Source organism: Eretmochelys imbricata, chromosome 8 (genome assembly GCF_965152235.1).
Source record: "Eretmochelys imbricata isolate rEreImb1 chromosome 8, rEreImb1.hap1, whole genome shotgun sequence".
Lineage (NCBI taxonomy): Eukaryota > Metazoa > Chordata > Testudines > Cheloniidae > Eretmochelys > Eretmochelys imbricata.
In genome coordinates, this window is record NC_135579.1 from 105,237,592 (window position 1) to 105,487,724 (window position 250,133).

At 53.3% G+C, this 250,133-nt stretch overlaps 2 protein-coding genes and 1 long non-coding RNA gene across 5 annotated transcripts; 2 read left to right on the forward strand and 1 right to left on the reverse strand.

The window, feature by feature from the left end:
- The first annotated feature begins 3,510 nt into the window (after positions 1-3,510).
- On the forward strand, positions 3,511-147,335 carry EIF2B3 (eukaryotic translation initiation factor 2B subunit gamma). Of its 3 annotated transcripts, XM_077824626.1 has the most exons (13): positions 3,511-4,147; positions 8,423-8,591; positions 9,175-9,337; positions 14,295-14,434; positions 35,115-35,274; positions 43,671-43,782; positions 88,875-88,964; positions 111,452-111,579; positions 113,565-113,743; positions 117,584-117,664; positions 119,402-119,550; positions 136,869-136,972; positions 147,133-147,335. In XM_077824626.1, exons 3-13 carry the CDS (start codon positions 9,190-9,192, stop codon positions 147,183-147,185), a joined length of 1,344 nt encoding a protein of 447 aa, XP_077680752.1. In that variant the 5' UTR covers positions 3,511-4,147; positions 8,423-8,591; positions 9,175-9,189; the 3' UTR covers positions 147,186-147,335. The 3 variants fall into 3 exon arrangements, with proteins under 3 accessions (XP_077680752.1, XP_077680754.1, XP_077680753.1); XM_077824628.1 differs by lacking the exons at positions 3,511-4,147; positions 8,423-8,591; positions 9,175-9,337 and adding an exon at positions 15,937-16,108 and having other exon boundaries at positions 14,299-14,434; XM_077824627.1 differs by lacking the exons at positions 3,511-4,147; positions 8,423-8,591; positions 9,175-9,337 and adding an exon at positions 15,911-16,108 and having other exon boundaries at positions 14,352-14,434.
- A 33,866-nt stretch (positions 147,336-181,201) lies between these two features.
- On the forward strand, positions 181,202-237,165 carry PTCH2 (patched 2). The gene is given in 32 exon segments (XM_077825388.1): positions 181,202-181,306; positions 182,321-182,513; positions 206,459-206,648; positions 206,925-206,994; positions 207,398-207,489; positions 212,646-212,841; positions 214,443-214,499; positions 214,501-214,566; positions 214,712-214,716; positions 214,930-215,071; positions 216,482-216,613; positions 216,697-216,805; positions 216,808-216,851; positions 218,826-218,918; positions 219,667-219,792; positions 221,937-222,052; positions 222,871-223,021; positions 223,023-223,118; positions 223,120-223,272; positions 223,721-224,033; positions 225,911-225,976; positions 225,979-226,052; positions 228,250-228,387; positions 228,390-228,441; positions 228,848-229,006; positions 229,009-229,121; positions 232,300-232,437; positions 233,889-233,927; positions 233,929-234,032; positions 235,594-235,693; positions 236,163-236,429; positions 236,728-237,165. Coding segments are annotated over 32 exon segments (4,137 nt in total).
- A 4,941-nt stretch (positions 237,166-242,106) lies between these two features.
- Positions 242,107-246,580, reverse strand: LOC144268535 (uncharacterized). The gene is made up of 3 exons (XR_013346784.1): positions 246,511-246,580; positions 244,883-245,263; positions 242,107-242,158 (listed from the first exon to the last, which is right to left on the reverse strand). It is a non-coding gene; the product is annotated as an uncharacterized LOC144268535 (long non-coding RNA).
- Between the last annotated feature and the right edge of the window lie 3,553 nt (positions 246,581-250,133).

Consider the following 250,133-nt stretch of genomic DNA (forward strand, 5'->3'; position numbering starts at 1 on the left):
GTGAAGGAAAGTGGCAGATGCATCAGTGCTTTGTACAGAGGGCGTGGAGGTTTATGGTGGGGAAGGTAAACGGGGGAAGGGAGGAAATCTCCTAGCCTGTAATTTCTCATTGTGCGGGTGCTTTGGGGCGGGGAGGGGGGCAGATGCGGTCGTGCTGAGAAATGCCTAGGTCAGCTCCTTGAGTGAAACAAAAGTGAGAGGCGATCCCTGTCTGGAGCTAAAATGGAAACGGGGAGTCAGCACATCCTGCCCCGCTTGCTAAAAAAGACATTCAAATTGCAAACAAATGTGGGGCGGGCTCCAGTGCTAACAAGCTCTCCATCCGGGGCTTTCAACAGGCACTGAGCTGTTTACTGATGTGGGAAGCCAGGAAACCTCAGCGAATCCCACGGACCCCCAGAGGTAACACAGCATCTACTTTCTCCTGCACTGAACAGAGCCACGGGGCTGGGCTGCCAAAGAGGGATGGAAAAAATGACTCTTCTAACAAATCACTGCTTCCCTAGGGTTGCCGGCAGCTGCTACTCAGAACTCTGTGGAGACATAGGGATCGAACCTGTAGCATCCTACTTACAGGGACCAGCCCCTTCCCACCACAGGGTGGAACCAGGGTTAGCACTACAGAGGCTCAGGTGCACAGGTGAGCAGTTCTTGTCCCATCCCCTAGGGGGCAGCACTGATACAGACACTTTAGCTAGTACAGCAGGCTGGAAAATGGTGTTGGAGTTTTTTTCCCGGTGGAAACTTTTGGTTAAAAAAAGGTTTTGTCAAAAATTTCTACCTTAAGTTTGACTTTGTGGTGAAAACTAAAAAGCCTGCAAATATCTGTATTTGGAAATGCTGCTGCAGTATATCACGGGAACTATAGTTTGAGTGCCTCATGCTCCGGTTCTCCTCCAGGGCTCCTTGGTTGGACTCAGTTTCCCATGATGCACCATGGAGTTCCCTCATGGTAAAGGATGCCAGTTGCATCATGGGAGTCCATGGTCAGGATGCATCCTGGGAGATGTCGTTTGGCTGGGGAGACTGGCCGAGAGAGGAGAAAAGGGACAAGGGGAAACTGGACTACGATTAATTCCATGAGGCTCCATAGCAGCCTAGCCAAATGGAAGTATTTCAGGTTTGCGTCACACTATTGTCAAACGTTTGGGCTTTGATAAATTGAAATTTCCTGCAGAAAGCAGGCGCTTTGCAGGAAACATTTCATTTTGTCAAATAACCAATTTTATACTGAAAACCAGTTTTGTGGCTTGTCTGATTCCTCATCCAGCTTCGTTTGACCCCTATCTTTTGTTTGCCAAGAGCCCTCTGTGCTAGCCACTGCTGTCTGACTAGCACGGAGTGAGCCCAGTGCATGCAATACCTACCTGAGCACTAGAAGGTGCTGAGTGACTGAGTCAGGGAGCAGGGAGGACGGCAGATGGCAAGGAGCTCTTGTGAGCTTGCATGGGTGAAGAATCCAGCCTGTTCCTGCTGGGTGCTCGCTTGCTTCAGCCTGAATCCAACACCGGGGAGCAAGCTGCACACCTGATCTGGTGTATTGCCACACTGTACTCAGCAGCTGGTGTAACTGCAGTGCTGCCTTCTGCTGGATGGAATCAGATCTGCTCCCCTGTGTGTCCCAGGCCCTTCACTGCTAATAGAGATTCCCCCTCAGCTGACATGGTAGAGGCTTTTGCAGCAGGGAGCTCTGAGTTCTTGCTGTGACGTCCCGAGTGGAGCCATGGAGGTGGAGTTTACCAATGAAGCCAGCTTGCGGCCCTGGGACTGTTCTGCCGGCTGGTGTTTCAGTCAAGGCAGATTGCGTTGCACCCTGGCTGGAGAGGCCTTATCCACTCATCAGTTGCCAACAAGGGGCTTTGGGCGGGTTGCTTATCACGACGGGCGTTGGCTCCTTTGGCTCTGTGCTCAGCCCTCTGACGAGATGTGTCCCAGTGAGTTATCGGCGAGGACGGCTCGGGAGGGGAACGCAGCACCCCATGCTGCCCAGCAGGAGAGTGCCCTGCAAAGCGACTGAGCGTAGATCCCCCACCGGCTCCCCGCACCCTACCGCTGCTAGCTGGGCCCTCGGAGCGTTATGCGTTCGTATTGCACAGCACCAGTATGATTGTTCCGCTTTGCTCTGGGCCGAGCGGCCTGTGTGCTCCCATCAAGCTGTCCAAGCCCTGCCCCTGGAGCTGGGTCAAATCGTGCTGCCGTTTGGGAAGCAGGGCAGTCCAGGCTCAGGCACTGGCCCGGGACTCAGGAGACCTGGGTTCCAGGCCTGGCTCTGCTGGTGACCTGCTTTCCCAAAGTCCAGTAGGCTGCCACTCCCCGTAGAGGATCCAGGGATCTCGTGTCTGTTCAGAGGCAACGCGTGGGCACCAGGCAGTGCATGGGAGACCTGGGATCCAATTCCAGCGTCTTGCCCCCCAGGCTGGGAGAGAAGGACCCATTCTCCTCTCACGTGGCAAATGCCGTGACTCATGCTGACGGCTGGGGGGTTCTGCCGCTGGCCGGGCCCTGCTCAGAGCGGAGCGGCTGCTTGTGCCTGCGGCCCCAGGGCTGCTCTGCTCTGCTCTGCTCTGGGGCACGCTGCAGTATTTTCACGCCGACCCCCGTGCGCCAGCTTGCATTTTGCTCTCCAGAATTTAACTTGGGTGTGGTCGTATAAGCAGCTCCCTTCTCCAAGCCAGGCCTGAGGCCAAAGTGCTGCCGGCTGGGCCCTCGAAAGGGGAAATCCACGAGGCCTTTAGCGCATTAAATCACAGCCAACCCTGCTAAGGCCCCTCTGTCCGGCTCCCGCGGTGGCCAGATGTCGTCTTCCAAGGGAATAATGGACGCTGTTGAGTTCAGTGCTGCCCAACTCTCCTCTGGAAGGTGGCTAAGACAGGCCCGGTAGGTGCTTCCATCCCAGGAGAAGCAGAGCCGGGAAGCCTGACGCCTGCGGGAGGTGCACGCAGAGAGACCAGAGAGGGAGCAGAGGTGCAGTCAGCCCTCCAGCTGTGATCCACGGTTAAATAAAGGTTCGGCCAGTGGCCGGGGGCGGATGCGGGAAGGCGCTACGTGCTGTGTTCTAGTAGCTGTTAATAGAGGCGAAACCAAAAATCCCAGCCCGGGCAATGTAATCCCAGGCTGGATTTTCCCTGTCGTATTCAAGAGAAAACCTGGGCTGGCAGGTGGGGAGTGGGAAAAGTCCTAAAGCACGTGGCGAACTCTAAACAGCTGCGCTTGCACCTTCGACGGCCTGGCAGCTGAGGCCCAAGTCAGGGCCCCAGGAGATCTGGCTTCTAGTCCCTGCTCTGCTGCTGACTCTCTGGGTCCTTGAGCAACTCCCTTCACCCCGTTTGTCTGTTTAGACGGGAAGCTGTGCAGGGCAGACTGTGTCTGTGCAGCCCAACGGGGCCCTGATCTCCGCCCGAGCCCCAAAGGCTCCTGTAATGTAAAGGCTCTCGCGTGATTACGTCTCCTGCCTCTCAGACGTGCACGGCGCTTTGCGAACATGCAGGACCCGGCGACTCCCTGGCCTGAAAATCTTCCAGCAGGGACGAGGATAGAAAAGGATCAGTTCCTCCAGAGAGGCACATGTGTTCTCCAGGGCCAGTGAGCGAAGTGAAGAGCTCGCTCTTTGGGTGAGAACCAGAAACCCTCCCAGCAGCCTGCCGGGTGACTGAGGCTCAGAGGGTTTAAAGATCTCCTGGAGCAACATAGCACTTTTCGTGTTGTTTTGATCGGGGCGAATCTGTGCTCCTTTCCTTCGTTAATTGCAGGGGAAAATAAAGCCAGGGAGGGGCTGCCAATGTCGGTGAAATGGGATCGTAAAGATCAAACCCCCCCACTGCTTGCAAAGCGGGCATGGGGCAGCCAATGGGGCGGTAAGCGCCGCACTCCAGCAAAGTATGTGGGGGAAGGACAAAAATCACTGGTGTTCTTTGCAACAGCGCGGGGATACTGCAGCCCGGCTAGACTGTAAAATGCTGAAATGAGGGGACAAGCCATCCCTGTGGAAGGTCACAGACATCACTGCAGAGCCACCGGGGCACATTTGGCCCAATCTTTCCAATTCTTCTACAGGCTCTTGTGTTCCGCGGTTCAGTCCGAAGGCTCAAAATACAAGGCAGCCCTGGTCTGCGGGGCGGTAACCTGCTGGAGGCATGGCAGGGAGCAGGTAAGTGTCTCTCTGTGTCCCATTTAGGGGCCTAATCCAGTGCCATTGACTTCAGCTGAACGATTCCCATTGGCATCAGTGGAAGATGGGTTGGGCCCACTGGGTCTGAGCCAAAGCCAGTGGGATTCTTTCCATTGTTTTCCCTGGGGGTGGGATCAGAGCCGTGCCATTAGCCGCTCCAGAGGGGCGGTGGGCGAATGCTACCTGGGCTGGAAGGCAGCCCTTGGGCAAGTGGGTGTCAGCTCTGCTGACATCCGTGGAGCTGCCCCTGCTCTGGGGAGCTAGCATACACAGTTTCCATCTGTCCCCCCATCAGATGGCTGGGGCAGTGGTCGGGTTGCGTTAAAACCCCTAGAGCTGACAGTATGGGTTCAGCAAGGTGGATTCTGGCCTTTAACTGCAGCTGAATTGGGTCCCCGGCTCTGTGCTGCAGAGGGAATGTTGACCTGAATTGTGTGTAAGAGCACCTCCTAGGGCACGGTTCTGGCGGTGCTGCCATGTGCAGGCTCGTTCTGTTCCGATGCTCACAAGGCTTCCCAGGGAGAGTTGTGCCCAGTGGCATTTCTGTGATGGATCTTGTCCATCCCAGTGAGCTCAGCCCCTGGCCAGATCAGACCTAACATCCTTCTTGAACAGATCCAACCTCATCTACACAGCCTGATGCTTAATCTCTCAAAAACTGTCCCAGAAGGCACTAGGCCTAGGGCCAAACCCTGGGCGATGGGCTGGGATGCCCAAGAACAGCCCCTGGCCTGTGTCCCCACCCCCTGGGGTGCACTGCTCAGGTGCAGGGGTCTGGGGTTCCCCACAGCGGCCCCGGGCAGCTCCTACTACTCGTGGCTTTGGCTTCTGGGGGCATGGCTAGGGGTGGGGCCTTGGGGGCAGGGGAAGAGGAGGAGTAGAGGGCAGGGCCCCCTTCTCTGGCTTCTTCCCGGCCTTTATAGCTCCGGACTAATAAGATTGGCAGGTGCGGCCAGTTACCAGGCAGGCACAGGGCTATTCACCTGGCCCCAATCCATCGCCCTTGATTGGGGCTGGAGTGTCAGGACCTGATTAAGGGCTTCTCAGCCAGCACCCTGCCACAGTGACCAGTGAGGTCTCAAGTGGTGGAGTGCAAGGAAGCAAAACACTGAGTAGGTGAACTTAGGTTGTTTAAGACGATAAGGCCCTAAGTGCATTTAATGGATCATATATTGGTTAGTAATAATATAAGCAATATAATTGTTGGCTAGTTTTTAGTGTGGTTAATAAGACCTCTGAATAACCTTTTTGGGAAGGAGTGCAAACAAAGCCTTTTTGTCTTACTAGATATTCAGTTTCAGGAATGTCCTGAATACACCTGACTTGGGTACAGGACAACAAAAGCACAATCAGAGAAAGCAAGGGAAATCCCCATCTAATAATAAGACTAATAGCTTTGTTATTGTTAATAAGTAGCGTGACGTTCCCCTCTGGTGTCATCTGGACTGGTGATCTGCTAGGTCACTCCAATCCTTGACTCTGGGAGCCAGACTTACCCTGCTCTGCTGTGAGACCCCCCTCCTGGGCTGTTCACACACAGCCTCTAGCATGTAAGCTGCTCCTTGGATTGCTCAACTGAATGACACTAGCCAATATTTCTGGTCCCAGACGCAACCCTAGGAACCTCCATCTTGCACTGTCCAGTTATGCCCGCTGGATGCTGCAAGCTTATATGAGTTTGTCAATTTAACAAAGAAATTGATATGTACCAGGCTTGTTATCTCAAGGGGAGTCTCTGACATGCTTCAAACCAAACACACTGCTTCAGATAGGATAAACAAACAGATTTATTAACTACAAAGATACATTTTAAGTGATTATAAGTCAAAGCATAACAGGTCAGATTTGGTCAAATGAAATAAAAGCAAAACGCATTCTAAGCTGATCTTAACACTTTCAGTGCCCTTACAAATTTAGATGCTTCTCACTACAGGCTGGCTGGGTTGCTCTTCAGCCAGGCTCTCCCCTTTGATCAGCGCTTCAGTCGCTAGGTGATGATGTCTGTAGATGGAAGTGGAAGAGAGAGGAAGAGCATGGCAAACGTCTCTCCCTTTTATCATGTTCCTTCTTCACTCTTCGCTTTGCCCCCTCCCTTCAGAGTCAGGTGAGCATTACCTCATCGCAGTCCCAAACTGACCAAAGGAAGGGAGGTGACTCACTCGAGAATCCAACACATCTTTTTGTTGTTGCCTGGGCTGGCATCCTTTGTTCCTATGAGGCTGGGCTGGGTTTATCCCATACATGCCCTGATGAGGTGTGAACTGCCCCTCTGCTCTTGGAGAGTTTTTGCCTAGGCTTATTTTAAGCCATGAAGACACATTTTCAGCCTCATAACTATATACATGAAATTATAACCTATAACATTACTATACAACCATGCTCAGTGCATCATGAGCCTTCCAAAGACACCCACCATGACAAACTTTGCATTGGATATCACACAATCATTTTATAAGGATGAACATGGGGGTGTAAGGTGTTCCCCCGAGGTACAGAGTGTCATAAGTAGATAACATGTTATATAATCTAGTGTGTAGTGTAGAATTTCATATATGGCCATAACTATTAGGCAATTAATCAGAGGAGGGGGTGTCGATAAAAGTGGGATGTTGATAAAAGTAGGGTGTCCTCTTAGGTATAAAAAGAGTGTGCTGAGATAAAGCCTTTGCCTTTATGTATAACCTTTGTTTGTGTACACCCAACTCATTCGTCTGTTACCCCCAATTGATCCCTGGGGTGTGGTATTCTGTACCTATGCTGAAATAAACCTGTTCCTTGGATTTGAATTCAGAGTCAGCAGGGATTTCTGGCTGCTACAGCAAGCAGTGGTTGTCTGCTTTGCTAAGTTCAGAAGATAACCTGTGGGCTTGGTTGGTGGTCCTGAGATATCCTTCCAAATATCAAGGAGATCTCTGACTGGCTGCAACAATGCCTCTTCTGGGAGAAATTAAGACAGTTATAATAATTTTAGCTGCTGTGGGGAAGCTTTGGTGCTTTCCCAGAACCCTACTGGGTTGGACTTGAAAATACTATTCATCTGTGCAAATAGTTTCTATTGATCCAGCAGTGCAGATGCTTCTTAAATGGAGTGCCTTGGAAGGAAAGTGGGGTTCAAATGCCAGGAAAGAGATCTGGGGTCCATATTCAGTTGTTTAGCTCAAATTGGAATCAGAGCCCTGTCTGATCACGAAATGTTTCCAATACCATATGCAACTTATCAAATAGGAATTTGGAAATAACAAAAATAACAGCAGTTCGGGAGTAGGGTGACAAGATTGCAAATGTGAATAATCGGGAGGGGGGTGGCTCCTAATAGTCCCAAATATCAGAACTGTCCCTATAAAATGAGGTGTTTACCAGACAACAGGTGCCCCGTGGAACAAGCGCTCTGCGTGATGAATGGTGCTTGGAGCAAAGACCGAAGTCCAGCGAATGACGATGTTAACAACACTTGCTCAGTGTTTCCTGACAAACTCGAGCATAACATTCCCTGGGCGGGGGGGTGGGGAGAATATTCTCCACTCTGAGAAATACGTACATGGTGCTGTTGAGATAACAGTGCCACCAGCACGTTCTGCCTATGGGCTTTTGTCTATCATGGTATTTGGTGGTTTCTTAAAGCCCCAGCGCCTGGAATTGTGTGATAATCTCAACTTCCGTTTAAAATGTAGGCAAGCTTCTAGCCCTCGTAGGTGGGGAGAAAAGCTCAGAAATGGGAGCCACATGTGACCCTAAAGCTCAGGAACCAGAAGGCAAAGAAAGAACCCCCAAAATCTCACGAGGGCTAGGCCAATCTCAATGATCATTTGCGGCCTGACTCCTGAGGTTTGAACGTGTGGGCTGCCCATGCTGCTTCTGACGCCCTAGAAAACGGAGCTGCCAAGGAAGCCCCCACCTTGACTGGAAATGGGGTCCCCTTCACCCAGGTGTAGCCCCCCCTCTCTTCAGTATCCAGGTGCTGTCAGTAAGCCCTGTATCTCTGCAAGGGGGATCCCCCGCCATGAGCCACAGCTGCCTTAAAGCCCCCCTTTATTGCAGTGTGTGCCCCCTGCCCAACCAGGGGAGGGGGCTGGCTGGCTGAGCCCCTTCTGCCCGGAGCCAGGGAGCTGCCCCCGGTGCTGCCCCTGCACTCCAGGGCTTCCTCCCTCTCCAGCCTGCAGCAGGCTGCTGGGGATCGATGACTCTGTGCTCCTCCCCTCGCCGCAGCTTGCTGCTGGGGATCGATGACTCTGTGCTCCTCTGTCCTTGCTGCAGTCTCTCCTGGGGGGATCTATAGCTCGGCGCTCACCTACCGCCTCCCGCCGGTTCCGGCCGCCTATCGATTCTCTCGGCGCTCGTTGGGAAACCGCAGCGCAGGCGCAGTAGCTGCCGGTGCCGCCATTGCTGTCCCGGGAGAGAGAAGCCGGTACAGGAGGCACCTGAGGTAACGGCGGGGGCGGCCTGGCTGCTGTGGGGCAGAGGAGCCGCCTTGCCCCGGCCGACAGACCACGGGCTAACCCCCCGCCCGGCAGCGGTTCCCATCCCCCCGGCTGCGGGGCGGGTGGGGGGCCCGGGGTCCCCCGGCTGCGGGGCGGGTGGGGGGCCCGGGGTCCCCCGGCTGTGGGGCGCGTGGGGGGGCGGTTCCCATCCCCCCGGGCGGGGCCGGGGTCCCCCGGCTGCGGGGCGGGTGGGGGGCCCGGGGTCCCCCGGCTGCGGGGCGGGGGGGCGGTTCCCATCCCCCCGGGCGGGGCCGGGGTCCCCCGGCTGCGGGGCGGTTCCTATCCTCCCGGGCAGGGCCAGGGTTTAATTACATGGTTGTGTGTTGTTTATCTTAATTTTTAATGTTCAAGCATCAGGAAACGGTTGTCTGACATCTGCCGCGGAAGAACGGCGGATTTGGTATTGGGGAATGAATAGTTTCCCCGAGTGGGGGGCTTTGGACTGAAATGTTCTGGTGTCATTTGGGTGATTCTGAGGAGGGGCTGAACGTGTTATTCTGTGGTGTCGAAAACACCCTCTGTTTTCAGTTGCAGTTTGTAAAGATGGAGTTTCAAGCAGTGGTGATGGCAGCTGGTGGGGGATCCCGAATGATGGACCTAACTTCCAGCATCCCTAAGCCCCTCCTGCCAGTAGGCAACAAACCTTTAATCTGGTACCCATTAAATTTGTTAGAGCGAATTGGATTTGAAGGTGAGAGATTGCCAGTTGCTAACCCATAAATTAACAAATTAATTCCCCTGTCAGGGCAGGGTAGTTCTCTACATAACACACAGGCTTGGCAGAAATTCAGTGTTTATTTTTTTAATAATTTATAATTGTCATGGATAATATGGGTGTTTATTTGTAACCATAATTTAGATTTTTATTTTAATGTTTACAGTTCTGTAAAATTATGGGTTTTAAACTTTAATTATCAATGTAAATTTAAACAGTTGTGAGAAATGATGGAGGGGGGAGACAGTAATTACTTAATGACAGTAGACACTGAGATTCAAAAAGTTAAAGCTTTATAAGCATTAAAAAAACAAATTGTCAACATCACATGTCAAAATATACGAAGTAAATATCTTAAATTAAACTCTTATGAGTTCTCAAGCAGCATTTGTCTTACTTTGCCTAGCTAGCTGTAAATGTCTATTATTGTAAATGGAAATATGTTTTGTCAAGTTATGTGTGTATGGTGGAATTGACTCTGATCCTTCCAAGCCTAATAATACAGTATTTATTATGGCTTTATCTGCTCTACCTTAAAGTGTGCAAAGCAATGGGATTTCCATCCCGTCCCTCGGGAGACTTTCCGTAGCCAAACATGAACTTTCTCCTCATAGTCAGCCTAAATTTTCCCCTTTCCTTAATTTTATCCATTACTCCTAATTATACCCTTTGTAGCACCCTAAATAATTCCTCTTCCTGCTTGGTGGAAACCATTCATATACTTGTTAATTGTCATTGTCTCTGCTACTTAGTTTTTTAGATTATTTTTCTCCATCTGTATTAGTTCATATTTTTCCAGTGTTAACGTTTTAAAATTACTTATAGATTCATAGATTTAAAGTCCAGAAGGGACCAGTTAGATCTAGTCTGACCATAGAATTTCCTATAGTTATCCATGCATTGAGCCCAATGTCTTGTACTTGACCAAAGCATTTCTTCTAAAAAGGCATTCAATCTTGATTTTAAGACATCCAGAGATGGAGAAGCACTACTTCCCTTGGTAGTTTGTTGCAGTAGTTAGTCACCCTCACTATTTTAAAAAATTGTGTCCAATTTCTAATTTGATTTTATCTGGCTTCAACTTCCAACCACTTGTTCTTGTTCTGCCTTTCCATTAAAGAGCCTGTTAGTACCTGGTATTTTCTTCCCAGGAAAGTACTTATACACTGTAATCAAGTCATTTCTCAATCTTTTTGGCAAGATAAAGAGATTGAGCTCCTCAAATTTCTCACTGTAAGGCATTTGCTCCATCTCTCAAATACTTTTGTGGCTCTTTTCTGCACTGTCTCCAGTTTTTCAACATCCGTTTTAAAATGTGAACAACAGAACTGTACACAATATTCTAGCATCTGTCTCACCAATGCTGTAGATAGAGGTAAAATCACCTCTCTATTCCTCCTCATTACTCCCCTGTTTATACATTCAAGGGTTGCATTAGCCCCTAAATCCTTTGCAGAGTCACCACTTTCCACTATACAGTTCCCCAGTCTGTAGGTATGGCCTACATTCTGTGTTCCTAGTTGTATACCTTTGCATTTGGCTGTATTAAAATGAATTTTATTTAGGTGGGCCCAGGTTATTGAGCAATCTAGATCTCTTTGTGTGACTGCCTTATCCTCCTCATTATTTACCACTCTGCCAATCTTTGTGTTGGCAACAGATTTTATCAGCAGTGATTTTGTATTTACTTTCAGATTATCGATAAAAATGTTAAATAGTGTTAGGCCCGATAGGACTGATGATTGCAGAACTCCACTAGAAACATCCCCTTCAATCATGATTTCCCCATTGATGACGACTACTTCAGTTCTGTCAGCTAGCCAGTCCTTGATCCATTTAATGTGTGTTTTATTGATATTGTACAATGCTAGTTTTAAATCAGAATGTCATCCAGTACTAAGTCAAACGCCTTACAGAAGTTTATGTATGTTTGTCAAGGTTCCTTCCCCACTGAACTCTAGGGTACAGATGTGGGGACCAGCATGAAGGACCCCCTAAACTTATTTTTACCAGCTTAGGTTAAAAACTTCCCCAAGGTACAAACTTTGCCTTGTCCTTGAACCGTATGCTGCCACCACCAAGCATGTTAAACAAAGAACAGGGAAAGAGCCCACTTGGAGACGTCTTCCCCCAAAATATCCCCCCAAGCTCTACACCCCCTTTCCTGGGGAAGGCTTGATAAGTTACAGGTGAACATAGACCCAAGACCTTGGATCTTAAGAACAATGAAAAATCAATCAGGTTCTTAAAAGAAGAATTTTAATGAAAGAAGAGGTAAAAGAATCACCTCTGTAAAATCAGGATGGTAAATACCTTACAGGGTAATCAGATTCAAAACATAGACAATCCCTCTAGGCAAAACCTTAAGTTACAACAAGACACAAAAGCAGGAATATACATTCCATTCAGCAGAACTTATTTTACCAGCCATTAAAGAAAAGGAAATCTAACACATTTCTAGTTAGATTACTTAAAAAGAAAAGGAGTACTTGTGGCACCTTAGAGACTAACCAATTTATTTGAGCATGAGGTTAGTCTCTAAGGTGCCACAAGTACTCCTTTTCTTTTTGCGAATACAGACTAACACGGCTGTTACTCTGAAACCTTAGATTACTTGCTAACTAACAGAAGTTCTGAGACTGCATTCCTGATCTGTTCCCCGCAAAAGCATCACACAGTCCCTTTGTTCCCCCCCGCTCCTGATTTGAAAGTATCTTGTCTCCTCATTTGTCATCTTAGCTTCTTAACCCTTTACAGGTGAAAGGGTTTTGCCTCTGGCCAGGAGGGATTTTATAGCGTTGTATACCTATCTGTGATTTGGGGGGGGGCGTGTCATAAAAATAAAGGGAAGGGTAACCACCTTTCTGTGTAGAGACAATGACACAGGAAATGTTGCATCTACAAAATTACCGTTATCAACTGAACTTCTATTTTAATCAAAAAATCAGGTTTGTTTGATTAGACCTTTTTTCTATAAAACTGTGTTGTCTGGCATTAATTATACTTAAGGCTACGTGTATGTCATGGAGGTCATGGAAGTCATGGAATCCATGAATTGTAGAGACCTCTGTGATATTCTCTGCTTCAGCCGCAAGTGTTGCTGGACTCTGGAGCTGGCAGCCAGCAGGCCCTGGCACGGTTCCAGTGACGGGGCCCCCTGCAAGGTTCCAGTGATGGGCGCCAGCCTCATGCCGGGGGGGACACACCTTGAGTGAGCGGCTGGGGGTATCCCATTTTCTCTTTGGGAAATATGGTCACCCTGCAGCTTCCATCCACCGTGGGCGGAGGGAGGCCCCCCCTGAAGCTCCTAGCTGCCATGGGCAGAGGGGGAACCCCACAGCTCCCAGCCACCCTGATGGCGGGGGAAACCACAGAGCCGCAGCAGCAAAAGTCACAGACAGGTCTTAGCTTCTGTGAAATTTTGTTTATTGCCCATGACCTGTCTATGACTTTTACTAAAAATAACCATGACAAAATCTTAACCTTAATTATATTCTCATACTTAAATTCCGTATTGATTTTTTTTTAACATTTCCAGCCTGTTTAGATCTTTGTATCACTGTTCTATTTTTGCCAGTGTTCACAGGTCTCAGTATATGACTTTCAGTAACTTGATGTCTTCCCTCGATCAGACAATTTAATAAAAATGTCAAATAAGACTGGATGTACTAACAAGCCCTGCTCCACTGGCTGTTTCTCTCCCCCCCCCCCCCCCCCCCAGTCAAGACATTGCCATTTATCATTTTCCTTTCTTTAGGTCCTTTAGCCAGTTTTGAATCCAAGGCAGTTTTTGATTTTGTGGGACATTATAGCAACTGCTTTACCTAAAATCAATTGCAATTCCATGCTCCCTTCACATTCTGGTTTTATAATTCTAGTAAACAAAATAAATCAACTTTGAAAAGTAGCTCTTAGTCAGCGGTACCAAACTGCCCTATTGTTCTCGTGTTCATTAATTTTCTCCGTCTCATTAATTAGTCAATCCAGGATGGCTTTTTTGGTTAGATTCTTTTCATATTGGATCATTCTTTCATCTGTGTAACCTGGGGACATTTCTGGTGCATGTCTGGTTGTGTTTGTTACCTACCATAAGTTTTTGGGAAAGTCCCCAGGTGTACAGTATTTTGTGAGTTTTATCTACTTCAAGACTAATTTCAAGAAGTTTTGCTTTTCACCTTGTCCTTCATTCCTGGGTGTCCATAGTAAATGCCTGTTGCAGTTGATGTTTTGTTTATAATGTTTGTTCCCTTACCTGGAATACTTTACCACCATAGTCTTCATTTTCCCTCTGTATCTCCGTGGTGTTGTTAATGCTCCCACATACCACTCCATCTCCCCAGGTCCTTTCTGTCTTTCCTATCTAGAGTGATCCCAACTGTGTTGTACTCCGTCAAACTACAGTATTCCATTTCCCTCTCAGGCAGGTGCTAGGCGAGTTGAGTTCACTGTTGTCTCTAATAGCACGTTTGGTGTTTCTCTAGAGCGAGCTGTGCAAGTTGAGAGGTAGGGGAAGAAAGTTAACTCTGTATCTCTCATTGGTAAAATTACTGATCCTTAGGTGCACCAAGACAGGGATATTCAAGGTGTCAGAGACATTATCAGACATGTAGTTTAAATAAATTGCTTGCTAACAGTACCAGGATATGTACCCTGCTCCCCTCTCAATTTCATACTATGCCTCTCACAATGAAGAAAAATGTACAAAGGGTTACTTTCATGTCAGTCAAAAACTTAATCCTCTAGTTCTGTGAAATTGATTAATCTGGATCTAGTGTTTTTTTGGATTTGAAGAACTCCATTAAATCCATTCATGAAGCACAATGGAAGTTGGAGAAAGTTTGAAAGTGTGTGTGTATCCTGTACATTGGATAGGTGAATACATTAATATTTGTTGCCTTATTACCCCTCACCCCTCTCTTCTTTTCTACTACAGAGGTCATTGTGGTTACAACCAAAGAAGTCCAGAAGTTGCTAAACCTAGACACAAAGATGAAATTAGATATAGTGTGTATCCCTGATGATGCAGACATGGGTACTGCAGACTCACTAAGGCATATTCATCAGAAAATTAAGGTACAACGCTTTTACCTTGGCTAAAGGATGTCTCCTTTAAGATTTTTCCTTCACGTGTGATTTAAAATCATAGCAGTTCTTTAGGAATTCTACTGTGTAATGTTATGACTCTCTCTACTGTTCGTCATACAACACCCAGAACAACGGCGCCATGATCTTGGTTGGAGCCTATAATACAAATAGGCATGCAGATGATTTAATTTCAAACCACAGAAGTAAGGAAATTCTGAAATAGGTTTGAAATTGTCTGTTTTGTCTACTTATTTCAGTAGGTATAATCTATAATCTATACCTAGGCACACTGTGTAAGTTAAGGACAGAATTTCTGCCTTAATATTGAATTTACTTTTGTGGATTGAAGTCAGATGCTTAATGTTTTAATGTGTTTGGTTGTTTCTTCCCTCCCCCCTCCTGTATTTTTTAATTCCCTTGCCCTTCCCTTCATGGCGTTAAATTCTCTTTTGATTCCAGTGGAATGCCAATGGACCAGGTAAGGTTCGAAGTATCCATACCCCCCCATGTGTGTGGCATAGGAAGAAAGAAACACAAGTATAAGCAGAGACTTTCCCCTTCTTATGTGCAGACACCCACAAAGACAGGATGAGATTCTTAGGGTATATTTACACAGCAAAGAAAAACTTGCGGCTGGTGTGTGCTGCCCGGCTCGGGCTCGGGCTGCGGAGCTCTTTCATTGCTGTGTAAACCCTGAGGTCTGAGAGCCTGGGCTCCAGCCCAAGACTAGAAGTCTACACACAAATGGAACCCCCTCCCCTCCCCCCGCCCCCCAAACCTATCATGGGCCTGCCAGGGGTTTTTCTTTGCCGTGTAGACATACCCATACACGGCAGACCTACACTCTGGATACACGCGATGGGAGTAATTCAGGAAAGGTGATTCATAGGATGAGTATACAGAACAAAATAACTCCAATGGGCAAAGCTGTGCTACAAAGAGGACTGAAGTGCAAGTTACAGTTCGGAGCTGTTTGGGTGGTATTCTGACCCAAGTGTGTGAATGCAGTGATGAAGCAGGACCACTGCTCTATCAGCTGTATTGGCTGGCTGGATCTATCCCTAATCAGTTAGACATCGCTCTTTTTGGCCATCCTTGCAACTCTCTTCTGGAGACTTAGGAGACAGCAGTGAAGAGGGTGAAGGGTAGGGAGAAGAGTAGAAAATGACATACTGCTTCAGTGGACGTATATTTTTCAGAGACATTAAAGAAGGTCCAGAGAGGGATTGAGGGTAAGAGTTGGAAGCAGCGTGAGGCTTTGCTTTAGCAAAGGTTTGCGGCCTGTGAATGTATTGGCGGCCTGCAGTTCCCTTTGCTTCCCATCTTTGTTTGCCCAGCAAAGATGGAAATAGTGCCCTCTCGTTGCAAATAATTTGGCACTGAATTCTTGAGCAGATTGCTGCATGGTGTGTATTTTGGAGCCATTCCACTGGTTAATGAATACAATTGGTATACCTCTTACAGGATATGTCATCTCCTGTCTGGTATAGGTGAGAGAACTGCACAGTCGAGGAAGCTGAAAATTTGCTGAGTCTGTCTAGTAGAGCTCAGGTATAGCAGGAGAGGAACCTGGTTGGAGAAGCTGAAGTTTCCTTGCCGAAACAATTGATGCTTGTGGCAACAGTTTGCTGGCAGCCTTATCACAGCCACTGCCAAAAACTGGTGAGAAGTCTGTACTGGTTGTTGAAATTTTTATTTGTCACAATGAGTTAATTACCCACCAACAGAAGAACAAGTCTGTTTTACACAGTAAAAATGATGTAACGTTCTAGACAATTTGCCTGTATTTAGTGCAGGTGAAGGAGAGTAAAGCCAAGATTATAAAGTACAGTTAGAAATAACCCTCTGGCCAGTTCAAAGCTGGTTGCAAAACTCAATAAATTCTGAATAGGTTTCAGAGTAACAGCCGTGTTAGTCTGTATTCGCAAAAAGAAAAGGAGTACTTGTGGCACCTTAGAGACTAACCAATTTATTTGAGCATGAGCTTTCGTGAGCTACAGCTCATTTGTATGCATCCGATGACGTGAGCTGTAGCTCACGAAAGCTCATGCTCAAATAAATTGGTTAGTCTCTAAGGTGCCACAAGTACTCCTTTTCTTTTTGCAAATTCTGAATAGGTATTAGACCACTGGAAATCATGAAATGCACATGACCTAGCTGTTCTGTATGTTCTCCTATGCAGGGATGTCACGCTGTTGTGACCTGCTGTCTCAGCACACTGCAATATAGTGGAAGCTCAGCTATTGCAGCCATGGTTGAATTAAACATTTTGGTTTTGCAAAGGCTATATGAGTCTCCAAGATCTGACTTAAAAAAATTCGTACAACTGACATCAGAAGAGCTCAGGTCTGCTGAGCCTGTAAGTGCTGTAGGGAAAAGACTTTCTCCTTTCTCATACTTACCTGGCCTCTATCACGGTGGTATTTGAGTGCCTTATGATCTTGAATGCATTTGTTCTCCTCACACCAGCCCTGTGAGGTATGATCATCCCCATTTCACAGATGGGGAACTCAAGTGCATAGAGACACTAAGGTCACAGAGGAATTGAACCTGTCTCTCTAGCCCTAACAACTTTACCATCCTTCCTCTATCCCTTGTTACAGTACTAGTCTTGATTATTCAAACACAAGACACTCTCTCTCAGCTGAGAGCAGCAAGCAGCTAGTTCCACTCATTATGGGCTCTGTCCCCTGGTTATTGAAATGAATGAGGGCAAAGCAAACTTGTGCAAAATCTCGTCAGTCTCCATTTCACCTGCTTTGCACCCCCTGCCTTTATCTGTCAGGCATAAACACTCAGAAGGTGTTTATGCTGTATGTAGGTGTTTATGCTGGATTGGAACACTGGTCTGTCCAGTAAATTCTGCCACTCAGACAACATCTCATGTTTCATAATGATTCAATCACCAGCCCCCATGATGTGCGTCTTGTCAATATAGTAAATTCTTCCTGCTCCAGCCCTTCCTAAGTAAGGATCTTATCCTTAAACATCTGTATTTGGGAGTTAATGGACAATGCTGATAACTTAATCCCATGAATTCTAGGCTTTGAGTTCCTAGGTAAAGACATCTGGATCTGCCCTTTCTTTGCCTGAATTAGCTCCTTCAGAATTAATTTATTTTCAAGACCTTTTGTGGTGTTCAACACAAGTATTTGAACACCTGACAACCGGTAACAGGTTTATCCTCACGACACTCCTGTGAAGTAGGGGAGGGGTATCGCCACTTTGCAGGTAGAGAACCAAGGCACAGAAAAATGAACTCAAGTTCCCAACATCACACGGGCAGTCTGTGACAGACCGGGTAATTGAACCCCAATCTGTAAAATCCTAGACCAGTGCCTTCGCCACAAGATCCTCCTTCCTCTCTTCCATGTGTGAGATGCCAGCTTGTTCCAGGGGATCAGGACAATACACAAGTTCAGAGATTATTGCTGAAGTCGCTTTTTCATTGGAAACTGCTGAAATGCTATACCAAATAGAGGTGCAAGCCCTCAAGACACAGTGGTTGAATGAGCACTTAAAAGTGGATCAAAAGGAATACTTGGTTTAGTGGGAGTATGACTTTGTCTAAATTTTATAAGTAATTGAAGAATCATTTAATTTGAACTTCAAACTCTAGTTGGGATTGTTAATGCTCACATTAATTAAATGCAAAACCCTGATAATATAACATTAAGATCACATGTTTCAAATCACCAGGCCATGAAATACAAAAGTTAACCTGGCTAGGTTGCACATATGTAGTGCTGCTATTCCTGTATTTCTTAAGCCTTCCTTATAAAGGGTCACTTACAGATTTTATTTCTGTCTGAAAACTTTGTACTGATTGTTACAAGTAACATCTAACAACCCCAATTCTTCAGTGGCTGCCATGCAGGTGTACCTTGTGCAGAAAGTGGCTGAATTCAGCAGGGCTCCATGTAGGTCCAGGAGTGTGCCTGCATTGAACAGTATGCATGATTGGGGTTTTCGGATGTCAAATATCCCAAGTATACTGAAAAAATATCAAATTTTGTCTATGTGTTTGGTCAATTTCATTGCTGTCTTTATAATCAGTTTCCTTGGTATGTATGCATCTTTAACACCGCAACAGTGCGGAGAGAAATTTTTTTGTAAAGTAAAAAAGTGTGATTATAAAACAAAAAAGTTGGAAAGAGGACTCGGGCAGTTATATCAGAAACTAATTTTAACTTAGGTTTTAGAAAATTGGCTAGATTTCAAGTTAACGGTATTTTTATAGTGTATTAAACAGTATATGTTATAAAACGTAAAGCCTCTTGACTGAGTTCATATTGTGCAAGTTTTAAATTTTGCGTTTCCTGACTTATTTTCTTTTTTCTCTTAAATGTGCAAACATAACATTGCAGCAGTGTAGTTCTTGCCGTTATTTATGGAAGACTCCAGTACTTTCTGTGGTGTTTCGATAGTTGCATCACCAGTGGAGCAGAAAACTTCAGACCCAGCGGTGTACAAAACTGAGATGGATACATACAAAAAATGGAACTCCTGTGGATCTCATCCACATTGTTTTGCTGGCAGCACAGAAAAAGCTGCTTAAAGTAAGGGAACAGCCTCCTTCATTGAATCTTTTAAGGTAGTTTAGGTGTTTAGTCACAGACAGGTGGCTTTGCTGGATTCTGCAGGAGAGAAATAAAGCCTCCAGTTATACTGGCAGTGAAGTCAGAGGCAGCCACAAACACGCTGTTTATCTTGTACAGAATGTTAATATTCCATTCTTCTGATTAGCTCTTGCTGTATATTCCTGTCTGGTTTCAGAACCTTGAGTATCTATAAAGACTAGGAGTGAAAATTCAGTAGCTTAAATAACTAAGACCTGCTTATATCAACTTCTGCTGTATCTACCTACTAGAGTTTTCCATACCATAGGCAGGTAGCCAGAAGGGGTCACTAAAATTTTCTTCTTGACGTACATCTTAACTCTTTTTTTTAACTGGAGACCTGCTAATGGTGCACAGTCTATGTAACTATCACCTATCTTATCACCGTTCCTATCACCGTTACCCACCCTCCTTCCGATCGATTGCATCCACTTGTACCCAGGGTTGTGAGTTCAATCCCTGAGGGGGCCATTTAGGGATCTGGGGCAAAAATTGGGGATTGGTCCTGCTTTGAGCAGGGGGTTGGACTAGATGACCTCCTGAGGTCCCTTCCAACCCTGATATTCTATGATTCTATTTACCAGTGTCACATTTTGCCTTAAATCAGACCATAAGGCCCGATCCACTAAGGGACTTGGGCACTGCAACACTCAGTGTCAGGGGGACTAACTTTTAGGCACCTAGAAAATCACAGGAACAGCTTTGTGATCCACAAAGCCTGAGGTAGGTGCCTCGGATACCTGTACAGTACATGGCGGGAGAGGAAAGTGCCTCAGAATGTGATCCACTAGTCTGGGTGCCTAAGTCCAGGTGGCAGGGAGGCCCCTACTGCTGCTAGTGATCCATGAATAGGAACCCCTCTCTTGGAGTCAGGTGCCTTAGATGCTCAAGTAGGTTCTTGAAGAAATGAGTTAGGCACCTGCCTCACTGCACAAAAGTGGGAAGAGGTGGTGGGGCCCACCTTATACCTTTAGATCAGTGCATAGAGCACTTGTTTGGGATGCGGAAGGCGAAGATTCACTTTCTTCTGCCTGAGTGGGGGAGAAGATTTGAACAGGGGTCTCCCACCTCTCAGGAGAGTGCTAACCACTGAGCTACGGGAGAATCTGATGTGTGGCTGCCTCAATCTCTCCTCTCGAAGCTGTTCCTCTTTGCATGAGTAATTAAACAGTGATTGGACCAGAGGGGCTGGACCCTTTGTCTTCACCTACCAGGTCAGTGCTATAACCAGTGGGCTGTAGAATATCCGTGTGTGTCTGTCTATCTTCCGTGCTCTCTGGATATATGAAGCAGGGGCACTCACTTTGCCAGGATGCCTCTAGACTTTGTTAGTGGAAAAATAACTAAACTTCTAAAGAATAGGCACTCTAAAAAGTTAAGTCATCCAAAGTCCTGGTTTTCATTGGGGATAAATGTGAAAATAACTTTTAAGTAAGCATGGACTAGGCCAATCCATTTGAGTTGTGAGCAGACAAAAAATGAACAGTTTTCAAAAATAAAAGGAATACTGTTTTTTTTCAAGACTCTTAACTGTAAACCTGCTGGTCTGATTAACCCTTAACTTTTCCCAAATTCTCTGGAGTAAAATGAAGCATGCAATGTTTGAGGTTTGAGAATTTTTAATTTGAGTTAGAGTTTGATCAAAACCAAGTTTATAATAGAAATTGTCTTACAGTAAGACTGTAGAGCCTGACTCTGGTTGTTAAGTGGCTATGGGAGCGGAAAGTACTCGGCACCTTGCAGGAGGTCCTCAGCAGCTCAAAGGATCATATTTCCAGCTTTGGAATCATTACTGTAAGTCCCTAATATTGGTCAGGCAAGCAAATCTATTAGTATTTCAAAACAATAGCTGCCTCATAAGTAGCAACGTTACTTTCAGAAAGGATAGCTATATGTGGCTAAGTAGAAGGGACTTGTACACAGTGATGGGCATCTTTATCAGAATCTGAATCTCTGGAATCTTTGTTGGAATTTGATTTCTCTGGAATTATTCATAGGAGTAATGGTGCTTATGTGTCAGCATTTGTCAGATCATGGCCCAGTCACTATTTGTTTAATGCACCTAAATTATGTAATCTCAGTTACTGGTAGTAGTAGAATCATTTAAAGTTTTAAAGATCAGCAACAAGAAGATTTGCTCTACAAGGTTAGCGTGGGGGAAGATAGCATGGTTATAGAGTTAGGGATGGAGAAGACCTATTAGGCAGATTTTGAAACATTTAAGACCTCTCCTAATTCAGAGGTAAATACATAAGATGAGTGGGGAGAGATAAGAAAGGAGTGTCATGTGTGAGGTCCAGCAAATGTCCCAGCACCAGCTACCAGGAATTAAGAGAGATGCTGAACTTGATCTTATAAATTTGGAACTTTGCACTCTTGTAGCTGCTAGAATGGGGAAGGTGCTTTCTGTTTCTTCTCTACCTCTGGTGCTTGTTGTCTGCTGGTGGGGTCACCCAGGAGGAGGTCTCCATTAGACCTTCCCGAGCCTCTCTTTGGTTTTTTTGACTCCTCCCCAGTATCTGTTTCTAATGCTTACCTGTGTTGCTGCCCAAGGCTTTTTACCAAGCCAGCAGCTTCTGGAGTATAAAATTGATGTGAATCTGAATATCACCAGTGAAACTGATGAGTCCTGTCAGTTTCACACCTGCTACTTGGCAAAGGTCTTAGCAGCAGGAAAGATGGTGGTGGTGTATGCTGCAGATTCAGGAGGATGATACTGCATTGGTTTACAGGTGGTTCATGTTTACATGGTTACCTTCACAAGCAAAAGAACTAGACTGGCTTTTAATTTCGTTTGATCTCTGTTAACATGTTCAGAAAGCTTAGATTTTGAAGTAGTTGATATATGTCCCTTTTCAACAGGGCGGGCTTCCCATTCAGCTGGTGTGAGTGAATGGTTTATCAAGCCCTGCTATTAGGTCATCTAATCCAGCCACAGGGGCTAGGTAAGGTAGCTCCATTCCATACATTTCCCAGTGCTTTGTTCAGTGTAGTTTCAGGGTCTGCCAACAGGTGTTTCCACCACTTCCCTGGAGGGATTGTTCCACAGTCTACCCAGTTGTTGTGGTTAGGATGGATTTTTTCTAATATTCAGCTTAAATTTTCTTTCCGTTGATTTCGTCCCATCACTCTTAGTTATGTTCCCTTGTACAGCTGCTGGTAGATGGTTATTTTCTCACTTAGTTGCCATGTAGCTAAGCTATACATATTTACCTCCTGTTTAATTTTCTTACAAGTCAGTCTCTCCACAGTCCTTTTTGTGCTGGGCTTCTCTGAATTGCCTGTCATTTTTTGCAATAGAAAAGCAGTTTTAATATCACTAATTACAAGCTATAAAGGATACCATAGTGTTGAGCTCTTAGAGGTACTTTCAATGTACTACACTTAGAAAAAATAAGTTTTGAAAGTTTTTTTTATCTTAAATGGGGAGGAAGAATCTTCTAAATTGTGGTTCTTCCAAAGCAAGGGCTACAGCAAAGGTAAAATTTTAGCCTCTCCGTTGGGTAACTCACCAACACCAAATTCATGATGTTGTGTTTGCCTGTAGTGTTCTGGCAGGCACTTGATGCGATCACCTCCTCTGGGTTAATCCTTTGAGCTGCTTGTACCATTTATCAAAACTGCTTCAAAACTTTCTGTGATCATCATTTCTTTTTGAGAGTATAATTTAAAAATGAGTTCTTTTTAAACTGAGGCTTCTCTCATTTTTGGCCACCCTGTTTTGATGCCAGGTTTCATCAGCCCCATGTGGTTGCTCTCTGGTGCCACCCTCTCAGGCTGGAGCCCTCTAGGTGGCAGGTTGAGAAACCTGGTTAGTAATGAAATCTGGGTTTTGGGCAGAGGGAGGGTGGGTATACCTGTGTGAAACATTTGTCTTCACTAAGTCCATATTTTTTCATCTTTTTAAGCTTTCCTCTCCCTTGTGTCACCCAACTATACTCTGGCCAACTGTTAAAATGTGACATTCTAGGAGAGTAATAGCAATGAAACTATTTCACATTTTCCTTGATGAGCCCTTAGTTGTGTTAACGGAAGCCCTGACTAATATGCTGTGAACTAATCAGCATGCCTTCTGCTACTATCTCCGGTAAGTGCTTGCATATGAAATGTTCCGTCTCAGGTGGTCCACCTGGTTTTCCCAGTTTCGAAAGTAAAATTTCCAAAAATTGTAATAAAAGCCGGCCATTACGGAAAAAAATTCCCTCCCCGAACAAATAAACAAAGATTGAAACTCCAGATTCTCCTGGTATGTGCATCATTTTGAGCCATGTTGTGGAAATTGTGATGTCACAGTGGTGGTCTGTATGCTGCTGAGGGTCACTGATCCGTGTAGTCTTGGACAGCATGGCTAAGCGCTTCACTTCCTCTGTTGAAAATCTCCTTTCCAAACACATGATGTAAGTAAGCTCACTGTACTGGCTGGAAGGGGGAATCTGAATCCTCCTTGTACAGTTGAGCAACATTTGGTGACAGTGGAAAGAAAAACTTGAATCCCCGTAATATATAGATATATATTTTTGTACTGTCAGTGGAAATAAAAAAACCGAGTGGCTTTCATCTATAAGAAGACAAACAGGATCTTTTTCTAAGCAGCACTTAATTTTAAACTTGATAAGCAGAACGTTTAGCTCAGTTAAAAGCATTTCACCAGTCTCTTCAGCACGGCTGTCAGCAAATGCAAATAAAAAAAGCCTTGTCTCACGCCTTTGTTTTGATGACTCCAAAGAGACTGTTCCGCTTTTCTCATGACATTAATGTGCTGCACAGAAGAACTAGATGGCTCAAGGAGTTGGCAGTGGATGTGTAGTGTTCACCTCTGTCTCGGCCTCATATCCAGCCAAGGCAGAAGTGACAAAGAGTTACCACTGTCTGATGGCTGTTGGATGGCTAGGGTGAAATGAATTGTGGGTTCTATGTCATTGTCCAATTCCTAATGGACAGTGGACATCCCCAAACCACAGTCACTGCAGCTGACAGTCTTAGTGGTGAAGTACAGATACTGACAGGCAGCTCTTGCCCCCCGTTCCTGCTCCATGGGCCTCTGAAGCAGGCTGGTGACGCTGTGTGGGGGAAGCAAGCCGTGCTGTTGTCCTTGTACCTGTTTGGTGGCTATATACAGGGCTCCCTCTAATCGTGTTCTGTCTGGCACATTTCCAGAGTTAAATTGTTTTTCCAAACTTAAACAAACAAACCAACAACCCCAAAGTTGCACGGCTTTAAAATGATATGGCTACTTATTTTGCTGCCTGTTTACTGTGGATTAGCAACAAAATGTTAGAAGCTTGCATGAGGCAATTGATATTGACTTGCAGAGCTGTGAATAATTACGATGACTCTTGATGCTTTTACAGTGCCTCGCAAATGCTAAGTCCTCACAAAATCTCATGTGGGGAAGATGAAATGAAGCAGGGAGTTTAACAGCTATTTGCAAGGTCCTAGAGGGAGTCACTAGATGGCCCCATCACTTGTTCTGAGGGCTTAAAGTTCCAGGCATCCAGTCCTGTGCTGAGTCCACTAGACTGTACCTCTCTGAAGCTTGTTTGCACTTGGAAGTCCTTTATAGATTTTAATTGTTGATATTTTTTGCCCATGTTAATATGTTTTTGCATCTAGACACTCCTGTAGACTTCCATGTGAGTTTCACAAACAAGATGGTATTTGAATTGCAAAAGTAGTGGACTCTTTACAAAAGTATCTAATTAAAATAGCTTTGCTAAAGTGATCCTGAAAAATTAATGATTTTATTCCATAGCAGTGCAGACTTTGTGTGCTACCATTATAGTTTTCATTTAATGGTATAAACAGCAGAAGTTAAAATAGTCTTCCTCTTTATCAGTGAAGCCTTTGCAATCATCTAATGTTTTCCTTTTTTAAAATAAATCACAACTTTTGTATAAATATTTTATTGCAATGTGTGTTTTAGGAAGAATTAATATGACTGAAATGGGAATATTTTAAACATAAAAAGTCTTAAGTAAAAATTAATCTGAATAAATCCCATTTGGAACTCCTCTATTAAAAAATATTTATATCCAGCTTTCATGGAGGTATACAGACGAAGTGTTTTAAAGGAATTGAGAGTAAAGGACTGTATGGCTCTGAGGTTGATAATGGAATACGGAACCTTTCACTTCTAGGTTGCTTGTTCAAATCCATATTTGTAGTGATCAAAAGTTGTTGCATTTGATGCATATTCAGAGGCTTGTATGAAATGAGTTTGGTGACCTTGTTCCCAGGAGATATTCTGCTGTTATGAGCGTGTAAAAATCTATACAATGTTAGTTCACAGTCTACACAATCTAGTTCAATGGCTGTTAGCCAGGATGGGCAGGGATGGTGTCCCTAGCCTCTGTTTGCCAGAAGCTGGGAATGGGAGACGGGATGGATCACCTGATGATTACCTGTTCTGTTCATCACCTCTGGGGCACCTGGCATTGGCCACTGTTGGAAGACAGGATACTGGGCTAGATGGACCTTTGGTCTGACTTAGTATGGCTGTTGTTATGTTCTTACACAAATGTATCAGTATCTCAGACACTGCTGCCAGTAATTGGCAACCTTCTTGGCCATCTCAGTGGAGAGGCCAAGGGTTGAATGAGCCTTGGAGACCTAACTATTCTCTCACCCTAGATTTGGACCCTTCAAGTCAGGTTTGGGGCCATATTTAGGATGAGAGAGTTGTCCATGCTGTTCCTGTTATCAAGAAAAATAGAGAACTTTGTTCTGTGCGACTGGCAGTCTGGCAGTTCCTTTGGGTGGTGTACATGGACTTCTGCGATGCCACCTCGGAGCAGTGGTCATTGTCTAGATTTCTCTGCTTGGTGTCCCCATCCAGTGCCTTCATTTTTTATCTTTTGACCTTCAATCTGTCCCTGATAGTTCATTTTTTGTTCCCTGTAAATGATTGATTTCTGGGTTCACTGGCCAATTCCTTACCTGGGGGGTGAAGGCTTTTGTTGCTTTGCTGGGCTCTGTCCACCAATTCCGGTTATCATGAAGAGTGGCATTTTTTATAAGCACTAAATTGATCACAAATAAACAGAAGAATTGAGATCCAAGAGCTAAACTGAGGAAAATAAAAATGATGTAATGGGAAATTACATGTTAACCTTATGTTTAGGTAGTCCCAGTTTGTTGGAAAGTGAGTGGGGGAGTAGGTGACAACAAAATGAACACATGTCCTCATAATGATCCCCCAAAAGGGATTCTCCTTTCTGAATTTGCAGTTTGGTGCTGTTACCAGCTGTAGTTAAATGGTGATGATGGGGAAAGACATGATCTCAATGGTATGAGATTGAGGATGCCCTTTACTTATTACCCTTCTTCCATGGTCTTCTACCTTGTTGAGGGTCATGTTGAGGGTAACTGAAATTGCTGCCCAAGAATTGAGCTGTGTGTCTGCTCGAGACCTAGCTACTTCTGCATTTGTTTTTACTTGGCCAGACACTGGAGAAGTGACACTTCACCAAGTACCAGATTTATCTGAAGAAATTCTTGCATTCTTCTGTCATTTAGGCCTCACTAATCACTTTGGACAAGAAATCTGAGGACTCTGGAAAGCCGCATGATGTTGGAGAAAACTATGAAGATTTCAAAGCCTTATTTAATAACAAACGTGGCGGAAAATTGGACAGCTGACTTGGAGAACAAACTGGTTTAGGAATATTCAAAGAGAGTGGATACAGCAGAACGATGGGTTGGATTACATCGGTGGTTGAGCAGCCATAATTTTGATTTATCTCTCTGGCAGCTCTCTTTATTCTTGTACAGGCCAGTCATGTCATCATGGACAGTTCTGGGGGAAGGTATAGCTCTTGGTTCAAAGGAGGACATTCTGAAAGCCCTATACAGTTGAGTGCGTTTCAAGGTCTCAGTGATTCATTCGGCCTAGAATATAACGTGGAACTGACGAGGCCATGGTGCTTCTGTTCGTCAAAGCAAAGCTGAAATTGTTCTTTGCACAGTGACTTCTTTGAGGGTTTGATCTGGGAGATAAACGTATTCCTTCTCCCCTGCACCTCCCAAAAGCAGCGTATTTTATTTTAGAATCAAACTGATAATGACTGAAGAAATGATCTTCGAGGCCTCTGTTACTTATGTGTCTTTTCATCTTGCATGCTGCTGCTGTTTTATATTCATAGATTTGAAGGTCAGAAGGGACCATTACAATCATCTGGATTGACCTGCATGATACAGGCTAGACAATTCCACCTAGTGATTATTGCATTTAGCCCAACATCTTGTGGTTGTGCTAGACAATATCTTTCAGAAAAACATCTAATCGTGATTTAAGGACTCCAAATGATGGAGACTCTACCACATCCTTTGATAACTTGTTCCACTAGTTGTTTATCCTCACTCTTAAATATTTCTTATTTCCAGTTTGAACTTTGCTGGCTTCAGTTTCTAGCCACTGGATCTTGTTATGCCTGTGTCTGCTCCATTACAGAGCCCTCCTACTATTAGATGTCTGCTCCCTGTGTCAGCAGTTACAGACTGAGATCAAATCCCCTCTTAACCTTTTCCCCAATTAGCTAAATAAGTTGATCTCCTGTATTGTTATTAATCTGTATTATTGTAGTGCCTGGAGCCCTAATCAAGGGGTCAAGGTCAGGACCCCATTGTGCAAGATGCTGTAAAAACAGAACAAAAAGATGATCCCTGACCCCCAAACAGCTTGCACTCTGAAGATCAGACAGGAGACAACAGATGGATATGGATGGGGGAATACAAGGACCCAATGAGACAAGATTGGCCAGGATGACAGGCTATGGTCTCAGCCCACTGGTGGCCTAACCAGCATCAGGTTTTTTGTAGGCATCACAGAAAGGAGTTTGCAGGCAGGTTTTGAAGGAAGATAATGAGGTAGCATTCTGGATATTTATGGGCAGCTCCTCGCAAGCATAGGGGCAGCATAGGAGAAAGCACAAATTGAACAAGTGGGCAATGGAGGCTGGTATCATGGGCTAATTGGAGGCAGGAATCAACATCTAAGTAGTGAGAGATGCTAGGGAGGGTGGGGATGGGCTGTGAAGAGCCTTGAAAATGAAGACGTCACTTATGTTTGATGCATAGAGAAGGATTAGCCAGCGAAGGGATGCAAAGAGAGGGTTGACTTGGCCATAGGAAAATGATCTTTGCAGCAGCATCCTGAATGTATAGAAGTGGGGAAAGGTTGCATTTGTCAAGAGCAGAGAAATGAATGTATTATAAGGTATGTTTTCCAGACTTCAAATCTTGTGGTTGTTTCCCACATTTGAATAATAATGTCACTATACTGAAGTTCTGTTTTGAGAGCATACATTCATGAACTCAATATGCTCATCCTTAACCTCCTGTTTTCAGGTGCTTAGGGTTTTTTTTAAGTTATCTTTTCCATCCCAGATGTCAATTTTGGTAATATACTCTGGGCTGAAACGATTCATTCCTATTCTCTGCCTGTGTGAACTTTAAAAAATTGGAGTTTTGCACGGCTGTTCTTGAGACGCTGAGATAAGATAGAACAGTGTTTGCCTTGTGAGATCCCTCCTGAGATGGTGGGCAGGATGATCCGTACTAAAGGACAGGCTTTGGGTCTCCTCCCAAGCCCTTGGTGGCTTTCCTTCAGCTCACTATGGCAGAGGACAGGCAGTGAAATGGGCAGGTTATATAGGTGAAAGTGGTTACATGGCCTCAAGACAGCTTCACCTGGGAGTTCAGGGGCCTGTCCTGGCTCCTGGTACTTTCCCTATTTCTTCCGCTTTTTCCAGAAGAAACTATATCTTTTTTTTTTTTTTAAAGGGATTGGACTCTTCTTGAGTCTTCATCCCCTGCCTGCTGAGGAAGAACAGTTTTCTGATTTGGGGTACATCTACTGAGCGATTAAACATCCACGGCTGGCCCGGATCAGGTGACTCGGGTTCTCAGAGCTCGGGCTGTGGGGCTGTAAAATTGCGTTGCAGATGTTCAGGCTAGAGCCTAAGCGTTGGGTCCCCATTAGAAAGAGCCAACCTTGTAGGACAGAATTTATCCTCCTAAACTGCTTGAGGTTATACTCACAGGAGTGGCTAACATTCTAGAGTACCAGTAAACTCTAGTGCTTGAGGCTCAGTGCACAGCTGGTGACCATTTTTTATTTTATTTTATTTTATTACTAGATAGGAAATCTTGGCTTGGTGCTAAATGCTGCCATTGAGTAGCAGTGAGAATTCCCCACCAAAGGTGGACGTTTCAGTGAGTAAGTAACAAAGTCCTATAGATTCTGAAAAATCAAAGCAGAAGGTTACGTACAGATTCCCTGCTGCACTTACAGCAGCAGCCAAAGAGCCTCAAATACCCTAAAAAGGTCATGGATGTGGTTATTGGAGGGGATCTTTAGAGACTGAGGGGGCAGCAGGCTCTGCTATCTCCTTGGATGCAATTAGATTCTTAACTTGAGCCATGGTGGGTAATGCAGTTCCTATGGAAGGCAGGTGCTTAGTCGAAGCAGTTGCCCACAGCAGAACTGTTCTCTTTCCTCCATTTTTAGAATTACAGGGACACTTGATACAAAATCTGATGATAATGCAACATATCGTTAAGATTTTGCCTTCCCAAAAGTTAGGAACATCAAAGACCTGATTCCAACAGTAACTGTAACTTGGCCCCATTTTGGTTATACTGTACTATATTAAAGTATGAATGCCATATAAAGTAAAGCAAAATATTTCATTTGTTCAAATAAATTGAGTTGTGCTTGCTGTAGAAACCAAACCTTTCAACTTCCTGCCTTTTGTTCCTGTAACATCTCAATTGTAATCTTACATTACCATAATTATTTTTTGCATTTAACATGTCTTTCTTTAGTTCCCTTAGAAACTGTTTGTTCCCCCTGGTATGCATCCGATGAAGTGAGCTGTAGCTCATGAAAGCTTATGCTCAAATAAATTGATTAGTCTCTAAGTGCCACTAGTCCTCCTTTTCTTTTTCCCCCTGGTGGTTATGTGTTAATTTAAATTGTAAATGCAACTACTGAAATTTATTCTTTTTCTCTTAACCCTGATCTTGTCTGAATTAGAGATTTTCCTTGTAGCATATGTTTTCTCATTTTTTGGACTCGTGTTTAGGTGGCTGTTTTTAGTCTACAAAGGTCCAGCCCTTTTTCTGTAAATTTACTTGATAGAAAAACTATAATGGATGCTATTAAAAACTGAACATTCCCTGCCAGTAGCCTGTGGTTACCTTGATATCTTCCTATTATTAGAACAGGAGAGATACTTCAATCACTGCTGAGTAGGACATTGAGTTTTTAGCGGTGTCCATTGTATGCAGGGTGTGAGCAAATCCAAGGGGTTTGATTTAGGCTGGGATATCACACTATATAGTTGTTGTATGCCTCCTTTGATCTATATTGTGAATTAGTTCCATTTCAAAATGTCTTTTCTGTTTTTAAATCAATCTCGTGTTGAAATATTAAGATGCTCTTTTGGGGATTTATTTTCTTCATTGTGTAGGCATCCCATGGTGGGCAAGGTTTAAGAAGACATATTGGCAAGAACTTCACACTAAAGTTTTTTTTACGATGCCTGTCACCATGGCATCTAAACTTCCATGAATATCTTGATGTTTTGGATTGCATTCTGTCTTCCTGTTGATGCCTGGTGTGGTATGGTGTGATGGATAAATACATTTTAAATACTTTCCTAATAGTACTCGCACGGCTTATGCCGGTTGTAGAAGCAATGTTGCTGAATGAATAATTGGGTTTCCGATTAGGCTGCTGCTGCACCGACCAAGTATTCGCCTTTTAAAAACATGCATCAAGGTGGGATTCCAGTGAAAACTTAAGACTGGGGCAGCTTTCTTATACTTATCTGCCACCTATGACACCGTATGGAGGAACGCCCTTCTCTTGAAAGCCATCAAAATGATCTTATGCAATGCAATGGTAAAATTCTTCCCAAGAGTTTGGAAAATGGTTTTGCATTTTCCTTGGTGACCAGGTCACCAGCGACCTTCCCTGAAAGTCGTCACGGAAATTTATCTGTGCTGAGGACATTGTTATGGCTGCGCGGGATTTACTTATTATGAGAATCCTTTGGTAGTTCCATTGTATTCAAGGGAACAAAGATCTTTTAACACATGAAGACCTACATAATATACCAAGGGTCTGACTCAAATTCAGAAAACCTTTTTGGCTTGCAGTGCAAGAGCTTGACAACTCCGGGTTTCCTCCAAAGATTGATGGCAAGCAAAGTGGAAGGATTCACGTCCTGAACAAATTGCTGATCAAGGACCCAACTGAAGAAACCAGTGGCTTTTCTCCCCCATGAAAAATATGATCCACTGTGATTTGCCTCTGCACATCACATGGCAGATGCACCTACCTACCTCCTCCATAAATGGCGGCTGAGACACCATTCTATTTGCGGCTGTGGAAAGAGACTGAACTATGGAACACCTTGTGAACAGTGTCCCCAACGATCATATCCTGATGGTATTTCTGCCATCCGCTCCACATCACCTGAAGCAATCAATTGGATCGCCAACCTAGACTTGGACATTTAACATTGCTGTCCTTAAGGCACACAGAAGAAGATGAATACTTACATGCCCCCTTTAGTATCTGGATACATCACAGTTATAATGCATTGTGGGGAAGTACTGTTATCCCCATATTACAGATGGGGAACTAAACATTTGAGAAACAAAGGATTTGTCTACACTGTACCTTAATGCGCCCCTGCAGGGGTGTAAATTCTAATGTGCATCAGCATCTCGCTCACTAACTAGTCCACGTGGACCCTGCTGGCACGCACTAAAAAGTTCCTTAGTGTGTATTAATGTAGTCCTGTTTTGAAATAGGACTATATTAATGTACACCAGGGAACTTTTAATATACAACAGCAGTATCCATACAAGCCAGTTAGTGCACACATGCTGGTGCACATTAGAATTTACCCCCCCTGCTGGCACAGATTAAAGCATTGTGTAGACAAGCCCTGAATGACTTACCCAAAGTTACACAGGAGATTTTTGGTGGAGCCAGGGTCTCCTGATTCCCTGGCTACCACTCTAACCACTGGACCATCATCCCTGCCTGGGCTATCTTCACCTCATCTTTTATCGACCCAGTCTGAATAATAAGTTGCTTGTTTTTTTCTTTCCCTTGTAGTGACTGAGCTTGCAGGGTGTGTGCTTATTAAGTATGACATATGCTGGGTTGTTTTTTTTAATCAGTTCATGTTGCTTATCATGTTTGTATAATAGTTTGGGGTTGGTGTAATCAGTGTTGCATTTAATTTCATTAAGATTTTGTTGTGTGTTCAGTGTTTGCATAATTCATTAAATTGAGTGCTAAGGGACGTGAATGCCCATGTGTGCATACAGTATGTCTCCTTTATATCGATGCTTTGTCAGGCCTGTGCACTGTACTTAGAGTACGTCTGTGGAGTACATATTTGAACAAATACAAGCTGAGCCATTTGTTTTCTTTCTACTGCACCAGCCTTAAGAAAGTAAAGAAAAACACGCACTTCTCCAAGGGTGCTAGTAGGGTTTATTTTTTCGTTCAGCCATTAGTGTATTCTTTCATGGATTCAATGCTGGAAAAAAGTGCATCCATTAGACAGTGAGGGCTTTATTTATGGGGGGAGTGGGGTTTCAAAGGGGAGGCTGTTGAGTCCCCAAAGAGCCTTTCACGGTGTATTCTCAGCATGCTTCTGAGGCCAGCGCTCTGCTCATCAGGAGGAGAGGCAGAAATGTGGGCTTTACAGAGCAGCTGTGTGTTTCACTGGTCCCTGTGCTCGCTGACGTTTATTTACATATTGGGAGAGTAAATGGGTAGAACAGATGGCAACCAGACATTTGGTGGTTCTGTTCCCCTGTGCTCCTCAGGGGTCTTGCATTCAGTCTTTGCAAAAGCTCGTCCTAAAGTGAGAGAGGGGAAAAACCCAGGGGCCTGTTCACAATTACGAAAGGCTTGTTGGCAGTTTACTACAATGATAGATTAAAGCACTTAGTAAAATATTAAATAATTATGAGATTCGTTTTACAAGTCAAGATAGTTGTTCCTTACAATATGTCTGGTCTGTCTCTTTATTCACCATCGTTGTGAATGCATTTAGATTTAAACAGGGCTCCTTTCCCTCTTCAAAATCAGGTAGAAGAAGAAAAGTTGGTCTGTTTTTAAACACCGTTGACAAATCCTTGCCCTTCTTTGAAAGTATTGCGACTAAATTCATGCTCTTGCAGAAAGCCAAATATCTGGAAGTTTTACAGCTTAGAAAGACTGACTGTCTTTCAGAGTATCTAACATTCATTGCGTGTTTCACTCTTTGCAGTCATAAAGCTGGAGGCTGAAATCGTTGCTTGTACATATTGGTTTGGATGTAGAGTTGCTCTTGAGTGGAGGGCAGCTGACATTGGATTGTTTGGTTTGTTTTTCAGATGAGATAATCATAGCATTTCTCCTAGGCGAAACCTCCATATAAAATATGGATTTTGAAAAGCAATATTAGACGGAGAGAGGTAGGTCACAATTTGGACTCATCAGACCTCCAACCTGGATATTATCCCTTCAAACGAAGGGGCCATAATCTTCATAATAATAAATTATTTGTGCAGATAACCTACGCTACAAATGATAGGCATGGCCATGCACAGTACCAGCCATCTCCATGTGCAGCCTGCTAACACTGTAGCTGTGTCAGTCTGTAGCATTCCCCGAAGTTACAGGTGAACACCTGAAAATCTCCAAACCCTTTTGGGGAAAGACTCTGCAGGCCCTTCAGTATATCAGACCTCAAAGTTATTCCTAGTTATGACTTTTGTATCTCCTAATATCGGATAAAGGGCTGTCTTGCAATCCCATCCAAACTAAAAAGTGCACACTCATGTTTTCTCTTTGAATTGATGTGGTGTTCCCAGTTAAAGTAGGAATATTGGCTGAAGTAATTCAACTCCTATCACAGTGACGTATCGTGTGGTAGGAGCTTCACAAAAAACATCAGTGTCTCTGTGCCATAGAGCTTACATAGTAAATGATGGACTGATGAAAAAATGAAAATAACAAACACCAGGGAGGGAAGAAGAACTGTGTCCCTGAAACATAATGTTGTGATTATGCCATTTAGGAGCAAAATGATTAATGAATTTAATAAATAAAGTCCAAACTCACTAATTTTTCTGTTGGCAAAACTCTAGAAATAGGGTGTTAGGAGCAATTTAAATGAGGTGAGGATAGCTGTCTGACTAGTTGGTTTTGGAAAAGTAGGTATTCTGCCACTCATAGGAAATTGAAAGCGGATCCTAAACAAGAGAGCATCTGGTCTGACATGCGTATCTGTAATTGGCAATAGCGGGGAATCGGTCGTATTTCACCTCAGAAGTGGCTGTACTTCACTGGTGAGTGAAGTGGTTCTCTTGTATAGTTTGCAATGCACTTTGGGATCCTTTGAGATCAAAGTTAAATGTAATAGGAGTTTGCTTATTAAAATTTGCTGCAGGACGATGTTGGCTTTTAGAAGGCATACTTATAAAGTGAGCAAACCGAGGTGTGATGTCTGAGTAAATCAGGTGCCAGATTTGTCCAGCATTTGATTTTTCCAATAAGAGTGACTTCATTTAAATACATTTTTAAATTGTTTAGGCAAGATGGGAAGTTAACTACTAAGATTACTCCAGAAAGGTCATTATTATTAATTAACTTAATATAGCCATGGTAAGTGTTGCAGAACTTAATGGCAGAACTTAATGGCAGCACTGAAGGCTGTGAACTCATCTGTGTGTCCATAATCCTGCTCCTTGGGTTGCCAAGAGAGGATGACAAATTGGATGCTTCCATGGGCTTTATGTCCCATTCTTGGCAGTGTGCTGGCAATGGTAACAAATTCAGTAACCTTACCACTAGATATCCTCTTCATGCCAGTAAAAACATACACCTGGAACTCTGTCTGGTGGCTTAATGTGGATCTCAAATGAGAAAGCCATGAAACATTACAGACTCTTTGTTGCTAAGGCATCCCAAGTTGACAAGTATGTGGTATTTTGTGTCTTTGAAATGTTTGTTTTTTTCTTCTGTGTTTTGGCAGACTGATGTCTTGGTACTGAGCTGTGATCTGATCACAGATGTTGCTTTACATGAGGTGGTGGATCTGTTTCGAGCTCATGACGCGACACTCTCCATGTTGATGAAAAAAGCTCATGAACCCACAGAAATGGTACCAGGACAGAAAGGGAAGAAAAAGCCAGGTACGTAGACTAACTGTTCTCCCTACTCAGTGCACATGAGCAAACTAAAAATCCAGCAAAATGGGGTCCTGGCTCCAAGGCACTAAAGTCATACAAAAGAATAACAATATTACACCATTTGAGAATGGAAGGGCCAAGCCACCAAGTGGCCTTAATGTGTGCCCCAAGATGGAGGGGCTTTAAAAGAAGACAGCTTAAACTATTTTGTTCGGCTACCTCTTTAGATTAAAGGATTTAAGGACAGGGAATAGGACTGAAATGAAAGCTTGGGTCATCCCTCCCCTGAAGGCCACTGAAAGAAACACTGCTTTATACAGCGAGGGTAGATAAATGACTACAAAATGTCATCTTAGAAGGGCGTTATTACAGTTTCACAGTCAAGCACTCAGAAGTTAAGAAATGGCGCTAAATAAACCTGCAGCTGCACATTGAGCAGTGAGGGTAGAACAAAATCTGAAAGAGCTCATTAAGTGACCACGGTCCAGCCCAGACACTGAGAGAGGCAAGGATCCTGTGGGAAAAATAGTATGTGATCATGTAATTAAAGGCTATCTCCTAAGACATAGGCACAGGGGACATGCAGTTTTTGCCCCGTTGGGCTAAAAGGGTCTGGGCAAAGAGCCAGAGAAGGGGAGCCTAGGACTGTGGTGAGAAGCCCAAGAAGACAGGGACTGACTAGGTGAGGAGAATGGGTCTGGGACATGGAGTGAGGGATGGGGCAGAGACAGGACTGAAGTGGGGCAGGGACAGCTTTGACAAGCTACTGTTGCTATCAGTTTTACTCCATTAGCTCATGTGGTGGAGGTCTGTTCAGTACATCTAAAAGTGGCAACCCTGCTGATGAGCCATGTGGATGTCCACACGATGCCACATGATGGAATCTGTTTTTTTACAATTTGCTCTTTTTTAAAAACCCTGGGAAATTGTTACAAAACCCTCTGTTGCGAGTATGCTATTTAGGTTGCACAGTCAAGCACTCAAAGCTCAGGGAATGCCACAGTTAAGGATGCCCGTGGATCCTGAATCCTGGCAAGCTCTGTTAAACTAACAATGAATGTTGCCATCAGTTCATAAGTCTGTGGAAGTCAGAGATGGGTGAGATCTACCAGACCGCCCCAGGCTGATAGTTATTCCTTATGGGCCATTTTCTATCATTTCTAGATGTTTAATACCTCTGCTGGAGAGAACTGGTTTGAAATAAACTGAGTAGCTGTAGGACAAATTTGCTGCTGCAGTCCGCTTTAAACAGAGGCATTAGCCACAGAGGCTAACCCACTGACCTTCTTTAATAATGCTTGTGGGCCTTGATGCCTTTTTAAAATGTGTGGTATAATTCAACTGCAAGTTATGGGGTCACTGCAGCAAGTGCTGGGTGAGGTTCTTTGGCTTCTTATGTAAGAGGTCAGGCTAGTGATCATAATGGTCCCTTCTGGCCGTAACATCTGCGGAACATAGTCATAGGAAGCAATGCAAACACAGTAGGACCCTGAGGGGTGATAGTAACCCAGACAGGCAGCGGATGTATGAAGAATGAAACCCAGTATTCGGGTGCTGAGCTAGTCTATTCTTATCTCTGGGCATTGAGGCAAAGACCAAGGCGTACATGCCAAATGTACCTGCCCTGATTTTTTTGAGACTGTCATGAGCAATTTAAGCGTCCAAGCAAGACCCAACATATGTGCCTTAAACCTGTCCCGGTCTCTGCCTCAGTCCTGTCTCTTCCCATCCCTGGCTCTATGTCCTAGATCCCTTGTCCTCCCCTAGTCAGTCCCGGGCAAAGGATTTTAAACCATAATTGTTTATGCCTTTATATGTATAAAGAAAGACTGAAAGGATTGTGAGGGTGTGGTTCTTTCCTGCTTGTTTTTCTTACCTTAAAGACCTTAGGAATGTCACCGATGATCTGTAGGGTTGGGGAATGACCTCATGATGGATGTGGCCTGTGATTTCTCTCACCTGAATCGAAAAGGGGTGGGAATGGTGAATTTTAACAGATGTGTTCCCCAAATGTCAATTAGGCATTGGAGTTCAATAGGTTTGTTTAAAAACAAAGATTTAGAAATTTGACTAACAATTCCTCCCCTGATTTGCTCAGCCTCACTCTCTTGTGATGTCATCATTTCTCCACTTCTCAAAGTCCCCCGGGTAGGCAGAGCCTGGATTTCTAGGGCTGTGTCTACACTGCCACTTTCAGCGCTAAAACTTTTGTCGTTCAGGGGTGTGAAAAAACACACCCCGAGCGACAGGAGTCTTAGTGCTGAAAAGCGCCAATACAGACCGCTCTGCGTCTCTGGGAGCTGCGCTCCCGGCGCTCAAGCTACCACCGCTCGTTTGGGGTGAGATTTTTATCACCAGAAGAGCTCTCCCCCGGCTATAAGGTGTGTCGACCCTGCCCACGCCACAGTGCTGCCGCGGCAATGCTGCAACGTGGGTAATGTAGACATACACTAAGAAGAACTATTTGTTATTGGGGCAAAAATCTTCCAAGCCATCTTTATCCAACATAAATGGACTTGAACCCTGGTCTATATTTTTTTTTTCCCCCCATTGTGGGTCATCTTTAAGTTACCATTCCTGCACATTCTCCCTTTTCCCCTTCCTTTCTCTTAGGGACTAATTAAAACTAGTTATCTGCCTGCAGCCAGCCTGTTAACATCAGTGCATTTCAGAACTGTCCTTTTTCACTACAGGGTTTGGTGATCCATTTTGCCTGGTCTGCGGCACAAAAATAATCATCTCTCTTGCCTGTGCATGGGAAAGCACATTTTTATCTATCATAGAATCATAGAATATCAGGGTTGGAAGGGACCCCTGAAGGTCATCTAGTCCACCCCCTGCTCGAAGCAGGACCAGTTCCCAGTTAAATCATCCCAGCCAGGGCTTTGTCAAGCCTGACCTTAAAAACCTCTAAGGAAGGAGATTCTACCACCTCCCTAGGTAACGCATTCCAGTGTTTCACCACCCTCTTAGTGAAAAAGTTTTTCCTAATATCCAATCTAAACCTCCCCCACTGCAACTTGAGACCATTACTCCTCGTTCTGTCATCTGCTACCATTGAGAACAGTCTAGAGCCATCCTCTTTGGAACCCCCTTTCAGGTAGTTGAAAGCAGCTATCAAATCCCCCCTCATTCTTCTCTTCTCCAGGCTAAACAATCCCAGCTCCCTCAGCCTCTCCTCATAGGTCATGTGTTCTAGACCCCTAATCATTTTTGTTGCCCTTCGCTGGACTATCTCCAATTTATCCACATCCTTCTTGTGGTGTGGGGCCCAAAACTGGACACAGTACTCCAGATGAGGCCTCACCAATGTTGAATAGAGGGGAACGATCACGTCCCTCGATCTGCTCGCTATGCCCCTACTTATACATCCCAAAATGCCATTGGCCTTCTTGGCAACAAGGGCACACTGCTGACTCATATCCAGCTTCTCGTCCACTGTCACCCCTAGGTCCTTTTCCGCAGAACTGCTGCCTAGCCATTCGGTCCCTAGCGGTGCATTGGATTCTTCCATCGTAAGTGCAGGACCCTGCACTTATCCTTATTGAACCTCATCAGATTTCTTTTGGCCCAATCCTCCAATTTGTCTAGGTCCTTCTGTATCCTATCCCTCCCCTCCAGCATATCTACCACTCCTCCCAGTTTAGTATCATCCGCAAATTTGCTGAGAGTGCAATCCACACCATCCTCCAGATCATTTATGAAGATACTGAACAAAACCGGCCCCAGGACCGACCCTTGGGGCACTCCACTTGATACCGGCTGCCAACTAGACATGGAGCCATTAATCACTACCCGTTGAGCCTGACAATCTAGCCAGCTTTCTACCCACCTTATAGTGCATTCATCCAGCCCATACTTCCTTAACTTGCTGACAAGAATACTGTGGGAGACCGTGTCAAAAGCTTTGCTAAAGTCAAGAAACAATACATCCACTGCTTTCCCTTCATCCACAGAACCAGTAATCTCATCATAAAAGGCGATTAGATTAGTCAGGCATGACCTTCCCTTGGTGAATCCATGCTGGCTGTTTCTGATCACTTTCCTCTCATGCAAGTGCATCAGGATTGATTCTTTGAGGACCTGCTCCATGATTTTTCCAGGGACTGAGGTGAGGCTGACTGGCCTGTAGTTCGCAGGATCCTCCTTCTTCCCTTTTTTAAAGATTGGCACTACATTAGCCTTTTTCCAGTCATCCGGGACTTCCCCGGTTCGCCACGAGTTTTCAAAGATAATGGCCAATGGCTCTGCAATCACAGCCGCCAATTCCTTCAGCACTCTCGGATGCAACTCGTCCGGCCCCATGGACTTGTGCACGTCCAGCTTTTCTAAATAGTCCCTAACCACCTCTATCTCCACAGAGGGCTGGCCATCTCTTCCCCATTTTGTGATGCCCAGCACAGCAGTCTGGGAGCTGACCTTGTTAGTGAAAACAGAGGCAAAAAAAGCATTGAGTACATTAGCTTTTTCCACATCCTCTGTCACTAGGTTGCCTCCCTCATTCAGTAAGGGGCCCACACTTTCCTTGGCTTTCTTCTTGTTGCCAACATACCTGAAAAAACCCTTCTTGCTACTCTTGACATCTCTTGCTAGCTGCAGCTCCAGGTGCGATTTGGCCCTCCTGATTTCATTCCTACATGCCCGAGCAATATTTTTATACTCTTCCCTGGTCATATGTCCAACCTTCCACTTCTTGTAAGCTTCTTTTTTATGTTTAAGATCCGCTAGGATTTCACCATTAAGCCAAGCTGGTCGCCTGCCATATTTACTATTCTTTCGACTCATCGGGATGGTTTGTCCCTATAACCTCAACAGGGATTCCTTGAAATACAGCCAGCTCTCCTGGACTCCTTTCCCCTTCAAGTTAGTCCCCCAGGGGATCCTGGCCATCCGTTCCCTGAGGGAGTCGAAGTCTGCTTTCCTGAAGTCCAGGGTCCGTATCCTGCTGCTTACCTTTCTTCCCTGCGTCAGGATCCTGAACTCAACCAACTCATGGTCACTGCCTCCCAGATTCCCATCCATTTTTGCTTCCCCCACTAATTCTACCCGGTTTGTGAGCAGCAGGTCAAGAAAAGCGCCCCCCCTAGTTGGCTCCTCTAGCACTTGTGCCAGGAAATTGTCCCCTACGCTTTCCAAAAACTTCCTGGATTGTCTATGCACCGCAGTATTGCTCTCCCAGCGGATATCAGGAAAATTAAAGTCACCCATGAGAATCAGGGCATGCGATCTAGTAGCTTCCGTGAGCTGCCGGAAGAAAGCCTCATCTACCTCATCCCCCTGGTCCGGTGGTCTATAGCAGACTCCCACCACTACATCACTCTTGTTGCACACACTTCTAAACTTAATCCAGAGACACTTAGGTTTTTCTACAGTTTCGTACCGGAGCTCTGAGCAGTCATACTGCTCCCTTACATACAGTGCTTCTCCCCCACCTTTTCTGCCCTGCCTGTCCTTCCTGAACAGTTTATAACCATCCATGACAGTACTCCAGTCATGTGAGTTATCCCACCAAGTCTCTGTGATTCCAATCACATCATAGTTCCTTGACATCACCAGGACCTCCAGTTCTCCCTGCTTGTTTCCAAGGCTTTGTGCATTCGTATATAAGCACTTGAGATAACCTGTTGATCGTCCCTCATTCCCAGTATGAGGCAGGAGCCCTCCCCTCACAGACATTTCTGCCTGTGCTTCCTCCCGGTATCCTGCTTTCCCACTTACCTCAGGGCTTTGGTCTCCTTCCCCCGGTGAACCTAGTTTAAAGCCCTCCTCAGTAGGTTAGCCAGCCTGCTGGCAAAGATGCTCTTCCCTCTCTTCGTAAGATGGAGCCCGTCTCTGCCCAGCACTCCTCCTTCATGGAACACCATCCCATGGTCAAAGAATCCAAAGCCTTCTCTCCGACACCACCTGCGTAGCCATTCGTTGACTTCCACGATTTGACGGTCCCTACCCAGGCCTTTTCCTTCCACGGGGAGGATGGACGAGAACACCACTTGCGCCTCCAACTCCTTTATCCTTCTTCCCAGAGCCACGTAGTCCGCAGTGATCCGCTCAAGGTCATTCTTGGCAGTATCATTGGTGCCCACGTGGAGAAGCAGGAAGGGGTAGCGATCCGAGGGCTTGATGAGTCTCGGCAGTCTCTCCGTCACATCGCGAATCTTAGCCCCCGGAAAGCAGCAGACTTCTTGGTTTTCCCGGTCAGGGCGGCAGATAGATGACTCAGTCCCTCTGAGGAGAGAGTCCCCGACCACCACCACCCGCCTTCTCCTCTTGGGAGTGGTGGTTGTGGAACCCCCAACCTCAGGACATCGCATCTCATGCCTTCCAACCAGCGGAGTCTCCTTCTGCTTTCTCGCCCCAGACATATCATCTGGTCCACTCTCCGCAACGGAGAGAACATGAAAGCTGTTAGTTACCTGTGTCTGTGTTACTGGAACCCGGACATTGCGCTTACCTCTTCTGGAGGTCACATGTTGCCAAGCTTCTTCACTGGCCTCTTGGCTCCTCTGTGCAACCTGCTCTATATCTTTAGAGCTTTGTGCCCCTAGAAGCCTATCCTGAGTTTTGTCCAGAAAATCCTCAGTTTCTCATATGCAACGCAGGGTCGTTTCTAGGTTTCTCCTAGGGTTAAAACATAGTTCACTAACATTTATTATACCATTTTTTTCTATCCACACAGGGAAGAGAAAAACCTGTTTGGTCACAACCATGTTGCACAATTCTGTTTTAATCATGGTTCTGTTTTTTATTGTAGACAGGCTCTTTGCTATACAGACCTAAAGATACAGTAGACTAGACGATGGCTTAGGACCTGACTTTAAATTAAGAAGCATGATGCCCTTATTGAGAAACCTGTCGCTATTCTGTATGTAGGTGCAGACAAGGATTTCAAAGGGTTAGGTGCAGTAGGCATTTGTTTATCTCTGCTTAGAATTTGGACCATGGCTTGTAGCTTAATTTACTGCCTAGAATGAATAGAGCCAGTGCTCTCAAGAATTTTGTGGATTGGTTAGCTCGATCCTAATTGTGCTTAATTTTTCACATTGTTGTGTGTTCAGGGCCTATTTTTGTGCTCCTTAGTTATATAATTAATTTGAGAGGGGAAGCTTCTGAAAGGAGCTAGCTTGATCACTTGGATCAAAGGCTGCCAGTGGGGAAGCTTTCAGCAGCTACGTAGTTTTGGCCTTATTTTGGTGGTAGCTGTTACTATGGCAGCTATTAAGATGCAAATAGAAAGAAAGCAAAGGAGGAAAAGTGGAATTAAAATGCAATTTAGCTGGAAAAAAAAGACAGTAAGGAAATTATTTCTCCCAAGGCATTCATTTCTCACACAAGGTTGATGTGAGTTTTAGGAATTGGGGAGGGTAAGTATATGCCAGCATTTGACCAAAAATACCATCTCTGGGAAGAAAAAGAAAAGCTTGCATCAGAATTGTGCCATTGCAGATATTCCTGTGCTTTCAGCTTCAGGGCAAGGGAACAGCTTGTGGATACCACCAAAGTTGTGTTGCATTCCATATTCATTGCAAAGTGAAATCACCTTCCAACTGGCTTTCCCCCAGCTCTCCTGAGCTCTTTACTCTAGAACTGGTTTGACACGTATCCATAGAGATTTGTGAGAATGAAGTTTTGCTGTCACTGTATGCAGTGCTTGGGACGGACTGTTCAAAAAGAAAGTACTCTAGACCATTAGGCCAAAGTCACTCCTACTGTATTGCCATTGATTTCAGTAGCGTTACTCTAGAGAGAAATTGACACAATAGATAGTGTGAAAATTAGGTATCCCTTTGCATGGGTGCCCTTTTTAAACCAATACGTGTCCTAGGGCATCCAAGTATTAGGAGTCTGGAGCTGTGTGTGCGTGTAGCCTAGATGTTTGTTACTAACAAAACGTGTATGAAAACAGGATACTAGTTGCGAAGTCTTGTCTGAAATCCATAATCCTCTCCTCACCAGCTAATTGCGATATGAGAAAAGGAGAGTGATTTATGGTGAAGGAGGCGGCGCTGGCTCGGATGAGCTATTAATTATCCTGGATTCTTTTTAGTGCAAATTGAAGTAGTAGTAAAGAAAGAGGGAAGAGAATTACGCATTAGCTCAATCAAGATGAAGCATTGCATGCTGGGACCCACTGTCTCCACAGTTGGCATCTTCATATTAAAGATGTGGGTGGTTTCAGGGGCCATGTTTTAGATCTTCATGAGCCGCATTTTGGCTACCCTGGTTGAAAGGTTGAAATAAATGTATGCTGTAGAGCATTAATGAAGGTTCTTAGGCTTGATGGGTTAATCTCTGCTTATGTTTACGTATTTTGAAGTCCGGGGCAATTTGACCAGTCCTCCTTGTCCTGGATTCCATTAAGATAAGACTGTAAAATGGCTGTGTTTGATTTTCTACTTCAGTGGAGCAGCGCGACTTCATTGGAGTGGATGACACAGGAAAGCGGTTGCTCTTCATGGCTAATGAAGCTGACTTGGATGAAGAACTTGTCATTAAGAGATCACTCCTTCAGAAGTAAGCCCTCTGGGTCTTAATGGAAATTTAGCTTGGAGTGGGGAAAAAAATTGGGGATGGGATTGATGGAGAAAGATGAACTGGGGTAAGCTGAGGAGGGGGAAAGGAATTTTTCCTGATGCATGGTAGGTGGCTCCCACAAATGGCAATGAAAGCACAGGTTATTTTTCAGTGAGAAGTATTTTGCACCTACAACTGGCCAGTGTCCTTGTTTGGCAAGAACAGAAGGATTATCATGAGAAAGAGCAAGGAAGGAGAAAGGGATGAGTGAAAGAGCCATGTGTTCTTTAAGAAAAGCCAGGGTGGCTAAATTCAGATGTTGTTCAAATTCAATAGTTCATATTTGTGATGGATGCGTTGATGGAAATGAAAAATTTGCCTCATTGATATCCAAGGCGGTCACAGAATTGTTACAGCTGGTTCCTGATTGATGTGCTTGCTGTTAGAATTGTGTTCTGTGGCTGTCATCATTGGCAAGCCAACGCTAGTTGTTCTCTGTGGGGCTAGTAAAGAATATTGCAGCTATTGTTATTGGAGGCTTTTCTAGGTGGTTTTGTCATTGCATTTACAGGTGGATACGGTATGGCAGCTTAGCAGTTGCTGCAACATATGTGATTTTAGCTGACCTATGATTGATTTTACAGATTTATCTCACCAGTGGATTTTCACTCCTGTTATCTCACTTAATTTAGCTTCTAGCGTGAGAATTATTCAGTGTTCATCCTGCAGACCTCAGGGTTACCCATTCAACCCCATTGCCTTCAGTAGATTTTCACAAATGCAACTGACTGGCACTTAATAAATCATAGTACTGATGATGTACAAACTGGGATGGCCTCTGCAGTTCTCTCTGTCTTGCCTGTGTTCGTTGTGTAGGCAGAGAAAACCAGTGAAATGTTACTTTTGTCACTCGGGTCAGCACATGTGATTCTGCGAGTGTGCAGGGAGAAGATCTGCTAAGAGAAGACCATTTATACATGATATTTTGGAGAAAACCCTATTTTAAGCTTCACAACACTCCCCTTAGGGTAGTTGAGAGTAAACATGGAGTTTGTTTCTTGGAATGCACAAGGGGCCAAGACCTTGGTTTCACGCCTCACCCTGTAGGTGGCACTTGCAGCTGTGTGGCATTCTGGAGCACCACACTGAAGCCTGGGTTTGGTATTGATTCAGAGGAGGCAGCACCGCTTATTGAATCACCAGCACCAATGTGTTGTGTTGTGGCCACTCTGAGTAGTGTAGACCAGTGTTTTGTGTACCCTTGTGCAGTGATTCTCAAGCTGGGGTCCTTAGAGATTGCACAGGGGGTCCTCAAAATGCCAGCTATCACACCAACAATAGATAGACTCTGCAGTGAGAAGCAGGCACACCCATCTCACTGACATCTCTAATTACGCTGTTCTTTTTCTTAAAGCATTACTAACAGTACATGTTTATATGAAGTACACATATCCCTTTGTCCATCAGTTTCGGGTCTGTGATTAACATTGCATTTGAAAAGGGGTCTGTCGACAAAAAAAGTTTGAGAACCTCTGCCTTAGTGCTTCCATCTTTGGGAAATTTTAAGGAAAAGGCTTTTCCTACACTACACTGTTTGACTTAAAATTTCCCAGTGGTGCAATTCTATGGGGGTAGCCATCGAAGGAGCGCTCTCAGAGAAAAAATGTTGTCAGCCAATGACAGGTTAATCACTGTGTTGTCTAGACCTGCTCAGAAGCTAACTTGCTCAAGACCTGAATTTTTCAGGTGAGAAACAAGCAAAACATTTAAACAAAATAACCTTTGAAGCCTCTTTTAAACATCATAAATCAGGACCTGGGGATTACAGTGGACAAGAAGCTGGAGGTGAGTCAACAGTGTGCCCTTATTGCCAAGAAGGCCAACGGCATATTGGGCTGCATTAGTAGGAGCATTGCCAGCAGATATTCGGCACTGGTGAGGCCACATCTGGAGCATTGTGTCCAATTTTGGGCCCCCCACTAGAGAAAGGATGTGGACAGATTGGAGAGAGTCCAGCCGAGGGCAACGAAAATGATTAGGGGACTGGAGCACATGACTTATGAGGAGAGGCTGAGGGACCTGGGTTTATTTAGTCTGCAGAAGAGAAGAATGAGGGGGGATTTAATAGCAGCCTTCAACTACCTGAAGGGGGGTTCCAAAGAAGATGGAGCTAAGCTGTTCTCAGTGCTGGCAGATGACAGAACAAGGAGCAATGATCTCAAGTTGCAGTGAGGGAGGTCTAGGTTGGATATTAGGAAAAACTGTTTCACTAGGAGGGTGATGAAGCACTGGAATGCGTTACCTAGGGAGGTGGTGGAATCTCCATCCTTAGAAGTTTTTAAGGCCCGGCTTGACAAAGCCCTGGCTCAGTTGTTTTAGTTGGGGTTGGCCCTGCTTTGAGCAGGGAGTTGGACTAGATGACCCCCTGAGGTCTCTTCCAACCCTAATCTTCTGTGATTCTGTGAAAAGGGTGTGTGCCCAATCTTAATTCCCATTGTAGGTCACCATCCTTCAGCTAGTATCTGCTGGGTTGGTCACTTCTTGTTCTTTGGACTTCCCTCGTTTAGTGGAATTATAGCCCATTGATCTCATGTAGAGAGAAAAGAATTTCCAGGGCACATTTAATTCCCCTAGAAAGAAATCTGTTTCACTTTCTATCTTTCTATCAATACTTTGAAAAGTTATGGTGGCCTTGTTGCATGATTGTTATACTCCACAAAAAAAAAAAAAAAAATTCAAGGAGAACGCTCTCAATACATAGTTTGCTCTTCATTTCTGGTTTGTGTTTGGTGGGTGGGTGGCGGGGGGGAGGGGTGAATTTTCTTTTACACTGTCACACCAAGAGAAGTTATCAGAACCTCGTTGACTTCCTTGTTTACCCATGGCAAAAATCTAGATCTAATGCAAGAGCTAGTCAAAGGAACTTTGCTTCCGTGGAAGCTCCTCTGACAAAAGATCCAAAGCTGTAGAACACTTATTTAAAACAAAACAAAATATCCCAGAAAATCCTTTGTTCTGACCTTCCTTGCCTTTTTCTTACCACTGGATTTCAAGCTCTTTGCTGCTGTAAAAGAGCAGTGGGAAAGGGCTAAATGCAGACTTTCCTGAGTACCTGTTGTGGATTAAATATTCATTTGCTCCTTACCCAGAGGGGGTCAGCAGTAACTAAATTACTGCAGAATGAACCTTTTTTGAGGAGAAGCAAAAGTTTACTGAGTGATCTGGTTTTCTCCATAATATTCTGCTCTTCAGTTTGGCGTATGATTTCTTTGACGTAGTGTTTACTTTCTGCTAGCTGTGGGCAGTGATTGAGATTAACAAAGGGAAGCTGTGCCACCTTATACATCAGACATGTGATTCTGGACGTTGCTTCTTCAATTGTGAAAACATCAAGCCATGTTTTGACAAAGTATCTTGTTCTTCTGTAGCTGATATACCTGATCTCTCTCTTGATCAAGTCTTCATATCTGCTCCTGAGGGCATTCTATGCCAAAAAACTAAACATTCTGCACCAAAATATTTTAAAATTCTGCAAATTTTATTTGTTAAATAAATATGGATGCTCCAGCATGGGATTGGGGAGCACAGGCCTCTGGCTGCACAGAGGTGGGAGATCACTGTGCAGCCCCTCCTCTTCTCCCTCCCCCCTCCCCCCCCGGTGACACAGTCTCAGTGTTGAGGCTTCACCCAACCCTGACACAGTGCAAGAAACCGGCCTGCCCCAGAAACACCTCAAGGCCCTGTCCCTCCATGCCAGGTGCACCAGGTGTGGGCAGGCAGACTCAGCAAGGCAGGATCCAAGTGTGGAGGGGCTTAGTGTGAGGGATGAGAGGGTTCTGTGTGGGGCAATCTGGGTGTGGGAGGCTCAGTGAGGGATCTGGGTTAGGGGTATCTGGGTGCACAGGGGGCTTGTTGGAGGGCTCTGGGTGCAACAGTAATGGGACTCTCCAGGTTAAAGTGGTAGGGGCTCAGTGGGGGGGGATAGAACTCAGCAGGGGGGTTTGGTGTGGGGAGCTCAGTGGAGGGGATCCAGATGTTGGGGGAGTAGGGCTTAGTGGGGTGGAGATTCAGGTGTAGCTGTTTGGGGCTCAGTGGGGTGGGGATCCAGGTGAGGGTGGCTCGTTGGGGTGGTGCAGGGGGAGTGAGGCTCGTTATGGGGGTTCTGGGGGAGGGGGAGGCTCAGTGGGATGGTCTGTGTATGAGGGGATCTGGATGTATGGAGGTTGGGTGGATGGAGAAGCAACTCCCTGTACAGTGATCTCTCCTCCTGCAGCTGAGGAGCGATGGGTGCAGGAAGTGTGTGTGTGGGGCGGGAGGGACTCTGCAGAGCTTCCTACAGCTGGGAGTGGGTCTGAAATGGCCCCAGATGCCATGCAGAGGAAGAGGAAGTCCCGTCCTCCTCAGCCCAGCTGGGACTAGCAGCTGAGCCTGGCTCAGGGTAGGATTCACCAGCTGGGTTTTCCCCAGTCCAACCTCCTGCCCCACAGTGATTTACTTCTCTGCTGTATGTTTCAGGTGCCCAGGGCAGCTGGCAGAGAGGATCCCTAATCCATGAACTATTGGAACTCAATTACAAAACTTTTCTTAAACATTACATGAGTATATTGTCTCTTACCATAGAATTAGAATTTATAATCCCTATTCCGTGATGCGATATCTTTGAGCTATAATGTATCTTAATTAAAACTACCTTTAGATAGGTTTTTTTCCTCAAAAAGCATTTGATCAAAATCCAATTTAAATAAAAAAACCCTGATTTTTTAAAATCCTTGATTTTTATCCACCCTGCTTCCCCATCAGAGAGCCATTTTTCTGCAGGGAAATGAGGAAATCTGCAGGGGACATACATTCTGCACGTGCACAGTGGCGCAGGATTCCCCCAGGAATACATATCGTCACAAACACAACAGGGTCAGATATCCATGTGCAGCCCCATTTGTAGATATGTAACAAAACATCAGGAGGGGACAGGTAAGCAAATTTGTTGAGAGCACCTAAAGAGAGCAATGCTGTTAGGGAAGGAATTTTCAAGGAAGAGATTTCCTGCTTGGGTAATAGGGGCTTATAGAAAAGTTATGAATAAACTGTGTGGGCCCTTCCTTAGGTGAATTGTGGTAAATGGCTGAGAAATGAGGCATAAGAACGAAGGAAATGCCGTGGGGAAACTTCTGAGCCAAGCTGGAGTCCTTTAGAGAGAGAGAGAGAAATGAAGGCAGCATGCTCATCCCTGAAGCCTGAATTCACCAGTTACGTCTCTCTGACTAGGGCTTGGCAGGCCATCAAACTGAGAAAATAATGAGAATTCCATGGGCTTTTTTCCCCCCTTTTGAAAGAGGGGGCTGAAGTATTTGTTGATTACAGGGACAGGGAATTGTTTTCTCCACCTTAGACATTTATGGTCACACAAAGTAAGACAGTAAAAGACACCTGTTGGAGCAGGTCTAAATTTGGAGCATTTCCTTTTAAGATACCGTGGGATGTTTCAGGGTGAGTCGTCCCTAATAAACCATCCGTCTTCGTGGGTGTTCCATCTGTGTAAACGCAGGTGCTGTGCTTCTCCTAGAGGATATGCTAATAAATCACCAGGACAATCTCAGCTACTCATTACCTCATGTGCTTCAGACAGAAAAGAATACCTCATATATAAATGTATGTAGTAATTATGGGAATAACTCTGAAGTAACATCGCAGACTTGTTTTTAAGATTTTTTTTAATACAAAAAAGCAGGGGGGAGGGGGTAGCGTCGGAGAATTTTTTTTCTTCCCTTCCCTCTCATGCTGTGAGGATACAAATTAATGATGTAGCCTCACTTTAAGGATCTGCTAATAGGAAAAAGTCAACATCATGTCAAAAGAAAAGGAGTACTTGTGGCACCTTAGAGACTAACCATCATGTCAGGTGCCTAATGGGAGTTCAGAAAGAGCATTGGTACATATTATTTCTGTTGTATTGCCATAAGATCCCACCTTCATTCTGCTCATAATTGGTTTTAAATAAGGGGGTCTTATAGACTCACGGTGAGTCACTGAATATTGATGGTCTGTGCAGCAGTGCACCAGTCAGGAAGTTATCTTTCTGAAATACTCCATGACTCTTAGTGTTACTGACTCATCTACCTTTTATTCTCAAATGTAACGCTATGAGAACGGGGAGGGGTGTGTGTGTGTGACATACACAAATGCAGTGACTCCCATTGGGTAAAATATTTTACATTAGTTTGTCACTGTTTGTTCACATATGTTGGTAAAATTGGAAGGCCTCTGCATTAAAACTTACCTTAAAAACGTCTGTCTTCTCTTTGCAAGCAGTGAGGGATTGGACACCATTGTGGAAAGATGTTTAATGTTAGGTTTCAGAGTAACAGCCGTGTTAGTCTGTATTCTCAAAAAGAAAAGGAGTACTTGTGGCACCTTAGAGACTAATAAATTTATTTGAGCATAAGCTTTTGTGAGCTACAGCTCACTTCATCGGATGCATTCAGTGGAAAATACAGTGGGGAGATTTATATACATAGAGAACATGAAACAATGGGTGTTACCATACACACTGTAACGAGAGTGATCACTTAAGGTTGTGGTTCTGCTCTGAAAAGTCACTTTTTAAGAACTACATGAGAGTCTATATTTGTCTTTTCAGGGACTCTAGATTTGTGCAGTTTATAAGTAAGAAGATTTTCTAATTGACGTCTGAAAGTCAAGCTAGGTTCTTTCTGCTCATGCATCACTGAAAATGAAAATTTTCCAATTTGAATTTAGTTATTAATGATCCTGTTGCTGATGCATGAGCACAAAAGAATCCTGCTCCCTTTCTCAGGGGTGTATTGGCTTTATAGTGCTAACAGCAGTTAAAGTGTAGTAACATTTTTGCCAGGAAAGTAAGCAGAACTGACTCTGAATTAAACCAGGGGACCAGGTCTATTGAATAAAAAGCTGCGATTTTTACATGCTAACTTTTCCGAGTAAAATCACACTTTAAAAACCATGGTATGGCTTTAAATCATATTGCTTTACAAATCAGTATCTTGCTGAATAGTTCAGCAACAGAATATTGGCAGGTTAGCCGCTGTATCAGCCACCGGTAGGGAATAGACATTCTCAAGGTACTCTTTGTAGCTCTTGCTTGCCTGTTTATAAGTTTCTCAGTTCATTAAGTATAACAGCCATCAGCTAAAAGACATGCATTTTTTCAACAAGTCTGCATTTTTATTATGCTTTTAAACTTTGCTTAATTTTAGTTTGCTCTTTGCTGAAAATACATTGGGGATGGATATGGTCTCCAACTTCACACACTGACGTATTTTGGAATTACTTTTTTATGGTTCTTAAATAGATATTGGAGCCAAATAAAAATAGATGTCGTTTTTCTCTTCAGTGCTGTGTTTTTATTTTGCACTTGTACAACAAACATATATTCCGAAAGCCATTTACTGGGTGTTGAGCTCTGTGTTTTGAAGAATACATATACGTTACTGATTGATATGGATCTTGGTATGTTTTGCTATTCACGCGGGGGGAGAGGAAAAGATTGAGAGGAAAATGGAATATACCCTTGCTTTATTTCTGGAAGAAGGAGTGTGCCTGCTTCCAGGTACTTGAATTGCGAACAGATAAAAATAGAGTTCCGAGACTTAAGAATCGAATCTGGAAATATTTGCAAGACCATTTATTGAATGTAGCTAGAAAAAAGTTTGGAGATGAATTTCATTTTATTATCTGATTATTACTAGCATTACAAAAAGTGCAAGACTAAAAAAGGAGAGGAAGATTCGGTATTTGGTTTTTAATTGTTACTGAGTTTGTGCTGAATTGACTGTCATTTGTCCATGTAATGCTTGTTAGGGCTTGATTTTAGACCAGCGCTTGTCCTGAGAGTCTGTTTTATTATTCAGAGTTTCCAGAAGAGGAAGAAATTAGTGTTGCTTGGACATCTTAGGAGGCATGTGCCTGGTGATACAATATTTTGTGTGAACGTATTCCCTTAGACAATACAAACGCTAATCCCCATCACTACCCTACCAGACGCCTGGATCTTGAAACTTGATCAATATTTTGTTTTAAAGAGAGCTTTTGATATCTTAAAATGTTCAGCACCATGTCTGGGATCTTTTATTAATGGAACAAGTTAATGTATTTCATGGGGTCAGTGCGAAGCTTGCCCATCTTTGTTGGCTATTTTTATGGTATGTTAACTCTAATCAAACCAGCTGTTCCTAGGAATACTTTGGGAAAAGACACAGCGCTATTAAACGTTTTCTCTTTGGGGTTATATTTTGATGCACAGAGTATATTTGGTGTTGTGTAGCAGAGCAGCCTGCTGAAATTTTGGGGATCTCAGTTTGTGGACTACGTTCCTGAAATAACCAGTAGGTAATAGAGGCACAAATGCACTATTGTGCTGTTGGGACATCAAAGGTCAGAGGAGTTATCTATGCCTGTTTGAATGCTGTCAGATTCTCCTCTGCCACATGTTAGACATGTGTTACTCATCAGTGAATTATGGAACTCCATGATGCAGAGCAGGCAGGAATGCAGGGGAGAAAAAAAATCACCTAGTTTTTAAGGGTGAAATGAGGCGCATAAAATTCTATAAAAGTTAAAAGGTTCAATTCTGCTTGGAGCTGAGGTCCTGACTCCCTCCCCTGGCCAGAGCTCATGCTTGTAGTTGTCTTACTATTCTGTACTGTTTTTTTTTTTTTTTTTTTTTTTTTAAAGTTCCTTAATGTCATGCCTAACAGAAGGGTTTTCAGCTGGCAGGAGGGAAATACCTGTGGAATTCTTGCAAAGCACCATTCATCTATCTCACTAAGAAACCTTGACCTTAAAGAACTCTTTCTTAAGCATAGTCATTCAGATCTCAAATACACTGTACCGCAGGGGTACAGAACAGTGGTCTCATGTTAAAGTTAGCAACCATTTGATTGAACAAACTGTTACATAATCCTTCAAATGCCAATTTGTTACACCGACTGTTGTCTACTGGGGCTCTAGATTGTGAATGACTTGTTCTTGTTGCTAAACACAGATCATAAAAATCGATAATGGAAAGGATCAGAATACACAATTAGCTTGTGTAAAGTTAGATATATGTGCCTGAAACCGTTACAAAGTGAGCATTCTGTTTTACTTACAGTAATGATATATCTTTTTAAATGATTCCACTGAGGCTAAAATTCTCCATTCCCTGTTGAATAGCCATTATGTGACTCTCCCAAAACAGAATTGTGCTGGCAGTTTCTGGCATTACACAGGAAATGAAGAGCATAACAGATTTTCTTTTCTCTTGCTAAGACGTGCTTCCCATGAGTTCTTCCAGTGGATGGAGTAAATAACACAGATATTTTTCTAAAGACAGTATGTCCTCTGCATTTCTGTCTCATCCAGAAAATTCCCCACACGTTCCCTGGCTTTAGATACTTCCCCTCGCTAATTCATTTTGATGCTGCTAAGAAGCTTAGATGGAGGTTCCTTTTTAGGTAGAAAATTCCCTTCTTAAATGGTCCAGGAGATTTCTTTTAGATTATATAAGGCTTTCCTTCCCCAGTGGCTCAGTCTGAAGTACTTTATTGTACTGTGCCCTTCCCTACTTCTGATTCAATAGATTATCACAAATTGGATCTCCTAAATGGCAATGCAGAGTACGGTGCCATCCACTGTTTTGTATTTTAAAAATAATTTACATATATTTAAACCCTGGGCAATAATATCTATTAGTATTTTGCTGACTGGTCATCTTGAAATCCTTTCATCTGGAAAAAATCCAAGTCCTTAAACTGAGAATAGTGGGAGCTGGTGGGTGGTTGGCACTTCTGAAAATCTGGCCACTTTATTTGGTTGCCTAAATAAGCATTTAGGAACCTAACTTTAGGCTCTCACATTTAAAACTTTGGCTGATGGATCTTAACTAACTCCAAAGGTTGGATACAAACCAGTAAAAAGCAAGGGAGATTCAAAGTTACAATTGAACTTATCCTCTTGTTTCCTGTATATAATTCTTTGAGCAACTGGTGAACTTTACAAAGGCGTGAAGGACTGTCTTTCAGACTTCCCTTTGAATTTCCTTGCCTTATTAGCCCCAAGTCATTGCATTAGATAGAATTTTGGAGACCTTAAGTATTTGCCTTATGTGTTCCTAACTTCTCTCCCCCTCATAACAGTAGTGACTACAGGGCTCTGGGAGCAAGGGTGAAGGCGTTGGGGGGCAGAGGTGGTGTTTTCATCTATCTTCCCGGTTGAGGATAAGGACCCAGGTGGGGACATGTGCATTCTGGAGATTAATGCATGGCAGCGCAGATGGTGTCAATGGGAGGGTTTTGGCTCCGTTGACTCTGGGGAGGAGGACCCCTGGGAAAAGATGGGGTGTACTGACCAAGAAAGGGAAGGCCATCTTTTGATAACTCAACCAACCTAGTGAGGAGGGCTTTAAACTAGGTTCAAAGGGGTCAGGCAGCAAAAGCTCACTGGAAGGCATAAAAAAAGGGTGATCTTAACAGAGGGCTAGATGTTACGGGAGGCTTGGAAAATTACAATAGTGCTGTAGGAGCGAAGAGGGAAAACCATGGGACAATCTGCTGAGCATCTTAGATGTCTCTACACAAATGCAATGAGTCTGGGGAATAAACAGGAAGAACTGGAGACATTAATACACAAGTTAAATTATGACTTCATTGACCTCAATTATGACTTGGTGGGGTAAATAAATGGTGGCAGGAATAAATTAAACATATTCATTCATGATCTGGAAAAAGGTTGAACAGTGAAGTGGCAAACGGGGGGATATGGTAGAGGTCTACAAAATCATGAATGATGTGGAGAAAGTGAATAGGGAAGTGTTTACCTTTTCACACAATGCAAAAAATGGGTCACCTGATGAAATTAGTAGGCAGCAGGTTTATACAAACAAGAGGAAGTACTTTTTCACACAGCACACAACTAACCTGTGGAACTTATTGTCATGGGATGGTGCGATGACCAAAAGTATAACAGAGTTCAAAGAAGAACTGGAAAAGTTCATGAAGGATTGATTCATCAGTGGCCAGCATGATCAGGGACAAAAAGAAAAGGAGTACATGTGGCACCTTGGAGACTAACAAATTTATTCGATGAAGTGAGCTGTAGCTCACGAAAGCTTATGCTCAAATAAATTGGTTAGTCTCTAAGGTGCCACAAGTCCTCCTTTTCTTTTTGCGGATACAGACTAACACGGATGCTACTCTGAAAAAATGATCAGGGACTCAACCCCATTCTCTGAGTGACCCTAAACCTCAGACTTCCTAAAGCTGGGAGTAGAAGGTAGGAGTGGATCACTCCATGATTACCCTGCTTTGTGCATGCTCCCTGAAGCTCTGGTTTGAGTCATTGTTAGAGATAGGATACTGGGCAAGATGGGCCATGGCCTGACCCAGTATCACAGCTCCTAAATTCTTATGTAAGAACTTAGAAGACCTGGAAATTTATAAACCAGGCAGCCTAACTTCGATACCTAGAGAGATACTGGAACAAACTATTAAACAATCCGTTTGTAAACACCTAAAGGATAATAGGGTGGTAAGTAATAGCCAACATGGATTTGTGAAGAACAGATCATGCTAAATCAACCTCATTTCCTCCTTTGACAGGGTTACTGGCCTAGTGGATAGGAGGGAAGCAGTAGATGTGATGATCTTGGTTTAAGAAAGGCTTTTGACACAGTCCAACATGATTTTCTCATAAGCAAACCAAGGAAATGTGGTCTAGGTGCACAACCAGTGGAAAGACCATACTCAGAGTAGTTATCAAGGTTCGCTGTCAAACTGGGAGGATGTATATAGCGGGGCCCTGCAGGGGTCAGTCCCGGGTCTGGTACTAGTCAATCTTTTCAGTAATGACTTGAGTAATGGAGTTGAGAGAGTGCTTACAAAATTTGTGGATGACTCCAAGCTGCAAGCCCTTTGGAGGAGAGGATTAGAATTCAAAGTGAATTTGATAAATTGGAAAATTGTTCAGAAATCAACCAGATAAAATTAAATGAAGACGAGTGCACTTAGGAAGGAAAACTCAAATGCACAAATACAGCAGTACTGTTGGAAAGGATCTGGGGATTATAGTGGATCTCAAATTGAGTCTGAGTCAACAGTGTGATGCAGTTCCGAAAAAGACTAATATCTTTCAGTGATATATTAACAGGGGTGTCACGTGTAAGACATGGGAGGTAATTGCCCCACCCTGCTCAGCACTGTTGAGGCCTTAGCAGGAGTATTGTATCCCGTTTTGGGCATCACACTTTAAGAAAGATGTGTACGAATAGGAAAGAGTGCAGATGAGAGCAACAAAAATGAAAAAAATATTTGGAAAACCTGACCTCTGAGGAAAGGTTAAACAACCGGGCATGGTTAGTCTTGCCAAAGAAGACTGAGGGGGGACCTGATAAATCTTCAAATATGCTAAGGGCTGTTATAAAGAGGATGGTGATCAGTGGTTCTCCCTGTCTGTTGAAGGTAGGACAAGAGGTAATGGGGCTTAATCTGCAGCAAGGAAGATTTAGGTTAGCTATTAGGAAAAACTTTCTAGCTATAAGGATAATTAAGCTCTGGAACAGGCTTCCAAGGGAAGTTGTGAAATCCCCATCAGTGGAGGTTTTTAAGACCAAGTTAGACAAACACCTGCCAGGGAAGATTTAGGTTTATTTAGTCCTGCCTCAGCCCAGAGGCCTGGACTAGATAACCTCTTAGTGTTCCTTTCAGCCCTACATTTTTATGGTTTGATTTCTATTATATGCATTAGTCCTTCCTAATGTATTAATGCAGCATTCGTAGAACTGGATTTTTGTCTTTTGTCAAATGAACTATAGCGTTGCTGAAAGTATTTCTGAACTTCCCACATTTGTGATTTTGAGTCTCAGCCAGGTAGAACAGTAATAACAGAACCAAGGCCAGCAGTGCTATAAATTTCAACTAGACTATAGAAAAAAACTCTGATTTCTGTTTGTACTGTTATTAAAGATATTTATGCAGGGCAGGTCTTTCAGCAAGTGTGATTATTTTCAGAGGGGCCCTATTTCCATTCGTGCAATAGAATGTGTTAGGGATGTGTGCTGAGAACGGCACCTGAGGGGCAGGCACCAGACAGAATGGATAAAACCCCCTGAGAATGAGACTTCTCCAAGCTTCTGCTCTTTCTGTCCATCTTTGCTTCTAAAAGCACTTGAAAAATATTGTTCCTCAGGTAGGTCTCCTTCCCAGGTCCCTGTTTTAACATTTGAATGAGTGCCACTTTCCCAGACCAAACAGCTATTGTAGATTTAAGCTTTTCAAGTAGGAAGGTATGTGAGCGCATATTTAGCAGCACCCAGACGCTATTGAAAGAATAATAGACTCTTCCCACAATCAACTCCATTCTTCATATCCATACTGCCAGACCTCTGGAGCCACCATTGTGTCAAATAATTTTATTTCCCTGCTTATGTTCTGTTTCTTCCTCCTTTCCCCTTCCCAACCATAAAATCCTTCTCGAGTGATTGATTTATGGAATTTAGATTCCTTGTAGATCAGTGCACACTTAACAGCAAAGGCCAGTTACGTCTGTTTATTGAGGGCACAGCTCCATGAGCCCAATTACTACTTTCTGGTATGTTTTTGATATCTTTCCACTTCAGAAAATAGTACATATCTAAAGTCTAACGACTGTATCTTTTGCATTTATTTTTTTCAGATATAAATGCATAAGCCCGGATGATGTAGGTGTAGAATGCACTTTTAAAAATTGCATTACTGTATGGTGGCGGAGGCCTGAAAAGTTTGGACTCTGACAAGTCTCACTATAGCAGTAGACTTTATCTAGCTGAAAAAGGGGAAGGCAAGGCACAAGCAAAGTAAACCGTTCTGCCGGCTGTGAGCCCTAGCATACAGAGAGCCTGAAGCCTCATGGTGCTTGGGAATATAACTGATCTCTTAATCTTTTTTTTTAAACTCTGATATTGCAGGAAGATTGTCTGGTCTTAACTCAAAACATCAACTTCACAGTGCTCTATTCGTTTTTTTATGGAGAAATACAGAAGTTAATTTGTTGGCTTACTATAGACAGTCACTGGGATGAAAGCGTCTGTCTTTTCTGTTTCCTCTGGGATTCCCTTCGGTGTATGTGCTCTGGTGCCTGAAGGGGCAATAATACTTGCCTACCTCGTCAGTGTGTCAAGACTTAATTCATATTATTTATATAACCTCCTTACATGCAAAATTCTATATAACGGCAGTCCCCAGACTGTAGGGCGTGCCTCCCTAGAGAGGTGCAGGGGGCACATGGTGGGGCCCGGGGGCGGGGGGGACGGGATGGAGTGCCACCCAGCTCCGCCCCCCAGACGTAGCTCCACTCTGCCCCCTGTTTCATTCCCTCTCTGTCTCCAGGCCAGCTCCGCCCCTAGCCCTAGCTCCTCTCCTGTCCCCAGTCCTGCCCCCAGCTCTGCTGTTGAGGAAGCTCTGGCTGTACAGTAATGGGGTGGAGGACGTGTGGACAGATTCCATCCCTGGTAAGGGGGTGGCAAGCAGCAGGACAAGTTTGAGCACCACTGCTCTGGGAGTAAAAAGCAGTCGTGTTACAGACTTGCTGCTTTGTAGAATCCAAATAATAAGTGTTCAAACATGACCGGCAAGAAGCAGCTGCTGCAGCGCTTCATACTTGTATACCAGATGAATTAAGGGTCATATTTAAACCTGGATTTTCAGTCTTGACTTTGGATTTTCTGTGTGTGTCAGTCCTCTAATATTTAAATATATTATTATATGGTTTATTACATACTGTAATGTTCCATAATACTCTTAATGTAAGTACTACAGTGCATGTAATTTCCTCTCAGATTACTTTAATTTCCAAATGTTCACAATAAAACATTAAGGATGTGGAGTGAATTACTGGCAAAACAATTGGGTTTGCCCAGTACTTGTTAACCCTGGTGTTTATTTTCCAGTCATTTACTTCTAGACAAGTTGACCCAATGGTAATTTTTTAAGGGGACCTATGCTCCTTGGGGTGGGGGCTGGCTTTTCGTTGTACAGCTGTACAGTCTTGGGTTGGGCCTCCAGATGCTACTACGGTACAAATGTTAAATAATTGCAAAAATCTATCATTTCTCTCACTTTGGCTAGTTTACTTTCATATGAAATGAATTATCCAGAGATTGATTTCATCATCAACAGTCTCTGTCAACGCTTCTCCTCCTGCACATTTCTTCTAACCAGTGTTTTTAAAAACCTGCCAACAGTTCCCCTATACCTAGTCTTGTTTTTTATTCTCTTTTGCCTGTTCATTTGGGCTGTTGTTTGGGCTTCTTGCATGTCTTATTAATGAATATTTTATGTTTGAAGTGACAGACTAGAAACACAACAAGAGGCGATATGATTGCTTTGCTAAGTAATGACCTCATGAAAAGTCAATTTCATAAGTGAAGATATAACAAATTCATCATAGGTTAAGAATGCTATAAATGGAAGAAACACCAAACTGGGGCTGGGTGTGGGGCTGGGAGTAGAATTGAAAATAACATGAGGGAAGGAGGTCCATGTTGGTGGCTTCTTTTATCCTTAGATTCTAAGGCCAGAAAAGGACCATTATTATTCAGTCTGACCTTCTGCATAACATAGGCCATAGGACTTCATCCAGTAACTCCTGGTGCAAGGTTAATACCTCGTGGTTGAACTAGTGTATGTTTTAGAAAGGCATCCCCTCTTGATTTAAAGACTGTGAGTGATGGAGAGTCCACCACACACCTTGATAAGATGTTTAGGTAATTACCCTTGCTTTAAAATGTACTTGTGTTTTTCTAGTTTGAATTTTTCTAACTTCAACTTCCAGTCATTGAATCTTATGTTTTTTACTGCTCGACTGAAGAGCCCTGTAGTATCAGATCTCATCCTGTGCACTGCTTATAAACTGATCGAGTCACTGGTTTAAGCTTCTTTTGGTGTGTCTACATGATGCTGCATTGCGGAGTGTGGGGGTGTGAATTGCAGAGTGCACCAAAGTGTTGCACGCCAACTGCCTTGTGTGATGCTGTTGACATGAACTAAAAGGCATCTGGTTCACATTAACATAGTCCTCTTTCAAACAGGGCTACCTTAATGTGAGCTGGGTACTTGTTAGTTCACGACCGCAATGCACTCTGCAGTTGTCACCCACATAGTACGTGCTGCAGCGCAGTGCAGGCTGCGAAGCGACACAGATTGAGGTCCTTAAGTGTCTCAGTGTAACTGATGGAGGCGTCACAGAGAAGGAGAGTTTTAATAAGGACAATGAGAGAGCTTTGCAGATAATAGTAACACGGTTATGTGGTTCCATAGATAGCTGTTCTAGCTTCTTAGATGAATGCGCTTCTGATTTCTGCGTCAGTCAGAAAGAGGTGGGTTTTATAAATCACAAAAGTGGGCTATTGCTGCATTTCTACCATTTAAATTTTTCTATCTTCTCTTATAAGGCATCATTCATACTTGATCCTCTCATGAGGAGATAGCACTATAGAGCTTGTTACCTCCCTTTACTGGAGAGGAGTTTTCTTGTTCTGTCTTGTGTAAATGTGAATACTTGTGATTATGGAGCAGGAAGATGTGGAATGCTGTGCTAGGTAAGCAGAATCTCCTAGCTACATCTGGGTATAGCTGGAAGTGTGCTCCATTTGGAAAGGGTGGCAACTACCTCTCGAACTTTATTCCACGCTCAGAACGTTCCCTAAATACTGCAGGTTTATGGGCACACAGCTGTTCTTAGTAAGACGACTCTTCAAATCTTTTTATGGTGCGGGAAGTCTTTTCATGACAAGCGAGAGCCTTAGGAGAGAGATGTTCTGTTCCAGGTCTTGTAAGTGCTCATTCCTTCTCAGTGTCTTAGTTTTCTTGGTGCAGATGTGGAAAACAGCAAGGATTTTTGGCCACTCAAGGAGAAGGATCTGATCAAAATAATAAATTCTTGCCAGATGACTGTCAAAATAAACCACAGAATACTAGAAATTAGAGATTGGGAAGGACGTTTTAGATCAGCTAAAGCATCTCCTGCCAACCTAGACTTGTTCTCTCCTTAAAATTGCAACAGGATGGAGCAGGTATTCCTCAGAAAGCTGAGCTACATGTCACTCCTCACTTCAGTTTTTCCAAAACTTCTATCAGGACAGCATTGAATGCATCACAGCTAGCCATCTTCTCACCTTTACAGTGGTGAAGGTCCAAGGTCAGTTTACAAATTAGTTTATCCATTTCCTGATTTCCTCCCCCTCACTCAATTATGTTGTTATCATTAATTATTCATATCACGGTAGCAGCTAGGAGCCCCACTTGTGGACTTGGACCCCATTGTTCTAGGCAGTGTACAAACTGAACAAAGAGCCAGTCCTGGCCCAAAGAGCTGCCAATCTAAATTCAAGACAAGAGACAACAGATGGATACAGCCAGATGGTGGAGTACAAGGAAACAATGGGATAGTACTGGTCAGGGTGACAGGCAGTGCTCTCGGCACACCTGATCTCCTAAACGAGGGTGGAGTGTGTCCACTGAGAAGTTGTCCATATGATTTTGTTCACCGTTTTTGAGGACTCCAATCTTCATACTTGTTAAGTTGCCAGCTTCATCACTAACAGCCTTTCTCACAAGGCACTAAGAAAAACAGTCCTAAACTTTAATCCAGAAGAGTGCTAAGTCTATCTGTCTTGCTCTGGGTATTCTACAGCAGCCTCTCACGATGGTATCTGGGTGTTGACAATGATCAGCACTTTGCAGGTTATCAGGTAATAGAGAGGCAGTCAGTGCCTTGCCAGAATGAGCCCTTAATCTGCAGAAACAATAATACATCTGTTGGAATGAGTGAGAGTAGCAGGAAGATACTAGATTGCAGTGATTCTGCAGAAAGCCCTATTCATTTGGGTGTTTTAAGTCCAGGCACCTTCACAGATTTCCTTTGTCAGTCAAAAGAAGAACAAAATTATACCTCTTTCTGATCCTCTCTTGGTCTCTCTGAATCATCTTTGTCCTTAACCTTTCCTGTGGTACAGAAATGTTTTCTCTTGGTCTCTTTGCTCCTCTCCTAAACTATTCTATTTCCACTGCTCTGCTCAGAATTCTTGGGCAATATCGCAGATATCCCCTCCTGGGAGGACGTTGATGCCCGCTTTCTGCAACTTCTTGCCAGGAATTATTCAAACATTAAAGAAAAAAATATACACCATTCATTTTCTTTAGACTGCAGCAAAGGGCTTGCTGTGTGTGAGGGTCAAGGATGGCACCAGCACATCCAGCTGAAAGCTAGCAGGCCAAGTCTTTAAAAACCAAATCCAGCTTCTCTAAATTGGGTTAACTTGTTAGAATTGTTTGATCCCTGCCTGCTACAATACAGTAAATAGTCAGGTCTCCCAAGGCTCTGTACTGGGGCAGTGCTGTTGAACATATGCATAAATGATCCATAAAAAGGGGTAAACAGTGAGATGGCAAAGTTTGAAGATACTAAATTAATCGAGATGGTTAAGTCCAAAGCTCTTTGTACAAAGAGTTACAAAGGGATCTCACAAAACTGGGTAACAAAATGGCAAATGAAATTCAGTGTTGATAAATGCAAAGTAATGCACATTGGAAAACATAATCCCAACTATACATACAAAAATGATGGGGTCTAAATTAGCTGTTACCACTCAAAGGGTATGTCTACACTACGAAATTAGGTCGAATTTATAGAAGTCGTTTTTTTAGAAATTGTTTTTATACAGTCGATTGTGTGTCCCCACACAAAATGCTCTAAGTGCATCAAGTGCATTAACTCGGCGGAGTGCTTCCACAGTACCAAGGCTAGCGTCGACTTCCGGAGCGTTGCACTGTGGGTAGCTATCCCACAGTTCCTGCAGTCTCCGCTGCCCATTGGAATTCTGGGTTGAGATCCCAATGCCTAATAGGGCAAAAAGATTGTTGCGGGTGGTTCTGGGTACATGTCGTCAGGCCTGCCCTCCCTCCCTCCGTGAAAGCAACGGCAGACAATCGTTTCATGTCTTTTTTCCTGAGTTACCTGTGCAGATGCCATACCACGGCAAGCATGGAGCCTGCTCAGCTCACTGTCACCGTATGTCTCCCGGGTGCTGGCAGACGCGGTACTGAATTGCTACACAGCAGCAGCTCATTGCCTTGTGGCAGCAGAGGGTGCAATAGGCCTGATAACCATCGTCCTCATGTCTGAGGTACTCCTGGCCGCTTCGGTAAGGCAGGTCAGGAGCGCCTGGGCAGACATGAGCACAGGGGCTAAAATAGGAGTGACTTGACGAGGTCATTCTCTCTAGTCCTGCCGGCAGTCCTATTGCACCATCTTCTGCTGAGCAGCCAGGAGATGAGGATGGCTAGCAGTCCTACTGCACCGTCTGCTGCCAGCCAAAGCTGTAAAAGATAGATGGAGTGGATCAAAAACAAGAAATACACCGGATTTGTTTTGTATTCATTTGACACCCCCCCCCACCTTGGAATCAACGGCCGATAATAGTTTCGGTGAGGTCTGTCAGGGGCACCTTGAAAAGTTTAATGGAGATTCAGTCCTGCCTGAAATACCAGGGGGAGGGATAGCTCAGTGGGTTGAGCATTGGCCTGCTAAACCCAGGGTTTTGAGTTCAGTCCTTGAGGGGGCCATTCTGTGACAGTTGTTTTTGTTTCTTCATGATGCAAAGCCACCCCCTTTGATTTTAATTTTCTGTAAGCCAACCCTGTAAGCCATGTTGTCAGTCGCCCCTCCCTCTTGTCAGAGCAACAGCAGACAATCGTTCCGCGCCTTTTTTCTGTGCAGCTGCCATACCACGGCAAGCATGGAGCCCGCTCAGATCACTTTGGCAATTAGGAGCACATTAAACACCACGCGCATTATCCAGCAGTATATGCAGCACCAGAACCTGGCAAAGCAAAACCGGGCGAGTAGGCGAAGTCAGTGCAGTGACGAGAGTGATGAGGACATGGACACAGACTTCCCTCAAAGCACGGGCCCTGACAATGTGGGCATCGTGGTGCTAATGGGGCAGGTTCATGCGGTGGAACGCCGATTCTGGGCCCGGGAAACAAGCACAGACTGGTGGGACAGCATAGTGTTGCAGGTTTGGGACGATTCCCTGTGGCTGTGAAACTTTCGCATGCGTAAGGGCATTTTCATGGAACTTAGTGACTTGCTTTCCCCTGACCTCAGGCGCAAGAATACCAAGATGAGAGCAGCTCTCACAGTTGAGAAGCGAGTGGCGATAGCCCTGTGGAAGCTTGCAACGCCAGACAGCTACTGGTCAGTTGGGAATCAATTTGGAGTGGGTAAATCTACTGTGGGGGCTACTGTGATGCAAGTAGCCCATGCAATCAAAGATCTGTTGATATCAAGGGTAGTGACCCTGGGAAATGTGCAGGTCATAGTGGATGGCTTTGCTGCAATGGGATTCCCTAACTGTGGTGAGGCCATAGACAGAACCCATATCTCTATCTTGGCACCGGAGCACCAAGCCGGCAAGTACATAAACCGCACTTTTCATTAGTGCTGCAAGCACTGGTGGATCACAAGGGACGTTTCATCAACATCAACGTGGGATGGCCGGGAAAGGTACATGACCCTCGCATCTTCAGGAACTCTGGTCTGTTTCAAAAGCTGCAGGAAGGGACTTTATTCCCAGACCAGAAAATAACCGCTGGGGATGTTGAAATGCCTATAGTTATCCTTGGGGACCCAGCCTACCCTTTAATGCCATGGCTCATGAAGCCATACACAGGCAGCCTGGACAGTAGTCAGGAGCTGTTCAACTACAGGCTGAGCAAGTGCAGAATGGTGGTAGAATGTGCATTTGGACGTTTACAAGCGCGCTGGCGCAGTTTACTGACTCGGTTAGACCTCAGCAAAACCAATATTCCCACTGTTGTTACTGTGCTATGCGCTCCATCTTTGAGAGTAAGGGGGAGACGTTTATGGCAGGGTGGGAGGTTGAGGCAAATCGTCTGGCCACTGGTTACGCGCAGCCAGACACCAGGGCAGTTAGAAGAGCACAGGAGGGCGCGGTGCGCATCAGAGAAGCTTTGAAAAACAGTTTCATGACTGGCCAGGCTACGATGTGAAAGTTCTGTTTGTTTCTCCTTGATGAAACCCCCCACCCTTGGTTCGCTCTGCTTCCCTGTAAGCTAACCACCCTCCCCTCCTCCCTTTGATCACTGCTTGCAGAGGCAGTAAAGTCATTGTTGCTTCACATTCATGCATTCTTTATTCATTCATCACACAAATAGGGTGATAACTACCAAGATAGCCCAGGAGGGGTGGTGGAAGAGAGAAGGACAAGGCCACACAGCACTTTAAAAGTTTAAAACGTTAAAACTTATTGAATGCCAGCCTTCTGTTGCTTGGGCAATCCTCTGGGGTGGAGTGGCTGGGTGGCTGGAGGCCCCCCCACCGCATTCTTGGGTGTCTGGGTGTGGAGGCTATGGAACTTGGGGAGGAGGGCGGTTGGTTACACAGGGACTGTAGCAGCGGTCTGTGCTTCTGCTGCCTTTCCTGCAGCTTAACCATATGCTGGAGCATATTAGTTTGATCCTCCAGCAGCCTCAGCATTGAGTCCTGCCTCCTCTCATCACGCTGCCGCCACCTTTCAGCTTCAGCCCTCTCTTCAGCCCGCCACCTCTCCTCACGGTCATTTTGTGCTTTCCTGCACTCTGACATTGTCTGCCGCCACGCATTCGTCTGTGCTATGTCAGTGTGGGAGGACAGCATGAGCTCAGAGAACATTTCATCACAAGTGCTTTTTTTTTTTTGCCTTCTAATCTTCGCTAGCCTCTGGGAAGGAGAAGATCCCGTGATCCTTGAAACACATACAGCTGGTGGAGGGGAAAAAAAAGGGACATTTTACAGAACAATGGGTACACTCTTTCATGGTAAACCTTGCTGTTAACATTACATACATAGCACATGTGCTTTCGTTACAAAGTCGCATTTTGCTTCCCCCCACCACGTGGCTAACCCCTCCCCGTGACTAACAGCAGGGAGCAATTCTGTTCAGCCACAGGCAAACAGCCCAGCAGGAACGGGCACCTCTGAATGTCCCCTTAAGAAAAGCACCCTATTTCCACCAGGTGACCATGAATGATACCACTTTCCTGAGGGTAACAGAGAGAGATAAAGAACGGATGTTGTTTGAATGCTAGCAAACATACACTGCAATGCTTTGTTCTGCAATGATTCCCGACTAAGTGCTACTGGCCTGGTGCGGTAAAGTGTCCTACCATGGTGGACGGAATAAGGCTGCCCTCCCCAGAAACCTTTTGCAAGGGCTTTGGGAGTACATCCAGGAAAACTTTATGGAGATGTCCCTGGAGGATTTCCGCTCCATCCCCAGACATGTTAACAGACTTTTCCAGTAGCTGTACTGGCCATAAATGCCAGGGCAAATTAATCATTAAACACGCTTGCTTTTAAACCATGTATACTATTTAAAAAGGTACACTCACCAGAAGTCCCTTCTCTGCTTGGCGGGTCCAGGAGGCAGTCTTGGGTGGGTTCGGGGGGTACTGGCTCCAGGTCCAGGGTGAGAAACAGTTCATGGCTGTCGGGAAAACCGGTTTCTCCACTTGCTTGCTGTGAGCTATTTACAGCCTTATCATCATCATCTTCCTCATCCCCAAAACCTGCTTCCGTGTTGCCTCCATCTCCATTGAAGGAGTCAAACAGCACAGTTGGGGTAGTGATGGCTGAACCCTCTAAAATGGCATGCAGCTCATCATAGAAGCGGCATGTTTGGGGCTCTGACCCGGAGCGGGCGTTTGCCTCTCTGGTTTTCTGGTAGGCTTGCCTTAGCTCCTTAAGTTTCACGCGGCACTGCTTCGGGTCTCTGTTATGGCCTCTGTCCTTCATGCCCTGGGAGATTTTGACAAAGGTTTTGGCATTTCAAAAACTGGAACGGAGTTCTGATAGCACGGATTCCTCTCCCCATACAGCGATCAGATCCCGTACCTCCCGTTCGGTCCATGCTGAAGCTCTTTTGCGATTCTGGGACTCCATCATGGTCACCTCTGCTGATGAGCTCTGCACTCACCTGCAGCTTGCCATGCTGGCCAAACAGGAAATGAAATTCAAAAGTTTGTGGGCCTTTTCCTGTCTACCTGGCAAGTGCATCTGAGTTGAGAGCGCTGTCCAGAGCGGTCACAATGGAGCACTGTAGGATAGCTCCCGGAGGCCAATACTGTCTAATTGCATCCACAGTATCCCAAATTCAACCCGGCAAGGCCGATTTCAGCGCTAATCCACTTGTCGGGGGTGAAGTAAAGAAATCGATTTTAAGAGCCCTTTAAGTCGAAAAAAGGGCTTCATCGTGTGGACGGTTGCAGGGTTAAGTCGATTTAATGCTGCTAAATTCAACCTCAACTCCAAGATCTCTTTGCCCTGGTCTACACTAGGAGTCATCCTGGATAGTTCTTTGAAAACATCTGCTCAAAGTGCAGTAGCAGTCAAAAAAATCTAACAATGTTAGGAACCATTAGGAAAGGGAGATATAATAAGGCAGAAAATATCATAATGCCACTATAGAAATCCATGGTACACCCAAACTTTGAATACTGCGTGCAGTTCAGGTTGCCCAATCTCAAAAAAAGATATATTAGAATTGGAAGAGGTACAGAGAAGGGCAGCAAAAATGATGAGGGGGATGGAACAGCTTCCATATGAGGAGAGATTAAAAAGATAGGGACTGGTCAGCTTAGAAAAGAGACAAACCAAGGGGGGATATGATGGAGATCTTTAAAATCATGAATAATGTGGAGAAAGTGAATAGGAAAATGTTATTTAGCCCTTCACATAATCCAAGAATCAAGGGTGACCCAATTAAATTACTAGGCAGCAGGTTTAAAACAAACATAAGGAAGTACTACTTCAGGTAATGTAGAGTCAACCTGTGGAACTCATTGCCCCAGGGGATGTTGTGAAGGCCAAAAGTATAATTGGGTTAAAAAAGAATTGGATAAATTCATGGAGGATAAGTCCATCAGTGGCTATTGGCCAAGATGGTCAGAGATGCAGCTTCATGCTCTGGGTGTCCCTAAACCTCTGACTGCTAGAAGCTAGGACTGGACGACAGGGGATGGATCACACTCAATAAATCTGCCTGTTCTGTTGATTAACTCTGAAGCATCTGGGACTGGCCACTGTTGGAAGACAGTATACTGGGCTAGATGGTCCTTTGGTCTGACCCTGTATGGCCATTCATATGTTCTAATTCTTTATGAGGATCTTTTATTAATATCATTATACCAAAGTGTGGTATTCTTTTATACTGTACTGTCACTTCTAGATTCATTTTAAAAGGGAACGTCATCCTCTTTACAAGAAATGGAACTGCAGAGCTGCAGGGGTTGTATTTCCAGAAATTCCTTCATGTAATTTGCGTTTGATTGTTGGCAGGTTTGCAAGATTATATGAATATCTGATGCAGTCACATTTTTAATTTAAAACATATAGTCTGAATACATGTAAAATGAATATTATTTGCTTGTAAAAGGGATCTTGTGGGAGTATGTTTGGGAGACTTCTTATCTGCACATGGTCATTTTTAAAGTAGTTCAGTAAATAGTCATGCTTCTAAATACCCCCCCCCCCTTCCAGTGTGTGTGTGTAAGTATACATTGAAGGCCTTAGTACAAACCCAGTGCTCTATGCAGGCTAATTAAATTAATGCTTCCATGGAAGAACTTGCAGTTTCTGGAACTGCTCTTGTAAATCTCAGTTATAAACATAGACCTAATTTTTGTGTAGTTTCTCTCTGCCTCGTGAACATTGTTCTGGGAGTTTGAGTGTTATATGTTTGTGCCCTTATTTTTACAGCAGAATATTTTTGTTGCAGCATAACTCAAGCCTTCATTACAACTGAGCAAAACTACTGGACAGTGATGACGTATGTGAATTTCACATTCATCATAAGTTCTTGTGCAATTTTGTAGGACATCTGGGCTGTGGGTCATATTTCTAAGTGTTTCTTAATCACTTGAGTGTTTCTGCCACTTTTTGCAGAAACTTTGATTTCAGTCTCTGATAGTAATTGGGAAGCTTTTCCCTATAGTCCTAGAGTGTAAAAAGTGCCTCCTGTGGTCCACGGAATTTTAGTCTGTCTCTTTCCCTCCTCCCTGCCTTGACTTACCTTTTAATGCCCGTGGACATTACAAATCCCAACATACAGGATTCCATTTCATCTCCCTTGTACATTGAGATGAGCAGTCTCCAGAGGCTCCATTAAAGGTGAAGTTGACTTCAGTCTTCCCCAGCTTTTTTAGCGATCGCTATTGAAGTAGTGCCTAGCAGCCCTGGGTGCTGTACAAACAGAGCAAAGACACTCTGCTTGCCCCAGAGAGTTTACAGTCTCAGTGGATTATGGAAATTGGTTGTGGCCTTCGGTTGGATTTAATTTTGGAATCCCAACTGTGTGTGTGTGGGGGGGGGTTGGGAGGAAACAAGTTAATTTTCAGTGAATCACTGAGTAAATTTAACAGTCCTGCTCTAAGGACTGCAGATTCTCGAATTCAGATACTGGATCCTACCTGCTCCTGTTGAAGTAAATGGAAAAACTCCAGTGGGAGCAGAATCAGAACCCTTGTATTTTGAGGAGTAAGCATGCTGCTGGATTTTTAAGGTTCATTTTGTGTGCTGGCCACTGATTCTTAACCCCTCCTACTTGATACTTCACTCCTCAGAATGAACAATTGTAGAGTCAAGCCTTTATCATGTCTGCATTACAGTCTAGGAAGCCAGCATAGGTCTTTATAGTTTCAGATGGTTTCTAATACATTTCTTTCTTTACAAGCTGAGGGCAGGACTGGACGTGAAACACTCTGTTATTGTACTTTCACTCTCTGCACTTGTGTAATTTTTGACTGTTTTACAAGCCAGTAATTTAGGAGCCACAGGCTAGGAAGCTTGCCCAGAAATCTGGCATATTTAATTAGTGCTAGTAAACAAGCAGAGTTTCAAATTTAATTCTTCCTTCTTTCATTCCTATAAACCTCAAGCCATTGAAGGCCTACTTCTGACATTAGTCTCGTTGGGGCTGCTGGGGAATACCGAGGCAGGTCTTAGCCACGTCTGGGGAATGGGCCTAGTCTCTTCCAGGCAAGAAGGGAAATGGGAGTCGTTTTTTTTAATAAAATTTGAGATTGTTAAAAAAAAAATTGTAAGTGATAATCTGCAGGTCATCAACCACAAGGGTCCTTTTTACTGTTTGTAATGCTAAATGGTTCAAGATGGGAGAATTGTCCTTCAAGGCATTTATCCTCATTGAAGTACAAGGATCTGATTTGTTGCTACTCTGGTACTTGCATGGAGATGTTTTTAAAGATCAGATTACAGAGCATTTGAGTTCAGCAGCCAGTCATTGCCAGTACATTTCCTCTAGCTGTGAACCTTTAGGTTGGTGCCACAAGTGGACAAGCTAAACCGTAAAAGTATCAGTTGCTGTTTGTGTTTTTGCTCCTCAGCCACATCCTGTGGTCTGTGATACGTGTCCTGTGTGGAAAAGGCCATTCTGTGCCACTGCACTAATATTCAGGAACTATTTTAAGTCTGGATTAGTAACATCTCTTCTACCAATTTAAGCATGACAGCCACGGTATGTCTCCAGACAAGCAATATGCCGGTAAACACGCTAGAAAACCATAAAGCTCTTATTAGTTACAACTGGAAACCAGACTTTGTAACTGCAACCACATAAAACAAAGAAATGACACCAGTATTTATATTTAAAAAATACAGGGATGGACACCATCTTGTTGGCTTTCAAGACAGCTGCTTTTCTTTTTTAAAAAATGTTTGTTTAAACAGACAAAATCTCTGCTCTGTGGAACCCAAAAAGCTTGTCCCTTCCACCAACAGAAAAGTTGGTCCAATAGAAGATACTACCTCACCCACCTTCTCTCTCTCATATCCTGGGACCAACAAGGCTACAACAACACTGCAAAAATCTCTTGTATTTATTCTAAAAGCAGTTCCCCCACCCTCAACCCATCTTCTGCATTAAGTAAGTTAACAGCTGAAGAACAAGGTTCAGTTTGTATGGAGCTTCTATTCTGCAGTAGTCCTACAGAGGAAGGGGAAGGTACCCTACTGCTCTAAACACTGGCTTAATCCATTGAGTTAGCCAAGATTCCTGCTCTAGTTTTCCTCTGTCCACTGTGCTATTTTAACCGCAGTCTGGTCACTTTGTAAAAGGAACAAAATTACCAGCTCTCATTCTTGAGCAGTTATGCAGGCCCTGGTTAGTGGGTGAAAGATGAAAAAGACTCTTTAAATACCTAGACCTGTCTTCAGTGTGCGGTGTGTGTGGTATGTTTACATTCAGTTGGAGTTTAAGGATGTAGGGTTCCAACTTTAACATCCTCCCAAAAGCATTTTAGGTGTAAGCTCGTTTCTTCCTAGTAAGTAATATGATTCAGTGACTTCTGTTATTGCCATTAAAAGATCTGGAAATTTTAAATCACGAGTAATCTATTCTAAACAGAAAATAAGCCAGTGTGGTTCCAACCACTGTAATTTTGTGTTTAAAAATGTTAATTTGAACTCTTGGTGAACATCTTATTCTTTTTGCAGTAACGATAGATTTTTCCTGAGCTTTTTTCCTGCTGGCGCTTACATCCATGGCCCCATGGTATTTCTGAGGGTGTTCTTTATAAACTAATAATTAGAACTCTCTGCATGTAAACATTTTATCTGAATTAAAGTGATGATCGGCGATCTCTGTTAATTGGTTTTAATCTAATTCCAACTCTGCTTTGCTTTTAAGTCTGGTTAGAGATGGCAGTCGTACTAGAGTTCTGTCTTTTCTAATTACTAGTTTAATTTTCATTAACTTATTTTATACCTTTGGAATATCATTAGACAAGAAACAAATGTGTCCTGTGTAATTTATGGCTGTTGAGGAAAATATTATTTAAATATCCTAGTGTGTGTTTTCTGTAGCCCTTATTACAGAAAGGGTATAACTTCACTGCAGGTCTCTAATCTGGGTGTTGCCTATCCCCCCTGCCATTCACACACCTCTCACCTGGGCTTGTTAAGCCCAGGCTAGCATACATGGCTGAGGAATAGGTTTGGGCCAGGGTTTCACTGAAGCCTGGGCTGGCAACCCACCTATTTTGCAATGAGGATGCAGGCTAATCAAGCTTGGGTGCTGGTTGTTGACCAAAGCCTTCCACAATTTCAGCTGGTATTTTGTTGCCCTCTATCTCTGTAGCACGGTAGGGCTTTCCAGTATGGATGTATCACCAAGGATAGGTAAGCCTGGGCTCCTCTGGAGTGAAGATATACCCATAGTGATGTTCATTAACTTTTGGCTAGGCTGGAGCCATTCAGTTGATTGCCCTTACCTGACAGACTAAATAGGTTTCCATTCATACATACTGAATGAGATCTGTCAGGGAGTAAGGTGGGGCTGATGTGTTAACCGGCTCGCAAAAGGGCAGCAGTTCTGTGAATCTGCAATGCGAATCTGTTTGGCTTCTTTGATTTAAATCCTTGTTGTGTATCAAAAGTGAGACAGAAGCACTAGGCCCCGAAGGAACTGCAGTTCAGAACACTAATTCAGCAGAGACGTGACCACAGAGAGCATGAAATGACAGTACTTCTCTCACCATATATCAAGGTCCAAGGAAGTAACAGTGCTACCGGATTTACTGCAGGGGAAGTCCTATATGGGCTTAGACCGAGACACCTTTAATAATGTCAAACATAAGAATACTTGACTTTTTCCCTTTGGGTTTATACATGCTTCCTGTCCCCTCTTTCTTCCCTCCTATGCTGTAAGCTTTTTGTGGGGCCAGAAACAGTCTTACCCAAGTTTTGCACAGCACCACTCTCACAGCGCTAAATAATGACGAGATCATAAAAACAAGAGTTTAAAAAAAAAAACAGAAAAAACCCGCTCCTTCTACCAGACAGTCTTGGCAGGCTCTTCTTGGGCCCCATGGAACGTGATTATGGCAAAAGAGATGAATGTTGTGTTGGATTTGCCAAGCAGGGGACTCCATCTCCCTTCAGCCTGCTTCCCACTGCGCATCCCCTTCCTCCTGGCCAGGTGAGGGGAAAGGTCCTAGACCAGGAATGGCTGGGCTCAGTTTGGAAGCCTCTGGTGTACCTTGGCTAGCCAGGAGCTGCAGAGACGGTGAAACAGCAGCCAGGTGGCAAGTAGGGATCTGGAGAGAAGCTGAATTCAGAGCGGAATCCCTAGAACTGCACTGAGAGCTGCATGTGAAACAGGCTGTGACTGCCGAATCGTACAGCTGGGTGCAGGCCTGTGTGGGAGTTGCTGGGGAGCAGCAGTGGTTGGGCAGGGAGTCAGTGCAGAGGGGCCCCAATGAGAGATGGTAACTGAGCCTGGTAAACGCTTGAACAGAGACTGGACTGAGGAGGGCACCCCAGGCATTATCCCTGAAGAGTCTTGACTCTTTACTGGGCTACCCAAGGTACCCAGAAGAAGTGCTGCTCACTTTGAATTGTAACTGTCTAAGGGTATGTCTACACTATGAAATTAGGTCGATTTTTTAGAAATCGATTTTATACAGGTGATTGTGTATGTCCCCACTAAATGCATTAAGTCAGCGGAGTGTGTCCTCAATACCGTGGCTAGCACCGACTTATGGAGCGGTGCACTGTGGGTAGCTTTCCCGCAGTCTCCACTGCGCATTGGATTTTGGGTTAAGCTCCCAATGCCTGATGGGGCAAAAACATTGTCGAGGGTGGTTTTGGGTACATGTCGTCAGTCGCTCCTCCCTCCCTCCCTCCATGAAAGCAACGGCAGACAATCATTTCGCGCCTTTTTTCCTGGGTTACTTGTGCAGATGCCATATGACGGCAGGCATGGAGCCCGCTCAGCTCACCGCTGCTGTTGTGAGTATTGTAAACACCTTGCGCATTATCCTGGAGTATGTGCAGAACCGGGCTAAGAGACGCCAGCACGAGGACGATTGTGATGAGGACATGAACACAGACGTTCCTGAAAGCACGGGCTGTGGCAATTGGGACGTCATGGCGGCAGTGGGGCTGGTTGATACAATGGAATGCCGATTCTGGGCTCGGCAAACAAGCACAGACTGGTGGGACCGCATAGTGTTGCTGGTATGGGATGATTCACCGTGGCTGTGAAACTTTTGCAGGCGTAAGGCCACTTTCCTTGAACTTTGTGAGTTGCTTTCCCCCACCCTGAAGCTCAGGAATACCAAGATGAGAGCTGCTCTGACAATTGAGAAGCAAGTGGTGATAGCCTTGGGAAGCTTGCAACCCCTGACTGCTACCGGTCAGTTGGGAATCAGTTTGGAGTGGGCAAGTCTACTGTGGGGACTGCTGTGATCCAAGTAGCTAATGCAGTCACTGACGTTCTGCTATCAAGGGTAGTGACTGGGAAATGTGGAGGTCATACTGGATGGCTTTGCTGCAATTGGGTTCCCTAACTGTGGTAGAGTGATAGATGGAACACATATCCCTATCTTGGCACTGGACCACCTTGACAACCAGTATATAAACCGCAAGGGATACTTCTCAATGGTGCTGCAAGCACTGGTGGATCACAAGGGACGTTTCACCGACATCAACATGGGATGGTCGGGAAAGGTGCATGACGCTTGCATCTTTAGGAACTTAGGGCTGTTCGAGAAGTTGCAAGAAGGGACTTACTTCCCAGACCAGAAAATTACCGTTGGGGATGTTGAAATGCCAATATTTATCCTTGGGAACCCAGCCTACCCCTTGCTCCCATGGCTCATGAAGCCATACACAGGCAGCCTGGACAGTAGTAAGGAGCAGTTCAACTATAGGCTGAGCAAGTGCAGAATGGTGGTAGAATGTGCCTTTGGATGTTTAAAAGCTCGCTGGAGCTGTTTGCTGACTAGGTTAGACTTCAGCTAAACCAATATTCCCATTGTTATTGCTGCTTGCTGTGTGCTCTATAATATCTGTGAGAGTAAGGGGGAGACGTTTATGGCAGGGTGGGAGGTTGAGGCAAATCGTCTGGTGGCCGATTTTGAGCAGCCAGACACCAGGGCGATTAGAAGAGCACAGCTAGGCGCGCTGCGCATAAAAGAGGCTTTGAAAACCAGTTTCATGACTGGCCAGGCTACAGTGTGCATCTGATGAAGTGAGCTGTAGCTCACGAAAGCTCATGCTCAAATAAATTGGTTAGTCTCTAAGGTGCCACAAGTACTCCATTTCTTTTTGCGAATACAGACTAACACGGCTGTTACTCTGAAACCTGTCAGTGTGACAGCTGTGTGTGTTTCTCCTTGCTGCAAACCCGCCCCCTTTGTTGATTTTAATTCCCTGTAAGCCAACCACCCTCCCCCCTTCGATCACAGCTGGCAAAGGAAATAAAGTAACTATTGTTTTGAAACCATGCATTCTTCCTTTTATTAATTAAAAAAAAAAGTGAGATAACTGACAAGGTAGCCTGGGTGCAGGAAGAGGGAAGGACAAGGCCACATTGCTTATTGTAGCCACTCTACAAATCAAAACTGTTTGAATGACAGCCTTCTGTTGCTTGGGCCATCCTCTGGAGTGGAGTGGCTGGGTGCCCGGAGCCTCCCCCATCGTCTGGGTGAGGAGGATATGGAACTTGGGGAGGAGGGCAGGCAGTTATACAATGGATGCAGCAGGGGTCTATGCTCTTGTTGGCTTTCCTGCAGCTCCAACAGATGCTTCATCATGTCTATGGGCTCCCCCATTAGCCTCAGCATCACCTTCTGCTTCTGCTCTTCATGCTTGCTTAATGCTTTCTGCCACTGAATGCCTCCATGCATTAAGCTGTGCCCTATCAATGCTGGAGGACTGGGATAGGGGTAGCTCAGTGGTTTGAGCATTGACCTGCTAAACCCAGGAGGTTGTGAGTTCAATCCTTGAGGGGGCCATTTAGGGATCTGGGGCAAAAATTGGGGATTGGTCCTGCTTTGATAAGGGGGTTGGACTAGATGATCTCCTGAGATCCCTTCCAACCCTGATATTCTATGATTCTATGACTGCATGAGCTCAGAAAACATGTCATCACGAGTGTGTTTTTTTTTCCTAATCTGCAATCACCTCAGGGACGGAGATGATTGGGGGAGCATAGAAATATTTGCACCTGGGGGGAGATAAAAAGGGAGAGTATAATTTAAGATGATACATTTCTGAGAACAAAAGGGAGACTCTTTCACAGTGAATCAAGCAATTCACAGCAGACAGCACATGTGCTTTTGGTACACGGTCACATTTTGCCTTTTATATTGAGCACCTGCCAGTATGGTGACACATCACGCATGGCTGGGCAACAGAATTCGGTTTCCAGGCAGCCATGGTAAGCCTTTTGGTATGTGGGGTTGGCTTCTTCCGCCTTCATAAAATGTGGGAATGGTTTCAAACTGTGGCGCCATCCTTTCCCATAGCAAGCAATGCCAGTTGGGTTTAAAAGGAGGGGCTGCAGTTTTCGGGTGGATGTGCAGCACACAGCTCCCCCCACCCCACTGCATGGCTATTCTCTGGGATGATCTCTTTTAGCCAAGCACAAAGAACCCAGCATGAATGGGGTCCTTTTACTGTTCCCTTACAAAAATTCCCCTATTTCAACCAGGTGACCATGAATGATATCACTCTCCTGAGGCTAACACAGAAAGATAAAGACCGAATGTTGCTCGAATGCCACCAAAACCCAGGACCATTCGCTGCCATGCTTTGTGCTGCAGTGATTTCAGACTACTTGCTACTGGCTTAGCGTGGTAAAGTGTCCTACCATGGAGGACAAAATAAGGCAGCCCTCCCCAGAAACCTTCTGCAAAGGCTTTCAGAGTACCTCTAGGAGAGCTTCATGGAGATGTCCCTGGAGGATTCCCACTCCATCCCCAGACACGTTAACAGACTTTTCCAGTAGCTGTACTGGCCGCAAATGCATCCCGATTCTTCAGGGCAAATCAAACGTTAAACACTATTGCGCTTAAACTCTGTACTGTAGTTACAAATGTCTACTCACCAGAGGTGCCTTCTCCAGCTTCAGGGTTGGGGATCCCGCCTTGGGAGGGTATTGGTTCCAGGGTGATGAGAAGGTCCTGGCTGCCGGGGAGAACGGATTCACCGCTTGCCTGCTGCACGTTCTCCTCCTCTTCCTCATCCACAAAATCCTCCTCCCTGTTGCGTGAGACTCCCCACTTGCAGGTGTTCATGGACAGTGGTGGGGTAGTGGTAGGGTCCCCCCCAGAATGCCATGCAGCTGATCATAGAAGCGGCATGTCTGGGGCTCTGACCTGGAGCAACCGTTTGCCTCCTTTGTCTTTTGGTAGGCTTGCCTGAGCTCCTTAACTTTCATGCGACACCGCTGTGTGTCCCTGTGTGTCCCTTGTAGCCTCTCTCCACCATGCCCTGTGCGATTTTTGGCATATATATTAGCATTTCTTCTTTTTGATCGGAGTTTGGCCTGCACAGATTCTTCTCCCCATACAGCAATCAGATCCAGTGTCGCCCTTTCTGTCCATGCTGGAGTTCGTTTGCGATTCTGGGGCGACTGCATGGTCACCTGTGCTGCTGAGCTTGCCACGCTGACCAAACAGGAAATGAAATTCAAAATTTCCCAAGGCTTTTACTGTGTACCTGGCGAGTGCATCGGAGTTCAAAGCGCTGTCCAGAGCAGTCATATTGGAGCACTCTGGGATAGCTCCCGGAGGCCAATACCATCAAAATTGCGTCTGCACTATCCCAAATTTGACTCATCCTTTAGGTCGATGGAACAGGGTTGGTTGTGTAGTTGCATTCATTTTAAAATCGACCTAACGCGGCTAAATTCGACCTAGCGCCATAGTGTAGACCAGGGCTAAGCCTCTGAACCTAGGGTGTGTGCAACCTTTTCCTTTCCTGCCAGCCCTAGTAAAATACCCCTTCCATTAGCCATGTGTGTCTGAGTGGCTATTGGGACCTACCGGGGTTAGTGCCTACCAGGCCCAGCTGCTGAAGCAACTTCAGTGCCTGCCTGAGTCGTGGTACACCTGGCATGCTACTGGCATCCTGCAGGTTTGGTGCCCTCTGGCTCTGAGCAGCCACAGTAGTTATGAAATTACACCAGTGTGTTTTGCTTTTTGTTTGCATTGTAAAAGCAGAATGTGAAGAGGAACCGTATTTGCTGGTGTTTTATGAACATGCCACTTTGAGCTTCTTTTAAAAGACGTTCTTTTAAGACTACACAAGTTCAGTCTTGAAAAACCCATGCTTTTCTAATGAGGATTTCAGCTCTGTACCACTCGCTGCCCCTCTGCCCATGTGTGGGGCTGTGCACAACGGGGCAGGTGGTGGAGGGGTTTTCAAATCTTTCTTTAATGAATTGATTGGGCAGAAGGGGATGGCTTTCATTGGCTGTCCATTAGGTTGCCACCTTATGGGAACCATAGAGCACAGTGAAAGCTAGTGATGTTATCCTGCTGCTGGCACCACTCATTTTCACCTTGTCTTTTCTGCCCCCGGTTAAGTTTTTAGTTGCATTGTGACTATTTTAGTTGCAGTTTGGGGTGCTTGTTTTAGTGACCGTGTGGAGCCCAGCAACTGCTTTAAATCTGCAGATTTTGCAGACCAGAGATTTCGTTTGAGCCAACCACTAGTAAAATCCACCTCATCTCGGAGATGACATTGGTGAAGGGGACTTGAAAGAAAGCTTCACCGAGAGCACACCTGGAGGACTCTGTGCAGTTTCTGGAGTCAGGTCCACATTACAGCGACCTACAGCTTTGACCCAGTTTTTAGTTTCACTATTTCCCATGCATTCATTGTACTTATTTGATTTAAGAAAATGTATTGGATGTCTACTGCTTGGCCCTTTGCGAACTGGTGTAGAAGGGAGCAACTTCTCTTTGAAAACTCGTGGCGAACGGGGGAAGTCCCGGATGACTGGAAAAAGGCTAATGTAGTGCCAGTCTTTAAAAAAGGGAAGAAGGAGGATCCTGGGAACTACAGGCCAGTCAGCCTCACCTCAGTCCCCGGAAAAATCATGGAGCAAGTCCTCAAAGAATCAATCCTGAAGCACTTACATGAGAGGAAAGTGATCAGGAACAGTCAGCATGGATTCACCAAGGGAAGGTCATGCCTGACTAATCTAATCGCCTTCCATGATGAGATTACTGGTTCTGTGGATGAAGGGAAAGCAGTGGATGTATTGTTTCTTGACTTTAGCAAAGCTTTTGACACTGTCTCCCACAGTATTCTTGTCAGCAAGTTAAAGAAGTATGGGCGGGATGAATGGACTGTAAGGTGGGTAGAAAGCTGGCTAGATTGTCGGGCTCAACGGGTAGTGATCAATGGCTCCATGTCTAGTTGGCAGCCGGTGTCAAGTGGAGTGGCCCAGGGGTCGGTCCTGGGGCCGGTTTTGTTCAATATCTTCATAAATGATCTGGAGGATGGTGTGGATTGCACTCTCAGCAAATTTGCGGATGATACTAAACTGGGAGGAGTGGTAGATACGCTGGAGGGCAGGGATAGGATACAGAGGGACCTAGACAAATTGGAGGATTGGGCCAAAAGAAATCTGATGAGGTTCAATCAGGATAAGTGCAGGGTCCTGCACTTAGGACGGAAGAACCCAATGCACAGCTACAGACTAGGGACCGAATGGCTCGGCAGCAGTTCTGCGGAAAAGGATCTAGGGGTGACAGTGGACGAGAATCTGGATATGAGTCAGCAGTGTGCCCTTGTTGCCAAGAAGGCCAATGGCATTTTGGGATGTATAAGTAGGGGCATTGCCAGCAGATCGAGGGATGGGATCGTCCCCCTCTATTCGACATTGGTGAGGCCTCATCTGGAGTAGTGTGTCCAGTTTTGGGCCCCACACTACAAGAAGGATGTGGATAAATTGGAAAGAGTCCAGAGAAGGGCAACAAAAATGATTAGGGGTCTGGAACACATAACTTATGAGGAGAGGCTGAGGGAACTGGGATTGTTTAGTCTGCAGAAGAGAAGAATGAGGGGGGATTTGATAGCTGCTTTCAACTACCTGAGAGGTGGTTCCAGAGAGGATGGTTCTAGGCTATTCTCAGTGGTAGAAGAGGACAGGACAAGGAGTAATGGTCTCAAGTTGCAGTGGGGGAGGTTTAGGTTGGATATTAGGAACAACTTTTTCACTAGGAGGGTGGTGAAACACTGGAATGCGTTACCTAGGGAGGTGGTAGAATCTCCTTCCTTAGAAGTTTTTAAGGTCAGGCTTGACAAAGCCCTGGCTGGGATGATTTAATTGGGGATTGGTCCTGCTTTTGAGCAGGGGGTTGGACTAGATGACCTCCTGAGGTCCCTTCCAACCCTGATATTCTATGATTCTATGATTAACTGGAGCTGCTCTTCAGTAGCATCCCTACAGTCCTTTGACTTCTGATGTTTGCGTAAAGCTTGTTCCCCTTCTGGGTTGCCATCTTTTCAGTCCTGCCGATTTCATGGAATAATTCTTTACCCAGGTGAATTTCCACTTGAGCATGTGTGTTGGGAGGGATAAAAAGAGCTAAAGGTTGTAAGTCTTTAAGTTGCAGACCTTCAGTTGTTACTCCTTCCTTAGTAAAACAGAAAATCTTCCAAAGCTCGATTATCTTCCTTAAATCATTTTCTAGCCCAATATAAGAAAAATGAACTTGGAGACTGGATCTGATCCAAACTGACTAAATCAAGTTCAGTTCCAGTTAGAATTGAATCACTTTTAATATGCAATAAATAGCTATGCTGTTGGCCCGATTATAGGTGTAGTTTCAGATGTTATATGGAATGTATATAATATTGGTGCTTACCATTTTGGGCAGTGCTTTAAATGTTCACAGCACTTGGCAAACATTAGAAAGAACTTTTCCTGTTGTGTATGGAACAAATAGCTGCCAGAGTTCCAGTTTAAAATCTGTGAATGCCGTCTCTCCCTCTCCCATTCCCTCCACCTTTTTACTGTGCTACTTCTCTCGTCATTCAGCCATTCCCTCTTCCCCCTCATTCATACGAACCCCCTCATTGCTTAGTGCCTCCTTTCTGGCACATGCTCCCTCCCTTTCGCTTTCACAGTTTCAAATCAGAGTAAGCTACTGCAGAGCAACATGTCTACTCTAGGGCAGTAGTTCTCAAACTTTTGTACTGGTGACCCCTTCCACATAGCAAGCCTCTGAGTGTGACCCCCTCCCCTTATAAATTAAAACCACTTTTTTATATTTTTAACACCATTATCAATGCTGGATGAAAAGCGGGGTTTGGGGTGGAGGCTGACAGCTCATGACCCCCCCAGGTAATAATCTCACGACCCCCTGAGGGATCCTGACCCCCAGTTTGAGAACTCCTGCCCTAGGGGATTGCATCAGTGCAGCTACAGTGGTGCAAAATTAACCCAGTGCAGGCAAGTCTTTCCACTCCCTATCCCACGTCATCTCTCCATCCTTTTTCTTTGCATGTGTGTGTAAGAAGGAGAAAGATCAGAGAGAGGGAGGGGAGGATGGGATAAGGGGAACTCGGTGCCCCCTTTTCCCCATCACTGCTCCCAGTGAGTGCCCCCAGGAGGAGAATCCAGGCCTCTGCTGCTCTGGATCCCCAGGGCTGTGTTAAGCTCCTAGAGCTTCCGCACATTGCAGCACTGGTTTCTCCCTGGCTCGTTTCCAGGGCACTGACTCTGTGGAAATGGGGTTCTTCAGCCAATGTGTCCTAAGCCCCCAAGGTCAGCACTGCCCGAGGTACCCCAGTCACTTAAACACTCTGCCAGAACTGCACCCAAAGGTTGGAGTTTACGGTGCAAGGCTCTTTGGACATGTATATTTTGCACAGCCTAACACCTTTATGCTCTGTTATACTTATCCAGCTTCTGTGACCTTGCTTTCTCCTGGCCTGAGCTTCCTCTTCCTGTCTGCCCCTGTTCCTGTGTTTCTCTTAATTTTTAAACCTCTCCTGGCCTTTTTTGTTCTTCTCTTGATAAATTTCCACTGATCCTACCTTACTGCCTCCCTTCAGAGGAGACACCTAAAGTGTTTTTTCCCCTGCCTTTTTGCAGGTTTCAGAGTAGCAGCCGTGTTAGTCTGTATCCGCAGAAAGAACAGGAGGACTTGTGGCACCTTAGAGATGAACCAATTTATTTGAGCATAAGCTTTCCTGAGCTGCCATGACATATCCGATGAAGTGAGCTGTAGCTCACGAAAGCTCATGCTCAAATAAATTGGTTAGTCTCTAAGGTGCCACAAGTCCTCCTTTTTTTTTCTGCTTTTTTGCATAACCCTTTGAGGTTTAAGTACTGTCCTCAGCCTAAGTATTTGCTTTGTATCTGTCTGGGGTTATCTGCTACAGGCCCCATCCGCAATATTGGATCCACATACATACAGGCACTCGTAATACAGCCGTCTTTCATGACACAACGTCACAGTATCAGTCGGAATTAATAAATTGTACAGATCCATCACCCGCCCACCTCCATTCAGCCACTTGCCCTGGGGATGGCCAGGAGGAACTGCAGACCCAAGTGGAGGAACGTGCGGTCTGCAGCAGCAAACGTTTAGCTGGGTAGAGAGCATGGACACTCGACGACAAAACCAGCCGGGAAGCAATGGCACTTAGTGTCCCTGGGAATTGGGGCAGTAGATAGTCTTGCTATTCCTATTTTACAGATGGAGGAACTGAGGCAGAGTAAGTGATTTGTACAAGATCAGACAGTGAGTTAGCAGCAGTTCCCTGTCTAAAACGTAGATGCAGGATATGCTGGATGAAATTCTCTGGCCCATGTTATGCAGAAGGTCAGACTTGATCATCATATATCACTTTGGCCTAAAACTCTATTAATCCTGTGCTCTGACCATTAGCCTATACAGCTGTATACCCTGGGTAGAAATGTTTCAGTCATTAGCATTCTGTCTCAAGGGTAATCAGCGGTAAGAAGTGCTCTGTTGAGAGGCATTGTTTATCAAACAGTTTCATGGTTGTAATGACCCGTGTTGTATGGCATTCTTAATCATGAGTATTGTTTCAGTTTAAAGAAATCTAGAGCTATGGCTTTATCCTTTGTTTTATCACTTGCATCATATCGAGGAGTTGAGAGAGAGAGATTCTGAATCACAGTATCCTGAGACCTTTATTTCTGACCCATTTGCATCCCAAACCATTATGGTGAATAAAGCCACCTTCCTATTGCAGGTGCTGTACCAATGCACTGCCTCTTTGGAAGCAATAGCATATTAAATAGCTTGGTACAAAAAATTATATTCCTCATGTGTCATTTTTTTAAGATCTCTCCCATTAGCTGGTGGTAATGTGCTACTGGAATTAATCTGTGAATATGGCATATCCACCCTTTATAACTGTCCTAAGAAACCAAGTTGCATCTTTCCTCTGTCAGTAGCTAATGTTCTAGCGTGGTTTGGGGGAGTCCGGAGCTGCTGCAGGGGCCATGCTTTGGATGAGATATAAAATAGGTCCCAGTCACACATGCTCACGGCACATTTTGTAAACTAGCAGTATTAGCCCGTGTCCTTGTTAAATTCCAGTTTGGGTAATCCCATCTCTGCCAATTTACATTCCTCCCACAGTTTCCTTTGGATGGAGTATTCACTGCTAGTTGTAAACCAGTCTCCCAAACTTGTCACGAAAGCTTACCAGCCCAGGCACAAAATCTACTACTGCTATTTTACTCCCCCATCCAAAACCCTGTCTGATCTGGGTGGGTGGGTGCATAGAATTTTGCAAGGCTGTCCTTAAACTATGCCGCTGTGCACAGTAAACAGCTACTGCATTTCAGCCCAGAGGTGACAGCATTTTGCTGGTGGGCAAAGTGCTCCTTAGTTACAAGTAGGTATATTCATTTTGTTACGTGCTTTGGGATCTCTTTGGATTAAAGGCACTGTATCAAGTTGAGGTTATAAAGTGGCTGTGATTTTGAAGAGCTGAAGTAACAGTGGGTTTTTTCCCACTGTTAATATTTACAGCCAAGAGCTGTACTGTAAATGAGCCATACATTTTATATGGACTTTTCTTCTTTAAAAAAAGGAATGCCTGAGATATTTAAAGGTTGGCTAGCAGCTTTTGCTGTAAGATTTCTGTTAGCACTGAGCTGTACACTGCTTTCGCATCCACAGCTTTACGTGAGAATGGCATCTCTGTGTTAACAATCGAGGAACAGTGATGTACATTTGGAACAGGTGCTGACCCTGTGAGAGTGTAAGAACATAGCACGTAGTGCAGGAGATATGAAAGATCTGTTACAGTGTGTGGGTTATACAGAATAAAAGTGCTGTATATCCTTGAGTTAAGAAGATTGAGTGAGGAGTGTGATGCATACTTAGAGCATTTCATGGTGTTTTTTAAAGGGGAACAATGCACCCTAACCACCCATGACTACAGGATGCCTGTAGATCACATGTCAATGAGTTCAAAGGTCAGAGGCCAGATTAATCCTTGCAGGTGTGAGTGCCTTTTCCTTAGGACAGGGTTCAGATTAGCGTTAGAATATGGACAATTTCAAGTCCTTGGGCTTCATCAAGAGTATGTCTGCTCTCAATCCACAGCTGTGCGAAGTTATGGGGAGATGCCACAGGATTCCTTGTGCTCAGCTGGTTTATTTGTGAGGTGGTGGGGTTAGCGTGGCAGTATCTTATGCTTAGCAGAGAGACTTTTTGGCTTTAAACGTTCCCTGTAGATTTATGGTTTTGACCCCAGACTGGCATTACCTCACTGTCAGTGGGAGTGCGAGGCTGGTTTGAACCTTAAGCTCTTAGTGGTCATCTCTCTTAATTAGTTTACAGTTCAAACGAGTGTCCATTTTTTTTCTTCAAACAAGAGGAGTCTCCACTATCAGTGGCTGATTTCCCTGATGGAGGAAATCCTGAGCGAGAGCGGTTATCAGGCAGAAAAAGCTTGGAGCTCCATTTTCAAAGTGGTGGGAGGGGAGATGTCTGCATGAGGGCTCTCAGTGCTGCTGCCCGGTTCTGAGCGGTGTGTGAGGGGCTGCATGCTCAGACCTGTCTGGCTGCTCGTGGGGGTTTTAGTGCAGACACATGCAAACGCAAGATTTCATAGAGCCGCCTGCCACGAGCACTAATTTAACAAATGAAATAACTTTTTTCATGCAGTGCAAGCCTCTTCTTTTTATCCCCCATCTTCCCCTGACTTCTCGTTGCTTCACCAATGTAGATTTCCCTCCAGTGAGCCCATCAGACCTCCTCATTAGGGCTTGATTTTTCAAACACTTACTGCCATGAAAGGCGCTTGCTACTGTGAGCAGCCCCCTTGACGTCCGTGGAAATACGCATGGTAGTAAGTACTATAGACTGATCCTGCACCATTGCATTCAGTGCGAGTTTTGCCATTTCATTTCAGTGAGGCTGGATCAAACCCTAAGTTCAGTAGCATTTGCTGGACAAAAGTGTTGCTCGGTAGCTTGATGTGCTTCGTAGGAAGGTTTCCTATGTGACACAAAAGAATTCAAACAGTGGAGGTTATAATCACTGCCCATATAATGCTCCACCCAGAGAAATGTCTGGCAAGTTTTTTAACAAACAAACCTGCATTAATTATTTAACGCTTACCCAACTGCAACCAGCTCCTCCTAGCAAATACTGTGTGACTTTGATGCTATAATTAAGGCCTACTGCCTTATCTGTTCAGGCTGATAAACCTGGCGTGTATCAGTATTCAAGACAGGGGTTATTCAGTATTTGTTTCTCTCCCTATCAGCTGGTCCTTGTGGCTGTGACCTGTTTTTCATACTATTGTAAAGATTGTAGCAGGATGCCATCCTTCTTTTGATCTTCGTTACCACATGCTCGTTTGAACGGGTGATGGAGTTTGCTGCCCTGGTAGTCGATTAGATTACTTCCCTATTTTTGCTTTCACCTGAAGATAAGACTAATACATTAAACCAAATTTTTTCCTTAGTGGCCTGTTACGATAGGGTAGTGTTATCAGTCTCGTCTAGCGTGGCTGTCCTCACCAGAGGCTTACAGTGTTTAGACCAGAGCTTCATCCACTTGACATTTGAAGCTGTGATTATAATGTAATCTGTGGCTCTGTTCTGTTGCAAATCACTTAGGTGATCGCTGAAGCACAGGAATCCTCCTCAAGAGATATCTTTGCTTTAGCCAGCCTATTATTCCCTTCTTGTCCACTTGTGCCAAACTGTACGCTAGCCTGGATACTTACCATCGGTTTGTCTTGTTGATGGAGCAGATATTATTTGATGGCGTTGTGAGCAGGATAGCCTCTTGCTTCTGGCTGTACAGTGTGCAGGGCTGTAATTTTGTAATAATGATACCTGGACTTAAATATATTTGTTTCAAAATGTTGCGGAAAGACCAGCTTGTAAATGCTCACAATGCCACAGGGAGGTAAGTACTATTGTCTCTATCTTGCCGGTGGGGAAATGGACACACAGAGGTTGTGACTGACTCTGGACCACACATGAAGTTAGTGTCAAGCCAGTATTAACTGAGGAGTTCCTGGTTTCCGCTCTTCTGTTTGAGCCATGTAATAGGGTTGGCTGCCTCCTGAGCTCCCCCTGGTGGCCAGAGATCACTGTGCCGCACCCTGCCTCTGTTTCCTTCTCTTTGGGTTAAAGCCACCTGGGCCTGGAGATGGTTTAATAACACAAACAGTTCAAAAATCCTCAGGGTCCCAAATTTAAAGTCCATCCCCACAACCCAAAAGCTCAAACTTAGCTCTGGCATCTTCTAGCCGGAGCTCATCTTCCCAGTCTGTTCTCACAGCCCGTCCTCCCAGCTCTTCCTAGCTGCAACTCAACCTTCTGGCTCTGGCCTCAAGGCCCAAACCCAGTCTGGGTTCCCCCAGGAGCTTCCTGCTCACTGGGCTCTGGCCTCCAAACTCCCCTGATATCAATGTGTTCCCTGCAGGAGCCTTTCTCTGTGCAGTTTCCTGAGCTTCCCTCCTTTTCTTTGCAGCTTCCTGCTGCTCTTTGTAGGACAATCACCTGTACAATCTCTCCCAGGTGTGGCTCCATAGTAATCAGGATTGACTGGCCACAGGCCTTCCAGCCCTTAGGGCAAGCCACCCTGGTAGTATTCACCTTTGCACTTAAGGGTGATTGCCAGGTCATGTGCATTCAGGAAGGGGAAACCCAGCATGGTGTAGGGAAATTGGGCTTTTTGAATTAAACCCTAAAGCTAGGAATTGCCTTGCAGCGTTTTCCTTGCTTTTCCCACAGCTTTGTTTTCTGTCTTTCTGTTGCTCAGCTGTCTTTTCCCTCTTCCTTTCTCACACGTCTGTTGCCTCCTCCCATTATTTCTATTGTTTTTTCCCCCTCTCTTCTGCTTGCTCCCTTTCCTTTCTCTGTGTCACCTTTATATTTTCTCGGGGAGTGGAGGGCAGGGGGAGAGAAATGGTCCTGGCCTTTTGCAAACCTCTTTTCGTGAGAGAGACTATCAGAATTCTCCATCCTACACAGAAAGGAGGAAACCGTTCCCAGGATGCTGTGCAGGAGGACCTCGAAACTCTAAAACTAGTGGGAGTCCCTATCTTCTTTGCATATAGAATATTGCTATAAGGGCTTCCTTTCATAGCCACATCCGGCCCATTGATAACATCAGTCCTGGAGCATTACTAGGTGAGCTCTTGTTTTTGTTAGTGAAGTAATCCCCTCCAAGTTTATATACCAGTTTTTAGTGTAGCACACTTTACATTAGCTTGAGCTGAATGACGCACTTGAGAAATGCTCCTAAATTAAAGTAGAATTGTCCTGCTTATATGCCTTGATAATCCAATCCAATAAATAAGAGACATACACAGAAAAACATTTTCAATAGAACACTCTGGTGTTCACTGTGGTCAGGTATAAAGAAATGTTCCCTGCATACTAGTATTGTGGGTTTCTGTCACGCTCTATACAGAGAACTCCTCTTTCCACGTCATCCCAAGACAACTGGCCCAGAGTTGTAAGTGATCCTTTTCCTGGCCTAACTAACTAATAAAAGTAAAAAGGCAAGTGCTCTTGATCCTGGTGAAAGCAGAACAAAGGGGGGTGTGTGTGCGCGGGTGGGGGAGTACACACTGGTAGGATGTGTTGGGTCAAGCTTCATAATTGAATTCAGACATCAAAGGGGAAAGAGCTAAAAACGAAGTCTGGTTCAGGTGCAGGTGGGAGTTTCTCTCCTTACTAACCCTTCTTGGTTGATGAGTCTCGTTAAAAATATCTCCCACAACTTGATAGTGTTTTATTATTATTGACTAACCTAGCACAGTCCCTATGTTCTGCTCTGGCAATAGGAAAGGTGATCAGACATCCCTCTCCTTGTGCCAGAATGTTTTTGAATGAGACGAGTTTAGTATGGAGAGAAAAGCAAAATCAATGTGAAATGCCAGAGTCCTCCATGTATGCTGTAGTACAGGGCTTCACACCGTCTTTAAAGGGAAAGAGGATGCGCAGGGGGAAGGAATAAATGGGCCTCACTGCTCTAGAGAATGTGAACTGTCCTTTGTTCTTAACACAGATTCAAATCAATAGAGAATACTGAGTGTTGCCAGAAATACTACTGCTGTGACCAGTTATAGGTAGGACCTCTGCATTCACAGCTGGTCAGCGAGGGCCGGTGATGAGAGAGTATTTGAATGGCCTTTTCTGGGTGACTCCATCACATAACCACGTGCTCTGTCCTGGAGCTGTAACCTAGTATGGTGTTCCAGTGGGAAAGGAGTGCCGCCCACTTCTCTCAAAGGCCCCCCCAACGTGGTGTTGGAAGAAATACAATTGTTGCCTCCTTGAAGTGACTCGTGTTCGTTAGAGGAGTAGGACATTAAAAGGTGCTGGAGTTGCAATGCCCACAGGTTAGTCTTTAAATGACTGTACCCTGACATTACCCGCTGTAACTTGCAGCTGGCTGGGCCCGTTACCTTGGCTTTCTCCCCAGCAATGTACAATCTCAGCTTACAAAGGAAACGTAGCAGGAATAATGACTTTTGGGGGGAAGTGTTTTCCCCTGTAATCGGTCAGTACAGAGCCAGCAGGTGTACATTTATAGACAGACTCCAGTGATGGCAGTCATCGCTGTTCATCTCTTTGTTAAGCCTGCAGTAGGTGGGTAGCAATACATTTGCCCCTTGTAAACTTTTATTATCCAATGCTTTAACAACAAGGTAGAGCTCTTAAAAATGGCTGTGGTGTGAGTTCCCTGTTTTCTTTTCTCTTCCAGGCATCCTCGAATGCACATCAGGACAGCGCTGGCGGATGCCCATCTATACTGCCTGAAGAAGTACGTGGTGGACTTCCTTGCCGAAAATAGGTAAGGAATGGGCAGAGGGAGGTGGTGATGCCAGACGTTTAATGTGATACGTAGCTGTCTGTCTACAGGGTTCTGTTAAACTGCGTTTTGCATCTGTTTCTAAAATCAAATAACTTGTCCAAACACTTAAGCTGTGTTTAAAAATCTCTGATTTCTAACCAGAGCCTTTGTTTTAACTTCTGCAACAGCAAAATTAAAAAGCAGACAAATTTGCCTCCGTTCTGATAATGTCACCATGTCTCTTGTTTCTACCTACACAGCTGTACTTCCTAGGCTATTCGTTTCTTATAGAGTTTCCTCACTGAGTTGAGTCGTAAATACATTTCACGCCTATTTCTTTTTCTCCCGCACACGCTCAGTAATCACCTTTTTCTCTCCCCCTCCCCACCCACTAAACTCATAGGCAGGCTATCTCTGTAGCATCCTATGCTCTTAGTTTGTGGTGTTCCCATGTGGAAACTCTGAGACCACCCACCAAGGGTGAGAAAAACATCCGTTTATGCAAGAGGAGAGTGATCCTGGCTATAACATTTCATGAAACAGGAGAAAAAAATCAACGTGTTTACCTTAAACCAAGCACAGCTAGTAGTTCAGCCTGGGGACGACTTTCAGTTCCTAGATCTTCTGTGGCATCTGTCATGCCCACTACAGATCATGAATGTGCACTAAGTTCTCGGCTATATTTTCCCCCTTTGAGGTGAGGTGGAGGCTAAAGGTCATGACTAGATGTTGAATTCATAGCCATATTTCTTAGCAGAGCAACTGACAGGAGAGAGAACATGGAGGAAGGAAGGAATTTCTCGTGGCCTTGATCACGAAGGAAGGCACAAATACATGACGCACGCCCTCTCTTGGGTATTTGGTTGGAGGCTCCACACGTGGAAAGTTTGCAGGATCAGGGTTGTATGTGTGTGCCTTTTAAAGGGAAAATCAGTAACAAATCCCCAGGGTCAGTTTGGATGAGCTATTACCAGCAGGAGAGTGAGTCTGTGTGTGTATGGTTTCAGAGTAACAGCCGTGTTAGTCTGTATTTGCAAAAAGAAAAGGAGTCCTTGTGGCACCTTAGAGACTAACCAATTTATTTGAGCATGAGCTTTCGTGAGCTACAGCAATTGGTTACAGAAATTGGTTAGTCTCTAAGGTGCCACAAGGACTCCTTTTCTTTTTGTGTGTGTATGGGGGTGGGTTTTTGGAGGGGGGTGAGGGAGTGAGAGAACCTGGATTTGTGCAGGAAATGGCCTAACTTCATTATCATGCACATTGTGTAAAGAGTTGTCACTTTGGATGGGCTATCACCAGCAGGAGAGTGAATTTGTGGGGGGGGGTGGAGGGTGAGAAAACCTGGATTTGTGCTGGAAATGGCCTAACCTGATGCTCACTTTAGATAAGCTATTACCAGCAGGACAGTGGGGTGGGAGGAGGTATTGTTTCATATTCTCTGTGTATATATAAAGTCTGCTGCAGTTTCCACGGTATGCATCTGATGAAGTGAGCTGTAGCTCACGAAAGCTTATGCTCAAATAAATTGGTTAGTCTCTAAGGTGCCACAAGTACTCCTTTTCTTTTTGCGAATACAGACTAACACGGCTGTTACTCTGAAATCCCCAGGGGACACTCTCGCCACTGTTGAGTGTAGTGCTTCTCTGTTGCTGGGACTGGTACTTGGGATCATTTGTACCAGTCAGTTGAATTAATCATAGGCACTGGAAACAAATCTGCAAGATGGAAATGCTTGATTGGCCCCGGGTAGCTGGTTCTTGGAGCAGTCAAAGCTCCCAGTGCTCTGTGAGAGTTCATTTTAGAAGGCAGGTGGCATTTGTGGAGTCATGTTTATGGGTCACATGACATCAGAGTGAAACATAGTTTGCGCCTTTCTTTCCTAAGTGAACACATAGGGCCAAATTTTCACAAAGGCCTCAACCCACTTAATTTTACAGGTGCAAATGGTGATGTTAGATGTGTCATGCCTTTCACTGCCTCACTGTCTATATTGTGCCCTCCTGGTCTGTTTCTTGTCTTAAATTAGCTGGTAAACTCTGGGTCATCTCTGTTTATATGTTTGCACAGTGCTTCACATAACTCAGGCCTGGTCCCTGTGTGCTAGACAAATAATCATTTCAGAGGGATAGAAAGCAGCATCTTTTTATTGGCATCCGTAAAAGGCATGTGCAAAATTAGATAGCATTTTTGAAAATTTGACTCATAATATTTTTGAGGCTTTATGCTACTTTCTTTGAAGCCAGGTGGAGGTTTTACTTCGGCAAGAGCAGGATTGCACTTTCTGTTATGAAAATGCCAAATTCTGTTCACACCTATAACTGCTCCCTGTCCTCTTTACAAGAGCTCTTCATTTGTGCAGTTATCATTGGTTGTCTTTTATCTGTATGCTGAATAGGTCCACATCTCTTAAATTAGGTCTGATTTTCTAAGCCCTTTAAATTATAATTGACTTCTTGGCTGCATGTGTCATACCATTTAGTTAACATTTTCAAGACTTGATAACAAAACTCAGATTACCAACCACAGGTGGCTGCTTGTTTATCTTTATTCAGCTACATGTTTGTTATTCAACCAATAACCAACTGCGAGAGAGCCAACCATGGTACAGTATCTCCATGCTTGGAAAATGGGATTCCTGCCACAATGAATAACCCAGGCTTTCAGGCTTCCGGCATTGGTGGGCATTCTCAGCTTGTTTTTCTTTTCTGGGGGAAGGGAAGGACAGTGCATACTCAGAGACCTTTCCATGCTCAGTAGCAGTATTCCAGGACTTTTGAAAGATCCTGTGGAATATTTTTGCCTCAAAATTACTGACGTTTATATGATTGTTTTTAAATACTTTGTTTTTCAGTCCAGAGAAAACTTTCATTAAGATTTTATTTCTCTGCAATTCCATGCTGGAGCTGGAGAAGCTCAGATGCCTTGTTTAAGTTTGAGTGTGGTTAAAACTAACAGCAGGGCCTGAAGTGAACAGTGAAGCTGTTGTACTGTGCCAGGAAGCACTGACACAGTGTACTTCCTTGGTATTGCAATATTTACATTGTGTTAATATTGGAACCTGGGGATGTGATGGTAGGAATAACTTGTCTTTTTCATTGTTGCAGCATGAGTGAGGGATCCACACTTTGTTTTCATTGTATTTTAACATACAAAAGGAGAAAACACCTGGCCTAGCAGTTAAAAGCTTGGCTCCCAGGGCCAGCTATGGTGCAGCATGTTGCAGAGGAAGATTATGATTACTGGCAGGTTGAGGGATTGCCTGGGGAGCAGTTGTGCTTTTGTCCTTTATTAGGAAAAGTTCAACTTTTACAATACTTTTCCTGTACCTTTGTTAGGAGGATTTCTTCCTCCGGATGTGTTAACTGCAATATCAGGATACTTTATACATACTACCTTTCAAAAATAATAGTAATGAATCTTGTGAATCCATTTTTGTAAAGTGGTAGGGAGCACAGAGTGCCTGTCATTCCGGACAGCATAAGGGACTGGTCTACACACAGCGTAGCACCAGTTTAATTGAAGATGTGAGTTTTAAACTGGTTTAATTATATCAGTGCACTTTTGGGTGGGGAGGCACTTTAAATCAATTTGAATGTCTTAAATTGGGCTACCTTAAATCAGTTTGTAGTCCATTTAAAATCATCTGATTTAATACACTGAGTTGCAGTTTAAATAAACTGGTGCACACACTGTATGTAGACAAGTCCAAAGTTGCTGAGCATCAGCTATAAAGGGGGGGAAATATCCTTTCACAACAGCTTAACCAGTTCACGGTTGGTTGAAGTACGACTGTTGCTTTGGATATAAGAGGGTCACACCCCAGAGAAGCCATCCAGTAGCGCAAGATTTCTAGAGAAGATCCTGCTTTTGTGGTTCAGGAACAGGATACAGTGTCAGGATTCCGGCATTCTGTTACCAGCTCTACCACGGGCTTCCTTCGTGACCATGGGCAAGTCATTTCTTTTCTCTGTGCCTCAGTTTCCAACTCTGCCCAGGATATTGGGAGACTAAATTAATCAATGTTTGTAAAGTGCTTAGAACTATCTGATGGAAGATGCTAAGAGAGGGCAAATTCTTATTATCTCAGTCCATAACTCAGCTCTCTGAACTTCAGGCTTGATAATATATTAAATGTGATGGAGTAACTGATATTCCTGCTAGAAGTTCTGTTATGTTACAGCGAAGTCTGTTGGCAAAGCAAACAAGTTCTAGAGCTTCCGAAAAGCAAGGTTCCCTAGTGCATCCGAATGATAGTCTGTGAAAACTGGCATTATTTTTGTCTATGTATTATGTGTACATCAAATACTGCAATTTTTGTGTCCTTGCAAAGTCAAGAAGTCACACACCCTTGTTATTGTTTATTTAAACCTGGGAGAGGTTTTTCAGGGTTTATTTCTTCACAGAAGGAAAAACACTCTTTGCGTGTGAAAAAGTAGATCTTTTTGGCAGTTAAAATACCCCCCAAACCTCACGCATCTCTCAAAAGCTATCCCAGTTCTGAATTCCAGCGGAATAGGTCTATAGACTTGTGACAGTCCCACCCTGCCCTTGGCACAATACACACACGTTACACTAAGTTGGTCTAAACTTGCTGTCTTCCTGGGGAGTACCTGTAATGTAAACTTAAACACCGAGAAACAGACTTGGTCTAAAATTTACCCTGAGCTTGGCTGTTCCTAGGGATTTTCCCTGCAGGACCCTCTGTTCCCTCTGCCTGCGAGAGATTGGAGCTAATGGGACCACCTTGGTGTTGGCGCCATGGTGAGTCAGCAGAATATCCCTACATCTCTGAGCCGGAGACCCTGATACCAGCGTGACTCAATAGAAGACCTTGCTTCTTCTCTAGACAGGGTCCTAAACATGGCACCTGTGAGAAAGTTTTTCCCTTTTTTTAAAGCCTCCTTTATGAGGATAAAGATAACTCGAGGGCCAAGTTGTTAGTGTGAGGAGATCCTCGGAGTAGTGAGGGAGAATGGAACAGTGCTGGCCGTGTGTTAATTACAGGAGCCATTCTGCCGGCCTGGGGCGGGACGGCTCCTGGTGAGCCCTGCACCTCCTGGAGAAGTGCACAATATTGCTTCTCTTAAAAAGATCAGCACGCAGCAAAGGCCAGCACGCTGCAGACAGCATGCTCACACCCCACAGCTGGCAGGCCTCACACCCTTGGGGCTCTGTGATGCTGGCCAACATGGGAGCCAATCCCCTTTTCTGGCACTCTCTCTTGAGCACTAGGTTGGAGTTCTGCCTTGCTGCTGCTTGCAGGGGGATGGAAAAAGAGTCCTTACCCCCTTTTCCCTCATGAGCCCAACCGGTAGCAGAGGGAGGATCTGAGCCTGTGCTCTTCAAGCACACATGCTGTGCAGGCAGGTGTTAATATCCGTGCAGTACGTGCTCAAAGTTGGCTTGCTTACAATCCCCAGGAAGCTTTTAGTGGAAAAATTGTGATCTACATGAAATAACATGGTAGATTTTCATTTGTTCCTTTTCCAAAATATTTCCAAAGCTCTACCCTGGCACAATTTCTGTTTAAAAAAATAACACAGCACCTTTTTTGCTTTACAGAGCTTATCACTGACACCCCAAAACTCCCTTTGTGAATTTGGCAGAGTGGAGAATGGGTGTCTGTGCAATAGGTATGTGGGTGTGGGTGTGCGCGTGAATGCAACGTGTGTTTATAGTACACAGGATGTATCAATAATATTGTGCCCACAGTCAGTTACAGGCACAAAGGATAGCATTTATGGTGATGGCTAACTACTTGAGTGTCCCCACAAATGTGAATGCCATCATTTTCACTCTCAATTGATGGTGGGCAGTAAATTAGAGGCCAAGTTGAGGCCTCTTTAAAAAATATAGCCCTACTTATAATTTTCCCCAAAAATAATTTTTATTGTATATATAATATATGAAAAATGTGGTTCTTGGCTAAGATCACTTTTGTCAGACTTCATCTTACTGCAGATTTTTTCTGACCCCATAAAATACATGTTCTCCTTCGAGTCCGTGTAGATCCCACTGGAGCTGCACATGCATCCCATGGATGCGAGATCGGAATCTTTTGCCTACCAGGCTGTGTCTGGGACGCGCGTGTGCCCTGAGTCACCTCATGCTCCCATAAGAGGGCTTAAAGAGCAAAGCGGCCCTGCGCCCTTTGATTCCTTCTTACCACTCATGGCAATGAGGTGCAAGGTGGACTGTATCTGATCCCATTCTGACTTTCAAACCTTACTTCAGTAAAGAAGCTTCTTCCCGGATTCCTTTTCATTCCTTTCTTTCTTTTAATTTTCTTTAAGAACATAAGAATGGCCCTACTGGGTCAGACCAAGGGTTTGTCTAGCCCAGTATCCTGTCTTCCGACAGTGGCCAGTGCCAGGTGCCCCAGAGGGAATTAACAGAACAGGGAATCATCAAGTGATCCATCCCCTGTCACTCATTCCCAGCTTCTGACAAACAGAGACGAGGGACACCATTCCTGCCCATTCTGGCTAGTAGTCATTGATGGACCTATCCTCCATGAATTAATCTAGTTCTTTTTTGAACTCTGTTATGGTCTTGGCTTTCACAACATCCTCTGGCAAGGCGTTCCATAGGTTGGCTGTGCGTTGTGTGAAGAAATACTTCCTTTTATTTGTTTTAAACCTGCTGCCTATTAATTTCATTTGGTGACCCGTACTTCTTGTGCTATGCGAAGGCGTAAACAACACTTCCTTATCTACTTTCTCTATACCAGTCATGATTTTATAGACCTCCATCATATCTCCCCTTAGCTGTCTCTTTTCCAAGCTGAAAAGTCCCAGTCTTATTAATGTCTCCTCATATGGAAGCCATTCCATACCCCTAATCATTTTTGTTGCCCTTTCTGAACCTCTTCCAATTCCAATATAATTTGTGTGCCGTCCTCCCACCCCCCCCCCCCGCCCAAAAAAGAGGGAAAGCGAGCAGTTAGAACAAACAGAGGGGAGACCTCCCTGTACAGTGGGGTGAGGTGCTTCTTGACAACCGCTAGCTATGGCGGACTCCAAATCCTCGGCGTTTAAACTAAAAAGAAAAGGAGTACTTGTGGCACCTTAGAGACTAACCAATTTATTTGAGCATGAGCTTTCGTGAGCTACAGCTCACTTCATCGGACGGTATGCATCCGATGAAGTGAGCTGTGTTTCCACGGTATGCATCCGATGAAGTGAGCTGTAGCTCACGAAAGCTTACGCTCAAATAAATTGGTTAGTCTCTAAGGTGCCACAAGTACTCCTTTTCTTTTTGCGAATACAGACTAACACGGCTGTTACTCTGAAACCGGAGTTTAAACTCTGTACTCACCATAGAAGGTAAGAGTAGCTGCCTGTTCTGTCTCGGGGAAGCACATGTCCCCATCAAGTCTGTTAGCTGCTGCTCCTTTTGGACTTGCATGTGAAAATCCTGACATGTGAGCCTCAAGTTACTCCTCTTGGAGCAGCCCATGAGGGTAACTTCAGCTCGAGGATCTTGGCTGTCCTCCAGGCAGGAAATTAGGATTCTTTGAGTGCCGTCCCTGTAGGGGCTCCACTTCAGGTGACGGTGCGTCCCGGAGCCATTGATCAGAGGCTTTTCCATAGCAGTGCTTGGCTGGGCCGTGCGTGCACGCTTCAGCTGTCTCACGGCACCTGTCTGTCCCGTTGAACGCATGTATGCTGGCCCTCTCTCTCCCCCACCCTCCCTCCAGTTCCTTCTCAACCATCCTTGACTGAAGACGGAGCTCTCCGCAGTGCGACAGCCATTTCCCCCTGGAGTATAAAAAAATCAGTAGTTAAATAAGTTTTCTTCTATTGTAGTTTTGTAGTTCATTTAAAAAAAAATTTTTCTTCAATACTTAGATTTTTAGTTCTCCTCAGTTCATAGTCCCCCTCTCAGGGCACGAACATTAACGACTATGCCAGGTTCCCCTGGCTTTAAGAGATGTGGCTCCTGCCACGAGGCAATGCCTAGATCTGATGGACACGCTCAATGTGTGAGGTGCCTCGGAGAGATGCACATTCCTTCCAAGTGTGTCCATTGCAGCAACTTGTGGGCATGAGCCCGCCGAGACTGGGACTTCCTCCTGAAGATGATCCTAATGGAGAAATCACTTCTCCCAGGATCAGACAAGGATCCCCCTAATCACTTCCTCCCCCAATAAGGAACAAATCCATCCGAGTCATGACAGACAACCTAGCGTGCATTTTCTACATCAACAGACAAGGGGGGGCCTAATCCCACTCCCTGTGCACCGAAGCCATGATGTTATGGAACTGGTGCATCCGCCACAATATAGACATCTCAGCCTCTTACCTTCCTGGATGCCAAAACACCACCACCAACACCCTCAGCAGACACTTCTCCCGGGAACACAATTGGGAAATGACCCTCCACCGAATATTCAGATAATGGGGGTTCCCTTCCATCGACTTATTTACCATGCCCCAGAACAGCAAATGTACTTCGTTCTGCTCCAGAGCAGGACTCCGCCCCCAATCCCTAGGGCATGCCTTTCTAATCCGGTGGGACAACTCACTTATGTACGCATTCCCACCAATACCACTAATCCACAGAGTCCTACGCAAAATAAAGGAAGACAGCGCTACAATCATTGTGATTGCCCCAGCGTGGCCCAGACAAACATACCCTTACCTGTTATGTCTGTTTACCCATCCGCCACAGACTCTCCCATTAACATGAGACCTTCTGTCGCAGGACAACAGACAAGTCCTATGTCCGCAACTAGAGAAGCTCCACCTGAAAGCGTGGTTCCACCATGGTTCCACGAACGAGAGCTAACCTGTTCAGAACAAGTGAAAAATATTTTACTAAACAGCAGACGCCAATCTACACGCATTACTTAACTGCAGAAATGGAAGCGTTTCTCCACATGGTGTTCAAACAAACGGATCACCGGCGGTACTAGACTATTTGGTTGAATTGAAGAATTTGGGACTATCGCTAAGCTCTATCAAAGTTCACCTCGCGGCGATTAATACTTTCCATGACACAATCGAGGGGTTTTCAGTTTTCACATACCCTATTACAAAGCGCCTCATGCTTGGCCTACAAACCCTCTATCCGGAAATACGGGACCTGAACTTAACGTTCAAGGGCCTCATGAGACCTCCATTCGAACCAATGGCTACCTGCTCCTTACTGCACCTGTCCATGAAGGTGGCTTTCCTAGTAGCCATTACCTCCGTGAGATGAGTTAGTGAGACTGGTGCACTAATGACCAACCCACCCTACACCATCTTTTTCAAGGACAAGGTCACATTACGACCCCATCCAAAATTTCTCCCCAAAGTGTCATCAACCTTCCAGATCAACCAACCCGTTCACCTTCCCACATTCTATCCCAAACCGCACACGTGCTCACAGGATGCTGCACTACACACCCTAGATGTCAGACAGGTGATAGCCTTCTACCTGTGCAGGACGAGATCTTTCCAAAAATCATCAAGACTGTTTGTCTCGACAATGGAACAATCCAAAGGGTCAGCAATATCCAAACAACAACTTTCAAAATTAATATCAAACTGTATAGAACCCCCTATGGGCATCAGATCATAGAATCATAGAATATCAGGGTTGGAAGGGACCTCAGGAGGTCATCTAGTCCAACCCCCTGCTCAAAAGCAGGACCCATACCCAATTAAATCATCCCAGCCAATGCAGATCCCATTCCACACATGCCATGGCAAGCTTTTCTTCACAATGTACCCATTTCAGAAATTTGCAAAACCGCCACTTGGGCGTCAGAACATACCTTTACCGATCACTGCGTCATTACACAAGACGCCAGGGACGATGCCATACTTGGCCTTTTGGTCCTCTCTACTTTGGTTAGCCATATACCTCCAAAGTCCACCCATCCTTCATGGGTATTGCTCTACATTCACCTGAAGTGGAGCACCCACAGAGACAGCACTTGAAGAAGAAGAGAAGATTACTCACCTTGTGCAGGAACTGAGGTTCTTGGAGATGGTTGTCCCTATGGGTGCTCCACTACCCACCCTCCTCCCCTCTGCTTTGAAGTTTGATAAGAGGACTCTAAGGTAGAGAAGGAACTGAGTGGGGACACGCTGTGCATGTGCGCTCAATGAGACAGACAGGTGCCACGAGACAGCTGGCCCGGCCGAGCACTGCTATGGAAAAACCTCCGATCAATGGCGCCAGGATGCACTGCCACCTGAAGTGAAGCACCCACAGGGGGACACATCTCAAAGAACCTCAGTTACTGCACAAGGTGAGTAACTCTCTCTATCGTCTCAGTGAGCCCCTTGGCTGCTGGGCACCACACTCTCACTTCCAGCAGGGAAACAAAGGTGCCAGAACCCCTGACAGCAACATCCCTGACACTGGCTGTGTTTACCTCTGCCCCAAGGTGTCGGCAGCACTCCAGGGCAGAGAGACCCAGCTCTGTCCCCTGAAAGGGGCAGGTGCTTCTGCACCAGGCATAAACAGCTCTAAGTGGGCAACACATCCTCCCCACAGGGAGGACTCTAGGTCAAGGGATAAGCCCTCAGCACAGGCAAAGGACAGCACCAAAACACCGCAAGACAAATTGAGATCAGTCTGGCCCAATTGTACCGACTTCCATGCTGGTGCCAGAAGGTTTCACGGCACTGAGATACGCTTTTACTCCTCCCTCGCTGCCCCTCTCAGTACTGGATTTGGCAATGGCCCTTGCACGGGCCATTCACCATGTAGGCATTGTGAGTGGGTAGAGCGTGCCCAGTGCAGAGAAACTCTTGGAAGAATTTAGCTGAAAAACAAAGTCTTTTCTGAATGTGTGAACTGTGATTATTATTATTATGATGTTTTTTTGCACTCTTATAACTTGGCCAAATTTGGGCATTTTTTCATGGGGATGGTAAATGACACATCCCTGACACAAAGGTGGACTTGTGCCAAATTTCAAGTCTTCGCACCAAAGCATGGAGGCTTCTCATTTTTAAAGGCCGGGGGTAGAGGGGAGATTGATTGTTAACATGGACAAAGCGACACATTTTCCCCTAATCTCAGTCTTGGAAACGACTGAGCTATTTTTGCTGAAACTTTCCCCAAAAAAAAGCAGCCTGAGGCAAACACCTGGTATGGGTGCCACTAGTACTCCTTTTCTTTCAGCTGAAATAGTTAAAGGTTGGCAAAGTTTATAAGCAAGTGAAAGCAAGGTCTTCTGCTGGAAAGTGCTGGTCAGCCTTAACATTGGGTGGCACCACTTGCCTGTAATAAACATACATGACAATTTAGGGCCGGAGTTTTCAGAAAGCAGATACCATATTGCATTTGCACTTGTGTAGTTACTTCCCTTGTGCATGTGAATCTTGCGCAATTTGTGTGCACAATTGTGGTAACTGCATTTGCTAATGCAAGTGGGCCTTTGGCCTCAATTTCCTGAAAATGAGACTCTTAAGCATGTGTATAAAAGAAATGACCATGGTTACTAACAAATGCGTTTCTTACATATTGGAGCACTTCTCCTGTTCCTATTTCTTTTCAAGATCTGGATATAATCTTTTATGTGTCTGTGCATATTAAAAACCACATCTGTGGTTTGAACCTAGCAATCTTGAGTTGTTTGATGCAAGATAATCTACTGCTTTTATTTACAGCCACTTGGACGCTGGAGAGTTTTGTTTCATGGTGGGACTCCTGATACTAACAGGGCAAATTAGAACTACAGTGAAGGACAAAAATAATAGAGAGTGATAGTGTGATTACTTTGGAAGGTCTGACTTGGGAAAAGTAGGCATGATAGCCACAGTTCCCCCGATACAGTTAACTTGTCACTCACCACCCTAATGTCTCACTCACTCCTGGCTGAGCACTCTGCCCGCAGGGGCTTTATGGAATCAGAGGGAGCTGATTGAGAGCTAAGGAAAAGGATTAGATCTTTACTGTTTTTTCTCAGGACTGTGGACCTAACAGCCAGGGTTACCAGCCGTGAACTGTTCCCAGAACTGAGGGCTAATCTCCTTTGCAACAAACTGTGTAATGAAAGTCCAGCTAGATCTGGTGGCTCACTTTTAATGAAGCTAACCGTTGTCTTTTGCCTGCCGAAATAAATAGGAATAAACCGGGCTTTTTCTCCTCCCCTGTGGAGAAAACGGGACAGCAGAGAGACAACCTGGGTCTTTTAAAACTGGGGGTGAGGGTGAATTTGTATGAAGGCTCATGCTTGGATGGCTGTGTGGTAGGTTGTACATGGAGGCCCCTTGCAAGTTTACGTTAAGGTGCTGCAGACTAAACCTGTGTGTTTTCCCCTTTTCCCCTGTAAATGCCTTTTTATCATTCAGACTGTCACCTGTGTTTTCTGGCAAGAGCTGCTGGCTGGGGGAGGTCTGGCAGAGCTAAACTCCCAGCTTGGTGGTCTTTGTACGGCCTTAAAAACAGAACCTGCTCTGTGAATACCTGCAAGTTAACATGTGTCAGCCGTATGGTTGGAATGTTTCCCTCTTCACTGTAAAGAGGGGTTTTATAATGAATACTTTCCTTGTGATCCAAATGGGTAAATAAACAAACAGCTCCTGCAGGAAGTGTCCTGTATGTAGACAGAGCGAAGAGCTTGTAGCTCTCCAAACCAGCAAAAAAAAATCCCAGCCTCACCCAGCCGTGTGCATTTAAGCAAGTGGAACATGAAAGGTGAGTTTATCGTCTCCATTTCCTTTCACATCAGATGTTGCCCCTTATCTGGCATGACACGACTCAGAACTTGCCAGATCATTGTCCTTTTCTGGTATTGATTCAGCTTGTTGATGCAAAATTCCTTTATTGAAACTTAAATGGAAAAAACCTCAACTGTTCAAATTAGATCTGAGTAAATAATTCTCAACAAATCGTATCTCTGATGAATGCAGCTTCTCTTTCTGTGTGTGGAATATCCACAAGCAGACCTCAGCTTCCGTGAGTTTGCTTATTTGATGGGGTCAGTTTAATTCTGTGGCTTGATCAGACATAGATCCTTTGGTGTGAGAGCTCAATATGCCATATTTGAAATTTGAGCCATGCTGGTTGGTTATGATTGGTCCAAAGTCACATGGTGCTGTTTCTGATTCCTGACTGGGTGAGCATGCAGGTACCTCTCTGACAAATACTTGAAAGTGAAAATGTTGCTATTTTGGTTTCTGTAAATACTTGTGCGTATGGTGTTGAAATTTGCGGTCCCTGAGCATTTGTGCTAGTACGATTCAATAGGCCTGATCCTCAGCCATTAACTTCAGTAGAGGCACTCTGGCTGAGGATCGGGCCCATTGACTCTAACTGCAGAAAGTGAATTCAGAAAGGACGTGAAAATGTCCAGCGCTGACTCACTTAACAAGTAAAGCAGTTTTGAGAATTCTTTTTGCATTATTCAGGTCCTGTAGCCTCAGTGATTAGCCCCCAGTCAAATTGAACTTTGTCTCCATGTAACCCTTAGTATGTTTTTTGAGCCAGTTATGTGACTCTCAAGCCTGTCTCCTCTAGACTTTTTAATCTTTGTCTCCTGGACAATATTTTCCAAGCTTCCCAATATCATTGTACTACCTTGTTCTTTTCCACACAGTGCCACTTGTGTATAAGGCAGGATTTTTGGGTGGGAAAGGTCCATTTACTCCTGCCATGCATTCCTCACTTGATGACACGGTCCCCTATGTATACGGTGACAGCATACTGCACCTGTTTACAGCTGGAACTGAATAGCCTAAAACTTTCCTCTCCCAGGTTTTTTTCTCCCATTAGAATTAAAAACTGACAATTTCCTCATGTTTATACCAGGAAAATAATTACCGGGGGGAGGTGCTAGTCCCTCTCACCAGGGTTAACTTGGAGGCTGGCTTCCAGTTCTTTTCTCTCCACCCCAGATCCATCACAAACCATCTGATCTACCTGAATGATCTTGATCTCCTCTCATCCCAAACTTGAATTTTTTCTGGAAAATTAAGGAAAACTTTAACAATTCCCCTGTTTCTCTCTCTCTCCAAGGATTTTTCTAAAAACGTTTGGTTTCCTCATAGCTCTAAACCCGTTTCTATAGAAACATCAAATATCAATGCTCTGTGGCAGGGTTAGATGAAACAATGGGGGGGGAGGGATAGCTCAGTGGTTTGAGCATTGACCAGCTAAACCCAGAGTTGTGAGTTCAATCCTTGAGAGAGGAAACACACTGGAGCTGACAGGTGCAGTGGGAAATGACCTAGTGCAGGCGAAGCCCACAGCTCCCTCACAAGCAGTAGGTACTTTCATAGCTTGTGGAGATTATGGAGATATTTTTCAAAAATTTTTTCAAAAATACGAAACAGACATATTGTGAGAATATAAAATTCACAATAAATGTGTATACATCTATCCACTTACTATAGAGATGTCTGTATTTTGAAGTGTATACATTCTGTAGGCACATCTTTTAAGGTGTATTTTATATACATTTATCTAAATGTATACATAATACACCATTTTTTGATATACAGACACCAGTTTGACTGGTGTGTTATAGACACACGTGTTGTTGAGGCATAATATCAGAAAGCCTCTGTCTGATGCACACTTTGCAAATGAGCCTGGCCCCCAGGCAGTTTGCAGACAGCGTGTGGCTCAGATACACATGATGCGGGGGAGGTGCTGGCAGGGAACTGCAGGTGGGGCTGATCTGGCAGAAGGGGATGCTGTCTGGGAAAGATTGTGATCCATTACTGAGCAGTTGGTGAGGACTGCCAAACTCCCTGGGTGGCCTCCAAGGGCAGCAGAGACTTCCATTTAAAGAGCAATTCTGAAAACCTGTTGGCATTCCCAGGCAAAGTATCTGGAGCTGTCTGGTGTTCCTGGGTGGCTCTAGGTGGGCAGAGTTAAGGGTGTTTGGGTGACCCTGGGGATATGCCTGTGTGTGTGCACCTACTTTCAGATGGTTTGAGCTTTTAGTTAAGAGGAACCTTTGTTTCTATGGTTTGTTTTTTAGAAAGCTGCCTAGTTCTCTTAATGTTATTTGGCTGAAGTAGATTCCTGGGAATATGACTACTGGTATAAGTGAACCCAAACATTGATGGAACTCAAGAACAGTTTGGTGCGTCCTGCCTTCACTCTGTCCCTTCCATAATTGAGTCCACCCTACGTTCAGGTTGTGCTGTCTGTGATCATAGCATGTGTGCTCCCTCTGGCCATCATCACTGCCCAGAGTCCTGAGATTTTTAGAGGCAATCCTGGGGGTTGAGAAATTCACTCAGAAACTTTGGTCTAAGGTCAAAAGCCTGAGGCTAGCCAGGAACACTGAATGATGGCTGTAGAAGGGGTCACATGCAGGTTATGAAAGCAGAAGGTGGTCAACTTGTCAGAACCAAAGGTCCTAGTTAACGAAAATCTGGGACAAGAAGTATGGCAGCAGACAGGAGGACTTGTTTTTCAACAGAATGTTTCTCAAAGTTTCCATGACTCATTTGTGGATTTTTAGCTCCAATAATATAAAAGACGCTGACAAATTTCCTAATTAACGTGAGATTTAAAAAATATAGATTTACTCTCTTTGCATCAAAAATTTTTATAGCAAAACAGGGGGGAAAATGAAAGAAGCACTAATGTTTGTTCAGTGCCCTGATTAATACTGTGGGTTATCAGGTTAGGTACAAGGAACTGCCTAACAGTTTATTGGCCCACCTGGTTACTTTGGTTAAAATTAGTCTTGGGTTAGAACAGTGGTTCCCAAACTGGGGTTTACGAAATGTTACAGGGGGTTCTTGGGGGAAAAATTCCCTAATGGCCAACAGAGCTGTCCCTAGAGAACCTGGGCAGCACGGGGTCAGCAGCCTGGAGCCCCTGGACTTCCAAGAGCTAAGCAGATCAAAGCAAGCATAACTATCAGACTGAGAAGATGTAAATGTCAAGACTCCTTATAAGAAATAGAAAGGGAGGTGGATATTTTTTGCTGTTTTTAAAATTAAATAGGCAGCTAGTGTTGTTTTTAAAATTATCATGAAGAACAAGTTTAAGTTTTGTTGTAACGTGCGTTGTTTGCCTGTTTTGCTCAAGACCTGAATGCTTGTGTAGGAGGAACTCTGAATTGGCTTCTTAAATCCCTTCATGCTGTTTCACAGCTGATACTCCTTGATGAAACCTAGGAGCCTTGTCTTATAATAGGCTCATTCAAAGTGATTCAAGCTACAAAAGTGAGATCTTGTAAGAGTGTTGCCATTTTCATAATGTAATAAAAATACTGTGGTGATAATTAATAATAAATAGTGTGTAATAAGCGTGTCATAAAAACAAATTTTATATTTCCAAGATCACTGCTTTTATAATTTATATTCAGGTAAAGGAGGCAATCCCTGGAAATATTCATTTTTAGGAGGGGGTTCGCGAGACTTGACATTAGTGAAAGGAGTTCACAGGTTGTTAAAGTTTGGGAACCACTGGGTTAGAAGAAAATGAATGGGGAGAGAGGTTATTGAGAGATGTGGGGAAAAATATGTCTTGTAGCAGAACGCAGTACAACCCCCCCCCATCATGCTGTTTAATTTTTGCTGCTTTTTTTTCCCTTCTGCATGTAACCCACATCTGCTACCTCCAAATTCTTAGCGTGTCTCAGAAATTCCAGAGTTTTTTGTCCCGAATCAATAAGGAGACGGGAAAAAGGCTTGTAATGGCTTCTTCCATTGTGCTCGTTAAAACCACATTGTGGGAAATGGACCCAAACACTGTCTTTTAAGTGGTGTTGAGTCTGAGGCAGGTGGTATTAACTGAGGACTGCATTAACTCTTTTCAAATCTCTTTCCTATTTCCTTGAGGAAACATGCCTGGCGTGTATATATGGCAAGGGCTGTTTCCCTGCCTCTTGCATTGACATTTTAATTTGGTCCATGATATAAATATCATTTCCCTAATCCTCCTTGCCCTGGCCTTGTTTTGTCTTTTTCTTCAAAGTGAGTTGACTTTTTTCTTTAAGGGAGAGTGGTGGCGGGAGGAGGGGATGGGAATGGTGGCTGCTGCTCTAGTTTAGAGAATTCAAAGCTGGGGGGAAAATCTCAGAGTATCTGTTGTTTCTTTCTTTGTATTCACATGGAAATTTTTAATCTCCATCAAAGGATCACGAGAAAATAACATTGAGATTCAACAAGAGAGCTCCCGGCTTACATGGAATTTTTAAACGTTATTTGTCTTTATCCCTTAAACGATGAGAACCATGAACTGTGTTACCTACAAGCTTCATCATTAACTTTTCTCTTTCTTCCTCCACCCCTCTATTTTTTTCCTCTTTCCCTTTTTCTTAGATCTTTATTATCCTATGTAAACATGCAAAGCTCATTTTGGACGATGCTATAATATTCTGTAGGATTTGTTAGTTGTGTATATGTAGACACTTTGAACTTTAACCAGTAGTTCTGATTAGAAATATTGTGCCATATTCTACTTTTGAGGTGAATCTGGACTATCTGCAGCAGTCAGTGGGATCACTCCGGTAACAGATATCAGAATCTGACCCACTGCGTTACATAGCACTACACGAGTGAACATTATACTGCTAAAAAAGGGACAGTGCTAAATAAGGAAAACAAGGAAAACACAAACCAGTTTCTCCTTTGTGGTTGTGAATCATAAACACTGTCTGCATCTATGGAAATAGCTGATTCTAATTAAGACGTGTCCCCCCACCCCCCCAGTAACTAACCCGTGGAAAAGAGTGACTGGTTTTACAGGTGGGTCCTGGCAACAACAGTAGATTTCACGCTTCCACACAGATAAATTAAAAAAAAAAAGTGGGGGGGCTGGGGTTGGTAATAACATGCAAATTCTCATTAGTGCTGTTTTATGGTGTTTAATGTTAAACTTGGAAGATAAAAACGAATGACAGCCAGTAAATGGGACTGACGCTTCTGTTACTAACGTCTCCAGCAAGTGCAAAATAGCACAGGGAAATAAAGGCTGTGGGTGCTTCCATTCCTGCTGTGGGTCAAGCCAATGGCACCATCCTAGCACCTCGACTTAATGCATTTTGTGGGGGAGGGGAATACATCAAATGATGTGTTTAAATAGGCAATGTGGTTTGTGATTTTTTTTGTTAACGATGTTAAGGAGTATTGAGACACAGGAAATCAAGGTTCTAACCAGTTTTGGTTAATAAAAACCACATCACACATTTTATAGCAAACCCAGACTAAATTCCAATTTAGCTGATCATATTCTGCCTCAACTCCACCTTTTGCTTCAGCTGGATCCATTGTTCTTCACTTCCTTTTTTGCCATGTTTTCGCAAGCTATAATGCTGCTATGTTCTATCCAAGAGGCAGCTTGAAGTGATTCCTCTGTGTGTGTGAGTGTACGTGTGTGAGAGAGAGAATGTATAGAAGTGCACAGCACAATCAGAATGTATAGAAGTGCATCAGCACAATCAGCACTCAAACAACCGTATCTCTGTCACGGACTCCTCTAACTTTCTGTACAGTTAAAACTCATGGAGATCTTGTGCAAAGGCTACATTTGAGTAGTATTTTGGGGAACGAATGGTAATTTTTCTCCTTACTCCTCTTCATAACTGAAAGTTTTTCCTCTAGCAGAAACCTAAACTCTGCATAGTGACACCATGCAAAAATCATACGATTATGATTAAGGCATTCTAGTGTGTGGGACCCTGATTAAATTAAAGTGATTTTTAATGACACTCTGGATTCTCTCCCCCCACCCCATGGTGTCATCAGAGGGCAGAGTTAAGGTTGTTTGGATGCTCTAACGATTGTTCCATACCTTAATGTGTTTGGATTTTTTAAAATTTAACTTTAATTGTGAATTTCTTAAGTTTAGAATGCCTTGGTTTTGGGATGATTACAACATCCTGGTATTATAGTTTACCCTAAGTTACTGATATTACTCTCAACTTTAACTCCATTTTAACATAGTTTTTGTTTGGACATCTTTTTAAAAGATTTCATACACAAACCACTCGAAATTCCACTTTTCTCTTGCACCTCCTGTCCACACACCACCAAATTCCCCCTGCCCATGCATCCCAGCTTCCCCCTCTCCTCCCTGCAAACACACATCAATACACCCTTGTTTCCCTCTTCCTCCTGGCCTGCCTGTTGAGTAGCTTTTGAAGGTATTTGGGATTAATGGTCATTTTTTGGCTGTTATTTTTCATAACTGAAATTTTGAGTCATTACAAATTGACCCCTTCAAAAGAGCCACCTTCTCCCATTGTTCTCAGCAGGACTGGAGCTCCAACGTTTTGTTCTCTCTCTTTACACTTGATAGAGTAGCAGCATGTCTAACACTTGGACAGCTATATTGAAATCCTACTTTCTGCTGAGATGAAAGCAGACAGATGTGAACATTTAAAAATAAAATCGTAGGGAATGGAAGCTGAAAATGGCTTGTTATTTTAATTACAATTTATGAAAGTCTTAAAAGCGGGTATATCTGCTTCTTATCCCCCATATTTTTCTGTTGGGTGTCAGAACACAGTCATCCAGACAGGCTTTTTGCCTTAACTTTGCATTACCCCTTACCTCTTCACTCTGGAAATAGTAGAGGTTTCCTTATGTCATTTTCATGGTGTGTTTCGGCCTTCCTTGGTGCTTGAGTCAGAGTGGTGCTAATACAGATGCCATGGTGGTAGAATAGGAAAGACTCCTTTTCCCAGATTTAACAAGCTTATCCTTTCTTCTCTGATTCTTTACATAGGCTCTTGTAACTGCTCTTTAGTATTTTATTATTATAAGAATATTTTTATAGCGCTGGGCCAGAAACCCTTTCTTCTTTAATTTTCCTGAATCTATGTGCAGGGCAGTTGGCTTCCTCCCAAATTCTTGTTAACTTTTTTTTCCTGATTAAGGTTTTTCAGACCTAATCCTTCTGTCTTTCTCATTCCTTGCCTTCATTCTTGCCCTGGCCAGATGTTTGTTTGCCACTTTTCAGACTCTCAAAAAATGTTCTTACATGGTTACTTTGAGTAGCCACATTTGCAAAACATGTCAAGAGAAATTTCCAAATCTTGATTACCAGTTGCCTCACTGCTAATATTTTCAGCAAATTCCCTTTAACAGTTCCATTAAATCTTGTTTAAAGTGTGAGAGTGAGATATTCTATAGGTGACTGGAGTTGGGCCCACCTTGTAAGTGAGGAATATGGATCACATTTCAGAGAATGCTGGGCAGATTGTAAAAGTATGGCCAGGAAAGAATAAAACATCCAAAATAGGGCAAAACTTTGTCTTTCCCCATTTCTACCTCTTTCACGTCCTACTCTGTTGTGTTGTTCTCTGCTTCAGACTCTTTAAGACTGTGCCAAATACTCAGATATTTTATAGGTAATGGATCCCATAAATGCCCTGGCCAGCCTCTGAGGGAAAAACATGATTGTCGGTTTTGGACAGAGTATAAAACCCAAGCAGGAAATCGTTGCTGAATGGCACAGCTGCAGGCAAACATTCTAAGCTAGTAAACTGCCCATCTGCATACCCACACGTATGTCAGAATGCAGGGTTAGGAGACCATGGCACAGAGAGTCTGTAAATGGTTAGCGGTGAGAGATTTTGTGATTAAAGAACGAAGAGTTTTGCTTCATTAGTTCCTGAAATATGGCTACCTCAAGATGATATATAATTATGTTGTTTTGACGATTAAGGACAGATTGCCGGATAGAGCACATGGGCTTTCTCTCAGGACAAAAGTGAGACGATCAAAGGGTTAGATTTGGGATGGTTCAGATGGTTCCATATGCAAAACCTAAAAAATTACAGGGCAGAATATATAACACAAATGTTGCCTTCCAACCTCTGTTGTCAGTATGCCAGGATAGTGCTTCATTCTTGTCTTTGTGGTAGGTCTGATGATCTAATCTGAACTTGCCCAGGGAAGCTACAGATGGAAAAGACCTTTCTGGTTCCCAAACCCATTCCAGCGTCACACATCCCAAAGGATACTGGGGTGGGATTGTTCTGTGCTGCATATTTTTCAGGACTTCCACCACTTGAGTCTGTTCTGACATCTAATAGATCTCACCGCCTAGAAGGCATTTTCCTAATATTCAACCTAAATATTTCCTCCTTTAATTGAATCCATAGTTAACTCCTAGTTCTGCCCTGGGTACCACCCTTTCTTTCTCTGATGTCTGCACCTTTCCACTGATTATGGATATCCCCTGGTATCATTTAGCCAAGTGATACATATTAACCTTTCCTCATACATTACAGAAGTTATACAGTCCCCTTTGTATAGGCCAAGTTGGATCAGTTTGCTAACTGGTTTTCCCAGCCTTTAAATAATTAACAGGCCAGCAACAAAATGCATATTGTTAAAGTAATGAAGCAATAACAATAAAACTGGTTTCAGACCCAATGTAAGGAAGTTGTAGGCCACAGGCTACTTCTCCTCACGTAGTAAGTACATCAGTGATTACATGTGCGTTATTTTCAAACACTTTTTATTGCAAATTCAAATGATCTTCCAATGTTAACTCTCCAGTAAAATACTAGCCTTCCAAGCTCATGTGCCATAGACTTGGCATTGGCCTTCCTGGGAGTGGGGGGAGAAGCAGGCTTTATTTGTTGTTGTAGAAAAGCAAAGGAGTAGCCCAGTGGAGGGCACTAGCCTAGGACTTTGGAGACCTGGCTGTAATCCTGCTCTGCCACTTACTTGCCCTTGCCCTTTGGGCAAGTCACTTCGTCTCTCTCTCCCTCAGTCCCCATCTGTACAATGGAGATAACAGCCCTGGCTGGCCTCACAGGGGATGGGATGTTGAGGGTAAATACAACAAAAGTTTGTGAGGTGCTGAGTTTCTTTGATAGTGGGGTCAAATAAGTACATAAGAGAGAAAGAGCCGATGCCCAGTAAAGTCAGTGGGACCCCTTCCATTGACTTCTGTGGCTGTTGGATTGAGGCCCTTAAAGAATATGACACTTCATTCCTGAACTTGTTAAGATATGTGTTAAACTTCCTTTGGTTAAGGAAATAAGTCTGAAAATGTTCTTTGGGTTTTCAGATGTGCAGTGGAACAGGACACCGTTATGGCTTGTGATTCATTGTTTTCATTTAAGGATTGAGTATTTCAGATATTCTTGAACGTTTCACTGTTCAACAAGTAGTTTCTTTATTGTTTTTCCCTGAGAAGGGCGTTGCAGCAGGCGCTGGATTCTCTTATTTTCCTGGCACTGTGTGTCGTCGTTTGCAGCCATGCACTGTGGGTTCCAAGCATCACCACTGTGATCCAGTAGTGTTTTATACTCCCTTTACAGACCCGAAGGATTTGAGTTAAAGAAATGGGGAATTTGCTGGGAAGGTCAGAAGGTTTCTTTGATTCCCTATCTCACAAAGAAGGTTGAGTGAAGTCCCTTCTAGATTCATATATAGTAAGAAAGCACACATTTAATGGAAGCTGTCTGAGTGCCAGTTGCTCTTGAGCATCTGGCATATTTATTTCTGCTAAATAAGCAACCTGCAAAATGTCTGCTGGATCTTCTGTGAAGAAATCAAATGATTATCAGCACTTAATGTTCATGGATTTCATTTGTGGTCATTGTTTTTTCCTAGGTCATTAACATCTATCCGAAGTGAACTGATTCCGTATCTAGTTAGGAAACAGTTCTCCTCTCCTGCATCCTTACGACAAGGACAGGACAACAAAGAGCAGGATCAAAAGAAGGATCAAAAGTCATTAGGTGAGTGAAAGAATCAGCTGGTTTAATGAAGATCTTGAAGCATTTATGCTGCAGTTGAGCTACTGGATAGACTGCAGAGTTTGTCTAAATCAGTGGGTCCTTTTTCTTTTTTATGTATTCAACATGCTTATTATGGTAATGTTTAAGGACCAGGCAAGAGGGGAGCACCATTGTGCGAACCACTGCACTAACACGAAGCGGTAGACGGTCCCTGCCCCATAGAGCATACAGTGTAAACAGACAAGACAGGTGTAGGGTGAGGGAAGAGGTGGAACACACAAGCAGGGTAAGTAGTGTGATGGTGGTAAATGTCATGTTAGTTCCATTTTTCTGGGGAGAGGGATTGGGGGGTTAATTAAGGGGAATAAGCTAAATGGAAAGAAAAGGGAAGGGCATAATTTGTTGGGGAAAAGTCAACATGGTTTTTGTAAAGGGAAATCATGCCTCACCAATCTACTAGAATTCTTTGAGGGTATCAACAAGCATGTGGACAAGGGAGATATAGTGTACTTAGATTTTCAGAAAGCCATTGACAAGGTCCCTCACAAAAGGCTCTTAAGCAAAGTAAGCTGTCATGGGATAAGACAGAACATCCTCTAATGGATTGGTAACTGGTTAAAAGATAGGAAACAAAAGGTAGAAATCATCAGTTTTCAGAATGGAGAGAGAAACAGTGGTGTCCCTTAGGGTCAGTACTGGGACAAGTACTATTCAACATATTCATAAGTGATCTGAAAAAAGGGGTAAACAGTGAGGTGGCAAAATTTGCAGATGATACAAAACTGCTCAAGTTAGTTAAGTCCAAAGCAGACTGCGAAGTGTTATAAAAGGCTCTCACGAAACTGAGTGACTGGGCAACAAAATGGCAGATGAAATTCAGTGTTGATAAATGCAAAGTAATGCACATTGGAAAACATAATCCCAACTAGTTCTCTGAAAACATCCACTCAATGTGCAGCAGCAGTCAAAAAGGTGAACAGAATGTTGGAAATCATTAAGAAAGGGATAGATAATAAGACAGAAAATATCATATTGCCTCTCTATAAATCCATGTTATGCCCACATTTTGAATACTGTGTGCTGATGTGGTCGCCCCATCTCAAAAAAGATATATTGGAATTGGAAAAGGTTCAGAAAAGGGCAATAAAATTATTAGGGATATGGAACGGCTGCAATATGAGGAGAGATTAATAAGACTGGGACTTTTTAGCTTGGAAAAGAGACTAAGGGAGGATATGATAGAGGTCTATAAAATCATGACTGGTGTGGAGAAAGGAAATAAGGAAGTGTTATTTTCACCTTCGCATGACACAAGAAGTAGGGCTCACCAAATAAAATTAATAGGCAACGTGAAAAACCAAAACTCTTCCCTGTTTTGTTTGCCTGCTCTTTTTAAAGACCTAGAACCCCAAGATTTCTTGTTGTGCTTTCTGGATTTCCCCTTGTTCAGGGGTTAGAAAGTCAAACTTCTTTGGGCGTTAAAGAGGAGTTTCTGAGATACAGGCTTCTTCCCCGCTGGGACAGGAGGATGCATTATGGGGTTTATCCTGATCTCCCTTATGTTGGTGTAAATCAGGAGTAACTCCATTGTAATCAGTGAATCAACCAGATTCTGGATCTGTGTTTTTCTTCCTGTGCCACAGTGCAAATCAATTTAATTGTGAAAATATGGGTAGTGCGTAGGGTACTAGACTGGAACTTGAGCCCTGGCTTCTGTTCCGGGTCAACCACAGACCTCCTGTGTAACCATAGGCAAGTCGTTTAACGTGCCCTGGGCCTCAGTCCCTCAGCTGTAACATGGGGATGGTCGCACTTCCCTACCACACAGGAGAAAATCCTTAATGACTGTAAAATATTCAGGTGAGGGCCATGGACAGGTTTCCCCTCCCCAAGATATTTTAAAGCTGCTGTGTCTAGAACCCTTCTGTGGAGAGTGTTGCTACCTCTGTGAAGCCTGCCTCATGTTGCATATGTATGTTCTGCAGACATCTACAGTTATGTGAAGGGTGATAGCTTGCTGGAATTTGCCCCAGATAAATCATGTTGGAATGATCACAGCGGAGATCTGAATGGAGGACAAGTGCGTTGCTACGTCCATATCATGAAAGAGGGGCTCTGTTACCGAGTGAACACTCTTGGGTTATACATTGAAGCAAACAGACAGGTAAAGAAAATATAAAAATTGTATATGGGACTACAGCATGTGTGTGTGTATGTTATCTGTGGGGATAGCTTCATCAGTGACACCCCTCCTTTTGGTGAGGATTGCCTGGGAGCTCCCTCAAGTATCCAGTTGCTGACTGAGCACTTCAGCATGGTCACTGCAGAGGGTATGCGACTTGGGATTTAGTCCCAGTTGTACCTCTGACTCGCTGGGCAACCTCGGGCAAGTCATGTAAATCTTCTGCCCTTCACTTCCCCCACTGTAAGCTGTGGATGATGATTCCCACCCCTGAGAGCTACAGATGAAAACGAATGTTGTTGTTATTGGGGGGCACTGATAGCAACCCACATATATAGGCTGCCTAATAGCTTCCATTCTAAATGTACCATTGCTTGAGCAGATTTTTGTCCAGTGTAAACAATGTAATTCAGGGCACTCCAGCTGACAGAGAAGATAACATCGATCAGTCACAATTCCAGTTCACATTTACCCTGATATAGGGCTTCGTTAAATATGGGATGAAAGGGAAGGGCTAGAGAGAGAGAATGTGGCGTTAATAGTAGGCATTAGTGACCTGAGGATTAAAAGCTTTAACCCTGAGGATCCCATTTTTTGCCAAACTGGCAGCTGCCCTGTACACATCTTCACTTCACCTATCAAGTGATGGGGTGTGCGCAATCAGGACTGGCCGATTTCTTTGGAGTTTGGGGAGGCTGGTGAGGACTGGGGGGATGCTGCGGGGGAGGAATCGGGGACTGTGGCTGGGAGATGAAGGGGCTGGGTTGGTATTTCTGGGAGTGGCCAGTCCTGTGTCTGCCTCCTGGTTCCATTTGTGGTATCTCATTGGAATGGATGGGTGAATGAATGCAAACCATAGCTGGGGGCAGGGCAGAACTGGTATGAACCCGGAGTTGTGGGCTTAAAGGCTCTGCATGCATTGGGTGGGGAGGAGCTGTTTTGGTGCCTATAGTCGAGCACACAGAAGGTAGAAAGGGCACAGTGCTGCTGACAGGGCAGCGAGCAAGTTCTGTTATAAGCCCAAGGACAAGTGGGTCGGAAGGGTTAAGGGAGAGCACCACTTGCTAGCAGAAGTGAGCATGTGCACTTGGCAGCAGTCGCTTGAGTGAAAAGTTATTGAGTTGAGCCAGTCAGGCTCCATGTGGTTTGGGTTTGGGTTTTTTTTTTTTTTAACCTAAATATTCTACATTTTGGTCAGTGCTGGAAATGCATTTGCTCCTGGGTGGTACGTAACGTTAGTGCTTTGAATTCACTTTGGGACCTGCAATGTTGGGGAAGATTTTCCTTGAATTTTTAGCTTTCCGGAATGGTAAGGGTCCTAAGGAAACTCTGCGGAGGTGAATCATATAACAGAACTGAATGAGGAGCCCTGGAAAAGGAGCTCTTGTCAGTCCTGCTGCATTTTGTTTCTCTTACCACTGCAGGTAAAAGATGCACCCTTCATTTTATTTGTGGTTTTCTCCTCTATTGTTCTGCTCTGAGGAATCTTTGAGTCGCAATTGCTCTCCTCTTGGGCTTTTTAGGCAGTTCTGATGCCTTCTCTCTACAGCTGCTACTGGCAGCTCAAAGCGAGCTGTGTGTTAAGAAGGCAGGCCTATGGCTACTGCACTGTACTTCTAATGCCAGAAGAGGGGCAGCATTCTAACCCATTGCCCTCATGGGGAGGAGACACTGGACCTGAATTGTTTCACTTCCAGCTGGGTTTCTGGATGCCTGAAGCCAGTGTGTGGGCAGTGGGTTCAAGGGGGAGTTAGCTTCAGTAGCAGGAAATAGCTTCCTTCTAAGATGAATTAAAGGCAAAACATTAAACTTCCCCTTGACCCAGACACTCCCTCTAACTCCCGCCCCATCGATAGCCTTCCTTTTCAGAGCAAAAAATGCTTGCGCATGTAGCTTTCTCTAATCATTCTGATCACCTCCTGTGCTGTGCTACCCTTGATTGATTTCAATCTGGGTTTTGCCCTGGCCACAAATGAGAAATCATTCTTCATGTATGTAACCACCTCCTCCTTTCTGCTGATCAAGGCTGCTTCTCCCTCCTCATCTCCCAGACCTCGGAACAGCCTTTGACACTATGGACCATTCCATGCTACTTCATAGCTGTTCATTTCTCTCTTGGATCCCTTCTGTCATGGCTGCACTACTGTGTCTCAAGCTAGGACAGCGTCCCTGTGCCAAGGCATAACCACTGGGGTAAAATTGGCCTCGTTGGGATGGCTCAGTGAGTTGTTGCTTTTCAATAGTGGCTGCATCTTATGCATCAGGAAGTCACCTTTCATCCTTTAAACAGCTCTGTCTCTAGCCCTGGTGGTGGCAGAGACAACCTTCAAGATGTGAAGAGTGGCAGATGCAGCAATGACTGCTTGGGGTTGCTGGCAGCCTGAAACGGTTGCTTTCTGAGAGGGGTGAATTTAGCCATTCATCTCATTGCAGGGTCCACTCTGAACCTTTACGACCATTTAAAAGCCAGCATTGTGAACTCTTTCTGAGTTGATCAGAGCATGTCAGAAGGGAGAGGGCTGATCATATCTGCACAATCCACTGTGAATGGCATCTCATTATGAGACCACAAGTTATTTTCTTTCATCTGATCCCTACACCTCCCACCGGATGGAATCCCATGAGGTTCAGTTCTCTGCCTTCTGCTTTTCTTTACCGACCATTTCCCTTTTGGTGATCATACTTCTACTTTTACCTTCACTGCCACACTTGAGGAGATACTTGGATGTCTGTACAAAGGTGCTACTCGGACTCCTCTCTGTCTGTCTTAACCGAATGTGGCTTTGTCTCAGCTGCGTTCAACTGAATATCTTGAAAGAAGCGGGAGTATCCTGAAACAGCCCCATGACCTCTCTCTTCTCAACATGGACCTTTCATTGTCCATGACCTTGGCATCCTTCCCAACCCTGAACTGTTCTCCTCATGCATCTTGCATGTCAGTGTGTCCATGGCCACCTCTGCAGCATTGCCTGTGTGCCCCACTGCCCCTCCGCTGCAGTTCTCAGCCATGCTGTCATCTCCTCTCGCTCAGTCTGTGCCCCCCTGCTCTCTCTGTGCCCCCCTAGCCTGTCTTCCCTCCTGCACAAAGAAGAAGGGTGGGATTATCCCGTCCTCCTGTAACACTAGCTCCCCATTCATTTCAGGAGCCAGTTCAAATTGCTTTTCATGGATTTGTCCCTGGCTACTTCCTGGACCTAGTCTCTCTCTATTACCTCCTCTGCTATGTCTTCTTCTCTAACACCTGCCTTTTCCTCTGCAGCTTCTGCTCTCTGGAACAGACACCTCATCACCTTTTTGTTTTCCCCTCACACATCTGAAATAGTTCCCCCTTGCCTGTGCTTCAGCTAGCTCCCTTCTGACTAAATGCTTTAATTTAGTCATCCTAGGATGTCCGAGTACTCTGTAGTGTAATGAGTCCTGTATAGTTGCTGTGTTATGTCAAAGCATGCGGAGTTACGTTCTGTAGGGGAGATACTGTACGAACTCAAATACTGCGCGTCCTTTGAGTTCTGTGGGAGCCTTGCAGCTTGCTGCTGGCTCCTGATTAGATCTACCTACGCAGCAGGGTGTGCAAAGAGGAGACATACTAATAGCCAGCACTGTACCAGTACAGTCTGTCTTCTCCTGTGGAGTGAAGAGGGTAACTAGCACGCATCTGTTGCAAACTTAAACCACAGGTGGTAAAATGATATCTTCTGTAAATGAGCAAGTTGACGATATATACCGAAGTGCCGTGAAACAAAAGCCTGCTTGGATTTGTCCATGTAATACACTGATGTAGCATTAGCTTGTTCACCTGTGACTTGGGCTCTCCTCTTCCAGGTTCCTAAGCTGTTACCTGCTCTTCTGTGTCCAGAAGAACCATTGGTTCACGTGTCCGCTCAAGTCACTGACAGAAGCCTGGTGAGTGACTGTTCCTGTGGAATGTGTGAGGGGAGGTGGAACTATCTGCTAAGCCTTAATTTCGAGAGCTGCTTCTTGTAATTCAACTTCTGTCTCAAAAACGTAGCCAAGGTTCCGAAGCTCCGAGCTAAGATATGACTGAACACAAAATAAAATGTCCCGATCGTGTATTCTCCTTCAGCTGCATATTCTAAATACTACTGAGTCAAACAGAGTAATGGAAAACAACCCAAAGCACCCACGTATCCTCGTCCTTCAGTTCCTGCCCTTCAATCTTTATTCATTAAAAACAGATTTTACTCTTTGTACTGTACTGTTTGATACTATACAAATTTTACCCCAAACCAGCGTCTTGTCCCCCAGCAGGCTGATGTGAGGTTTGGCAGATGAGGCTAGACAAGCAGTTGGCTTTCCAAAGGCCAGCAAGCTTAGCGGGGTTTAGTATTTTAGTGCTGGCTCTTAGCTAAAGTATTTTAGCTGAATCCCAGCTCCAAACCCCTATGCTTTGGGCCCACTTTGGTGAGTTCTGAACTCACACAAATAGTCCCACTGACTTAAATAGGACTGCTCACATAGGTCCTTGCCTTCATGTTAAAGAGCTACACAGCTGGGCCCCATGTGCTGAAGTCTTCCTGAGCTGGGAGGCTTGTGGAAACTGGCCAGCTGTCTGTCTGGGGAATGGTCACCAGGCTGTGCTCAGTCAGGGGTCCTGTTGAGCTGGCCACCTCAATTTATCCAAACCCTGGAATCCGTAGAAGTCTTAGGTGTTCTCCAAGACATTCAGATCATCAAGGTCCTGCTTTGTATGTATTTAAGGGTAATATATTATTTCTTTGCCACTTCTTGTATTCCCCATTCTTTTTTTTTTGATGCAGTATTGCTCTGTGACTGCCTGTTTCAACACACAGGGCTTGTCTCCGGGAACATTTAGCTTGCAGCAAGCTGTGAATTTCCCCCGCACTAGCCTGTCGCTTACTAAGTATCCATCTTGACCCTGCTGCCGCACACTAACAGTTCCCTACTGTGCTTTGATCTAGTCCCATTTCAAAGCGGGATAGATTAAAGCGCACTACAGCGTCCACGCGGACACTTGGTGTCTGAGGGCTTCCTGCAAACTAAGCGTTCATGGAGACAAGTCCATAGATTCTTCTTTTAAATCTGCACTCTACAGATCATACAGCATTCTTTAGACCTGTCCACCAGGCCTCACCCACACGTACTCACTTCTTTGAGGTATATGCTTTACTTCCAAAACTGCACAATGGGGAAAAGATCTTCCCCTTAATCAAGAGTAAGATAGTTAACCTATGAAGGGTCACTTTTAAGTGTAGCTCTCATCTATGAACAAAGTCATCATCATTCACTCCTGGTTATGATATAGGTTTATCTCAGAGGTGAGGTCTTTGCTGTAGTTAACATGGTAAAATATAATTTCTTACCCTTAAACATGCTCCAGACTGCGAAGACTTTACAAGCCTTTGGGTAGTTGAATTTTGATGTTTGCTAAGTTTTTTGAAGATGCAGAATATGTTGACAGTAACTGTGGAAGTGTCTTGTGTGTGCACAAGTAAACAAGGCCTATCGCTGACTTATAGCTTGTATTATTCATGGTATCTAGGTATATGGAGAATAGTCATGTTTTTTTGATAGAGATCCTATACGAAGAACATTGATTTGGGGATGACTTAATATATAGCCATGATAGTTTGACTGAGTTTCCACTCTGTTCCTCTTTAGGTTGGATCTGACAGCATCATTGGTTCATCCACGCAGGTTGGAGAGAAGACATCCATTAAACACTCCATCATTGGCTCCACTTGCACCATAAAAGACAGAGTTAAAATAACTAACTGCATCATCATGAACTCTGTCACAATTGAGGAAGGGTATGTTACTTCTTTGTATCTCCCTGTCCTAAGCTGTTTCTCTGTCTGAGAAAGGCACTGGGATGCTGGCTGTCCTCGTGAGAGATTCCTGGCCATGACAATTAGTCTCAGGAAGAAGCTTGTTTCTCATCTCCTGTGGGATGTAAGAATGAATCAGAAATAAGTCTTGTCTAGTCTCAATAGGATACTAATAACAAGGGAAAGAGTTAACTAGAGGGGTCCAGAGAGGGAGGATTAATTCCATCCCATCCTTCTGGAGAGCCTGTCATCTGCACAATGTATTTTAAGTCATATAGATGGAATGGATTCACTGGTCTGCATGAGGTTGGATCGCATCCTTCCAATACTGAAGGCTTATTTTAAAGGCTTAGCCTTCAACATTTTTGGTATAAACATCTGCATACTCCTATAAAGTTGCTGATGTAAAAATTCCACATTTACCAATAAAAATCTTCCTACTGCTTCAGTATTTTGAGAGCCTCCACTGACATTCTCTTAGGTCTTTTCATTGTCATCTTGAATCTTTACATTAGCATTACAATTGCTGGAAAACAGGGCAAATAAATAAGCTTTCCCAAAAGGAAATCTGTCATATGGTAGAGGTTCCTTGTGTGTGAGACCCTAGCTAATGAATGGGTATCCACACAAACAGTTACCACCAATACTTAGATGTTTAAAAATGAGACCTCCTCTGTCTTGGCACCATTAAAATTCTAGCTGGTCACTGTGGCAGGACAGGAGCAGACTCATTAACTTGTTAGCCTCATTAATTCGTTAGCCTGGCATGCTGGAAGGGCTTGCAAACTGTAAAAGATTAAACCAATAAAAATGAACAGTTTTGAAGCTAGTTGATCTTTCATCCTGCCTCGGTGCTTCCCAAACCCGGAAAGTCAGTCATTACTTACTTGCAACGTCCTCTTCACAAGAAGATCTGCTTCGCAGATCAGAAGAAGAATCAGCCCAGTCATCAAATGATTCCCAGACTTACCTTCCATAGATTCCCCCTGCCCCCCAATACACACAAGTTCTGGGGTTCCTGTTCTCTCATGAGTGTCTTTGAGAAGCGACCTAGGTGCCTGTAGACGTTGCTTTGTATTGCGTGTGTTATATATTCAGGGAGAAGCTCGCTCTGCTCCTAGTCTCCACGGTAGATGATATTTATCCCACTTTTTTTGTGTTGTGCTACTGAAACATCCCTTGACTCTTCAGTGAGGGGAAAATGACCAAGCAGTTGCTGCCTGAAAGTTCCCACCTCGTCTTACAAGCCAGCTTCCTGTGGGTGTCAGTGGAAAAGAAACTGCTCAATAGAGTCTATACAGGCCTTTATTAATTCCCTGCTCCTTCATGCCGTGAGGTTTGCTGAGGGTCCTTGTGGGAGAAGTCAAACCCTTAAAAAATGCCAAGTTGGCTCTCCCGGTCACATGCTTGAAAACAAAAAACAAAAGGATGTTGGGTCTGTGGAGAATACTACTGTTACAGAGCTAAATTACAGGTAAGTAAGTATGGTACGTCACTGCCAAGTGTTTAGTCTTTAATAGAAATCCACAGTAATTTCAAGCACATCATAAATCAGAATTCCTTGGTGTGTAGATAATAGCTGATCTCCAGTTCACTTGTAAATGGCTCCAGTATGGCAGTCTCACAGAATTTGCCGTCCTCTAAGCACCAGGAAATACTCTGATTTGACAATGAGCTACACTGTTGTCTTGATTAATGGATTGGTACCACAGGCATTCTGGCAGGGTTTTGCGTACGAGGTAAGCTGCTCTACGGTGAAATCACAAAGGGGCCTAAATATATAAATAGGTAGATAACAAAAGTAGCTAATGAAGTCCGTATGTGTTCCTCTGCACTGAATACACAGCAGTGTTCTGTTCTAAACCCTCAACAGGGAATGTTATCCTAATAATCATAATTCAAAGTGTGCCTTTCAGTATCTTCAAATATTGATTTGAACAGCAAAATACCATTGTGGGCACGCTGGTTTTGTTTTCTGACTAACCTCCTCTTCCTAGCCATTATTGTAACAAAGCCAGTGCAGCCGCTCTCAGCAATCAGTCATGCTCCAAAACGTAGCAACAGCCTTGATAGTTCCAAAAGTCTATCAGTCCAACTGCTTTTTTTCTGTTGACTATTGATGCACCAGAAGAGTCTCGGTGCTTTTTCTCTGGGTGGAATTTACACTATACACTATAAAGGTTTGTTTCAAAGTTCAACATGGTTCATATTGTATGTGATAAGCTTGTGTAAATATTGTGCTGATACCTTATTCCTGTATCACACTATGTAAATCTCTTGGTTTTGCTGGCATGGGAAGCCTCTAGTGAACATCTAGGAAGGTTTGGAAATTTATCTGGAAGCTGAGTTGTGGTAAGAGAAACCTTAATCTTAACTTAATGAAAAGGAAAAATGACTGCAGTTATTTTGACCTTCATTTCATTCAAATCCTTAATTGCAGCTGGTGGATTTTTTTTTTTTTTTTGGTGATGTGTCCATGGCTGTAGCTTCTGGATACAGCACATAGATTAACTTTGTTGATGTTGTTTTAAACTACCCCCAATAGACAGCTCCCCTCCTCAAACAGGTTCCCTATCTCTCCTGCTTCAAATATCCATAAGTAACCCAGCGATCATCCCAGAAAGGACTTGTTAAAATGGTGTCTTGCACTGTGGTCAGAAAGTCGGTAAACTCTGGCTCTTCCATACCACCAGAGGGAATGATTTTCTCACATGGGGACCATCCAGTGACAGTGCTCTGCCTCCAGTCCCCCAAAGGTATGCAAACGAGTTCCAGTAGAAGTGCCATAGCATATCTAAGCCATGTTGGTGTTGCATAGGAAGAGAAGCAGTCCTAAGGCAAGCCAGGTCTATCACCGGGTAGGTTTTTAGATATTAGACATGACATCTTTGAATTGCACCTTGAAGCAGATGGAAAGCAGTGCTGTTTACAGAACACAGGTATATTATTGCAAAGTTTGTATCGAGGAAAGGAGAGAAACACTTAGCTAACCAAAAGATGTAAAAGTCAAATGAGCCACTGCTGCTCCTTGGGAGCCCAAGAGCTGATGGGTGCCCCAAAGTAGCCCAGCATTCTGAGCCTGTCTGGCAAGGTGTGTTGGTACTCTAGGGACAGGTGTCACTGCCCTTGGCAAGACCTTTTCTTGCTTCCCCTTGCCAACCAGTTTTCACCACTTGCTTTTCTGGATTGAACCTCGGCTAGTTCACGTTTTCCCTGGTTCACATCTTGGCCAGGTATAGGGAAAGCAGAGAAGCTGCCCCATCTGTGTCTGATTGAAAGGCAATGTAGAATGATCCCTAGATGTTACAGTGATGGTTGCCGTAGAAATAAAAAAGAGAAATAGTTGAGTGTTGTCAACATTTTGGTGGCACTGCAGCCCAAAATACTTCAGTCTCTCTAACGGTTTCATGGGCCCACTGAACTGGAGCTGAGAGAGAGGCCCTGTATGAGAGGGCCTATAAGGCTGCTGAGCAGCTACTCCATACTACCCACTGAGGCCTATCAGAAAGAAGGGAGAAGAGTTACTGAAAACCAAGCCCATGCTCCCCTACCTGGTCTCTTGGGCACATCAGCAACAGCTCATGATCAGCCAAATCAAGAGCTACCAGAAAAGATCACAAAAACAACATGCGTACCCAAACTTGTGGGCTGGATCAACTAGTGACAGTAATTCAGTCCCCATGTTATGGCCAGTCCTGACATCGGAGTGTTAGGGATCTAGAGAAGTCAGAGTGATTTAAATCAACCCAGAGCTGCCTCACCGTGACCTTTCTAATAACTTTCCCCAAACAGGAATGTTTATGGCAGCTCACACATGGCAAGAGCACAATCACCAAAGGATGATTTCTTGAGCAAGGGCCCAGTCACCATTTGGTTAAGGGACATTGCCCTCCTGGAAGGAAACATTCATGATCTCTGTCCGTGAAGGAGGTGCAAATCTTCCAGCATCCATGGGCACATTGCTCCATCTTGCTGGTTAGCGCAGTAATTGCCCATCTGGGGTGAAGCCAGAGGCACTCCGAAGAACCTGCATGAACACTGCAGAGTGTGGTTACAGTGTTTTGAGGCCAACCTCAGAGGCTTTGATTCACTAAGTAAAGTGCAAGGAAGGCAAGGAGGTTTTTCTCTGAATCTCCTGAGCACCATCACTTTGCATTTCCATGAGATATTGCAAACGGTGGTGATTCCAGTGCGAACCCAAGATGCTGTAGGAACTGCTGCATTTCCTGATATTTAAGGATTCACAAAATTCCATTTCCCAACCAAAGAGTTTTTTGGAAGCCGCCTCATGAAATTTAACACCTGCTCTTGGAGACAGGTAAACAGCTTCCATGGGAGCAGATGGGACGATCACAAGGTGCATCCTCATAAAACTGGATTGGCATTCTGGGGTTGTGGTTAGCTAGTCATGCAAAAAGCTGAGCTAATCACCTGGATGATACTTCCAGACTGAGACAACTTCTTCCAAAAGAAATAAACTGAGGAATTTTGGACCCTGTTGTACAGCAGCATCTTCATACTGTTCTCAGATTTCGATCCATTTCTCCATTGATGGTTTACATTGATCGGTCCAGTGGACCAAAAGCAGTTTTACTGTGGAATCTTCAGAAGAAAGCAGGCATAGTACAAAGTAATTCTGTAACCTGGCTCTTGTCAAATGATTTGGGTGGACATGAATCCTTGTCATAAGAGATTACAAAAGGATTAAAGAAGTTAATAACGTAGGGAAAATAATCAGCAGTTCCTCCTTAATGTGTTTCCCACTGCACAGCTAATTCTTCCATCAGTTAGACAATAAAATAACAAGTATTACATATGTGCTGAATGATGGACTTGCTTGACCAAGTTTGGAGAGACGGGCAGCTGAAAGCTGCTAGAGGAGGTAATTCATAGAACAGTGCAAGTGCTGAGAGATGCTGAGTGCCCAGGTGACATGCTGCAGTGTGGAAAATGTTCTTGTTCCCCTCTGGACAGCTCCCTGGAGCTCGGTGACAAATGACTGCACTGAGTTACATAGAGGAAAACTACTAATCGAGCTGAAATAATAAGTCACCTGAAAACTCCTGCCTCTCTATCTACACTGCACAGTAGCTGTGAGCATCTTCAATCTGTCTAGCAGCTGGGGCTGACCTTTCTACTTATTGTTTTGGTTGGGGTGGAGGAGGTGTAGTACCAAGGGGTTCTGAGATTTGTGTGTCTGAAAGTCTTTGATGTAAAAGTCCTCTGACTACAGGTCATTTATAGTGCAAGCACCCACGACAGTGCCAGCCTGATGGTGATTGAAACTAGCTACCTGGGGAGACAGTGCTGATTACAGAGAGAGCTGGTATCACTAAATTCCATCCTGGTCCCTCTGCTGAACAGAAAGTACTGCTTGGAAACAGTTTTGTAACCATCATGATTCTGAACTGAGCTCCCTAAACTTGTTTCATGCAGTGCCTCGGAAGTACGCTGGAGCTGTGGTCGCTTACCTAGATCATCGCTCCCAGCAGCTCCCCGCAAAGCTTGACCTCTCTGAAAATCAGGCTGCTACTTTAGGTGTTTCAATATGGATTTAGGAGCCTAACCTTAGCCCCAGTTTTTTGAAATCTTGGCTCAAGGTTTTGAGACTTGATTGATTGATCCTTCAGTTTTCTACACTGTGGGATTTATTTGGATTGTAAACTCTTTGGGGAAGGGACTGTGTTTCTGTTCTGTGTGTGGGGTCCAGGTCCATGACTGGCCTCCTATGAGCTGTGGTAATAATCATGGAGAGGGCCGTTGAAGATTTGCAGGTAGGGGTGTGGATGGGCATAGGTGTGTAAAAATGCACTCTTAGTGTTATAATTACCGGAAGTACCCTGTGCATCATCTCTGCTCTTTGGACGTGGAATCCAAGAGTTTCGCTGGGAAAAATTCGAGAGATGGGAACATAATGGAAGATTCTGGTTCTTGGGTAGCTCAGAGCTTAGTTGAGGGCGCAAGACGTCAGGAGCTCAGACAAAGTAGCACAAGGCTCATGACCAGCTTTATAACTAAACACTATTTTAGAATTGTCTTGTTGAATTTTGGAAGTCAGTACCATAGTAACCGTATGGTAGATTGATGAACTGAAGATACATATTTTGCTGCATCCTTGACTAATACCTTTAGCGAAGCAGCAGGCAGGCATAACCAACTCTTGGTAAGTAAGAGTTTCCACATCAGCCATAGATACTGTGTTTGGCACTTTCCTTAGAAAGTAGGAAGCCATCATGGTGGTGATGGCAAGATGCTTATGATCCAAAATTACCTCAGGATTCCCAATTAAATCAACACCTATGAGGCCTGGACCTTCTGAGTACAAGCCAAGGAAGCTCCGCCTGCTACACCAATGCTTTAATCAGAGTGGATGGAAGCAAAGCCATTATTCAGAGATTTTTTTTTTTAAGGCCAGAAGGGACCATTATGATCATTGAGTCTGGTCTTCTGCATAACACTGGCTAGAGAATTTCATCCAGTTATTACATCTAGCCCATAGTTTTTACTTGTGCTGGAGCATATCGTTCAGAAAGAGACGTCCAATCGTGAGCTAAAGATTTCAGGTGATTCCGAATCCACCCCAGCCCCTACTGGCAGGTTGTTCTAGGGTTTAGTTTACATATCTGTTAAAAATGGGCACCAGAAGGATCCAGGCTTGTCAAATTACAGCCCCTGTCCTGAGTCGCTTGCCCTCTGAAGTCAGCATGCTCCACATGGATGCAGGGGCTCACCTGCATGGATGCAGTTGCCACATTAAGGTCTAAACCTGGAGAGTCCTCAGGGGAGGGGCTGTATCTCCCTTCATGTCTTGTGTGCTCAGCTCTCTCATGTGGCCACTCCCCAAGAATGCTTTGCTTGCAACTCTGTAAGGTTTTGACTGTAGAAATGTCACGGTTTTCCCAGTCTCAGTTGCGTGGCTTTATTTGAAACTGATGTGTCATAAGATTCCCCAACAAAAAATGGTATTAATTCCTGAAGCAGAATGCCAAAAAGCCAAAAGGGACCAGGGAGGGAAAGATTCCTTTCAGAAAGGAGTAACAGCCACCACTCACCAGCCAGCCGGACACAACTGGCCATCTCGGTTCAGGAGAGGTGCAGGACTGGAATTGCAGAAGGTGGCTCAGGTCAAGTTTAAAGCCCTTGACTGCTTTATGGTCTGGCTTGTTTGAGTGCAGCTAACCGGAGTTTACTAGGTGTTGAAAGAAATAGCATAACAAAGTTAAGATTTTAAACAGATTGTCATTTCTGGCAACTAAACGACAGTAAAAAAAAATTTCTGGGACGTTCAAATGAGAGAACATTACAGGCATGAAGAGTAAGTGACTAAGTCTTTACATGTGCTGGTTAAGCTTTGGCTCTAGAGAGTCTATTGTGACTCACCACAGTGCCGTATGTGGTGAAATGGTACTAATTTTTCAATGGCAAACCCAAAGCACAAATGTATTTCAATTCTTGTGTGTCGGAGTGTGACACATGCACAGGCAAAGAGCGTTGCGGGATTTCGGTGAGATTCTTACTCTCACTGTAGTGTGTAAGGCAGAACTAGGTGCGTGGCTTATGATGATATGAGCATTTCCGTGCTAGTGGAAGTCCTCACCAGTGGCAGTGATGTTGAGCTCATTGCTGAAGTGAGCAGGGTTCTGACTTTGACTGTATATTAGCCAGATTTATTTTTTATATTGTATGTATAATCAATAGATTTAAAGGGACACTGTCAAATTTGACAAGTAACAAACATGCCAATCTTTCAAGTCCTGTAAGGTCAGCCTCTCCTTGCCAATAGGCCTTGTAGATGAGACGGTGTATCCTCTTTCTTCAGTGTATCATAAAATCCAAGTGCAAGCAGAGTTGGCAATTTCCTGGGGAAAAATTAGGTGAGGAAAGTAAATACAGGCTTAACCCTGGGAAAAATAATGGTATCAGTGTCCAGCAAACACAGAGTGAATCTTTCCAAACTTTGGGTACATCCATTCAGAACTGAGGAATAGGCTCGGTCTGTCCACTACATCAAGGTTGGTCTTCTGCCTCAGAGGGCTGCGTGGCCGAATGGACCTAGACTGCTTGTCTGCAACTTCGCATGCTTCTGCTTGCTTAGTGCTGCAAGCCTACAGCACTGCATTATTGGTGTTTTCATACAACTGAATGCTTTAACTTTTGTTTATATAATACTGAAAACAGAAATGAGTCATGCCCTGTAACTTCCTTGAGAGGAAAACCCAACCAAAATGTATGCAGACTTTCTAATGTTCAGTATTCTAGTTACATATGTTTGTACTATGCCCACTGCAGTTTTATGTTTTATTGGTATAACCCTAAACGAATCTATGAATCTATGTAGCCTTATGTAGCCACAATCTGAATATTTAACTAAAACTACATGTAATGTGGTATGCATTAATGAAACAGTTTTTGAAATAGAAAATGCCTTAAACTGGGATTAACTGTTTTTTCCCAGGGTGGTAAAAACCACCTCTGTTAAATATCATGCCATCCCTGAGTGCAAAGTGTATGGTTTATAGATTAGATTGTAAAAACTTCTGAGCAAGACCTTGTCGTCTTATGTATTTGCAAAGCGTATAACGTGTTGGCACTATATAAATAAATATGAATACCATCTAAACCCAGCGTGGATAGAACTCTCCGTGTGTCTCTCTTCCAGTACTGCATTGCTGAGGGGGAAGAGAGAAAAACCTACATGCTTTGGTATAAGCAGATGCCACTCCACTGAACTCCATTACACTTGGAAGGAATTTGTCCCTTTGATTCTAAGACTGTTACAGTATGTAATAAAGGGGTTGATGATGATTTCCAGGTATGGGGCATATTTGTGTCCTTTATAAGGGAAGGTCTGTAAAATCAATGGACGGAATTTCAGCTGTTTGACCACACACCAGCAGTGTCTGGACATCACTAAGAATTTTGGGTTCAGATATCTAATTTTTGTAAAGAGACGTTCTTACCTGTACAGCCATTTGACCATACCTCTCTGTGTAAAGCAGTGGTTTTCAACCTTTTTTTCATTTACAGACCCCTAAAAAATTTCAAATGGAGGTGCGGACCCCTTTGGAAATGTTAGACATAGTCTGTGGACCCCAGGGGTCCGCGGACCAGAGGTTGAAAACCACGGGTGTAAAGCCGTCCCTTTCCATTCTCGCTCTCCGGTATGTACTTATCACAAAGTAAATGCCATGACTGCTGTATCTGATTTTGCGACCCGGAAGAGCACTAGTAAGAACAGGGAAGAGTTTTAAAGAATACTGGCTCATTAAAGGAAACTTAGTTATAGTTCTTCCTCTTCTTCTTCTATTTCTATTTATTATGGCAGTAACAGCTATTAGGATGGGGGCCCCACTGTGCTAATGAACTATGCAAATGCATCCGAAGAGACAGTGCCTGCCCCATTTAGCAACCAACCTAAGTAGACAAGGTACATATTAAGGGGAGAGGAATACAAGCAAGCATATACAAAATATGTGTATGCATATATTAGTTTGCAGGTTTTCATAACTACATAAATGAAGCTCCAACAATTCCCATCTGTGCCATCGTTAATAGGCTGAGTCCTTGGGGGCTTTGCAATGGAAGTGGATTTGGCGAGATCTGGAGGATTTGTGTCTCTCTTTAGGGCGGCTTTTCTACATGTAAGGAGCGAAGTGTAAGACAGAATAGAAATGTGTGTGTGAGAAGCTGGTCAGAGTAGTAAAGGTGAGCGAACAAACGGATGAAGTTGTAAAGGGCCTTGAGAACAAGAAGCTGATGTGGTGAACCCGAGGGAGCCAGTGCAGGGTTCAGCGATCGAGGTGAGGTGGTCTTAGCAGCTGTCTTTGATATCAACCTGAGGTGGGATGGAGAGAAGGAGCTTACAGTGATCAGGATGGGAAATCATAGGAGTTCTGGGTGTGTAGGAAAAAGAAAAGGATGACTTTTAAAACCAGTAAGGAGGAGTAAGCAGCAAGATTTGGACATGACCTGCTTTTACAGGGCAAAAGATGAGCAAAGAATTATCACCATTGATTCTATATTGACCAAAACTGGGATCTTCCCTGATCAGACATACTGAGATAATAAGCTACATGTTGGATTTTGTTAAACAAGTTCCAGCTACCTGTCTTGAAGCAGAAAGCACAAATGCTTGCTGTAGTTGTTACTCAGCTAACGGGCTTAAGAGGGACCACATGTGTCTAGTTAAATGCTGTTCTAGTTTACCACATGTCTCCAATTTAATGCTACTTTCTATGAGAACATGTACAAAGGGAGAAAACAACAAGCAAAGCAAGCTGGATTGACTACTAACTGCAGATTGATTGTGAAGTTTATTGGTTGTTTCCTTGATAGTGCTAAATCAGCACCTGATGTATGAAATGGAACGATTTGAAGAAAGCTCTAATTAAAACCAGGATGGAATGAAGAATTTTATAGGGGTTCAGCACAGAAGTGGTCTTATTTTTCCCTTTGGATAATACCAGCACAAAGGAGAGATCCCGTTGCCAAGGCACCATTTGTGTGGCATTGTAAAATATGTTTTACAACACGTCCCCTCATGAGAAGGAATGAGGAGATGCAGTTGCTTCGAACCCAATAGTTTGCAAAGCTGGAAATAAACCTGAGCTCATGCCGTGACCCTCAAACATTTTATGTCATGCCCCACTTTTTAAGATGGCAGTTGTCTCCTCCAGCACCACTTCCACACGTTCCCTGTGGCAGCTATAGAAGTAGTCAAATTAGGGCAGTTACGGAGAAATATTTCAGCATGTTCTCAACTACTTTGCTTAATAGGGATGGACTTTATGTACATGCTTAAAGTTAAGTAGGTTTGTAAGTGCTCTGCTAAGTTGAGGCCTGAGTTTCTTAAATGGGAGCTGCATGGCTGCTGGGTTATGCAGCCTGTTCTGGGCTCTGTATTTCTTCTCCCTGAACGTAGGGCATTACATTGAGCAAATCTCCACTGCAAGGTCTAATCCCTCCGGGTAACGCTGTGATTGGGTTCCGTCCTCTCTCGGTCTCTGTTCATTGCGCCTCCGGTGTTGGGTGTTGTCTGCACATTTGAGCAGTTGTTGTTGGTTTTGGTGAATTATGTGTTAACCAACAGCCATTAAATGGAAAAGGTGGGTCATCCCGGGAACCTTGAGAAAGGAGTATCTTTGAGCTACTTAGAGGACTGATTTTCAGCCACCTTCAACTCTGTTGAAGTCCACTTTATATATTTAGGGCATTCCTCCTCATAAAATACCTACATCTTTTGGATGTTTGAGCTGCTTTTATCACTAATCCCCCAAAAGAGGTTCTTTTTGGCTAACGTTGTTTTACATCAAGCTGCATTACATATATTACCACTTTTTTAACATGGATACAGATGTTTCCCTGATAGCACAAGGAACTCTTGCCAGTTTTCAGAACATTTGGTTCAAATAAAAATTACATCAGAGGTTAAGCTTAAATCATTGTTCCACTCTGAAGAGTGACTATGTGAAATGACCACTTCCAGCTCAGCTGATCTGATCCTTGTGTCTCATCAGAGTTATCTGGCTTCAGAGACACCAGTAAGTTTCTGCTCCTGCTAGCCGTGTAGATCCAAGAGGGGAGGTTTTCAAAGGCACATGTGGCAGTTAAGCACCTGACTCCCATTGACTTCCAAAGGGAATTCTGCACGTAAGTATCTTTGAAAATCTCCCCCACGTAGGTATGGGAGAGTGAGGTAAACTTCTGTAGCATCAACACAATTGTTAACCAAGTTCCTGTGGGAACGATGGGGTTGCACAAGTGTAAGAGAGGGGGTCATTTGAAGACCATGAAGAGTGTACAAATGTAGCCTAAGGCAGAACTGAGATGAGGAACTTGTTTTACTGCTAATGGGAGAGAAGGAAAGAACCTGGCTTGGCTGTCAGGTCCCAGGCTCGATTGGCAAGACAGACATTTAGAAAAAGACTTCTCAAATGGGGTTCACTTTGCACTAAGGTTAATGTGATGTCCTAAATGGGGCACCCCACAATACCACAAAGATCTGCCCTTGGAAAATCCCAAGGAGAGTGCCTTCCTGTTATGTACTCCAAATAGCACGGCATCTGCCTGGGGTGGGTCAGCTAGCAAACCTGAGGATTAAACCAGAGTTGGAAATTAAGGAATAATTGTTCTGTTTCGAGCCTTTGAAATGAAAAACAAATGGCTTCTGCATCAGATGAGTATCCATGTGATCACGGGCGATACAGCCCTCTTAAAATAAGACCTGTAAACGAATGAATCCTGAGAGACCAGATGCTCTGTGGTTCCTACAATGAAAAAGGCTACAACGGATCTGCCATGTATTACAACTGGACGTTAGCTAAAATGAAGGGCCACGGATGAACTTACTCCAAGATCAACAAGAGGTAACTAAACTGAAGTGTCAGAGGTGAGGAACCACTTCCCAGTCCACCTTGCCCAGAAACCAGTATCTCACCTTCTAAAACCAGTGACGGTAGCTCAGAGGCAGTTCTTCTGCGTCAGTTATGTGAAGGATCCCATGAATTGTAACTGGAAAATATGAATGCAGGCAAGTACATATAATGCACAGTGCAATATTTAGGTGATGCAGGAGAGGTGTGAGGCAGGAGAAGTGTAAAGCAATCATACCATGGTAATGAGCACAGTACATATACCTGTCTAGAAAAGAGACACGAAACAAGTTCCTCAGCAAATACACCCTCAGAGATGATACAAATTGCTTAAGAACTTAGGGGGTTGGTAGGAGTTTTGTGTAACCCCCCTAGGGGGAGAACTGGAGATCAAAGCCCATATTCTTTTAACAGACTGGTTTCTTTAAAAATTCTCTTAAATTTAAGCATTCAGTTGTCATCTACTGTAGTTTTTGGGATTGACTTGAGTGTATAAATGGAGGAGTTGCATTATCCTAATTTGTTATTAACACGTGAAAAGGTATTTTTATGAAAGTGAAGTTTCAGGATTCTCTGGGTTCCTGGCTTGGAAGCTCTCCATTTTCCCCATGATCATAGTGTTTGACCCCTTTGATTGTGTGTCATAGCCCCCATGTCACTGGCTGAGAGAGACTAAGCGGGACTCCTTTGGAAAGTATTGGCAGCTGGTAGAGAACCATGCTTTACTCTTTCTTTCCTTGCTTTTCATCTGCCACCCTGATGGCCTCTTGTGGTGGCTACCATCTTTCTGGCCAAGCAGGAGTGGCTGGACCTCCTTAGGGATGCATCAGTGCTGCCCTGTGTTCAGCCGGCTGTGCAGCTCTGGTACAGTGCTCTGTACCCCATCCCTCTTAGAGCTTGTACATCTCCATTCCAGAGCCTGTTCAACCTCTCCTCCACTTCTCACGCCTTTCAGTGAGAAATCCTCCGTCTGATGTGTAACATCCCTGGCTTGCCTTGTTGCCTATCACCTTTTGTTGCACAACTGGATTAAGCTAGCGGCCCTGGATATTTTCCATCTCCATTTCAGCCGTTTTGCTGTAAGGCAAACGTGTGACATCCATACCTTCCTAAGCTTGTACGTCGAGGGCCAACGCTCCACTTGAGGTCTTGACCTCCGTTATTTAAGCCCCTTTCTTCCAGGAACGTTCATCACTCTAATCACGGAGTCCTAAATAATCAGTGGGTAGCCTGTAATTATGGGTTGTGTGTTGGATTCCTGCAGACCGTTCCTTGTGTGCTGAGCATTGCATATTTTGCAAAGGTTAAGAAGAATCCAGGACCACAATTCCTGGGAGATCTGACTACCTTAGGTGGTAGATGCTTTGCTTTTCTTAAGTCACATGTTACAACTGCAATTGACAGATTTGATTTAAGAGTTTGATTTATAGACGGATAGCCAGCCTGAAAGTCAGCAGTTCCAGGGCTGCGTAAATCAGTCTGTCTCTGGGACTAATATTTCCTTATTTATAAGTTTGACAGGAGATGGAATTCGTTCCCAATTCTTTGCATTTCTTTCAAATGCAATCGACCACCCTGTCCTCTGGTTTAAAGCTATGAGATTTTGCCACAAATTGGGGGGCGGGGAATGGAGGGAAGTATGCCAAGTCCAGGGACTGCTTTGCAATAAAAGCTCCATGTTGTTTGTGTTTGGACATTGAGTCAGCCCACACAAGAGATGGACTGCGTTTTTGGCTTTCTTCTCTCTCCCCTCTTCCCCCCCCCCCCCCAAATCTCTGACCTTTTAGAAAAATAAATAGAAGATAAAGAAGGGCCTGGAATGTTGCAGAATGTGTGTACATTTTGCTCTCTGTTGTTTTCTGCTGGGATTAGTTGTTTACAATGTAGGGAGGAGGGGAGAAGAGGTGGGGGTAGTCTGTGGCTTTACTGAAATTAGTGGCATTTCAGAGTGATCTTGTTAGGTGGTCTGCAGCTTAAAGACCTAAATCCTTGTAATCCTCCCACCCCCCCGCCTCCTTGGCCATTACTCTTCTTCCTCTTGTTCCCTCCCTTTTTTTAAAATCAAAGTCAGTCTCTCTGTCTTTCAGAGACACACATACTCACGCTCTCACTTGCACATTGTACCTGTGGAGCAAACTAATATGCTTTGGCTAGCCGACATCTCCATCTGCTACCACTGCAGGACTGGGCTTGCAAAACACTCGCTCTAGAATGCAGACACACACTGCATATTTCTGTTTATTTTCAGCAAAACACCCAGCTGCCAGACTTTTCAGCTGTGCAATCTCACTTAAAACAAATTCTAATTGAAATTTCAGCTGTAAATCAAACGACTCAAATTAGTTCTTGTGGGTTTGAATGTCGTCCTCGAGTTTTAAGGTCAGAAGATATCCATTTTCACAGTGCTGAAAAGTTGAAAAATATACTACGTTTTAGGAAGAAAAATATGGTTCCCATTAGAATGCAGTAAATCAACTGTGTGTATGTACACCACATGCAACAGCGTTCATCAGATTGACAGCTATCAGAGCTCTTACCAGGATACAATAGTACTGAGTATTTGACACAGCCAGGAAGTACAGTGGCCAAAGAGTTAGAGAACACAGTAGGCTTGTCCTGAGATGTAACATTTACCCTGCAAGAGAATAAAAGTTCCTTCCTCTCTCTTTATGCTAAAAAATAAATAAAAATAAAATAAACACACAGAATACTTCTCTTGGCAGCCTGCAGAGCATACTTTTTAAAAAGGCATTTACAAGTGGTTTCAAAATGGCTGCATTACATCTGTCAGCGATTGCAAGGAACACCCACAAAATGGGTTTATATCTGTTGAAGTTTTGCTCCACCCGAACAATAAAAACTGGATCCGCTGCTATTTTATGGGATTGGGGGGACAATGTTGTGAATGATTTTAAAATTCTAAGTGCTTGAGTGCTTTTATAAGCTTTGGAGGTGGTAATTCTCACCCCCCCCCCCACTGGCGGTGAAGAAGGGCAGGTTTCCCCTGGTTTGCTAGCACCTGGCCTGCATCAGCAAGTTTCCTCTGGTTCCCTGGCATCAGCACAGCCTACCCCAACCACACACCCACTTTGCGGGAAAACTCGCTTATCATTGATGCCAATACAAAGATGATGACTGCAGGAGCAGTTTCTAGGTTATAACCCCAGCTTCTTCTTATCGAGCCACCTCCAAGATTTTCTCCATGCTCAGATCCAGCATTCTCCTGTCTGAGCCTTGTCAGCCACTCCTGAAATCCTTTCTCTGCAGACATGTGCACTAGTGGGAAGTGGTTAAGGCTTATGCGTGCTGAGCACTTGCAATTCCTTTTGTAATCAGTAGGAGTTAGGGGTGCTGGGAATGCCCAGGTTTGGGCCCTACGTGAGGCTGGGAAGATATCCGCTAGAACTGGCCCACGCAGTGCTCACACACTGATAAGGCTCCCTGAGCGTGGGGCACGCTGTGGATAGGTTTTTCCTTGCTAGGAAAACGCACAGAAGCACCGGGCAGTCTGTGCTGAACTGATTCATTCCTTAACCTGACCTCTACTGATAAACATTATTTCTAAGCTAATACTCTCTCCTGGAACATGATGGCCTCCAAACTGCTCTGCAGGGAAGGCAGCAGTTGTGACAGGGTGGTGCCTTTTCCACCTTTGATTATCTTATTAACATTTTCTTCATGGAAACCTGGCAAGGCAACCTGAGCTGGACAGCTCCAGAGTAAATCCCTATCGCCTTTCCTCCGGGGGGAGGGACAGGGCTCATGCATGGTTGTAGTCAGAGCACATGTTTATGGTTTCCCCTTCTTACACCCCAGACCTCCTCTTGTGTACTCCTGGGTCTGAGCTGATGACTTCTACTGACTGAAGTGAGGGTTTGCTCCTTCTAGCTCCTGTTAGCCCTGCAGACCCGGTGCCGCTGTCAGAGAGGGAGCTGGATTCTGCCCTGGCTCATACATCAGCAGGAGAATTGCTGTCTAAGTTTGGGTGGCAGAATCTGTGTCTGATGATGGTGTGTGAGCGGGAAGGAGCTTAGGGTGAGTTTGTAGGGCTGGCAGGTGGTGGTGGGGAAGTCTGTCTTAACTCAGGTCACCGCAACCACATCCGCATGGTTCTGCACTGAATTCTAGAGCTCTGTATACACCACATTCAAAGCCCTCATGGGATTGGCTGTATCTAGCTACGCGATAGACTGCCTGTCCATCAACCACCAGGACCTCCAGTGGCTGCAGCATTCTGCCAGAACAATGAAACTGTTAACCAAGGAGGGGGATGCTCCTGAGCAAAGATCAGAGTGGCTGGGGGCTTCACCACATGTAAAACTGTGGAACTCCATGCTGCCGGAAATCACTGAAAGCAAGATTTTAACAAGATTCAAAAAGGGACATTATTTGGAAAAAAAGAATATCCAAACTTGCAATAATTAATGCTAAAAATAAAAATAGTTTTGTGGAAGGGATATTGAACCTCATGCTTTAGGAGGAGACCTAATTTGGGAGGCAGATTATTCCACAACTCCCTGCTGTGGGGTTCTTACACTTTCTTTGAAGTATCTGGTGCTGGCTTTTGTTGGAGACAGAAAACTGGGCTAGATGGACCCTGGTAAGTCCTATGCTCCCCTGTTACCACTCAGCTAAATGCAAAAATCATCTCTCAGTGTAACTGTCTTTCAGTAACTTCTACGTGCACCCATTCTTTGTGTACCCATTCTGACAGCTGGCGGGAAGGTTCTATCAGAGCAACTAGTGCAATGGTCAGGGAACGGGTGGAATTTGGGGAAAGTCCAGGCAAGATGGGGCTGCATCACAGCTTGGCCTGCCTACAGAATCCTGTGTTAGGCTCCTTGGATAGCGTGGAGCAGTTAGTTATTACACTTGCTTGAATCCCTAGTTAAATTCTGTATCCATCTTCTTTTTGTGTTCCCCTTACAGGTGCAGCCTCCAGAGCTGCCTCATCTGTCATAATGCCGTGATAGAGAAAGGAGCTGACCTCAGGGACTGTTTGATTGGAAGCAGCCAGCGTCTGGAACCCAAGTGTAAGCAGGGGGCTTTATTTATAATGGTCTTAGAATTAAATAAAGGGACTGGGTATTTCCTGTACTTCCTATCCTAGGTTTTATCCTTGTTTCCACCTGGATGCAGCAGTAAGCTAATGGGCAGGTTCTGCTCCCACAACATGGGGCCTTGTCGCATTAGGATGGATTTTTTTTGTCCAAGCGACATCCTCTTGAATGAAGGGGAGTTAAGGGACTGGTGCTCCCACATTCCCATTGACATCTCTGAGATCAGCACTGGACCCCCGAGATAGTCTGTTCCCAGAGACCACAATCAGCCTGCAGGTTCCCATTGGCACAGAGTGTCATTATTTTGACTAATAATCTTTGTCAACATCCAGGGGAACAAACGCAGCCCACCGAGTTGACCCGTGCAGTCCCCTGCCTCCCTTGCCTTTGAAAGTCCCGCTGCCCACAGGGACCAGCGCACATCCCTCTCTTGAGCCAAGGGGACGTCGTTAGAGTCAGGATTGAGTGTTACATGCATTAAAATCTGCTCAATATTAGCTATCAAGGCACCTGCGACCAGCTCTGTTTTATGCAAATGAAAAGCACCTTCTGGGCGCTGGGGAAGGGAACAATCTTTGCCTCATGGGTAAAGTCGAGACACCATGTTAGCACTAGCATCTTGGCAACTGCCGGAGTAAAATTGTCCTGCCTTCACAGATGACAAAGGGCAGATTGTCTACATGATTCTATCACAAACGGGCTTTAATGAATATTTATGGGGTGGGGAGCTGGCAGATCTCTACTTCAGGGTGTGGAGTGATGACAAAAGTGAGAGTCTGGACAGACTCCATGTGAAGTCATTCCTTCTGACCTGGATTTGGTTACTTGCTTTTATGTTCAGAGTGTACTTTTTAATTTTAACTGGCTCTAGTGCCTGGGCTCTGTGTTGTTAGCCCTGCTGTAGACTTGTCTACGCCACAGTTTTCTCTTTAATTGGAAACTTAAGAGTGAAACTGTTGCTCATGAAAGGGAAGTGTTTACATGGTGGATGTGATCCACAGATATAGCAGGCCGGCCCCGTGCCGGTGTTCTCACAACCAGGCCAGCACACCATCGTTTTGCAGCATATGCACTTTCGCCTATTCCCTTCAGTTTGAATCGGCAGGACCTCCTGCTCCTGCAGTCCTGGCCTGCCAGCCCCATGTCCTCACAGGTTTGCCTGTGTACCTCAGTCCTGCTGCTGCTCCATTGAGCACAGATTGCCAACAAGGCTGAACTGTGTCACGTTTTGTTAGTCTCTGCCATGAACCAGTTTTCACTTATCAGTGGCATGAGGCTGTTTTCCAGGGATGAGAAAACATGTGTTTTGAGAAACCATGTGGTTTCCCAAAGCCCTCCTGAGCTCCAGCTGGGCTGTAAGTTTGGGGTCTGAGAACATCAGCTGCATTCAGTTTCTTTGGTGAATCCTATCAAACAGTTTGCTGTCCGCATGGATCACTGAATACTTCATGCTGACACCTAGACGCTGCCTCTTCTCCTCACGGCCCCCGAGTGCTCTGACGAAGCAGTCGGGGATGCGGGAACCATTGGATTCACTGGCTCTCTAACCCCTTTTGCAAAATGAAACCCAGTTACATGTGAGCAGGATGTCAGAAAACCAGCTACCCCAACTCACACCAGTTCACCTCCTTTTCCTTATGGGGCATGCGTAGGGTGGTTCAGACGGCACAGCTGAGAGTCTTGGGGTTGAGTTAAACAAGTTGGGCTGAAAAGCTGGAAGATGTTCCCAGCAGTCGGGCCTGTGAGGCTGTGGAATAATCTGATCAGGGCAGTGGGGGGAGCCCCTGTCACTTCCTGCGGGGCGTGGTACAACCCTGCAGACAGGGAGCAATCCTGCATTAGCTGTTGGCGATAGGTTGGAGGCAGCCTGCTAAAGCTTCTCTAGCTCTAGGGTCCTGAAAATCAAAAGAATATTAGGCACCCGAGAGGCTTGAGAGCTGATAGTCTTCAGCACTCTTCCAATCGTGGCTTGACCTCAGTCCCCGCTGCAGCTAAATGCCACTGATACAATGTGGGCGTGGAGCTGCTGTGTTGCTTTAGTAAACATCTGAATTTGTGCAGCTTGGTTCCTGAAAGCCCTCTCTTGCTTGTTGGTTTTATTACCATGCTTAGGAACCCTCCACTTTCTTGCCACTTTGATGCCTTAATTGGGGGAACGTGTTAGCGGAGAAATAACAGCCAAGCTTTCTGAAAGCTCCCTGGCCTGGGTAGCAGTTTGAAAGACATGTTGGTGCTGAATACAAGGGAGGTAAAGGGATGGATGGCAGTTCTAGAAGAACTTAATTCTGCAATGCTTTTTAGGTTCACTGTTTCCAGAACTCTGTTGTTAGGTTTACACTCAGCCTGTTTGAAAAGATGAGCTCAAAAGAGCCATAGACATAGGGATATTTTATATCCCTGGAGTAAGTGGGTGCAACTCCCCAGGGAGTAACTAGGCTAGATTCAGCAGAGAGCAAGTCACGCCTCTGGTATAAGGCAGTCAAAAACCAGGCTTCAGTAGTAAATTGACATAGCTTCCCTTCAAAGCAGTGTTAACAAAATAGATGAGACCGGTTCACGGAGTGTGGAACTAGCAAAACACATGCTAAACATCCCCACTGTTCCCTGGGTTTTGATGCCCTCGTTGTCTCAGCCTTCATCTCTGTTGCGTTGGGGCAGGACCCTTGCCTCTCCATTTGGTTAAGGGGCTAGCATGTTTTAGGGGCTCTATAAATAACCACCCCCCCAAAACTATGTGCAAAGGATGTTACAGTTGCACAGCAAACCCCCAGAAGTTAGGAAATGCTAGAATGAAGATTGGGCGTTCACCCTTCATTCAGCCCCCTTGTGCGATGCTCTAGGAGCCAGTCTTCACGGGATTGCAGGCTCTCTTTTGTCCGGCTCACAGGATGGACGGTGCACACGGAGTGAGCCGCTGCTCAATATTTGGTTTTCTCCTCACTGAACAGTGTGTGGCTCTGGGATTTACGCACTATTCCAACCCTGTGAAGACAGAATTCTTGATTTCCTCCAGGCTGTTTTGTGGCGCTCATCACCAGAGCGTCAGCGAGCTTCACCAACAGGCATGGTGTTGTTTTCCCTCACCCCTGTGAGGGGTGGGGATGTTGTTACCCCTAGTTTACAGATGAGACACACAAGCACAGCTCCTTATGGTATTTAGGTGGCTAATGCCCATTGGTAGTAATGGCAATTAGGTACCTAGATACCTTTGAGGATCTGGGCCAGAGAGATTAAGTTCAAAAGGATCCACCAATTCTGGGTGCCCAGTTGGAGGACTTCATTTTTGCAGAGCACTTAGCCTTCTCTAGCACTTTATATGTTCAAAGCAAAGCTCCCATCGACTTCCCTTGGAGCTGTGAGTGCTCTCAAGTTGGGCACCCAGAAAACAACGAACACACAATTATCAGCCACCTGTGAAACTTTGGAGTTAAGTGACTTGCCCAGCATCTCCCAGGAACTCTGTAGCAGAAGCAGGGATAGACTCAAACTCTGCATGGCCGTCTGTACCGTAACCATACAACACTTCTTTCTCTGCCTGCACTTCCCTAACCCTTCCCCAGAGCAGGTGCATTCTGTGCACTGAATGAAGCAGGGGTCCTATGGTCATTGGCACGTTTCTGACTGATCCCCATATGTCTGTTTTCCAAACACTGGATAACGATGGTGTATGAGATCTGGCCTTCAGTGGTGGTATGTGATTTCCCTAGGACATCCATTCAGTAACACTTTGTCCTCTACTTCCTGCTGTTGCGGACTTTTTGATTGCTAGCCCTGGGATTCTCAGCTGGGGAAATTCAGGCTTACTGCATGAAAGGGTTAAGTGAACTGCCACATAGTCTGCCTGTTGATTGTGAAAAATCTGCCCGGGAGGCCTCAGTTCTTACCCTTGCGGGAATATTTTCACATGCTCCATCCAGAGAAAATTACCATTTGTGCACTCCTAGAATTCAGCCACATTAAAGAGTCTGGAGAAATACCCTGATTGCCTACGCAAGGAAAGGAAAACTCAACCTGCGCTCAGCACAGCAATCAGCAAGCTCTTGTGGTGACAAGCTCCTCTTACTAGGCACATGCTGCCTTGGGGAATAAAGTCCTTCAAGTTGACATTTCTGACTCCCCCCTGCCAGCGGGAGTAATTTTGCTGATAATTAATGGTAACAGTATGGGAACAACTCAGTGTAAGCCACTTCCCATTCTTCAGCCCAGTAGGCCACAACTTTTGTAAAATCAAAATGCTAAGTATCTCCTTGATAGCATGTCAGAATCCTCCCCCACTGTCATTCCTACCAGGGTTTCTGAACTTTGGCCACATCATCTGCCTCTCTCCCATGTGTCCCAATGTGTGATTGGATCCCCTGAAAAGTCAATCTCCTGCCATGCTTGCCAGTCCTCCCAGCTGCGTCTGAGGTGCATTGCTGGTGGCATTCTGGTTCCTTTGAAAAGAGCCAAGGATCTCTGCCTGTGAATCAACAAACAATTCAGCACCCGCTTCCATTTCTGCTCTGCTTGTTTCTTGCATGTGCAGTGAGGACATCCTTCATTTCAGCCAGACCATTTGAGCGACTCTGCCCTGAGCTACTGCTCTTTCTTGTGCTCTCTCTGTTAGGCCACTAAGTAAAGACGCCACTGTAGTCTGTCCCCTGTCCCGTCCCCCCCTTCCTCCCCCTCCACACCCATTCAGGTTCTAGCTCCCAGTGACTCCCTCTCCCATCACCTTGGCCAACCTGCCTTCTGAGACCCCCTAGAGCAGCCCCACCTTGCTGCCCAGTGGCCCCTGCTCTCCAACTGTTCCTCCCCACACCGGAAATCTGATCTGACCCACAGGGACATCTGCTTCACCACCTGTTGCCTCCCCCCACCCTGTCCAACACGAACAGCCCAGCCCCCCAGGGAGGGTTCAGGTGTGCAGGGTTAACACGATTGAGCAGTCAGAGTATGCCTTCGCGGTGTCAGCCCAAATCCTGAGGGTACCATCCTCCAGAGTGGCACACCAGTGTTAATGCAGGCTTGCTGCCAGGTGTGTGTTGACCCTACCGCTCAGCCAGAGTTCCAGAGATGCTCACTTGACTCCCGGGCACCCCCAGTTTTCTGCCATGTGGCCCTCCGGCTTGCTGGGCAGAGCAATGCGGCTGCTGCTTCCTTTGACTCAATTAACAGCTTACTCTCTCAGCTTTTCTCCTTGCCTTCCTTTGCCTCGTCAGCACCATTTCCAGGCCAGCCATGCCCATCTGCTTGAGATTGCAGCCTCCTGAGCACCGATCCAGGGCACCCCAGCTTCACGACGTCTGCAGTCTCCCCTTGGGTCAGACGACCAAGCGGGCAGGCTGCTGCACAGAACTCTGGGGGGCCGCACTTTGGTCACCCCTGATGTGTGCTGGGGGGTGGGCGGGGGAGCTACAGCAGGCCTTGGCAAACCCCCTACTGCCTTGTAAACCCAAACACCTTGGCTCCACCACCTGCTTCCCTTCTTTATCTCCACATGCCCCTTCCAAACTCCCCCCAGCCTGCCAGTGTCAGACTGCAGCTGCTTCCCCTCATCCTGCTCTCCCTTCACTTCCTCCTCAGGGATAGCTACGGCATCCATGCAGAGAGCCGAGCAAGCGGTGCTTCTCTCTTGCTCTCCCATCCTTTCTGTCCAGGGGAGATGCTGCTAGGAGCCACCCAGTGCGGGTTTTCCTGCGGGTTTCTGTAGCTTCCCCTCCCCCCGCCTTAGTTTTAAAGAGAGCAAACACCCAGCAGTGGCTTTCCTCCCTGCTGTACAATGGAGCAGTAATTCTGTGCCAGGAACTGTTTTCTATTGGATTTTAACGGGTTTATAAAACAGTGCATGTAATTGAGTGAGTAAACGAAACGTCTTCTGGAGCCCCTGAGGGCTGGGCCTTCGGGGTGGTCCCGGGCCTCCACCCTAACCTTGTTTTTCCCCTCCTCCCCCTCCCCTTTACAAGGGAGCATTGCCACCACCAGCAGTGTGTCTAGGGGCTAACTGAGCAAACAACAAGGAGATGCTTTCATGGTGCTCTTACTGGGATGCCACCACGTCTCCTTCCCCCAGAAAGCACGGCCCATGCTGGAGAGGAAAGCCCTGGGCCATTAGCGCCCAGGATTATGGCTGGGTTTGTGCTGGGATTCAGAGTAATTTCCGCCCCTGTGTTTATTTGCATTACAGTTTGTTTTAAATCAAGCCGCAGAGGCTCTATGGTTCCCCACATACCGGGCTTGCGTTTCTAAGGCGCTTGGACGCACAGTGCCTGTAAACAAACGCCTTGTGAAGCAGAATTGCATCTGTAACCAGTGACAGATTTTTGATTTGCACCCAGTGAAATCTCCACAGACATTCAGCTTGAGCGCCCAGACCAACTCTGGGCTGGGCCGCGTCAGCAAATTGCAGCAAAGTGCTAATTGGGTGTTTGAAGGTGTCGAGCCGCTCTGCGTTTGCATAGCACCGGATGCTTTAATCCCTCTTCTTTCTGCGCAGTCTGAATGCAGCTGTAACCCTGGAAGTGTCACAGAAACCTGAAGGGCGAGCGGAATGGGGCTCCAATGCTCCTCTCCCTATGCCCAGGGGTTCGGCATGAACTGAGTTTGCGGAGATCAGGCTGAGCCACTGGTGGGCAGAAGCCATGTCTGTAACTAAACACTGTCTGTATTCAGCTCTCCTTAGGCTCTGATTGGCACACAGCAGGGGCTCAGAATGACCTTTCATCTGTACCTAGGGCTTTCCAGAGAGGTCAGGGAGGAGGCGGGCAGTGGGCATATTCTCTCCTGCCTCCTGCGTGCCTGCCAGGTAGCTGCTCAGCTTTTAGTTTCTAGCCAAACCATTCCACTTCGTATTAAAAACCAGTACACGGATTTAAGTTTCACCCCCAGACAGGTGAAAATGGGTCTGGTAGCTTCATTGTAGTCTCTGATCTAGCAGCAAGGCCCAGGGGAGACTACAAACTTTCAGAGTCATTGGCCCACTCGTGCTAAGGCCACACATCACATACTGGGGCTGGCTGGCTCTCCTTAGTGATACCAACAGGCAGTGTAATTCAGCAGACCGAGCAAAGGGGCTGGGAGTCTGGGAACATGGGTTCTTTCTCTACCATATCACTGACTGACTTCATGACCTTGGGCGAGTTGCTTAACCTCTCCGTGCCTTGGTTTTCCCATCTGTAAAATGGGCATGGTGGTGTTCAGCCGCCGTTGTAAAGCATTTTGAGTTCGTCCAATGTTAAAAATGTGAGCTATTGTAAATAATTGTGAGCTGTAGAAGTGCAAAGTACCCCAGAAAGGTGGCAAAATATTTTACAAGATACAGCAAAGCTCCACAAGCCTAGGACAGGAACTGAGGGACACTGGATGAAATGAAATGAGGTGTGTGTTAGAATAGATTAGTGCTACAAATGAATATACAGAAACCGAAATTGACATGAGTCTTTACAAACTTCAGTGAAGACCCATTTTATCTGCAAGCTATAATGTGATGAATCCTGCTGGAATCTTATCCCCATCACACAAATCAATATGATTGGCAATCTACTTGGAAGAGGTTCAGGAATGGAGTAGCAGGAGTTGCCCCAGGGCCTGTCTGAGGTGTATTGGGAAGGTTGCAAGGGGGCGAGGAATGGAATAGCAAGACGTGCTGCGGGTCTGGTTTGAGGTACATCAGCAAAGCAGTGGGGGGTCCAGGACTGGAGGGGGAGTAGGTGCTACAGGCTGGGACTCGGGTCTGTTGCTTGCATGGTGCCTACCTACATCGTATTCATACGTGGCACCAGGACAGTCAGTCCTTCATTATGTAGAGCACCGGATTTTCCCTGGCATGCCTCTCTGGCCAGTGAGGAGTCTAACACTAAGTAAAGACACCAAACCAAAAGAACAAATGGGAGCGAGTGGTGAGGATTGGATTTCGAAGTTGGAAATCCAGGCTGGGGCTCTGAGGCATGCCCCATGGGTTGGAAGGCTTATTAGGAGCAAAGGGTCCAATTGCCCACTATGGTACTGAAAGCCACAGGCGACTCTGAGTTGTTCTTCCTAGACTGGTGGGAGGGCCTCTGGAGTGAGTCCCTGATTAGCCCATGCAGTCCCCATGCTGAAGAGATGAAGGGTCCGCAGGAGTGATGCAGGGATAGGGTGAGAGCTGGAAAGAATCTTGTTGCAGGGCCAGGACTCCTTGAAACTTGGCATTATGTTAAAATGGAAGGTCTCCTGGCATTAAGTGTGTACCTGGAGCACATCAGCCGCGAGAAGAACACCTTGACTTGCCAATGGATCGGGACTGCTAAGGATTTGCTTAATCTTGGCTTTCCAGCAGCCTGGCAAACTCCTCCTTGCCCAGGGGAGTAACGGAGATGGGCAAGTAAAAGAGCACGAGTCTTTACCATCATTATGGCCGCCACCCGCCAGCATCTTAGTCAATTCCCTGTGTGTCCTAGGCCCATCACTGCAGTGTGTGAGCACCTCATGACCTTGAACAGATTTGTCCTCACACCGCCTGGGAGGCGGGGCAGGGCTGTGATCCTGTGACGAAGTGGGACTGTTCTTAATGTTTCCTCTGAATACTGTGGGGGTGCCTCAGTTTCCCCTATGCAGTTCTTAAGTATCTAGGTGGTGGGGTGAGGGTGTATGATCATTGCAGAGCCCTAGAGGGCAGGTGTGTGCAGGGGCCTGGACACAGAGAATGGCCGACACCCTGTTTCCTGGCAACTGATGGCCTGGGCCCTTCCCCCCTGCAAGGTGAGAGCTAAAGTGTTGGAGAACAAAGGAATCAGGTGACCTCCTGGCCTGGGAAAGGAACAAAGCCCAGGGGAGGAGGGGCTGGAGGGAGTTTCAGTTTGGGGCTGGCTGGGACATGGAGTGAAGGGCAGACATGGTTGTCTGGCTCACTGCCCCCCAAAATGGACCCAGTTGAGGGCTCCTGTTCTCTGCACCTACAAGCTCTGTTTTAGACCATGTTCCTGTCATTTAATAAACCTCTGTTTTACTGGCTGGCTGAGAGTCACATCTGACTGCGAAGTTGGGGTGCAGGACTCTCTGGCTTCCCCAGGAGCCCCGCCTGAGTGGACTCGCTGGGGGAAGCGCACAGAGGGGCAGAGGATGCTGAATGCTCCGAGGTCAGACCCAGGAAGGTGGAGCCGGGTGAGCTGTGTGTCCTGCAGACAGGCTGCTCCCAGAGAGGAGACTTCCCCAGAGTCCTGACTGGCTTCACGGGGAGCAGTTCCAGAGTATCGCCCAGGGACTCCGTGACAGATCCTCCCTAGACAGCTGGGCCCTGAGGCATCGAGAGGCTAAGTGACTTGCCCAGGGTCGCACAGGAGTCTGAGGCAGAGCAAGGGGTGATTGTGCCTTGGCCACTGAATAGTCACTCAGCTGGTGCAAAGCTGGGGGAGTAGCCAGAGGTGGGATATGGGAGTGTGAGCTGGAGTCTGCCTTAAGGGTCCCTGCTGTTAAGCCCACAGCCCCTTGCTCACTGCTGATGTTGAAAAGGGCCTGTCTGTATTCCTGGATCCTGGGGGCAGGAAGCAGCAAAGGAAAATCCTGCCTCTTGACTTGTAAAAAGAAAAGGAGTACTTGTGGCACCTTAGAGACTAACCAATTTATTTGCGAATACAGACTAACACGGCTGTTACTCTGAAACCTTGACTTGTAAAGTGAGCCTGTTTGATCAGGGATCATAGACGCCCACAATCCCTTCACAAGTTACTTGTGACACTGGGCCTGATCCTGCAGGGTCCTGAGTGCGCCCAGCCCCTGCTGACTGCAGTGCAAGTTGTGGGCACTCAGCACTCTGAAAGGCCCAGCCAGACGTAACGTTCCTGTCACTGTTTCCCCCCGGGTTTGATGCTTCCATGCCGGTGCCTAGACATACACCTGTCGGTGGCAGCTGTGCTTTGTGTAGTAAGTGACACATCCGTGTGAGAAATCTCATTCCATTACCCTTCTGGTGTTTGGTCAGTGGTGTAGGCCTTCGCCATGTGGGTGGGACAGTGACTAAGACACATGGGGATAGGGGGATGGGGATCAGCCAAGCAATGTGGAAGTTCACTGGAATCTGCTTTTCCCGTTTTCTCCTGAAGATGCTGATTTGAAAAGTGCTGGGTTCCAAACTCTGCTACAAACCCCAATTCCTCCTTCTTTTTTTAATCTTTCAGCCAAACACATTAACGAAGTCATTGTGGGCAGCGAACAGCTGATGGAAATCTAACATGCCGGTTGTAAAGATGCCTTCAAGGAAGCCAGAGTCCGCACCTTCGGAAGACCCTTCGTCTGGAGCAGGCCTGGCAGAGCTTACAGCGTCATCGCTCCTTTCCCGTGCAACTTCGTATTTATGTCTCAATAAAGAAGCATTTCCCAAGTTGTCTGTCTCTCTCTGGGCCCCTCCCCACCTGGCTGATCTGCCTGCTGCTTTGTAGAGTCTGGTATCGGTGCCTGCCCGCTGAGCAAATGCACTGTACTTTTCCAGTAGCACTAAGCTGGGACCACACAGACTGTGCCCATTCAAAAGAACGACTTAGCTGATCTCATTCTGATACAAACCCAGGCTCTGTGGGCTTGCACCACCGTCCCAGTACCTTAGGGAAGCCAGGAGCTGCTTTATGCATCTTGAGGACACAATGGGAGGGCTGGAAAAGCTCAGCAACAAAGCAGGGTTACTTCCTTGCTGTTCCTGCAGCTTCTCCAACTTTCCCACCCCCCCCCCACCCCCTTCTTCCCTGGGACAGACACGTTGAATCTACGCAGCTGTTTTTAGTCTATACTGTGATTGAGGCTGGTGCGCCAAAGGCGTTCCCATTCGTACCCTCTGGATTTGGCCTGTTGCTTTGAAATTAAGCCCGAGACCGCACGTGTGGGGAGCGGGGAAGGAGGAAACCTGAACATAATTAGAGGTTATGTCACCATCAGTGCTATCAGCCTTATTTTGACGGCCCCTTTGCTTGAAAGCCCAGCATGTGTGAAGCCATGAGGTCCCTCTCCACGCACTTAAACTGTATGTGGGTGACTCACGAGGCGAGATGAGTAACAAGCTGTCATGAAATCCAGGGCCTTGTGGTTGGTCGTCCTGCCAGGATGGGAAAGTACCTAGATGGGATTGAAGCGCAAGCTGTTCTTGCAACTCTGCGAATTGGACTGGGGTTCCTGCCTAAACGCTCTTGACTGGAATCCAGTTGGATTCAGCGGGGCGCTTATCTGGGCCTGGCAATTTGGCATGGAGAGGCGCTTCCAGCTACTGGCTGGGAAAGATGACATGTCATTAACTACGGAGATCCATTCAAAGGCATGTCTCGTGGGCACAGACCCCCTGGCAGAAAATCTCAGCTTCCTGGCCCAGATGACGAGGGAGAGGTTATAATCCAGCCCTGCCCTGCCTGTCATACCTTAAAAACCCACATTAAAGGCCCGCCTAATAATGGGAAGGGTGGTGTGCTGGCTCGGAGGGCTGTGTCAGGCTGTGGAGAGCACAAGGCAAGCTAGAGTTCAGTTCAGGTTAGCATCACCTGCGAGGCTGGTGGGTGAATAGATGTCAAATCCCTTTCCTCCAAGGATCTCAGCTGTTTTGTGTATGTTAATGAGCTATGCCTTGTATGGGAGGTAAGTATCAGACCCATTTTACAGATGGGAAACGAAGGCACAGAGAGGCTTAAGTGACTCGCTTAATGTTCTGCTAGAAATCTGTCAGTGCCAGAAGTAGAGTCCCGATCTCCTGAGTCCCGGGGCTTCCCCTTCAGCCCAAAGCCATCCTTCCCGTCCATCTATTGATTTACGCATCTTCTTAAAAACCAGCTTCCCCTAGGTTAATAGCTTCAGTTTTCTCTCCTTGGGCCGCAGTTCTATGGTAACGCCTCGCTTTAGCGCTTTGGTTTAGCTCATTTAAGGAGAGGCTCTTCATTGTGCAGTTAGAATTGTGGTATTAATTTAGCGTTCTCTGACACTTTCAAACCTCGCCGGGCTCTGAGAAGTATTCTTTTCCCTTTATGACCTGCAGGTGTTTGGTGTGAGATAAAAGTAGATCTCAGAGCAAGATTTCACAGCCCGAATTATCAAAGCAAAGAGTCCGTCTTGATGTACTCCACGTGTGTGGCAGTAATGATGAAGAGTATTTCGGAAGAGTAGCTCCCTCACAAACCCCCAGGCAGGCACCGAGAATTAACCCTTGCCGACCTAGCGTCTTCGTTGACCAGGTGAATCTACGAAACTAGCTATCAGGGTGAAATTTTCAAAAGTGCCTCTGTGACTAAGCGCCTAAATGACTTTTGAAAATAGGACTTAGGCTCCTAAGTCACTGACGTGCTTTTGCAAATATGACCCCATAGCTTTAACGCATGACTCTCTGGGAGTGCAAACGTGGTTCTTCCATACAGTACACATGTGGCTCTTCTCACCGTTGCTGTAGCAATTGAGCGAGTTGGTGTCTCTTACCCATTTGCAATGTGCCCCTCACCAGGATCTTTAGGCACTCTGACTGTGATGTACAAAGCAGCGTACTTTTGAAAGGATCAGACTTGCCAACCCTCTGTAGATGTTGGCGCTTTTGGAGAAGGCTTGTTCTTGAACGTTTTCAAGGGGACACGGAGCTGGCTGTTAGCGTCACTGTTGTGAGAAGGCTCATGAAACAGGGAAATCCTGCAGGACACCCTGAATGCAGCAAAGCCGGGGCTCACCATTTCCAGTGGCAGGAAGCTCGCCAGCGGAGGGCCTGGTGCCGCGAACATCCAGCCCTTGGCTCCTGAGAGTTTTGCCCTGGGCTCTCATCCCCTTCAGCATCTGTTCCCTTCAGCTGCCGAGAAGGGTCTCAGAGAGAGAATTGGCATCTGACTTAGCTAGGAGTCAGCCCATTGGGCGCTTTATGGCTTAGCAGCTCGGGAATTGGCGAGGAGGCAGTGTCAGACCTGGAGTGCTGATGTGTGATCTGGCCGCTGAATGCTGGTCCAGCCAATGGTCCATGTGGCCTTCACCTTCAATCCTAAAGAGAGCCTGTTGCAGACATCCAAACTTAAGGGGGTGACAGCATGGACAGCTATTGCTTTGGCTGCATCTAACAGGAAAGAATACAACCTGCTGGCTAGGCAGAGAGCGGATGGCGTTTCAGGCCGCAGCTGCTGGTCGCGGGGCTTGGAGCACGGAGAAATCCAGAAGAGCCCTAAGAGTTCATTTGCCTTGACAGTGGGAAGATGCTGTCAGTGGGAGGCAGGCTCAGGGCTCCTGGTCTAGTCCCCTGCTTCCATTCACTCCTGTGATTGCCCCACGTTGTTCAAAACAGGCAGCCCAAGGGCATGTGATCTCCATAACTCCAGTGGCCAGGCCGTCCGGGAGACACGATGAGCTGGTAGGAAGAGAGAAGCAGCTGGTTGTCGATTGTGCCCAATGTCATTGACCTGGGGCTTCCCCTATCGGTCGGGGTAGATGGGCACGGGGATAATCAGAGCTTTCAAATCCACTGACCTTTGGTGACTAATCGTTTGGACTTTGGAGTGTAGCCTGGGGGGCACAAAGGAAGGTAAACGGACCTCCTGCTACAGACACTCAGTGCATCCACTGAGCATCCTGGCTTCCTTCCCTCATCCATATGCCTAGCAACAGTGTGTCCTGCAGGGGTTAGAGGACAGAGAGAGCAGCTAGTATTTACTTAGGGAGATGTCGCTGCTTTGTGATCTAGCTCACAAAAACAGACCTGAAGCCGAAATCCTGGGTCTGAACCTTACGTTACGTTTCACGTAAGTCAGAAAACATTGCTGAGCTAGAAGCCACATGCCCTCCAATGTTCTTCACCCAACGCCGCATCATTCCTACCAGCTTGCTTGCTTTCGCCCCTCGTCTGCCTTTCATGCTTGGTTGCTTTGTTTTCGCTGGGCTGGCTTGGGCTCCAAGAGGAGTATTTGTCAAGATGCCCTGCTGGTCCCACCAGCTGTGCCTTCACTATCAGGCCAACTGCTGTGTGGCCCAGGGACAGAAATGTTCTAACATCTCACTTTCTGCACTGCCAGGCTGCACTGGCCAAAAGCTCCAAGGAGCAAAGGCGGGTTCGCCTGGGTTCTAAAAGGGCAGCTTGTTTGTCTCCACAGGCCGGGCCCAAATGCGACACGTTTCCCAATCCCCTTGTCAGCATGTCAAGATCCGCCAGTGCTGAGACCTGCATTCGAAATGGGGACAGCGACTCCCTCAATCCGCAGCTTCCCCAAGCACCTGGAACGCAGCCCATGCCTTTAGCAGCGGCATGCTGGATCACAAGCTTTGATTGTCCTTTGATTATGCTGAGCGCACCCACGAGTGGCTTCCCAATAGACAGACAGGGTCCCTCTCCCGCAGAGCCTCAAATCTGGACTTCGACACGACCCCCCAAGGAATGGTAACACACCGGAGGGAGCGGAGCAGGAGTCTTGCAAGGGTTGAACAGTGACGTGCTAATTGATCCCCCGTCTCGGTGTCCGTTCTGTCCAGCCCTTGTCCGTCGGGGAGAACGGAGCCTGTGCCAAGGCACAGGCCTGAGAGTGACACAGACCTGATGCAGCTCTCCGGTGCCGGCTCCAGCCAGCCGCCTCCCCTCGATCTCCTTTCTCCATCAGTAATGGGGGGGGGATACCACCGTGCCAGGGCTGCGGGGAGTCACTGTTCTAAGCTTGGAGATCCTCGCGCACAGGCTGCGAGGGGAAGACCAAGTCTTGTTCTCTCGCCTGCCAGGGCACAGCACTGGGCGAGGAAAGCAGGCAGGCCAGGGGTGAGATTCAACACGAACAGCGCTGAGGATAAAATCTGCCCTGGGAGCTGACAGTGGGAATCCCAGCGAGTGGATCTTGGGGGATTGAGGGGTCACTGATTAGCTTTCAAGAGGGACCCCGAGCTCCCCAACTCTAGCAGGCTGAGCATCCACTGATGGCTGCAGGAGCTTGGCCTGGGTGAATGCTGCAGGATTAGGCCCATGTACGGTTTCTTTCTTGTCTCTCTCTCTGGATCCTGCAGGTTTTTGGTTTATCTCCTGGGTGCCAGGAGCCAAGATGTGCAGCCTTGCCCCTACCTCCCAGACCAGTCAGCATAGAGTAATTCCTGAAAGGCCTTCTAGTCAGCAATCTCAGATCTGTTCGGATATAAATAAGTAAGGCAAGAGATCAGCAACTGATATAAACTTGTGTGTTTACAGCTTTTAAAAGGCCAATACTGAATTATTATCTTTGTACAGGAAGCAGTAGGGTTGTTGGAGTGAATCCAAGGACAGCTGATGAGCCTGGATCGGTGCCTTTACAATTCAAGGCAAATGGTGGGCTGGTTTGGAGAGGAAAAAGGGATTTTCTTATTTTTGTTTTTCAGAGAAAATAAAAGGGCAGCCTGCCGCTTCCCCCTCTGTCCCCCGCCCGCAAAGCAGCGAGCTGCTGGTGTTGTATGCATAAGCTACTCCTTTGTGCACCGTCTAAATGGTTAATTGTGTTTGAGGAAGATGTGCGGGCGGCCTGGGAGACCACCCAGCTTGACACAGACAAGAAAGAGCAATCTCTGCGCGCTTTCACCAGAGAGAGAGCAAAGTTGTTTAAAAATATTTAATTTACTGCATTCCATTCTGCTGATTATAAATTGGCCATCCAGGGAAACGCGGCTGCGTGCGGGGAGGGATCCAGGAAGCAAGAAACAAATTCTTGGGATTGGTTTGGGGTTTGTTTTTTAAATCTTCCTCTGCTGGTTTATTGTGAGTTTTAACCCTGGGTTGCCAGCAGCATGTAGATCCAGTCAATGCCCACCTTTTCCACGAGCTGAAATCTGATCAGTTTGCTCGCGGCCGGCTCTATGGTTGTATATTGGTCATCAAAGCCTCCTTGCAATCCAAGGGTCTGTTAGAGCCCTGTTATGTTTCACAGGCTGCTTCTCTCTCTGCTCCTCACTTACACATGGGGGGTGTTGGGCTTTTGCCCAGGGTTGGCACCACAAAATCCTGGTGGCCTTGGCATGCAAAGCACTGTGGTGTGCCCACCTCGGGAGGGCATTGTGAACATTTCAAACCCATTTCTGTCTGGCGCCCTCAGGCAGGAAGAGGGTTTAGGGCTTAGCTGGGGGCAGGGGAGGGTCGAATCCAATGTTGACCCTTTTTTTGGCTTCGAAGAACCCTCTTTCAAAGGACTAAAATGCTCCTTGGACTGCCCCCGCCCTGCGTGCCACTGAGGGGAAAGCCGCAGGTGCTGGTCGCGAGGTGGCAAGCGCTGACGAGACCGATGCCGACTTCAGACTGTTGTCGTCTGTGCTTGGATGCGAGTCCAGCGGGAGGGGGCACGTACCAGCGAGCTGTAAGCAATCACCCGGCTGGGGGTGCCGTGATCGGGCCTGGTTCGGTGATGCGGGCGCTGTGAAAACGCCACCACCTGTTTTGTGTCGAGATCCGCAATGTACAAACGTGACATCTCTTCCTCCCCACCCCTGCGCCAGCCCCAGAGCCCAGCGATCCTCCCAAAACGTTCTGGGGCACGAAGGGTGTAAGGGAGGTACAGAGAAGAACCGCCTGGTGTGGGGTGCTCTTGCGCGCGCACCGCCCCCCAACCACCTCTGCAGAGGCTCGCCCTGAGCTGGTGCATCCTTCGATAGCGTTGAGGCATCTCGTGTGCCCTCGGGCAGGTCAGCCTGTCTCGGGGAAGGCCCCGAGATTACCCAGGGGTGGCACAGGCTGAAAGCCTGGATGGATGCTAGAGCGCTGTTTGTTAGGATGATTTATTCTCTGTGTTACCGTAGCGCCCAGGAGCCCAGTGTGCCAGACGCTGCATAAACCCAGACCACAGCCCCTGCCCCAAAGAGCTGGTAATCCAGGGATATGCCAAGAGGCAGATGGATGCTGACAGACAGGCGGGAGTACAAGGAAACCAGGAGAGGGTGCTGGTTGGCAGGGCAGGCTGGGGTCTCTGCACACCCGCAGCCTCACCTCTGCCAGGCTTTTCCCAGGCATCATGGCAAACGCGAGTGCTGAGGATAATGAGGCTGCTCCATGGGTGTTCCCATGGGCTCCTCCCAAGTGTGAGAGTCAGCACGCCAGGCCTAATGCGAGGACTGTGGTGTGATTTGGTTGGTGACTGTTATGGGTCATTCCACTCGATCTCACGTCCCTCAGAGATGCAAAGTATGAAACCTAACCACGAACACCGCTGCGTGAAGATGATTTCTGAGTCACTTGGTAGCTTGATCCATTGCCTGGCCTGTTGCTGCTGCTGTTATGGCAGATGTCAGCAGGAGGCACCAATACACACAGTCTTCTAAGCCCTATTTCGTGGTGTGCGAGCAAGTGTTCAGTTTTGGGAAGACGTGCTGCTCAGGGCAGAGGCGAGGGCTCCATGGAGGAGGAGCTGTGCGAGCAGCTGCAGAGGTTGCTCTCTGCTGGCGGCTCTGAACAGAGTCGATGCTTGAAGCAGTTGCTGCTTAGGAAGTGGGCACTGGTGGTGGGCTGAGAGCCCTGAAAGAAAGGATTTGCCTGTGTTCTGTCTGTGACCGCCTCTGTTCCATGCCGGGGTAAATAGCCAGGTACACTTAGAATGTCCCCTGACTCCGTATCCTGGATTTCTCCTCCACTGGGAAGCTACTAAGGCCTGGACAAAAAGCTACTGGGGGGCAGAGGGGCAATGCTGGACCTGGGCAAAGAGGGCAGCTTTGCCCAGCATTGGTGGAGCGCCGCAATAGCTCTGTTGTTGTTCCAGAGGCCGAGCTCCCATTTCCGCTGTATTTGTGGGCAGTGAACACTTCACTGTGGTCCTGCTCCTCGGGAAGCAGCGGGCTTTATCAGTGAGTCGGGGGAGCAGGACTCCTGGGTTCTTTTTCTACTCTGCCGCTCACTTGCAGTGTGACCCTGTGCAAGAGAAAGGTGCCTCTCACGTCTGCTTCACTGGGCAGAGCCTGGCCAGTCCCTTTGCCATCTCCTCCCAGCTCCCATGCTCCACATTGTCTCTCATTTCTGTGGTCCTCTGAGGGACGCTTGCCAGTTTCAGGCTGTGTTTAAAAACAACGTGGTGCCGGACTCTGCCTGCCGCGTATCCTCCGCTGAGCCCTGGCAAGAGCTGACTGGGGTCCAGCAGGCGCAATTCGAATGTTCCCAGACCCCTCCCTCTGGAGCTGAGACTCACCCCGCTCTCTCCCCTGGCCGAGGCTGTGACCGGGGTACCCGACACCACCCAGCGTGCTGGCTGGCCCACGGTCCAAGCCGTAGAGCCAGGACTTGAACCGAGGAGCCCCCCTAGCTAGCAAGCCAGCGAGAGGAGCGGCTCTGCCTTGCCGCTGGAGTGGAAGGTGGCTCTGCTCTCCAGCCCCTTTCGTGCCCAGCACTTCAGGACAGGAAGTGGAGAAAACCCTCTTCACTTCAAAGCGTAAGAGGCCCGTGGCTCAGGCCTGAACGCCGGTGGCTACCTGAGGCTCCAGCTTGGCCTGTACAGTGGGAGGAAGGGTCCAGCTCCAGGAGCAGGGCTGAAGGGGGGGCGGGTTAGTGAGCAGGTCAGGACTCGGCCTCGCCTCCGAGCCTGGCCACGTTGTTGGTCTCAACAATAACAGTCTGAACAGTTGTAAAACGGAGCCGGTGTCAGCCCCCTGTACATATCTGTGGGTGCTGGGCCCCGGGAAGGGTCTGTGGGTGTGCCCCCCACCCCGGGAAGGTGTGTGGGTCTCAGCCCCCCCACCAGCAAAGCCGGTGGGTCTCAGGCCCCTGTGATGTCCGCCTGCCTTCCCGTGCGAGCGTGGGGCGGGAGCAGCTGCTTTCCGCGGTTACTCTCCTGCTGCGCCCTGCGAAGGGCCAGCTTGTGCGGCAGGCTTTGCACGGGGGGATCCTCGAGCTGCTGCCTGCACGTGGATCTCGAAGCCCGGAGCCCCTCACCGCCGGACTTGGCTCCTCACTGCACTTACCCGCTGGAGGCAGGATGCCCCAAAGCGGCACCTCCCCTCGGCCAGGGAGTGAGAGCTGCCTCTCCGTGGGGCCGTGCCACGGGCGGGCGTGGTGAGCTTCGCGGCTAGGCTGGTCCAGCCAAGGCCTGACCTTGGGAGCGTACAGCCCAAGCCGGAAGGAGGGGATCTGTACTGGGGGCGAAGGGGCCTGGTGCCCCCAGACAGAGACCTCCCTCCATACCGGCTGCTGGAGCAGCAGGGTGTTAACACCCAGCAGCAGGGCCCCCGCGGTGCAGCGCACGGCTGGAGTGAGGACTGAGCGATGGTGAAGGCCGCGGAAGAGGTCGGCTCAGCCTCCCCCTGCCCCATTTGCTGTTTCCTTCCCTTTCCCCTCCCGCACCGTGGGGTTTCCTCTCTCCTGTGCGGGCTGTGCCCACAGAGCCCTGGGGTGTGGCGGGGCCGGGCACCAGGGCGCCGTTGCTGGGTGCCAGGGGGCTCTGCCAGGTGCTCCCCACCCCTTCCCATGCAGCTCGTCCTTGTCCAAGGTGGAGCCTGCAGCTCCCCTTCCCTCAGCGCCTGAACCGGGGAGCTGGGCCAGCCCGGGGCAGGGCCGGCTGCCTTCGGAGCACCTCGGAGCGCCAGGTGCTGGGAGCTCCCCGCGGGGCGACGCCCGCCCGCGTCCTTGTTCTGCACCTTCGGCCTGGAGCGGGATGGGGGGTTGCTCTTCAAGACCCAGGCAAACCATACTTCTCCCAGGTAGCTTCTGCTTTTCCCCTGCAGGCAGGTGGGCAGCCCGGGCAGCGCCATGGGGCCTGTGAGGGGCCGAGGGCAGAACCCCGCTGGCAGGGAGGGAGCCTGGGCTGCCTTGGACCTGCGACGTCTCCAAGGGTGCTGCTGTGGCCTGGGCCATGGGGGTGCCCTCCTGAGCTGGGCTGGGGGTGAGCTCGGCCACAGGGGAGCGTAGAGCAGAGCAGGGCCCAGCCCGCTCCGGTGGGCCAAGAGCGAGAGCGGAGACAAAAGGGCTTGTGTTAGTCTGCCAGTGTCACAGGCCCCGGGCGGAGTCCAGGCTGCCCGGGGCCCTGGGGCTGGGCCAGGCTCCCCAGCCCCACCCCAGAGCCAGCCCTGGGGAGCGGGGAGGCCCATGTGGATCGGAGATGATGGGCCCAGAGACACCCCACTGGGCCGTCCAGTCCGACGCCCGCCCTCCCTAACACTTCTCGGCGACTGCTCACGCCTCCACCATCTGCCAGGGGCCTGTTCCTGGGCCCAGCTGCTCTGACGGGGAAGGAGTTCTCCCTCGGCTCCAGCCTAACTCCCTCCACCCCAGCGTCAGGCCTTTGATCCTTGCCCTGGCACCACCTGCAGTAGAACCAGTCCCCTTCAAGGTGCTTCCGGACCCGGACCCTGACCCCTCGGAGCCCCCACGCTGGGGCAAGCTTCGCTCCATCAGGGCAGATGGCCAAGCAAGCTCCTGTGGGCTCAGTCCCTTCTCGGGCGTTTCCTCCGATCCTTGGCTGTGCCCTCATTTGTGCCTTCTCTAGGGCTCCCATGGCCTCCGGAAGGTGCAGGGCTCAGACCTGCCCGCAGCGATATCCCCTGGGGAACTCCCTGCCACAAGATATTCCTGAGGCCAAGAGCTTAGCAGGATTCAAACAAGCTCTGGACATTGGTGCAAGCAGGAAAAGCCACAAGCTTGGACAGGAGCCAGAGGAGATGAGGAATGCCCCAGGGCACCACCTAGCCACTGACTGATGCAGGAACAGAGCAGATTTCCCCCAAAGCCAGCTTATCCCATGACTGCCTCTGGAGTAGCTGGCCACGGCCGAGGAGGTAAGTAAGACATTGCCTTGATGTCTGTGGGCCTGATTCGGAGCAGCAGTTACGCTTGTGCTAAGCCCCCTGGAAATCAGTGTGAGTTACGTGCAGACGTAAAGTTGCACCTGTTTTAAGCGGTGTCTCGAGTAAGGCTGGGTTTAAGCCCGGGCTTCGGTGCTTTTCTCAATGGGGTCCCTGCCCTGGATCCAGGCCCTGATCCTGGCTGGTGCTGAGTGCCCTCCTGTTTGGCTTCACAGGGAGCGGAAGGGATCGGGCCCTCAACAAGGTGCAGAACCTGCCCATCTCGTCCTCCGCCCCTGCCTCCCTTGTGCGTCTAATCCCCCTGCATGGCCCTGCCTCGCCCCCAATCCAAACGCTTGCACTGATGTCACATCCACTTAGTGCCTTCAGAAAACATCTCGCCCTGACACCTAGTTAACTCCTCGCCCGGGGTCACGGGCTCTGGCTTTCTCCTTCCTGCCGCTCCTCAAGCCCGCTGAGCCGGCCCTCCGGCAGGCGCTCCCCTGCGCTATTAAATATCTGTTGGGGAACAAGAGAGCCAGATCGCTTACAAATTAATCTGGAGTTAAACCTACAGAAAATGAGAAACGCTGCTTGGCTGGGGCTCAAGAAAAATCCATCAAACCCGCCCTGTTTGGGGAGCGCGGGGGCGCTGCTGTTTTCTTTGGGGCGGGGGAGTTGTCAGCGGCACTTGCAGTGGGCCACGGCCTGTCCTGCCAATTCAACATCCACGAAACACACCAACCGGGCAACCTGCTCCCCTGTGCCAGGGCAGCGGGCCGCAGAGCACAGCAGGGAGGGGCTGCGGGCGAAGGGGGATGTGAGCTCTGGGCCGAACCAACACCTCTCCGGCCCCAGTGAGATCGTGGCCAGGGGCTGCGGGCGTGCAGTGGGCAGGGCTGGGTAGATCGGGCGATGGGATGAGAACGCACCTTGGAGAGGGTGGTTGCTGCCGGGGCATGGCCCCGGTTTAAACCAGTTGGGGGATAGTCAGCAGCGTCTCTGCCATGGCATGTCCAAGGAGCCTGTCGCCCCACGCAGAGGGTGAGCTCAAAGCCTGTTCCCGTGGGGCCGGGGCTCCCTGAATTTCACCCCCCAGGAGCTACGGACCAGGCTGCGTGTTGGATGTCGGAGGGCTTTGCAGCCGGCCCCTCTGACTGGCTTTGTGGCAGTGGCCCTGAAAGGGGACTTCTCCCTGGAGCTAGGGAGGGTGCCCCAGGCGTGAAGCCGCCTCTGGGGAGGAGCATGGCTGTGGATCAGCCCGTGGCAACGCTTCGTGACATGGCAGGGCGGGAGGAGAAAACGAGGCTCCAGTCCAGTGATAAACACATGGGGGCCCCGGCTCCAGGTGAGGGCTGAGATTCCTGGGGCTGGGGACTTCCTGCCGCGGCCAGGCTGTGACCTCCACAGCCCATCTCACCAGCCCCCGGCATGTGCTGCTTTCCCAGGCTAGGGTTGCCAGGTGTCCAGTTTTCCAGTCAAAAAGGGAGCCTGGCAGTGTCCGGTCAGCTGCGCTGACTGGACGCTAAAAGTCCAGTTGGTTGCAGTAACTGGACGCTGCCCCTGGGGGGCGGGAACAGCAGCAGCTGTGGCTAGAGCCACTTGCAGGAGCTGCTGACCCCGGCAGAGAGCAGTGGCTGGCTTCCAGATGGGCTCCTGAAGGCAGGTGCCACCGCCCCGCGGGGGAGGGCGGGATCCTGTCCACCCCCCTTCTGCCTGGCCATGCCCCAATTGCCCCAGTCCTGGCCCCTTGCTCCGGGGACAGCTCCCCCTCCGCCCCGATTGGGCACGCTCCCTGTCTGCTCCTCCCAGCCCGGCTCTGCAGGCCGCAGGTGAGTCTGGGGGCAGTAAGCGAGGGGAGGCGAAGGAGTGATTGGGGGGGGGGGGGGAGAGAGAGGAGGGAGTGGGGGCGGGGCCTTGGGAAGAGGCAGGGCAGGGGCGGGGCCTCAGGGGAAGAGGCGGGGCAAGGGTATTCGGTTTTCAGCCATTAGAAAGTTGGCAACCGTACCCCAGGCACGGGGGCCCAGCTGCTGCCCAAAGGCATCTGGGCTCCAAACGCCCCACGCGCCAGGGAAGCCAGGAGCCTGAATACCTTTGGGGATCTGGGGTGGCTTCCTTGAGTCGCTAACGGAGCCCTGGCAGGAATCTGCGTCCACAGCAGCATCTGAGCTGGATCTCTTCCCCCGGGCCACCGGAGCTGGCTTGTGGGACCCCCGCTGCTGGCCCGGGCACATCCCGCGGTGTCAGGCTGCCTGTGGGAGCAGCCAGGGCCTCGGCTCATGGCTGTGCCCTGCTCTGCCAGGTGGCATGGCAGGGATGCTCCTGGCGAGCCGGGGATTCCCCTGCCATGACCGCACTGCCCACGCTGCGCCCCAGCCCGGGAGAGACAGCTGCTTCCAGGCCTTGCTCTCGCCCCTGGGCCCAGCCGTGTGCCAAGGCGGGGCGGGGCAGCGGGGTTCCCCTTGCTAAACGTCTGCCTGGCCTCTGCCGGCGACCCTGGGCCCAGGCTCCGCGCCAGGCTGAGCTGTAACTCAGCTTCCACAGGCCGGAGGGAGCAGCCAGCCCCTGCGGTGCTACCTGATCCTGGGACGGGGGAACCAAGGCACGAGGCTGCTGGACTACAGCCGGGTTTCCCAGGCCTGGTTAAACCTGGCCTCGGGCAAGAGCTCGCGCTGGCCTGCGGCAAGCTGACGCCAGGCTGGGCCGTGCGGGGCTGACGGCACGGCTGCCAGCAACCTGCCTGATTGGAAGCCAAGCTCTGATGCTCCTTTCCCAGGCCCAGCACCTCAATCCAACCCCCCGCCCCCGTGCTGCCTTCTCTGGATCCTTCTAGCCCCCAGGACCCCCATCCTGCGCAGCTCAGCTCGTCCCGTGGGCCTGGGGCAGCCACACCAGCCCCAGCCCTGCCCCAAGGCCCTTGCAGGCGGCCCAGCTGGCTGCTCGGGGTGACTCATTCCCGGTGGGCTGGGGGTGGGGGAGTGGGGGGTGGATCTCAGGTGCCCATGGGTCAGCGCTGGCCGTGTTCGGGTCAGGCTGCCCTGCAGTGCTGCTCCTTTCCTCTCCTTCTCCCAGCTTGGGCCTCGCTGCTCTCGGGTGGCCTCTGGTAACACCAGGGAGTCACACCCTCGGGACGCCCCGTCCCTCAGCCTCTCCTCCCGTCGAGGGGCGTGTGGACGGGCTGGTCAGTGGGATCTGTGTGCGCCCACCTGACTGGCCCCTGCTTGGCAGCCCGGATCCAGGCTGGAAGTGCCAGCCCAGAGGGCAGCCATCCTGCTTGCCCCGGCGTTCCCTTCCCAGCGTGCCCAGAGCTTTCTGCCTCCCCTCCGCCACATCTGCTTTGCAACGCCTGGGTCTGGCCAGAGTCTGCCTTCGTGTGCCACCTTCCACTGCCGCGGGGCAGCTGCCCGCCCTCGCGCTGGGCCTGGACCTGCACCCGGGTCCCTGCGCCACCCCGTGAGGCTGGGGCTCCGGGACAAGCCCAGTGACTGGTGAGAGGGCACAGCGTGGGACGGCGAGATAAGCCAGGAAGCAAAGCGAGGATGAGACGTGAGAACAGAGGCCAGGCTGGCGCCGCTGGTCCTTTGGCTGGCGCAAGTCAGCCACCGAGGAGCCAGCCGCCATCCAGCGGTGGGACCAGCTGCCGAGAATGTGTGCGGAGCTCTGCTGGGGGGGGTCTCTGTCCGGCTTTCTCGAAGGGGGGGTAGCTTAGAACTTAGCCCTGTGCCAAAGCGAAGTCAAAAGCCAGGCAAACAGGCTCCTGCCTTGTTTCCTCCAGGCCAAATGGCTGGGAGCGGAGGAGGGGATCTGTGCCGGGGGGCAGAGAGCCAGAAGATAAAGGCTTGGCATCCCAGGCGGCAGGGGAGGGGCCAGGAGTCGGCTGGGCGGTCACCCCAGCTTTCAGGGGGCTCTGCCGCTGCTCCTGATCCCGGCCCCTTCACAGGGCACTTCCGAAATTTGTCTCCTGCGTTGCTGAATCATGAGCCAGTTCCTCCCCCTAAAACCGCCACGGCCCGAACGGAGCCGCCGGGAGCCCCAGGACCGAGTTTAGCCCGGCGCTGCTGAGCTGGCCGGTGGCTGCGTCCAGCCGCAGTCTGTGCTCCCGGGCCGGCGCCTGGCACGACGAGCCACGGCCCGGTTGGAGCCCGGACACACGGGCTCTCCCTGCCACCGGCTCCTCGCTCCTGCAGGGGTCGGTGCGGCTCCGGGGGCACTGGGGGCATGTCGGTTGATGTCCCGTGTCGGTTGATGGCTGGAGGCTGAGCTGGGCTGCACCAGAGAGCCCTGCGGCCTCCCGGGGGCTGCGTGTCCCTGCTGCTGTCGTCTGCCTGGGGCAGGGCTGGAAGGGGGCACCCGGCTTTGGTTTTCGAGGAGCCGCAGGTGCCCCAGTGCGGGGGCGGGAGGATGAGGCCTGAAGGTGCTGGGCTGACCAGATGCCCCGAAAGCGGGGCATGGGAGCCTGGTGGCTTGGCAGGCTCTGGGGCTGGCTGGGGGGCTGGGCAGTGCCCTTGGGCCGAGCACTGTCCATGTCCTAGCAGTAGCTTTACTCAGCCGGTGGGAGATCTTTCTGGCTGCCTCTGCTGTGTTGTCGGGGGGGGGCTGCTCCCTGGGTGTGCCCTGAAGGGGGGATGCAGGCCTCAGAGCAGGGCATGCAGCTGGCATCCCCCTGTGCCCACTAAGGCCAATGGATGGTACCAGCTTCCAACTCCCTGCGGCCAGACTGGATGGGCTCTGGGCAGGTGCAGCTCGGGCTCCACCCTGGCTCAGCTCACGGGCACGGCAGCAGTGGGAAGCCACAGGTGGCAGGGGGCTGGATATGCCTCCGGCCCCATCCTGGGATCAACAGGGGCAAGGACCAGGTGCCCGCTCACGCCAGGGCCCCCTTGTCTCAGCAGAACACTGACCAGTGCATGGCTGAACCAGCCCAGCTCAGACATTGACATGCTAAGGACATGTTTGGCGTTTCGAGGTCACTGAATGCTTGGGAGCAGCTGCAGCATTGATCTCAGGGATAGCAGCCGTATCCCGGAGTGTAAGGCGATGTCCGAGCCTCTGTCAGCGTGTACATCACCCGACAGGAGAGAGCCATCAACTGGCGAGAAGTGCTGGTCTCCACCAGAAGGTGTCACGTCCTGCCTGACACCAGACGGACCAATGGGGAATGTTAAAGAGGACAAAAGTTGTTGTTTTTAACTCTTCGTGCCCACAGTGAAGGTGTTTTGCAAGTGGATTCCTCCCACTGGCAGAGCTCACAGCTCAAAACACCTGCGGGGAAGGGAATAAAACCCCCAATAGAAGGAACTGGATCTCTGTGCTGCTCACACTCTGGGGGGCAAGGGTTACTAGGCATAATCAGAAACTCCCCAGTGCTTAGCCTGGCTTCGCCCTGAAGGACAGACAGAGCTTGCTTATTACAGAAACTTCTGTTACATTTGAGACTTCAGCTTGGAACTCGTGTGTGTATCCGTGTTTATCTGCTTTATCCCTGTAAATAACTCTCCGGTTTCCTTTCCCTAGAATAACCCTGTAGATGGTTTATTACCAGCTGCTGTCTGTGGTGTGAGATCTGAGGTGCAATTGACCAGGGTAAGTGACTGGTCCTTCGGGACAGGGAGTAACCTGAATATTGCTGTGATCCTTGGTGTAAAGGGCCCTCTATCACAGAGGCCGGCTCGCCGGGGGGTGAGACAGGTCAGAGCACCCAGGGGGCTGTCAGTGACTCCATGGTCTGGCAGTTACAGCGCCTGGGTGGTGAAATCTAAGGACAGAACTCGAGCCAATGTGAGGTGCGTGCCCGGCGAGGTTGGTAGCCACGCTCATGTCACGGGACAGAGTGACCCGGGGTCACTCCCAGGCCGGGGCGGGTGTCCCTGTGCTCCTGCCTGCAGCGAGAGCAGAGGAATAGGAGGGGTGAAGTTCCCAGGGACCCAGCCCCACCTGGAGTAGCTCCGCTGGGCCCTGGGTGCATGTGACCCCCCAGCAAAGGGTTAATGAACTCTCCTTTGCTGCTGCTGGCCGAGTGTCCCTCCCTTGGACCCCGCTCGGCCTGTGGCCAACCGGCCTGGGTCTGGTCTGGGTTTCCCTGGGTGACTCTGCTGCCACGTGCTCTCCTGGGGCCGAGCCGCGGAGCCGGTTCTTCCTCCTCTTCGCTGCTGTCGTTGAATTGAGCTTCTCTGGGCTTGTGAAATTTGCTGACCCCCAGGAGCCGGGGAAGGGGGATGGCCCAGCTCTGCCCCCCCCAGTTCAGCCGCTGCCCCTCACTCCCGACCCCCAGCCCCTGCTAGCCCAGCCCTGCCCCACCCCCCAGCTCAGCCGCTGCCCCTCACTCCTGACCCGCAGCCCCCTGCTAGCCCAGCCCTGCCCCACTCCTCCTCCCAGCCGGTGCCCCTCACTCCCAACCTGCAGCCCCCTGCTAGCCCAGCCCTGCCCCACTCCTCAGCGCAGCCGGTGCCCCTCGCTCCTGACCCGCAGCCCCCTGCTAGCCCAGCCCTGCCCCACCCCCGAGCTCAGCCGCTGCCCCTCACTCCCGACCCGCAGCCCCCTGCTAGCCCAGCCCTGCCCCACTCCTCAGTGCAGCCGCTGCCCCTCACTCCTGACCCGCAGCCCCCTGCTAGCCCAGCCCTGCCCCACTCCTCCTCCCAGCCGGTGCCCCTCACTCCCAACCTGCAGCCCCCTGCTAGCCCAGCCCTGCCCCACTCCTCAGCGCAGCCGGTGCCCCTCGCTCCTGACCCGCAGCCCCCTGCTAGCCCAGCCCTGCCCCACCCCCGAGCTCAGCCGCTGCCCCTCACTCCCGACCCGCAGCCCCCTGCTAGCCCAGCCCTGCCCCACTCCTCAGCGCAGCCGCTGCCCCTCACTCCTGACCCGCAGCCCCCTGCTAGCCCAGCTCTGCCCCACTCCTCCTCCCAGCCGGTGCCCCTCACTCCCGACCCGCAGCCCCCTGCTAGCCCAGCCCTGCCCCACTCCCGAGTTCAGCCGCTGCCCCTCACTCCCGACCCGCAGCCCCCTGCTAGCCCAGCCCTGCCCCACTCCTCAGCGCAGCCGCTGCCCCTCACTCCCGACCCGCAGCCCCCTGCTAGCCCAGCCCTGCCCCCCCCCCAGCTCAGCCGCTGCCCCTCACTCGCGACCCGCAGTTCCTCAGTCTCTGGGCTCCCCCAGCTCTGCTGATGCACTCCACCAATAACCCCCCACTATCCTAGCTCTGGGCTCTACAGCCTCCCGCCACACCCACACGGGCCTCTCCTGAGCACAAGCTGTGCCCGTCCCACGGGCCTGTGCCACCCGGCGGTGCCCTTCTGAGCTATGGGAGGCCACATGCCCTGGGGCGGGGAGGGTGGTTTCGAGCACCCGCTGCCCCCTCCAGCAGGCCCAGGCCTTCCTGCTTCACACCGCGGGGGGAGCCTCAGCCATGACTATCCCTGATCCTGGGCTGCATTGGGGGGAGCAGGTCTCCAGCTGGGCCCTGCTCTCGTCACCTGGGGATGCGGGGGCCTGGCTCTGCTCCGAAGCCGGCAGGGCGGCCTCGGGGCCCCTCTGGGGCCTGAGACCCACATGGCAGGACGGGCCCTGCCCTTGGCAGCCAGTGCCCGGAGCCACCCTCATCCAAACGACTGCCAGGGTGCGAATGTCTCCGCCGTGCCCCCGCCCCACTCGGGCTGGCTCCGAACCCACCGCCATGGGCAGCCGAGGGGGAAGAGCCCAATCCTGGCACCAGGCGTAAATCCCCAATGCGGGCTTTGCGGGGCCCCACCCAGCCATGGAGGGCTCATGGGGGGCTCTCGGCAGGGCTCATGGGGGCTCTCGATGGGGACAGCGTGACCAGCACTGGGGCTGTTTGCAGCACCAGGGTCAGACAGTGCTGTGAAGCCCCTGAAGGATTTTCCCGGCCTGCCCCCCTTTGCATCCCAAACCAGCGCCCCCCCACCCCCCCCAGCCTCCAAGGACGACAAAAGGGCCTGTTTGGGGGCCCTGCCACCTGCTCGCCCCCACCCGCCACTAGCCCTTAAAAAGGGGCCAGACAAAGGGCCTCGCCATCTTAAAGGGGCCCATTCATTAGGGTGACAAAGGAAGAAAGAAATCTATTAGCATAATTAATCCGGGGGCTGGCGGTGGGTGGCAGGGCCCGCTGGCTCCCAAGGGGGCGTGGGGACGCCCGGCCCCACCTCCACACGCTAGGGTAGCTGCTAAGGATATGTTTAGTTTTGTAAACAAAACAAGCCCCCTCCCCGGCCCGGTGCCCCCCATCTCACCCCCTTGCTTATTTGGGGTGGCCCCAATGTATCCCCCTCCTGCCCTTGCCTAGGGAGGCACCCCCGCGAGCCAGGGCTGCCAGGGGAGCCCTGCTGGGAGCAGGGCGCTGAGCTGGACCCGGCTGGGCACACGCGCACGGTGGTGCCCGTTGCCAGCCAGCTGCCATTGGGTAATACCTGGGGCTGTGCCTGTGTGTGCCAGCCCCACGGCCTAGACCCACCAGCTGCCTGTGTGTGACAGGGTGCCCCGGGCGTGCAGGGGGGTGGATGTGACGGGTGCCCCGGCACAGGTCTCGGCGGGGTCCCTGGGCGCTGTGAGGGTGGGGCTCAGCCGGGGTAGATATTCCTTTGGGGGCTGTTTTACATATGAGCTCTGCCCTAGTCTGGCTGCCGGAGGTGACTGGGAGGGTTTAGGGGGGGCTAGTCTGGGCCTCTTGCTGGGTGAGTGGGCAGTGCCGGGTGGCATCCAGATGGGCACCTTTGGTGTTTCTGCTGCAGGACAGGATCTGGGGGTGCCCATGTGTGCCCCAGAGCTGTGCCACGTGGCGGGCAAGTGCTGGATCTGCTGGCTACGGCCCATCACCACGCCAGCTCAGTGGGACGCTCCCTTCCCCCGGAAAGACACCCCAGTACTCAGCCTGCGAGCGTGGGCTTGCCTGCCTCCTCTTCCTCACTAGACTGCTGCCCGCCCTGGGGAGGGAAGCCTGATTCATGCCACCCTCCTGGCTATTGTGCCCAGCAGCTCAGGGGTTGCAGATCTAGCTTCTCTCCCGCCCCTCCCCACCCAATGGAGTCATCAGTAGGAAGCCTCTGCTGTACTCCGTCAAGGGAGAAGCTCCTCTAGCGGGCAGCTGTAGTAGGCTCTTATCCTCCGATGTGGAGCAGCCACCAGTGGGGGGAGGAAGCTGTGCGGCATGTGCAGTGAGGGACACGGGGACGTGTCTGGCCATGCGGGGGGGAAAGGGGGCAGTACTGGCCCTCCGGCACCGTTCTTGCCCCTTGTCTCTGTGTGCTGCTCACCGTCTGGCTTGGCTCACCCCACGGCCGCCGCTCGGTCCTGTCCCCGGCTCCTCAGCGCAGGCCCGGGGCACCCAGCACGAACGGGCTCCGTTCTCCCCCGGGGAGCCTGCGGGGTGGTTGAAGGGCCTGGGCGGAGAAGGCCGGTCGGAGCCCTGGGCGGCACTCAGCCGTAGGCCCTGGGGGTGTATGTTCCCCAGGCGGGGGCCAGGGCAGAAAGTTCCCTGTGTCCCCAGTTCTCACCTTTTGGCTCCTTCAGACAGGCTGGGCCCAGGCCCCTGAGACCCTGAACGTGGCTCATGCCCAGTTCTTTTGCCATCCGGCCAAGAGGGACGAAGGGAGAGTGACCCAGCCCGGGCTGGGGGCGCTGGCTGGGAGCGACCCCACGGATCTGCTGGGGCGGGGGGAGTGCGGCCTCAGCGTTTGCTCCGTGGTCTGCGGGGGCCAAATGTGCTCAGCTCCCCAGCCTGCAAGAGATGGGCTTGGTCCAGCGGCCTCCTCTCAGGATCGGGACCAGAGACCTTGGCTCTGCCATGGCCGTCCCGGCTCGGCCATGGCCCGGGCCTGCCGCACCAGAGGGGCCGGGCAGTTTCACCGGCGATGCTGGCAAAGTGCTTCGCCGGGAAAGCGCTGGGTATTAGCTGCGTTTTCTCCTGCTTTCTCCTGGATTGGTAGAGTTTAAAACCAGCAGGGCCCGGCAGCTCCCCCTCCCTGGCACCTATGTCTGGGCGCTGCCCATGGGCTCAGAGGCAAGGCTGGGCAGCTGGGGAGCTGCGCAGGCCTCGGTAGGGGATGGGTGGCGGGTGGCTGTAGAGGGCAGCAGACGAAGGGGCTGTGATTTTGGGGGGTGGCATGAGGGGTGCCCCCAGCCCTTCCTCAGCCCCCCGGGGCAGCAGCAAATCCCAGGGAGAGCCGGGCCATGGCACGCGCCAGGGAGCCGTCTCCTCCGCAGCATCTGTGCAAAGCCGCCAGCGTGTGACTGGGTCAGGGCTGTCTGGCTCACCCCCAGCCTCAGGCAACTGGGCCGTGCCTTTGTGTTTGGGTGGCACCCCTAGGCAGGTCCCCTGTTTGCACCTTGGGCAACGGGCTTGTCTGCGGAGGGCCGAGCCAGGGAGCCGCGGGGCACCACTTCCTTCAGCAGGCACTGATAACTTTCCTCCTTCCCTGGCACTACCGGGGTGCTCCTGCCTGGCCAGGCCCCCAGTGTGCCCATATTAGCACTGGGCTGCCGAGTGTGGCTACAACACCGCTGCCCTTTGCTGGATGGAGTCAGAACTGCTCCACTGTGTGTCATATGCCCTATACGGCTCACAGCGATTCTCCCAGGGCTGAAGTGGCAAGGGCTTTGGAAGCAGGTGGATCCAAGTGCTGTCCTTGGTGCCATGCTGAAGCATATGAGCAGCGTGGCATTAGGCATGGGCTGCTCTTCCAGCACCCTGGCCTCCTCCAGGACTGGCGCCTCGCTCGGCAGCCGTTAAGGAGTCCGGTGTGGTCGAGCAGCCAGGCCTGGTTCACAGGGTGGGGTGGCTCCAGGAGTGGGACTGGGCCATGAAGGGCTGTGTCTCCTAAGGGGCAGCTACCCCATTAGAACTGGCATTAATTGGCCTTTGTGGGCAGGCCCGGGGTTGGGCTCTGCCCATTTTGCATAGACCCATCACCAGGGTGTCTGAGCACCCCACAGACGTGCAGGAGAACACTGGGTTCCTTCTAGACAGCCCAGGCCTCCTGAGACGCCCACTGGGAGCTCAGAGCCGGCCACCCGGGAGGGCTGAAATTCAGGCCAGCCACGTTCACTGGTGGCAGAAGCCCTCTGCCCAGAATGCTTCGCTCCCATCCCCCACTCTCCATGGCGCAGGGCTGAACGGGCGGTGCCCAGCCTGTGCCCTCCAATCCCTGCAGGGCTGGAAGGACCTGCTGTTGTACGGGCAGCCAAGGCAGGGCAGAGCCCGCGGAGCTGGGTGCTCACCGCTGAAGGCCGGGAGTGGACGTGGGCTAGTCTAGCCCAGCATGTGGGTCTGGGACTGGGGGGCAGAGGCCCTGGCCAACAGGACAGGGACCAGGCCCCTGGGAGAGAGAAGGCGGCGTTTCTGTGGCTGGAGTCATTTGCCTGTCTTATGGCCCTGAAGACCTGACAATCTAAGCAGGCTGAGAGTGGGAGGGGAAACTGAGGCAGGGAGCAGGGATGTGACTTGCCCGAGGTCACCCAAGGGCAGAGCTGAGAATAGAGCCCAGGTCTCCTGAGTCCTGGCCCAGTGCTCTACCCTTTAGGGCACCTGGCTGCCAGGCACCGTTTGGCAGTCGGCGTGTCCAGCAGCACTGAAGTCAGGCTCCCGCCCCACCTTGGTGCACCCAGTGGAGTGTGGGTGACAGCTCCCGCCCCACCCATCCGCACCACCTCTGTCTCCCTGGGCAGCTGCCTTCCCTCCAGCCCAGGCCGGTGGGGCAGGGTCCAGCCCAGGGGCGTTAGGAGCGTGCGGCTGAGTCGGGGCTTGGTGGGGAGCTGCCCACACTGACAAGAAGCTCATTAGGGCGGCGTTTCACTTGCCCTGTCTGAGGCTGTGGGCCTGCGCGTGGCATGGCTGGCAGGTTGGCAGGACTCAGGCCCCCGCTGGGGCCGGCGGTGTCCCAAAGACATGGGGGACTGGGCACTGGGAAGCCTGGCTGTAAGTCTGTGCCGACCTCCCCAACCGTCCGGCCAGCCCACCCTGTCGGAGGCTCCTGCCCGCTCCCTGCCCCGTTTTCACCCCCAGGGACCACAGGCCCCGAAGGCTGGGCCAGGCCAGCGGGGGAGGCGGGGGAGCGTCAGACAGGGCAGGGGATTGGATGATCTCCCACAAGATCCCCCACTCTCCAGGGGCCTCTGCAGCTGGTGAGAGGCAAACTGGCAATACCCTGAGTGAAGCTGGCATTGCCCCTACCCGCCCTCCACCCATCCCCCCGCTCTTAAATTCTCAGCAGCTCTGTGCCCTGGAACGCCCCCACGGACGCAGTGAATGTGAACGGGCTACAACAGACAGAATGCCAGTCCCTCCCGGCGCCCCCCACAGGCCGTGGAAATTCTTGTCTCTCTCTTTCACAGATGGGGAAACTGAGGCCCAGGGAGGAAGGGACTTGCCCGGGGTCCCCAAGAGGGCAGCAGCCGTGCCAGGAGACGGTAGGCAGAGCAGCGGGGGCAGCTTCCAGCCAGTGAGGTCCAGGGGGCAGGGGAATCATCTCCCAAAAGAAAAGGGGAGAAACCCCAGTGCCTGGCCAGAGCCCTGGAGAACGCACTGTGGGAGCAGGCCGCGCTGGACATGGAGCAGAGAGCAACTGTCCGTCTGTCCGTCCATCCCCGGAGCACCCAGCCACTCGCTCTCCTCTCGTTGCGTCTCCCTGTGTCTTCCAGGAGGACCAGCAGCTGCCTGGTGCCTCTGCCAGGCCTGACGCTGCCCCAGTCCCGGCTGAGGGCAGAGGTTCTCGCGGGGCAGGATTCGCGGCTCTTGCGGAGGCATCTGGGGCACTTTGCGGGTCTCTTTCTGTGTGGCCCTGGCCCCCGGTGCAGGAGGAGACTGTCCGCACGTGCCGCTGGCCCTGGCTCCCAGGGACGCTGGCGTCGGCCCCCTCTGCGCTTTGGTTCCAGCAAAGGCTCCTTCGATTGTTCTGGTCTCTTTTGCCCTGTTTTGTGGCGCGAGGGACGTGCTCTGCGCAGGCCAGAAGTGCCAATCCCAGCACTGAGCCCAGCCCGGGACAAGTCACTGCCCCTACCTCAGTTTCCCCACCTGTGTCGTGCGGAGAAGGGGCCTGGCATCCCGGACGGGGCAGATTCCTTAGCTGGTGGGGGCGGGGGAGGCTGGTGCTCCGGAGGGGCGTTGGCGAATCCCACCGAGGAACGCATTAAGGTCGATGGGTTACGTTGAGAAACGCCAAAGATACAGGTCATGTGCAGCCCCCCTCGGCCCCTCGTGCCAGGCCTAGTCTGCGGCTCAGGGCTGGGAGAACGCTTGTGCCCCGTGCGACGCCGTTCGGGTGCCCAATCCCCGCTGGCGCTCGATGGAGGGATTCGGCCGCTGGCCTCGCGCCCACCTGTCAGAGAGGCGGCCCGGCTCCGCCGCGGCGCCACCCCGGCTGGAAGCACCCGCCCGCCGTGCCACGGTGCTGTCCCTGCACCGCTCTCGTGCCGAAGCCTCCGGCACCGTCTCCGATGACGCGATCCCCTCGGCTTCCCTTGACGCCACAATGCAGGAGAGGGTGAATTTTCCACCTCGGCTACGGCCATTGTTCTACGGCCTGAGCCAGCGCGACCGGCGTCAGCCCAGGCGCTGCCGAGTTCTTCCGTCTCCCGTTCGCAGCAGCCACCGGCTCGGCCGGCTCTTCTCGGCAAGCACCGGACCCTTCCAGCAATTCATGGGCTGAGCTAACGCCCGCCCGTTGGCACTGCAGAGCCACCCCGGGCAGAGAGCCCAGCGGCTTTCCTCCTAAATCGCTAGCCCCTCCCACTGGAGCTGAAGGCGAATCTCTGTGAGCACCTCGCAGTGTGGGGTCTATGACCCGCAATGGCAGTTCTCACGCCATCCAGCAGAGGGTGGTGGTGCACATACACACTACCAGTTAACCCTGGCTCTGCATGTTCACTCACTTCCTAGTCAGGGGCTAAGATATTTGCTAATTATATTGCTAGGTGCTAGTTACCTGTCTGCAGCCTTGGGACCTGCGTGTGCTGCCTTCCCTGCAGCTGTGGGGAAATCCCAAATAAACCCCTGTCCGGCCCCCGCAGTCCTCTTCCAGGCCTGGTCAGCTCCGCGGAACCTGCCTGCAGGAGGCGCAGTGCTCAGCAGCTGCCATTCTGGGCAGGGTCCCTCAGCCCCACTGAGAGCAGCCCGGCCCCGCGGGAGTCCCGCTGGTCCCACTCCGGGGACCAGAGAACTCTCAGGCCAGCCACGCGGATTTCATGACACTTTTATTGGTCTTATTAGAAGATGATTAAATCTTGGAATCAAATGGATCAAATGTTGGGAATCAGGAAGGAAGGGATAGATAATATGACAGAAAATATCATAGCGCCTCTATAGAAATCCACGGTATGCCCACACCTTGAATACTGTGTGCTGATGTGGTCGCCCAATTGCAAAAAAGATATGTTGGCATTGGAAACGTTCAGAAAAAGGCAACAAAAACAATGAGGGGTATGGAACGGCTGCTGTATGAGGAGAGATTAATACTGTGACGGGATCCCCCCGGGGGATGCAGCCTGGGACCGTGGGACCGCTGGGCCTCCTGAACTCTCTCCAGCCTGGGGTCTCTCTCACATTGCCTTGCTAGTGACCAGCAGCAAACCCCTCCAGGTGCTGTGATCACTCAGCATAACCATATGTGGAGCCCCACACCCACCTGGATTGCTTGAATGCTCCCAGAGCCATTCACAAATCACCCAGAGAAAGGCATCAGCCAAATCCCCCCAGCTCCCAGCACTGTACCCCAGGAATATACCGTCAAATTTATTAATTGGTTCACCACTTCATCAGTGGAAAGTGGATATAGACCAGCCTTTGCAAACCTGAGCAGATTTGCCCCACACTTCATACAAACTCACTGGTAAAGGTAAACAATTAAACAAATGTATTGACTATAAAAGGTAGATTTTAAGTGATAGGCAAAAAGTCAGTTAGTTATCAAAAGAAATAAAATATAAGCACAAAGTCTAAACGCTCAACCCTATTTGACTGGGTAATACCTAGATGAAGCAGTTTTTCTCACCCCACTGGATATTGCAGTCCTTCATACACAGGTTTGTTCCTTAAACCTGGGCCAATTCCCTTTGTTGGAGTCTTGTCTTCTTCTCAGTGTCTTGGTTGCTTGCAGAGAAGATGGTGGCCCAGGAGAAGGGCCCGGTATGTGCCCTGTGTCTGTTTTGTACCCTCAGTCTAGGTGCTTGGGGAGCACAAGTCCAGGCATATCTGGGGGGGGCATTGCTGAGTCTCTCCAAGCAAGGTTGAGCAATTCCCCTGGTGTGGCCTCATGCGGGTGAGTCATTGCATGGTAGCTCCCTTGGTGGACAATGGCTGTTGATGAGCTATTTGACACCCGCCTGGGCTTTGGTTACTTTCCTTGCTGCTGCCTCGGGGGAGCTAATATCTGGCTCATTCCCCAATTTACAGCATGTTTTAGTGACCACCATACAACACAATTCTCATAACTTCATATGCATTAATGATACACACCTATGGACAGAGAAATGACTTTCAGCAGATTATGACCTTTCCCCCGATACCTTACAAGGCCTGCTTTAGATGTAAGATCACAATTATATACAGATGAGGAATATGGAGGGTTACAAGGTGCTCACCCCAAGGTACAGAATGTCACAAATACGACTGGGACTTTTCAGCTTGGAAAAGAGACGATTAAAGGAGGATATGATTGTGGTCTATAAAATCATGAGTGGTATGGAGAAAGTGAATAGGGAAGTGTTATTTACTCCTTCTCATAACACAAGAACTAGGAGTCACCCAATGAAATTAACAGGCAGCAGGTTTAAAACAAACAAAAGGAAGTATTTCTTCATACAATGCACAGACAACCTGTGGAACTCCTTGCTAGAGGATGTAGTGAAGGACAAGACTGTAACAGGGTTTTAAAAAGAACTAAAGTTCATGGAGGATAGGTCCATCAATGGCTCCTGGCCAGGATGGGTAGGGATGGTGGCCCTAGCCTCTGTTTGCCAGAAGCTGGGAATAGGTGACGAGGGATGGATCACTTGGTGATTCCCTGTTCTGTTCATTCCCTCTGGGGCACCTGGCATGGGCCACTGTTGGAAGACAGAAGACTGGGCTAGATGGACCTTTGGTCTGACCCACTATGGCCATTCTTATGTTCCTAAGCCCAGAAAGGAGGTTGGCGTAGCAGCCAGGCAGAGGGGGGTTCGGTGCTCGTCTTATTCTCTGCCCTGATTTCAGTGCTTTGATCTCACAGGGATGGGTGTCTAGAGACACCGCCACGGGGTAGAATAGAGTCGCTCTTATTTAATGTAATTGTTACAACCAGTGGGTCTCTCCTGGGCTCTTGCTGCCTCGCTCTGCCTTTCAAACACCAGCCATAGCAGCAAATTCCCCCGCCCCCAGCGGAACACCCCCTTCCCCTCACCGAGGCCTGGCTGCAGAGCTGGGCTTGGCGCTGGGGCAGGGAGTGAATTCCAAACCAGAGGGGCCCTCACAGAGAGTGTCTGCTGGTGACAGGGATGCTCGGCGTTACAGTCATGTCACAAGGTGCCAGCCGAGATGGGAGCCCCACGGTGCTGGGCACCACCGCAAAGACTCACAGTCTAAAGAGCCAAGACAGACAAAGGGTGGGAGGGGACACTGAGGCACGGAGCAGTGAAGTGACATGCCCAAGGACCCCCAGCAGCTCAGTGGCAGAGCAGGGAACAGACCCAGCTCACCTGAGTCCCAGCCTCTGTTCCAGACTCACATGCTGCATTGGCCAGATGGGGTTTCTAGAGAGTCAGTGACTCTGCAGTCCTCTCCTGCCAGCTGGGCACGAAGGGCCATGGGTGGGATCCGAACCCGCTCCCTGCCACGGTACCACCAGGCCGACCCACACTCCAAAGTGGCTCCCCCTCCAGACCAAGAGGGGGTGCATGCATTCCCGCCCCCCCGCAGCCCCCCATGTGCTGCCCAGAGCCCTGGGTTAGCACTGATTGCTGGCACTGCAGACCGGTGCCCAGTGCGGATGCCTTTAGCTGGGAGCCCCAGGACCGTGTCCGGAGTCTGTGCAGAACAACGCCGCTGGCTTTGCTGGAGCTGCTCCTGGCTGACGAGCGTGGGCTCGGGCTCAGGCCTGGGGCTGGGGAGGAGCAGGGGCCTGAGGGACAGACCGGGGCAAAGCTTCGTGCGCTCGCCAGGGCTGAGTGTGGATCCTGCTCTGCCGTTTACCTGCCGTGGGACTGAGGGGAAGCCATTCCCTCTTTTGGTTTAGTTGCCTCACTTTATTCATCACCCATGGCCTCCTGCCTGTCTCCAGCCGGCTTACCATAGCCATCCAAGCCTTGGGCTCCAAAACCACAGGCCGCTCCCCCAGCAGCTAGAGGAGAATCTCTGCTGGCAGTGTAGGGCCTATGACACGCCGTTGGGCAGTTCTGATTCCGTGCAGCAGAGGGCAGCGGTGATGCACAGCAGCCAGCTCATTGCAAGGGAGCTAATCCCGCTGCCTCCCAGGGGTGCCGTGGGGACAAATCCATATGTCCAGACCCGCCAGTGATGGAGCGGGCAGCGGGGCGGGGTCTAGCCAGGCTCTGGAAGGAAGATGGGCCAGGCTGTTGGCTCTCGTTGGAGCCGGGAGCATGACTGGCCTTGCAGAGAGGAGACATTTCACGTGGCACTGGCTCTATGCACAAGGGGCGCCAGGTGAACGGGCTGGCACTGGGAACCAGAGGCTGGGCCCAGCACAGCCAGCTTTCCCCAGCACCTCCGGGCTGATCCTCGCCAGGGGCAGCCGCTCGCTGGGCCCTGGGAGCCTTGGGGGCCTCCTGGGAACCCCAGTGCTCCCACCAGAGACAAAGTTACGGGGAGGGGCAGAGTCAGCCAGGAGAAGTTGCCCTGTGCCCGTCCCTTCCGCTTGTCTGGCTGCCCTATGGGCCTTGCCCTGGGCAATCAGGTGCTGATTCCCCTCCCCAGACTTTACAGAGACTTTTCCCGGGACAGCCAGCCGGGCGGGACCGGAGCCGCGAGGGGCCCTCTCAGACGAAGGCTTCGTCTTTGAGAATCCCGACCGGCGGCAGGGCCGGGTTCAGGCCCAGCGGAGCCGCAGTGGGCCGTGATGGCAGCCTGTTATGTACGGTGCCAGGTATTACATGGGTGGGGGAGGAACGCTGCCCCCTGCTGGATGGACTGCCCTGCCCGCTCGAGGGCTCCCGCTCGTGGCTGTGGCCTGCAGGGGCCGTGAGCCAGGAATATGCGAATGGAGAGCAAGAGTCAGTGGGTCGGGCGGCCCGGTCCCCAGCCCCGTGTGTGCGGATTGCTGCCCCCGCAGCACTGCGAATCCGGGAGATCTCGGCCCAGGAGTGGAGCGCATGGAGCAGGGGCGGTGTGCCGGGGAGGTGACGGCCAGTGCCCTGAGCGAGCTGAGTTGCCAGGAAGGCACGTCTGGCAAACACGGCTCTGCTTTGGTGCTGCCTGGCGTTGCTGGGTCTCTTGGTGCACACGGCGCCTGCTGCCGCCGTTTAAGGTGGACGCTGATTCACTTCCTGTCCTAAACAGGTGGGCTATGTTGCAGCGTACCGTTCAACAGCCTGTGGTGGGGGCCATGAGTCCTGGGTCTTGCTGGCCGGTACTTAGTGTCTTGAGTGTGCCCATTGTCGGGGTGAGCTAACTTGCCTGGGAGAGGATCGGCGTTAACCCACCGTTGCTTCCAGGAGGTGTGAGTTTAGCAAGGCTCGTGTAGATCCCCGCCGTGGCCTGGGGCACCTGTGTCCTGGTGGACGTGCTGGCAAGGCTCGCGAGTGCAGCTGCTGGTGACCCTGCGGATGCTCAGACCTCCCAGTTCTAGCTTGCCCTAGACGTCTTTACCACCCCACTGTGCAACCCCCTTTCCCGCACAGAAGAGCTGGCCTCCCTGAGTCTGCACTGGCCAGCCCGAGTCGGGGTTACCACAGCTCTGCTGGGCCCAGGGCCACTCCCAGAGGGATGGCACAAGCTTTGTCTCCCCCTTGCCCTTTTGGGTGACTTCGTTCCGCCTCTTCCCCCCCCCCCCCCCGAAGTTCCAGGAGGGAGGACAAAGGGGGAGGAATTTGCTGGTTGAATCTCTCTCCACGTCCTGCAGCTTCTCTGCACATCCCCAGATCTTCTGGAGTTCTCCTTCGAGAAACCAGCTTTTCACGGCTCTCCTGGGCTTCCAGATCCCGCTCCTCCCCCTTATCAGTGCTCAGGGTTAATAACCAAGGTACCATGGAGCTCAGCAAAAAGCTGGCGAGGGACCTCGGATGGTGGAGCCCGGGAAGCGTGGAGACAGAGAGAGAGCTCTGTTTGACTAGACAGAACTGGAGGGCTTTAAATCAGAGAGTGGCTGCTTGCCTGGGGCAGAAACCAAGGAGGAAGGATGTCTCTCTTCTTTCTCTGGATGAGACAATCCTGGAGTGGGATTGTCTCTCTGCAAAGCAGGCCCCTGACAAAGGAGGGGCTGCGATTATTTTTTCTTTCCAAGATGGTTTTTAATAATAAAGCTCCTTACCAGATTGCTGGGGGAGAGATGGGGGGGGGGGGGGGCAGCTCTGGCCCAGACCCCATGTGCCAGGGCTATACATCCTCTTCACCTCTTAATGTCTGTATGCATCGAAGTCTCCACCCCATCCCACTTCCTGGGTCTTCTCCACGGTCCTGGGGCTGCAGATGGAGACACAGAGGACTTTCCCCTCAGACTCCGCAGCACCGAAGAGTCAAGGTCTCTAATGCGCCCCTCCGCCGGCCCTTTCCAGCCAGGCGTTGCTGACGAGATCCCATGCAAAGTCCCAGCGTCTCTGGAAGTCTGTGAGGCCACATGCTGCTGTGTAGAACTGGGGGACGCTCCTCTTCCATCCAGATCAATCGTTTCGACGGGGGAGGGGGACTTCATAGAGCCCAAGGCCAGAAGGGACCATTGAGCTGATCCAGTCTGACCCTTGGATACCACAGGCCAGAGACTGTTCCCGCAGCGTGATCCCTAGCACAGATCTGTTAGAAAAACAGCCCATCTTGATTGAAAAATGGCCAGTGATGGAGAATCCGCTACACCCCCGCGGGGGGGAATGGTTCCTGAGGTTAATTACTCTCACCATGACAAATATATGCCTTATTTCCAGTCTGAATTTGTCTAGTTTCAACTTCCAGCCACTGGCCCACCTCATACCTCCCTCTGCTAGCCTGAAGAGCCCATTATTAGATATTGGTTCCTCATGTAGGGCTGTAGATTACAATCAGATCACACCTTAACCATCTCTTTGCGGAGCTGAATAGACTGAGCTCTCAATCTGCAGCTGTCGGGCATGTTCGCTAATCCTTTAATCCTTCTCCTGGCTCTTCTCTGAACCCTCTCCAATTTATCACTATCCTTCTTGAATTGTGGGCACCCGAACTGTACACACAACCCCAGCAGCGGTCACGCCAATGCCCAGTCCAGAGGTGAAACAACCTCTGCTCCTACAGGGGATCCCCGCTTATACCGCCATGGGGGGCATTAATCCTTTTGGCCAGAGTGTCCCACTGGGGGCTCATGCTCAGCAGAGTAGCCACCAGGCCCCCCAACATCTTTTTCAGGGTCGCTGCTTCCCAGGGTAGAGTCTCCCGTCCTGTACATGTGGCCGGCAGTCTTTGTTCCTGGATGGATACATTTGCATTTAGCTGTATTCAAAGCCATATTGTTTTTTTGTGCCCCGTTTGCCAAGCGAGCCTTTGGCCACGTCCCGTCGCAGTGACGTCGGGGAAGCAGCCTTGAGCTGGTTCTGTCCCTTTTCTTTTTTAACAGAATAAATCATATTTCTGGATCTGAGAGCCATCTGTTCCGCTGGCCCCGGAAGGGTTCCCGGCAGAGCTGCTTCTGTGGCCGGGGTGCAGCCACGCTTCCCATCAGGCTTCGGGCATTGCTAGCTTCGGGGGGTTAGGAAGCAACTTCTTGGGGGCAGGTTATGCCAGATTTGTCCACAAGGGGGTTCCTTGCAGCTGGTGTTTGCCACCGTCTGGTGGAGGTGCACCGTGGGTCTGAGGCTGTGGGGCCCAGCCCAGCGCTCTCGCAGGGAAGGAGGGAATTGCAGGCATTATCTACTGGTGCCCATCAGTGTGGCATTGGGTTGCATTTTGCTTGGCTTGAGTTGGGTCATTGACATTCCCAGTAAGAGAAGCAAACCAGCCCCAATCCCTTGCAGGCCACCAGGGGAGCTGGGCTTTCGGCCATGGGACACCATGGAGAGCAGGAGCAGCCCCCCAGGAATCTGTCGGGGAGCACGGGGTGATCTACACGCTGCCATGCATGCGTCCCACAGGAGATGGCTGAGGGCCAGCTTCTGCGCAGCTACCATGTCAGTCCTGGGTGGAGCCAAGGTCAAGGGGACAACTAGGTGCTGCAGACCAGCTAAACCCCACCATGCCCTGCCCCCCAGACCCTGGCTGCTTCCTGGCTGGCTGATGGACAGAGGAGGCCAAACGGCCTGGAGCAAGCCAGGTGGAGGGGGATGCCAGCCATGAGGGATCTGACACCAGCGCTCAGGGCCCAGGTGTGGAATGGGGGGTGAGGGGGCAGAGCAGCTACCCCCACCACTGGGGGGGATTGTGTCCATCTGGCAACCTCCCCTAGCAGAATGTGGGGGGGTGATGAAATGCTCCAGTCACTGCAGGGTGGGGTGGGGTGGTGCAGGGCGGTGAGCTGCCCCCAGGGGAGGGGCAGGGCTTGGCTTTAACTGGTTCACACTCTGGGAACAGCTGGGCCCCACGGGTGGGTTCTAACAACCCCCCCCCCCCGGCATGTGGCGCTGTCCGCTGTCCAAGAGGCGATGCTGGATTCAGTGGGCCTGGGGCCTGACCCCATCCAAGTCCTGGGCCCAGCCAATGGCGCAGGACTTGCCCGCAGCCTGTGGCAGTCGCTGCCCCTCGGGTCCAAGGGCTGGGCCGCTGGGGCTCACGTCGAAAGTTCCTGGGCCCCGGCAGCTGGCTGGGAGCCCTCTGCACCGCCTGGAAGAAGTGCAACCAAGTGATCGAGCAGTAGATGGCAGGTTGGCCTCAAAACTGCTCCTTCCCAGGGGGCGGCTCTTCGGGTCGGCGAGCGAGGGGGAAAGGGGCATTTCCAAGGGGGGTCCAGTGCCTTGCCTGTCCTCAGCGGGTTGGCCCTTAGTCAGATGCGGCTCCGATCATGGTGTCTCTTCTCACGCAGCCTGGCAGCTGGGCCGGGAGGGGTCTAAGCCGTCATTTGTTCACAGTAATTAAGCTCCTTTGGGGCTCCCCCCGCCCCCACACCCTTTTCTTCCTTCCTTTCTGTCTCCCTGCCTCAAGCCTTGCAGAGGGCGCTGACCACAACATCTGGCACTGGGGGGGCTCTGCTTTGCATGGTGCAGCCCCCTGCCTTTCCCACCCTAATGGCGGGGGGGGGCAGGGGACTGATGTTACTCAAGTGGGCTGAGGACAAGGACTCGCTCTCCTCGTGGGTGCTGCAGGCTCCAGCTGCGTTTTGCAAAGGGTCTGTCCCTAGAAGGGGCAGCCCCGCACTTTCCCTGCACTGGGCGTGAGAGGGAGGGGGCATAGTCCATTTTCCCACCAGAGCCACTTGCAAGAGGGGTGCTGTGTTTCCTTGAGCCAGGGGGTCTGTGCCCCTAAATTGGCTGCAAAACTCCCAAAAGAACCAGCCAGCTTTCCCTCCGGGCCTGCGGCCGCCGCTTCTCCTGTGCCACCCCCTCGCCCAGGCCTTCGGGAGGGGGAGAGTTGCTGGCTTTCTGTTTGCGCTGGTTTGTTGCAACTTTCCTAGCGTTTCTTTTTGAAATCAATTATACTCCAGTGCCAAGCCCAGGGGCTCTTTCAAACCAACCCCCCCCCGAAATTCTCCCTGTTCCAGTTTAAGGGGGGGGGGAATGTTTGGTTTTTTCCCCCTTCCCCTCCTTGCAAGGGACAGTTTGCAGCTGTCTCAATGGGGCCATGTCCGCTTGCAATAATAAATAGAAGAGGCAGGCCAGGAGCTGGGGAAGGCTGGAGCATTTGAAAGGCTCTGGAGCAGAATTCCTGTGTTTAGTGAAGTTTTTTCTTCTCCAGTCTCTGCCCTCATTGATTTGCGGGAGGGAGGGAGCGAGGGGGGCTGCCTGGGTGGTCTTCCCTCGTCTCCACTTTGGTGAGCTGTTGCTTAGCAGCTAATAATAGGAGATGTTTGCAAAGTAATTTGCCTCTTCCTTAGCCAATGGGAACCAGAGCGCATTCCCATCACCCCCCCCCCCCTTCATGATCTGGAAGGGAGGCTGCGGCGCGCTCCAAATGTTGGTGGGACAGGATCTGAGGCGCACGGGGGAGAGTTGACGATCGGCTGCTGCCGCCGCGCTTGTGGGGGGCTTTTCCCCGCGCTTGTGGGGAGCTGCGTGTGGCTCCGCTCTGGGTCTCCCCGCACCCCGGGGCGCTTCAAGACGCCGCGGTAGCGCGCAGCCCAGCCGGAGGGCGCACGGGGCCCGCTCGCATGGCCCCGGGGCTGGCCACATAATGTTGGCAGGGGCCCCCCGGAGCAGAGCGGAGCCCTCGGATGCTGCCCGCTGCCCCCTGGATTACCGCCCTCGCCGTTCCGCCGTCCCCGCCCGTCCTCGCTCGACCCCCGCTGGAGCCGGACCATGGCCTCGGAGCCCCGCTTTGGAGAGCGCGCCCCGAGCTCAGCTCCGCCGGTCCGGGGAGCCGGCTGCGCCCACGCCGCCGCGGCGCTGAAGGGGATCTCCAAGGTGAGGGGGCCGCAGAGACTGTCCCACGGAGCCCCCGGGGACACGGCAACGGGGCGGCCGCGGCCAAGGGTGGGGACCTAAAATCTCTCCCGCCCTGGTCCCGGGCAGCTTGGGGAGGGAGCCGCTTGGAGAGGTGCGTGCGCCCTGGCGGTGCCGCGGCCGGTTCCGGGAGCTCGGTTTCCCGGCCCCCGTTTCCTTGCCGGGTTGGCGCGGCGCCCGGCCGGTGCCCCCGGGATCCGGGGGTGAGTTTGCTGGAGGGGGGCCGGGGAGTTGCGCCAGGCCCATCTGGGGCGAAGTTCGCCCCTTGGTCGCATCCCCCTGGGGCCTCCCGGCGCCCCCTCCGAACGTGTGACACACTGCGGCCAGCAGGTCTCCCCCCAGCCCTTGCTGCGCGGAGCCGGAGGGGGGCGCTTCTGGGGGAGCCCGCGGAACCTCGCACCCCCGTCACTGACCCGAGCCAGTGGCCGGGGGAGGAAGGGTCAGGCTGGATGGAGCTGACCTGGGGGGAAGCAGGGAGGGGAGCGGTGCGTGGGGACACGGGGAGCCTGGGGGGTGCAGGAGGGGGGCGCAGGGAGCCGGCTGGGTGGGGGACGCTGGGAGCCTGGGGGGTGCAGGAGGCGGGGACTCAAGGAGCCGGCCCGGCAGGATGGGGAACGCGGGGACCCTAGGGAGCAGTGGCGGGGGGGCGCAGGGAGCCGGCCCGGCAGGGTGCGGGACGCGGGGAGCCTGGGGGGCCGTGGGGGGGAGGGCGCAAGGAGCCGGCTGGGGGAAGCTTGTCCCGCAGGGCAGAGGCAGCGGTGGGGGATGCTGAGCACAGGGGGCGCCCTGCCTGCCCCCCGCGACACCCCCGGGGAGAGGGGAGCCAGGCCTCTGCGGCTGCGAGGAAAGGGGATCCTCGGGGTCCCTCCCGCGGCGCTGCCCCTTGGCCCAGGCAGAGCTGGGGTGGGACGTGATGCGAGCACCTGTCAGGCCCCCCCGGGCGGCCCCGCGGGTAACGCTGCCCCTCTCCCGCAGGGCGAGGCCGGGGGCCCCAGGGCCCCGCTGTGGCTGCGGGCCCGGCTCCAGGCGCTGCTCTTCGCGCTGGGCTGCCGCATCCAGCGGCACTGCGGCAAGGTGCTGCTCGCCGGGCTGCTGCTCTTCGGCGCGCTGGCCCTGGGGCTCCGGGCCGCCGCCATCGAGACCGACCTGGAGCAGCTGTGGGTGGAAGGTAAGAGCCGGGGGCCGCTCACACCGGGGGGCAGCAGCCTGCAACGGGGGCTGTCTGGGCGCTGTGGGGCGGGGGGGGCGGGGCTTTCTGAGCGCAGTGGGGCGGGAGGACGGTGGAGGGGCGGGGCAGTCTGGGCGTTGTGGGGCGGGAGGGCGCTGGGGGGCGGGCTGTCTGGGTACAGTAGGGCGGGATGGCGCTGGGGGGGGCAGGCTCTCTGGGCGCTGGGGGGCAGAGGGGCAGGGCAGTCTGGGCGCTGTAGCTCAGTGGTTTGAGCACTGGCCTGCTGAACCCAAGGTTGTGAGTTCAATCCTTGAGGGGGCCATTTAGGGAGCTGGGGCAAAAATTGGGGATTGGTCCTGCTTTGAGTAGGGGGTTGGACTAGATGACCTCCTGAGGTCCCTTCCAACCCTGATAGTCTATGAGTCTATGAGGGCGGGACTGTCTGGGTGCTGTGGGGGGGTGCAGTGGGGCGGGGGGGGCCAGGCTTTCTGGGCGCAGTGGGGTGGGAGGGTGCTGGGGGGGCGGGGCTGTCTGGGCGCAGTGGGGTGGGAGGGCGCTGTAGTGGGGATCTCCGTGCCCCGTGGGTGTAGGAGGAAATCCTGGCTGGTGTAGGCAGGGAATGTATGATCCTGGGCTGCAGAACCGGAATCCAGCCGGGCTCGGCTCTGAGCCGCTCCGGGAGCGTTACTGACGGGATCCTACACGCGCCCTCCCAAGGTGTGGGTGGGCACCTGGCACATACCAACACGTATGTGAACATGCATGTGACCCACCCTCTGCTCCGCTTCCGTCTCAGCTTTGACACCTTGGCTGTGGCATAAGAGAAATGCATAAAGGGAGAGCCCAACGCTGCACGTGCGTCAGCCTGTGAACCCGTGCAAACATATATGTCCGGACACGATCGTACACGCGTACCCCGGTGTGAACACTGTTAGAGCAATGCACGGCCCCTGATGGAAGTGTTTGCTGCCTTGAATCCTCTGGCATTCCCAGAGCAGCTCCCGGCGCTCGGATGACAGTTGGGTGACCGATGAAGTTATGCATCCCCCAAGGTTTCGGTAGCTTTGGGGCACCCGTGGGTGCGCGTATAAACGGGAGTGCTTTCCTGGGGCGGGGGGTGCATGGGCGTGCATGCCAGGGTGGGTGCGCTGGGTTCTGTGTGGGGTCCGGATCGCGGTCGATGCATGTCCGTGTGTCGGTGGAGTTGCGTGTAATTAAATTCGTTCCCTCTGCGAACGAGCCGCCCTCTTCCGAGATTGCATTATTGATCTGAAAATCGGGAAGATGCTGCCGGAGGAGAGAATGAAACCTCTGACAGTGCTGTCAGTTAGGGGCTGGCTTGGGGCCCATGCGCCTGCCCCCCGAGGGAAGAGGGAGCAGGGAATCCAGTGAGAACACAAACAGCTGAGAGCAAGGGGCAGAGGAGAGCAAAGCCTCATTTCCTAGTGGAAACATCTGATAAAAACGATTCCTTTGTTATGAATAAGTCCAGCCTGGATTTCGGCACTCTTCCCGCGGCTGCCGGGCGCTCCGAGTTTCCCTTCTCCTGCTCCGGGAGGACTTTCCCTTTTTCGGGGTCTCTGGCCTCTCTTCTCGCAGCCCCTCTCCGAGGCCGCATCGGGTGGGACCTTCACACCCTCGGGTGGTGTCAGCCATCTTTGAGCTCCAGCGTTCCCCGCCCCCCGGCTGCATGTGTGGTCCTCAGCTACTCCTGGATTTTGTTCAACAATAGAAGCAACTTTACTTTAAAAGAGCCCGCCCCCGCCGCCCCCCCCCCGTGAGTGCCAGTAAAGTTTACACACCTGTTTCACACAGCGAAGAGGGGTGTCTGTGCGGCTGTTAAGACAAGGAGGCTAGGTCGTATCTCCTCCCCCCACCCTTCCTCTGCATTACACAGATCTGTGGCAAAAACAACAGATCCATCCCAAACTGCAGCTGTTCAGCATTTAAAGATGGGAAAGACCCCCCGCCTTTATCCGCCTGCAAAGCGAGGCCGTACCCTGTGGGGTTTCCTTCGCTTGGGTTCGGCAGCTTTCGGGACTGGTGTCTGTTGAACGGGGCAAGGACCCAGGAGAACAGATGGGTTCCTGGGGGAGATGAGAGCTGGCCTGCAAGTTTCCAAGGGGGGTGGGTGTGAGGGAAGAGTGCGGCATGGGGGTAGAGATGCATGGGGAGGGGTGCTTTGAATCAAGGTGTGCTGACATGGTTAGCTGTCCTGCTGGAAGCTCATGCTGCTCCATGTGAGATCTCAGCGCACGGGGGGAGTTTTAGGTGACATAGAAGCCCAGGACTGTGGTTGTTCTGAGATTCTCTGTGTGCCATAGGATGTCCCAGGGGCTGGCCTGGGTGCCGTACTGTCTGGCTCAGGCCTGGCTCCTGCTCGCCCAAGAGGCCGCTTTGTGCTGCCTGGATGTTGTTTCGCACGCTGAGCAACGGCAGTGGCTTTGCGGGCGCTTCGGGCATGCGATGGGCAGCGTGGGTGAGAGGAACGGTCGTGGATTGAGGAGGCAGGGTCCAATTCTGACTCACCTGCTGGGCTTTGGGCAGCTCCAGCGGCCCCTCTGTGCCTCGGTTTCCCCACCTGTGAAATGCAGATGATAACCTTCACCGGCTTGGTAGCGCACTGCAAGGAGGTGTCAAGTGGCATCTGCCTAGTGCTTTGAATGGGCAGATGGCAGTGCCAAGCACTGCCAGTAACTGAGTGATATTTGCCGACGCTGTGTGAACCTTCTGGCCGTGAGATGATCACCCGGCGGAGACGAGCTTGTGCAGTCAGATTTGTGCTCCCGAGATTTTGAACTCCTCTGGGCAGTGGCTCAGCATGATCTTCTGGCCAGTGCTGAGCATGCAGGTGCTCAGTGATGGGTAGATGGGGGGCCTCTGTGCAAAGGGGGGCCCAGTGTTGTGTCCTGCCCATGGGCCGTGCAGGATGTCAGCGCTGCTGGAGAATCCGGAGCAGGCCGAGCGGCTGCAGTGTCCTCAGGAGTCCTCAGGGCTGGGCCGTGTGTCGGACCCGAGGGAAGGTTCTGGTGGCAGAGGCCCTGGAGGGCCCCTTGACGTTGCCGGGCGGGGTGTTTGCATGGGCATGGCAGGTGCTTGGGCATGGATCTGGCTCTGTTCTGGTTCGGCAGGATCAAACTGGCCCGCTCACCGACGTCGCCCATCAGAACCTGCCTGCCACCCCACCGACTTCACCGGGGTGCAGATGAAGGCCGCAGTAACTTTTCCAGTCCTAACGTGGGATGTGGGTCAGACTCTTGCTAGCTCCCACGGCCTGCACGTAGCCCTGCGCTTGAGAGAGCTGCTCCTCTCTGCCTCCTGCCCTGAACAGCAGCCCCTTGGCCGTCCGTGCCTGGAGAATTGGGCCCTTGGCTAGCGCGTTTGGGAGGCTGGAATTCACGTCCTACTGGAAGCCTCCAGTGCAGGGAAATCTGCTCTGCAGGGTTTTCTGGCTTTGGTGCCCTTTCTGCTGCCTGGGAGCCAGGCAGGGGCGTGTGGGATGGAGACCCAGGAGCCAGGGCATTTCAGAAGAGGAGTTTGCCAGACTCTGCTGCTGTCCCTCCTCTCTAGGGGTCATGGAGGGGCCCCCAGAGGAGGAGGCCAGGGCGAGATGTGTGCGTAGGACTGTGCCCAGGTCAGGAGCCAGGGCAGAGAAGGGGTGACTGGGCTCAGCCCCGCCATTTACGTCCTATGACTGTGCTTAACAGCTGCCTCCGGGATCCCTTTGCCATCACACCTCCAAGCAGCCAAGCTCTGTGCGCTGGTCAGTGCCTGGGCAGGTCACTCTGCCCACGGCCATTGCCGTGTGCCACTCCCTAAGGGCAGCATGTGCCGATGGCTTTAGCTCCTGGTTCCCAGCAGGGCAATGACACAGCCCTTCCCACAGGGACTCGGGCCACGTCTAGCTCTTCCATCAGCCGGCCCTACCCCCGTGCCCTAGGGTTTCCCATCAGTCTGCTGAGCCAGGGCTGACCTCTTCATCAAGTGGTCATGGGGGCTAGATCTGTGGCAGGGGCTTGGCCCAGCTCCCGCCTCTCGGGCTACATGTGCTGTTGAGCAGGGTGGAGAGGGTCACACCGAGGAGTGGGGCCGGCGTGGGTGGCAGCGATGGGTCTCACTGTCCTGGGAAGGGCTGGGTTTGATTTTCCGGTACAAGACAGCTCAGGACAGCTGCTGCTTGTATCTCTGTGGGGCAAATGATAAATCATCTGCAGAGGAAAGGCCGGAGCAGATTAGTCCGGGTCCAAGACAGGGGTGGAGCTGGGTCAGCTGAAGTCCCTGATCCTTTCTGTCGCTGGTCAGAACCGGGGGCCTTTGCGCTCAGCCTATGAGTAGAGCTGCAGTTCCCTGTGGATCCGGGTCACTGGTGACAGAGGGGCTGGGGTCGGATGTTGGCCAGGGCATGGGGATGCCAAGGGTCCGTCTCCAAAGCAGCCTCCAGCACAGTGGGTACTGAGCAGACCTACAGCAGTTTCGGTAGAGAAACTGAGGACAGAATAGGCCAGGGTGGCTCAAGTCCCCTCTCTCCCCACGGCAGGGCCGAGTCCCGCGGGCCAGGGGCACTATATGGGAAGCTTACACTGGCCTGTGGAGAAGCCAAGGGCTCGCGGGTCCTGTCAGTGGGTACCTTGCACCAGCACTTGGCTCCCTGACAATGCAGCTAGCTACCCGCTGCCCTGCACGCAGGAGAGCATTGCCCAGAGCACGCCTATGGGGGGCAGAGGGGAGAGGCAGAGGGGAGCCATGGACCACAGCAGCAACTGATCAAGCCCCCAGCCTGGGAAGGGGCTCTACGCCCCAGGACGTGTTGCTGGCTGCTGTGGCCTTGGGCTTCTCTAGAAGGTGATGTCAGGGATGGGCCCATGGGGGAAGGAAGCAGGCAGGCCCCAGCATACAGCACAGACCCTGCTGCACATCCAGCTGCTGTGTGGAGCCTGCCCCAGGCTGGGACTGGTGCAGAGAAGAGCTGTGAGGATGATCAGGGAACTGAGAGCCTGGCCGCTGAGCGGAGCCTAGGGAAGCTGAGAGGGGACTTGAGCTTTGCTCTCTCGCAATATGCCTGGGGTAAACGCCAGCTAGGGAGGGGACGAGCTCGTTAAGCTGAAGGGCAGTGCTGGCCCAGGAACAAATGGGTACAAACCAGCCTGGGGCCAATTCTGGCTGGGAATTAGAAGAAAGTTTCTCCCTGTCAGAGGTTCCAGGTTCTGGAACAGCCTCCGGACAGGAGTTGTGGGGGGCAAACCAACATAATGAGTTTGAAGAGAGGGCAGGATACATATGAGCGTGACTCTCTGGTGGGACCGCTTGTGATGGTGGGGGCCCGGCTCAGCAGCCCTGGGGCTCACTTCCAGTTTGCGGCTTATGTTCCCAACACTCATGCTTCAGATCCCCACTGGCAAGGGTCAGGAAGGGATTTCCCCTCCCCCAGTGCATTCTGGGATTTTTGTCTGCTTCCTCAGAGCTGTCCCTGGCTGGAGATGGGACATGGGGCTGGGTGGGTCAGGGCTCTGAGGTGGCAGCGAGCACTCTCTCCCACAGGTTCATGCCATATGTGAGGTCAGGAAGAAATTTCCCCCTGGTCAGATTGGCAGGGACCTTGGGATTTTTTTGCCTTCCTCTGCAGCGTGTGGGTGCGGGTCACTTGCCAGGTTATCTGGGTGTCTCTCACCTAATCAGCCTCGGGTACTGGGGCGCTCCCTCTCCCCCCCGCTCGCCCATTCTCTGCCTGTGGCAAGTGACCGTCTAGTCTCCTGAGGGCTGTAATCCTTTGGTTGCTGCGGTGACGGTGGCCTGAGATGTCGAGGAGGTCACACGCGATGGCCTGGGGTCCCTTCTGCCCATAAGCTCTCTGCCCTCGTTCTGCTGCCCCTGCCCGATGCCTGAGCTACCGTCGGACTTGCAAGGGTGCCCGCCGTCAGCCACTTCCTTCCCAGGGCGGGCCGGCCTGTGAGGGGCCCGCTCCGTTCCCAGGGCGGAGCCTGTCCTGAGAGCTCGCCTCCTGTGCCAGGCCAGCGGGATCGGGACCGTTGCGGAGGGAGGGACCGGGGCAGGGTGTCGGCTGCTGCTGGAAGCAGGAGGGGTGGCCCATGGAGAGGGGCTGAGAGATGGAAACCAGCCCAGGCCCGGGCCATACCGGCTGCGCCCATGCTGGAGAAGGGGTTATTGACCGGCCTGATCCAACGGGGGCGATGGGAAAAGAGACGGTGGTGACCGTAAATTGGGATCGCCTGTGGAAATGTTCAATTAGGTGCCTCTAAAGCGATTAGCTTCTTGAAGGCTTTGAACCACCCCCCCGCCCCCCCACTGAGTGTTGAGTTACCTCCGGCCACCTGGCAGCTGTTCCTGGCCGTCTGAGTGTGTTTGCAGGGCCAGGAGGCTGGGCTGGGGCTGATTTATGGGGCCGAGGCTGGGTCAGGGGAAAGCTGCATTAGCCTCTAACTGGAGCAGCCACCTGGCATGCGGGAATCTCCCCTGCTCCCTGTCCCCGGTGGAAGGACTGTGGAAAGCGAGGGGCTCGCTGCCCCCCAAACCCCCTAGTATGTGGGACCGGGGGGCAGGCGAATCAGCCTGGGGAGGGCAGGGCGGGACTTAGGGAAAGGAAGAGAGAGCAGGCGGGGGAGGGAGGCAGCCGTGGGGGGAGGGCAGAGGGAAGTTGGGGAGTAGCCGTGGGTAGCAGATGCTGGAGGGAAGCTGTCTGGCAGGTGCTCAGCGGCCCTCACCGAGATCCCACCTGCAGGTCCCCGCCCCCGCCCCCCGAGCTCCTGGGCAGCAGCGCCCCCTGGAGGCTGATGTGCGTGCTGGCCCCATCGCACCGAGGACCGGTACCATCTGCCCCGCTCAGCGGCTAGGCTGTTGGACCCTGAGTGCCAGGCCCGGCCCTGGCTGGCGCTGGTGGCCTGTTGACCAGCCTGGTGTGGCAGGAGTCGCTGGCCTCTCTGTAGCGCTTTGTTTTGGGCAGAGCCAGCCTGGCCCACGGGGCTGTCTGCTCGGGGAGGCATCCGCACCGCGCCGGCATGCAGTGGGCTGGCAGGAGGGGGGATGAGCCCCTAGGCACGTTCAGCTTGCTGGGGGTCAGGGCTGGGCGACGGGGCCCGGGGGACCCGGCTGGAGCTGACCTGCCATCTCCACACAGTGCCACTTGAAAGAGGAAAACCAACGGACAGACGAAGCCACCCGTCAAAGGGCCAGCGTGGGGGGACTGGGGAGGCGTTTTGGGGGCCTGCGGGCCTTCCGGGAGCTGCACCCTGGCCTCTGCTCCCAGCGGGGCCAGGGGCGAGGAAATCCAGTGGGAGAGGAGCGGTGGTGTCTGCAGAGCGGAGGCTGGGGGTGAAAGGTTCCTGGGTGGGCACTGGGAGTGCTGGGTGGTCTCCTGGCGAATGGCAGGCTCCAGAGAGGCGCTGGGGGTGCTAGCGGCCGAGCCAGGAGCCGGCCTGCGGGAGGAGGGGTGTAGGTGCTGCGCGAAATCAGCCGGGCTGCTGGAATCCAGGCCCGCCGGAGCCAGCTGGCAAGCAGTATGTGCATGGGGGGGAGGGGAGCGTCTGTGGATGCTGCGGCTCGCTAGCCTGGGGAGGGGGAGCAGCGCTGAGGGTGGGGGGCTACAGACCATCAGGGCCGTCGCTGGACGGTGCGGGGAGCGGAGGTCACGGGAAACCAAGCCGGGGCAGTCGCATCGGATCCCCTGGCATCCGCTTCCTGGCTGCGGCCGGAGGAGTCGGGTGGGGGCGGCAGAGCTAGTGAGGAGACCGTGTGCAGGCCCCGTTTCCCAGAGGGGCGTGGGGAGCCCAAGCTGGGGCACGGTGCGGCCCCGGGTCCGCTCTGTCGGGAAGTGCTGTGCAGCTGCCCTGTGAACCTCTCGCCCGCGGAGATGGCTCAAGTGGGGTGTACCCCAAAATCCTGCGGCCATTTAGAGCTGGCGAGGGGACGTCTGACTGACTGGAGCCTGTGCTTAGTAGTGTCCCACTGACTGGGCGCGTCTGCTCCCCCTGCCGTGGGCTGCCCCATGCAGAGGGGACTGGCAGGGGCGCCCACCTCTGCCTGGCATCCCAAGATCACTTTTACTCCGGACTTTCTTGTGGATGCCACTTTGCTGCTGCCCTCGGCCAGGGCATTGCCCTGGTTCCTTTGCGTCGCGGTGTCGTTGCTCAGCTGACTCGGCCTCCTTCCCCCTGCCCTGCTCTTTTTTGGGGGGAGGGGGCGACCCATAGGCTAGCCCAGACCCTTGGGGACAGACCTCGTTCTCCGCACCAGCAAAAGAGGGAGCCGGGTTTGTATTCAGGCAGCGAGCAGAAGACCCTCGCCTCGCCCGCCCCCCAGCACACCCACAGCCTGCTCCACTCGCTGATATATCAGCTTTGTTTGCTCCCTCCGCGGTGCCGTTTGCTCCGAAGCATCTTCTCCCTGCAGCCAGGGCTGGCTGTGAAAGGCGCTTTCTTGTCTGAAGCCAGCTCAAAGTCGGAGCCCGGCTCAGTGTGCCAAAGCTGCGTTGGGGGCAGAAATCGCTTCTTTTTCTCATGGTGGGGGGAAGTATCTTCCTGGCTCTCTTCCCTGCAGCCCCTCCCGAGTGACCGGTTGATCGCTTGTGATGGACGGAAAATTTGCTGATTTGTTGTTTAAAGGCCCAGCAAGAGTTTTGTGGACAGCAGCGTTTTAGTGTCTGGTGTTTTCTATTGGCGGGGGGCAGCAGGGAGCGGGGCCGAGAAGAGTTTTATTCTCTGCTTCCTCCTCGGGCCTGGAAAAGTGGTCTGAGTTCAAACCCTTCATTTCGTGCCTGAATGAAGGCAGCAAAGTGGAAAAATTCCCCCATTCAGCGGGGGATGAATGTATGTGTCAGCCCCGCATTAGGGGACATTCGCAAGCAGTGGAGTGCCTAATGCAGCCATTTCTCACAGCGCCCGACAGAGGAGATGATTAGCATAATTAGTCCAGGCAGCCCTATACATATGGAAATAGCCAGGGCCTAAATGCCAACACCAGTGGAAATTTATGTCAGTGCTGACAGGAGTCTTAGCAGTGAATGGTTCCCAACCGACTCTTACCCCCCCCCCAATATTTTGGGGGGTCGTGCTGCCCCTCATCCCTCCTGGCCGTGGCTCTGGGAGCTCCTTCAGGAGAGGGCTTTTCCTTCCCCCGCCACCACCCCCAGAAGCCAGCCCTTGGGATTTCGAGTGATAAAGATATTTGTTTGGCTCTGATCGGCACAGGCCAGGCCTGGGGTCCGGCTTCTCCGCTGGCTTGGGAAGCTGGTCGCCCTTTGCCTTGGCTGGTTGGAAAGGCGGCTGGAGAACCTGCTTTTGCGGGGCCGGGGTTGTTAGAGAAGGGTCTGTGGGGGGCACAAACCGCAGAATTTATCCCCCAGCCTGGGGTCTTCTCTGCCTGTCGGGGGGACCCCCAACTGCTGGTGGCAAGACTCCCTGTTGGGGTGGTCTGAGGGGAGGCACTGGAAGCCACCCACCCTCCCGTGCCCACCCGGGCACCCAACTGGCTGTATTTCCTCCCCCCCTCCCCGGGCACAGGGGCTGTGGGGCAGAGCGGGGCCCCCGCAGCCGTGTTGTGACAGGCGAGGCTGGTGGCCACAGGCGGGCCAGGTGAAAATGGCTCTTTTAGCCTGCCCTCGGCGCGACTTCCTCCGAAGCAGCACGGCTCCTTTCACCCGCTCCCTAATCCCGCTAATCCGCCCCACAACACTTTGAAGGTGGCCCCCGGCCTGCGTGCATCGCAGCCCTCGGGGCCGTGGCTAGCGAGCTGAGTCAGAGCATGCAGGCGCGTGTGTGTGTGTGAGTGCCATGGCTGGGGGGAGGCCACGTCTCTCGTTCGCCCCCCTGCCCTTGCGTCAGCTTTCATAGCTGAGCCCCAAAGGGAACTGGGGCCTGTCCCGGGGCAGGGAAGGGCTGGGCTGCTCCATCGCTGCCGTGGGGCTGCTCCTGGCTGCAGGAGTGGGGCACGACATGCTGGGCGTTCCCTGGGGTTGGCGGTGCCATGCCAGAGGCCCTGGCAGGGGCAGGGTTGCGTGCCCTCAGGAGGAGATGGTCATATTTAACTCGGCCAAGCTGTTAAACCTTGTGCATGGCACCGCGTGGCCTCCTGCCCACCAACGGGCATGGGAAATACCCCAGAGACCGGTGCATGCACGCACGAGGGCCGTTTCTCAGTGGGGGCCTCACCGGGTGTATTAGAGTACGCCTACCGGTCCCCGCCGAGATCAGGGCCCTGTTGTGCTAGGGGCAGACAGCCCCTGCCGGCAAGGAGCTCCCAGGCTACACAGAGAAAGGGAGGATTATTAGCCCCATTGCACGGATGGGAAACTGAGGCACAGTGCGCGTGCTCCCGCATCCTGGGACTTGCCCAGAGTTGCAGAGTGGGGAATTGAACTCAGGTTGCTGGAGCCCCAGCCCAGCGTGTTGCCCCCCACCCTTTCTTGGGGGTCATGATGTCACGGTGTGTCATGGTGAGGGGCTGGACATGGGCGGTGGGTATCGTAGGCGGGGGGAGGCTGTGCCACCCCAAACAGCCAGGTGTGGCCCCACCCATGCTCTGCCCCCAGAGCCCCCTTCCTGCTTCCCGCTCTGTGGCTCCCCCTGTGTGCTGGCCCCAGCTTGGGCCGTTCCCCCGTCCTCCCGGTGCTCCGGGGCTGAGGGCACTAGCCTGGGGCAGGGGCCGGTGGCCATGATAGTGGGGCTCTGGTGGGGGGGCGGGGTGTGTGGAAGGGGCAGGGTGGGGGGCTTTATTTGCCACCCATGGTGCTGGAGGCCCAAAGGCGTGACATCATGTGTGACACAGTGTGATGTCGCGGTTCTTGTAGAATAGAAGGACGGGAGGGGATCACGAGAGATCATCCCCTGCGCTCATGGCAGGATAAGGATTATCAAGGCCAGTGGTAATCAATTATTTCTTGGCCCAGGTACAGTCAAGGTCCAGACTCCAGAGATAATAATACAGAAATGACGACAATAATGATGACAGTAAATAAAAGATTGTGTGGTCTGTTCAAAAGCGTCTGGCAGACTGGATTTGGTCCACAATCCACCTGTTGCCTACCCCTGATCTAGACCGTCCCTGGCAGGTGTTTGTCTAATCTGCTCTTACAAATCTCACTTACAATGATGGAGATTCTACAGCCTCCCTGGGCAATTTATTTCAGTGCTTCCCCACCCTGACAGGAAGTTTTTCCTGATGTCCAACCTACACCGCCCTGGCTGCTGTTTAAGCCCATGGCTTCTTGTCCTGTCCTCAGAGGTTAAGAAGAACAATTTACCTCCCTCCTCCTTGTAACAACCTTTTATGTACTTGAAAACTGGTATCATGTCCCCTCTCAGTCTTCTCTTCTCTTCTCTTCTCTTCTCTTCTCTTCTCTTCTCTTCTCTTCTCTTCTCTTCTCTTCTCTTCTCTACATTAAACAAACCCAGTGTTTCCAATCTTCCCTCAGAGGTCATGTTTTCTAGACCTTTAATCATTTTTGTTGCTCTTCTCTGGACTTTCTCCAATTTGTCCACATCTTTCCTGAAATGTGGCGGCCAGAACCGAACACAATACTCCAGCTGAGGCCTAATCAGCGTGGAGTAGAGCGGAAGAATTACTTACTTACAACACTCCTGCCAATGCAGCCCAGAATGATGTTTGCTTTTTTGCAACAGTGTCACACCGTTGATTCATATTTAGCTTGTGGTCCACGATGACCCACAGATCTCTTTCCACAGTACAGTCCTTCCTAGGCAGTCATTTCCCAGTTTGTATGTGTGCAGCTGATTGTTCCTTCCCAAGTGGAGAACTTTGCATTTGTCCTTATTGAATTTCGTCCTGTTCACTTCAGACCATTTCTCCAGTTTGTCCAGATCATTTTGAATGTTAATCCTGTCCTCCAGAGCACTTGCAGCCCCCCCAGCTTGGTATCGTCCGCAAACAGTATACGTGTAGTCTCTGTGCCATTGCTCAGCATGCTACATCGTTATCTGAATCGTTCAGCAGGTGAGTCGGCGAGTGAGCGGAGAAAGCCTCCGGTCCCACTTGGTGTGATGCTGTGTGACGGTGTCTGACGTCGGGGGGCCTGGTCTGTGTGTGACGCCGTCGTCGTGTTACGCAGGGCGTGGGGGGAGGGGAGGGCTGTATGTGACACCATTGTGGTTACGCGGGGGGCCTGGGCTGTGTGCGACACTGTTGTGTGTTACGCGGGGGGCCCAGCCTTTGTGTGATGCTGTTGTGTGTTATGATGGGGGGAGGGTGGTCTGTGTGTGATGCCGTTGTGTGTTACGCAGGGAGAGGGGAGGGCAGGCTGTGTGTGACACTGTTGTGTGTTATGCGGGGGTCTGGGCTATGTGTGATGCTGTTGTGTGTTACCTGGGGAGCCCCGCAGCACTTTGTACCCACGCTATGCCCCCACATTGGTGCCGCTTGGCTCCCCGTGGGTACGAGAGCAGGGCAGCCCCATTGGAACAGGCCTGACCCTAATGTTTGAGGCCCCAATGGGGGGAGCCGTGAAATCAGTAGCTGCTACCAGAGGGCTCGTCACAGGGAGAGGAGAGGAGATTCCAGGAGCCCAGATACCAGGGCGATGGGCTCAGCTTAAGATCTCCTGCGATCGCGAGGCTGAGCAGTGCAGTGGGCGGGGGGTCAAGCAGGACTGATCATGCCTCCGAGCCCATGGCAGGTTGTAGGGTGGTATTAGAGAGTGTGCCCCATAGCTGGAGGCACCCAGGTGCCAGCATGGCCCCCACGCTTCATAGTGGTGTCCAGCCCAGTGGGCCAGCTCCATGACCGGGGGCTGGGGAAGCCCCAGTGTCCAGAGGCCCCAGGTTGCTGTCTGTCTGTGTTCCTGGCCCTGGCTTTCTTCATCTGCCTGGCAGCCCCCTGGCTGTGAGGAGAGAGCTGGCTTCACACGGGGCCTCTCGTCTGGGTGAGCGAGCCATTTCCCCCTGTGTGTGTCTGGAACAGCCCTGGGATTTCTGCCCTTTGTCCCAGCATCTCCAAGCACTTTGCAGACAGTATGGCACACAGCCTCCCACCCCGCAGGATCCTTAGTCCCATTGCTGGCAGTGGGGAAACCGAGGCACAGGGGCTAGAACCCAGGTGTCCTGAGACTCTGTCCCGCCTGCTCCAGGTGCTCCTCCTCACTGTCTTGCCAGGCCCGGGGGTGGAATTGCAGTCGTCATTCCTGGGCAGCTCAGCCTCTAGGTTTCTAAGCAGGGTGACCAGATTTTATAGGGACAGTCTCAATATTCTGGGCTTTTCGTGCAGGGAGCAGTTTGGGCGCCCCTGCCCTGGAAGCCCCACTGGGTGCTCTGAGCCTCTGGGAGGTGAGGTGCGGGGCAGCCCACTGGGAGACCGGGGTTCACAGGCCCATCAGCTCGTGATGCCCCTGGATCGGCCAGGCGGGTCAATGCTGGGGTTGGGGGCGAAGGGGGTTTGTGATGGGTAGGCGGGTTTCCTGGGAGCTCTGCTTGTGTGGCGGCCGTTAGCGTGGGAGCATCTCGGGGAGAGGGGCAGGCGCCAGGGTCCAGCCTTCGCCAGCCCTGCCTCCTGGCCAAGGCTCTTGGGTGGCTCGTGTGATGAGTTGGGGGGGCTCAGCTGGGCTCCCAATAGGCCCAGAAGCCGCCGTTGCCCGTGGTTCTTGCTGCCCCCTTGTTAGCAGCCTCAGCAGGGAGGCCCAGGGCTCGGTGGGCCCCAGGTTGAGCTCCTGGCTCTGCCCCAGAGCTGGTTCCTATGGGGCACGTGGGAGGGGGTGCTGCCTGCCCGCAGCGAGATAGGCCGCCGGCCGGGGTGTGTGTGTGTGAGAGAGACTTCAGGACCCGCGGGGCGGGACACTGCTGGGCTGTAGGTGTGAGTGCCGAGGAGGGGCCAGGCAGCACGACGCGGTGGGCAAGGAGCTGAGGGGTATTAGTGGTGATAGGCCCCACTGGCAGGAGCGGCTCTCCCTGCCCGGTTAGGTTGCATCTGGCTGTGCCGTGTCCCTGACGGCGTACAGAGCGGTGCTCCTGGGCTCCGAATGCAATTCCACACTGCCCGGCTCCAGCCCCCGTCCTCCAGCCGACCACTTGCCCTCTCAGCTGGGCTGTGAACGCCCTCTCGGGCGGGCGGGCTGGCTGCTGGGTGCCCACACGCTGCGCTCTGCTCCGCAGCTTTGGGGCATGGCTCAGGGCATCCTGGGCGGCTCAGCAGCAGGTCGGGGCTGAGTCGTGGCCTGAATGCAGCTCCTGGAGGCTGAGTGTAGGGGCGCTGGCTGGTTGCGGTGACCCCCCCCCCGCCGTGAAGAGGGGAGCCCTAGCCTCTCCGGTTGCAGCGGCTGCAGAAACTGGGGTGGCCTCGGGTCCCCTTTCCTGTCCCATCCCGGGCGGCAGAGGCCTGGGTCTGAACCCAGACATGGCAGATGCAGACAGTGGAGCCGTGTGTAGGGCTCTGGCAGCCTTGGGGACGTGGGGGGCTGGGGAGATCTCTGAGGGCAGGTTGCAGCCCAGTCTGCTCAGGGAAAAGGGGGAGGCCCCCTGGCTCCTTGGTGCGGGGGTGGGAGGGGACTTTGGGGCAGGGGGCCTGAGGGACAGGATGTGGCCCATAGGCCTCTCCTTGGTGCCCGTTCACCCGTCCACTTAGCTTCATGCTGGCGCATCCCCTGGACCGTGAGAGCCCCAGGCTGAGAGGTGCAGGGGGAGCCTGCAGCGACACCCCAGCCCCCAGGAAATACCCGCCCGCTGGGCCGCATTGCTGGGCTGCGTGCCAAGGGAGGGCGACGCCTCAGCCAGCAGGGTGCCAAGGAAGCGACTGGGCCGTGCTGTTTCAGAGACGGGCAGTGCCCACGGCAGGGCCTGCTGCAGGGGGCTGGTCCATCCTCTGTGCAAGGCAGGGCAGGAGCTGTTCCTTTGGGCATGTCCTTTGGGCGTCAGACAGGCCCCGCGGGGGACGCTGCCGGGGGCAGCACTGTGCACCCCAGCTCCGAGCAGGCCTGGATGATGGCCGGTGGGCGCCATGCTGTTGCTGTAGCAACCAAAGGAGAGCGACCCTCAAGAGTCTCTCGTGGACCAGGCTGGCGCAGCATCAGCCCCGCCTCTCTGCCCATCGGTGGGCACCTGGCTCGGACCCCCAGCGCTGTCGGACTGGCCCTACCTCCGGCAGCTGGCCTGGGCCCTCTGTTGCCGTCTCTCCCGCTCCCTGCAGGGGGAAGCTGGGGGGGCAGCGTGGTCCAGTGGGTACAGCATGGCACTGGATGCCTGGGTTCCCTGGCTCTGCCTGCTGGAGGAGCTCGGCCCAGCACCTTCTCCATCCACCCTGGGCCTGGCATTGAGGCTGTGGTGGGGCAGGGCCTGTCTCTCGGGGGGGTGCAGCCTCTGGCACGACGGGCCCCCGGGCTCGGCTGGACCCTCCAGCCCCTGCTGGCGTGCGAGTTGTAATGAGAATCCCATTGGTTTTGCGGCAGAGAAAATGCCCTGAAGAGATTTTGCTCGGGGGAGGGGCGTGGGGCGGGTAGTGCCAGGCTGAGCCATGGGCAGAGGGGCAATAACTCCCCAGGCCTGGCATGCTCAGTGGGGCTCCCTGGGCAGCCTCCCAGCCGGGGGTGGCCTGGCTTGGTGGGAGGAGATGCCTGGTGCTGTCGTTGAGCTGAGGACTCTGTAATTACGAGGATCGTTCGGCTGCATGGGTGGCTACTGGGGAGATGCTGCCCTGCTCCTTCTGGGGCCTGGCCAGGAGCGGGCAGCGGTGCTGTCCCAGGTGGTGCTGCTGGGAACCAGGGGAAGAGCCGCCCGGGGAGCAGGGCACCCTTAGCTTGAATGTCACTGAAAGCACCCACTCCTGGCTGCTTTCCCCGGTGCGTGTGGCTCCGTGGTGGGCTCCGTGGTGGGCACCAGAGCAGGGTGCAGCCTGTCTGCTCCTGCCCCCGTGCTGGGGATGCTCCGCCCTCGCCTGGCAGCTGCCCATGGAGTGCGCGGCCGCGAGGGCTCCCGGGTCTCTTCCCGCTGCTCTGGGTGCGGCTGCCCCAGCCCAGGAAGGATGGCCGTACTGCCCAGAGCAGCCCGGGAGCGTGAGCTGCACCCGGGCTGGGCTGGCCCGGCTCTGAACTCGCCCCGACTGGCATTGTCCCTGCTGGCAGGCCCAGATGCCAGCTCCCACCGAGCTGCCCTGGGAGGGAATAGGGCCCCCCCCTGTGCTGTGTTTGGAGGCCGATTGGCACCAGAACTGGCACGGCCCTGTTGGTCCTGGGGGGTCCGTCCCCTGCTGGCAGGGCCAGGCCAGGCGGTGCTCTGCCAGTGACATGAGGGGTCTCTGGTTTTAACCCAGCCCCGGGCCTGGTGCATGGTGAGGCCCAGCTTAGAGTGCAGGGCTGTGGGGAGCCGGGCTTGTTCGGGGGCATGCCGGGAGGCTCAGGCACTGCCCGAGGCTCCCCAGCCCAGGGACCCTGGCACTCTGTGTGCAGATCCCCTCAGTGCCTGGATGCTGAAGCACAAGAGGGAGAGGGAGGGTCCGGCACCCCAAGCCCTCAGGGCTCAGGGGAGATTGGGACCCGGCTGCTCCCCCTGCAGAGCTGTGGGGGGGCTCCAAAGCCCCACTCAGAGGCAAAGGCATTAATAAGCCCAAGGGGGGCCGGGGGGCTGGAACCAGAGGGGCCCTGTGCATGAGAAAGTCAAGTGCTCCATTTGTTAATTGGAGGAAAGGAAAATTTTCATAGTGCTCCTCATTAACATGCTCGTTGTTGCTATCTTGCTGGTTGGCAGAGCCCCCTCCCCCCTCCCCCCCACGCAGCCCCCTTGCCCCTGGGATGACAGCGGCCAGCCACGGCTGACACGGTGGCACTCCCTCAGCTCAGATCTGGGGGGCCGGGGTGGGCGCTTGCCCCCCTGTGCCAGCACTGGGGCCTGGCCCGGCCAGCCAGCGACCCTCCCGTTGGAAGTGCGCTTGGCAGGCCTGGGCTTCGGCCTTGCCTTTTCATCTCGCTCCCTGGTTAATTAGGGGGTTGGAATTTGAGGCTTCCTCAGTCGCCTTTGAAGCTCTCCCGTGGCTCGGAGCGCCCTGTTCCAAATTAACACTAATTACTAGGGACGCCCTCCCCCCAGCACTTGCAGATGTGCAGTTATTCCTGCAGTGGCAATTGTCGGTAACGACATACACACCATGGAAATCCCCAGCAGCTGGATGGCCGGGACCTTGGGGGGCAGGCTCGCTGTGGGGTCTGTGGGGCATTCACGGCAGGAGGGGCTAGACAATAGGCCTGCGAGCTTGCTAGCTTATGCCATCTATCCTCCTAAACCCCCCGCTCGCTAGCTTATGCTGTCCATCCTCCTAAACCCCCCGCCCCCCCCCCAAGCATCCTATCTCTCTCTCCATGCTGGGTTTCTCCTGGGTGGCTCAGCTGAGGCCAGAGCAGTTCAGTGCACCTCCCGCCTGACCTCCCAAACAGCTGGCAATGGTTTGGATGCCTCCTCCGACACCCACGCAGCACCCCCTGCATCTCACTGTCCCATTTCACAGGCACAATGGCTCTCCCCCGCCCCAGGCCACCTTCCCTGGCAAGGCATCCTTCACAACTGGCATCCAACTGTCCCCAGCTGTTCCCCCGGCCCTTCAGGGAGGGTGGGATGGAAAATAAAAGCATGAAAGAAATAATAAGTCATTAAAGGCAAAGATTCTGTTGCTTATTTGTGGTCTCGCTCTCGCTGCGCCTGGCCTCCCATGCGCTGGCCGGCAGCCAGAGCTGGCAGCGTGCCGCAGTGAGCCGGCAGCGGGAGGGACGGAGAGTGGTCCCAATCCTGCTCCCTTGGCCGGGCGCTGGGTCCCACGGAGTTCCTTCCCTCCCAGCCCCATGGCCGCTGTAACCCAGGCTGCTCCCTGCTGGGATCTGTGCTTTAGGACTGGTACATCCAGCGTCTCCAGGCGCTGAGCGGCTGCAGCCTGAAGAAAGACTGACTGTAAACGGGGGTCCAGCAGCCAGCCATGTGGGGGTCTGGTGCCAGCTGGGTCACTGCCTGGCTGAGCGACAGTGGCAAGTCACCCCCTCCCTGGCGCTGCTTCCCCTCAGTGTGTCCTGTCGGGTTAGATTGTGAGCTCTTCTGGGCAGGGGCATGGGCAGCACCTGGCACAGCGGGGCACCAGGCTGCAGAGGGCCTGTAGGTAATAAACAGAATGAGAGAAGGAAACCTGAGCAGGCCCAGCCCTCCGTGTGGTGCCCTGTCCTGGGCCGTTCCGTGGGGTGTCCCGGGCCTGTTCCCTGCTGGGCCTGTTCCACGGGGTGCCCCGTGCTGCACAGCGTCCCGTCCCCCCGCCTGTTCCACGGGGTGCCCCGTGCTGCACAGCCTCCCGTCCCCGGCCTGTTCCATGGGGTGCCCCGTGCTGCACGGCGTCCCGTCCCCGGCCTGTTCCACAGGGTGCCCCATGCTGCACGGCGTCCCGTCCCCGGCCTGTTCCACGGGGTGCCCCGTGCTGCACGGCGTCCCGTCCCCAGCCTGTTCCACGGGGTGCCCCATGCTGCACAGCCTCCCGTCCCCGGCCTGTTCCACGGGGTGCCCCGTGCTGCACGGCGTCCCGTCCCCAGCCTGTTCCACGGGGTGCCCCATGCTGCACAGCCTCCCGTCCCCGGCCTGTTCCACGGGGTGCCCCGTGCTGCACGGCCTCCCGTCCCCGGCCAGTTCCACAGGGTGCCCCATGCTGCACGGCGTCCCGTCCCCGGCCTGTTCCACAGGGTGCCCCATGCGGCACAGCCTCCCGTCCCCGGCCTGTTCCACGGGGTGCCCCGTGCTGCACGGCGTCCCGTCCCCGGCCTGTTCCACAGGGTGCCCCATGCTGCACAGCCTCCCGTCCCCCGCCAGTTCCACAGGGTGCCCCGTGCTGCACGGCGTCCCGTCCCCGGCCCGTTCCACGGGGTGCCCCGTGCTGCACGGCGTCCCGTCCCCGGCCTGTTCCACAGGGTGCCCCATGCTGCACAGCGTCCCGTCCCCGGCCTGTTCCACGGGGTGCCCCGTGCTGCACGGCGTCCCGTCCCCGGCCTGTTCCACAGGGTGCCCCGTGCGGCACGGCGTCCCGTCCCCGGCCTGTTCCACAGGGTGCCCCGTGCGGCACGGCGTCCCGTCCCCGGCCTGTTCCACGGGGTGCCCCGTGCTGCACAGCGTCCCATCCCCGGCCTGTTCCACGGGGTGCCCCATGCTGCACAGCCTCCCGTCCCCCCGCCCGTTCCACGGGGTGCCCCGTGCTGCACAGCCTCCCGTCCCCGGCCCGTTCCACAGGGTGCCCCGTGCTGCACGGCGTCCCGTCCCCGGCCTGTTCCACAGGGTGCCCCGTGCGGCACGGCGTCCCGTCCCCGGCCTGTTCCACAGGGTGCCCCGTGCGGCACGGCGTCCCGTCCCCGGCCTGTTCCACAGGGTGCCCCATGCTGCACAGCCTCCCGTCCCCCCGCCCGTTCCACGGGGTGCCCCGTGCTGCACAGCGTCCCGTCCCCCCGCCCGTTCCACGGGGTGCCCCGTGCGGCACGGCGTCCCATCCCCGGCCTGTTCCACGGGGTGCCCCGTGCTGCACGGCGTCCCATCCCCGGCCCGTTCCACGGGGTGCCCCGTGCTGCACGGCGTCCCGTCCCCGGCCCGTTCCACGGGGTGCCCCGTGCTGCACAGCGTCCTGTCCCCGGCCTGTTCCACGGGGTGCCCCGTGCGGCACGGCGTCCCGTCCCCGGCCTGTTCCATGGGGTGTCCCGTTCTGCATGGCGTCCCCTCTCGTCCTGTGCCCTGAGGCGTCTTGGGCCTGTTCCATGGGGTGCCCTGCTCTTCAGGGTCTCCTGTCCCATCCCAGGCCCGTTCTGAGGGGCTTCCCCTCCCATCCTGGGCCTGCCCTTGCTATGGTCCATCTCAGGTGGACGGGAATGTGAGGGCCCATGGCTGATTGGGGGGAAGAGCGATAGCACCCGCTTCTTTCTCCGTTCCTCACAGCACCCCCACAACCTGCCGCCACCCCGGGGAGGGGGAGAGTTGGTGCTGGACAGAGCGGGAGCCCTGCCCAAGGTCCCGTGGCAGAGCTGGGAATGCAGCCTAGGGCTCCTGTCACCTTGTGCTCCTGCCTTGGGGAAGGGCTGCAGAATCGGGTGCTTCTGTCCTGCAGAGTCACACCCTAACGCCACGTTGACACGCACCTGCAGCATCGTCCTCCCCCCCACTCCCCCAGGTGCCCCGTTCTGCATGGTGTCCCATCCTGGGCCTGTTCTGTGGGGTGCCCCATCCCATCCTGGGCCTGTTCCATGGGGTGTCCTGCCCCCGCCTGGTGCTGGTGCAGCTCCTTTAGAGGAAGGGGCAAGTGTCAGGTTTGCCAACCCTGCATTTTATTTCCAGAAAACAACCCCCTGCCCCCGCCGTTGCCCTTTCTCTGGAAATGATTGACCTGGCCCTGGCTGAGACGGGAAAGGCAGCTAGAGCCTAGAGACGTCGAGCTGCGGGGCCAGCCGGGGAACGGAAATCTCAGGGCTTCTCAAGTGAAAACGGAGGCACCAGACCCCCCCAGGCTACGGGGAGGCCTGTCAGGAAAGACCAGGGATGGTCTAGAAGCACAGCCGGGTGGAGAAACGGGTCCGGTCACTGGCAGCTGGCGAGACGGGGGTTCTTAGCGGGAGCGATCGGCCACCTTTGGGTGGTGACGGGCGGGGGGCCGAGGGGCTGGGGCTGCCTGAATGTAGGAGCCGCTGGACAGTGGGCCCAGCTGGCATCTGCTGAGGTACTGCTGGACACATCTGCTTTCCCGCTTTCCGCTGTGTTGAATTCACAGGGTTGTTCTCAGGGCGGGGCTGGTCAGGACGGCAGACGGGCGAGTGAGGAGCCTGCCACACGGCGGGGTGCCCGGTGTGCCAGGGGCTGCAGGGCGTCAAGGGACAGCGCACTGCTCCTCTGACGGGAGATGGGAACGTGATGGCGACCGGCCGCTCAGCAGCGCGGTGGACTGGCCGGGGCCTCCCGTGGGAAAGGGCAGGAAATGGGTCCCTCGCGGTCAGACACGCCAGAGAGCAAGGGTGGAAGGGGGGCGGCAAAGACGAGCTTGACAAGAAAGGTGCAGCCGCCTTGTGTGTGCGATCAAAGGAGCGGGCTGCAGAAATGAGTCCCCTGGAGAGAGGCTCTCGGCCCCGCTGCTGGGTGGGGCGGGAGCAGAGGCAAACCAAAAGGAAGGACCAAAACCTCTCCAGTGTCTGTCAGACGGGGGCCACGCGAGGAGCGCTCTGGGATGGCTACAGGGGTGCAGGCAGGAGCGCTTGGGGGAGCCTGCGTCTGGGGAGGAACCAGCGCAGGCTGTGTGGGAGGGCTGAAGACGTGTCCGTCCCCGGCTGCGGCCGCAGGGCTGATGTTGACGTGGGCCCGGACCAGCGTTTCCTCTAACTTTTTACGTCCATGTGCGGAATGAATTTTGTTCTGTGCCCCAATCTGGAGGCGGTGTGTGACATGACCCTGTGACACATCACGTTCATACTGGTGCACGTAACAAAATCCATGGGGTGGGGCAGAGGGTTCGGAGTGCGGGAGGGGGCTCATTTCTGGGGGCAGAGGGTTGGGGTGCAGGGGTGGTGAGGGCTCTGGCTGGGGGTGCAGACTCTGGGGTGGGGCCAGGGATGCAGGGCTCGGGGAGCTGGAGGGGGCTCAGGGCTGGGCCAGAGGGTTGAGGTGCAGGGGGATGCAGGCTCCGGAGTGGGGCCAGGGATGAGAGATTTGGGGTGCAGGCTGCCCTGGGGCTGCGGTGGGGAGAGAGGACTCCCCTCAGCCCTCTCTCACCGCAGCAGCTCTGGGACGGAGGAGAGGTCTGGCGCGGCTGAGCCAGGGGGAGGGACTCCTCTCCCTCAGCCACCGCCAGTCCGGGGAAGGTCCGCGCTGGGGCCGGCGGGGAGGGGCGGCTCTCCCCGCTGTGGCAGGTCCGTGCTGCGGGAGAGGCATCTCTCCCCGCCACAGCCCTGAGCCCCTGCGTGGGGCTGAGTCGGCAGCTGGGCGGCCGCGCAGCTGAGAGGGAACTTAGGGGACAGCAAATGGGAAATGAAGACAAGGCCTGAGCAGTCCTGGGCTGCCACCCAAGCCTCTGTCTGCCTCGCTGCGGAGCAAGGGCTGCCTGATGCCATCCTGAAACACAGGCTGGAAGCTCAGAAACTCTTCCCCAGGCGCCCCGAGGCTCAGAGCTGGCAAAGGAGGTGAGGGTGCCAGGGTCCCAGCCACCCACTGGGGTGGGCTGCGTTGCTCTGTTTTGCATCCAGCTGCCGACAATGGATTGAAATTTGTAACAAGCCGAGGGAGATTCGGGACAAACCCACGGCGTGCCCCTTCCCCGCACCAAGGGACTGGCCCAGCGGAGGCAGATTCCTGACGTCCAGTCTGATTTATCTAATGAGCAGCAAAGCACAAGGAATTGTTGTTTGTTTCAGTGTGCAGAGGCCAGCCAGGTCCAGGCCTCACCCTAGGGAGGACAATTCCCTGCCCCAGAGAGCGTGCAGTGCGTTTTACGGACCCCACACCTGGTCCCAACAGGGCAGGAAGACGAGCCGGATGGGATGGCCCATCTCTCTGATCCTGTCCCTCTCATTTCGCTTTGAATGGCGGGTCCGACGGCTCCCCCACATCAGTGTTAGTGAAGGAAGGGTGGGTGGGGCTCGGCTTGGGGCATCCGATGAGCGGGAGGAGCGGGACGGCACAGCTGAATTGAGGATCGACTCAGTTCCCAGACGTCCTGCCCAGCCAGGGTAGTATCTGTCAAGGGGGTTTTTCAGGTGTCGGGTGGGTTTGGCCAAACCGCTGGCATGCGCTAGGTGCTGAGAAAGCAAACGAGAGTGTCCGTATTTACAGGCAGGGGCGCCTTGCTCGCAGAGCCGCAAGGGTGCGGGCAGCAAAACCGTGCTTACGAGGCAGCTCGGGCTGGACAGGCTGGGGGGGGGAGGGGGGTTTGCTTCCTCTTCTGTTTCTCTTCTGGTGTATCCGGGTGGTACCCCATAACGTAATGCAGTCATTGTCCAGAGTTAAACAAACCCCGGGGCTTGGTGGACAGAGACTCAGCCCACTTCCTGCCCCGGCAAATGCACCCTTAAAACCCTTCTAACCTTTCATTAAAGATACAGAAAAGAAGGGAAAACGGCTAAAGCCTTTGAAACGTCAAAGATAAACTATGGCTTTTATTGGAACCCAGGCCCCATTCCCGCTCCCGTCAGCTGGAGCCCGTCCTTAGAAGGAAAGGCCCCTTGTCTGATCGCTTTAAATGGTATCAAAGATGGTCAGAATGGTTCACCCAGCCGGCGTTTGGGATGCGGCTGGAGCCGATGGGGTGGCGATGTCGGCTGGGTCCGTCTCTCTCTGTTCTGATCAGGAAAGGTCTCCGGATCAGCGTGATGAAGGCCCAGGGCCCCCGGAGGCAGTGCGGGTGGCAGCTAGGGTGGCGGGGCTCACTGCAATAGCCTCTGTCTGGTCTTTATGTCTTTCCCCACAAAACCTCTTTCTTTCATGATTTTGTCCACCAGTGAGGCCTAATATCAGACATATCAACTTTGCACATTAACTTCCGGCTGCACCTCACCTGCTAATTTCAGCACAGTCCTTGAGTGATGTCAGCTTGGATTACGTCAGTTTTTCTGTCGCCCTTTTGGACCTTTGCTCACCAGTGTTGGTTATTGTAACATCTGATGAACTTTTTACAACTGAGCTCACAAGTGGGGTAAATTTGTAGGCCCAGCCTGTCTCAAGATCCATAGAAACGTCTGATCCCCTGCTGAGCTCTGTGATATCCTGTGGCAAGGAGTTCCACGGGTTAATTTTGCATTGCGTAAAAACATGTTCTCTAATTTCTTGCCTCCTTGTTTCGTTAGGTGTCCCCTTGTTCTAGTGCTCTGGGCAGAGCCGAGCTCCAGCCAGTCTCATGTACAGGTGGTGTCCGCCTTCTCTGGCGCTCTCAGCACAGTGCAGGAGGGAGCTGGCTCCAGGAGGGTCCCCAGCCACCTCGGGGGCAGTGTGTTAATTGGAGTTCTCTCATTCTCTCCCCAGCTGGCAGCCGTGTCAGCCAGGAGCTCAGGTACACGAAAGAGAAGCTGGGGGAAGAATCCATCTACACGTCCCAAATGCTGATCCAGACCCCAAAACGGGAAGGGGAGAACGTCCTCACCCAGGAGGCGCTGGAGCTGCACCTCGAGGCGGCGCTGGCAGCCAGCAAGGTGCAAGTCTCGCTGTATGGAAAGTGAGTGTGACGCAAAAGGGCCATGGATCGTGGGGGTCCCAGGGTCTGGATTCCACCCTGCCCACCCCTCCTAATGCCCCTGGCCCCCCCGCCCCACCCGACGCCCCAAGGCCCTGCCCCTCCTAAGTCTTCCTAATGACCCTGTCTCTCTTGATGCCCTGCCCCCTCCTGATGCCCCACACCCCGTGTCCTTGCCCCGCCCCGCCTAACGCCCAGCACCATACAGCTCCCTCCGCCGGTCTCACCTTCCTTTAATTTCTCTGCTTATTTCCCCAGATCCTGGGATTTGAACAAAATCTGCTATAAGTCCGGTGTCCCCATCATTGAGAATGGCATGATCGAGCGGGTGAGGCCCTGGGACCAGACCGGGAAATCCCTGACGTCCTGCTGCCTGGGGCCCATGCTGGCGTCGCCTGCAGAGGCAGAGAGCATGGGGCATGAGGGGCGCTCGGTCTGCGTGGCCCCTTGGCTGCCAGGGCCGGTGGCGATGACAAAAGACTGGGTTGGATCCAGAGCTTGTCTGGCCCCAGCGCAGAGAGGCGGGGGGGTGTCTGGCGCCGCATAGCGGGGAGTCCTGCCACTTGGGGACGGTCTCAGGGAGGCTGCTGGAGTTGCAGAGGAGAAGCCAGGGGTGGGGGCCGTGGCCGGCAGGGGAAGAAGCAAGTGGAGGGTGGCGATAGTGCCCCGGGGGATCCAGCGTCTCTGCCATGGTTCTGATCCCTCCCCTTGTGTCGCCCCCGCCCCCCCAGATGATCGAGAAGCTTTTCCCCTGCGTGATCCTGACCCCGCTGGACTGCTTCTGGGACGGTGCCAAGCTGCAAGGAGGCTCCGCCTACCTCCCGTGAGTGCCCTCCCCCTATCGCCCTGCGGGAGGAGCTGGGTCCCCCTTTCCCAGTGGGGTCTGCCTCCGGGGTATCGGTGGGGCGGCGCACGCAGCCAGCTCTGCCCAGTTGCCTCTTGCCAATTAGCTGCTGCGCCAGTCCCCAGCGCCCCTGGCGTGCGCGGTACCCCACTTCTGCCACCCTGCAGGAGCTAGCAATGGAAACAGCCAGGGATTCCCAGGCTGGTCAGTGCAGGACTCTTCTCTCTGCCCACGTGGCCCTGACCGCTGCTCAGCCAGGGACCCTGCAGGCTGACCTTCTCCGGCCCCCCGACTGTTTTCATGGCTCTCCTCTGAGCGCCCCCCAGCTTGTGATGAGGCTCCTGGGCACTGGCCATGAAGTCCAGGGGGCTCGCGTCCTAGCCAGCCGGCCTCTCCCATCTTGGGGGCCTCCCCAGATCCAGGCTGTGGGAAGCCGTAGTGCCTCCCAGTAGCTGGCCCCCCGGCGATAGTCCCTCGGCGACCCCACGGGGCAGGGTTGCTGCCCACCGGGCTGTGCGGAGTCTCCATCTGCTCCTGGACTGGACTGGGCTCACCAGAGGGCAGCAGGCACAGCAGGGGGGTGCAGCCCGTGGGGCCAGAGCTCAGACGTGTGACCTCACCCCAGGGCGGGCACGGTAGTGACCCTGGGCGCGTGTCGGGCTGGCGGGTGGCGCGGGCCAAGTGCCTCCTGCTGACAGTGCAGGCTGCAGCCCTGGGCCAGGGGCACCGTGCTGTGGAGCTGAGTTGATGCTCCTCGTGCCCAGCCCATGTGTCAGCCTGCTGGCGCTGCCCCTGGAGGGATGGGAGGAGCAGAGGGTGTGAGACCCTCCAGTGTTTTGCTGGCACTATTCGCAAATTTGAATTAAGTCTCCCGGTGAGTGAGCAGCCGAATGCAGGACTCCCGGGTTCGTGGCTCCACAACTGACTCCCCACATGACCCTGGGCAAGTTGCAGTGCTGCCCTGTGCCTCAGTTTCCCCACCTGTATATGGGGACACCGATACCCACCCACCTCGGAGAGGGGGCAGAATGTCAGCCGTCCGTGTCGCTGTCCCTGTTATACAGACACGGAAACTGCGGTGGGGAGAGTTGGCCAAGGTCGCCTGGCGGCTCAGTGCCAGAGCCAGCAGGAGAACCCAGCTTTCCCAGCTCCCAGCTGGGTGCGTTAGCGGCAGGCCCTGACGCCTCTCTCCTGGCTGGTCCTCCGGTTTCTCTGAGGGTGGGTGGGTGGGTCTGGAGGGGGAACCCTGGGCCCGGCGCGGGGAGGAGGGGGTGGGGAACAATCCATAGCGTTCTTTCTGTTTACACGGCTGTTTGTCTGCGAGGCCCTTTGTCAGCAAACGGCAGTGCCTGCATTCTCATGCTAATGCTGCCCTGAAAGCCCGAGTTGCCCAACAAATGAAAGAGTGGCGTTATTCAGCCTGCTGCCCCACGAGAGCGGGAGGGAGAGAGGGGGGTTTTCAAACCCCAGCAGATAAAGGGAGGGAAGGCTTGTAAAACACCCCCCGCCCCCCGCCAAATCCTGGACGACTCCCCCCACCCCCTTGACTTTGGGATGGGTGGGAAAAGGAGGGGGTGCTGGAGGCAGGGGAAAACGTGGCCAGGGGGCTGTGATCTGCCATGCCGGGGGTCAGAGTCAGCCGGGAGGCTGCAGCACCCCGGCTGGTAAAAGGGGATCTTGTGGCCGCACGCCAGAGCGGGGAGCAGGCACAGCGGGGGCGGGATGACCCCCCTTCCAGGCCCGGCTCCTCACTTCTTCCTTCCTCTCTGCCCCTGCGCCCAGCCCCTGGGCGGAGGGAAAGGGGCTCTCTCTCTGTTTCCCAATTCTGAATGTGAACCGGTCTCAGTGCGGAGGGGCTGCAATCTCCGGCTCTTTTCCCCCGGCCCCGGCTTCCACTTCACTCCAGCGGAGGGGTTCTCCGCGAGGGGGAGGGGGTCAAAGCGCAGCGATGGCTGGAAAAACAAAAGGGGCTGACTTGGCTCAGTGAAGCACGAAGCCGCAGATAAAGGAGCTCTCTCTGGCAGCGGCCGTTCGGTATGTGGGAATCTCAAAGCGCTCGCCCAGTTCCGAGCCAGCCGCCGTGAATTATTGGAGTGAGTTTCTGCCTCATGCCCAGCTCCTCTCCGCCTCGTCTCGCTCCCTCTCTCGCTCTTCCTTTCTCCTCCTGGAGCTCGTTATTCTCTCCTTCGTTTCTTTATGAGAAAGGAGGAGAAGTCGCCCGCCGGCCCGGACCCTGCCATCCCTGCTTCCTGCTCTTGTGTGGGATCCAGAAGGCAATACGGCAGAGGGCTGCGGCATCGGGACTCAGCAGAGGGGCTGGAACTCACGGCACCGGCTCAGCAGAGCTCATGGAGCGGGAGGTGGGGCCAGGGCTGCCGACAGCATCCGAAGAGGGAGCTCTGCTTTGCTGTGCCCGGCTGGTCCCATGGGCACTGGGAAGGGGCGTTGGTGTGTCCAAGGAAAGGCCGGCTCCAGATCCTCCCTGAGGCACTGGAATCCCTTGGGCCCTGGAAGCTGGAGCAAGCAGATGCTGAGGCTGGGACCCATGGTGTGCTCCTCCTGCCAGCTGGCGTGGCTGGACAGAGCTGCATGACCAAAGCAGCAGGAGAGTCCTTGGCACAGGAGACTCTAGCTTCTGCCAGCCTCCGAGATCAGGGCCATATGGGGCCCGCTGGGCCATACGACGGCTGGTGCCCATTGGCCAGGGCTAGTCCCTATCTCCAGTGCTCGCCGCGATCGGCCAGTGGCTGAGCCCACCTCTAGCCACAGGGCTGTAGAAGAGGAAGCTGGTCTGGCCCCACCACGCCCATCCCCGGCTGCCAGTGCAGGGTTGTTCCCTACGGGCCGATCTCTGGGGTCGGGCCAGCGTCTCTGGTGACGGGGCTCCCGCCCTGCCCTCGGAAGCCGGCCCCGCAGTCGGAGTCGCCCCCGGCTAGATCCTTCTGGGGCTCAGCTGATGCGTTCGTTGGCTCGCTCCTCCCCAAGCTTGTAGAGACGCCCGTTGGAGTCGCCCGGGTCGCCCTTCCCTGCGTCCCTGCAGGTTCCGCACACATCAGCCTCTCCGAGACGTTTCCCGCCTAGCCCCCCATGGGTGTGTTGCTTAGCCAAGCTAGCCAGAGATCTCGCTTGCCATCTGCCCTGTGCCTCAGCCCCATGGCCACTGAAGGCTGGCCAAGTCCGTCGGGCGCTGACGTGTGGCTGGCGCCCCCTCTGCAGAGTGCCCCTGGCCTCCTGGGCCGTGCCCTTAGCCTGGCCCGTCTCCCTCGGGGCCTGCGGGTCAAAGCTTCGGTTCGCAGCCCCCCGTGCGGTGCTGGAGGAGGCGGCAGAAGGTGGCTGTGCTCGGGGGGGCGTTGGGCCGGGCTCCCTCATGCCCATCCCGTGGGACCCACGTGAGCGGCAGATCCCGGGGCTGGCATGGTGTTAGTGTACGGCATGGATGGCAGCTGGCCCGGGCCTGATCCAGGGCAGAGGATGGGGTAAGCGGCCAGGCTGACAGGAGAGGGAGGGGACGGCTGTTACTCCCACCCTGGGCATTGCTCCCTCTTCTCCACTCAGACGTGCCCCACTTCCTGCCTGGACACCAGGGGGCGCAGGATTCCTGGGGTATGACCCCCTGTGGGTCTGCCTGCCTACAGCCCCTGTGCCAGCGGGTCCCCGCTGGTCCCTCTCCACCCCAGGCCCAGTCCAGAAGGACGGGGCTCTCACCCGGTCTGTGGGGGCTGCAGGGAGCAGGCTGGGACCATGCCCGGCTGCTGCCCCCCTTGTTTACGTGGTGTGCACTAGGGGTCCGGGCAGCTTCAGTGAATGGAGATTTGCTGGATCCCTGCATCTGGGGACAGTGAAGAGATGGCTCAGGAGCCAGGCTGTCCCAGCACCCACCCCCTACTCTCAGGGTGTGGCCAGCTGGGCCCCCCCAAGGGGGCAGGGCGGGAGGCAGGGCAGTGCTGCCATGCGTTACAAGCCTGGCTGGATTGTAAAGCCTTCCCCCTCTTTGTGATTTCCCAGGGGTCTCTGGGGTCTGGCTGTGCAGCAGCCCTCGTGCCCATGGGTTGGAGCCCTGGCGTGCTGTGTGTGGGAGGTGGGGGGTTGGCATGCACTCTGGGCTGCCCTTGGCAGCGCGGGGCTGGGGGGAGATCACACACGTGGCAGCAAGCAGCCCCTGCCTCAAGCAGCCTACGTGCTGCGTAGAAGAGGCTGGTGCAGGGTGGAAGGGGGAACTGAGGCACGGTGGCGGGACTCGCCCAGGGTTGCCCAGCTGGTCAGCAGCAGAGCCAAGAAGCCCCTTCCCCACTGGACCCGCTGCCCCGCTTGTGAAGCAAATGCCAGCAGCAGGTGCTTGTGCCGGCTGCATCCTGCTCTGCACCATCAACAGCTGCGGGGCGAAGCACGGGGCCGGGGGAGGGGAGCTCAGTACTGCGGGGGGGAGCAAGGTGTGGGGAGGAGAGGGGAAGAGATGGAGGGGGAATGGAAGGGGGCTAGAGGGGACTGGGGGCAGTTTGCTGTCCGTTCTTGCTTTCCCCCGCCTGCCCCGGGGTGCTGCCCCGTCCCCTGCTGCCTGGCCCTGTCCCGGCCGCCTGCTCCCCTCTATCAAGACGTCAGGGCGCGGGCGCTAATTGCCCTGACTGGCGGCACAAAGGAGGGGCCGGGAGCCACGCTGGGCCGGGGGCGTGTAACAGGATCAGCCATGCTATTTGACTTGGCATCTGGCGCCGGCTCTGGGGGCAGCCGCCTTGCAAAGGGGGGGGGGGGGCATGGAGCCTGTCACAGCCCCACGGCAGGAAGGGGGTTGGCAAATCCTCGCAGCCCCATTGCTACAGCTCCCATCCCACCCTTGCCCTAGTCCCTCTGCATTGGGTAGGGGTGGTGTCTGGCCGGTCCCGCGGGGGAGTCCTGGGCGCAGGGAGAGGGGCGTTTGCCAGGGACCCAGGGGCTTGGGACAGAGGTTGCTGGGTGGCTGGGGAAGTGGGAGGGCACCCTCCTGCGTTACTAGCCTGGGCGTGGCCAGAGGGCAGGTGCCACTGGGAAGGGGGCCCCGATCCTGCCGGCCACATCACCACACATCAGTCCAGGGGCAGGTGTCCGGAGGGGAGTGGCCGGGTCCCTGATTCTCTGGGCGCTTGCTCCCGTTTTGGCAGGGGGCGGCCGGACATCCAGTGGACGAACCTGGACCCCGTGCAGCTGCTGGAGGAGCTGGGCCAGTTCACCTCGCTGGACGGCTTCCGGGAGCTGCTGGACAAGGCGCAGGTGGGGCAGGCCTACGTGGAGCGGCCCTGCCTCAACCCCCGCGAGCCCGCGTGCCCCGCCAGCGCCCCCAACAGGCTGAGCCAGCAGGTGGGTGCCACCGGACGCAGGGGCGGAGGGGTCCCTGCCTGTGTGTGTCTGTGTGTGTCCCTGCTGCGTGTTTCCCTCCCTGTCTCGCTCAGTTCAGCTTGCAGGCTCTGGGAGCGGGACGCCGCATTGGGGACGCTGTCTGGGTGGACATGCGGGGCCAGCCCCTGGTGTCCTCCATGGCCAGCCGGGGAGGAGCTGTCCGTGTATTTTAGACAGGCCATCCCTGTGGCCCGGCCCCGGCTCCGACCCTGCCAGGGAATTGGGACGTCTCGAAGCTGCTCCCCGCTCCGTCTCCATCCCTGTCTCGGCACCGTGTCCACCAGCCCTTTCAGGGGCTGCCGGGGCTGCGTTGACCCCTTTGCAATGGGCCCAGTGACCCCTGAGACTGCCAGGACGCAGGAACCGGAGAGCAAAGGGAACCACCCCCCTCACACACACACACACTGCAGGGGGGCCCCTCTGCTGACAGCTAGTGCTTTGGCAGGGTTTAGTTCTCTGCCGCCCGCCCGGCAGACAGCGCTGGGCCCCTCCATCCCCCGGATCAGAACCGATCCAGAACCAGCGGCTTTGCTCCCCCGGCAGAGTAAAGTGCAGAATCTGCAAGGTTGGTTCCTCATTTTAGCAGCGCCTGATGGCTCGAGGCAGCTGGAGAGCTGTGCCAGCAGGGCAGAGGCTCCCCCGAGCCCCAGGGCTGCCAGCGGGCCGACCAAACACAGCCTGGTGGGCAGTTCTCATTGGAAGGCCTCCCGGAGCAGGGGGACAGTTTGGGAGCTGGGGCCAGGGGTAAGCGTGGGGTGGACAGCGGGCGGGAGGGTCAGTTGTAACACCGCGCCCCCTGGCTTGCAGGGCCGTGTAGCCACCCCAAACAATTCCCCCCCGCCTGGCTGCAGCAGCCAGAGAGAAGACGCTATGGGATGTGGGGGGGGGGGGCGCCCGGGCAGGGCAGCACACAGCCTGCGGAGGGCAGGTGCTGGTGGGTATCTCACCCGTTGGCACTGCAGGGGCTCCACAGAGCCCCTCCGGGAGTGAGAGCCGTGCCTGGGGGGCTGGGGGCAGAAAGGACTGCTTGGCAGATGGTGAGTTTCTCCTTTACCCGCTGGGCTGGTCCAAGCCCACTGGATCGTCCTTTCCAGTCAGGGACAGAGAATAAGCCCCAGAGGGACCCAAGCAAGGGGCCAGGGCGGTCTGACTGCACTGCCGGCTGCCCAAGGGTGACCGCCTGCCATGCTGGAGAGCATTGGGAGTTGCCAGCCAAAGCCTTGCCCAGGCAGAGCGGAGGTTGAAGGTGGAGGCCCCGTGGGCAGAGCGCCGGGGTTCAGGCAAGTGACAGCCTGGACGGTCTCGGGTCTTGTAAACAGCCTGGACCCTTCCCCAGCTCCTGCCAGCAGGGCACGGCTCCCGGCGGCTGGAGCCGGCAGCAGGGAGGCCTTGGGCCGTGTCCTGCCAGGGTGACTCTGCTCCAGATTGGCGCCCGCACGGCTGAGGGCACAGCTGGGCCCCTGGCACCGGCCCTCACAACATTTTGGGCCTGGGAGGTGCACGGCCTGGCTTCCCCGGCTCCTGTGCCTGTCCTCACCCACCCCACTCTCCTGCTCCCCCAGGACCCCGACATCCCCGCCGAGCTGACGGGGGGGTGCCACGGCTTCTCCCGGAAATTCATTGCACTGGCAAGAGGAGCTGATCCTGGGTGGCACCACAAAGGACCCCGCAGGGCAGACTGCTGAGGTAAGCGGGAGCACGGGGGGTGAGGCCTGGGCCTCAGGGTCCCCCGTGTGGGGCTGGTCACTTTCCCACGGACGAGCCCACGCGGCGGGGTGGGGAACAGGCATGGCTGGGAGGGCGAAGGCGCTGTGAGTTCTCTCCTGCCCAGGCTGTGTCAGGGCCAAACCCACGAGCCCCCTGTTTCCACCTAGGCCAGCCAGGGCTCTGCTGCCTGGTGCCTCCAGGGTTTGGGGGCTGGCCGCCCAGCTACAGTGCTCTGGAGGGGGCACTGGGGGCAGGGCTGGCCGCCCAGCTGGGGCGCTTCGTTTGGCACTGGGGGTCCCATGGCTGGGCCCATAGGTGTGTCCTGTCCCCGGCAGTGCTGAGGCCCCTGCAAACCATGTTCCTGCTCATGAGCCCCCGGCAGCTCTTCGAGCACTTCAAGGACGACTACGAGATCCAAGAGATCGGCTGGAGTGAGGAGAAGGCGGCTGCCATCCTGGAGGCCTGGCAGAGGGAGTTCGTGGAGGTAGGAGGGGCTGGGAGCAGGGGGCTGATCCCCACCCTGTGGGGGGATAGAGGGGATGCCGCTCATCAGCAGTGCAACACGGGGGGACTTGCGGGGTCTCTACGTGTACACATCTGTGCTCGCGGCTGAGCGTGCCGAGGTGGGAGTGAGTGTGCCGAGGTGTGTGTGAGCGTGCTGGGGGGTGTGAGAACATGCTGGGGGGTGTGAGCGTGCCGGGGTGTGTGTGAGCATGCCGGGGTGTGTGAGTGAGCTGGGGGGGGTGAGCATGCCGGGGTGTGTGAGAACATGCTGGGGGGGGGTGAACATGCTGGGGGGTGTGAGCGTGCCGGGGTGGTGTGAGAACATGCTGGGGGGGGGTGAACATGCTGGGGGGTGTGAGCGTGCCGGGGTGTGTGAAAACATGCTGGGGGGGGTGAACATGCCAGGGGGGTGAGCGTGCCGGGGTGTGCGTGAGTTAGCTGGGGGGTGTGAGCGTGCCGGGGGGTGCGTGAGTGAGCTGGGGGGGGTGAGCGTGCCAGGGGGGTGAGCGTGCCGGGGTGTGTGAGAACATGCTGGGGGGGGTGAACATGCCAGGGGGGTGAGCGTGCCGGGGTGTGCGTGAGTTAGCTGGGGGCTGTGAGCGTGCCGGGGGGTGCGTGAGTGAGCTGGGGGGAGGTGAGCGTGCCGGGGGGGTGAGCCCGTGCCGGGGTGTGTGAGAACATGCTGGGGGGGGGTGAACATGCTGGGGGGTGTGAGCGTGCCGGGGGGTGCATGAGTGAGCTGGGGGGGGTGAGCGTGCCGGGGGGGTGAGCGTGCTTGGTGAAGGGCAGCATGATGCTACGTTGGCCGTGGCCGTGCTCTGGGGGTTGCCCCGGGGCTCTGGTGAAATGAGGGCTGGGGGGGTGGACCCCAGTGCCCTCTCAGCGTCTGCGCTCAGCCCCCCTGTGGGAGTCGGAGCCCCACATTGGGCACAGCATGCCTGGCATCGAGGCTGGCTGGGGCTGTGCCGGGGGCAGCTCTGGCTGGCTTGGCATGGGTTCAGGACTCCCCCTTCCCCCAGCTCTCAGTGCCAGGTTCCCACAGGGGCCCTTGGCTGCAGGGCCCAACAGGGTCTCAGCCAGATACAGCCCAGGGGCCTGGGGGTTTGGCTGCGGCCTCCTCCTGCTGTGCCCCATGGGGAGGTCGCAGGCTGCCCACCGGGAGGGGCGTAGCAGGGGGTCGGGTGCTGCTGGGAGGAGTGTGGGGTAGCCGGGGTGGGGTGCCCCACTGCAAGGGGCGGAGGGTGTTGGGAGGGCTGCCCCCTGGGAGCAGTGTAGTGTGGCGTGGCCTGGGGCAGGGGCCCCACTGAGAGGGTGCCGGGGGGCTGCCCACGGTGCTGCCCTGGGCGCGGTGCCCGCCGGCCGGGGTCTCTGAGGCCCCGTCTCTCCCCAGCTGGCGCAGGAGTCCCTCCCGCAGAACAGCTCCCAGGGTGTCCACGCCTTCTCCACCACCACGCTCAGCGACATCATGAAGTCCTTCTCGGACGTGAGCGCCATCCGCGTGGCCGGGGGCTTCCTCCTGATGGTAGGTACCCACCCCCTCCGCCAGCCCCGCCCCCCGCCCCCGCTAAGCCCGCCTGCGCTCACCCGCCCCCGCTCTGCTTCCAGCTGGCGTACGCCTGCGTGACCATGCTGCGCTGGGACTGCTCCAAATCCCAGGGGGCCGTGGGCCTGGCCGGCGTCCTGCTGGTGGCCCTGTCCGTGGCGTCAGGACTCGGCTCTGCTCGCTGCTGGGGATCTCCTTCAACGCAGCCACCACCCAGGTACCGCACGCCAGGGCCGGCAGGGCCATGGGAGACCCTGCCTGCCCGCCGTGCCTTGCTGCCCTCCTGCGCGGGGGGCTGCTGGGGCCACAGCTGGCACCTCTGGGGCCGGGGACCCACCTTCTCACCCGCTCCGCAGCGGTGTGGGAGACCTGCGGGGAATAACGTTGGCACTCTGCCCTCGCTGTCAGGGCTGGCCCCAATACCGCAGTGCGGCACTGGGGGGCGCTGTGCTGAGGAGCAGGGTGGGGGCTCCGTGGGGGTACTCTGCCCTTGGTCCCAATACCGCAGTGCGGGCACTGGGGGGCGCTGTGCTGCAGGGTGTGGGGTGGGGGCTCCGTGGGGGTACTCTGCCCTTGGTCCCAATACCGCAGTGCGGCACTGGGGGGCGCTGTGCTGAGGAGCAGGGGGGGGGCTCAGTGGGGGTACTCTGCCCTTGGTCCCAATACCGCAGTGTGGCGCTGGGGGGGCGCTGTGCTGAGGAGCAGGGTGGGGCTCCGTGGGGGGTACTCTGCCCTTGGTCCCAATACCGCAGTGCGGCACTGGGGGGCGCTGTGCTGAGGAGCAGGGGGGGGGGGCTCAGTGGGGGTACTCTGCCCTTGGTCCCAATACCGCAGTGCGGCACTGGGGGGCGCTGTGCTGAGGAGCAGGGTGGGGGGCTCCGTGGGGGTACTCTGCCCTTGGCCCAATACCGCAGTGCGGCACTGGGGGGCGCTGTGCTGAGGAGCAGGGTGGGGGCTCCGTGGGGGTACTCTGCCCTTGGTCCCAATACCGCAGTGCGGTGCTGGGGGGCGCTGTGCTGCAGGGCGTGGGGTGGGGGCTCCGTGGGGGTACTCTGCCCTTGGTCCCAATACCGCAGTGCGGCACTGGGGGGCGCTGTGCTGAGGAGCAGGGTGGGGGCTCCGTGGGGGGTACTCTGCCCTTGGTCCCAATACTGCAGTGCGGCACTGGGGGGCGCTGTGCTGCAGGGCGGGGTGGGGGCTCCGTGGGGGTACTCTGCCCTTGGTCCCAATACCGCAGTGTGGCGCTGGGGGGCGCTGTGCTGAGGAGCAGGGTGGGGGCTCCGTGGGGGTACTCTGCCCTTGGTCCCAATACCGCAGTGTGGCGCTGGGGGGCGCTGTGCTGAGGAGCAGGGTGGGGGCTCCGTGGGGGGTACTCTGCCCTTGGTCCCCATACCGCAGTGCGGCGCTGGGGGGCGCTGTGCTGAGGAGCAGGGTGGGGGCTCCGTGGGGGTACTCTGCCCTTGGCCCCAATACCGCAGTGCGGCACTGGGGGGCGCTGTGCTGAGGAGCAGGGCGGGGGCTCAGTGGGGGGACTCTGCCCTTGGTCCCAATACCGCAGTGCGGCGCTGGGGGGCGCTGTGCTGAGGAGCAGGGGGGGGGCTCCGTGGGGGTACTCTGCCCTTGGTCCCAATACCGCAGTGTGGCGCTGGGGGGGCGCTGTGCTGAGGAGCAGGGTGGGGCTCTGTGGGGGTACTCTGCCCTTGGCCCCAATACTGCAGTGTGGTGCTGGGGGGGCGCTGTGCTGAGGAGCAGGGTGGGGGCTCCGTGGGGGTACTCTGCCCTTGGCCCCAATACCGCAGTGCGGCACTGGGGGGCGCTGTGCTGAGGAGCAGGGTGGGGGCTCCTTGGGGGTACTCTGCCCTTGGCCCCAATACCGCAGTGCGGCACTGGGGGGCGCTGTGCTGCAGGGCGTGGGGTGGGGGCTCAGTAGGGAGCGCTCTCCCCAGCATCTCAGCCTGATGCAGAGCACTGTCTGCTCTTGCGGGGGGGCAGACCCGGGGGGGGGGGCTGTGCCCCAGCCTGTGCCGGTTGCCCCTGGGGATCCCTTGCCCTGTTGCCATGGGATCCTGGGTTCTCCGGGTGAGCTGTGGCCGGTGCTTCTCCCCCAGAGGTGGGCGCATCCTGGCGTGGGGTGGTGGCAGCTGGACCGGCTGCAGACGCGCAGTAGCGAGGCGGGTTCCTGTCCCCACAGGTGCTGCCGTTCCTGGCCCTGGGCATCGGGGTGGACGATATGTTCCTCCTCGCTCACGCCTTCACCGAGACCAGCCAGCACGTCCCCTTCAAGGTGAGGCCGCCCTGGCCTGGGTGACCTGCCTCGGGGGGCAGGGGCGGGCGCGGGGCGCTGGGTGACCTGCCTCGGGGGGCAGGGGCGGGAGTGGGGCGCTGGGTGACCTGCCTCGGGGGGGCAGGGGCGGGCGCGGGGCGCTGGGTGACCAGCCTCGGGGGGCAGGGGCGGGCGCGGGGCGCTGGGGTGACCAGCCTCGGGGGGCAGGGGCGGGCGCGGGGCGCTGGGTGACCAGTCTCGGGGGGCAGAGGCGGGCGCGGGGCGCTGGGTGACCAGCCTCGGGGGGCAGGGGCGGGCGCGGGGCGCTGGGTGACCAGTCTCGGGGGGCAGAGGCGGGCGTGGGGCGCTGGGTGACCAGTCTCGGGGGGCAGGGGCGGGCGCGGGGCGCTGGGTGACCTGCCTCGGGGGGCGGGGGCGGGCGGTGGGGTGCTGGGTGACCTGCCTCGGGGGGCGGGGGCGGGCGTGGGGCGCTGGGTGACCAGTCTCGGGGGGCGGGGGCGGGCGCGGGGCGCTGGGTGACCTGCCTTGGGGGCGGAGGCGGGCGCGGGGCGCTGGGTGACCTGCCTCGGGGGGCGGGGGCGGGCGCGGGGCGCTGGGTGACCTGCCTCGGGGGGCGGGGGGCGGGCGCGGGGCGCTGGGTGACCTGCCTTGGGGGGCGGGGGCGGGAGTGGGGCGCTGGGTGACCAGTCTCGGGGGGCGGGGGCGGGCGCGGGGCGCTGGGTGACCTGTCTGTTTGTTTCCGGCACAGGAGCGGACAGGTGAGTGCCTGAGACGTACGGGCACCAGCGTGGCCCTCACCTCGATCAGCAACATGATCGCCTTCTTCATGGCAGCCCTGGTGCCCGTCCCCGCCCTGCGCGCCTTCTCCCTGCAGGTACGGCCCCCCGCCCCCTCACCCCCCCCCGCCCGCCTCCCCCCGCCCCGCCCGCCTCCGCCTGCGGGTACGGCCCCCACCCCGCCCGCCTCCCCCTGCAGGTACGGCCCCCGCCCCCTCACCCCCCCCTGGCCCGCCTCCCCCCGCCCCGCCCGCCCTCCCCCTGCGGGTACGGCCCCCGCCCCCTCACCCCCCCCCGCCCGCCTCCCCCCCCGCCCCGCCCGCCTCCCCCTGCGGGTACGGCCCCCACCCCGCCCGCCTCCCCCTGCAGGTACGGCCCCCGCCCCCTCACCCCCCGCCCCCGCCCGCCTCCCCCTGCGGGTACGGCCCCCGCCCCCTCACCCCCCCCCCGCCCGCCTCCCCCTGCGGGTACGGCCCCCGCCCCCTCACCCCCCCGCCCCGCCCCGCCTCCCCCTGCGGGTACGGCCCCCGCCCCCTCACCCCCCCCCCCCCCGCCTCCCCCCCGCCCCGCCCGCCTCCCCCTGCGGGTACGGCCCCCGCCCCCTCACCCCCCGCCCCGCCCGCCTCCCCCCGCCCCGCCCGCCTCCCCCTGCGGGGTACGGCCCCCGCCACCCCTCACCCCCCCCCGCCCGCCTCCCCCTGCAGGTACGGCCCCCCTGCCCCCACCTCACACCCCCCCCACCCCGCCCGCCTCCCCCTGCAGGTACGGCCCCCCTGCCCCCCCCTCACCCCCCCCCGCCCCGCCCGCCTTCCCCCTGCGGGTACGGCCCCCGCCCCCCCCTCACCCCCCCCCCGCCCGCCTCCCCCCCGCCCCGCCCGCCTCCGCCTGCGGGTACGGCCCCCGCCCCCTCACCCCCCGCCCCGCCCGCCTCCCCCTGCGGGTACGGCCCCCGGCCCCCTCACCCCCCGCCCCGCCCGCCTCCCCCTGCGGGTACGGCCCCCACCCCGCCCGCCTCCCCCCCTGCAGGTACGGCCCCCGCCCCCATCACCCCCCCCTGCCCGCCTCCCCCGCCCCGCCCGCCTCCCCCTGCGGGTACGGCCCCCACCCCGCCCGCCTCCCCCTGCAGGTACGGCCCCCGCCCCCTCACCCCCCCCCCAGCCCGCCTCCCCCTGCGGGTACGGCCACCCGCCCCGCCCGCCTCCCCCTGCGGGTACGGCCCCCGCCCCCCTCACCCCCCCCCGCCCCGCCGCCTCCCCCTGCGGGTACGGCCCCCGCCCCGCCCACCTCCCCCTGCGGGTACGGCCCCCGCCCCCCCTCACCCCCCCCCCGCCCCGCCCGCCTCCCCCCTGCGGGTACGGCCCCCGCCCCGCCCACCTCCCCTGCGGGTACGGCCCCCGCCACCCCTCACCCCCCCCGCCCGCCTCCCCCCTGCAGGTACGGCCCCCCTGCCCCCCCTCACACCCCCCCACCCCGCCCGCCTCCCCTGCAGGTACGGCCCCCCTGCCCCCCCTCACCCCCCCGCCCCGCCCGCCTTCCCCTGCGGGTACGGCCCCCGCCCCCCCTCACCCCCCCACCCCGCCGCCTCCCCCTGCGGGTACGGCCCCCGCCCCCCTCACCCCGCCCCGCCCGCCTCTCCCTGCAGGTACGGCCCCCGCCCCCCCTCACCCCGCCCCGCCCGCCTTCTCCCTGCAGGTACGGCCCCCGCCACCCCTCACTCCCCCCCACCCCGCCTTCCCCCTGCAGGTACGGCCCCCGCCACCCTCACCCCGCCCGCCTTCCCCTGCAGGTACGGCCCCCCCCGCCACCCCCGCCCCCCCGCCCCCGCCCCGCCCGCCTTCCCCCTGCAGGTACGGCCCCCCGCCACCCCTCACCCCGCCCCCCGCCCCCGCCCGCCTTCTCCTGCAGGTACGGCCCCCCCCGACACCCCTCACTCCACCGCCACCCCACCCGCCTTCTCTCTGCAGGTACAGCCCCCCCCCCCAACACCCCCTCACCCCGCCCCCGCCCTGCCCGCCTTCCCCCTGCATGTACTGCCCCCCCGACACCCCTCACCCCACCCCTGCCCCGCGGCCCTTCTCCCTGCAGGTATCCCCCCCCCCCCCGCTCTTCCCCTGTAACTGACCGAGGTGTGACATGGCCCCACACGCGTGGGACACGCAGACCCGGGCTCCCCGCAGGGTGGTGAGCCGGGTTTAACCCCTCGAGCCCCGTGGCCTGAGCTCTGCGCCCTGTGTCCCCGCAGGCTGCCGTGGTCGTGGTGTTTAACTTCGCCATGGTGCTGCTCATCTTCCCGGCCATCCTGAGCCTGGACCTGCACCGGCGCCAGGACCAGCGGCTCGACGTCCTCTGCTGCTTCTTACAGGTGCCGGCCCCCGGGGCAGAGCCAGGCCCATTGCCGTGCTCCGGGAGAGGGTCCGGGGGGCGCCCAGGGCAGAGCCAGGCCTGTGCCATACTCCGGGAGAGGGTTGGGTGGGGCCAGGGCAGAACCAGGCCCGTGCCGTGCTCCGGGAGGAGGTCAGAGGGGGGCCCAGGGCAGAGCCGGGCCCTTGCCGTGCTCTGGGAGAGGGTCCGGGGGGGCCCAGGGCAGAGCCGGGCCCTTGCCGTGCTCCGGGAGAGGGTCCGTGGGGGCCCAGGGCAGAGCCGGGCCCTTGCCGTGCTCCGGGAGAGGGTCCGTGGGGGGCCCAGGGCAGAGCGGGCCCTTGCCGTGCTCCGGGAGAGTGTCCGTGGGGGGCCCAGGGCAGAGCCGGGCCCTTGCCGTGCTCCGGGAGAGGGTCCGGGGGGGCCCAGGGCAGAGCCGGGCCCACGCCGTGCTCCGGGAGGGGGGCGATAGGCAGCAGAGCCCACGTGCCCGGCACAGCTGGGCCCAAGCCTGAGCCCGCAGGCAGCCCCTGTGCGGATCGTCCTGCCGCACCAGGATCGGGGCCCAGCTGGCAGGGCTAAGCAGTGGCTCGGAGGTGCTTGGGCCTCGCCCCCCGGCTTGAGCACAGCTGGGTGCCTTTCCTGGGGCGGGCCAGGAGGGGTCGCTCCAGGGGAGAATCCCACTCCCTGCTAAGCAGGGCGGTGCTGCACCCCAGCAGCGGGCGCATGCCAGCGTGGGTGCAGTAACCAACAGGGCAGCCGTGCGTGGTCAGAGGGGCGCCTATCACAGCTCTCTGACCGTCCCCCGCTCCTCTCCCCAGCCCGTGCTCCTCCCGCGTCATCCAGATCCAGCCGCAGGAGTTCGCCGACGCCAACGAGAACCATGCCTCCCACCCCTCACCCTACGGGCACCCGCCCGTGGCCACCAGCACCCAGATCACCACCACGGTGCAGGCCTTCACCTGCTGCCGACCCCTCGGGCCGGCACATTGTCACCATCCTGCCGCCCACCGCCCAGGTCTGCACCGCGCCCGCCGTGCCGCTGTCCCCCGCCGACCCGCTGGGCCTCCCAGCTCTTCGCCCCGGCCAGCTCCACCCGCGACCTGCTGGACGGGGCCAAGGGGGGCCGGGAGTGCGGGCCACTGCCCCTGTGACGCTGGAATCTGGCCGACTTCGCCAGGGAGAAGTACGCCCCCCTCCTGCTGCAAACCCAGACCAAGGTAGGGGGGCTGGGCCTGCCGCCCCCGGCTCACGTCGGCCCCTCGTCCCCCTGGGGAGCGGTGCAAGGTGGGGGGGCTGGGGGCGGACGCTGGCAGTGCTGGGGAGCTTGGTGACTGGGGCTAACTCCCAGGCTCGGCAGGGGAATGCTGGGGGGCTCCCTGCCGCTGGCGGTTTGGGGGCCCCGGGCATGGGGGAGGTGCTGGGGTGACTCCCTGGCACTGTGGCACACTGGGAGGGCGCCCGGAGAGCTGGGATGAGACGCTGGCACTGAGGGGTTGGGAGGCTCGCTGGCACTCCGGGGGGAGCTGGGTGCCCACTGCTTGCTGTGGGCCTGTGCGGCAGGGCAGGGCCTGGTGCCCGGAGCGGGGTCGGGGGGGGTCTGTGCCGGGGTGGCTCCGGCCTGCCCAGGGGGGTGCCCGCACAGACTGACCGGCTCCCCGTCCCCAGGGCATCGTGGTGCTGCTGTTCCTGGCGCTGCTGGGCCTCACCCTGTATGGCACCACGCTGGTGCACGACGGGCTGTACCTGACGGACATCGTGCCGCGGGGCACCAAGGAGCATGCCTTCATCGCCACCCAGGCCAAGTACTTCTCCTTCTACCACGTCTTCATCGCCACCCAGGGCGGCTTCCACTACCCCAGCTCGCAGGAGGCGCTGTACGGCCTGCACCGGGCCCTGGGCGGCCTCCCACACGTGGTGCGCGACCGCGCCCGCCAGCCGCCCAAGATGTGGCTGCACTACTTCCAGGACTGGCTGCGAGGTGAGGGCCCGCCTGCCCGGCTGGCCCCCGCCTGCCCTGCCCTGCCTGCCCGGCTGCCCCCCGCCTGCCCTGCCCTGCCTGCCCTGCCCTGCCTGCTGCTGTGCCAGCCTCCGCCTGCCTGCCTGCCCCCGCCTGCCCGGCTGGCCCCCGCCTGCCCTGCCCTGCCCGGCTGCCCCCCGCCTGCCCCTGTGCCAGCCTCCGCCTGCCTGCCTGCCCCCGCCTGCCCTGCCTGCCCCTGTGCCAGCCTCCGCCTGCCTGCCTGCCCCCGCCTGCCCTGCCTGCCCCTGTGCCAGCCTCCGCCTGCCCTGCCTGCCCCCGCCTGCCCGGCTGGCCCCCGCCTGCCCTGCCCTGCCCGGCTGCCCCCGCCTGCCCTGCCCTGCCTGCCCTGCCCTGCCTGCCGCTGTGCCAGCCTCCGCCTGCCTGCCTGCCCCCGCCTGCCTGCTGCCCCTGTGCCAGCCTCCGCCTGCCTGCCTGCCCCCGCCTGCCCTGCCTGCCCCTGTGCCAGCCTCCGCCTGCCCTGCCTGCCCCCGCCTGCCCGGCTGGCCCCCGCCTGCCCTGCCCTGCCCGCTGCCCCCGCCTGCCCTGCCCTGCCTGCCCCTGTGCCAGCCTCCGCCAGCCTGCCTGCCCCCGCCTGCCCTGCCCTGCCTGCCCTGCCCTGCCTGCCCCTGTGCCAGCCTCCGCCTGCCTGCCTGCCCCCGCCTGCCCTGCCCTGCCTGCCCCTGTGCCAGCCTCTGCCAGCCTGCCTGCCCCCGCCTGCCCTGTGTGCCCCCTGCCTGCCCTGTGTGCCCGCTGCCGGCCTCCGCCTGCCCTGCCAGCCCCTGTGCCAGCCTCCCGCCTGCCCCCGCCTGCCCTATGTGCCCCTGCCAGCCTCCGCCTGCCCCTGCCTGCCTTGTGTGCCCCCAGCCGGCCTCCGCCTGCCCTGCCTGCCCCTGTGCCAGCCTCCGCCTGCCCTGCCTGCCCTGTGTGCCCCCTGTCTGACCCCACCTGCCCTATGTGCCCCTGCCAGCCTCCGCCTGCCCCTGCCTGCCTTGTGTGCCCCCAGCCGCCTCCGCCTGCCCTGCCTGCCCCTGTGCCAGCCTCGCGCCTGCCCCCGCCTGCCCTGTGTGCCCCTGCCTGCCCTGTGTGCCCGCTGCCAGCCTCCGCCTGCACCTGCCTGGGCCTCTGGCTCCCGCCTACCCTGCTAGCCCCCGCCTGCCTTGCGTGCCCCTGCTGGCCTCCACTGGCCCCCGCCTGCCTTGCATGCCCCTGCCGGCCTCCATGTGCCCTCACTGGCCTCCACCTGCGCCCGTCTGCCCTGCGTGTCCCTGCCAACCTCCATCTGTCCCTGTCCGCCCCGCCATCCCCTCTGCAGCGCCGGCCTCACCTGCAGATGAGCTGGTGACGGGAAACGAGAGCATCAGGAGGGGGCACCCAGAGCAGGGCCAGCCCCTGGCTTGGTGGGGGCCTGCTGCCGACCCTATGGGTTTGGCTGGCGTGGTTTGGATAACCTGTCCCCACGTGTCTCTAAATCTGGGGTAGCAGCCATGGTACCCTGCAGGTGGGCTGTCACGCACCCACGCCTGGCTCTCACACCAGAGTTCGGTCCCCGTGGCCGCAGCCTGGGGCCCGCATGTGGACAGCGCTTCTCTTGCACACGGGCCCACCCGTCCCATGCCCGCTCTGCCCTGCTGCGGCCATGGCTCTGGGCAGCACTCGCTCAGGTTACGGAGCAGTAGCAGGGGGTGGGCATGGAGGTGCCCAGCGGCCAGCTCAGCCAGACAGGACTCAGCCCCGCCCCGAGGCACTGCCCATCCGGCTTCGCTGGCCCGTGGCTGGAAGGGCCGTGCAGCGTGGGGAGGTCTCCCTCCGTCCCTGTAAGCCCTGCACTCTGTCCCCAGGCCTGCAGGCCGCCTTCGACAGGGAGTGGCAGGCCGGGCGCATCACCCGTGACAGCTACCGGAACGGCTCGAGGACGGCGCACTGGCCTACAAGCTGCTCATCCAGACGGGCAACAAAAAGGAGCCGTTCAACTACAATCAGGTGAGCCGGCCCGTGCCCGGCCCCGCCCAAGAGCCTGGCGTGGCCCTGAACTCGCCTCTGAGCCAGCCTGGCCGCAGCTCACCCCGTGCCCGGCCTCGCCGAGAGCCTGGCGTGGCCCTGAGCTCGCCTCTGAGCCGGCCTGGCCGCAGCTCACCCCGTGCCCGGCCTCGCCCAAGAGCCTGGCGTGGCCCTGAACTCGCCTCTGAGCCAGCCTGGCCGCAGCTCACCCCGTGCCCGGCCTCGCCGAGAGCCTGGCGTGGCCCTGAGCTCGCCTCTGAGCCGGCCTGGCCGCAGCTCACCCCCGTTCCCGGCCCCGCCCAAGAGCCTGGCATGGCCCTGAACTCGCCTCTGAGCTGGCCTGGCCGCAGCTCACCCCGTGCCCCGGCCCCGCCCAAGAGCCTGGCGTGGCCCTGAACTCGCCTCTGAGCCAGCCTGGCCGCAGCTCACCCCGTGCCCGGCCCCCCCCCCGAGAGCCTGGCGTGGCCCTGAACTCGCCTCTGAGCCGGCCTGGCCGCAGCTCACCCCATGCCCGTCTGCTCCCCGCAGCTCACCCCCGTGCCCGGCCCCGCCCAAGAGCCTGGCATGGCCCTGAACTCGCCTCTGAGCTGGCCTGGCCGCAGCGCACCCTGTGCCCAGCCCCCCCCGCGAGAGCCTGGGCATGGCCCTGAACTCGCCTCTGAGCCGGCCTGGCTGCAGCTCACCCCGTGCCCGGCCCCGCCAAGAGCCTGGCGTGGCCCTGAACTCGCCTCTGAGCCGGCCTTGGCCACAGCGCACCCCGTGCCCAGCCCCCCCCGCGAGAGCCTGGCGTGGCCCTGAGCTCGCCTCTGAGCCGGCCTGGCCGCAGCTCACCCCGTGCCTGGCCCCGCCGAGAGCCTGGCGTGGCCCTGAACTCGCCTCTGAGCCGGCCTGCCGCAGCTCACCCCGTGCCCGGCCCCGCCGAGAGCCTCGCGTGGCCCTGGAACTCGCCTCTGAGCCGGCCTGGCCGCAGCTCACCCCGTGCCCGGCCCCGCCCAAGAGCCTGGCATGGCCCTGAACTCGCCTCTGAGCTGGCCTGGCCGCAGCTCACCCCGTGCCCGGCCCCGCCGAGAGTCTGGCGTGGCCCTGAACTCGCCTCTGAGCCGGCCTGGCCACAGCGCACCCCATGCCTGGCCCCGCCGAGAGCCTGGCGTGGCCCTGAACTCGCCTCTGAGCCGGCCTGGCCGCAGCTCACCCCGTGCCCGGCCCCCGCCGAGAGCCTGGCGTGGCCCTGAACTCGCCTCTGAGCCGGCCTGGCCGCAGCTCACCCCCGTGCCCGGCCCCCCCCCGAGAGCCTGGCGTGGCCCTGAACTCGCCTCTGAGCCGGCCTGGCCGCAGCGCACCCCGTGCCCGGCCCCACCCAAGAGCCTGGCATGGCCCTGAACTCGCCTCTGAGCCAGCCTGGCCGCAGCTCACCCCGTGCCCGGCTCCGCCCCCGAGAGCCTGGCGTGGCCCTGAACTCGCCTCTGAGCCGGCCTGGCCGCAGCTCACCCCGTGCCCGGCCCCCCCCCGAGAGCCTGGCGTGGCCCTGAACTCGCCTCTGAGCCGGCCTGGCCGCAGCGCACCCCGTGCCCGGCTCCGCCCCCGAGAGCCTGGCGTGGCCCTGAACTCGCCTCTGAGCCGGCCTGGCCGCAGCTCACCCCGTGCCCGGCCCCCCCCGAGAGCCTGGCGTGGCCCTGAACTCGCCTCTGAGCCGGCCTGGCCGCAGCGCACCCCGTGCCCGGCCCCGCCCAAGAGCCTGGCATGGCCCTGAACTCGCCTCTGAGGCCAGCCTGGGCCGCAGCTCACCCCGTGCCCGGCTCCGCCCCCGAGAGCCTGGCGTGGCCCTGAACTCGCCTCTGAGCCGGCCTGGCCGCAGCTCACCCCGTGCCCGGCCCCGCCGAGAGTCTGGCGTGGCCCTGAACTCGCCTCTGAGCTGGCCTGGCCGCAGCTCACCCCGTGCCCGGCCCCCCCCCGAGAGCCTGGCGTGGCCCTGAACTCGCCTCTGAGCCGGCCTGGCCGCAGCGCACCCCGTGCCCGGCCCCCCCCCGAGAGCCTGGCGTGGCCCTGAACTCGCCTCTGAGCCGGCCTGGCCGCAGCTCACCCCGTGCCCGGCTCCGCCCCCGAGAGCCTGGCATGGCCCTGAACTCGCCTCTGAGCCGGCCTGGCCGCAGCTCACCCCATGCCCGTCTGCTCCCCGCAGCTCACTACGCGCCGGCTGGTGGACGAGAACGGCATCATCCCCCCGGAGACCTTCTACATCTGCCTGACCGTGTGGGTGAGCAACGACCCGCTGGGCGTCGCCGCCTCCCATGCCAACTTCTACCCCCCGCCGCCCGAAGTGGATGCACGGACAAGTACGACGCCACCGGCGAGAACCTGCGAAGTGAGTGCGGCCGCGGGCACGCCTGGGCACCCGTGGGCACATGGAGGCTGGGCACGCTCCAGTGCACCACGCAAGGTCCTGCCAGGCACCCCCCCTCCGCCAGCGCCCCACACGGGGTCCTGCCAGATACCCCCCACATGCCACACAGGGTCCAGGCAGACACCCCCCACACGCCATGCAGGATCCGGCCAGGCACACCCCGCCATGCCAGCGCCCCACACGGGTCCTGCCGGGCACGCCCTCAAGCCTCACACAGGGTGCAGCCGGGCACCTCCCCCATGCCAGCTGTGCTGAGCAACCTGTTCCAGAGTTGCCCCCCATCTGGGCTGGCGTGGGAGGAGGAAGGGGGCAGTGTCGGGGGCCGTGGCATCCCCCTGCCTGACCCGCGCTGCCCCCTCCCCCCAGTCCCCCGCAGCCCAGCCCCTGGAGTTCGCCCAGTTCCCCTTCTACCTGAGCGGCCTGCGCCAGACCGCGGACTTCGTGGAGGCCATCGAGAGCGTGCGGGCCGTGTGCGAGGAGGCGGCCCGGGAGCGCGGCGTGGCCAGCTACCCCAGCGGCTACCCCTTCCTCTTCTGGAGCAGTACATCGGCCTGCGCCACTGGTTCCTGCTGGCCGTCAGCATCGTGCTGGCCTGCACCTTCCTGGTGTGTGCCCTGCTGCTGCTCAACCCCTGGACCGCCGGCATCATCGTGAGTACGCCCAGACGCCACGGGATGGGCACGGGGTGGGGAGCACCACGGGGTGGGATCCAGACGCCGCCCAGCCCCCCGGGGATCTCCAGGACCCCACAGCCAGCACGTCCCCTGCCCTCTGGCCCCTCAGCCTTTCCCACTGGCCCTGCAGCTGTCACTCGAGACCTCACCTGGGGCACCTTGTTCGCGGGTGGACCCCCAGCCCCCAGGTGCCCCCGAGCGCCCACAGGGGCTGGAGCACAGTCCAGTGCCTCCCGAGTGTCTCCAGGGGGTGACCGGGAGCTCCCGACGCCAGGGTGGAGAACGGACCAGGACGGGCTGGCCTGGCCTGGCTTCCACCCCCTGGCACCAGCGCTCTCCCAGCCTGGGGGCCCCTGGCATCGCCCCCTCCCTCCCGCCAGGGCAGGTGCTTTCAGGCCCTGACCCTGCAGTCGGTTCTGCCTGCCCCGAGTGCTGACCCCTGGGGTCCAGGTGAGCGGATCCAATTGGTGGGGGGGGGAGAGGGGTTCGTTCCAAATACCCGCCGCCCAACCTGGCGCCCCAGACCAGCCCCCCCTGGTGAGGTAGGCCCTCCCCATCGGCATGTCCCTTCACACGCCCATGGTGCCCCTTCCCAGGGCGGCTGGGCAAAGCGTCTGTAATTGGTATCATTCATGGCAATAGGGCACCCATCGCCCTGGCATCTGGGCTCTTGTGTGGGGCAGAGTGGGTGGCTGCCGTGGGGCAGTGCAGTGGGGCAGACAGGAGGGTGCAGAGTGCTGCAGCAGGTGCAGTGAGGCAGGTCAGTGGATTGGATGCAGGGGGCAGCGCCGTGGGGTGGATGCAGTGGGGCAGGGCAGTTGGGCAGCGCTGTGGGGCGGATGTAGTGGGGCAGTGCAATGGAGCAGATTGCAGTGGGGCAGGGCCGTGGGGCAGTGGAGGGGATGCAGTGGGGCAGTGCAATGGAGCAGATGCAGTGGGGCAGGGCCATGGGGCAGTGCAGTGGAGCGCATGCAGTGGGCAGGGCCGTGGAGTGGATGCAGTGGGGCAGTACAATGGAGCAGCTGTAGTGGGGCAGGGCCGTGGGTTGGATGCAGTGGGCAGGGCCATGGGGCAGTGCCATGGGGTGGATGCAGTGGGGCAGAGCCATGGGGCAGCGCCGTGGGGGCGGATGCAGTCTGTCCGGCAATGGAGCGGATGCAGTGGGGCAGGGCAGTGGGGCGGATGCAGTGGGGCAGCGCCGTGGGGCGGATGCAGTGCAATGGAGCAGATGCAGTGGGGGCAGGGCAGTGGGGCAGCGCTGTGGGGCGGATGCAGTGGGCAGGGCCGTGGGGCAGCGCCGCGGGGCGGATGCAGTGGGGCAGTGCAATGGAGTGGATGCAGTGAGGCAGGCCGTGGGGCAGCGCAGTGGGGCGATACAGTGGGGCAGTGCAATGGAGCGGATGCAGTGGGCAGCGCTGTGGGGCGGATGCAGTGGGGCAGGGCCGTGGGGCAGCGCCGTGGGGCGGATGCAGTGGGGCGGATGCAGTGGGGCAGGGCCGTGGGGCAGCGCCGTGGGGCGGATGCAGTGGGGCAGTGCAATGGAGCGGATGCAGCGGGGCAGGGCCGTGGGGGCAGCGCCGTGGGGCGGATGCAGTGGGGCAGGGCAGTAGGGCAGCGCTGTGGGGTGGATGCAGTGGGGCAGGGCAGTGGGGCGGATGCAGTGGGGCAGGGCCGTGGGGCAGCGCCGTGGGGCGGATGCAGTGGGGCAGGGCAGTGGGGCGGATGCAGTGGGGCAGCGCCGTGGGGCGATGCAGTGGGGCAGTGCAATGGAGCGGATGCAGTGGGGGCAGCGCCGTGGGGCGGATGCAGTGGGGCAGGGCAGTAGGGCAGCGCTGTGGGGTGGATGCAGTGGGGGCAGGGCAGTGGGGCGGATGCAGTGGGGCAGGGCCGTGGGGCAGGGCCGTGGGGCGGATGCAGTGGGGCAGGGCAGTGGGGCGGATGCAGTGGGGCAGGGCCGTGGGGCAGCGCTGTGGGGTGGATGCAGTGGGGCAGGGCAGTGGAGCGGATGCAGTGGGGCAGGGCAGTGGGGCAGCGCTGTGGGGTGGATGCAGTGGGGCAGGGCAGTGGAGCGGATGCAGTGGGACAGGGCCGTGGGGCAGCGCAGTGGGGCGGATACAGTGGGGCAGGGCAATGGAGCGGATGCAGTGGGGCAGGGCAGTGGGGCAGCGCCGTGGGGCGGATGCAGTGGGGCAGTGCAATGGAGCGGATGCAGTGGGGCAGGGCCGTGGGCAGCGCTGTGGGGTGGATGCAGTGGGGCAGGGCAGTGAGCGGATGCAGTGGGGCAGGGCAGTGGGGGCAGCGCTGTGGGGTGGATGCAGTGGGGCAGGGCAGTGGAGCGGATGCAGTGGGACAGGGCCGTGGGGCAGCGCAGTGGGGCGGATACAGTGGGGCAGGGCAATGGAGCGGATGCAGTGGGGCAGGGCAGTGGGGCAGCGCCATGGGGCGGATGCAGTGGGGCAGGGCAGGTGGAGCGGATGCAGTGGGGCAGGGGCCGTGGGGCAGCGCCGTGGGGCGGATGCAGTGGGGCAGTGCAATGGAGCAGATGCAGTGAGGCAGGGCGTGGGGCAGCGCAGTGGGGTGGATACAGTGGGGCAGCGCAATGGAGCGGATGCAGTGGGGCAGGGCCGTGGGGCAGCGCCGTGGGGCGGATGCAGTGGGGCAGGGCCGTGAGCGGATGCAGTGGGGCAGGGCCATGGGGCAGCGCTGTGGGGGTGGGATGCAGTGGGGCAGGGCAGTGGAGCGGATGCAGTGGGGCAGGGCCGTGGGGCAGCGCCGTGAGGCGGATGCAGTGGGGCAGTGCAATGGAGCGGATGCAGTGGGGCAGGGCCGTGGGGCAGCGCCGTGGGCGGATGCAGTGGGGCAGGGCAGGGGAGCGGATGCAGTGGGGCAGGGCCGTGGGCAGCGCCGTGGGGCGGATGCAGTGAGGCAGGGCAGTGGGGCGGATGCAGTGGGGGCAGGGCCGTGGGGCAGTGCCGTGAGGCGGATGCAGTGGGGCAGTGCAATGGAGCGGATGCAGTGGGGCAGGGCCGTGGGGCAGCGCCGTGGGGCAGCGCCGTGGGGCGGATGCAGTGGGGCAGGGCCGTGGGGCGGATGCAGTGGGGCAGGGCCGTGGGGCGGGCCTGCTCTCTGACTGACTCTCCCCCGTGCCCGGCAGGTGGCCGTGCTGGCCATGATGACGGTGGAACTCTTCGGGATCATGGGGCTGATGGGCATCAAGCTGAGCGCCATCCCGGCCGTGATCCTCATCGCCTCGGTGGGCATCGGCGTCGAGTTCACCGTCCACGTGGCCCTGGTGAGTCGGTGCCGCTCGGCCCACGGGTGGGCAGAGCCTGGGCCAGCAGGGCTAGGCCCCCTGGGGGGAGCTGAGCCACCACCCCCAGCTCAGCCCCACAAGGTGGGGGGAAAGCCCATTTGGGGCAGGGCGGCCCCTGTTCTGGCAGCGCCCCCCACTGAGCACCGTCCCCCTGAGCCCCCCAACCTGGGGGTGTCCAGCCAGCCCAGGCCCCAGGGGAGGGGCAGGGGCAGTCTGTCCGTCCACAGGGGGGAGGGGCAGGGGCAGTCTGTCCGTCCGGCCCCAGGGGGGGTGGGGCAGGGGCAGTCTGTCCAGCTGGCCCTGGGAGGGGCTGGGGAGGGGCAGGGTCAGTCAGTCCGTCCGGCCCCAGGGGGAGGAGCAGGGTCAGTCTGTCCATCCGGCCCCAGGGGGGGAGGAGCAGGGTCTGTCCGTCCGGCCCCAGGGGGGAGGGGCAGGGTCAGTCTGTCCGTCCGGCCCCAGGGGGGAGGGGCAGGGTCAGTCAGTCCGTCCGGCCCCAGGGGGAGGGGCAGGGTCAGTCAGTCTGTCCGGCCCCCAGGGGAGGAGCAGGGTCAGTCCGTCCGGCCCCAGGGGGGAGGGGCAGGGTCAGTCTGTCCAGCTGGCCCTGGGAGGGGTTGGGGGAGGGGCAGGGTCAGTCCGTCCGGCCCCAGGGGGAGGAGCAGGTCTGTCCGTCCGGCCCCAGGGGGAGGGGCAGGGTCAGTCTGTCCAGCTGGCCCTGGGAGGGGTTGGGAGGGGCAGGGTCAGTCCGTCCGGCCCCAGGGGGGAGGGGCAGGGTCTGTCCGTCCGGCCCCAGGGGGGAGGGGCAGAGTCAGTCTGTCCAGCTGGCCCTGGGAGGGGTTGGGGAGGGGCAGGGTCAGTCCGTCCGGCCCCAGGGGGGAGGGGCAGGGTCTGTCCGTCCGGCCCCAGGGGGGAGGGGCAGGGTCAGTCCGTCCGGCCCCAGGGGGAGGGGCAGGGTCTGTCCGTCCGGCCCCAGGGGGAGGGGCAGGGTCTGTCCGTCCGGCCCCAGGGGGAGGAGCAGGGTCAGTCCGTCCGGCCCCAGGGGGAGGGGCAGGGGTCTGTCCGTCCGGCCCCAGGGGGAGGAGCAGGGTCTGTCCGTCCGGCCCCAGGGGGGAGGGGCAGAGTCAGTCTGTCCAGCTGGCCCTGGGAGGGGTTTGGGGAGGGGCAGGGTCTGTCCGTCCGGCCCCAGGGGGAGGGGCAGGGTCTGTCCGTCCGGCCCCAGGGGGAGGAGCAGGGTCAGTCCGTCCGGCCCCAGGGGGGAGGGGCAGAGTCAGTCTGTCCAGCTGGCCCTGGGAGGGGTTGGGGAGGGGCAGGGTCTGTCCGTCCGGCCCCAGGGGGAGGGGCAGGGTCTGTCCGTCCGGCCCCAGGGGGAGGGGCAGGGTCAGCCCGTCTCCCTGCCCGCCCCGGCCCAGAGCTGAGCCGTTTGTCCTCCACAGGGGTTCCTGACGGCCATGGGCAGCCGGACGCTGCGCTCGGACCCTGGCCCTGGAGCACACGCTGGTGCCCGTGCTGGACGGGGCGCTCTCCACGCTGCTGGGCCTGCTCATGCTGGCCGGCTCCGAGTTCGACTTCATCCTGAGGTACCAGCGCGGGGGAGGCCGGAGCGGCTCTTTAGCTCAGCCCTGGGTGTAGATACCGGGGGCCCGGGGGGCCCAGGAGTGGGTGTGGGGCGTGGGCACGTGTGGAAGGTGCCCAGGGATGGGTGTGCATGTGGGTGAGTGTGCAGGGGTGCGTGTGTGTAGGCGAATGTGCCTCGGTGTGTTGGGGGGGGAGTGTGCAGGGGTGTGGGGTGTGTGCACACGGTGTGAGTGTGCAGGGGTGAGCATGCGGGGTGCCCGGGGGTGTGTGGGCACACGCGTGTAGGTGAGCGTGCAGGAATGTGTGTGTGGGCAAGCATGCAGGCGTGGGGGCGGATGAGCATGGGGGGGGTGTGGGCCGGGTGTTGGTGAGTGTTCGGGGGGTGGGCATGGATGAGCATGCGGGTGGGGTGGGCATGGGCAAGTGTGCAACAGTGTGTGGGGGGTGTGCAAGCATTATGGGGTGCCTGGGGATGTGGGTGCATATGGGCATGCTTAGAAGTGTGGGTGCATGCAGCGTGTCCGGGGGGATGTATGGGTGTGCGTGAGCGTGCAGGGGTGTGGGGGGCATGTGCGAGCGTGCAGGGGTTCCTGGGGGTGTAGGTGCATGCGGGCGTCTCCGGGGGGATGTATGGGCGGGCGTGAGCGTGCAGGGGTTGTGGGGGGCAATGTGCGAGCGTGCAGGGTTCCTGGGGGTGTAGGTGCATGCGGGCGTGTTCGGGGGGGATGTATGGGTGTGCGTGAGCGTGCAGGGGTGTGGGGGGCATGTGCGAGCGTGCAGGGGTTCCTGGGGGTGTAGGTGCATGCGGGCGTGTCCGGGGGGATGTATGGGCGTGCGTGAGCGTGCAGGGGTTCCTGGGGGTGTAGGTGCATGCGGGCGTGTCCGGGGGGATGTATGGGTGTGCGTGAGCGTGCAGGGGTGTGGGGGGCATGTGCGAGCGTGCAGGGGTTCCTGGGGGTGTAGGTGCATGCGGGCGTGTTCGGGGGGGATGTATGGGCGTGCGTGAGCGTGCAGGGGTGTGGGGGCATGTGCGAGCGTGCAGGGGTTCCTGGGGTGTAGGTGCATGCGGGCGTGTCCCGGGGGGATGTATGGGCGTGCGTGAGCGTGCAGGGGTGTGGGGGGCATGTGCGAGCGTGCAGGGGTTCCTGGGGTGTAGGTGTGCATGCGGGGCGTGTCCGGGGGGGGATGTATGGGCGTGCGTGAGCGTGCAGGGGTGTGGGGGGCATGTGCGAGCGTGCAGGGGTTCCTGGGGTGTAGGTGCATGCAGGCGTGTCCGGGGGGATGTATGGGCGTGCGTGAGCGTGCAGGGATGCAGGGGGCAGCGGTGTTAGGGGGCCAAGGCAGAGAGTCCGTGCTAGGGCAGCAGGGCAGGGTGGGGTCATGGGGTGGGGGGCGCAAAGCCCCACTGTGCTGGGTGCTCTAGGCCCCCCAGGCCCATTTGCCTCTGCGATGTTCCTACCCTGCCTGTCAGGGCTGAGGGGGTGGGCCCTGTTTGCAGAGCATGCTGGGATGCCCTGTGCCCATGGCACGGCTGGGTTCCTCTCACCACGTCTCCTCTGCCAGGTATTTCTTTGCCGTGCTCACCGTCCTGACCGTCTTGGGCCTCCTGAATGGCCTGGTGCTGCTGCCCGTCCTGCTGTCGGTCATCGGGCCCCCGGCCGAGGTGAGAGCCCCCCACCCCACACTGAGCCACAGCCCCCCGGCAATGGGGCCTGGCAGGGAGTGGAGCCTAGTGCTTGAAGAGGGGCGTGGCCACCAGGATGCCTGGGTTCATTCCCAAGTCTGCCTCTGCCTTGCTGGGTCCAGCCTCAGATGGGGGGGAGGGGGAAACAGTGGTCTGTGCCTCACACTGGCTCCACCCACACCCACAGGCTCCACCCACAAGCCCATGGGAACTAGAAGTTTCTTGGAGAATGATCAGTGCTGAGGTTAAAGTGACCACCATTAGGTTTCAGAGTTAATGCTTCATTGAGCTGGACCGGGGACACCTCTCCCAAAGCTGCCTCTGTGTAGGCCTGGAGCCCATTCAGAAGGGCCAACCCTGGCTCTGATGGTGCCCCCAGCCCGGTTCCCTTTACCCCCTGGGCATCCCATTGCCTTCCCGTCTCACCCTGCGCCCTCCTCTCGCCCAGGTCATCCCGGTGGATAATGGCAGCCGCCTGCCTTCACCAGAGCCCATCCCCCCGCCCATCAGCCATCACGGCTTCTACGTGCGGCCGCCCCCAGCCTGGCCTGGCGCCTTTGCGGACTCCTCGAACTCGGAGTACTACTTGGAGAGCACCGCGGGCTCGGGGCTGGCCCACGCCCAGCCCTACGACCCCAGCGCCTACATCCTGCCGCCCGCCCCAGCCCGGGTCCTGGTGCAGGCCGGCAAGAATCCCAGCTTCCCCACCATCACGGTGAGTGCAGGCACGGTGCCCATCCGGCTCAGTCCCTGCCAGACAGCGCCAGCCCCACCCGCCCACGGAGCCCTGTCAGGCCGTGCCCCCGCCGGGCTCTGGAAGGGAGCGTGTGGTAGGGGTTAGAGCGGGGCGGGGGGTGGCACCCAGGGCTTGGCTGGACGGTCTGTGAGTGCCGGGGAGCAGAGGTAGCTCTTGTCCTGAGGCCCCCCCCGGGTGTGGACTCCGGCTGCCCCGTTAGCAGCCCCCCCGCCCCCTTCTTTGCCCACTGGCTCACGGGAGTCTCTGCCCTGCACAGGTGGTGAAAACCTACCCGGAGAACCAGGAGCCGCCGGGAAAGAAGGAGCCACCGAGCACCAACCAGCCCCTGCCTGCCGGCGACCCCCTCCCATTGGCCGGCCCGGATCTCAGGGACTTGCCCCAGCACAGACTGCCCCGGCCCGGCCCCCCCGGAGCCAGGACAGCCCCACCCCGAGCCCCCCGGCCCCTGCGGACTGCCCTCCCCGCCTACAGCGGCAGCTACGCCACGGTGATGGCCACGGCCTCCGTGACGCTGGCCCTGCACCCTCCCCTGCCAGGCTCCTGGCAGGGTTACACCCACGAGAGCTACGAGGACAGCGAGTCGGACGGCCCGGAGGAGCCCAGCCTGCCCGCCTGCAACGCCCACGGCTGGGCCACACCCGAGAGCCGCGCACTACACCCCCCGGGACGGGCAGAGGGCTCCGCGAGGCCCTAGGTGAGCCCGGGGACTGAGCCCTGTGCGAGGGGCTCCTTCGCCCCCCACCGTGCCAGGCAGGGCCAGCGCCCGGGCGCCCCGGGGGTTACTGCCCCTTGGGGTAAACTCCCTGCACGTTAGCGCCCCCGGGTGCCGCGAGGCAATTTGATGCCAAAGCAGCGGCTGTGTAAGCCCCCCGCCCACATACACAGACGGTGCCTGTCCGCACGCTCCCAGGGGGCTCGCACACTTGTGCCCGCAGACAGGGACACGGTGCACGCCCGCTCGCACACACAGACGGTGCCTGTCCGCACGCTCCCAGGGGGCTCGCACACTTGTGCCCGCAGACAGGGACACGGTGCACGCCCGCTCGCACACACAGACGGTGCCTGTCCGCACGCTCCCAAGGGCTCGCACACTTGTGCCCGCAGACAGGGACACGGTGCACGCCCGCTCGCACACACAGACAGTGCCTGTCCGCACGCTCCCAGGGGGCTCGCACACTTGTGCCCGCAGACAGGGACATGGTGCACGCCCGCTCGCACACACAGACGGTGCCTGTCCGCACGCTCCCAGGGGGCTCGCACACTTGTGCCCGCAGACAGGGACATGGTGCACGCCTGCTCGCACACACAGACAGTGCCTGTCCGCACGCTCCCGGGGGCTCGCACACTTGTGCCCGCAGACAGGGACACGGTGCACGCCCGCTCGCACACACAGACAGTGCCTGTCCGCACACTCCCAGGGGGCTCGCACACTTGTGCCCGCAGACAGGGACACGGTGCACGCCCGCTCGCACACACAGACAGTGCCTGTCCGCACGCTCCCAGGGGGCTCGCACACTTGTGCCCGCAGACAGGGACACGGTGCACGCCCGCTCGCACACACAGACAGTGCCTGTCCGCACGCTCCCAGGGGGCTCGCACACTTGTGCCCGCAGACAGGGACACGGTGCACGCCCGCTCACACACACAGTGCCTGTCCGCACGCTCCCAGGGGGCTCGCACACTTGTGCCCGCAGACAGGGACACGGTGCACGCCCGCTCGCACACACAGACAGTGCCTGTCCGCACGCTCCCAGGGGGCTCGCACACTTGTGCCCGCAGACAGGGACACGGTGCACGCCCGCTCGCACACACAGACAGTGCCTGTCCGCACGCTCCCAGGGGGCTCGCACACTTGTGCCCGCAGACAGGGACACGGTGCACGCCCGCTCGCACACACAGACAGTGCCTGTCCGCACGCTCCCAGGGGGCTCGCACACTTGTGCCCGCAGACAGGGACACGGTGCACGCCCGCTCGCACACACAGACAGTGCCTGTCCGCACGCTCCCGGGGGCTCGCACACTTGTGCCCGCAGACAGGGACACGGTGCACGCCCGCTCGCACACACAGACAGTGCCTGTCCGCACGCTCCCAGGGGGCTCGCACACTTGTGCCCGCAGACAGGGACACGGTGCACGCCCGCTCGCACACACAGACAGTGCCTGTCCGCACACTCCCAAGGGGCTCGCACACTTGTGCCCGCAGACAGGGACACGGTGCACGCCCGCTCGCACACACAGACAGTGCCTGTCCGCATGCTCCCAGGGGGCTCGCACACTTGTGCCCGCAGACAGGGACACGGTGCACGCCCGCTCGCACACACAGACAGTGCCTGTCCGCACGCTCCCAGGGGGCTCGCACACTTGTGCCCGCAGACAGGGACACGGTGCACGCCCGCTCGCACACACAGCCAGTGCCTGTCCGCACGCTCCCAGGGGGCTCGCACACTTGTGCCCGCAGACAGGGACACGGTGCACGCCCGCTCGCACACACAGACAGTGCCTGTCCGCACGCTCCCAGGGGGCTCGCACACTTGTGCCCGCAGACAGGGACACGGTGCACGCCCGCTCGCACACACAGACAGTGCCTGTCCGCACGCTCCCAGGGGGCTCGCACACTTGTGCCCGCAGACAGGGACACGGATCACGCCCGCTCGCACACACAGACAGTGCCTGTCCGCACGCTCCCAGGGGGCTCGCACACTTGTGCCCGCAGACAGGGACATGGTGCACGCCCGCTCGCACACACAGACAGTGCCTGTCCGCACGCTCCCGGGGGCTCGCACATTTGTGCCCGCAGACAGGGACACGGTGCACGCCCCGCTCGCACACACAGTGCCTGTCCGCACGCTCCCAGGGGGCTCGCACACTTGTGCCCGCAGACAGGGACATGGTGCACGCCCGCTCGCACACACAGACAGTGCCTGTCCGCACGCTCCCGGGGGCTCGCACACTTGTGCCCGCAGACAGGGACACAGTGCACGCCCGCTCGCACACACAGACAGTGCCTGTCCGCACACTCCCAGGGGGCTCGCACACTTGTGCCCGCAGACAGGGACACGGTGCACGCCCGCTCGCACACACAGACAGTGCCTGTCCGCACGCTCCCAGGGGGCTCGCACACTTGTGCCCGCAGACAGGGACACGGTGCACGCCCGCTCGCACACACAGACAGTGCCTGTCCGCACACTCCCAGGGGGCTCGCACACTTGTGCCCGCAGACAGGGACACGGTGCACGCCCGCTCGCACACACAGTGCCTGTCCGCACGCTCCCAGGGGGCTCGCACACTTGTGCCCGCAGACAGGGACACGGTGCACGCCCGCTCGCACACACAGAGGGTGCCCACACATACCCACCGGGTGGATGCACACACAGGCAGTGCATGTCCGCACCTACCTAGCGGGCTTGCACACTCGTGCCCGCAGACAGGGACGTGCACAGGGTGCACGCCTGCCCACGCTCACGTGTCGCCTCCACGGCTGCTCGTGGCGTGTGGGAGGCCCCTGCGGACAGATGCCTTGGAGAAGCCAGCGGAGCTGTAGCCCTGTTGGGGAGCCGGCTCACCCGGCTGTCTTGTGTCTCCGCACAGGTTGCCCCGGGAAGCGCCGTGGTTCCTAGCCGAGGCCTGCCGTGCGGCCGGATCCAGCTCCCATGCCCAGGGAGCGGGCAGAGCGGAGAGACGTGGCGAGCGCTGGTACCCGTGCGTGGATGCCAGCTGAACACTGCGCTGGAGCGAGCTGTTGGACTGGTGACCTGCGCCTGGCGCTGCCAGCAGGGGCAGTGCCCACGGACGGGGGCAGGAGCGGGGCTGCCGCCATCCCTGCATTTGCTGCTATTCCCCAGTGATTAATTATTCTTATTTTATTATTATTGCTCCGCGCTGGGACGGAGAGCTGCCCTGACCTCACCTGGCAGCGCCCCAAGCCCCGCAGCAGGCGATGGCTGGGCTGGCGGGGGCTGCTGCCCGGGGCTGGGGGGCACAGCTGAGCCTCTGGGGGAATCGCTGCATCAAGGTTTCTATGCAAGGTGCGTGTGAACGGGCTGGCCCCTCAGCCATTCCCTTTCCCCACTCCCCCCAGCTGTCCCCCACTCCGGTGTTCCCAGGTCAGGTCCCTGCCCAAGTGGGTTGTCCCGGGCCTCTGCACCCCACACTGGCAGGGGCAGGAAGCCGCCCATTTAGCGTATGCCCTGGGGCTGGGGGCGCTTAGCGGATCCCTTGGACAGGAGCCGGGGCCGTGCCCTGCTGCCCTGCCCCCAGCACTGAGTCATGGGGCTCCCCAGGAGACCGGGGCAGGGAGCAACTGTGTCCCGGGAGAGGCCCAGCAATGCCCCCAACAGGGGAATGAGATGCCAGCCCCAGTGGGGAGACCCGACCCCACCCTGGTCTGGGATGGGAGCGTCGGGGGGAGCGTCCCTTCCCCTGCTGCGGGGGGCTGAGCTCTGGCCCAGGGGGTGCCCTGGACTCAGGCGAGGGGCTGGAACAGGGGCCGTGTCCCCCCCACCCTGGGAGATTGGAACGGCCCTGACCCTAGTTACTGAAAAGGGAAACTCTCGCTCATAGAGTAGGACATTTTCTCACTTTAACACCTAAATCCTGACACCAGCAGGGCCCAGATCCAGCGGGGCCTAATGAATAGAGAGCTGGCCTGGGCCTCAGGACACCTGGGTTCTCCTCCCCGCTCCTTGAGAAAAGTACTCCCTTCCTCCCTGCCTCAGTTTCCCCAGGGGGACAACGCTACCCATCCTCCTTTGTAAATGGCTGTGAGACCGAACTGTGAGGGCTCCTCCTGTGTGTTGGATGGGCGGGGGGGCTGTCCTGGCAGGAAGCGGATCTGGGGCAAATTGAAGCGGGATGTGCTGCCCCATACAAGCCCATCCAAGGCCTGGGTACCCCATATGTCTCGCCGACGCCCTTTATGGGGTCCCTTGATGCTGCCCGATGGAAGTTGACTGGTGGGGGAGGGGTGTATTCCAAACACCCTTGTGCAATTGCACAACTCCCCTGCATGACCCCCTCCCCCCACACCTGCCTGGGCACTTGCAGCCAGATCAGGGAGCCTTTGAAAAACAGAAACCTGCCCTGCCCCCTAGGATGGGCTTTTCCCCCCTGCCTGCCGGGCCCCGATCCTGTGGCTGGGGCCACTCGCTGGAGGCAGGCAGAGATCAGCTGGGCTCCCAGGGGTTTGGCGTGGAGCTGCTGGCCCTTGCCTCTCCGTTCCCCGGCACTTTAAAGCCCCCTCCGGCCCCAGGGTCCCCATCAGCCCCGCCTGGGGCTTGCCTTTGGGTTCCTTGCCCAGGGCGGCGACGGGGGCCTGGTCCAACCGGCAGCTTCTCAGCGATTGTCCCCGCCTGGGCCAGTGGGTGTGGCTGGTGGAAGTAACTCAGCCGTCAGTACGGCGTGGAGCTGGGGTACCCACAGCCCTGAGCCGCCAAGCGGTGCGCCTGCCCCCGGCCCCCCCCGAGACATGGGGGGCAGGCGGGGCGCGCGGTGCCCGGCCCCAGTCGGGCCATGCCATATAAATTATTTATATTACAAAGAAGAAAGGTTTATTTTTGTAGTTTGTACAGACCCTTAGCCGTGGGCTGGAAGGTTTATTTTTAAAGAGTAAAATATATATTGTCTATCCCAGATCTGCCGGTGTCCCGGCCTCGTTCTTCGGTGTCCCGGCCTCGTTCTTCGTCTGGCCCCTGAGAGAGAGAGAGAGAGAGAGAGAGAGTGTACACATGTGCCTGGAGCCCGGGGGGGGGTGGGGGGGAAGGGGGGTGAGTGTGGGGATCTCTGCAGGTTGCGGGGGGGGGGGGGAGGCCGGGGGGGGGAAGGGGGGTGAGTGTGGGGATCTCTGCAGGTTGCGGGGGGGGGGAGGCCGGGGGGGGTGGGGGGGAAGGGGGGTGAGTGTGAGGATCTCTGCAGGTTGCGGGGGGGGGGGAGGCCGGGGGGGGGCAGCCTTAGTGAGTGCCCACGTGTGTGTGCGCCCGATGTATGTTTGGGGGGGGTGTTTTGGGCAGTGTGTACATGGCTGCGTGGAGGTAGGGGAGTATTCACAAAGCTGGGGGGCTACTGTGGGGGGGGCTGTAGAGGACAGTGGGGGCAGTGTGTGTATGGGGGGGGGGGGTCTAGAGGGCACAGGCTGGGGGGCAGTGTGTGTCCGGGGGCTCTAGGGGGTGTGCTGCCCACTTGGCTCACAGCTGGCCCCAGGCTCGCAGGCTGACTGGGGGTGTGGGGGCCGGATCTTCCCCCAGTGACTGATGGGGGGTCAGGCTCCCCAGCCAGGCACGGACGGTGCTGGGGGACCTGGGCTGGCTCCTGCCAGGCGGGCGGCCGTGGCCCTGTGCCCCCGATTCCACGGGCAAACACTGCCCCCTGCAGGCCCTGTGCTCACCTGCATGTGGGCCCAGGGGCCCGGCACTGCCAGGTGTGGCGGGGGGGACGGGGGGGGTTACAGGGGCTGTTTTAAGATGTGTGATGCACCCCTGATGTGACCCACATGAGCAGGGTTTACGGCACCAGGGCCCCTGTGGGGGGTGGGGGAGGTTTAACCACACCCCACCCCCACCCCCCAGCTGGGGAGGACTCGCAGCCTACCCAGGTGGCCAGGCCGAAGGGCTGCACGTGGCTCTAGGCTGGCATGTGCCCATTGATGAGCCAGCTGGAGCTGAAGGTGCTGGCAAGCTGGGCAGACACCCGGCCCGAGCGCTGGCCCGTGTGGCCCCTGAGCGCGGCGTAGGCCCTGCCGTGCCACAGGGGCGCCCCGCACCGCGAGCGGCACGAGGGGACACTGGCCGGCTGCCGTGGGGCCAGCGAACGGTCGGCGCCCAGCGAGCCAATGCAGTGCCTGAAGCCGAGCCGGGCGGTGCAGCAAGGGGCCCCAGGGACCCGGCCGGCGCTGCATTGACACGGCTCCCATTCGCGAGCCCCAAAGCCGCCGGCAGCTCTGCAAAGTGCTGGGGGCACCGGGATCTGGCCAAATGAACTGGTGGGGGGGGCATGAGACCCTTTAGTCCCACCGTTGCCCTGTGCTTAGAGCCAGCGGTTCTAGCCCAGCGCTGGGAGGGGAGTGGGGCCCTGTGGTTAGAGCGGAGCAGCTGGGCGCCAGGACGCCTGGGTTCTAGCCCTCTGCCTAGTTCCAGAATCTTGTGTGGGGCAAAAGCAAGGGGCGGGGCTGAACCACTCACCGTGGGGGGGAGGGGGGGCATCAGACACAGGCCACATTGTGAACAGGAATGGTGTGTGGGGGGGGAAAGCTGGACATCAACTGTGCGAGGAAGCAGCTGTGCAAGTGCATGAAAATACCAGTAATGACTGGCTGAGCCCCCCCAAACTCATCACACGCAGGGCCCCGCCCAGCGATAGCCCACAGGACAGAGCTGGGAGCCCCAGAAATGCGGGTCAGGCCCATAGTGTGATCAGTGAGGGGCTGGGGGTGCCAGACCCCTGTGCAGAGCTGGGCGGACCGGGGTGGGGGAGATGTCAGGGCTCCTGTCCAGCCACTCTTTGGTGGCAGGGTCATTTCCTGCTGGTTAAAGGCACCAGCTGGCTCAACCTGGGACTGATGCCGCCTGCCTGGCTCCAGGCCCTGGCCATGCAATGAGTTTGGGGCGCTCAGCCCCGACAGTGGGGGGGGCGAGGTGGTCCCGGCACACCCACCCCGGTCCCACGGCTGGAGGGAATGAATGGCCCCACCAGGCCCGGGAAGGGAGGTGTGCCACCAGGGAATGCGCCCCCAGTTTGCAGAGGGGGCAGGTGTCAGCACCAGGCAGGGCAAGCGCTGGACAAGACCCCTCCAGCCCAGGGACTCTGCCCTGCCCAGCAGACGCCAGCCCAATGCGCACCCTTGCCATGGGGCCGCTGGGCTGTGCATGGGCCCGAAGGGTAACAGATCCCCTCCCCCCAGGGCCTGGGGGGGCCACGAGCCCTCACTGGGCAGGGGCTCCCAGCACTTGCACCTTCTCCCCACAAGGGGGCAGCAGATGCTCACTCACTGGGCTTGGGGGCCCCCACAGCCAGTGCCCCACTTGCATCCCCAGCTGCCCATGGCCCCATTCTGCCCCCCGCCCCCCCATGGGCCGGTGCTGAGTGACGGGGGCCTCCTCTGACCTTCGTGCCCCCTGCAGCTAGCACTGGGTTGCGTGCACGGCTCCTAGGCTGGCTCCTGTGGCTGGGCTGGATGCCTACCATGCTGCCCCACTGCCCTGACAAGGGCGGGGCCCTCCCAGTGCTGCCATGGGGTGGCTGTACGGCCCTGCAACCAGGGGGGCCCTTGCCCAGGGGAGGACAGCAGCAGTCAGCACGCTTCCCTCCCCACCACTTCCGAGGCTGCCAGGCCTACACCGCCCGGTCCCGGCAGCCCTCCCCACCCCCGAGCAGGCAGCTCCTTGGTGCCAAACCAAGTGCGCTGAGCCCAGCAAACTCACCGCATGTGTGACTCCAGGAACTCTGGTGCAGGCAAGCAGCTGCCATGGGTGGCGCCGTCAGGGAACGGACTTTGAGAGGCCTCCGTGTGGGTTCGGGCCACCATTGTCCCCAGCCCGCCGAGCCGGCCCCACTCCTGAACTGGACTCAGCGGGGCCTCAGCAGACAGAGCAGAGATGGGGCAAAAAGGCCATGGGGGGAGGAAGGAGCCACTCACAAGCCAGCCAGAAGGTGGGGTGTGGGGGGAGGAGCAGGCACCCGAAGAGAAAGCCTCGGGCTCCTGCCCCCTGCTCTCCCACCCTCACCTCCTCACTCAGGCGCTCTGGGCCTCAGTTTTCCCATCCGGAAAATGGGGCTGATGGCGCTTCCCTGCTGGCACGAGCCTTGGGAGGAGAAGGACAGTGAAGATTAGGAAGACGCTTGGACAGTGGGGTAATGGTGGAGGGGGGGGGCATGTTAGCACCCCGTTTGGGATGGAGTCTGTTTGGAAAGAAAACAGGTCCCTAAAGGCCTCACAAACCAGCCCTGTTCAGGGAGAACGGCCTGAAATATTTCACGGAGCCGAGTTTTTTCCTCCCTGTGCAGCCAGCCCCCCGCCCCTGCGCCGGCCCCATCTCTGCCCTTGCTCCGGCCCTTCTTCCTCCCCGCCCCACTCCTCTCTCAAGCCCAGCCAGAGGGACGTCCAGTTTCCGCTCCGGCAGGAGGCCGCGCAGGGCTGTCCGGGCTGCCGCCCTCTCCCTCGCCGGCCGACGCGGCGCGTCCCCACAGCCGCCCGGGGACACAGGTGCTCCCCGCGGACTTGACAAGCCAGCAGGGCTGTGAGCGTCCCACCCTAACTCACCGCCCTCGGTGTGCCGGGCTGGGCCGTGCCCACCCCTTGGGTAGCGCCGGGAGGCGCGCTGGGCCAGGGGCCGCGGCCCCCTTCGGAGGTCGGGCTGCGGGCCCCGAAACGCTCCCATCGCCCTGTCAGGCGTCTCCCGCCGGTGTCGGACGCCCACCGCCGCAATGCGGCCTGAACGCACACGTCGCCCTTGCTCCGTCCGTGGGGGGGTGACAAGGAAACCCGCTCCCGAGCCCACCTAACCCCTTCAGGGCATGGGGGGGCTAAAGCAATGGAAAAACCTGCTCCCCCCCAGGGCGGTGCCAGGCCGGCCCGGCGTCTGTCAGCCCGGGGTGGCTGGTTTGAAGAAGGAGACTGGCCGCTGGCCGCCCTGCTACTCTGCGTCCGCAGGGGGAACAGGGGGACTTGTGGCACCTTAGAGACACACCCGACGGGGCGAGCTGCCGCCCACGGACCCTGAGGCTCCAATAAAGGGGTCGGTCCCTCCGGTGCCCCAAGGGAAGGTCTCCCGGCGGCCGAGTGAAAACCGGGCTTCGTGCCGCGGGGGCGGGAGGAGGCCGAGAGGGACCGGGGCAGGAGGCGGCTCCGCCCCGGCGGACAGAGGGGACCGCAGCGCAGCCCCGGCGGCAGGACGCGGCGGCTTCAGCAAACCGAGAGCAGCGGCCGGACAGCCCAGGGGGCCACTACCACGCGGCCCGGGACCCCCGGCGCTGCCCCCCGCTCAGCTCGTTCGTGTCTCGGACCCACCGCCGGGACAGAGCGCGGACGCAGCCCCCCGCCCCACATTACCAGTCGGGTTTCCCGCATGTGGGGAAACCGCAGGGGTCAGCACACCCGCAGTGCAATGGATGAGCCTCGCCCGGGTAAGTATGACTCGGGCAGCCCCGGCCGCCGCCCGCCCTCGCTCGCCCCGCACTCTCAACCCACGGTGGGGCCCGCCGCGACACGCTCGCCGGCCCCGCCCGCGCCGGCCCCCACTGCCGCGACCTGCCCCGCGTGTCCCCGGGGCCCAGCCTTCCCCCAGCCGAGCGCCGCCTGCCGAATTCGGGCCCGGCTCCGCAGCCAGCTCCCGCTCCCACCAGGCTCTGCTCGCACACACATCTGCATACGGGCTGCCGCGGCCCCGCCCCTCCGATCGGGCCCCTCCCCCTGCCGGCCCGGGCCCGGCTCTTCAGCGCTATGGGGGATTAATCCGGGGGGGCTGTGCCCACTGAGCCAGGGCGGCGGGGAGATCTCAGCGAGGCCGGGGCTCCCTGCCCCACTCCTGGCACGGTCATGGGGGGCAGCTTCTCACCCCCCAACAGCATCTGGGGGTCAGCTGGGGGCATGACCCAGACCCCAGCGCCTGTCCCCATGCCCCCCTACAGGAGCGCGCCCTGCAGCTGGGGCGGGCCTGGCACCCAAGGGGTTACAGCTGCTGGGGGCGGGGGGCACAGGTTTGAATCCCCCCCACCCCAGGCTGCAGGGGCAGCAACCACAGAAGATCAGGGTTGGAAGGGACCTCAGGAGGTCATCTAGTCCCACCCCCTGCTCAAAGCAGGACCAATCCCCAATTTTTGGCCCAGATCCCTAAATGGCCCCCTCAAGGATTGAACTCACAACCCTGGGTTTACAGGCCAATGCTCAAACCACTGAGCTATCTTCCTCCCCATTTCACTATCTCCGCTCCCCGCGGACTAGGGAGCGGGTCACTCCCCAACTCAGCTCCCCCCAGCTCCCTGCACCCAAAGCCTGCCCTGCTGCCCCCCCACCCCGCCGAGGGCTGTGTGTGGACAGGCCCCCCCCCCGGCCCCCACAGGCCTGAGCTGGTTCCTTGAGGCAGGGGCTCCAGCACGGTGAATCCCCGGCAGGCTAGCGGCTGGCTCCTCGCGGCACCCAAGGGATCCCGGTAGGGTGGGGGCAGCTCCTCCTTTGTCCCAGGCATCACCTCCACTGGGAGCAGAACCCGGGCAGGGGGTTTGGGGACGGGTGCCGGAGGCAGCAGGTTTCCCCCACCCCGCCCAGCTCTGTGTCAGGCTATCCCCAGCCCCAGCCCGGTTTCCATGGTGCCGTAAAGGGACTGGCGCGTGTTTCACCCCCCACCCCCTGCCAGAGATAAGGAGGCAGCTGCTGGAGTGACCTCAGTCCCCACCCTGGCCAGGCTGGGCAGTGGCATGAACGGGGGCCCTGCACCCCACTCCTCATGGCCTTTGGACTCCGGAGTCACTGGGAGCAAAGGGCTCAGCCGGGGGGAGGGAGGGCGCTGAGGATGGGCAACACCCAGTGCCAACCCCAGAAAAAGATCAGAAAAACAGGGCCAGGGTAGCAGGGGCTGCAGCTCGGGAGTGAGGGGCACCGGCAGAGCTATGGGGGTGCCCAGAGCTGGGATAGCGGGGGGCTGCAGCTCAGGAGTGAGGGGCACCGGCAGAGCTATGGGGGTGCCCAGGGCTGGGAAAGCGGGGGGCTGCGGGTCAGGAGTGAGGGGCACCGGTAATGCCAGCCAAAGTCAGGCCGGCAGAACAGCAGGGGTGCTGGAGGCTGGGAGTGGGGGGCGCGGGCAGAGCTGGGGGGTGCACACAGGGCCCCAGCTCTCACTCAGCAGCTGGAATAACTCGCTCATTAAAGCCAAGGAGTCCCCCCGCCCCGGCCCCACACCTGGCTCCAGAGGTCCTGCACCAGGGCAGCAAGCAGGCGCCTGGGGTGGGGCGCAGAGCCATGTGCTTGTGTCAGGGCTCCTCACAGCTTCTCAGCTCTGGGTCTACCTGGCCGGGTGAGGGGGCAGGTCCCGCAGGGGCAGGGCCAGGGAGCCCTGTGGCCTCCTGTGGGGCAGGGTGCAGGGCTGCGTCATTCAGGTGCTGATCGCTCAGCTCCAGGGGGACCTGGTCAGGGGAAAATCAAGGGCCCAATCCTGCCCTGGCCCTGCCCATTGGGCCTAATCCTGCCCCAGTCCTGCTGACCAGTTACCCCTGTGCACAGTGAGCGTAAATGACTCTCTGTGGGGCAATGTGCTGGAGGAGCAGCCCCTTCGACCCAGCATCTGGGGCTGCCACCTCTGAGGTCCCAAAACACCAAGCCCCGCGGGTGCTGCTGAGCCCACAGGCAGGGCTGCTGGCCGCGGGCACTGAACACCCTGACAGTTCCCAGGCCAGCTCCCTGAGTAGCACGACACTCCTGTGACCATGTGGGCAGGTGGCAGCCCTCCTGGCATGCCAGGCTCTGGAGCCTCTGATCCCGGCGCTGCCTGGAGCCCCTTCCCCTGAGCCGTGTCCGCACTGGTTTCGCCGGCCACCCAGCACAGCCACAACTGACACCAGTGCAGGGCGACTGGAGCGTGAGTCATCCCAGTGCGGCTGCCTCAGGGGCTGGATCGCCTCGCTGCCAAGGCCCAGGGCTGCTCCGACCTCTCCCCGCCTCAGCCGATGAGTCAGTGCATGCCAGAGGGCTCCGGCAGGGCTTCCCTGCGGGCACCCAGCCAGGCCTCAGCTCCACGGCCACTTAGCAACCCACACCCCAAACACACATGGCCTGCAGCCGGCCCCTCCTCACCACAGGGCCTGCACTCAGCTGCTGTGCCCCCCCCCCCGAGCCATGGCCGCAGCAGGGCACGGTGCCCCCCCGGAGCCGTGGCCACAGCAGGGCTTGCTGCCCCCCGGTGCCACGGCCACAGCAGGGCTTGCTGCCCCCCCGGTGCCACGGCCACAGCAGGGCTTGCTGCCCCCCCGGTGCCACGGCCACAGCAGGGCTTGCTGCCCCCCCGGTGCCACGGCCACAGCAGGGCTTGCTGCCCCCCCCGGTGCCATGGCCACAGCAGGGCGTGGTGCCCCCCCGGTGCCATGGCCACAGCAGGGCGTGGTGCCCCCCCGGTGCCATGGCCACAGCAGGGTGCGGTGCCCCCCGGTGCCGTGGCCGCAGCAGGGCGCGGTGCCCCCGGAGCCATGGCCACAGCAGGGCATGGAATCCCCCCAGCAGATCATACTGCCCCCCCCAGCTAACCCCCACACTGGGGCACTAGGGTCAAGGAAGGCTCCCCTCTACCACAGAGCCTCCTAGCTCTGCACGGCCACGGAAGGGCATCACCCCCCACTGAATCGCCATCACCACGTCATCCTGCTGTGTCCCAGCCAGGTCCTGCCCCAGCCTCACCCTTCTGAGCCTTGGCACTCGCGGCAGGCCCAGCCCCCTGGCTGCAGCCTTGGCTGAGACCCCCACCCCCATCTCACCCGTGGTCTTTGCCGACTCCCTCTCGGCTGCCAAGACCCTGGGTGTGAGCAGGAGCAAAGTCCCTGAGCTGGGCCTGCCCTGGCTGGACGCTCCAGAGGTCCCTGGCAAAGAAGCCAGAAATCCTGCAGCGGCCCTGGGCTGAGCTAAAAATCCCCTGGGCCAACCCAGGGGCTCAGCTGCCAGTTCCTAGGGCGCCAAGACTAGACTGTCAT

Bases quoted from the DNA above. Each gene is read 5' to 3' on its own strand.
- EIF2B3 (XM_077824626.1), top strand. From the start codon at position 9,190: ATGGAGTTTCAAGCAGTGGTGATGGCAGCTGGTGGGGGATCCCGAATG. The intron at 88,965-111,451 runs GTAAGGAATGGG...GTTTTTTCCTAG, and splicing joins GACTTCCTTGCCGAAAATAG to GTCATTAACATCTATCCGAA. The intron at 113,744-117,583 runs GTAAAGAAAATA...CTCCTCTTCCAG, and splicing joins ACATTGAAGCAAACAGACAG to GTTCCTAAGCTGTTACCTGC.